The sequence below is a fragment of the Trichosurus vulpecula genome, chromosome 3 (genome assembly GCF_011100635.1).
Source record: "Trichosurus vulpecula isolate mTriVul1 chromosome 3, mTriVul1.pri, whole genome shotgun sequence".
Classification (NCBI taxonomy): domain Eukaryota; kingdom Metazoa; phylum Chordata; class Mammalia; order Diprotodontia; family Phalangeridae; genus Trichosurus; species Trichosurus vulpecula.
Genome location: NC_050575.1, coordinates 167535809 through 167821689, shown reverse-complemented (window position 1 = coordinate 167821689; position 285881 = coordinate 167535809). Strand labels below are relative to the sequence as shown.

The 285881-nt window shown below is 42.5% G+C and overlaps 11 protein-coding genes and 5 non-coding genes across 25 annotated transcripts; 6 read left to right on the top strand and 10 right to left on the bottom strand.

Annotated features, from left to right (window-relative positions):
- The first annotated feature begins 42691 nt into the window (after positions 1 to 42691).
- On the top strand, positions 42692 to 55407 carry SLC2A6 (solute carrier family 2 member 6). Of its 2 annotated transcripts, XM_036752715.1 has the most exons (10): positions 42692 to 43196; positions 44906 to 45068; positions 45668 to 45874; positions 47487 to 47586; positions 49242 to 49453; positions 50042 to 50194; positions 51754 to 51862; positions 51972 to 52142; positions 52998 to 53143; positions 54147 to 55407. In XM_036752715.1, exons 1-10 carry the CDS (start codon positions 43108 to 43110, stop codon positions 54300 to 54302), a joined length of 1506 nt encoding a protein of 501 aa, XP_036608610.1. In that variant the 5' UTR covers positions 42692 to 43107; the 3' UTR covers positions 54303 to 55407. The 2 variants fall into 2 exon arrangements, with proteins under 2 accessions (XP_036608610.1, XP_036608611.1); XM_036752716.1 differs by lacking the exon at positions 42692 to 43196 and having other exon boundaries at positions 44988 to 45068; positions 45651 to 45874.
- A 1398-nt stretch (positions 55408 to 56805) lies between these two features.
- On the bottom strand, positions 56806 to 74938 carry CACFD1 (calcium channel flower domain containing 1). Of its 4 annotated transcripts, XR_005009979.1 has the most exons (7): positions 74706 to 74912; positions 67225 to 67245; positions 66078 to 66150; positions 63862 to 63987; positions 62649 to 62756; positions 59346 to 61326; positions 56806 to 59310 (listed from the first exon to the last, which is right to left on the bottom strand). XR_005009979.1 is itself a non-coding variant. In XM_036752713.1 (6 exons), exons 1-6 carry the CDS (start codon positions 74824 to 74826, stop codon positions 61236 to 61238), a joined length of 540 nt encoding a protein of 179 aa, XP_036608608.1. In that variant the 5' UTR covers positions 74827 to 74912; the 3' UTR covers positions 56806 to 61235. The 4 variants fall into 4 exon arrangements, 2 of the variants coding, with proteins under 2 accessions (XP_036608608.1, XP_036608609.1); XR_005009980.1 differs by lacking the exon at positions 67225 to 67245 and having other exon boundaries at positions 74706 to 74938; XM_036752713.1 differs by having other exon boundaries at positions 56806 to 61326.
- A 3830-nt stretch (positions 74939 to 78768) lies between these two features.
- On the bottom strand, positions 78769 to 131113 carry ADAMTS13 (ADAM metallopeptidase with thrombospondin type 1 motif 13). The gene is made up of 32 exons (XM_036752712.1): positions 130949 to 131113; positions 130368 to 130434; positions 128672 to 128955; positions 127065 to 127206; positions 124296 to 124435; positions 122034 to 122117; positions 121779 to 121903; positions 121371 to 121517; positions 120731 to 120868; positions 120340 to 120490; positions 119734 to 119838; positions 114725 to 114876; positions 114509 to 114572; positions 113688 to 113814; positions 108189 to 108337; positions 107152 to 107272; positions 106912 to 106992; positions 106085 to 106266; positions 99398 to 99533; positions 99122 to 99251; positions 98285 to 98464; positions 96254 to 96443; positions 94929 to 95049; positions 91149 to 91278; positions 88937 to 89116; positions 87946 to 88125; positions 86651 to 86855; positions 85627 to 85951; positions 83596 to 83742; positions 82939 to 83115; positions 81015 to 81199; positions 78769 to 79565 (listed from the first exon to the last, which is right to left on the bottom strand). The coding sequence occupies exons 1-32, from the start codon at positions 131021 to 131023 to the stop codon at positions 79413 to 79415; spliced, it is 4773 nt and encodes a 1590-aa protein (XP_036608607.1). The 5' UTR covers positions 131024 to 131113; the 3' UTR covers positions 78769 to 79412.
- Positions 131114 to 137677: 6564 nt separating this feature from the next.
- Positions 137678 to 145816, top strand: REXO4 (REX4 homolog, 3'-5' exonuclease). The gene is made up of 9 exons (XM_036752010.1): positions 137678 to 137862; positions 138023 to 138297; positions 139210 to 139571; positions 140242 to 140379; positions 140646 to 140839; positions 142327 to 142415; positions 143127 to 143201; positions 144122 to 144196; positions 144431 to 145816. The coding sequence occupies exons 2-9, from the start codon at positions 138052 to 138054 to the stop codon at positions 144542 to 144544; spliced, it is 1293 nt and encodes a 430-aa protein (XP_036607905.1). The 5' UTR covers positions 137678 to 137862; positions 138023 to 138051; the 3' UTR covers positions 144545 to 145816.
- A 452-nt stretch (positions 145817 to 146268) lies between these two features.
- STKLD1 (serine/threonine kinase like domain containing 1) lies at positions 146269 to 174582 on the bottom strand. 6 transcript variants are annotated; one of them, XM_036749624.1, is made up of 16 exons: positions 174444 to 174582; positions 172330 to 172434; positions 171758 to 171828; positions 170104 to 170219; positions 167075 to 167193; positions 160386 to 160549; positions 159216 to 159346; positions 154610 to 154693; positions 152964 to 153080; positions 151387 to 151524; positions 150765 to 150893; positions 149008 to 149136; positions 148780 to 148908; positions 147523 to 147663; positions 146892 to 146971; positions 146269 to 146488 (listed from the first exon to the last, which is right to left on the bottom strand). In XM_036749624.1, the coding sequence occupies exons 2-16, from the start codon at positions 172405 to 172407 to the stop codon at positions 146408 to 146410; spliced, it is 1707 nt and encodes a 568-aa protein (XP_036605519.1). In that variant the 5' UTR covers positions 172408 to 172434; positions 174444 to 174582; the 3' UTR covers positions 146269 to 146407. The 6 variants fall into 6 exon arrangements, with proteins under 6 accessions (XP_036605519.1, XP_036605523.1, XP_036605521.1 ...); XM_036749628.1 differs by lacking the exon at positions 152964 to 153080; XM_036749626.1 differs by lacking the exon at positions 172330 to 172434 and having other exon boundaries at positions 171758 to 171955.
- A 29829-nt stretch (positions 174583 to 204411) lies between these two features.
- SURF4 (surfeit 4) lies at positions 204412 to 222232 on the top strand. The gene is made up of 6 exons (XM_036749622.1): positions 204412 to 204681; positions 214269 to 214455; positions 215184 to 215260; positions 215832 to 215875; positions 216775 to 216961; positions 219410 to 222232. Exons 1-6 carry the CDS (start codon positions 204634 to 204636, stop codon positions 219674 to 219676), a joined length of 810 nt encoding a protein of 269 aa, XP_036605517.1. The 5' UTR covers positions 204412 to 204633; the 3' UTR covers positions 219677 to 222232.
- Positions 222233 to 222557: 325 nt separating this feature from the next.
- Positions 222558 to 230807, bottom strand: SURF2 (surfeit 2). Its single transcript, XM_036749623.1, has 6 exons — positions 230646 to 230807; positions 228455 to 228609; positions 227357 to 227460; positions 226155 to 226334; positions 225547 to 225710; positions 222558 to 222673 (listed from the first exon to the last, which is right to left on the bottom strand). The coding sequence occupies exons 1-6, from the start codon at positions 230733 to 230735 to the stop codon at positions 222596 to 222598; spliced, it is 771 nt and encodes a 256-aa protein (XP_036605518.1). The 5' UTR covers positions 230736 to 230807; the 3' UTR covers positions 222558 to 222595.
- Positions 230808 to 230885: 78 nt separating this feature from the next.
- LOC118841066 (surfeit locus protein 1) lies at positions 230886 to 235930 on the top strand. Its single transcript, XM_036748481.1, has 9 exons — positions 230886 to 230989; positions 231369 to 231432; positions 232602 to 232732; positions 232827 to 232909; positions 233443 to 233634; positions 234354 to 234426; positions 234866 to 235028; positions 235536 to 235617; positions 235708 to 235930. The coding sequence occupies exons 1-9, from the start codon at positions 230915 to 230917 to the stop codon at positions 235766 to 235768; spliced, it is 924 nt and encodes a 307-aa protein (XP_036604376.1). The 5' UTR covers positions 230886 to 230914; the 3' UTR covers positions 235769 to 235930.
- Positions 235931 to 236476: 546 nt separating this feature from the next.
- On the bottom strand, positions 236477 to 240973 carry RPL7A (ribosomal protein L7a). The gene is made up of 8 exons (XM_036748482.1): positions 240518 to 240973; positions 239154 to 239274; positions 238640 to 238789; positions 238080 to 238220; positions 237783 to 237862; positions 237314 to 237444; positions 236851 to 236920; positions 236477 to 236631 (listed from the first exon to the last, which is right to left on the bottom strand). Exons 1-8 carry the CDS (start codon positions 240518 to 240520, stop codon positions 236527 to 236529), a joined length of 801 nt encoding a protein of 266 aa, XP_036604377.1. The 5' UTR covers positions 240521 to 240973; the 3' UTR covers positions 236477 to 236526.
- On the bottom strand, positions 237004 to 237068 carry LOC118845169. Its single transcript, XR_005010034.1, has one exon. It is a non-coding gene; the product is annotated as a small nucleolar RNA SNORD36 (small nucleolar RNA).
- On the bottom strand, positions 237514 to 237592 carry LOC118845168. The gene has a single exon (XR_005010033.1). It is a non-coding gene; the product is annotated as a small nucleolar RNA SNORD36 (small nucleolar RNA).
- Positions 237950 to 238025, bottom strand: LOC118845167. Its single transcript, XR_005010032.1, has one exon. It is a non-coding gene; the product is annotated as a small nucleolar RNA SNORD36 (small nucleolar RNA).
- LOC118845172 lies at positions 238291 to 238364 on the bottom strand. The gene has a single exon (XR_005010037.1). It is a non-coding gene; the product is annotated as a small nucleolar RNA SNORD24 (small nucleolar RNA).
- Positions 238855 to 238931, bottom strand: LOC118845171. Its single transcript, XR_005010036.1, has one exon. It is a non-coding gene; the product is annotated as a small nucleolar RNA SNORD24 (small nucleolar RNA).
- On the top strand, positions 240690 to 251757 carry MED22 (mediator complex subunit 22). The gene is made up of 5 exons (XM_036748483.1): positions 240690 to 240761; positions 242127 to 242258; positions 243976 to 244056; positions 245922 to 246130; positions 250623 to 251757. Exons 2-5 carry the CDS (start codon positions 242136 to 242138, stop codon positions 250819 to 250821), a joined length of 612 nt encoding a protein of 203 aa, XP_036604378.1. The 5' UTR covers positions 240690 to 240761; positions 242127 to 242135; the 3' UTR covers positions 250822 to 251757.
- A 2853-nt stretch (positions 251758 to 254610) lies between these two features.
- On the top strand, positions 254611 to 263682 carry SURF6 (surfeit 6). The gene is made up of 5 exons (XM_036748420.1): positions 254611 to 254744; positions 256592 to 256783; positions 258258 to 258470; positions 260362 to 260450; positions 262044 to 263682. The coding sequence occupies exons 2-5, from the start codon at positions 256690 to 256692 to the stop codon at positions 262722 to 262724; spliced, it is 1077 nt and encodes a 358-aa protein (XP_036604315.1). The 5' UTR covers positions 254611 to 254744; positions 256592 to 256689; the 3' UTR covers positions 262725 to 263682.
- Positions 263683 to 285881: the final 22199 nt, after the last annotated feature.

The following is a 285881-nucleotide window of genomic DNA, read 5'->3' as shown; positions in this document are numbered from 1 at the left end:
AGGGAATGGGGAGAATTATTTCAAGAGAGGAGAGAAACATGAGCTACTGGAAGGTATATGACAAACCTAGGCACCCCCAGGTTTCTAGTCAATCATCTATTTTGAAGATAGATTTGCTCTTCGCTGGAGACTAAGTACCCATCAATCCACCAGACTACTAGTTTCTACAGCACATGTGCTCAGGGATGCCTGGAATAGAATTTTACTACCTAGGAGACAGCCTGGGGAAGGATGGACACACATAGAAAGCAAACAACTAAACAAATTTTAGTGGACTGTTCCGTTTTAAAAACCTACAAGTGAGCTCCTTTATAACATTGGGTTTGGGGAAGAGGAATTACATTCATGTTGTAGGCTAAAGAGAAATCTACTCTAAGGAGTTGGGTTTCAAGGGCCCTAGTCTGTAAAATGGGGATTTTTTAAAAATAGCATCTCATTCACAGGGTTGTTGTGAGAATCAAGTGATAACATACATAAAACAAACTTTAAAGCACCATGTAAATGCTAATTACTACTATTTTTATTATGATGATGGTTTAACCCTTCATGCTAAGGTGTACCAGGTCTCTATAATATTTATAAGACCACTTTATTAGGAGATGATGGCAGGTTAATCATGAAAGTGGAAAAGCTTTTAATTCATCTTAGGGGAAGACTAGTAGGCTCTAGATAAATATTCTATTTGAAATATAAGCTTTTCCACTTTCATGATTAGCCTGCCATCACCTCTGGACAGCTAGATGATGCAGTGGATAGAGTATGGGCCCTGGAGTCTGGAAGACTCAATTTCCTGAGTTCAAATCTGGTCTCAGACACATCTAGTTGTGTGACCCTAGGCAAATCATCTAACCTTATTTTCCTCAGTTTCCTCATCTATAAAATGAGCTGGAGGAGGAAATGGCAAACCACGCTAACATCTTTGCCAAGAAAACCCCAAACGGGGTCACGACTGAAAACAACTGAATAACCAACAAGGGGAAGAATACTGGGCTTAGCACTAGAAATATTAAGATTTTTTTTAATCACAAAATTCCTGTCCTCAGGAAGCTCATAGGCAGCAAGGGTGGCTATGACACGTTAGAGAGGCATCATGGTATAGATTTTTAAAAATTGCCCTCATGTTATAAAAAATGATGAGCGGATGGTTTCGGAAAAACCTGGGAAGACTTATATGAACCAATGCAAAGTGAAGTAAGCAGAACCAGGAGAATATTGCACACAGTAACAGCAACATTGTAACAATGATTAACTGTGAAAGACTTAGTTATTCTGATCAAGATAATGATCCAAGACAATTCCAAAGGACCCATGATGAAAAATGCTTTCCATCTGCAGAGAAAGAGAATTGATGAACTCTGAGTACAGACTGAAGCATGCTTTTTAACTTTATGTTTCCTACTTTTTATTGTTTATATGTAACATGGCTAATATGGAAATGTGTTTTGCATGACTTCACATATATAATTGATATAATATGGCTTGCTTTCTCAATAGATGAGGGAGGGGCAGAAGGGAGGGAGAGAATTTGGAACTCAAAAAAATTTTAATGAATGGTAAAAAGAAATAAATTAATAATTAAAAAAAGAATGCCTTCATGACATTAGGTAAAGCTTATGCATGTGTAACACCTTCTCTCGCCCAAGCAAAGTGGGTGGATTTTCCTGAGGGAAAGAGCTGTGCTACATACATGTAAATAGTCATCACTTTGGCTGAGAGAACACTGAGTATCACACTGTGTATCTTCCTAAGAGACTTAATTCAATTTTGCTGCAGATAAATTTTGGGGCAGCACATCCAGCAAGGCAGTCAACTTTTTAAATGGCTACTGTGAGATCCCAGAGCCACAGAGACAAGGGGAATCCAGTCCCATAATGACTTCCAGGCTTGAAATGATAGAAATTTCTGAGAGTGGCTTTCCCTGTAGGAAGGTGGTTCTCCCTCTCCATCTACTTTCCCCTCTCCCTCTCCCCTCCCTCTTCTTCTCCCTTTCTTTCTCCTTTTCCCTCTCCCACCCCTTCTTTCTTTCCCTCTCCTTTTCCTTCTCTCTCTCCTTTCCCATCATTCTCTTCTTCCTTTGTCTCTTCCTTCCCTTCTCCTTCCCTCATAGCCTTGCCATGAAAAAAGGCCAAAAGTGCTATTTAAGTTTCAGGCCCCCTATAGGACCCCCATCCAGCCCTTCTAGAGAAACCGAAGTCATGTGCTTTTACTCCAAAAGGAGAGATACTCCCAATAAAAGGACAAATTAAGTCCTTTAAAAAAGAAAAAAAAGGAAATAACCTCACACACAAGCCAACAGTGCTGGTTAAAACTCAGATTTCCATTCTTACTCTCCTCTAATACAGATGGGCCAGGATTTCACTTTAAATAATGAGAGATTCAGAATCTTCATCTTTCCAAAGGAAGCAGGGGGTAGAGGAAAGCCCCCTGGAGAGTCCTCACAGCTCTGGGACTCTGTGTTCAATGACTCCAGGACCCAAGATGCTGACAGGTCAGATGAACCATAGGGATAAGCCAATAACTCAAGAGACCCACAAAGGCAGCTCACCAGATGGAGCATCCTGCATGTCTTGCTGCCCCTGATGAAGAAAACATTTGTTCAAATATGGCATCAGATATTTTCCTCTCCTTTTTTCTTGCCTTCTTTATTTCTTCCATGGACTCTGAGAGCTGGAAAGGACCTTAGAGACCATTTATCTGAGAATTACAAAATTTCAGAGTTGGAGAGGACCTCAAAGGTCATTGAGTCTAACCATATCTGAACAAGAATCCCTGCTGCAAGATAATAGTCAGATGAGCCTTCTCTCTCTCTGTCTCTCTCTCTCTCTCTTTCTCTCTCTCTCTGTCTCTCTCTGTCTCTGTGTGTGTGTGTGTCTCTGTCTTTCTCTCTGTCTCTTTCTCTGTCTCTCTCTCTCTCTGTTTCTTTCTGTCTCTGTGTGTGTGTCTCTGTCTCTCTGTCTCTTTCTCTGTGTATGTGTCTGTGTGTCTCTCTCTCTCTATCTCTTTCTCTGTCTCTCTGTTTCTCTCTTTCTCTCTCTCTGTCTCTGTCTCTCTCTCTCTGTCTCTCTTTGTCTCTCTGTCTCTCTCTGTCTCTCTGTCTCTCTCTCTGTCTCTCTGTCTCTCTCTCTCTCTCTCTCTGTCTGTCTCTCTCTCTCTCTCTTTCTCTCTCTTTTTTTTCTCTCCCTCCCCCACAGGAGCCAAGTCTTCACTTTAAATCACAGGGGATTCAGAATCTTTGGAAGTTCTCTCCATAGCAGAACTTACTAACTGCCTTGGCAGCCCTGATTCTCTGACTATCAGGAAGTTTGTCCTGACATGGTCTATAACTTCCACTCATCCCTCCTAGTTCTGGCTTCTGAAAACAAATAAGTCTAATCCTTTTTCTATACCATAGTGCTTTGAACACTTGAAAAGAGTGATTAGGTCCCACTCCCAACCCAAATCCTTCTTGTGTCCCGACCAAACATCCATGATTCCTTCAAGGGATTCTTATAGGATATACAATGACTGTCAGCTGTCTCACCATTGGGGTAGCCCTCCCCAGACCCCCTCCAGTTTGTTAAAATGTGGCACTTGGGGAATCATAGTCCCACCATCCAATACCCTAATGCGATCATATCTAGTGTGTAGTATTTAGTTCTGGGTACCTCCTTTCCTGTATTTCTTTTTTCTTCAATGGTCACCTGACCCAGAGAGAGAGAGAAAGAAAAATAATTTCTATCTGGAATGGACTCTGTCCTGTCAGCTGTAAGCCAAGTGTGAAATAACCTAAACTGACCAAGCAAGACCCCAAGAGCTTGGGTTTTACCTATGTCCTCTTTTAGAGAAAAGAGTTTGAGATGGTGGGGGAAAGGGAAGTCAGGATGGGACTATAGATGTTTAACACCTTCCCTCACAATAATACAAAGTGTCTTCGGGTTTATATACATTTATCTGCTAAAAATAGGCTAATTATAAAGGCGTTTATCTATTCATTAAAGCAGAATTTCTAGTTGGCATTTTATTCACTACTGTTAGTTTGTGTTAAAAAAAATATACCTGAAGTTATTCAAACTACATTTCTTTAGACATATTCTATAATTCAGGCTAATTAATACAATTCTTCCCCACCCCTACTGTTTCCTCTTTCCCACCTCCAGTTATTCTAAATCTGTGAGATTTCGTTGTATTTTCATGCTCTCTGATCTTTGTGATGTTTTGAACAGGCACAGTTTATCCCCTAGAGGTCAACTCTAGGAGGAAGGTCCATGATCTGGGTGAAGAGACAAGTTTAACACAGGAAATACTGGGAGAACTCAACAAGTGTGTAATAAAGTATTAAAAATACATGGTGTAAATGATTAATGCTATGGGAGGTCAGAGAAGAGAAAGATCTATGTGGGCTCTAGCAGCTGAAGAAGGCTTTGTAGAGGAAACAGGCCTTCTTTCAAAGAAAATCAACTTGACTGTCACACATCTTAGAAAGCTAGAGCATGTCCAAGGGAGAACAACAAAGAGAAACAGGATTGTTGCAGCCAGAGCCTAGATGGCAGGATGGATGGTACAGCCAGACAGGCATGAAATCCCTGAGAAGTCAGGTCACCTGGAACTAGAACCCAAGAGGTTTGGGACTCAGAACCGGGCCTGTGCTCTATGGAAACCAAGCTAAGCTATGAACCCAATAGTCCTCTTCCCCTCCCCAGAGACTGAGGTGGTACAGGCGGAAGGAAGGTTATACCTCCCACTTGTTGGGGGAGTAAATTTGTATATTTGTGATTATCTTTGGAAGTGAATGTTGCTTTGTAAAAGGTTCAGTGTTGCATAGCAGCTGAGGGAAATAAGAAAAGTTCAAAGAGTGTTAAAATAGTGTTTGAGCTGCACCTTAAAGAAAGAGAGAGTCTCAGTGAGGTGCAGATGAGGAAGAAGTACATTCCAAGCATGGGGAAGGATGGAAACAGATATTTATTAAGCACCTTACTATGTGCCAGGCACTGTATTAGCACTTTTCAAATATCATCTTATTTGAGCCTCACAAGCCAGGGAAGTAGGTGCTTATTTTACAATTGAGGAAACTGAGGCAAAGAGAAGTTAAATGACTTGGCTAGGTCACACAACTAGAAAGTATCTGAGGGCAGATTTGAACTCAGGTCTTCATGAGCTTCTAGGACAGGCAAGCTTGAAATATCTAGTAGACAATCAATGATGTGTTTAAAGCTTAAAGGAGAGACCAGAGAGAGAAATTGTGGTGTGTGTGTGTGTGTGAGAGAGAGAGAGAGAGAGAGAGAGAGAGAGAGAGACTGAGAATCATATGCATAGAGATGATTTTTTTTGGAGGGGGGAAGGCAAGACAATTGGGGTTAGGTGACTTGCTCAAGATCACATAGCTAGTAAGTCTGTCAAGTGTCTGAGGCTGGATTTGAACTCAGGTCCTGCTGACTGGCGCTGGTGCTGGTGCTCTACTCACTGCACCACCTAGCTGCCCCTGAGATGATTTTGTTCATTCAGTTGTATCCAACTCTTCATGACCTCGTGGAATATACTGTCCATGAGGTTTTCTTGGCAAAGATACTGGAGTGGTTTGCCATTTCCTTCTCCAGTGGATGAAGGCAAACAGAAGTTAAATGACTTGCCCAGAGTCACACAGCTAGAAGGTGCCCAAGGCCATATTTGACCAACATTCTATCCACTGTGCCTCCACAAAGTTGCCTCCATAAAGACGATAGTTAAATCTATAAGAGACAATGAGGTCACCCAGAGACTACAGAGGAAAAGACTTTGAAGAGGACCTAGGGTAGACCTTTGGGAAAGACCATACTTAAAGAGGGATATGGATGATAATCCAACAAAGGAGATAGAGAAGGGATTGGACAGGTAGGGGAAGAACCTGCAGAGAGTATCCAACTAGCTTCTAGTGTGGGAAGGGTTGTCTTGTTAAAGAAGAATTAGACTTCTCCTACTTGTCCCAGAGAAGTACAAAACTAGGTTCATTGGATGAGGAAGAGGAAAAGATAAAGATTCAGACTTTAAGGAAAAAGTAATAACTAGAATTATCCAAAAGCAGAATAGGCCAATATCCCTATCCCTGGAGATCTTTAAGTGCAGGGTGGATGAACACTACTTGTTGGGCATATGGCACCAGAAATTGCGCTTCAGGTACAGGTTGGACTAGATAACCTCTGAGGTGCCTTCCAAATCTGAGATTTGGGGTTTCTGACTTCCTCACTGGTCCCTCCTCCCAACTACATGGAGGTCAATGGGGCTGCTTCTTTCCCAACCAGGGCCTGGGTGGGGCACCAACCCAATTGGCTTCCTTCTTGGATCTAAGTTGTAGAGAGGCTAATTTGTCTTTATCTCTGTTTCTATTCCTGACACCTAGGCTGTTCTGGTAGTTTAAGAACTCCCCATGTAGCCAGAGATGTCTGGCAGTTGAAGCATTCCTGCTGCAGCCAGGATACTGGTGGCCGTGACATCTGGAAGGGATTTGAGCAGACAGTCACAGACACCTTCAAAGCAAAATCTGATAAGGGGTGCTTGCTTTACCAGAGCCAGGAAGAAGCCTCTGGTATTGGAATTCATGGCCCTTACAATGGCTGAGGCTTAGTCTGAAGAAGTCAGGTATGAGGAGCCTTCAAGACTCCCTCAGGGTCTCCCCTCCAGATCTCCTCATGGGATGGAAGAGAAGAGGCATGTCATAATGGCTGAATCTCCAATTGAGAGTCAAAGACACCCAAGTCCTGATCCTGCCTCAGATACTAGCTGTATGAGTGAACAAACCATTTAAACTCTCTATGCTTTAGTTTCCTCCTTTGTAAAATCAGACGGTTGTTGTTTTTCCTCCTTCATTTTCTAAGAGGACCAATGACATTGCAGGATTATGTGTAGATTTGAGAGTAAATTGGATTGAAGTGAGGTAGAGCCACACAAAGTCACCAGCCTCATTCTCTCTTCCTGAGTCATAGAAGTCCAGTGGCAAGACAAAAGTCAAGATGACTAGTGGTGACCCAGGATACAGTAGATGGCCTTGGCATAGCCGATGCCTGACTTAAGTTCTAAGCACTCCACAGCTCCTACTTCAGCCGCCTTCATGGCCATTGGAACAAATTGCTCTCATCCGTCCTCAAGGGCAGGGACCATTTTTATATTATTTTTTTTTTGCCCACAGCCCCGCACAGTGCCTGCCACATACTAGGTGCATAATCAGTGATTTCTGATTATTTATCTGAGTACAGATCAGTGAGAAAAGCAGTTTGCCTTCCATTAACACTCCTTTCAAAGTTTATCTTTCTCTCTCTTTTCCTTTGTGACCTCTCCTTCCCATCTTCTCCGCTATTTCTTCCCCATCCTCTTCCTTACTCATCTCCCTTCCTGTTCCTTTAAGCGCTTTTCTCTCTTTCTTTTTTCTTTCTTGTCCCCTGTTGCTCTCCTTTCCTCTAGGAAGTCAGTGGGTAAGTTATGTTGAGCCAGGAGGCATGTCAACATTTCTATATTTTGTCTCTTCAAATATATCCTAAACTTCCTAAAGGCAAGGGCTATGATAAATACTCCTATAGCACCTAGCACAGAGTTAGGCACACAGGGGGTGACCAAGAGGTGGGGCAGCTAGGGGGCACAGTGGGTAGAGCACTGGGTTTGGACTCGGATAGACTCGAATTCAAATCCAGCCTCAGATACTTATATAAATGCTTGTTCCTTTCCCTTCCCAATAAAGGCTTGTCAAATGAATGGCTAAAGGATAGCATGCCATATGCTGTGCGTAGAGATTCTAGAGTCCAAGATAAAATGTCAAGGCTCTTCCCAGTTACCAGAAGTCTGATTGCCAAATCCATCCCAAGGAGCAGGCAAAAATGGGCACGGAGCTGTTCCTGACAGGAGGAAGGTGACTGCTGAAGGATCTATGGACAGACTCCAGGGGTTTGGCAAGTGGCCCTCCCACCAGGCCTTCAGAGTAGGACAGTAAGGCACAGAAGCCATTCTAAATCCCCATCAAGGAAAAGAGCCCTGGGCCTTCCCTTCAGAGGCAGCCTGATATATGTGGAAAGAACACTAGCTAACAATAATAACTGACATTTGGATGGTGCATTAAGAGTTTGCAAAGTACTTTACACAAAAGTATAAAGGGCACTAAAGGTATTCATACTATTCCCATTTTGCAGATGGGGAAACTGAGGTTAGCATGGTCTCATGCATAGTGATGGGAGTAGAATTTGAACCCAGGTCTTCCTGATGTTAGGTCCAATACTCTATCTATTCCGCCACACTATCCTGAGTTTGAATCCTGACTCTTCTGCTTCCTACTTTGTGTGACTTTGGGTAAGTGACTTATCCTTTCTGAGTCCACGTTTCCTCTTCTGCAAAATGAGAGGGTGGTATTAGATAATCTCTTAAGATCTTTCCAGCTCTGTTAGTCTATGATCTCAGGAATCCTCTTCAGCCAGTTCAGTATTTATCTGAGGCTTCTCTTAAAGTGCTGCTTTGATTCTCCTACAGGGTGGGTGGCAAAGTCAATGATAACACTAAGAAGCAGCTGGATGCTGGGGCTACATTGACCCTTTTCCTCTGTCCCCACTCTCAACTCTCAAAGGGATTTTCACCCAGTCAGGATGCCTGCCTGGAAAAGACATGAGACATGCCTGCTCCCCATGGTCCCTTTGGCCTCAGCTCCATTGCCTTTGAGGAGGTATATTGGGAATCAAGATGGGTTCTTAGCACTTATTCAACCAAGTGCCCTTGAAGAGTTTGGCCTTTGTTTCCTTAATTAAATTAGGAGTCTCTGGTGACCTCCGTGCCTCAAGGGAAAGCCTAGCTTACATGGGTTTGAGTGACACATTTGTGACATCAGAGGCTTTAGACCAGGTGGGTTTAAGTCGAATTTTTGTGATGATTTTAGGTCACATGGGTGAGTTGCATGTGTCACTCACCTTTGACCCTGAACAAGATATATAAAACCAGGGGTTGGCTTTCTTTTTTCCGAGCTCTGAGCCACAGCAGGAGTGGCACGTGACTCTGAGTCAGCCATTGTTGAGCTCCCAGCTGAACTCAGATGTTGGTAACTATGAATTGTATTTGGTCTGTTTATAAATGTATGTTTGTAATTTGTATTTGCTGTGAAGTTCAGGGTGCTGGCTTTTTCCCCTGAACTAAGTGAATGACATTTGTATGCTGGATTAAAGTAAGATTGTTAACCCCTTAACGTTGCTTTCCTTAGTAAAGCAGATCAAAAGAACCTGGGCTTGCAGCATTCTGTGAGCTGGTTGTTGTTGGTTTTACACCCCCATAGCAGCTGCTAGCCGAACTGTTAAAACAGGAGGGCAAATCCCACGCTTTTACTAGGCTAATCCAACTGCATTGTATTTATTGAGAAATATTTAGATTTCTTCAGCAATTTTTTTTTGGAAGCCAAACATAAGAGAATATGCTCCTTGAAGGAGAATATGCTCCATGTCTGGTTTTGTGTCAATTCAACAAATATTTCTGGGGTCTGAAGTACCTCGTGCTACATGTTATAAGCAACTTTAGTTCCTGCCTTCAAGGGGCTGACAATCTAGAAGGGAGGATAAATTTCATAAGTAAATGAGCTACGAAGTAGACTATAATAAAGGCTCTAACAGAGTATCGAGATGCCAAAGGAGGGAGAGGACACAGAATCACAGAATTTCAGAGTCAGAAGGTAACTCAGTGGCCATCAAATCCAACCTGTACCTGAAAAAGAATCCTTTCAATCACAAGACTCAGGCTTTCCTCAAAGACTACAAGGTGCATGGGCATAAAGATGGGAATAGCATAGGATACCCACTCTCTCTTACAGCCACCCATTCCTTTCTGTATAAATCTAACTGTCAGACAACATCTTCTTATAGAACAGCCATCGCACTTACGCCAAAATCTAAATTCACCTCCTTGCATCCATCTTTTCCTCATTGCTCCTAGCTCTGTCTCCTAGGATTCAAAAGAACAAGGCGAATCGCTCTTCCATGTAACAGTCCTTGAAATACTCAAAGATCAATATGTTCTCCTTTCTGCCCACCCACTTAACCCTCATATATTCTCTAGACCAAACAGCCTCAGTACCTTCAACCGTTTCCCATTCAGATGGCCCTCCTCTGGATACTCTCCAGCTCATCATTGTCCTTCTTAAAATATGGTGGCCACAACTGCATATGGTACTCTAGATGTGGTCCAAACGGGGTGATGTAGAAAAGAGCTCTGCCTCCTTATTCCTGGCAGCCTAAAATCACATTGCTTTCCTGTCCACCATATCACCCCATCGACTCATACCCCCAGATCTCTTTCAGCCAAACTGTTATCCGGTCATCTTGCCCTGTCTTGACTTGCAACAATGACTTTTTAAATAGATTTTTATCGATATATTTTGCTTTTACATCACCTACCTTGCCCCCTGTATCCATTCCCTTACACCTCTCATTGAGGAGGAATTATTTTAAGAGGAAGAAGAGGAAAAAAAAATTCAGCAGAACAAATCAATACATTAAAATCTCATGTGCAACACCCCATAACCATAGACTCTCACCTCTGCAAATGGCAAAGAATCAGGAAGAGATGTTTTCTTTTATCGCTTCTTTGGGACATAGTAACACTGACTCTTTGAACCCAAATGTAAGACTTTTCATTTCTCTCTATTAGCTTTTATTTTACTCATACCAGCAAGAATCTGAGTAGACTCCCTGGAAGACATGATGTCTGATCTGGGCCATGAAGGATGGGCATTCAAGTAAAGGGAATGCTGTCATTCGAGGAATAAGTGCAGGTGGGTGTGGGCCATGTTCCCAGAATATTAAGCAGACCAACTAGCTTGTTGTGTTGTTGTGTTTGTCCTTCATTTTCAAAGAGGACCATGACATCAGGGAAATGATGACATGACTTGCAGTTGACTTTGATTTGAGTGAGGGAGGGCTGTGCAAGGTTACCAGTCTAACCTTCTCCTCCAGAACCATTTATGTCCAGTGGCCTGATATTTACCCGGACAACTGGAGATGGCCCAGGATGCAATGGGAGACCCTGGCCCTCTTAGACTAAGGTCTTTTTAGGTTCTCACTTTGAGTGAGGTAAGTCCCATTCAGTGAATAGGCCTCTTTAAGACTGTGAAGGGTGGAATTGAAGATCAGCTGAGAAAGGTAGGTTGGAGTAGGCTTACAATGCCAGGTTATTCTGCACAATGCCTAGGACAGTGCTAAACACATCATAATAATATCTTGTATTTGTTTAATACTTGATCTATTTCAGAACCCTTTTACACATTAGGACACCAGGCCAGCAGAGTAAAGAAACAGTGAAGAATCTTAGGTAGGAAGCTATGGGTAGGGCTTGGGATTGGGGGAGAGAGGGCAGTCATTCAGGAGAGCTGGATACTTAGTCTATAGATTTCCTCCCAGGAACACGTCAGTCACAGGATTTAGCCCTGTCTGCTCCACCCGGATGCTGGCTGGAGGGAGCAGTCATTTCAGCTCCTAACGGAAAAACCGGAAATCAGCTACAGCTCGGCCTCCTAGAGTCCAGGTGTCTGTTCCAAGCTCTTGAGTCTGAGTTTCAGGCCAGAATACTCTTGGAGGAGAGTCCCTAGGTCCCACCTCATCTGATCTAGAAGAGTGGGGGCTCTTGCCTTTAGAACTGTCAACATGTCCACTTCTTCTCCAAAACAGAAATTGTTGAAATGCCGATTCACTTGGAAACCTTCTTCTCCCCTGCCTAACATCTGGATTTGGGTTAGGTTTTAGAAAGAACTTACTGTCACCAAGTTGTGGGGTGGGCAACCTCAACTGGGATGGGTCAAGAGCAATATACTTAGGCACCGGAGATCCTTCCTCCAGTAAAGGATTGATAAAACTTGGTCCCACTTAGAGATAAAGGAGACAGACTCAATGACTACCCCACCCCCACCCCCAGCCTATCAGACAGGCGTCAATAATGTGAGCTTCCTGAACTTTCCAGCATATCATGGTTACTTGGGGTGTAGTGGAGTTAGCTCTTACCCCATCTCCACCAATTACCTATATCCCTGGCATCTCCTTCACTGTGCTTAGGGAAAGGGAGCCTGAGGGAGTCCTTCATGCAGGGGCCCTTTCAACCCAAACAGGTCTGGGAGAACACTCAAAGCTCCATCACTTTTCTAAACCAAAGACCACCCACGAGGTGATTCCAGGGGGCCAGAACCCCATACTCAGAACATTTGGTTCATATTAATTACATCTGGACTTTTTGAAAAGTAAAAAAAATACCAAAAAAAAAAACCTGGGGCAGGGGCTGAGGAAGGACTAATTTCTTCATAATAACAGAAAAGAGAAGGATAAATATTCATTCTGATAAGCACCCCCCGAATACGAGCAGATGGAGAGTCCTGCTCGAAAAAAAGTCTTAGCCCTTCCTGCCTGGGACCACAGAATAGCTTATTCAAGTTAGCATCTACTATCCCCTAGGTTTTGGGTGTTCCTAAATTGTACAGCATGGCCAGGGTAGGAAACAGCAGCAGAAACCAGAGTTCAGGATGTTCCATTAGCATTTTTTATAGGTTCTAGTCTGGAATTTTCCACAAAGAGTTCTTGCTCTTCCTCTTTCTTCTTTTGTCCTGAATCAGAAAGATATAAAAAAATGAGAAACAGTCTTGGAGAAGTCAAGCCCAAAGAGGTCGTGGGCAAAGGAGTACAGAGCAAAGGAGATTTGAATTCAGAGTTTGGGGTTTGCAGATGAGTTGGGATGGCATAAGCTTGCTGGAATAAGATCATTAGCTAGCCTTTTGGCTAGTCTCCAGGGGCATTTTTACCAGAACCCCAAAGAGGCCCACATTACTACGATGTCTGAGTCACAAAGGAACCAGAGGAGAAAACCTTTGGAAGACACAGGGTGGTTGATAAACAAGCAAATATTATTAAGCACCTTTTACTTATCAGGCACTATGCTAAACAATAAAGATACAAAGGCAAAAGTCAATAGTTTCTGCCTTCAAAGAGCTCATAAAACTCAAATTTTAAGCCTGCACATTTTGTTGTTGTTGTTGAGTCGTTTTAAGTTGTGTCTGACTCTTCATGACCCCATTTGGGGTTTTCTTGGCAAAGATACTGGAATGGTTTGCCATTTCCTTCTCCAGCTGATTTTACAGATGAGGAAATTCAGGCAAACAGGGTTAAGTGACTTGCCTGGGGTCACACAGCTAGTAAATAACTGAGGTCGGTTTTGAAGTTAGATCTTCCTGATTCCAGGCCCCCTGCTCTCTATTTACTGGGTCACCTAACTGCCCTCTACATTTTGCATAAGACTCCTGATTGTTTACTAGGGAGACACAACATGTTAAGTCTAGGCAAGTTAAATCAACAAGCATCTATTAAGAGCCTATACTGTGCAAAAGACTGGGAATACAAAGGCAAAAATAAAAGTCCCAGTTCTCAAGGAGCTCACAGGCTAAGGAGGCAGACAATTTGCCTACAACTATATGTAAACAAGACATATACAGGAATAATTGGAGATAGTCTCAGAAAGAAGCCAATCCCATATAGAAGTGACCCATTTTTTAAAAAATACCCGGAAGAGAATAGAAAATATTCAGAAGGAAAAAGAGACAAGCAGGCCAGCATTGTTACTACCATGTTACATTTAATATACACTTTGAAATAATGATGTAGCAGAAGTTTCCTATGCAATATTCTTTTCTGTTCTTTATATATTGAAACATTCTTGTTTGTCAATGTTTGTTAAATTTATATTAGATTGTTTTCAAAGACACGAGGCTCAGCTTCCATCTCTGAAACTCATTGAATAAATCATAAGATCATAGCTGTAGACCTGGCAGAGATCTCGGAGGCCATTTAGTCTAACCCCATCACTTTACAAATGAGGAAACTGAGTTCCAGGGAGTCTTAGTCAAGTTAGAGGAGTCTTCTCCAAGGTTCTGAGGTATTGGAGAAGAAAGAGAAGTAGAAGAATGAAATAGAAATCCCAGAGAGGCAGATTCCATATAAGCGAAACTTTCTAACAAAGATACCCTAAAATGGAAGAGGCTGCCTCCCGATACAGTGGGCTTCCCATTACATGAGGGTATTCAAGAAGAAGCTGGGTGACCAGTTGCCTTGGTGGTTCTTGTTCAGGTACAGGTTGGATTAGATGGCTTCTCAACACATTAGAGGCAACATGGTATAGTAGAGCACTGGCCTTAGATCAGAGCTCTGGGTTCAAACTCAGCCTCAGACACTTACTAGCTCTGTGACTCTGTGTAAGTCATGTAATTTCTCTGGGCCTCACTCTTGTCATATGAAAATGACGGAGGTAAACTAAATGACCTCTAAGGTCCCTTCCAGCCCCTAAATTTATGATCACTTATCTAGGTAGCATAGTGAATAGAGTGCCAGGCCTGGAGTCAAGAAGACCTGAGTTCAAAACCAGCTTCAGACATTCACCAAATGTGCCCTTGGGCAAGTCATTTTACCTCTGTCTCCCTCCATTTCTTCAACTGTAAAAATGAAGCTAATTATAGCACCTACCTCCCAGGGTTGTTGGGAGAATAAAATGAGATGATATCCACAAAAGTATTTAGCACAGTGCCTGGCACATAGTAGGTGCTATATAAAGGCTTACAGACAACTAAGAGGTGCAATAGGTAGAGCGCTGGGCCTGAAGCTTGGAAGACCTGAGTTCAAATCCAGCCTCTAATACTTACCTACTGTATGACCCTGAACAAGTCATTTAACCTGTTTGTCTCAGTTTTCTTATCTATAAAATAGAGATAATAATACTGACTATCCCCCAGGTTGCTACAAAGATCAAATGAGATGATATTTGTAAAGCACTTATCACGGTGCCCAGCACATAGTAGATGCTATAGAAATGTTAGCTATTGGCCATCTATGATCCTTCCAACTCTGGGATTTTATGAGAAGAGGCATAGAGCTATGAAAATGACCCCAGTGGATGATTTTATTCCTTTCTTAGCTAAGCTAATTCAAGTTTCATCCTGTTCTTAAGCAGACAAGATCATACTATCTTCACCCTCTTTTCTATTCGACATGCATTTGGGATAGTGAAACAGACTGGCCTTGACATGAGGTTTAAGGTCTGCAAAGCGCTTCCCATCCATTCTCTCATGACAGCCTCACAACGACCCTGGGAGGTGCACACTAGAGTCATTCCTATCCCCATTTGTCAGATGAGGAAACTGAGGCTCGCCAGGGGAGTTGAGCAGCTTGCTCGGGATCACACAGTCACAGAGGCAGAATTCAAACCTAGATCTCCGTGACGTCAGCTCTATCTACAAGGCTGTGTTGCCTAGGTCAGCAGTCAGGAGAGCTGAGTTCTGAGTCCAGTCTAGTCTGATTCCCTCACCTGGATGTACTGCTTCTCTCCCTGCTCTTAGCAGCTTAAGTTCTAAAAAGCTGAAATCTGCCCTCGGACTTTTGGGACGCCCTATATCTAGCCCTCTTGTGGAATTCCCTGCATTCTGCCTCATCTATTTGTGCCTGTTTCATCCCAGCGCTAGCTCAGGGGCCAGGTGTGATTCATATGCGTACCTCCCTCAGCATTTCACAGGGCCCAAGAAGCCCTCATTAGCTAGAATCATAGACTATTCCATCTGGAAGAGACCTTAGGAGTCACTAATCCAACCCTTCATTTTACAAATGCAGAATCTGAGTCTCAGAGGAGGAAATTTTAGCTCAGGCCACTCAGCTAGTTAGTAACAAAGCAAGAACTAATAATGATTTCGCCTCAGAGTTTTCTCCAGTCCCAATGTCCCATCCACAAAGATATCAGGTAGTTGTTGTATTTTCTCTCCCTCTCTGTCTCCTCCTCCTTCCTGGCTTTGGGTGTGTGTGTGTGTGTGTGTGTGTGTGTTTATTACATGGTGTATGTCTATGTTCAAATCCATTCCCCTCTCCCTGGACAGTTTCCATGTGTTTGGAATTAGTGCTACAATTTCAAGGGAAGGCGGCAGATGGGTTCCCCTCCCTCCTTGACCCCCTCCCCCTTACTCCCTCCCCTCAAGAACATTTGAAGGTTTAATCTCTGAAGAATGCAGAATGTCTGTCTGAGGCCCTGGGCCAACATCAACTCCGTGACACAGGAGGCCAATATAAACGCTCATGTTTTGTGTCACCAAGATTTCATTAGATGTTTTTTTAATGTAATTGCCTAAGTAGAACTACTGTGATGAGTCCTCTGGAGCCAACGAATTAGCTGCAGAGTGAAATCTCTCTTCTGAGAAGGCTCTGGCTCCTTAGCTGTGATAAGGAGCCGGGATTAACTTTCTCTGGCCTGGAAGGGAGCACTGAGCCTCCTTCCTTAAAGGGAACAGCAATCCGGGCTCTGGCCTCATGGAAAATCTGGAAATTCCTGGGGGTAGTAGGGAAGCATGAGCTCCAGAGAACCAAATTCAAATTCTGATCCTCAGAGTCCAACAAATAGCCAGGCTCATCTTGGTCCCCAGTCCATCTAAATGTGTGTTCTCCTCTCTGTTCTTGAATTTCCTCCGTAAAATGAAAGGATTAGACGCCATGGTCTCTAAGGTGCCTTCTAGCTCTGATAGTCTGTTAGTTGGGCCTTAGAAGGGAACTGCTTGAGGAAAATGCCTATTTTGTAATTGGGTCCCTACCCTTTCTGAATAAAAGTCCCTCTATGATTGTGAACAACCCCACAGGTATCTCTCTTACCTCTGCCTATACTCAGAGAACTTCTGATCCTCACAAGAATTCTATGAGGTGAGCAGGACAGACAGTATATTCAGCATTCTATAGCTGAGGAAACCAAGGCCCAGAGAAAAGAAGAATCATGACCAAAGTGAGTTAGTCACAAAGCTGGGGCTAAAAATCTAACCCTCAGGAGAGCAGCAGGGACCTGAGCCCCACAACACTGAGGGGTGTGTTGTATATAAACTGATGGAGACTACACCAGAGATAAACAGGGAGTCACATACCCCCCAGCTTTGGGAATTCAGGCTGATACTGATTTAAGCTTACATACTGAGCCCTCTGATCCAGATCTCACAAAGAAGCCCTTTCCCAAGCCCCAACCAAGCAGGTTGAGAAGACTCCCAGCCCAAAGACACTCCAAGGGCAGGGGTCCTAACCGTGCATTGGACCAAGCTCTTGGAACTCTGAGTCCCCCAGCTGCTCTGAACACTGCTGCCACCTGATGGCTGGCCATTCTTGTCCTCCGCCCCTTGGCACCAGCAACACAGAAGGAGGTAAGGGACTACTGCATTTTGCAACTTCTGGAAATCTGAGTTCCCATTCCTGAGGTCTGCCCAAAGGGATCTTAGTTCTCCTCTGGATTCATGCACCTGGTGCTCCAGTGGTTCCCTTGGCCAAAAAACAGGAATCCAGTCTCTTGCCAATATCCAACACAGACTGCCAACCCATCCCATCCAGTCCCATTCCTTTGCCTTTATCCTAACATTAAGATACTCTGCCAGTAACATGACACAAAAGGAAAATAAAAAATGCTAGAAGGGATGTGGAAAAATTAGGACATTAATGAATTGTTGGTAGAGTTGTGAGCTGGTCCAACCATTCTGGAGAACAATTTAGAATTATGCCTAAAGGGCTATAAAACCGTGCATACCCTTTTGACCCAGCAATCCCACTGTTAGGTCTATATCCCAAAAAGATCCAAGAATAGGGAAAGGGACCTATTTGTTCCAAAATATTTAAAGCAGCTCTTTTTGTTGTGACAAAGAACTGGAAATCAAAGGGATGCCCACCAATTGGGGAAGAGCTGAACAAGTTGTGGTATATGATTATGATGGAATACTATTGTGCTATAAGACATGACAAGCAGGATGGTTTCAGAAGAACCTGGGAAGACTTATATGAACTGATGCAGAATGAAGGAGCAGAACCAAGAGAACATTGTACATGGTAACAATATTGTAACAATGATGAACTTTGAAAGACTTAACTACTCTGTTCAAGACAATGATCCAAGACAATTCCAAAGGACCCATGACGAAAAATACTATCTCCTGAAAGAACAGATTAAACTCTGAATGCAAACTAAAGTATACTTTTTTAAACGTTTTTTTTTCTTGGGGGTTTTTTGTCTGTGTTTTGTCTTGCAACGTGGCTAATATGGAAACATACTTTGCATGACTTCACATGTAAAATCAACATCAAATGGCTTGCCTTCTCAAGGAGTGGGGAGGGGCAGGAAGGAGGGAGAGAAATTGGAAATCAAAAAATTTTTAATGAGTATTAAAATTTTTTACTTGTAATCAGGAAATATTTAATAAAATAAATAAAATATATTTTCCTAAATAAATAAATGAGTGAATAGATAGATAGATAGATAGATAGATAGATAGATAGAAGAGGCTCTGCCAGGAAGTGGAAAATGAGGGTTCCTCTCAAGGAGCCTGGGAACCTTCTAGCCTGAAACCCTCTGTCCTACAGATATTGGGGGTGCTGTTGTCACCTGAGGCTTGAAGACACCTCTTGAATCAAGGAACAACCTGTTTTCCCTACAGCCAGAAGGGCCCAGCTTTCCTTAGCAGCCATTTTGTCAGGAGCTCCATCTGCCTGCATCCTGTTTTAGAGGTAAGAGCCCTGACCTGGGAATTAGGAGAGCTGGGTTCTTGTCTTAGCTCTGTCTCTGATCTAGCTTTGTGACCTTGGAAGAGTCACTTCCACTCTGTAGAAACCAGTTTACCCATCCTTAAAATTAGGGTAACGAACCTAACTCCATCCTACCCTACAGGTGAAGGTCAGATAAAAGAACAGACAGGAAAGTACTTTGCAAACTGGCAAACGTTTGTGGAAAACTAAGGGATTGCTGTTAAAGTAACTGGGCAATGTAGACACACAAGTCCTTTTTAGTTCTGACATTTGGAGATTCTGAAACATAAAACAGTGAGCTGGGAAGTAGGGATCTGGAGTGGTTGCCTTGGTCTCTGCTTCTGGGAGGGTTTAGTTCCAACCACCTAGAGCTTGCTCTTATTAATGGGCCAGGCAATATTCTGGAAAGCAAAGTAAGGGAGGGTGATCAGAGACCCACCAAGAGCCACTCTAGGAGGAGAAGAGGTGGATGGACAGTAAGATCTAATCCAGCCACATCCCCAGTCTTATGGGTAGTGCTGGGAGTGGGACACATTCAGTATTGGTTTTAATTTGGAAAGTCCCTGTTGATGTGGAACTGAGCAGGATGGAGGGAAGGGCAGGAGAGCTCAGACAATACTCAAGCACTATTTGTGTTCTCTTGCCTAGTATTTTCGCCATTGGCTCCTGGAGGGCACCTGTGCTGTCTCCTCCCTCCTCATAGGAGACAAAAAGGAGCCAGAAGGGACTTCAGAGTCTAGTCCAACCCCTTCATTTTGCAGATGAGGAAACTAAGGGCTAACAATGCTAAGTGACTTACCCAAAGTCATATGAGTCTCAAGTAGCAGAGCCAGGATTTGAACTCCAGGCTTGTCTCTCCAAGTTCATCACTCTTTCCATCGTACCATGATGCCTCCCTTTCATGGACCTGACCACACAGAAGTGACACAGGAAAGATTTCTTGATTGGTCTGGTTTTGAGGAGTTAGGGTTAGAGCTGTAACCATAGTCTAGTAAAAAAAAGCATGCAAGGGGTCATCAAGAGGTGGGCGGGGTTCAGGACACTTTGGATTATCTGAGTTCCATTTCAGCCCAGATGATGAACTCACAGGAGTAGGTAACAAGGAGGTGTTTTGTCTTTAATGGAGGACAGAGAAGAGTTTTCAGTTTGCTACTCCCTTTAAGAAGCATAAAGAAATTCTTCCTTGATGAAAGCAGAATGGCAGTTTGTCACAGGCTGGCAGCAGAGAAAAGAGCCAGTTAGAGAGGAAAAGCCCACCTTGAGAGAGGATCACTCTTTTCCTTTCCCCTTGGACCCCTTCCAGGTAATTACCACCATTACCACCATCACCACCACCCGGACCGAGCCATTAGCCATTACATTTTGCAGTGGATATATGTTCCCGGGAAGAGACACCGCACATCACAAGGAACAGGCCCAAACAATCAGTGTGGTTTCTGGTATTAGAGAAGAGAGCCGATTATGGACTTGAAAGAGAATTAGCACTGAAAGTTGGAAATCAACCTTTAAAGAGAGGCAGAATCAGGAAGCCTAGCTGAGCAACCTAGCCAGCAGAGACACTGATCCAAAGCAGGAAAGGTTTGAGGACATCATGAGGAAGGACACTAGGGACCACAGTGTCAGAGGTGTGAGTCACTCTGGATACATGTATTCCTTAGGTATGTGCCTCCCTACCAGGCTGTTCTATATTTACAGCCACTCTCCCCACTTGTGCTGTGTGAGTGTGGGTGTGAGAATATACCCCAAGTTATGGGAGGGAATGTTCTATAGCTACTGCTCTTACAATGCCATCTTAGTGCATGCCTTTGCTTTGAGTTAAGTGTGTCTGATGACCATCAAAGGTAAGTGTATTTGTAGGGGCTTGTGAGCTTGTGAGTTTCAGGAGTCCAGAAACGTAGGGGATCTTGAACTGTGGCGCACACAGTTTCCACACAGTGTCCACAGGTGGCCCACAGCCACCCACTAGAAGACCCAAATAACATAATTTGAGGGATAACTCCAGAGAGGGTGCTATAGGCGTGTCTTCCTTAGACACAAGATCCCCTGGGGTGGGGGGATCCACAATTACCCCACAATAGTGAGGTAATAGAACAAAGAAGTGTCTCAGGCCACAAATTCCACACCCTTTCAGAAAGGGTCAATTAGGCAGGTTCATTTCCCACTCCCCCTGATTATGGCTCATATCTTTATCATTCCCAATCCTAACCTAGTTCAGACTTGAGTAACTGTGTGGCCTTCATTTCCCCTCTCTGGGCCTCAGTTTCCCCATCAGTTAAATGATATGGTAGGACTCAATCCCAAAGGTCCTTTTTATCTCTAACATTTAATTAGCCTAGAATTTTGAGATGACACTATTAGAAATTAAGAACAAAAACTAAATTGCCTCATATTTCCTCTAATGCTCCAGAGCCTCCTGGTCTGAGCCCCCCTACTCCTCAGCCCTCCTCCCATCCCTGCCCCATATCCTCACCCCCACACCCTCTGCATCCCGGTGGAACATTTTTGACATCGTCCAAACCATCAGCAAAACAAGATGTCAACTCTGTAATTGCCTCTGGCAGAGATTTTGTTGGGCTGGAATCATGGGCCAAGAATAACAAGGGGGAAGGTTCGACAGACGGCAGCCCATCTCTCCCGCCTCAGAGGCCTCTCAGCTCTGGGGCCTGGCCGAGAGGACAGGCTGGGCTGCCCGGACTGAGCACTGGGGGGCTCTGTTTGTGCTATGTCTGAACAGGGAGAACTTTATCAACCCTTGGGCCAGAGAGGGAAGGAGAAGGAGTAAGAGAGGGGAGTGGAGGAGAGAGAGAGAACGAGCAAAAGAAGTCCCGTCTTCCACTTTCGTCAAAGAATTATCAAGCCATCCAAAAAAATTTTATGTCATATTTTAGCAAGAAAAACAGCTGTTGTGGTACTCTGAGGTGCAGAAATATTTGGCTACTGCTACATGTGGGTATTGGATGAGGCAAAAGTAGTGTGAAAAGGCAGAAATTCTAGACTGGCATAGCGTTCCTTTATTCCAGATAATAGTTACTTAAAGCCTCATTCTCTCTAATTCTCTGACTTTTCTGTCTCTTTCTTTCCCTCCTCATCTCTTTCTTTGTCTGTTCCTATGTGTCTCTCTCCATTTTTTCCTTCTTTCTCATTGTCTCCCTGTTTCTCCCTCTATTTTGCCCCTCTCTCTCCCCTTTTCTCTCTTCTCCCTTTTTCTCTCCTTCTCTCTCCCTTTCTCTCTCCCCTCTCTCTCTCTCTCTCTCTCTCTCTCTCTCTCTCTCTCTCTCTCTCTCCCTCTCTCTCTCTCTCTCTCTGTCTTTCTCTGGGTCTGTCTCTCTGTATTGGTGTGTGTGTGCATCTCTCTCTCTGTCTCTCTCTTTGTCTCTGTGTCTCTCTCTCTTTGTCTCTGTCTCCGTCTGTCTGTCTCAATCTCTCTCTGTCTCTCCGTCTCTGTCTCTCTCTCTATCTCCGTCTCTGTCTCTCTCTGTCTCTCTGTCTCTGTCTCTCTCTCTATCTCTGTCTCTCTGTCTCTCTCTCTCTCTTTCTCTCTCTCTCTCTCTCTCTCTCTCTCTCTCTCTCTCTCTCTTTCTGTCTGTTTGTCTCTCCCCACCCCACCCCTTGTCATTCTCTTCTGGTGTCTCTCTCTTTCTGCTGGTTGATCAAGTTTTGGGTTTTTGGAGCCAGCCATGGCTTAAAGGAAAGTTTAAGAGAAGGGTAAATTATAAGAAAGGGGTTATAGACTATGAGATTACCAAGCGCTTTTCAGGAGATCTGCAGATGAAGAAACATCCTCATCATTCCCAGAAGACACTTAGGTAGATATCACTTTTTCTCTACTTTAAGGACCATAAGACATGTGGAAGCTTGGGAAAATATTTGTCTTCTCTGGATTTCATTTTTCTGGACATTCCTATCCAGAGATTTGGCTTGTCAGGATGTCATTCCACCACGGGAAGTCATTCTACCATGAGAGCATTTGGGATGGAGGTTAGTGAAGCAGACTGGAGCCAAGTGAGATTCTGCCTTGAAAACCTGACTCCACCAAGTCTCCTTGACATCAATTCTACCAGCCCTCTGATAATTCCACATTAAGAATAAGGTCTACTCTGCCCTTTCCCTATCTTCAGCCCCGCAACAACGTTCCTCTCTCAAAAAGATCTGTACTGGTAAGCTGATCTAGGTGGCTAGGTGGCTAGTATCAAGCACCAGGCCTGGAGTCAAGTGTTGGCTAAGTTACTTAATCTAAGATTCCTCAATTGTAAAGTAGGGATAATAATAGCACCTACCTCCCAGGATCAGAAGAGATATTTGTAACATGCTTAGTACAATACCTGGCACATAGTAGGTACTATATAAATGCCAGCTATCATCATATTATTTTATTTGGAAGATACAATGCTTACACATGTAAAGAAATAATTTTGCCGCCTAGGAGCAAAGAGGACAAATCTAGTCCTTTTTTGCTATGACTGCCCCTCAGATACCTGAAAGCAGCTATCAGGAATTCCCTGATACCTGAAAATATTTTGTTTTTTCCAGTCTAGCATCCCCAATTCTTTCAGCAGCTGATCTTTGTATTCAGCGGCACGCAGTCCTTTTACCATTTTGGTTTCCATCTTCTAGACATATCCCATATTGTCAATGTTCTTCCTAAAACCTAGTGCCCAGAACTGAACGCAATATTCCAGATATGGAACAACCAAGACATAGTCCAGCGTGACCTTCATTCCCTTCATTCTGAGAACCGTATCTCCATTCAGGTAGTTCTCTTGTGTACTGACAAGAAAACATTTGACATTGTCGATCATACCCTTCTCCTGAATATACTCCCCCCTTGGTCTCTGTGACATTATTCTGTCTTGTCTCAGTTTTCTTCTTCCATGCCAGATAATTCCTTCTTGGCCTTCTATACCAGAGTCTCATTCTTCTCTGAATATCCCTCCAAACTCTTTCCTACTCTCTCTTCTTTTTCTCTCTATACTTTCTCCCTTGGTGATCTAGCTTCCATAGGCTCAATAGTCAGCTGTATGCAAATGAATCACAAATGTACACAGCCAGCCCTAAGCTCTCTCCTGAACTATAGGTCCGTATGACCAACTGCCTGCTACATATCTTCACCTGGATGCTGCAGAAATCTCTCAAACTCAACATGTCCAAATAAGAACTCACTACTATAGTTTCCCCAAAACCCATTCCTCATGCAAATTACTTTATTTTTTTTTCTTTATGGAGGGGGGAAGGCAGGGCAATTGGGGTTAAGTGAATCACCCAAGGTCATACAGCTTGTAAGTATGTCAAGTGTCTCAGGCTGCATTTGAACTCAGGTCCTCCTGACTCCAGGGATGGTGCTCTACTCACTGCACCACCTAGCTGCCCCAAATAACTTTATTTCTAATGAGTTAGTGAACTCTAAATCTAACCCTCTCCTCCCAGGCACCCAAGCTGGCAACCTTGGAATCATCCTTGATTCTTTCTTATCTCTTACCCATCCCCATAGCCAATCAGTTGCCAAATCTTATCAATTCTACCTCCTCGACTTCTGTCATATCTCTCTCCATTCACAGTACCATCATCCTGGTGCAGCCACTCAACATCCCTCACCTGGACAATTTCAATAGCCTACTAATTAGTCTCCCTCCCTCTAATCTCTCCATTCTAATACATCTACCACACAACTGTCAAACTGATGTTCCTCAAACAAAAGTCTGATCGTTGCCATGATCAAGAACTTATTAACTCTAGGATAAAATGCAAACTTCTCTATTCAAAGCCCTTTGTACTCTGTCTCTAATCTACCTGTCCATGTTGATTTCATGTTACTCCCCCTCATGAATATTGTATGCTGGCCAAACAGGTCTATCTGACATTCTGTCTCCTCCCTCTGTTCCTTGGCTCAGGTATGGGATATACTCCAGCCTCACCTCCCACTTTTAGAATCTGTAGGTCCATTTAAGGCTTAGTTCAGTTACAGTCTTTCCTGGTCCTCGCCCCAGCCCACCTCCAACTGTTAGAACTCTCCCCATTCCCTTAAATTACTTTGTTTCTACTTGCATATACTTTGTATTTACTGATTCACACATATGTCCTAGTCATCCCAGGAAAATAAAAGCTCCCTAAGGTCCGTGTTATTTTATTGTTTATCTCCCTAACAGGAGCCTTGTACAAAATGTTGTTGTTTTTTAGCTGTTTTCAGACATGTCCAACTCTGCGTAACCTCATTTGGAGTCTTCTTGGCAAAGACACTGGAATGGTTTGCCATTTCTTTCTCCAGCTCATTTTACAGATGAGGAAACTGAGGCCAACAGGGGTAAGTGACTTGCCCAGGATCACTCAGCTACTAAGTGTCTGAGGCTGGATTTGAACTCAGATCTCGCCAATGGGCCCAGTGCTCTATCCACTGCACCACCTAGCTGCCCCTTGTATATAATAGGCACTTAATAAATATTTGTTGAATAAATGTGTAGAAACCCAAATTCCAATTAATATAATCACACAATTAATACAATCACATTTCCATTAATTGAATCCATCAATCCAAAGTAAACTTGTTATGTTCTTAATCAATTTGAAAGGCTCAAGGGGGCTGATTGTCAACTGTGATTGTCACCTGACTATCGACAGACAACTTGAGGGCTTTGGGTCATTAGACAGAAGCAGATGGAGTGATTAGATGAAAGAATCAGATGTGCATGTGTATCAAGCCTATATATAACGCATTAGAGCAGCAAGCTGAAGGCATGAATGGATGAATGGTCATTTTATTCTTGCCTTGCAAGCCTGTTCTCTAGCTCAAGACCAAGACCAAGCTGGTAGGAAAGAATGTCATATTCGCTCGTTCTCAATCTACCAGAAAAGACTCTCTGGTTCTCATATTCCAACTCTTGGGTTCATCTCCCTCCCTCAAATCCCACCCCCACCCCTATTCAGACTCTGTGGAGTATGACCCACCAAACACCATTGCACATATTTTCCTAACCTCAGACATCTGGCGGCCCATGCACCCCGTAAAAGAGGTGGCTGGGGAGAGAAGGGAAAAGGGGGGCAGGAAAAAAACCCCACAAAGGAACCACAATGTTTATAAAATGGGTCACTGAATTATACAGAAAAATATCCACAGCTGCTTACATTTGCCTCGGCTGCTCTAGTAAATGCTTTACGGCCTACTAGACCAACAGTAGCAACGTTGGAGTGGAGTGAATAGCCCTGTTTTAAATTTGTCCCAAAACCGCATGGTGTTTTCATGTGCACATTTCAGAAACCCAAACAAACTGATTCTTAACTCCCCACACTTTTCCCTCTTCCTCTGATAATGTGTTCCTCATTAGCTCTCATCCAGATAGGGAAGTTTTTTAGGCAATTGTAGCAAAAGTCTTAAAGCAATTCCATCCTCCGGCAAAGTGGGACCAGGCTCCCCAGCCCCCACCCCACATCCCTGCTCTTTAAAAATGAAATCTGGTTTCTCTTGCTCACCTGAGCTTTCCCGACGAGTTTGTCTCTGTCTGGAGGAGTGGAAGGCTGTCTGGCACGGGCTGGCCATAAAAGCCAGCTTCATAGGGGAAATGAATTTGTGGAATTTGCGGACGTGGTCTTGGGTTGTAGAGAGAAAGGAAACGCAGGTTTCAGCTCACCTGCCCTGTCAGTCTGAATGGGGAGAGGCCCAGAGTTTGGCTCTGACTGCTGGGAGGCCCCAAGCATCTGGTGAGGAAGCCATTAGACTCTGCCCAGAGGGAAAAGTGTCCCAAGTGGAGGGGGCCTGAGCAGAGATGAACCCAAGATGAACCACAAATGAACCTGAGGACCCAGGAATGAGAAAATGGGTTACTGAATCATACAATAAATGAATCCTGGCTCAAGGTACAGATATAGAGAGCAGAATTACCATCATGGAGGTCTCGGACTCAAAGCCCAATTGCCAAAACTAAAGCCAAAGAGTCCCAGACTTGAAATGCATGTGTATGAATTTTCCTCTTCCTTCTGCTGTCCTCCAAGACAGATAGACAGACAGAAAGAAAGACAAAAAGAAAAACGGGGGTGGGGGAGGGAGGGAAGGAAGGAAGGAAGGAAGGAAGGAAGGAAGGAAGGAAGGAAGGAAGGAAGAGCCAAAGTAAATCCAAAAAAATGTGCTTAGATGACAGGGTAAGAGAAAGTGGGTAATTCCAATATTGTCCATTCCTGCCACAGAGGGAAATAACCCAGCTCAAAAGCTATTATATGTGGATGGTGGAACATCATATTCCCATCTTTGAATCTTTGTTCACAACATTCTTTTATCCAAGGTATACCCTCTGGTTCTATTCCACTAATCTAACCTCTACCTATCCTTCTGGGCCCAGTTCAAGTCCAAGCTCCTTCAGGAAGTCATCCCTAACTACTCCAAACCACACTGACTTCCTCTTTCTCTCATAATAGAGACCTATCTGTTGCATGATATTTTCCATAATTCTGATTTCCAAGGAGGTAATCATTGGGAGACAATCCAGGGATTTCCATTTTTTCGCAGGTGTCTGTGTGCCAAGACGCACAGGGACTATATCGTAAGACACATTTCAGTCCACCTCAATTGCTGTTCCCCTGTGTTGAGACAAACAGTACCCTGGGAAAAATGAGGTCCAATGAGCTTCTTCCAACTGACTTATTGGGTTCAAGCACTATACAGTAAGTAGTTGGGTGGATACTTCCCTATCACTTTAAACTTCTCCTAAAGAACCTGCTATCTGTATTGTACATTTACGTATTTTGTTATATTAGATTGAATAGTCCATTAGCTCCTATCTTATATTTTTCTTAGTCTCATGTGTTTTATTTCCCCCACTAGACCACATGCTCCTTGAGGGCAGAGACAACGTCTCCCACTGTGTGACTCACAATGGGCTTCTCCATCTGGGAGGTCAGGCCGCTGGGCTGAATTTTCAAAGCTGAGAACCAATTCCACCATCCCACATCCAGCTGCTGGTATGTGCACAGCCTACTTCCCGCTCGTATACAGACCCTGCTTCCCAGACAGCTTGTTCAATCCCTTCCTCATCGGTGGAGACAGACAGCCAGCTTGAGGCGGTAGGAAGACCTCACCCTAATGGGCTTTCCATTCGGTCCAGCATCAAGGGAGACAAGGGGCTAGTTTCTCCTAGACATTTGGTGAGGTGACCTTGGGTTGTCCCGTGGCTGATGAGGCAAAGCTGCCAGCCCATCTTCTGGGCATTTCCTCATTGTCCCACCCTGTATAGTTGCCAGAGTCCTGGCAGCCTGTGCAGCAGACAGCAGGAGTGAGCTCTGGTATGCCCTGGCCCTTCGTTTATTTGAGTAGAGTCTTTCTTTGGGATTAATGATATTCACAGCCTCAGAGCCATCACTGGCTGATATTAAGAGGAGAAAATGATATTTTGTGTCTTGTCCTGAGGAAGTGAGACAAGGAAAGAGGTGTTATTTTTTTCCCCACTAAAATCTCAGGCACTACAGCCAAGAGTCTCATAAACCAGGGGTAGCAAGGGTCCTTTTGAAATGTGGAAGAGGATAAGAAGATGCTCTAGATGAGAAATGAAGGTTCTGCCTGACTACTGCTTCCCCTTCCTCCCCCCCACCCCCACCCAGAAAAACAAAATTGCCTCTGCGTACCACAAAGCATCAGACAGGATATGTGCCATTCAAAACTGGTGGCTAAGAATAGAAAGACATCTAAGAAGCCACGAAGGTTGGGGGGAAAGGGCAATGAACATGAGCAGGGCTCTTGGGATGGGATTCTCCCAAGAGGGAAGTATGGGACTGAGAGGAAGAAACAGGAAGTAAGGGATTCTCTTTATCTGAGGCTGGATAACTGGTCAGGGAAGTTGTAGAAGGGATTTTTGCTCTTAGTAAGTTTGAACTGGATCACCTCTAAAATCCTAATTCTGAGATTCTACGATTCAGTATTCCTGGGTCCCCCTCACATTGCCAACGGTAAGTGTGAAGAACAGGCAGGGAAATGGATTAAAATAGACTGCCAAGGGGGCAGCTAGGAGGCACAGTGAGTAGAGCACCAGCCCTGGAGCCAGGAGGACCTGAGTTCAAATCCAGCCTTAGACACTTGACACTTACTAGCTGTGTGACCTTGGGCAAGTCACTTAACTCCAATTGCCTTGCTTTCCCCCTCCAAAAAAAAAATAGACTGCCAAGGACTGGGTGTCTCCCACCAGCACAGGCTGGATACCAGAAAGAACTTAGGGTGTTGGGGAAAGGGACCATTGTTCAGATCAGGAGTCTCTCTAGGAACCAGGGCTCCATTTCCTAATGGGCTGAGCAACATATCCTTTCCCTTGGGGGCCAGATCATAGATACAGAGCTAGAAGAGACTTAGGAGTCCCTTCTATCTAGTCCAACTCCCTCGCTTTACAGATGAGGAAACCGAGGCTCAAGGATATTAAATGACTTGCCAGAAGTCACCAAATGACATCGGAGATGGGTTTTGAACCCAGCTTGTATGTCTCTAGAGCCAGTGCTCCTTCCACTGTCTCGTGATGCCCCCCTTATGGGCAAGGTAGGACTCCCTCAGAGGCAAGAGAGTAAAACTCTAGGCTAACTAGTCAAAAGGTACCTTTGTAGGGGAGAGAGCAGCAGGAAAATGAGCTTCTGGACACACTGGCCCCAGGCCTGGCCTTCTCCCCATGGAGATAGGGATTAAAATTTTAGTTCCATTTGGGCTCCAACCCATTTCTCAGAACCAGCCACAGACCACAGCCCTTCCCCAAGGCAGGTATCTCAGGATGCTCAACCCAGACCATGATTTCTTCTCTTTATTTCCTCTCTCCCTCCAGCTCCTGCCTAGACCCATTGTCTGCCAGAAAAGGACCGTTTGCCTCCAGGAAGATAGACAGAAGCCAGGCCTTGTCCCATCCCAATTCCATTCCCTTCCAGGAAACAGGTAGCCACAGATGGAGTCAGTGTCAGACAATGGAACGACTCCTGGCTTATGAATCAGAGATCCTGGATTCCAATCCTACTTCTGATGCTTCTGAGTCCCTGTGTGACCTTAAGCAAGTCACTGACCTTCCCTGGGTCTCAGTTTCTTCATCTGTAAACTTAAAAGAGTTTTCTAGCCTCTGAGGATCCTTCTAATTATAGATCTATGATCCTATAACTGGGCCGCAAATCCCCACTTACCGCTCATACAGTCATGGGCAGGCCACTTACCCTCTCTCAACCTTACTTTCCTCATGAGCAAAATAAGGGAATTGGGCTTACAGATGATCTGTGAAGTCCTTCCCAGCTCTAAGTCCTGTTGCTAGCTTTAGAGACCAATGTACCAATGTATGTTTTCTTTCTTGAGTAGAGTCATATTCTAGTTTTCTGATTTCTACTTCAATGGGGCTTCCTCTGCTCTCCTAACTAGAATATAGCAGGGGCCCCCATGCCTGGAAGAAGGGGGTGCTCACCCCAAACCCATCTGAGCAGATTCCCACAGTGCCAGGGCACCTGAAGAGAGGCTGTAAGTACTGGCCCCTGAGGCACAGAAAGGCAGCTGGCTGCTCAGACACACTAAAGACCTTCCACTTATTAGAACCATAGTGGCTTGTATCATCTCTCTGAGCCTTGGTTTACACATCTATAAAATGGGAATAGTCATTTTAAGGAAGATACTTATGCAGGCTCCATAGATAAGAATTCATTCTGTCACTACCAGTTGTCTTCTCTTTCTCGGTTTATTCAGCATTGCAGATAGTATTTAGAAACACCCTCTGACTAACCTAGCCAGGGGTGATCAAGGTCTGGCCCAAGACCTATTCAGACTGCCCACACAGAGCTCTACCTCTTCAGGGGCATGTTCCCCTCAAGAGACAATATGGTAAAACCAGTCAAGTGATTCTTGGTGAATACTAGGGGTGCCTTTGCTCAGTTGAGTCTCTCACAGAACTTTGTTTAAACGAGGTTCACCCTCAACTACTTTTCTTTGCCTTATGAGGCTGTGCTGCTCATTATCTTCCACTGGCCTTTTCTGTAGGAATATACAAATAAGTTTATATTCTAAACCAGCCTTACCTTTGTCTCCCATATCTCTCCACTGGACAAGTAAGTCAAGGGCCTTTCAGGCTCTGTTGGTCTTGGTATGATTGATTTGTATCAGTTAAACATCTATATGAAATTATTATAGTCAGTGTCTATATCCTTTTTTCATCCATATCCCATTTTTCATCACCAATAATTTGTTTGAATGGGCCTGGGCCTGTTACCTGTACACCTATCTTTCCTGCATGTTTATTCTTTCTTCTGCCTTTCTATATAGTTACTTTCGTGCAGTCAGTGGTCTAACTATATACACACGTGACTGATTCAGGAGAAACTCCCACAAATTTTGCTTGACGATGTTTATTTGTTACAAGGTTCAGTTTGGTTTGGTTTTCCAAAGGTGGAGGCAGAGGTAGGTGGAAGACGGGGATGGTGTTAGAGATGTCAAAAGAAAAAGAAAGAAAAAGAAAAGAGGCTCATTAAAGTGTATAGATAGATATAGATAGATATATCTGTGCATATACTATATATATTTTTAATACACAGAAGAGAACAGAAGTAAAGCTAAAAGGAAAAACAGGCAAACAGGACAGCTTAGAAAGTTATATGTTGAAATTATTATATGTGTAATAGTTTAAGCCAGGTCACAGGTACCCAGGGAAATCCTTGTTGCAGGGATATATTTAGAAAGATATAATCTAAAATCTGGACTGCCCAGCCCCATGTCTCCAGGGTATACTATGGTTTCTGCCTTTAGAGGACGGCCATGACTGGGCAATCACTCCTTTGCTCTTCTGTCTCCAAGGGGATATTAGACTGGTATTATATCTATTATACATCTGATATTTGCAGTTTAGGGGTTCAAAACAAAAGCCACTTTCCCTGATCACTCCAATAGGAAGTAATCTCATCCCGGATTGGGAAAGTAATAGCTTAATCTCAGCCAGTTTAGCTTCCCTCTTTCCAAATGTTTATTACACAACAGACAATCATGGATATCTACCAAATATATTTATCGAAGTAAGTAGTAATATAGAAATTGAGAAGGAGCCATACAAGTTACTTTAGGGACGTGATAGATCAAGCAAGAGAAAAGGGGTTCTGCAATGCAGGAGTGAGATGAAATCTTAGCTTGACCAAGGAGAGAACAATGTCATCTGAGAAAGTTTGCTTTTAGCAGTTTCTAGATGTGGAGGTGCTAAGAGTCAATGGGTATGTTGGGGAGTATGAACTTTCCTCACATGCCTGCCCTCTCTAGGGGCTTCTGTTAGCCTAGATTGCCACCTTATCTCTTTTCCTCACATCTCTCTGCTTCTTCCTTTCAAATCCACTTCTCTCCCAGAAGTCTTTGCACCAATCAGGAATCTTAATTCCCTACACACTGTCAGGGCTCTCTTTCAAGTAACTGCCCAAGCCCACTTGGACAAGGGAAAGCCACACATTCATTTAAGCAAGCTGTTTAGAATAGAGATTAACTATTTTGTGTACAATCCTCTTTTTCTGTTCTACTTTGTCCATAGAAATGCTCATTTTATTTGGTTTTGTTAAGTTTAAGAGTTTCAAATTAAAATATTTTAGTTTAAAAAAGGAGCATCTCCAACATCAGTAATGAGTTGAGCTTGCTGACACAATATAATTAATTTCATCTTTTATAATATTTGGTGCTTGCCATATCCAGAACCTTGAGATCTTTTTCTTAAAGAAAATATTTGTGATCTATGGGTAAGAGTCTTCTATGCAGTTTTCAAGTCTTCAGCCTCTCTCCTTCCTTATTTCTGTTCCATGTTTTCCAATTACATGCCATCTTCACTGGTTCCCACCTAGGCACTGGACTATAGAATATTAAAGTTTATGTTGATCTGGGGGTGGTGGGGGCAGGGATTGATTTCTTAACAAATGCAGGTATATGAAGTACAACTATTTTCTTGGGGATCATTTAACCAGTGTTTATCATGAACACTGCTCAAATATCCAGTGGAATGATGTTCCTTGTTGTCTTTTGAGTGCACGATAAAACCAACTCTTGTGAGCCATTCCTCTGTGGGCCATTCTTCCTGGCGCCTTGTCAGTGGTTGTTCCCCACACCTGGAAGGTTCTCCCTCCTCACGCTTCTCTAGTCTCCTTCAAGACTCAGCTCAAATCTCATCTTCAGCAGGAAGCCAGTCCCAGTCCCTCCCACTGTGTGAAACACACCTAGATTACCTCCTATTTATAGAGTCTGTCTTGTACACACCTAGTTATTTACATGTTCTCTCCACCATGGGAAGGTGAGCTCCTTGAGGGCGGGGCCAATTCTTTGCAAACCAGCTCTTAGCAGAGTGCCTGGCACTCAAGTGAGAGCTTAATAAATGCTTGTTGACTGTCTGACTTCCTTCTTCCTACTTGTTTCATTTAAAGTGAGAATGCCAAAATTAAGATGATTCAGTACCCCCAGTCCACTTGGCCACTGGACAAAGATCTCACATTTATAATACCAGCAGCTATGTTAAAGTTTATAGCATTCTATACGACATATGCCTAGCACCCTATGCCCTCTTCTCTACCACTGAGACACCATGACTACAGAAATGGAAGTGGGCTATGGAAGACTTGGGCCCTTTTCCTATTTTTCATTGTTTTGTGGGCTGCCATAGCCGACTGGTGATAAACTAGGCTGGCGTTCAGAAAACAGACTCAATTTGTTGTCAAGACCTCACTAGGACAATAGACATACAAAGACAAAAATGAAAAAAAGTCTCTGCCTTCAAGGAATTTAGATTTTATTGAGATGTATGACATGTAAACAGAAAAGTAAATATTGTTTTTGTGCAGTTCTGGACTAGATGGAGTTGCTTATAGCCATTTCATTTTGCTTTTCTTTGACTTTGTTCCTTCTGGTACATTCTTGGAGCTTTGCTGGGGAGTGTATGTGTGTGGGGATGACAAGATAGCTTGGAAAAGGAGAGGAGATGTGTGTGTGTAAAAGAGAGACAGAGAGAAACAGAGAGAAGGAGGGAGGGAGAGACAGACAGACAGACAGACAGACAGAGACAGAGAGACAGAGAGAGACAGAGACAGAGAGACAGAAAGACAGAGACAGACAGAGATCATTAACAACTAGGAGGATCAAGAAAGACTTCCTATAGGAGGTGGTACATGAGTTGAGCCTAGAAGCAAGCTAGAGATTCTAAGAAGCAAAGGTGAAGAGAGTTTATTTAGTCATGTATGACTCTTCGTGAACCCATTTGGGGTTTTCTTGGCAAATATACTGGAGTGGTTCACCACTGCCTTCTTTGGCTCATTTTACAGATGAGAATACTGAGGCAAACAGGGTTAAGTGACTTACCCAGGGTCACATAGCTAGTAAGTGTCTGAAGGTGGATTTGAACTCAGGTTTTCCTGACTCCAGACCTGGCACTCTCTCCACCGTGCCACCTAGCTGCCCTATTGAAGAGAGATTATAGCATAAAATGCAAACTCCTCACACCAGGCATTTGAGACCCTCTACAACCTAGTCACATCCTGTCTTTTCAACTTTCTCCCAAAGCACTCCTTTCTATGGGGCAGGCTGTTATCACTTCATACCCAAATTATAGCAATAGCCTCCTGGCAGGCCTCCTTGCCTCAAGCCTTTCCTCATTCCAATGCCCTCATCTATCAAATTAATCTTCCTAAGGCACAGTTCTGACCATATCGCTCCCTTATTCAATAAACTCTGATGGCTCCCTATTACCTGCAGGTTCAGATGTTTGGCCTTTAAAGAACTTTATACCTCGGCCCCTTCTTACCTTTCTAGTCTTCCCCTCCATGTACTCTATGATCTAGCAACTGCTCACATAAGACATGCCATCTCTAGACTCCAAAGGGATGCATTTTCATTGGCTGTCCTCCATACCAGGAATTCTCTCCTGGCTTCCCTGGCTTCCTTCATATCTCTGCTAGAATCCTACCTTCTGCAACAAGTCTTTCATGGTACCCATTAGTGTTTCCTAAGATTATCTCCAGCTTATCCTGAATATATCTTAATTATAAATAGATGTTTACATGTTGTCTCCCCCATTAGACTGTGAGTTCCTTGAGAACAAGGACTGTTATTTTCCCTTTTTTGTATTCCAGCCTTTTAGCACAGTGCCTGGCACTGAGTAGGTGCTTAATAAATGCTTCTTGACTGACGGATGTGAACTGGATGCAAAAACTGGAAAACTCCTGGCCCAAGAGCATGCTTTTGCTCACAAAAGAGCCTGAAACGTCCTCTCTCCCTCTGTCCACCTGCTGAAATCCAGCCCATGTTATTTGCTCCAAGTAGGTGGAGACTGTCACTTTGCACACAGTAGATGCTTAATAAAAGTTTGTTCATTGTTGATCTGATTTTAATTCAATTTCCTTCCTCCATCCCACTCCACCAAGGGGGGTAGGTTCATCATCCGCTGTTAGAATGGCACCTGGCTCCACCCAAACCAGCCTGGGTGTGCCGACTCCCCCTGTCTCCTCAGGACAGGACAATTCTCCTCCAAAGACGTCCCTTTGCATGAAATCTTGTCTGAAGCGGGTGCCACTTCAACTCTGGCCACAGGGTGGCACCAGGTTAATGTCCTTGAGGTTTGCGATTCTGACTGTGGCCACAAGGTAGCAGCACTAGCCCAGTTTATCACCCTTCATAGTGTTTTAGACAACCTGACTTGGGAGGGAGGGGCCAGCTCCCTCGTCATCACTCTGCCACGTACTTTTCTTAGCTCGGATCCCCCACTCGAATGCTGCTGGGGAGTCAGGAGACCCTGGATTTAAAGGGCAAAGTGACTATTTTGTGGTCTTGGCCTCCCTAGTCAGACTGCCAGCTCCTAGACCTGGGACATGAGCAGAGGAATCCAACCCAGAACTGAGCAGAATTTCAATAAACGTTTATAAAGTGGCTACTGTGTGCAAAGCTAGGTTCTGCTGACGTTGCTGTTCAGTCCTGTCTCCTCATGACTGCATTTGGGGTTTTCTTAGAGGAGATACTGGGGTGGTTTGCAATTTCCTTCTCCAGCTCATTCTCCAGATGAGGAAACTGAAGCAAACAGGGTTAAGTGACTTGCCCAGGGTCACACAGCTAGTAAATGTCTGAGACTAGGTTTGAACTCATGAAGATGAGTCTTCCTGATCCCAAGCCCAGTGCTCTGTCCACTATGCCATCTAACTGCCTTGATTCTGGTGATACAAAGACCAAAAAAAATTAGGACTTCCTTTAAAATGCTTACTTTCCACTAGTGGAGAAAGAGGTGTACTACATAGCCTCTCTTCCCATGTTCTTGTCACCCTTCCTCCAAATCTGGGAAATATTATCTCTTCCCTTTCCTTGTGTGAGGTAGAAAACTCTTTGGGAGAAGGTGTATGTATGTGTGTGTGTGTGTGTGTGTGTGTGTGTGTGTGTGTAGGGGGGTGGGGGGCAATATAGAATAACCATCCATGACAACACTTATTCCCCTCTTATCCTGCCCTAGCCAAGTCCTGTGCGCTGTACTGGGAGGGGGTGGGAGAGGGGGGGCGCTGCAGAGATGTATCCCTCTACCGGTTGAAGTGATCCCATTCCATCCCATTTCCTTCAGCAGATTGTCCCCTCTGTCATCTCTACTTTTTTACTCGTTTTCCATCTTTCCCTCTCTAATTTCCTACACACAAGCCCACGTCTCCCCCATCCTCAAAAAAATTCTCACTTGATCCTTCCATCCCTACTAATCCCTTCTGCCCCTTTGCAGGTATGTGTGTGGCATATGACATGTGTGTCATGAAACAGGCATGACATTGACATTTGTGACACTGGTGTGACATGTGACATGTGGATAGCATTGATGTGACACAGACATGACCTGTGTGTCATAGCATGATGTGATGTGATGAGGCATGGTGTGCCGTGATATGACATTGCAGGATACATGTGTGGCATTGGACATGGCATGTCACATGGTGACATGGCATGCCACTGGTATGTGTAACATGGCATGGCATTGCCATGGCACAACAGGCATGATACATGTGTTGTGTATGTGACATGACATGATAAGTATAACCCTGAATATCCTATAACTTAACAGCCTAATGTGTAACACAGAGACAGAGACAGAGAGAGTGTAATGCCTCTTTCAAAAACCTCTCCTGTAGAGGTTACCATCTCTTTAAGAGCATAAGAGCCAGGAGTGACCGGTACAACTGTCATTCCATGCAGTGTTCAAGTGGTGACTCCTTATGGATTCAGGGCCTATATGTGAGTTTAACTCGGCTCTGTGAGGAGGCTGTAGAATAACAAAGACAGAGAGAAGAAACTTCTTCCGTGTTAAACCCGCTTAACTGTTTCTTTGCTATAATACCATAAAGAGTTTCTCTTGACAGAGATGCTTCAGCATGATGCCTTGAGAAAAGCTCTTTCCCTATTGTCTCTGGAGAAAGACTGAGAGGGTCTGAAAAAAGATGGAGATATTTTCTCTATGAAATTATTGTAACCTTTATCTTACCAAGAGGATGAGGAGGATTCTTCCAAAGAAATTTCGTTAACCTGTGTGAATTTGATAGTGTGGGACGACGTTCTCAGAAGCCAGGTAATCTCCATGTAGAGGAAGGGTCTGAAATAACTCTGGCTGTGATGGTTAGGCCAGCTAAAATAATGGCTGTAATTAGCTGTGGCTTTGTTTTATTATTTCTTTTATCATTAATGAATTTTTCAGTAACTTTAATATGTATCAGATCCTAGGAAATGAAGGGATTTTATACATATGGAACTAGGAATTGCTGCCAATGAGAAAGAAAGTTTTTCTCATTTATTAAATAAATATTATTTAATGAACTGAGGTGGGAGCTCTGAGTTTACATCAAGCTGGTACCTCAGGTTTGAGACTGGAATGAAATGAGACTCAGAGTCAGGGCTCACTGTCGCCAGTTCCAGCTGGCTTGAGAGAAAGAGCTTTTACACCTTGGAAATCAGCAAATGCTACAAATCAGGGCTTGGCTTTGTTGATTGATTTTGTTGATTTGGGAAAGTGCCAGAAAAACTGTAAATAATGCAGATTAAACTTAAAAGTGTGCTGTGTATATTCCTCCCATCCATCTACCCCCAAGCTGGTTGTTAAACATTTGCCAGTAGACCCTTTCTCTTAGAAGCAGCTGATGGCACAGTGCTGGGCCTGGAGTGAGCAAAACCTGAGCTCAGATCCAGCCTTAAACCCCGCCTTAAATTATGTCAACTGGTCCGAACCAGCTCTAACCTATGGATGGCTGGAGCTGAACAGAGCAGGCTAGAGACAGGAAAGTCAGGAATCAAATACAAGTTTAATTTCAAAGTGAGGAAAATGGCTTTCAAGCAAGGAGGCAAACTAGATACATGCTGGGGCCCCACCCCTGGGAGGGGGAGTGGAGGGAGGGGGCAGGAACCAGCATTAGTGTGGTCAAATCTCAGAGCAAGGAGAGGATATTCACTGAGGTTAAAGCTTCAGTTCAGTTGAGTATTGCATGTTACAGTTCAGTCGTGTCTGATTCTCCATGACCTGATGTGGGGTTTTCTTGGCAGAGATACTGGAGTGGTTTGCCATTACTCCAGCTCAGCATTTACAGATAAGGAAACTGTAGCAAACAGGGTTAAGTGACTTGCCCAAGGTCACACAGCGACTAAGTATTTGAGGTCAGATTTGAACTCATGAAGAGGAGTCTTCCTGATTCCAAGCCCCCATTGTACCACACCAAGCTGCACTTGAGTATAGCTTCCCATTTTTTTTGTTAAGCCTTTGATGGTCTGGCATTTTAAAGCGGGAGGAGCCTCTGACATCATTTGGTGGCTTTTCTCCACTCAGGAGACCAGGAAGCTTCATCCACGGCCCAAGTTTTTAGTCCCCTGGGCCAATGAAGTCTCAAGAATATTTTCAATGCCTTTTAAGGAATGACTAGCTCCACTTTCTCTAACTCTCTTCTTAATTTAAGGCCTTTCAATCTGGCTTCCAAGCTCATCGTTCCACCAAAACTGCCCTACCCAAAGTTACTAATGATCCCTTAGTTGCCAAATCCAATGGCCTTTTCGCAATCCTCATTCTATTTGACCTCTGCAGCCTTTGACACTGTTGATTACTCTTTTCCTGATAATTTCTTCTCTCTAGGTATTTGGAACACTAGTATGTCCTGGTTTTCTTCCTCCCTATCTGACTTCTCCTTCTCTGTTTCTGGTTAGATCCTCTTCCAGATCATACCCTCTAACTTTTGGCTCTTTTATATTCCCAAAACTTAACACAGTGCCTGGCACATAATAGGTACTTAATAAATGTTTCTTGATTGATTGAGGGACCAGCCCCTTCTCTCCTTTCCTAAGGAAGCAGCAGGAACTGAGCTTCTAGATGTCAGCATGTCTTTACTAGAAGAAAGTCTTGATTCTTAACCTCAGGTCTGGGAAAGAAGTACTGCGGATACCTCAGTTTTAGTCACAGGAAGGTAGCAGAAGAGGAACTTAGTCCTAATGTATGGCAAGTTACCTAAAGGTAGTGAATAAAGGGAAGAGCAGCTTCTTTTCTGACCACAACTTTATCTCCCCACAAGAAAACCCCAGAGCATGCCCTTCCCTTGACCCATACCTTAACTCCACTCCACCTAGCTCAGGTAAAGCTGAGATCTGAGTCATACAAGTCTGGTTACAATAGCTTGCTTTCTAGCCTAGAGCAAAGGAAATCCCCAGATCCAATTTAGTTCCACTTTTTGGGGAAAATTTATTTTTACAAAATCATTAACCAAAAAAATGTGAACATAAGATCCTCTCACACATTCAGCTCATGGACCACTCAATTAGGAAGAAATTTTACTGTTTTCAAATGGAGATTTTAATCTGTGACCTGTTTAAATTCTATGTGTTCCCAGCTAGTCACTGGAATCTTCCATCTTATTTTTCCTAGCATGGAATTAACAAACATTCATATATCACAAAGCAGTTAGGATCAATCATAAATATTTGAATATGAACAAAATTCAGGAAAAAGAAACAGCTTAAAAAGATAATGGTGGGGAGTGGGAATCACATGGAATGCCCGCTAGTAACAGGCACCTGGGTGGGGCAAGTCCTTCCATCTGGGATCTTTGTCCCCGAAGACTATCAAAAGAGATCATGTCACTTAGGTAATCATAGATATGGAGCCGGAAGAGACCTTAGCAATTATCTAATCCAACATCCTTATTAGGTTGAAAGGGCACCCCCAACATTGTTCTGGGGCCTCAACTTCCCTTCCCCTTCAAACACACAAGATTTTGTTGTGCTATTAATGACACCTCTTTAACCAAACTCTAGCTTCCAGAGATCAAGTTAATTTTTTTGATAAGATGGGAAACTTCCAACTGCCTTTCCCCAACACACACACACACACACACACACACACACACACACACACACACCCCATGGCCTTGTGTTCTCCCCTTGCCCCTCTGACATCACGCTATGGTGGACTGATTCCCAGACAGTTGGAACACCTAGGCTACATACACCTTTGGACTTGCCCTTTTAAAGGGAGGCTAGAAGGACTGGATGAGAAGCAAAAAATCAAAAAAATTTGAGAGCTGGAAGGAATTTTAGTAGCCAACTCATACCACCAAATAATTCCCACTGCAGTATCACTTACAAGTAGTCATTTAGCCTCAACTTAAAGGCCTGCAGGAAGGGGAACCCAGTACCTCGTGAGACTACCCGTCCCACTCTTGGGCAATGCTAATTGTCAGGAAGTTTTTTTCCTTATGTCAAGGCTAAATGTGCCTCTTCTACTGAATGCTTTTACTTCTGATTTCTGGGGTTAAACAGAGCAAGTAGAATCCCTTTCCCACAGGGTAGCCCTTCAAATCCTTGGAAACAATGATTATGATTTCAGGGAGCCTTCTCTTCCACAGGTTAAACACCCCTCTTTCCTTCTTCTGACCCTCCCACAGCATGGACTTAAGGCCCTTCACCACCCTGGTTGCCCTGCTTTAGACACATCAGCTGATCAATGTCCACCATAAGCTGTGATGCCTAGAATTAAACACAACACCAGAGCTGTGGTCTGACCAGGGCTGAGGACTGTGGCCCTGCCCCTGTCACTTCCCCATTCCTTGAAACTGTGCTTTCCAAAAGCAGGTCAAGTTTACACTGACCTTTCGGGCTGCCATACCCTACTGCAGACTCACACTGAATCTCTAGTCCACTAAAACCTTCAGATCTTTTTCAGAAAAAAAACTGTGAGCTAACCATTTGTTGATGTTCAATCATGTTTAATCAATTCACTTCATGACCCCATTTCTGGTTTTCTTGCAGAGATACTGGAGTGATTTGCCATTTCCTTCTCCAGTTCATTTTACAGATGAGGAAACTGAGGCAAACAGGGTTAAGTGACTTGTCCAGATCACACAGCTATAAGCGTCTGAGGCCAGATTTGAACTCAGGTTTTCCTGACTCCAGTCCTGGCACTCTATCTGCTGTGCCACCTACCTGCCTCTGTTATATTGTATTTGTGAAATCTATTTTTGAAGTGTAAGTGTAAGACATTATATTTATCCCTATTAAATTTCATTTTGTTACATTTACTCCAATGCTCTAGCCTGCTGAGCTCTTTAGGGATTTTGGCTATGTCATCATAGCCGTCCCTTCCATGTTTGTGTCACCTGTAAATTTGATAAACCATCCATTTATGCCTTTATCCTGATCAATGACAGTGACAGAGAAAGAGAATGTGCCTGTGATTTTGCTGGTATAAAACACTCCCAGATGAGCACACTCCCTCCACCAATGCTTGTCTCACAGAGAGTTGCCAAAAATACTAGAAGTTAATCAATTTGCCCAAGGTTACATGTCCTGTTAAGTGTAAGAAACAGAACTTGAACTCAGGTCTTCCTAGCTGCAAGCCAGCTCTCTAACAACACAGAACCAAGCACAGATTCCTGGGGTACTTCGCTATAGACCATAATTCCAAGTTGATATTGAACCAAATGCTAATGGCTCCCTGTCACTTCTACTACTTTCCTGTCACTTGGCTTTCAAGCCCTTCCTAACCTAGCCCCCTCCGATTTTTCCTACGCCTTACTCCCCACCTTGTACTTAGTGATCCATGACACTGGCTTCCTTGTGGACACCCCATTTCCCAACTTCTTGCATTTTAGCCAGCTGTCCCCCATTCTAGGGAATTCTCCTTCCTCCTCTCTATCTCCTGGCTTCACTGAGTTCCTTCAAGTACCAGCTAAAGCCTCGTGTTCTAAAAGATTTCCCCAGTCCTCCTCAATGCTAGTAGCTATGGGCCATCCCCAGTTGTCTTGACCTATGTCTTGCCACTGGATTCTGATGACTCTGGAGGAGAGAGTGGGGCTGACGACTTGGCTTAGCTCTGCCTCACTTAAATCCAATTCACTTGCAAGTCAAGATATCACCCTGCTGATGTCATTGGTCCTCTTGGAGAACAGAGGTGAGCAATAGCATGCTTATCTCCAATTTATCTTGTCTATATCTTATTTGAACATTAGTTGGGTTTTAAGACATGGGTACAAATTCATCAGGAAAAGGGGTGATTTTTCCAGAAGTCTGGGTAAGACCCTGACACGGAAGCAGGGAAGTACAGGGTATGTTAAAGGAGCAGAGTCATCTGGTCTAACAGGCAGAGATGGAGGAGAATAAGGTGAGAGAAGACTACTAAGGTATGGCATCCCCAGATTAAAAAGACCTTCAGACCTGGTATACCTCATGCCAGGCAGGAAGTTTGAACTTCACTGGGAAGGTAGTAGGGAGCCATCAAAGCATTTTGAGCAGGAAAGTGGTATGAGTTGTACAAAGTGCAGCATGTAAACAGTGAGGTATGATGGAAAGAACCCTGAACCTGCTTAGTCAGGAAGCTGTCTCTAGTACCCTAATACTGTGCCTGCCCCAAATGTACTAGGTGACCCTAACTAAATCATTCCTCTCTTGGGGTTTAGTCTCACTATCCACAAAGTAGGGTGGGGTAGGTTGAAGTAGAATAGTTTCCTTTCAGCTCATACAGAGGCTGAATCTATGTGAAATAAAAATAGAAAATGTGTGTGTGTGTGTGTGTGTGTGTGTGTGCGCGCGCGCACGCATGATTATGCCAAATGGGAGGTGGTCTTAGATATATCTCTAAGCTGAGAAACTCCCCCAACCCCACCTAGCCAGCTAGCCCGGCCAAGGAACATCAGAACAGGTTCTGTCCCTCCTCATTGGTGCTGACTGAGCAGCACAGCGTTCCTAGGCAGCCAATCAGAACCCAGGATTGGCTGGTCCAGAATGAAGAAGGAGAGAGAGGAGGGGCTAAGATGGATAGAGAAGCAAGCTCTGGTCCATCCCAGGAGCCCAGACACCCTGAATCTAGCTAGGGGACCTAGTGTACTGGGAGGATGGGGTGTGGCCTGCAGATAGTGATTTCTTCCTCCTGCTACTCTTTCCTCCAAAGGAACGGCTCTCTACACCCTAAACCCTGCCCACTTCCTCATTTGGGGGCAGTTTAAAGACAGAGTTCTCCCTTCCCCCAGTCTCCCAAGACACAGATTTGCACCTACCAGAGCCTGCCTTCTGAGGGCCTCTGGGTCACTCAAAAGGCCACAGTATCTCAGGGAACCATCAGCATCAAGGATACTGCCAGGGTCTGGCAGTTGGCTCCTGGATCCAATCACTATGGAGCAGCCCCTTCTAGGAAGTGAGACGCCAGACTATGATACCTTCCCGGAGAGGCCAGACCAGCAGCAAGAACAGAATTACATCAGGTAAGAGATGAGGAGTGGGACGGGGGGTGGGGGGTGGAGGAGAGCACAGTAGTTGAGTTGTTGCTCTTTTCTCTCTAAGAGAAGGCTAGATTCTCGACTCCTATCCTCACATTAGGGAAATCTAAATCCCAGCTCTCTCCCCCACACCATCCCCACCCTTCTGCCCTCTAGGACAAGAGGCAAGGACTGGTCACTTAGTCCAGATGCCCCAGGCACCCTCTATACCCTGCAGTGGGTAGCAGCTCTGGGCTGAACCTAGGAAGGCCTGATGCTCCCTGTCTGTAGGTGATTCAGGGACTCTCTAGTGAAACAGGGCAAATAGAAAAAATCTGTTACCATTTGTATCCAGAGATGATGCCTTTCATTCAAACAACCATCCAAAATACAAGTATTTGAATTTGCTTTTCTAATATTGGGGATGGACTGCATGGAACTATTCACATGCTCTCACATAAGGACAGGACGACAAAGTTAGGGCTTGCTGTCCCATGGGGGAGAGCAGAGCCCATAATGTGACCTCATTGAAGCACAGACAGTGGCCTAGGGATGAGGGGATTTGTTAACTTGTTAATTGTCGAATTGTTAATCGTTAATTTGTTAAATTGTTAATTGTTAAAAAGGGGCAGCTAGGCAACGAAGTAGATAGGCCTGGAATCAGGAAGACCTATGTTCAAATCTGGCCTCAGACATTTACTAGCTGTGTGACCCTGGACAAGTCACTTAACCCTATTTGCCTCAGTTTCCTCATCTGTAAAATGAGCTAGAGAAGGAAATGGCAAACCACTCCAGTATCTTTGCCAAGAAAACCCCATTTGGAGTCACAATTGAACAACAACAATTGTTTATTTGTACAACTGGGACTTGTTTGGGTTGGCTTATATTAAGACTGAAAACAAGTGAACGGCAACAAATTGTTAAGAAGTACTCCCCTATGCTGAACAATGAAATCTGCCTCTCTAACCCACAGTTAGGGGTGTGCTGACATATAACCAGCTCTCGAAAAATTTTTGTAAAAGCATATGTGACACACTTTTATAGTTTAATCTACATCAGTAAGATTTTTCTCCATCACTTTCTTAAGTCTAGTGTAGACAATAAATAAAACAATAATAGCATTGGCAGTTTCCAAGTGTAAATGCTCACACTGAAAATTTAACAATCAGCTCTCAGTAGGCAGTAAAAGCTGGCTCCAGCTCATCCCTACAATGGTCCTAGCTCTGTCCACACAGAAATTGTCGGCTTCCTCTTCCATAGGATGGCCCTTCAGAGAGTTGAAGACACCCTTACTACCAAGTCTTCTCTTTCAAAACTAAACATTCCCAATTCCTTCACGTGATCTTTACACAAATCATTACACCAAGAACCAGCATCACTGATCACCTTCCTTCCTCTGGACACATTCCAGTTTATTAAAGTCTCTGTTAAACTGTGATGGCCAGAACTGAAGCTGTGTATCTTTGTCCCAGTCATTGACTTCTCTGAACCTCTATTTCTCTATCTATAAAATGAGGGGATTGAACCAGAAGTTTTCCAACATGCCTTCTGGCTCTAACTTTCTGTGTCATATGTGAGCTTCAGGTGTGGTCTGAGATGTTCAGAACAGAGTGGAACAGTTAATGGGTATGGGTGGGGAGAGCGGGAAGCAGTGAGCTGGGGGCCTCACAGTTAGCTCTGTCTTGCCCCCTTTCCCCCCTTTCTTCCTACCCTAGAACCCTGAAGAATAAGCGGCTGTTCCTGGCCACCTTTGCTGCAGTGCTGGGAAATTTCAGCTTTGGCTATGCTCTGGTCTATACATCCCCAGTCATCCCAGCTCTTGAGAGATCCACCAACCCAGCTTTGCAAATGAACAAGACAGAGTCATCCTGGTTCGGGGTAAGGATCCTGGAGCCCCAGGCTCAGGATTTCTCAAGACAACCTCTTTTTGTCCCCAGCCCCCAGCCTGGGGTTGACCAGAAAAAGGAGCCCTGGCAGGTCCTACCTTCTGCTTTTCAACACTTCCTTCTCCTGGAGAAGCCCCTGGGACACTTTTGACTCCCCAACTTCAGTGGGTTTATCAGGACCTCTTTGCATCCCACCCCTCCCACCCCAACATATCTTTTGGGAAAATTCTGCAAAGAAATTAAAGTAAAAGTGAAAGCAATCTGAGTTACTGGAAGGACCTGCTGCTACCATGCAAGGTCATGAGCTAAATTTACTCCATCCCCACCCCTTGGAGCCAGAGTCCAAGACAGAGCAGACACACCCACCCTGGTTAAACAGAAGGCCTCTGGGCACCCACAGAGGCCTTCCAAATTAGGACTTGCCTAGAGATCATTCAGGTATACATGCCTAGCACATTTTGGGGGAAAAGGAGCACCAGGTACCCCAGCATCTCTGTCCAATGGCTATATCCCCTAGCAGGGAAGAGTATCTCCAGCCTCCAATGGGAAGGTCTGGATATGATCACCCTACCAGGTCCCCTTTCTCCACAGTCCGTATTCACCTTGGGAGCAGCTGCTGGTGGACTCAGTGCCATGGTGCTCAACGATCTCCTGGGCAGGAAGCTCAGCATCATGTTCTCTGCCGTGCCCTCGGTTATTGGCTATGCCCTTATGGCTGGAGCTCAAGGCCTGTGGATGCTCTTGCTGGGAAGGATTCTGACCGGCTTCGCAGGAGGTCTCACAGCTGCCTGTATTCCAGTAAGGACAATTCCTAGAGCTCCCTTGTATCCCAGAAAGGACATCTCCCAGGGATATTGGGGGAAGACTAATCAGCAACTGAATGAAGTAGGGTTCTATCCTTCCCTTTGTTGTCAAAGCTAATTCTGATGTGTTTTAACTGAGCTATTCTACTTGCTACCCGTTAATATAAGTAAGTGGCAGCTTTTCCATTAATTTGCTCCATGCCTTTGGATAAGCTTTTCCCTCTCTGGGCCTCAGTTTCTCCATTCATAAAATGAGTACGTTGAATTAGAACACTAAAGCTGGATTTAGGGGATGTAGGTCTCAAACCTGGCACTCGAATTTTTTACAGCTATGACCTTAAGCAAGCTGGAGAATGTGTCTAGGTTTTTGTTCCCTGGTCTACAAAAATGAAAGGGTTAGAACAAATGGTCTCTAGAGTGCTTCCTGGCTCTGACGTTCCATGACTCTATGGATTTCTCCTGAGGATGTTTCATATGCACAGGGTGTCAAGGCTGATGCCCAGCTTGGGAGACCCGTGTCTGAGTGAGCCTCTTCTTTCCATCCTGTTACCTATCCACCATCTGCTATCCCAGCCTGGCCAGTTTTTAACTGAAAGTTACTTCTGATCTCATGGGTGTTGCCCAATCAGAGAAAGTCGACGTTGAGCAAGAGGAGGAAGCAGAGAAAGGCCCTTCCCTCTTCCCGCACCCCAACCCTCCACTTACTCTAATCACTCCCCGTGACTGTGACTGTTCTGTTTGCTCCCTCTGGGGATGTCTTACCTTATCTGTCACTCAGCACATCCTTACAGATGATAAAGCGACCCTGACAGGGCAGAGAAGCATTAGGAGGATCAGCACAGCTGTTGAGGCAGCCAAAAGTAGCTACTAAGCAGGTCTCCTTCCCGGCGTTTGAGCCTTTCGCCATGTGGGTGGCCCCTGACAAGTCTGAAACAGGCCACAAACGGCCCTCCATGAAGCTCAGAGGAGGTGGGTGACTTGTCCGTAGTTACATGGAGTGAGGTCAAGTCAACGCAATTCAACAAACGTTTGTTTGGAAGGTAGGGTGGTATTGTGGATTAATTCCTGGATTTGGAGTCAGGGAGAACTGAGTTCAAATCCCGTATCAGACACTAGCTGTAGGAGTCTGGGTAAGTCCCCCAGTCTCTCCGGGCCTCAGTTTCCTCATCTGTAAAATACAGGGATTATACCCAATGACCTCAAAGGTCCTTTCTGGTTCTAAATCTACAATCCTATCTGGTTTGAGCACTAAGGATGGAGGGCTCCATCTCCCGACACTCACAGATGAGGACCCCTAACTCCCCAGCACCACTTTCTTGTTTCCTGAGTGGTGCTCCCTGGGAGCTGGGCTTCCCTCGAGCTGGGAATGAAGAACTTCCCTCACTTGAGGCCTAGACCAGTTATGAACTTTGAACGAAAGCGTTAGAGACCCTTAGAGCTGGAAGGGATTTGAGAAACCATAGAATAACTCTCCTCCCTTTACAAAGGCCTAGATGAAGGCAGTGATTTGCTCGATGTCCTAACAGCCAATTAGCGGCAGGTCCAAGATTACATCCCAGGAGCTCTGACTCACCCTTCTCTCCCCTGCAGCATGATTTGTTTTACAGGTTTACGTATCTGAGATCTCCCACCCTGGAGTTCGAGGGGCTTTGGGGGCCACGCCCCAGATCATGGCTGTCTTTGGGTCCCTCTTGCTCTACGCTCTGGGCAAGTATCTTTCCTGTGACAGGGGAGGCGGGGTGGAGACAGAGATTACAATCTGTCAATCAACAAACAAACATCTGTCTAAGTACATATTATGTTCAAAGCCCGGATCACTGTCGGGCTTAATAAAACAAAGTTGCTGCTCTCAGGTCGCTCACAGTTTAGTTTAGGGGAGACAGGAAACATGAAAAGTTAATTTGTAATGCTGACTAGACCCAGAGTTCCCAACCCGGGGTTAAATTGTATCCCCAGGGGCAGGTGGAGGGCTGGACTGGAGTCAAGATGTGACAGGAGAAAGATGAAACAACTGAGGAAGCAAAGGTTCCATCCTCCAAGTGTATCAATTCATTAAGCAGTGTATGCCAATTGTTCAACAAACCGGAACCAGGCCTCCTCGGCTTAGGCACTGGACCCCAAATACAGGGGGAGACAGAATTTTATGCATTAAAAACAATTCATCACATAAGGCCAATTAATTAAAGGGAAACAATACAGCATTAGGTAATCTGATTTCGGATGGGATAAAAGATTAGGGACTTTCCAAGTTGGGAGGGGGAGAGTGAACAGGTGCAACTCCGTGAAATCAGGAAAGGAGGGCTTCCACTCCCCAAAGCATCTGTAAGCAATCAAAGGAACCTGGAGACAAAAACTGATTGATCAGGATGGGGCCTGTTTTCAGATAAGACATAAGGGTTGCTTGAGATGTTCAATTGTAAGAAAATTCTTTGCATCAACCTTTGGACCTGACTGGATTTCTGGTCAGCACAACCCAGGTCCCTGGTTAAGGGTCTCTAAGCAGCAGGGAGAGGTGGTCCAGCTTCCCAGGCACACAGGGCTAGTTTCAAACAATACAATAAGGTTTTCTCCCAATTCCCACAATTGAATAAACTTCTCTCACAAGACAGAATTTGGACTAGGCTCATAATTGAATAGAAATAGAACTGAGCTAGCTCCAGAACTGAGTCAGTATGGTTCACTCAATTCCCACAATTAACCACTGGCTGTCCTAATCCCCTCAATTCCCTCAAGGAAGACCTGAGTTCAAATTCAGCCTCAGATACTTAGTAGCTGTGTGGGTCTGGGAAAGTCACTTAATCTCTCTTAGCCTCAGTTTCCTCATAATACTAGTACTCACTTCATAGAGTTGTGAGGATTGAAAGGAGATCATGTATGTAAGGTGCTCTGCAAACTTTAAGGTGCCAGAGAAATGTTAGTTATTATTACTATCAAGGAGTATGGGAATATTTGGTCAATAACTGTATTATTCTGCTGAAATTTAGTAGAATTTATTTACTTTCAGATTAAATGGGAGTAAAGAAAATTATACTGAAAGCCAATGGGGACCAAACAAAGGTTGAGAACCTTTGATATAGCCAGTGTATAACTAGGGCCATATGAGGAATAGAGGTTGCAAGTACCATAGAAGTCTCTGTGGGCCCGAGTGGTCAAAGAAGGCTTCCTGGAGAAGGTCCTGGCTGGGCCTTGAAGGATGGGGAGGATTCCACTTTGGATCCCCAGCCTGGTGATCCCAGGGACCCAGAGAAGTGTGTAGAGAGGTAATATCCTGTGACTAGTGCCCTTTCTCCCTCCCTAGTCAGTTCTGTCTCAGGGCCTCCTCTGACTTTCTTCTGCCCTCCCTCCCCTCACCCACTCCCCAGGCTTGAAGATGCCCTGGCGCTGGCTGGCCGTGGCTGGAGAGGTGCCCGTATTTGTCATGATGATACTTCTGTGCTTTATGCCCAACTCCCCTCGCTTCCTGCTCTCCCAGGGCAAGGAGGAGGAAGCCCTGAAAGCCCTGGCCTGGCTCCGAGGGAATGACACAGACTTCCAAAGGGAATTCCAGCAGATCCGGAACAGTGTCCAGAAACAGGTAAGGGAGGCAGGCATTACCAGATGAAGCTGAGTGCCAATGGGAGGGGCACATGATAAAGACTTAGCCCAGAGTTCTTGGCCACCTAGAGTCCATGTACTTTTTAAAATTTGATAGCTATACTTCAATATAATTGGTTTCCCTTATAGTTCTATTTATTTTATTCACTTAAAAACATTATTCTGAGAAGGGATCCATAGCTTTCACCAGGCTGATGAAGGGGTCCAGGACACAACAAAGGTTAAGAATCCCTAGGCTAGAAGAACCAGGGCCCTTTGCCTCAGCAGAAGCCACCAGGTGACCCAGACAGAGCTCCCCATCATAAGCCTTCTTTCAGTGGGCTGCCCTAAATTTGTACCTCAAGTATTTCAGGTACCTCTTCTTCAGTCCTCCTTAGGGGAGGAAGACCAGAGCTGTGACTCACAATTCTTTTGGGTAGGAGGAGGAGGGGGAGGGAAGAAAAGGACAAAGAGATAAGGCACAGAGAGTCTGGGACACTCCAAATGTGTTGCTGTGGAAGTTGCTATTGGGAGAGGAAACCCCAAAAGGCTGTGCCCAAGTGCCTCAGCCTCTGCCCCATGTCTCCAGAGCAGTCGACTGTCGTGGACTGAGTTACGGGACCCTTTCATCTACAAGCCCATTGCCATCGCGGTTCTGATGAGATTCCTGCAACAGCTGACAGGGGTCACGCCCATCCTGGTCTATCTGCAACCTATCTTCCACAGCACTGCTGTCCTGCTGGTGAGAACAGTACCCGATCCTGCCCCATGCCACCTACCCAGGGACCTGATCAGCATCTGCCTTACCCATAAGGACAGCAAGACACTATCTATTTCTAGAGGTTTGGGGGTGGGGGACACTTGAAGAGGATGCCATGTGCCTCACTCTGCCCTGCCTACTATTGTACCAGTGCCTGAAATCCTCCCATTAAAATGGTTCCTTTGAGCTAAGACACTGTTTCCAGAAGGCCCCTGTGAGTATGTACAACTATTTCTTGGAAGGCAGGCACAAACAGCAATGGATTGAACTGATTGCCTAGCAGAGAGTTCTGGGGAAGTGGGACATGGAATGGGTAATTTTTTTTTTCTCTATCAAATGTGGTTTTTATTCAACTGACAAGCACTTTTTCTACAGCTGCACTTGTGGAACATCACATGGCAACAACAGGAGTTTTCTAGACTTTTTTTTTTCCTTTTCAACCTTATTAAAAATGAGATTGGTCCTAAAAATATAGAAAGAAAGAAATTTAAATTCACAAAAAAACTGTACATTATCAAAAAGTCACTAAAACACCACATTTGGTTATATAAAAGTTAGTCCCTTTTTGCCACAAAAGGAACATGGGAACAACTTTTGTTGATGATGTGGATTCTTCCCGTTTTGATGTGGTAGAAGATGGGACAGGATTATTTTTTTTGAGGGTGGGGATGAAGCTGATTTTTAATATGCCTACCCCTAAATACTTGAAATTGTTAAGTATGAAGGCAGAAGGAAAAGTGGGAAGTGGACCACTTTACCCCCGACCAAATAGGCCCCAAAATTTCAAGCCAGCCTACCACCTCAAAGAGTGCCTGATCCTTGGGGATCTGGGTGGAGGGAAGAGAACACTAAGCGGAACACAATGAATTCCAGACCATCATTCTCTTCCCCCCACCCAGTTCGAAATTAATTCAGGGGCTTTTATATCAGGAAAAATGTTACCCTGTGAGGGGGATGAGGTGTGTAGATGGAGGGCAGGGAAGAGCCCTCACCTAGAATTCCAAACATTTAACACAAAGTTTGTTACAGCGCAGTTTAGATAAAATATAAATATTTATGCATAATATAGTCAATTCAAATAGTCTTCAATTCACCTCTTATTTAAAATAAAAAAAAATCTCAAAATAATTTCTGAGGTTTATCTGACAGAAAAGGCGACTTGAGAAATGAGATGGAAAAGGAGAGAAGCCAAAGGGCAGGGAGAATGTAGACCCGGAATGGGTAATTTTTGATGGGGAAGGGGTCAGGAAAAGTCTAGCACGACTCTTCATAATTTTTCTCGGGTTCCTTAAAGCCCAGGCTCCGTCCCTGGGCCACTCCACTGAAGCTAGACATGGTACTAAACCCTGAGACAAAGTGAGTTCCCATCCCCAGTCCTCTCATTCCCTTACCTCACCATGAGACACTGAAAGCCAAAGGCAGACTGATAGGACCCCCTAAATCCTGGGAAGCCCCAGCCCTGGTCCTGCCCTTGAAGGCTGCTGGGACAGGAGGGAGGCCAGGCTTGTGAGCACTGATATCCCCCATCTCATGTGTCCCAGCCCCCAGAAGAGGATGCAGCCATCGTGGGGGCCATGAGGCTCGTCTCTGTGCTGATTGCAGCTGTCACCATGGACAGAGCAGGTCGGAAGATTCTTCTCTTCGTCTCAGGTATGGCCACAACTCTGCCCCCTCCCCACTGCCCAGAGATGGCAGCATTCCCTCCTCCCTCCAACTGTCATCCCTGGCTTTGAAAACTCCTTGTCCTCTCGATTCACAGCATCCATTATGTTTGTGGCAAACCTGGCCCTGGGGCTCTATATCCACCTGGGTCCACAGCTTCCAGCCACCAACACCACCATGGATCCGACCAATGTGGCCCCTGAGGGTTCAGGGTCTGGGAACTACCTTATGCTGGTGCCCCTCTTTGCCACCATGCTCTTCATCATGGGTATGTACTGCCTGGGCTTCCATCCCCCAGGCTATGGGCAGGAATAAGAGGTTGAGAGGGTGGGGGAAATTAATCTATCAGTATATCCCAGGGGAGGGGGGGGGGTCAGTTCTGTACCCAAAGCCTTGCCTGGAACCCAAAAGAGTAATTAGGATTCTGGCATGAAACCCATATTTTATGCACACCTCTGTATTTGTGGTTGGTGTGTGTCTATAGTGTGTGTGAGCTTGTGAATGGAGAGACAGTCTGTGGTTCATGTGGAGTGGTGGACTGGGTCTTTGTGAATCTGAGGATATGTATGTGGTGGAGGCCTGGACTGTGGTGTATGTACAACTGTGTGTGGGGAGGGGGGCGAATCTGGCTAGGGTACCCTCTGAGCTGGCGTTATCAAAGGCATAGAGTCTGAGGTAGCTGGTGGTAGGGATATAGAGTAGACAGATGCCACAACACTGAGAGTCCCAGGAAGCCCGTCTGATTAGAGGGCTCCCAAGACAGAACAGTGGATACTCCACTGGCCTAGAGTCAGAAAGACCTGAATTCAAATTTGGCTTCAGACACTTACTAGCTGTATGACCCTGGGCAAGTTACTTAACCCTGTTTGTCTGTTTCCTCATCTGTAAAGAGCTGGAGAAGGACATAGCAAACCAGTCCAGTATCTTTGCCAAGAAAATGGGCTCATGAAGAGTTGGACACAATTGAAATGACTGAACAAAAACAAGATAGAGCAGAACTTCCCTGCAATGGGGTGGGAAGGGGTAGGCTGTGGTAGTCACTCCCTTAGGGAACAGGGCTTTCTCTTTTCACAGAGTGGTTCTCACCCTCTACTAACTCACCTTGGGTCTTTCTCTCCATCAGGCTATGCCATGGGCTGGGGCCCTATCACATGGCTTCTCATGTCTGAGATCCTCCCACTGAAGGCCCGAGGTGTGGCCTCAGGGCTCTGTGTGCTGGTCAGCTGGCTCACAGCCTTCGTGCTCACGAAGTCTTTCCTGCTGGTGGAGGTGAGTCCCATTCCGTATCACGAGGCCCAGATATAGGGAAGGGAGATGGGAGGGAAAAGGCTAAGGGGGGGGGGCAATTCTTTCAAAATGACCCCATCTAGTTCTAATGTCAGTGACTCCAGCCACCTGCTACTCCCTGTCCCAGGACCTGGTCATTTTTTTATTCATTCCTTCATCAGTTCATTTGTTCAAATACCATTTGTTAAGGGCTCGATATACGTAATGCACTGTGCTGGGTGTTGGGGACACAGACTGCTCTTATGGAGTATATAGTGTCATAGCACGGAGAAAAGATTTCAATGGATATAAGGCAAAATATGATGTGGCAAAAGTACAAGCATGAGGTGGGCAACAATTTAGGTGTAGCTGCAGGAACGCAGGACAAAGGTTACTCCCTAGGCTCTCTCTGCTAGCTGCCAGCGCACGACAGGAGCCCAGAGGAATTTACTCACTTCGACCCATCAATTAAATGTCTAACTTGGCCCTCCTGACACCTGTTATTAGTCGAGAAGGAAAGAGTCCCTTGTAGGTGGCACGAGTCAGAGAAGCTTTCTTGAAGAAGGCCTTAAAGACGTAAGATTTCAGCGGTCGAGAGGGAGCGGTTACGGTCTACACAGGGGAAGTGTCATGAGCAAAGTCAGAAGGGTGAGAAAGCCTTGCATACATAGGTATTTAAAAAGGTTTATTAGATTTCTGGAGTGAAAGCATGTGGCATATTTTGTGAACCATTTCACTGGTGCAGAGGATCCAAGTGGAGGAGAGAATGTGAGACAAGGTTAGGATAGCCCCGGCTGAGGGCTGTGGGCAAAGGGGGAGCCAGAGAAGGTTTCTGAGTGGGGCAAGGATGTCATGAAAACATCCCTAAGGTTGCTTGTTAACAACTGCCAAGTAGTTTCAGGACTTGGCTGTTTCTTGCAGCAGTAGGGTGGAGGGTCTGGTCCATACATTGATACTAACTGAGCTGTTCTCATCCATCCCCTTTTTGGTTCCCTATGTTCTACAGAAAGCTTTTGGCCTTCAGGTCCCCTTTTACTTCTTTGCTGCTGTCTGCCTGGTGAATCTGGTCTTCACAGCCTGTTGCGTGCCAGAAACCAGGCGCCGGTCCTTGGAACAAATTGAATCGTTCTTCAGGACAGGGCGAAGGTCCTTCCTGAGATAGGAAGGTGCCTCAGCCTCCTGAGCCAGGAGGAGAGATCAGGCTTTGGGGGACTGGAGGGGGACGATACTCAGAGGCAGGGATCAGTAGGCAACAGCAACACCAGATGGAATTGGGAAGAACTGATACTACATGCTGACCAAAAAGTCAGCTCTAAGTCTCCAGAGATTCCTGGTCTCAGCCACCTGCTATACATAGAGCAGATTTGAATATGGTCCTCCATCTCCACCTGGAAACCTTAGAGTCACACTGCCCCCGGACTGCTAGATTCTTTGGGCCAAGCAAGCATAGCCCAGGGAGAAGGCCAGAGACAAGGGGCTAGTTCTTATTAATCAATTGGGATCAGAGAATCAAGATCCAAGAGAGCACTGGACAAGGAGTGAGAAGAGCCAGCTCCAAATCCTGGCTCTGCCCCCAACCTCCTTCTCAACCCTGTGACCTAACCTGTTCAATGGGCATCCCAATTCCTACCCTGCCTGCTTCATAGCAGAGTGATCGTGACGATGAAACAAAATAATGAATTTGACTGTATTTTGGTAACCAGGAAGCTCTGCAATAACATGAGAAATCCTTGCAACTAACAGATATGTACCTCTAGAGGAATATGGTTTCTGGACACTGGTGAGGCAAGAGCATACTCACCAATAACTGGTCAATGGATGTTGCCTGAGACATTTCTCAAAGACCCCAGAGACCTGAAGGGGAGGCAGAACATGTTCAGTAGCCCACCCACATAAAGGTCCTATGAACTTACCGTGGGGCTGTTGAAATCAAACCCCAGGTTGGGTGGAAAGTTGTGACCTAGCTCTGAGTTTTTCCCCACCTGACCTCATACTGCCTTTTCCCCTTAGGGGAGAAGGAGAGTATGGGAGCTGGGCAGTCCACAACCTCTTTAGAGAGAAGAAAGAGAAAGAAAACACCCTCCTGCTGCTCAAATTTCACACAAATTCTCCAATAAGTCCATGTCTAAAAACCCTTTGTAGATGAAAATGATATACTTTATGCATTAGTTCCGGGGGGTGGGGGGTATGTAAGTGGGGTTGAATTGTCCCAAACCATCCACATTCACTTGTCCAGCTGCCTCATGACTAATAAACTTTCAAGATAATTGGCTGGCATCAGAGTTCAATCTGTACTCACAGAACAGAGCAAACCCCCTTTTACTACTACTACCACTACTAAGTAAAACTCCAGGGTAATCTTTTCCACACCTTGGAATTTAGTCTTCACCTCTGTAAAATGGAGTTGGACTAGATAATCCCTAAAGTCACTTCCAGTCGTAACTTGCTGTGTCTCTGGGAGGGCAAAGCTCCCTGGCCCACAAAGATTAAATCCACAACTTGATCTCTCTCATACAGAATTCCATAACTAGCTGGGTTGCCCATTTTCCATGAAATGAAAACCCAAATAGAACTTTATCGAGGGCACAGGACAAATCGTTGGAGAAATCTGGGTTCCCTACATATAGCCTCACTCCAGCTCAGGTTTGGTTCACAGCGTTTGTCAGACTTGGAAGGACAATGATCAGCTGTCTCTTTCCATCCAGCCATGGCCTAGCCAACTTTGTCCTGATAACCTAAGCGTGGTCTAGTTTGGAAACCTTTCCTCACCCAGTCTTAATATCACTGTCAGAGATAGTTCCTCAGCCCTGCCCCAGAGGAGCTAGGTTTTGGCAAAACTGTGAAGCTTCCTCAGTGACCTAGAAAAAGGTTTGAGGAGGGGTGGTGGAGGTAGAGGATGCAACCATTGGTTTTAAATATCTGAAGTGGGATTAGATTTGTTATAATTGGTTCCAGAGGTCACAACTAAATTACCAGGAAATAGGCTTCAGTTCAACATAAGAATGGACTTTTGCATTGTCATCCAGTACAGAATGAGTGACCTTAAAATTTAGCGATGTCCCTGTCAACAGAAGTATTCAGAGCCAGATTAGTCACCTGTCAATTTCTCTACAGATATGATTCCTGCATGGGACAGGAAGTTGGATGGATAGCCACTAAGTTTCCATCCAATTCTAAAATTCTGTAACCTTTGAGCCCCTAACAATCCCTAAGATTCTGAAGTTCTGTAGGTGCCCAAGGCCCAAGGATTGTTCCTAAGCACCACCTACCACCAGGAAGGAACTGATTAATGTGTTAGGATAGAAGCTAATTAGCTACATACATCTATTTATAGCTTTATGTTGACATCTGCACACAGCAAGGGAACCCTCTGTCTGAAAGTTCTACCTCCCAGATCTGCCCTATTAATCTAATAGGAAAGAATTCGGTACTCCAATAATATCTGCTTCATCCAAAAGCCACTAGAGGCGTTATAGGGATTTTTACTCAATCTTTTTAATGCCTTATCCTTGTAGTCATTTCCAATGGTGGTAACTTTGGTGATCCCTATGATATATGTAATGTAGTTATCCCTGCCCCACTCTTCAGTTTGGCAGACACCCCATCTCACCTGTTTTCAGGCTCACACATTCAGAGAAGGAAAGCTTAAAAAAAACAAAAACTCATACTGACAAATGCCACATTTTATTGCTCAAAATGCAAGTTACACTGGAAACCCAAACAAGGAAAATCTAGATTATTAATAGAGAAAATTCTGGAAGAAGAAATAAATATTCAAGTTTAAAGCAAAACCCCTTGTGGCTCAGGCTAGACAGATCTTCCTCGGACTCCCTCTGTCCTTTATTCTGGACACAATATGGTACAATGAGAAAAACACTGGCCTGTAAGCCAGGAAACCTGGGCACTAGGTTTGGTTCTTGTCATAAGCTCTATGGGACATCTCTCCTCTGGGTCTCAATCTCATCTGTAAAAAGAGTTCAACTAGATGAGCTCAAAGGTTCCTTCCAATTCCATCTTTCTGATTCAAAGCACCAATGCACCAAAATCTCTACATCTGAAAAGCAAACACTCCCCTTTCTTGGTTTAGACGGACACTCTGAGCGACACCCCCCGAGGATAGTGTCTGCCCACCTTACGAAGGCTGCTTCTCAGGGATTTGGTATTCACTAGCAAACCCAAACAAAGCACAGGAATGAGGTGTCATTAACACTCAACCTAAATGTCACCTGGATTCCCTGAGAAACTGCCTGAGCTACAGTAGTAAATATATAGGCAGGCAGACAATACAAACTGTCAAAGGGGCCAGAAAGGCAAATGTACGCCTGACAGGGGAATCATTCAGATCCACCACCAGATTCTTCCGTATACTACAACCCCTCTGTAGTGGGAGTCCTGCTGCTTAGTTTTTATTTGATTTTTTAATGTGTTTTTTAAAAAGACAGAAATCTCCACTTTACTCTGTAAGGAGGTAGAATGGTCTTTTATTCACTGCACACACAAAAAGATGGGATAATTCTGCAAGCATAGGAAAGTATTTGCTGCCTACTCCAACAATGCTCCTTAGATCCTGTTTGGGTCACTTATGGCTGAGAATCATTGTAATGATCCATGAACTAAAAAAATGATGTCTCCAGAGAGAAATGGGCTACCACCTCCTATGAGACACATATGCCTTTCTCCAGAGAGCCAAATTCCATTTTATCCTTAAATAGCTTGCTGTGATTAAGCTTGGCCTGGCTCTGCGGACAGTGACGGTTCCATACTAATATGCTTACCTATTTCCACAAAGTCAACCATACCATGACTACGACAACGGGGAGATCTAACATTTTCTAGAAAACGTTTAATGCCTCACTTATCTAGTTTTGCACTTCTAGTGACACTGCCCAGGATGCCCATAGCTCCCGACGAGAAGTGTTTAATATCCAACCATTGCTCAACCCTTTCTGGTCACATGGCTCCTGTAAGGTTAAGGCTAGTGTGATATCTAAGATAGTATTATGACTCTTTCTTGCTTGAGATGCACCAGCTCTCTAGTGTTTTCACTTGTACAATAGTTGGGCCTCTGATAGCCGACATAAAACATTACATAGGGATCATCAATCCCTTTGCACCCAGGAAGGAATAAGGTCTGGCCCACTACAAGGGCCTACACTAGTTGTTCTGAGATTTTTAACAGTGATAGGTCCTTGTATCCCCTAGGGACTAATAAATGCTGATTGCTGCCATCACTGGCCTGGATGTCAGTTAAGGACACTGACGAGTGATGGAAGGAGCCAACTCGGCCACAGGACACAAACAGGCAGAGGTCAGTTAGGTCATTGTCTTAAAAAATACAAAATAGTAACCTCAGCCACAAACCCCAAAGATTCCAGGTCAGGGTGAATTCAAGTGAGCAATGACCGTGCCAGTGGGGAAGTCTGGGGTACAAATTCTAGAGACACACACAACGGCTCAGTTTGGGAGTCCAGCTCCCAAACGGTTTGTACTCTCACAAGCTAAGTCCAAAGCCCTTGAGGGATGGAAGGTGGCAGAGAAAGTCTGTTCTCCACACCTAACTCCCAGATCTACCTGGAATCAGTAAAGTAATTAAAACTGCAGCAAGAAGAAAGGAAGATGTGAAACACCTTCCCACAAGGTAAAATCTTCTAAATATTAGCAAAGGACTCAATAAAGAATCCACCTCCCCAACCCCATCCCTACACCTCCTAAGCCAATCTGGCACACCGAAGTGCACAGGTCCATTTCATGCCTTGGCTGGGCTGTCTTCTAGCACTTCCCATTCAGCAGCAACCCTGGAAGTCCTTCAGGGCCAATGACCGAAGGAACTCCAGAGGGGGTCAGTCTTGTCCCAGCCTAGGACAGGATCAAGCAAAACTTTTACACCAGCTGAGATCAGACCATTGCATAAAGATTGAATGATTATTTGGAGTAATGTGTAGTTTGAAGTCACAGGCACTGGAGGAGATATGTATGAAAAGGAAGGGTGGCAAATGAGATTAGTGAGCAGTCCAGGAAGCAAATAGCTTGTGTCAGAAGAAATGTTTCTAACGTGTGCTTCCTCTCCATGCCCAGATCCCAATCTGGGACAGACGTTGATGCCACAATGTGGAGAGGCCTCAGGCCAAAACCACCACCTCTGCCTTTAATTTGGGGCAGTACACCAAGCACTGAGCTATCTCACCCTAGATTCACTACCGGACACCTACATCTCTACTGCAGCTCATACGAGATGATTCACTGGGCTGGAAGGCTTGGAGGAAGAAAAGGTGGAGTGGGGGGAATATATCTCAATATGGAAAAGAACAGCAAGGGCAGACATTTGAGAAAGGAGGGTGGAAGTAGGGACTTTGGGTTTCGGAATCAGTTGGTATGATTTCTGCCCACATCCCCATAGGTCTGGAAGATAGATCCATCTTGAGAGATACTGAATCCAAAACTACAGTCCAACAGCCCACGGAGAAAGGTTCTATTCTGGTCAGTTCTAAATTGACCTGAGCTATTGCCCCCACATGTCGCACCTGGGTCACTGAGGAAGACCTGTGTCAGAGCCCCTGCTCTGGGCTCACCCAGAGGGAGGCTCAGGAGTGCTTCTTCTCTGTACACCTCAGCACCAAGCACCTCCTGCTGATAGCAGAGCTTGGTCACCCTCTGGCCCTGAAAGGCCAATGGGAGATCACCAAGTGGCAGGTAGAACGGCATGCAGAGCGATCTGCACAAAATTCCATGGAAATTGCAGGGAACATCACTGGGGCTGCTCTTCCCCCATCATTCCTGCAACGGTTTCAGGTTATTCTCCCTCTTGTGGGAACCAGTCGAGAACCTTCCTGGGCCTGAAGCATGGTGAGGTCTGTGGGGAACACAATGGCCTAACCAGTCACCCTGGCCCTGAGCTCCAGCTGACCCCAGCACTACCAGGGTAGGGTCAAAGGAGCTACTGGGAGGAGAAACATCTCACATGTTAATAAGCTCATCTATCTTTTCACTCCAAAGCCTTTTGCATCCCAAGTGAGATATAAAGAAGAGGTGATCAGAGAACCTGCAGTGTCCTTTACAAATAGCTTATAAGGATCCAGAGCTTTCAAAGTTCTACAACTTGACACAGCAGGTGGGGGAAATGGAGGGACAAGAGGCAAAGAGGAAGAAATAGGAGGCTAAGCTAGGCCCCAGATCAAGAGGATGCCTCATGTCCACAGAGAGCTCGGGCCCTGACCTCCCAGGCCTGACTCCTAGTGAAGGCAGGTCGAATATCAGACTCTGGCCTCTTGAAATGCAGCCCCTGCCATCACTGAACCATACTTCGTCCCTGATTCAGAAATTGTCTTGAATGTCAGTTTGATGGCAACAGATGTAATGGGGACGTTTTGCCCCGTGACCTATACAGCAAGGCCAGAATCTACGGCATCTTCTACCTCTGAAGAACAAGGATGAAAGACTGTTTCAGACCTGTGGTGGAAATGAGGAAGCCATGTTTACTCCCACATCCCTACTGGATCATTAGATAATTTCCAAAATACATTAAATATAAAAGTCAATCTGGCAGCCAGTCACAAACCAGTCTGGAAGGGCAGCACGTGTGAAAGAGGTCGCCTGCTCTGCTCCATTTCCAACCGAAGAACTCATGGTCCCAGGAAGCTGGGCAGCCAAACTTCCTCCACAGGACTCATCTTCCAAACCTGTCTTGTGGTTCGTGATTTCTGCTCCAATCTTCTGTAGTGCCTGCCACAGGCCTTGTTAACTTCAACCCTGGCTGGCCTAGAGTCATCAGGCAGATCCAGGTCAAAAGATGCAAATCAGGTGGAGGATGCAAGTGTGTCTTCAAGGGATAAGGTGAGAAAGATGGAGAGGCAGGAACATCTGATTTAGTGTTTCTCAAGCACTTACAATATGCCAGGCGTTGGGCAAGAGTTCCTACTTAAATGATTTTCTCAAAGCTGCCGTGTGCTGATGCATAGTCCTTGTCCTCTCCACTCCACTTTGACCAAGTGTCTGTCCTCCCACAGAAATGGAAGGTGTGAGGGCCAGGAAACTGGAACTAGCGAAGAAAGGCTCATCTTGAGGCTACAAAGGAAGGCCCCAATCCTGGGCCAGATGCTCACAGCTCCCCTTCAAGGGTCCCCGTCAGTTTCTCCTCATCTGCCTGCTGCTTCTGCTGCTGGATCCTTGCGTAGGAAATTGCATCACCCCTACAGGGAAAAAAGGAGTCATGATACCATCAGACATAGCAATAACTAAGAAGCAAGAAGTAAACCATAGCTTTCCTCCTGTAGGTTGAGGCTGAAGTTAAGGTGGATTAAACTCTAACAAAACTCTGTAACGTGAGTTATAGGTTCCAAGGAACTTGGTCCCTTATATCAATTTTGTTGGGGGAGATATAGGGAGATGCTAAGTTTTGTGACCATGGGGTGTTTTACTTGATGAGGTTTAGAGTAGAAACAGGTTGACCGACCATGTCCCCAGCTTGTCATAGGCACAGTCCTACTGTGAGATGGGCTATTCTGATGTCAATTGTTCCACCTCGCTGCTGACTCGGCTTACCATCCTCTGGCATCAATTCTTACCAAAGACTAACCACACCCCACTCTGATTTCCCAATTATAAAGAATCATAGAACAGGAAGGAACTTTAGAGATGGTCTAGTCCAGGGTAGGGAACCCGAGGCCTTGAGGCCAAATGTGGCCTTCCAGGTCTTTGGGTGGGGCTTTTGACTGAGTACCAAGTTTTACAGAACACATCCTTTTATTAAGGAGATTTGTTCTGTGAAGTTTGGATTCACTCCAAGGGCACACTTGAGGACCCAGAGGGCTACATGTGGCCTCAAGGCCGCAGGTTCCCCAACCCTGGCTAGTCTAACTCCCTCATTTTAAAGACAGGGAAACTGAAACCCAGAAAAGGGAAGAGATGTGCTAAAGTCCCACAGCTGGCTAGTGGCAGACTGAGGTCTCCTGACGCCAGGTTTGGTACTCTATCTACTACCCTGGAGCTTCCTGTTTTCCTCTGGACTCCAGCTAAACTCTAGGACTTGGTAAGAAATAACCTGCTAGGGAGTCAGAAAACCAGAGAGATCATCAACCTGAGTATCACTGATGCCTCATCTCCTGCTCACATCTACTCTTTGGGTTCTACAATGTTGTCATATTCCCCAACTCCTTGATTCTTTGCTTTTGACCCCCAAATATTTGGTGACTGGCTCTGCTCAGCCCTTTGGTTTTCCCGAAAGAGTATTCTGTAGACTATTAGAGAAACCCCATGGAACTCCCCAGCCAAAGGAGGACACGGAGGGAGTCTTGGGCATGTTTATCCTGCCTTTTTCAGGAAGGTGCTCCCTGGGGACCTTAAAGCCATTAGAAAAGCTGAATTGATGACCTTGCTCAGCCACTACATTACTACATGGTCTCCACTGCAAAATGGGAAGAACCTCCAGCTCATCCTTAGTTACAGGTATCAGGACAGTCAACAACAATAAATGGCTTGGTAACATCAAAATTAGCTGAAGAAACATACATACTTTTTGCCAAGTGCAGAAAGTCCATAGAGCACGCCTGTGGAGAAGGCAATAGCATTTCCCAGGAGGGTGGTCAGAGTCAGGCTGATGAAAATGGGGAAAACTGCCATCCTATGGAGAAACAGACAAGAAAACCAGAGATTACAGGTGCTCCTTAGAGGCAGACTCCTCGACATTACTTCTGTGTGCAGCTGCCTCCCTTCACTTCCAAACCAATTCCACCTCACTCTGATTTCCACTTAGAGATCATCTAGTCCACAGATTCCCAAACTTATTTGGCCTACCACCCTCTTAAAAAAAAAATTACTCCATGCCCCTCTGGAAATCTACTTTCTTTAACCCTTTAACAGTTGTTTTTTTAAATTTGTGTCACCTGAGGCTACTCCCCCCCCCATCCCCGCATTGTTCCAGAGTCCCAGGCGGCGGTATCACCCACTTTGGGGACCTATGATTCTTTTACAGATGAGGAAAGCAAGGCTCAGGGAGAGAATATGACGTATCTAAAGTCACACAGCAAATTAGTGGCAAAGCTAGGCCTAGAACCTGGGTCTCAATTCCCAGGTCAGCCCTCTTTTTACAATGAGGGATCTATTCCTGCCTGCATCCTATATATGAGCTATAGGGAGAATTCCAGGGTTTTATACTTTTCTGTATCACCCGCAGCCTTTGCACAGAGCCAAGCACCCCAAATTCCCACGTTTAATATGCAGTGAAGCTATCGTCTCAGTTCTGAGGCACTCACTGGACTCTGTGTTTGGCCACAGCGTGTCTCCATCGTTCTGTTTCATGGCTATGTCTTACATTTCTACCATGACTGTGAGCTTGAGTGTAGGGACAATGTTTCACGTCTCTCTGACTCTCCATCTTCCAGCGTACTTAACGGGGGCTGATCTAGAGCTGACTTAAGTGCTCAGTAAATACTTAGTGAAGTAACCTCAGCAGAGTATGTGCAAGCAAGTGCTATGCTAAGCGCTTCACAGAATTATGGTAAATACTGTTATGAAGCCACCCCTCAATTTTCTCCTCTTAACTTTCTCAATCTCAGTTCCTATTCTCCTAGCAGGTAATGTTTAGGTGGGAAAACAACAGATATGAAAAGGGAAAACCATTTGGGATTGCTTTCATCTAGCGGTACTAGCCATTGCATTCCAGGCCAGGCAGCCAACAAATTGTTAATGCTATGAGGTTTCTCTGGCTGCTAGTCAGGCCTCCTTACCCACAGTAGAAGATAGCCTTTTGCCAAGGCCTCAGTCGGTCAGCCTTGTCAGCAATTGTGTTTGCAAACTCAATGAACTGGCAACAGAAAGGTGCCTCACACAAAAATAAGATGAAGGCATTTAACCTGCAAGAGGCAGAAGAGAAATGGTGAAATAGTCTAGTGGCAGGCCAATTATACAGGGCAAACCAAACCCCACCCAATGACTGCCCCAAGCATGCTAATCTGTCATTCATACTGTTAATGGAAAAGACTCTGGGAAGGATGCAGAATGCTCTCCCAAGTTTCTCAGCCACTGATCTCAATCCTACCCATCCTGTAAGGGATGGTTCAAGCTGTACTTCCTTCAGGAAGCTGTCCTTGGCCCTGAAGCCACAAACCTCACCCTTCTTGGAATGCTACTGCACACAGCACTGCCCCAATTTAGCACTTATTCCCTTACTGTTTTCTAGATGTTCTTGTTATTTTCCTGACTGCCGTGTAAATTCCTTGAGATTCTGGGTCTCACACTTCTATGTTCTTATTGCCTATCACAGGAGCAAGCATTTTACATAAATTATCTGATTTTTAACAATGTGCCCACTGGACAAATGGTAGCTGGGGGAAAAAAATCTCTGCTTAGGAGAAAAACAATCTAAAAACAAGTTGGACTCAAGCCCCTGGGAGCTGGAGGGACCCCAAATGACCATATCATCCAGCCCATTCTTAGCTGGGCAGGGCGTTCCACTATTAACTCACCTGGACAAGGCATTGCCTTTCTGGGCTTCAGCTGTCCTCCTCTTTAAAACAAGGGTTTGAATTACAGTTTTCAAACTCTCCTACTGCTCTGATAATTCTGCCATTCTATGAATATATAAGCCAGTAGTAACAAATAGGTAGCTGTCTTTCAAATTCTCTGATCATAAACTACTACTCCCCAACCCTCTTTAGTTTTTAACCCTTTGGTTTTGTAACCTATGAAAGACAAGTTGTTTATGTCTAACCAAATTCCCTTTACATACAATTTTTAAAACTACCTGATACATCTAGTTAGTAACTCCCCATTTTCTCTTGTTTGGTCCTCAGTGGAACTGCTCGACATATTCCTTGCAACTAATTTTTCAGACATATGAAGAATACTGACCTTTTCTTCTCTGCCAACTCTTGAAAAATGGCTTATTTTCTATCTCTTTGGGAGGCTCCTCTCTGGACCTTCTCCAAGGTTTGCATCTAGCTTTACCTAATACTTCTGCCTCCCCATCAGCCAGATGCTATCACTGACCTGCTTCTCCCACCCATGACCTCAGACCATCTATGAAAAGGAACTAGTTTCCACTCCAGCAGGAAGTATGTACGAGTGGAAGACAGAAGCGTGGGAGGTGAGAAAAAGCCCAATTCCTCAATATTCCCCTCAAAAATAGGCACAAAAGCACCAAAAAAAAGTAACTACCAGAAACTCTCAAAAAATTGTTTTTAAGGAAAAAAAACACAAAAACAAATAAAAAAGAGTTACAATATGATACAAAACCATAAATTAATGGAAACAGAGGCAGAAATCAGAAGGAAATAACTAAAAAATCATCTGATTGAGGTAGACCTTGCCTCACTATCAGGCTGACCTCGGGGTATTTTCATAGTTGGTACCTTGCACAGAATCCCCAGTCTTCCTACTCCAAGTTTATTAATGCCACTGGTACCTGCATATTCCTTTACTACAGCCTGGTTCTCATAGTCCTGGCATCCACCCGATATCCCCAGTTCTGCTGCTGCCCAGGATCCCAACAAGATACTCAGTTTTTCCAAATTCTTTTTACAATGTGGAAACCCATGCATAATGCTCTGATAAGAGTCTGAGCATGAGACCCCCTGAGTCTAGGTAGAAAAGGAGGGAGGGAAGAAAGGAAGGAAGGATTTATTAAGCACCCAGTAGATGCTAGACACTATGCTAAGCACTTTATCTCATTTGATCCTCAGGAGAACTTTGGGAGGTAAGTACTACTATTCTCCCCATTTTACAGCTGAAGAAACTGAGGCAAGGAGAGGTTAAGTGACTTGCCTAGGGTCAAATGGCTAGTACCTAAAGTCATATCTGAATCCAGATCTTCCTGACTCCAGGCCCAGTGCTTCTATCAATCAGCTGCTTCAAAAAGACAGGTAGAACATATGAAGGTAAAAAAAGAGCCCTGACCTGGAAACCACATCTACCCAACAGAGACACGATTGCTGACGTTACTTACATCATCCACACGCCGGCTGCAATGTTGAGTGGGTGAATGGTGATACAGTTGAAGAGGCCAGAAATCGCACAAGCTTGAAAACAAGAGACATTGAGGAGAATTAGCAGCAAAAAAGGAACAGTGCCGAGCAGGAATCCTGGCTGGAAATCTCCATCATTAAATAGCAATAATCCTTTAGGTTTGCCTAACAACTTAAATTTTACAAAGTATTTTTATACACATGTACTCGTTTGAGAAACAAGCTCAGAGGCAAAGTCACAGAGGGAAATCAGAGGTCAAGGTCAAGTTCAGTTCTCTTTACCCAATTCCATGCTGATACTACTACAGTCCAAGAAATCTGACCCTAGGGCAGGCAGGAATATGGTCTCCTCTAGTATTCTCCCTGGAGTCTAGACCAGGGCTCTGAAAACAGTGGGCTCTCAATAAAGGGTTACACAAGACAATGAGGATGGGAAGAGAGGAAATCAATCAACAGGCATTTATTAAGTCTATTATGTGCTGGCCCTTGGCTACTATGTCCTAGGGATTTTCATCCTCATTCTACTGAGGGACACAAGTAGAAATCTGTCTACAGGAAAATATAAGGGACAAAAATGAAACCATCCCCTGCCCCTAAGTAGCCTTCATGCTATACGGAAAGATAATATATATCCAGGTAAGTACATACAAAGTAAGGGGGGGGGGACACACGGAGATGGGGAAGAAGGAGGGAAGATTAGCAGCATGGGAATCAAGAAAGGCTTCACACAGAAGATGATGCTTGGGCTTAGCCTGGAAAGAAACCAGAGATCTAGGAGCTGGAGGAGAGGAGAGTGGACATTCCAGATCTAGAGGTACAAAGACGTGGAGCCAGGTGATAGAGTGCTCTGTATGAGGAACAGCAAAAAGAGCCATCTGACTGGACCACAGAGTGTGTGAAGGTAAGTAATGCATCAAAAAGCTGGAAAAGCAGGTTGCAGCCAGGATGGGTATCGATTTAAACCTCAAACAGAGGAGCCAGCACTTTATTCCGGAGGCAGAGGAGAGTCACGGGAATTTATTGAGCAAGGAAGTGATGTGACCAGAACCTGTGCTTTGGGAAGGATGTGGTTAAGGAGGATTAGCGATAAGTGGAGTCAAACTTGCTTGAGCATGGGGGCATTCATACCTGTTCCAGGCACAGAGAAGCCTACAAAGAGAAGAAAGTAGATCCTAAGCACAAATACGACAACGAAGCAAGGAAAGAAGCCTGAGGCCTCACAGCAGGAAGGGGTAGTTATCAAACAGTTCATTAAACTTGCACCAGCTTCTCTGCACCTGATCTGGCTAACATGGACTGGATTTCTCCAGTGAAATTCTATCTGGGTTACAGGAGACAGGGGAAGGAAATGAACAAGCCAAACCCAAAGCCAGTCATCTACTCTCCCTCAAGAAAATGCTACCCAAGTTCTGGATAAATTCAATTCGAAGAGCATTTATTATATACACACTTCTTATGCACAAGGCATTGTGCTAGATGTAGAGTCACAAAGATTAAAAAATAATAACAGAATTCCTGCCCTCAAGAAGCTGATACCCTATGCAGAACATGAAACATGAGGTAATTTGAGGAAGGAGAACAAACTAACAACTTAGGCGGGGAGTCGGTCATAGAATTATAAAACTTTAGAGCTAGAAAGGACCTCCAAGACCATTTAGTCCAGACTCCTCATCTTATAGATGGGCAGGCTAACGTGCAGCTTTAGGCAGTGACTTAATTCCAGGTAACACAGAACGATGCAGTGGCCCAAATGATGACAAAAATAAACTTCTGTGTTGCCCCCCCCCCAGGGTAGAGAGTACAAACAGAATGGAAAGTTTAGGATTTAGTTTAGGGTTCCATTGGGAACCTGGAGGAAGAAAAGTATTTCTTTTCTCTAATGTTTTCTTTCCTTATGAAACATTAAAAAGGTTTTTTGTTTGTTGTTTGGTATTCTTTAACTGGGTTCTATGGTAAAGAAAACAGAGGGCTTCACAGGATTCCTCTAACAGGATCCCGACATACCAATAGCAATATTGTTTTAAGAACAACTTTGAGCGACTAAGTCATTCTGACTATTATAAATCCTCGAATTAACTACAAAGGTCTTATGAAGGAAGATGCTATCTGAATGCAGAGAAATATACATATTTGTGTCTAATGGTAACCATCTCTCAGGTGGGGAGGGGCCGGAAGTTGGGGGAAGAAAGTCATAAAATAACTTTGTTGTATATTCTTAAAATGAATAGCAAGTAGATCTGCAGTTTCAGGTACGATCCTCTTTTTCCCTACTCCACTTAGTTATGGAAACGCTTATTTTACTTAAGTTCAGAATTTTTTAAAAAATTTTTTTAAAAAGGACCCCAACATACTTATATCATTGCCTTCAATTTCTAGATTACTTTGAAGGGTCAGAGCTCTTTGATTAAAGGGGGAAGAAAGGAAGCCTAATACTTTTACAGACCTCATGTGTCTAGTTTCATTCCTCTTCCTTGTTTCCTCATCTATCTCTCCTATTGTCCTACTGATCCCTATTAAAATGTGAGCTCCTTTAGGGCAGGGATCCTATTTTTTGCCTTTTTTGTATCCCCAGTGTTTAGCAGAGAGCCTGGCACAAAGCAGGCATTTAATAAATGTTTGTTGACTGACTCAAGACCTAAAAACCTCTTTACCAAGAAGTCTTTGCTTAATCTTCCAGGTCAAAAGTCAATCCCTTCCTCTTCCAAAATCTCCTAGCACTCTTTTAAATGCTTCTGGCATTCCAACTGGCATTATACTTTTAGGTGTATATTTGGTCTCCCCTATTAAACTGTGGTTTTATGAGGGCAGCCACTGGATCTTAGTGACCTTTGTAGCCTGAGGGTTTGTTGACCTCGAACCTGGGCAGAGATCAAGAACAGCATTGGTTCTGCAGTCAGAGAAACTGGCTTTAAATTCTGCCTTTGAAACTTAACTATCCCAGTGACTCTGGACAGCTTGATTAACCAACCTGGGCTCATTCTCCTCAAAAGTAAAATGAGAAGATTGAACAAGATCACCGTGAAGGCCCCTCAAGATTTATGATCCTGAGAGAAATGATTATTTCTCTGTCATATTAATAATCAATAATCGAATTTGGACCAGGAATTTTCAGAAGCCTGTAGCTCGGGGCAGCTAGGTGGGGAGCAGCTAAGTGGCGGAGTAAGTAAAGCACCGGCCCTGGAGTCAGGAGGACTGAGTTCAAATCTGGCCTCAGACACTTGACACACTAGCTGTGTGACCCTGGGCAAGTCACTTAACCCCAATTGCCCTGCCTTCCCCACTCCAAAAAAAAAAAAAAAAACAAAAAAAACCCAGAAGCCTATAGATCCTTCAGTCTCAAAAGGACATTTTAATTAATGAGATTGAATTAACTTTCCTACCAATCATGTTCAGAATCCATCCAAGTGGGAAAGCCCTAGATATTCAGGTCTGGGTGGCATAAATTCTCTGATTAAACTGCCCAAGGCTGGGGGTGATTTGGCAGTACTGACAAGATCAAATTCACAGTCCCCAGGCCCCTCATTAAAACAGATCCACCTCTCATTATAATACTTATTCTCTTTCATTACTTATTAACCAATCAGAGTTGATTGCCATCCTCAGGAACCCAAACTCTTTCAAGGGCAGTAAGTGTTGACTGGGTTCCCGGAGGGGGTCTTTGGCATTGACCATTTTATTGTGTGCTAGCATTAATGATAAAATGATTAATTACCCAGAAACTATGTCTCCCAAACTTTTAAATGTCACAATCCTATGACCACCGTTTAATAAGCATTTAAAGAATGATATCAAATTCCAGGTCCCTTCGTTTTTTCAAGACCAGGCATAAGCAGGAACACTGAAATTACAGCGGTACTACATTTAGGGGTCACTGAAGGAAAGAGCGATTCCCCACAAGTGAAATTGCAAATACCTAATGATTATTCCATAGTGATGATAATAACATAGTAACAGTAATAACTGACATTTATGTAGCACTTACTGTGCGCCACTGTGCTAAGCACTTTACAATTATTTCATTTGGTTTTCACAGCAACCCTGCAAGGTAGGTGCTATTATACCCCTGTTTTACAGATGAGGAAACTGAGCTGAAGAGAGGTTAAATGACTCCCAGCATCACACAACTAGTAAGTGAAATCAAGTTTGAGCTCCAGTCTTCCTGACTCCAGTCCCCGTGTACTTTGCCATCTAGCTATAAATCTTTTTAATGGCCAGGCTGTGGTTCAGCACACCGTCCTAATTCAGGCCTTCTTTATGCCTGTCCAACCCCATAGCAACAACCTCCTAACTGCTCTCCCTGTTACCAATATATTCAGTCTCTAATCCGTGCTCCACCGGCAGCCAAAAGCACATTCGCCTTCTCACCACTCACTAGCTCAAGAATCTTCAGTGCTTCCCTTACGCTTCTAAGATAAAACACAAACTTCTAAACTTAGCATTTAAAGACCTTCAGTTTGGCTACAGTCTATCTTTCCCGGCTAATTTCATATGGCTCCCCTTTTCATGTACTCTACATTTCATCCAAACTGACCTACATTCTGTTCGTTTAACTCAGCATTCTATCCCCTCTATCAAGTTGTCCTGCATGCCTGAAATGTACCAGCCTCCCCCCTTTTTTAAGCTTTAATCATTTGTTTTGTTATTCTGAATTTTCGAAACACTCACATACAGGACCATTTCTATTGCAGTCAGTCAACAAGCATTTATTAAGTGTTCATTATATGTCAAACACTGTGTAATGTGCTGAGATTCAAAGAAGGTAAAAACAAAAACTCTGAACTCCTCAAGGAGCTCAAATTCTAATGGTGGAGACAATGTGCAAAATATTGTATATATAAGATATATACACTGTAAATGGAAAGTAATCTCAGGGGGAAGACACTAGTAGTGGAAAGGCCAAGCAAGCCTACTGCAGAAGATGGGGCAATCCTGAAGGAACTCTGGGAAGTGAAGAAACAAAGACTATATATGAAAGTGTAAATCTCTATTACAAATCACTTTTTAAAAATATATAATAAATATAATAGAGTTTCAAAGCTGTCCTGCTTGTCTATGACTACCCTGAACTTCTGTTCTTTTTTTTTGGGGGGGGGGGGAGCTGCAGGTTATCATTATTACTAGTCCCTTCTTACCAAAATTTTTTAAAAACCCTCTCTTGTAACAAATAAGCATTGTCAAACAATTCAACACACTGGTAATCATCAAAAACATCTTGTTTCCTTCAGTCCAGTCCATCATTTATGAGGAATTGGGCAGCATGCTTCAGCCTTGATTCTCTGGAGTCATGGCCAGTCAATGCATTGATCAGAGCTTAATGCATTCCCTCTAATGCATCCTCTCTTAGGATCTTTAGCTTCCTTCAAGACTCAACTTAGGTTCAGGCAGTCTTATGGAAAGAAATTCAAACTACCTAAGGCCAAATCACCAACAATTAGAGAAATGCAAATTAAATCAAGTCACAGGTTCCACCTCACACCCATCAGATTGGCAAAGTTGACAAAAAAGGAAGAGGACAAATGCTGGAGCAGCTGCAGGAAAACAGGAACATTGATTCAAGGATGGTGAAACTGTAAATTGGTCTAACCATTCTGGAAAGCAATTGGAACTATGCCCTCCAAATTACTTAACTGGGCATGTCTTTTGACCCATTAATGGCCCAGAGAAATCAAAGAAAGAGAAGAAGGTCCTCTATGTGCAAAAATATTTATAGCTGTTCTTTTTGTAATGGCAAAGAACTGGAAGCTAATGGGATGCCCATCTGGTGGGGAACAGTTAAACAAATTATGGTTTATGAATATAATGGAATACTACTGTGCTATAAGAAAAATAAGGGATGGTTTCATAGAAATCTGAGACTTGTAAAAGGAAGTGAATAGAACCAGAACAATTTATACTATGACATCATCATTACAAAAATAAACAATTCTAAATTCTGAACAACACAATATTCAATCATGATTCGAAAGAACCAATGGTGAAAAATGCTACCCGCCTCCTGACGGAGTTGATAGACTAAAAAATGCAGAATGAGATCCACATTTTTAAACACTGTCAATATGGGAATTTGTATTACTTGACTCTGCTTGTTATAAGGTCTTTGTTTTCTTTTTGGGGGGGGTGGTTTGAGGGGAGAATAAATGCTTGATAATTGGAGGGAAAAATAAGAAAAAGACAATTCAGATGCCACTTCCTAACAAGTCTTTCTTAATCCCCTTATCAGTCAGTGTTCCCTCCTCAAATTATCTTGTTATTTATCTGTGTAAATGTCCTAACCCTTCAGTAAAAGAGGTAAGCTCCTTGAGAGCTACAACTGTTTTTTCATTTTGGATGCCTAGCACAAAGTACAAAATAAATGTTTGTTAAACTGAACTGAATGTATGACATATTCTTCTTGCATTCTTAAAATGCATATACAATTAAAATTTTACTTAATGAAACAGTTATCATTAAGAACATCCATTACTGAAGTACAATGCCATCAGGGACTGCTGGGGTATATAGGACTCTTTGCCTCTACCCTAATCCAATTCAGGTGGCTGGGCTTTCTTGTCTGCTATATGACAACTATTTCAGATGCCCAGAGATCTCAGTCGCTTTCCCAAATCCCCCCACCCCACCCCATCCCATCCTCCCTCTCTGCCTCTTTAGCCATTCATAATGCTTAGTACTAGTGGGGAAGAGAAAGGCATGGCTAAGCAGTTTATATACACACATGTAAATATATACATATATACATGTACGTGTATAAAATATATAAAATGTATATATACATACACATGCATATGCGTAGGGGGAGAACCTTTGGAATGCATTGGTTGCTCTTTCAAAAATTCATTTTCCTTCCTTTCTATACTTTCTCTCATATACCCCACTATTCACTGGTCTCCTTGGGGAAGTTAGAATATTACTTGCTCCTCATTTCTACTTCCAGACTTTCCCTCTAAACACCATCACTCAGCAACTTCTCTTCTTTTGAGGTTAGTATTTAAATTACACTATCAACAAATCCAGGTCCTGGTGGCCTTTCTCTACCGACCTCCAGGCCAATTCTCCTTTCTTCAAAGAGTTCAGTGCTTGGTTCATACATGGTCTTTCTGACCCAAATCCTGTCCTCAAAAGAGGAGACTTCAGTATACAGACTGATTCTTCAAATACCCAACTCCCCAGTTCCTCAATCTACTTCCGACGACCTGCACTGGTTAAAAGGGAGTCTCCTCATGTGGAGAGCTCCTTATTACCAATGAAATCGCAGGTCCACTCCCTACCCCTAACCTTAACCAAGCACAGGACAACCAAAGGTAAAGAAGGAAAAACTATTAGTGGGTTGGGTAGCAGGAAGAAGTCAACCTGAGAGCAATCATTTGTCAGAGGTGAGAGTTGACAAAATTCTTTCCTTAGTGCCAGTTTAAGCTGCCAAGGAGAAGCCCACTAGTCTCCTCCGCCCTACCTGACAAGTTTCACCTCCCTCCCACCTGACCAAGAATGTTTATTATTCCTATAAACATTTGTTGTAACTGCATTCTGTGGTGTCAGATCACCGGCCATTTCCTTCCCATCCATATCTTAGGGCTCAGAACCCTCTCCATTAGTAGCTTAGCAACTCTATCACTGCAAAGTCGGGCAAGTGTTAGGAGCTCCACTGCCCTCACCCAAGGCTAATCCTTACTTCCATCCGGATCCTATCCACTAGCATTGTCCTGCTGTGCCTCCAGTCCCACATGCAGTGCGATCCTGTCACTTCACCCCTGCCTCAGTTGTAAAACTCGGATAATAACAGCATCTACCTACCTCCCAGGGGTGTGGTAAGGATTAAATGGGGTAATAATTGTAAAGCTCTTAGTTCGGGGCCTGGCACATAGGGAACTATACAAATGTTAGCTATTATTGCTTCTAAGGCCCCTCCCAAGTCCAAATCTATGCTCTCCAGTGTCTGTGCTGGCTGACATCCCCGAGGGCACGGTCAGTTCTGTTTTTCACGGGCACCAGGCACAGAACGGGTATCTGATAACTAGAATATCCCTCTAGGAAATCTTTCTTGGTCCCCTTCTGGTAGTGACATTCTGCTCTGTCAGGACAGATCTGCACAGGCTTCTTATTTCTTCACGGGGAGGTCGGGGCGGGGGTGGGGTGGGGGGACGGGGACGGAGAAGCCAGGGGAAAGGGAGCTTGATGATGATGATGATGAAGGACGAAGCCAAGCTCTCTACTCGACAAAAGAACATTTCCAACCAACCGCTGCCGTGAATAAGGATAGCGCTGTCGGGAGATCGGCAGGAGGGTGATGCCGGGAAGGAAAAGATGGATGGGAGGCTTCATTCCCAACCCGCCCCCTAAACAGTATGTGCAGAACCAGAACCAGGATCCCCGCCAGTCGGGGGAGTGGTGAGGCAAAAGCCCGGGGGCTGGAGGTTCGGTCCAGCATTTCATCCGGGAGACAGACTGGGAAGAGCAGAGCGAGAGGCGACCTACAGAAGGTGTGTAAAAAAGATTTGGGGAGGGGGTGGCGTAGGAGGAGGATGGCTTCCGCAGGAGGCGCGCAGGCGCGGGAGCCCAGCCAAGGGGCTGGGGAGAGGGGAGCGAGCCAACGGGCGGGGGTGGGGAATACTCACAGATGCCCCCCATGACCCCGGCCAACCGGCACAGCCAACGGTACCACCACATCATGCCGTCGTCCTGCGGGGGCGGAGAGGCGGGGTCGGACGACGAGGTCTCCCCACCCAGGGAGCTCATGGTGCCGTCCGGGCGGGAGGAGCGCTCCCCCGCTGCCCCTAATCCCCTTCCTTGCCTGATCCCGTCACAATAAGGCGCCCCCTCCAACAACCACCAGCAGCTCCACGTCGCCCAAGGCGCGCTGAATTGTGGGGGATGTGGCTCAGGGGTTGTGGGACCGCCCGCATCATTAGCATATTGGGGTGGTGTCTTGGGGAGGGGGGGTGGGGCGGTGCTGCTACACAGGTGCGAGCAGCTGCGGGATACGCCCACCTAATTAACGTGGGGAGGAGCTTGTAGGGGGCGGGGTCGGTACTGCCGAGGTGCGTGAAGGGAGAGGCTGGTGCTTTGCTTTGAACTCGCAGTTTAGACGCAGACTTTTGGAGCTGCAAAGGGGACTTAGGCGTTACCGAAATTTAAGAGATGGAAAAAACCAATACTAAAATGTCCTCCTAAGATGACTGCAGGTTAGTGATGGAAGGAGCAGGGCCATGTGGTTGGAACCCTGGCTCTGACTTTAAACATAATCCGTCTCTTACCTTTTCCGCAAAATGCGGTGCCCCAGGATAACCTGAAATCTTATCACCGGGAAGAATGGATTCAGGTTTTAAAACTGTAATACTGGAAAAATCAGGAGACCCCTGAGAAACCCCTAGCTACTGACAAGCACCCCCAGAAAGAATGGACTCAGATCTCTTCGGCATTTAGCCGATATCCCTGGGGCCCTGTGACTCCTCCAGGGAATGTCAATAGATAGGACCATCCCACTGAAGGATAACCTGGCAGACCCTTTCTGTCTAGTAGATATCCCTGGGGCTCCGTGACTCCACCAAGGAAAGTCAATAAGATTATCCCACTTAACAGAATCTTTTAATCAGTCAGGATCTTTTGTTCCTGTTACCCCTACCCTGTGACCTGGCCTGTAGGTTCCAGGAGATAATTAACCACTGTACCCCATATGTCCTATATAAGCCACACCTTCACCCTGACACGGAGCCATTTGATCTGGGTAGCATAATCCTAATGGCCCCCCGGCTAATAAACTCTCCATCTAAAACTTATACTCTGTGGCGTGTCTCACTGCTTCTGGTGCAACAAAACTACATCTCAACTCGCCTTCAATTACCCCTCCCCTCTGATTGGAGGGCTAAGCATTAAACTCCTACCAAATCCTTCCTTTATAGAAGGTTCACAGAGATCTATTAACTCCATTTTCCACCAGCAGCTCTACTTGGTTTTAGTTATTTCGGCGTGTCTGACTCTTTGTGACCCCTTGGATCATAGCACACCAGGTCCACTATCACTGTCCAGGTCCTGTTGTCTGTCCAAGCTCATGCTCAGTGCTTCCATAACACTATCCATCTCATCCTCTGCCTTCTCTTCTCCTTTTGCCTTTCATCTTTCCCAGCATCAGAGAATTCCAATGAGTCCCATCTTCTCACTACGTGGTCAAAGTCTTAAAGCTTCAGCTTCAGTATTTATTCTTCCAATGAATAATCTGAATTAATTTCTTTAAGTATTAAGTGATTTGATCTCCTTGATATCCAAAGGCCTCTCAAAAGTCTTCTCCATCACTACAATTCAAAAGCATTGATTCTTCAGTGCTCAGCTTTCCTTAATAATCCAACTCTCAGAGCCATACATCACTACTGGAAAAACCATAGTTCTGAATACAGGGACGTTTGTTGGCAAAGTGATGTCTCTGCTTTTTAGTATGCTCTCCAGATTTGCCATAGCTTTCCTTCCAAGGAACAAGTGTCTTTTAATTTCATGGCTGCAGTAGCCCTCTGCAGTGATCATTCAGCCCAAAGGGCTGATGGGATCAGATGCTATGATTTGTTTTTTTAAGTTAAACTTCAAGCAAACTTTTATACTCTATGGTTCCACCCTCATCAGGAGGCTTCTTAATTGTTCTTCACTTTCTCCATATCTGAGAATGTTGATATTTCTCCTAGCAACCTTAATTCCAGCTTTTGATTCAGCCAGCCTGGCATTTCTCATGATGTACTCTGTATATAAGTTAAATAAGGTGAAAAAAATACAGCCTTTTCTTACTCCTTTCCCAATCTTAATCAGTTGTTCCGTGTTTGGTTCTAACTTACTTCTTGACCCACATATTATGTTCAAGTTTCCTGAGATTGCTGTAATTTTTTTTATTCCTCTTTCCTGTCATAAAAATTAGCTCTGTAAATCACTCCTTTGTCACTAATTACTGAGGAATTAGGTGACCTGATCTAATGGTAACCTGTTGACCATTACTATTAAATCATTATTTATTTACTCAGAAACTTTGTACCTCAGCATTATCTTCAACAGATAATTAATTTTAGTACATTGCTCATTTAAGAAAACCTTATCTCCCCTTGCTGTTCTCTGGAATGCTGCATTCAGTTGGGTATATCTTTCCCTTTCTCCTTTCCCTTCACTTTTCTTCTTTCCTCAAGTATCCTTTTCCTAGCTAAAGCCTCATCAGAGAGCGATTTTCCTTTCTTACTCTTCTTTTTCTTTGGGATGTTTTTGTTGCTATTTCCTGCACAACATGTCGAACCTCTGTCCATAATTCTTCAAGAACACTATCTGCTTGATATAATCCCTTAAATATTAAATCATTACTTTTACTTCATATTAATAAGGGATGTTATTTAGGTCATACCTTTACAGTCTGATGGTTTCCCCTCCCTTATTCAATTTGAGTCTAAATTTTGCAATAAGAAGCTCATGATCTGATCCACACTCAGCTCCAGATCTTGTTTTAACTGACTATACAAAACTTTCCCACCTTTGATGGCAAAGTATATATATAATCAATATGATTTTGATATTGACCATCTGGTCATGTTTATGTGTAGAGTCATCTTTTGGGTTGTTGAGAAAGAGTGTTTGCTATGATCAGGGGGTTATCTTGACAAAACTCTATTTGTCTGCTTCCTTTTGTACTCCAAGGCCAAACTTGTCTGTTATTCCAATTATGTTTTGATTTCCTACTTTAGCATTCCAATACCCTTTGATGAATGTGACATCTTTTTTTTTTGGTATTATTTCTAGAACATATTGTAGGTCTTCATAGAATTGAGCAACTTTGGCCTCTTTGCTATCAGTGGTTGGAACACAGACTTGTATTACTGTGATGTTGAATGGTTTGCCTTGGATTTGCATAGATATCATTGTCATTTTTGAGATTATATCCCAATACTGCTTCTCTCACCCTTTTATCAATTATGAGGGCTACTCTGTTTCTTCTAAGGAATCCTTGCCTAAAGTAGAATATGTAATGGTCACCTGAATGATTTCACCCATTCTCATCCATTTAAGTTCACTGACACCCAAGATATCAAAGTTTAAACTTTCCATCTCCTGTTTGACCACTTCTGGCTTACCTTGATTCATAGCTCTTAATATTCCAGGTTCTTATGCAATATTGATCTTTGCAATACTGGACTTTCCTTTTATATCACTAGACATATTCACAGCTGAGCTTCCTTTAGGCTCTGACCCAGCCACTTCATACTTTGCGGAGCTATGTGTAGTTGAGCTATGCAAGCCCTTCCACCATAACAAAGCAGTGATCCAGGAGGGGGCTTGATTTTTACTCTAGGGAATATCATGCCTCTCCACCCTTCACCCCCACAGCCTTGCACTCCCTGGCCTCTTGGTACCCCCAGCTACTTTTCAGCTTCTTTTTGTATGCTGTCTTCCTTCATTATATTATAAACTCCTGCAAGGCAGGAACTGTCTCTTTTTCTTATTTGTATCCCCAACACTAATTGTACTACCTGCTTAACAGAACTGTTATGAGAAAAGCACTTAGTAAACTAAGTAATGCACCCATATGACTTGTTATTAACAGTTCTTTCAGCTCCTTAGACTCTGCTCTTCTCCATAAAGAGAAAATACTTTAGTGTAGCCCTTTTGGGGAGTTAGTTTAAATAGGACTAAATGAACGGCCCCAAACTGAAGCTATTTCATATATTTATTGATATAGGTGGTGTTGGGTGGTGCCTTGTATCTGCGCAAAGTCTCTCCTTGATTACTCAGATATCTCCCTGACTCATCCCCTTCTGGACACTGTGAGGAAGGGCCCAAAAGACAACCCTAGAATGTCAGAGACTTCAGAGTCCAATTCCCTCATTTTACAGATTGGAAATCTGAAGCCCAGAGAGACCCAAGGTTACACAATGAGTGGTAGAACCAGGTCCACTTCCCTCAGGAAAAGTGAGCCCCATCTCCTCAAGGGCTTCAAAAATTGGAGAGCTTCCACCCCTAAACCATGACTCCGGGCATTTCAGGGCTTCCCCTCTAGGCATGCAATATGGGTGGAGAAGGAGATATGGGTGATGCCACATAGTGGCAAAGATAGAAATAAATTTAGAAGTTGAGCAGCTTCTTCTGTCCCACAATCTCAAAAGCCCTCCTTATATTTAATTCTTTAATCACCTTTTGGGGGATGGATCATTATCCCTAAAAGGCAGATGACTGAGCTGAGGCTTAGACATGGGATAAGATTGGCAGAGAAGTCAATAGCAAAATTAAGAATATGCTCTCAGAGGCCTAAGGGGGTTGGCCTGTCCCACCCTAGGCTACTTCCAGATGAAGATTTTCCCTTCACTCTATTTAAGGATCCAGTATTGACCCCGAAAACTGATGTGGTCCTCTTGGAAGCTCTCACTGAACTCAATTTCAGCTTGGCTCCCCACTGACTCCCAGTAGAATAACTGCTGTCCATGGAATGTTACCATCTTCATGTTGTGCATGTCACGGATCTAGAAGGAAAAAGAGTATGAGGGTATCAGCCCGCATGGAAGCAGCTTTCAGACAAGATCTCCTTATTCTGTGTCCCATTTTAAAAGACTGATGTTACTGAGCTGCTTTGGGGCTCACAGAAAACTCAAACCAGTTACTGTAGAAATTCAAGGGTTTTTGTTTCGTTTTGTTTGCTTTTTCTCATGTTTAAATTTCTCTTGTTTCTCAGTTTTAGAAGACAGACTATATAGTACAGTGCTAGGGCAGCTAGGTGGCAGAGCAGATAGAGCACCCAGACTGGAGTCAGAAAGACCTGAGTTCAAATCTGGCCTCAGTCACTAGCTATGTGACTCTGGGCAAGTCACTTTAACCGTGTTTGCCTCAGTTTCCTAATCTGTAAAATGAGCTAGAGAAGAAAATGGCAAACCACTCCAGTGTGTTTCCCAAGAAAACCCCAAATGGGGTCACAAAGAGTCGGACATGACTGAAGAGCTAAACAAGCGCAACAACACAGTTAGGAGCCAGCATCAAAACCAGGAATACCTCAGCTAAGTCCTGCCGCAGACACACTGGCTACAAGACCCTGGGAAAGTCAATTAACTCTTTAGTGCCCTAGGCAATCTCTAAGACTACAAGTTGCAGAGAAGCTGTCAGCCTGGGGGAGGACATTTCCTCACCTAGGAGTTCCCTATAACAGTGAAATCACAAGTTCAGTCCCTAGTCCTTTAAATGGTAACCTGGAAACACCAGGATCCTAAACCAGAAAGAGACGTCTCTGGTCCTAAGAGCGGCATTGCCAAATGCAAACAAATCACTTCTTGATTAAGAACCACATGCAAGGTTTATCATACATTACATTACAAAAAATTTCACAGTATCATGGCATGGGTCAGATGATGTCCTTCTGAATATCCACATCTGTCTCATAATAATGGAAATCAAAAGTGTGTATCCACTAACAACAAGGTTAAACTAGGGTTCAAATGTATTTAAATTATGCTGTAAATTGATTCTAATAAAATTGAGGAAAGCCTTTTCTATTTAAATCCTATCTGAAATTCCTTTCTTTCACTGATGTTCCATTGACTAGAATCAGTGCCCAGCAGTATTGTGCACACAGTAGGTACTTTTAATAAAATGTCTGTTGAATGAATGAAGTGTGTTCAGAGAATTTTAATACTATAAGTGGCCTCAGAGATCATCTTCTCTAACCCTCTCATTTTGCAGTAAAAGAAAGTGAAATTACTATGGAATCAGAGAACCAAGGGGAAACCTTACTGAAGGGGTGGGAGCTATTTCATTTTTGTCTTTGTATCCTCAGTGCCTGACACAGTAGGCACTTAACAAATGCTTGCTGACTGACTGATCCAGTTCAGCTTCCTGTCTCTATATGTCTTGACATAACAGTACCTAAAATACTGAGGAGGATCAGAATCCACCTAGCCCTACCCTTTTCTTGGTGGCCTCACCAAAATGTAGCTGTCAGAAGTCTGATTAGCTTCTGTCCCCAGATCAATGGTCAGGGCATGGATGGCTATCCGGGTTCCTGGAGCCACATTGATGAAGACTCGACATCCTCCTTGGCTTCTCATATTGTGGTCCCGTGGAGGACTCACTATTTCTCCTTTAGGACCAAAGAGTTGCTTATCACATTCTGGGGAAGAGAAATTTGTGAGAAGGTAAACCAATTATAGACAAATACATGCCTTGAAATATGAAAAACATAATAGAACACAATAGAGAGAGCTACACTGGCCTGCAAAATGGTGAAGGGATTCTATGTGACTTATTCTGTCCCAACCTAACTTCTAGAGCCAATCTTAAGAGGAAGGGGGCCAAAATGTTTGAGGGAAAAGTCCATTAGTGGGCCTCCTATATCCTTTCTGTGGGTAACAGCCATTTCACCCTTGAATCTCACGTATCAATTTTTTTTGCTCCTCTTTCACACATTTATCATATAATGTTGTGTACTATAGTTGTTTATATGTGTATCATAGAGGCAGTTTAGCATAGTAGATAAAAAGTTGGCATCAAAAAGAGGTTTGTTAACATCCCATCTCTGAAACATACTGTCTGTGTGACTTGGACAAGTCACAATTCTTACTGATCTGCATTGGTAGAGGAGGCTTCTTCACTGAGAAAACCGTTACACAATGAAATCACAAATCTCGCCCAAAATACATAGAAATGCTTCATCTCCCCTCTCTGCCTTAATGCTCTCTTGTCTCTAGGTTTTCAGGACACTACTCTTTCCTAGTTTTCCTCCTACCTACCTGACTGCTTCTTCTCTGTCTGCTTTGCTGGATCCTTATCCAGACTACATCCTCTAAACATAAATATCCCTCAGTGTCGGCCCTCTTCTCCTCTCCCACTATACTACTTCCCTTGGTGATCTCACCAGCCCCCATGGATTTAATTACCTCTTTCTACCTTTTCTTCCCTATCCTCTCTGCTGACCTTCAATTTCACATCTCCAGCTGTCTTTCAGACATCTCAAACTGGGTGTCCAGTAGACATCTCAAACTCAATATATACAAAACAAAACTCATTATCTTTCCACCTAAACCTCCCTTGCTCCTAACTTCCCTATCAATATAGAGGGCATCACCATCCTCTCAGTCCCTCAGACACAGCCTGGATTCCTCACTATCATACAACCCCTACCTCATATCCAATTTATTGCCAAGGCCTATTGATTTCACTTTTGCAGCATCTCTCAAATACTCCCCTTTCTCTCCTCTGACACTACCACCTCTCTAGGGCAGGTCCTCATCTCCTCTTGCCTTAATAGCCTCCTGATGGGTCAGCCCGCCTCACCTCTGTCATCATTCCAACCCATCCTCCATCCAGCCACCAAAGTGATTTTCCTAAAGTACAGGTCTGACCACGTCAAAACCCCTTCCCCCTACTCAATAAACTCCCTTGTCTCTTCCAGCATCAAATACAAAAACCTCTGCTATTCAAAGCCCTTTATAATCTAACCACCTCCTACCTTCTCAGCCTTCTCACACCTTACACTCCAATCCCCTCACACTCTTTGATCCAGTGATGTTGGCCTCCTGGTTGTTCCATGAATAAAGCACTCCACCTCTCAGTTCCAGGCATTTTCTCTGGATGTCCGCCATGCCTGGAACATTCTCCCTCCTCAACACCACCTACTGACTTTCCTGGCTTCCTTTAAGTCCTAGCTAAAAATTTCATCTGAGTTATTAATATTTTCTCCATCACTTTCTTAAGTCTAGACAATCCATAAAACAATAAATCAAGCCCTAATTTGTAGTATTTGCCAATTTCTGACACATTGAAATTTTAACAGCTGGCTCTCAAGACTCTGAAGAGCTGGCTCCAAAATGCCCCCGCTTATCCCCCCCTTTTCCCCACCTACCCTGATACCTTTGTGATAATTTTCTGTGGCTACTTGGCTCCAGTACTGTAGCACCACCCCATTTCCTGGGAATACCAGGCGCTGTCTCACCACCAGAGCGTTGGTTTTAGAGATGAATGTCACACCTGTCAGATTCTTACAGGTTCTCCTCCAGGTGAGCCGTCCCCAAAACAGCAACATCTCCCCTAAAATAAGGCAGTGAAGTGTGGTTCAGACATTAACTAGTCCTCAGTTTAAGACCTGATTGAGGGCTCGTAAGAGACCACACAGGTTCCAGCTTCAGCTTCTGGGAGACCCCTCAAGACCACAAGCACTTCAGTAATATTTTACAATATAGTAGCACCGCTCTGTTCTCCTTTCTGTCTGAGGATGGGGAAAGAGCAGAGACCTTGAAAAGGGCTTCTTTGTCATCAAGACCAGTTCTGTCATTGCAGCATTCAGTGAACAGAGTGGGAAATAGCAGATCTGACAGAAAAGTCTCCTTTAAGAGGTCCCTCAGCCAGAATGTCCTGAGCACCCCAAGCTAGAGCTTAAATCATTAAACAATTACAGACTCAAGGACCCTAAATTCGTGTAGGGGTGTCCATATGCACCCATAAGGAAGAACATGAAAGGAAGTTCTAGAGAGAGGGCATAAGACAAGCTAAATGGCCACCCAAACAAACCAACACTGCAGTTGAGGGAGCTCTCCAGGACTTGGAAGGCCACCACCTCCCCCAGAGGTCGACCGATGGCCACTGCACACTTGGCCACCTGCGTGCCAGTCATGTTGATGGTCCCCATAGGCCCAAGGTATTGCTTTCCACAGGTACCTAAAGAGGGAGCAGAAACCCACAATGATCACATATGCAGCTGAGGGATAGAGAGAGGCAAATGGTATTTGACTGTACTCAGAGCACTGAGGACCAGCGTTGATGTATTCCCCAGTACTCCTGAAAGTTATTTTTATTGATTTTATAGGTATCGTAATAAAATGCTTTTTAATAGATATTCATTAATAACATTAATTTCAAACCTCCTTCTAGGCTTTATCCTTTCCTGGTTTAGGTGTTAGGACTACATTTGTCTCATAACAGGAATCTACTCCTAAAATCATAAAAGAATGCTTTGTTTCTCCGTTTTTGAGAATAATTTGTGTATTTGTGCTAATTGTTCTTCAAAGTTTGGTAGAATTCTTCTGTGAATCTATAAGGACCAGCAGTTTTTTCCTTTGGTAAGTTACTTTACAGCTACTTCCAATTCCTTTCCTGAGATCAGATTATTCAAGATCTCTATTTGTCTTCTGTTAGTTTATGTTATTTTATATTTTTGGAAGGTATTCCTCTATTTCTCTTGTGTTCTCGATTTTGGTAGCATATATAACTGCATAGTGTATTCTGATAATTTTTTTTAATTCTTTCTGGTTTTGTTGTGGTTTTACTTTGTTCAGTTGCTATTTTATTGATTTGATTTTTCTGCCCTCCTCTTTTTAATCAGGTTGGCTAAAGGTTTATCACTGTTAGTCTTTTCAAAGAACCAGCTTTTAGTTTTATTTATCATTTCAATAGTATTTTTGGTTTCCAGTTTAATGTTCCCTTAATTTTTACTATCTCCTCTTTTGTGCTTGTTTTGAATTTGCTTATTTGTTGGCTTTCTAATTTTTTAAACTGCATATTCACTTTACTAATCCTCCCCTTTTCTATTTTGCTAATTCATGTTTTTAGGTACATAATTTCTTAGCTGTATCCCCCAAATTTTGGTATATTATTTCATCATTATCATTATCTTCCACATAATTATTCATTGTTTCAATGATTTGTCTTTTGACCCACTCATTATTTAGGATTCCATTAAGTCTTCATTTGGATTGGCAGTATGAAGGAGGAAGGAAGGAAAGGAGGGAGCAAGGGAGGGAGCAAGGAAGACATTCATTGAACACCCATTTCCTGCCAGGCATTGTTAAGGGTCTTACAGATATAATCTTGTTGGATCATTACAACAACTCTGCAACTATTACTATCTCCTTTTACAGTGAGGAAACTAAGGCAGAAATTAAGTGACTTGCCCAGGGTCACATAGTCAGCAAGTATCTGAGGATGGATTTGAATTTAGATCTTCTTGACTCTAAGGCCCAGTCTCTGTGTACTGTGCCACCTAGCTGATTCTTTAAGGTCAATCAGCGTCACAACTTAAAGATCTATCCATAGATTAGGATCCGCAGTATCATAGATCTAGAGCTGGGAAGGACCTTAGAAGTCATCTAGTCCAAGGTCTTCATTTTAAAGATGAGGAAACAGAGGTCCAGACAGATTCAGTGATTTGTCCAGGTTCACAGCAGAACTGGAATTCCCTCTCAAGTCCTATGACCGCAAGTCCAGCTCTTTCCCATGTCCCACACTGTGGTATAACCACACTTCTGAATTCCCCAGCAAAGTATAATTAGAGGCATGTTTTGGGTTGGGAAGGTAGCTGCTACTGCCCCATTCCCCTAACATTCCCCTCTCCCCTTTCTCTCATCTTCCCCTAGTTAACTCTTGGTTCTAAGAGAACCAGTTGAGAAAATAAGTGGCTTTCAAGCTTTCTCCTTAGCCACAGAGGAAACAGAGTCTGCCCTAAGTTTTTTCTGACTCCCTTGTGAAACCCATCATTCATCTGAATTGTGGTTCCAGATGAGATTCCATCTGATCAAAAAAGAAATAAAACCTAGCTAGACTTGCCAGTGTTCTCTTCCTGCTTCAGGGGTTCCTTGGGTTGAATAGATGAAGAAAGTAGGTGGTTGGGGACCGCCAGGGCTCTGTACTGGGGACTCTCAAAGGTAGGAGCAGGAGCTGCTGTTGTTTGGCTTATAGAAGTAGTGGCTTCCTCCTGTGCCTTCAGTTTGGGGATCACCTGCTTCTCACAGGGCCCAGCTGAGCAGCCCCTCACAGTCACAGGCTTGGGAATGTGCTGACAGAAAATGGCAGGTACTGGAATATGGATCTGCTGGGGTCTGACACAGAAATCATGGCGGCGTTGGATTCCATTCCCACATGAGGCAGAACACTGTAGAGGAAAGGGTGGCTAAGTTGTGATATTTGGCAAATAGATGTCTAAACGGTAAAACTCAAACACTTACCTTACAGGGAAAGGGTCAGAGTATCAGGATCTGCCTTTGCACATATCTCTTTTTCCCCTAAGGCCTTTCCAGTGGCCCACTTATACCTCCAGACACTCAAGTGGTTAAGCCCTGGGGCTGGCTTCTGCCCCAACCTCAGAAGTTTCACGGCTAAATAGAAGATTGCTTCAGAATCGAGGACCCCTTGGTGCTGACCGCTAGAATGCTTTCTCATGTCTGTTCTGCCTACCCCTTCGCTTCCTATGGGTCACAAATTCCCCACCAGCTGCCCTACCTTTTAACTGGTTTGTGGCACCTCCTGATTCTCCTCCATCTGCCTGCCTTCACACATGCTTGCCCTGACTTTGGATTTATATCTCTGAATACCACTTCTGGCCCGCCAACTAGCCTACTTGACTGCAGCAGACCCTCCCTTCTCTCAATTCCAGCCTATCAACTGAGTCTCAAGGTGCCAATGCTGCTGCCCCAAGTTCCAACACAGATACAGGTTTACAAAATAGGTTTAATTTTTCTTCACACTTTTTCAGAAGAGAATCATAACAAATATTTAAAGGCCCCTGGATGGGAAAACACAAATACCCTTTTCTCTTCCCAGGGTGTACTCCAAAGCTGGCGAAAGTGAATACCTCCATCCAGTCACTGAAACGCCATTGATAGGTACATTCGGCTACAATGCAAGGGATGCTAGCTGGGGGCCTCTCCAGGGGGTCACAGGCTTCCTTTTCCACCTCTGTCTCTTCTCCATGATCCAGCTGCACACAGATCATTGAGCGCATGGCTGTGCCCAGACCACAGCTAGCTGAGCAGGAGCTGGTTGACACTACTTTCCACCTATATCAAAAAGAAAACATCATTGAGACAGAGGCAGAGGACTTAGCTATCCTGTTGTTCACAAGGATGCGCTCAGAATCATAGATTCTGGGAGTTGGAAGAAACCACAGCTATCACCCTTGGCCAAATAGAAATGTAATTTTACCACATGCCCAACAACACAGTCATGCAGTCCCTACTTGAAGACCTTCACTGATGGGGATCTCACGCCTTTATAGAAAAGTCAGTTCCACCTTTGGGCAGTGATGCTAACTCAATTGCTGCTGCAAAGCCCCACCCAGCCTACCCCCCCCCTTTAAAAAAATACTAATGTATTTTTAAAAGATGCTATATAGCTGGGAACTCTGGAACACCATCACCTAAAAGGATTCACAATTTACAGGTAACCCCAAGGACAACACAAAGATACACTGGGGTTATAAATTGTCTGTAATAGTTCCAAAACTAACTTATACATAAGAAATGGCATAAAAGACATTGTCAGAGACATGTATTCCTGGAAAAGGAAGCGGGCTGACTGCAGAGCAAGAGCGACAAGTAGTAGATGGACCTGCTAGGTCTATCTTTTACTATCCACTAAATAGTAAAAGGGCCAGAGGAAGCTGTCATGTGCATCATGGCAGCCTTGAACAGAGGATTTACCAAAAAACACAAGTAATACACAGAATGAGAGGGTAGAGATGGGTGGTGACCTACCCTAGTGGATGGAATACCCGGGCCAATGACATCAGGGATCCATTTATGCAGAAATATAGTTATTAGAAAGTTTTTTCCTTATCCTAAGCCAAAATCTGCCTCCACCTCTTGTTCCCAGTTCTACTCTCCAATGTCCAAGAAGAATGAGTTGAATCCTTCCCCACTTCCACAATAAAATGCTCAAAGATAGCTATCGGGTCCCACCAAGTTTTCCCCCCTCTAGGCTAATCAGCTTGACTTTCTCTGATCAGTACTCGTAAGTGATTTCCAGTCCCCTCACTATCCCAGTCCCCTCACTATTCCAGTCACTCTCTTCAGGATGTATCCCAGCTTGTCAATGTCTGTCCTGAAAAGTAGCATTGTTCTAACTCTTCTCCCTGCAGGGGTTGCTGACCTGGGTGGGCAAGGGTCTAGGTTGCAGGGTTCCTGTTCCTCTGGGCGAGGGAGCTCCTGGCACTGGGTGTCAGGAACAATCTCCTCCTCATTCTCCCCAAAAGCCCTGGCACAATAGAGGATCCTCCGGACGACCCCTCCTCCACAGCTTACACTGCAGGATGCCAGCTTGTGCTGCCACCTGGTGGAAGTGAAGTGGGCAAAAAAATCCATCTTCAATCTTAACAGAATTTCCTAACTCTCCACGTTGAAACAGAATTCCCTCCAAATATCAGGAAATCCAATTCCTTCCCCACAATGAAAAGGATTAAAAAAAAGAGAGACAGAGAAAGAGAGAGAGAGAGAATATATAAAGCTCTTTGCAAACCTTAATGCACTCTATAAATGGAATCCAATTTCATTATCAAGCAAAACTTCTTAACCTAATCCCTCTGACTCATGAACTATGGTCACCGAGCCCCTCCCATTTTATAAAGAGGAAACTAAATTGCTAACAAAGGACCATTTTATCTAAGGATAAAAGAGGATATCTATCTGGACATCCATCAAAAGGGGCCCTCCCACTCCAGTAAGACTATACCCAGTAATTATTGCTCATCGAGAGAAAAAAATCTTACTTCAGATACTATCTCTTAAGTACACTGGGGGTCACCAGACTAGCCAATGGGAAGTGATTGTCATACTGGGGAGGTTCCCTTAGTTCTGTCAGGAAGCCCTTTGATAACACTGGTATCAGGACATAAGATTAGTGCTGACTGATTAGTCTGAATAAATGTGTTATATCAGACTTTTTTGCCAGCACAGTTAACAGTTTCAGGGGCCCTGGTTTCCCCACTGCTAGATCCAAATCTAGGTAATAATAAGCCACATTATAGCAGGTTATCCTGTACTTCCTGAACAGCCTTGGGGCATTTCCTCCCCCTAGAATGCAATCACTCCCTCTCAGTGGGATGGATTAAGCATGAAGCCCAGGGACACAAGAGTATATAGACCTGGCAGGACAGGGCTCTGGACTGCAGTCCTGGTAGCTGCTAGGCCGGGGCATCCCCCCACACTTAGAATGAGGAAGACTGATGGTCAAGCCTTTGTTCTGCCTCACACAATGAACAGAGAGTGGCACTTTCCCCCCTCCACAGGTCACTGGACAAGGAGCCAGAACTTTAATCTCCCACCTAAAGGAAAAAAAGGAAAGAATGATTGTTAGACAACAGTAGGCTCTCTTCTTAGAGAATATGTTTCCTTACTATGCTGATTTGGAAGCTGATGATGAAAATGAGGGCAGCTTGGTGGTACAGTGGACAGTGCTGGGCCTTGAGTCTGGAAGACTCATCTTCATAAGTTCAAATCTAGCCTTAGATATTTACTAGCTATGTGACCCTGGGCAAGTCATTTAGCCCTGCTTGCCTGTTTGTTCACCTATAAAAAAAAAAACTGGAGGAGGAAATAGCAAACCACTCCAGCATCTTTGCCAAGAAAACCCCAAATGGGGTCATGAAGAGTCAGACATGACTTAAAATGACTGAACTGAACCACTACCTTTATCACAGATTGTTAAGGAAGCACTTTGTGAATCTTAAAGCTCTTTGTAGTCAATTGGGAAAAAAAAATCTATGTATCAAATATCTCTGATAAGGGATATCAATTATATATATATACACACACATACATATATACATACAAATATGTACATATATACATATACATGTATGCACTAGGGATACAAATAAGAAAAGGGAAGTCAGTCCCTACCCTCAAGAAGCTTATAATCTAATAGGGGAAGACAATACAGAAAAGCTTCGAAGCTGATAAAGGAAGGGGGGAGCTGGAAGGTACCTGGTGTGGGAGCATGATGTTCAGTTAAAACTGAACAGAGTGGCTGGTGGGAAATGAAGACACAGCAGGAAAATCCTGAGCCCTCAACAGAGGGATGTCTTTGGAAGAGTTCATTGCTCCACCCTCCAGCCCTCTAATCAGAGGGAAGAGACAAAGGAGTTGTGTCTTAGGTAGTACAACTGGATCAGTCTCTATGATGATAAGCTTTCAGAGGATAAGCTTATTCTGATTGGGAGGTGAGGAGGGAATGATGTATCCAAGATGTATATAGACAACAGAAATATGTGTGGCCAAATGCTAGTTCTCAATAATAGTCAAAGTATGAGCCACCACTTCTCCAAAGAATTATAAATTATTAACAACCATGTAAAAAAATGCCCAAATCACCAATAGCAAGAGGAATTCACATCAATACAAGCCTAGAGTTTCACCTCTTGCCCAGAAAGTTGGGAAAGATAACAAAAGATGGGAATAGTCAATAAGAGGTTGTGGGAAGACAGGCATGCTAATGAATTATTGATGGAGCAGAGAATTGGTACCACCATCCTGGAAAGCAAATTGAAATGATGTAAATAAAGTGACTGAATGTTGATACCCTTTGACCCAGACATTCCACTGCTGACTTATATCCCAAGGAGATCACTGACAAAAGAGAAAGACCAAAATGTTTAGCAGCACTTTTTGTGCCAGCAAAGAACTGAAAACAAAGTAGATATCTATCAGCTGGGGAATGGTTAAACAAAATGGGGCACGTGAATGTAATGGAATATTACTCTGCTATATTAAATGATGAATGTGATGAATATAAAGAAGCATGAAAGGACTTATATGAACTGATGCAAAGTGAAATAAAGTGAGACAGAAAAATAGTATATGCAGTGACTAAAACAATGTTTTATCTAAGAAGAATGGGAGTATGTGATAGGAAAAATCACAAAACAATCAAAGCTGAATGTAGTGAAATTGTAAAGAATAAGTTTAGCCTTAAGAAAGTTATGAGAAACCAGTTTCCCCATTCTTTGCAGAGGTGGAGGACCAAGGGTGTGGAACACTGTATATAATGTTGGGATTTTTGTGTGCATGTGTTGATTGGTTTTGCAGGGTTTTTTTCTCTTCTTCCTCCTAAAAAAAATTATCATAAGGAATGGCTCTCTGGAAAGGGGTCAGGGAGAAAATGAGGAAATCCTAGATGATGCAAAAACAAAAGCTAACAACACAAATCTATTTTTTAAGAATTCTACATAAATACGACTTGGTGGTGGTGGTCCGGTGTTAGTGGTGCTGGTGGTGGTGATAGTGATGGCAAGGATACCCTGGAAGAGGAACAACTCTAAAGGTGAGGAAAGGCAGCCAAAATGTTTCTTGCTTTACCTAGGTGGACAGGAAGCAGCATGGCAGACCATCATCTGATTTGCTGGCTGGCTCACTGGGTTACACTTCTCTTCCTGGACCTCTTTCCTGCTGGCAAAGTCCAAACAAACATAGCGTAGCTCCCTTAAGCCTATGGGGGGAGAATCATAAGGTTCAGGGATTTGAAGCTGAAAAGATCCTTAGAGTCCATAGATCTAGAACTAGAAGAGTCACGAGAAGTCATCTAATCCCACCCCCTCATTTTTTCAAATAAGTAAATTGAGACCTGAATAGTATGTGTTAAAATTGTGTGTTGTTCTGGTCCCCCTGACCACCCTTACACAGACACTTCTAGCTAGTATAGTAAGTAAGCTTATAAGAAGCCAGATTGCAAAAGGGAACCTAAAAGTCGCATACATACTGTCTCAAAGATCAAAGGAGCATAATGTGCAAATCACACCTAAAATCACACCTAAGACTATGTGCAAAATCAAGGGAAGCCATCAAGCCCTTCCTTTGAGGGCCTTTTGGTCCTATGATATGTAAACCTGAGGAAATTAACATTGTTCTGTATCATTTAATAATTGATTCTATTCTCTAATTGACTCTATTCTGTATCACTACCCTTTTTTGTCATGCCACACTTCTCTGTTCTTGAGTTAAGCTCAGGAATGCCATTTCCCTTTGAATTAGTTTAAAGGTATGGTTGAAAAGAAAAATTGATACCTGCTTATTGTCTGTAAGCCCTAACTGGCTTAACCTGGTGCCATCTCCCAAAAGGTATGTCATCTGTCCTTGCCTGTGCTTGTGCAATTAGGGGAGATTTGATCTCCTCCAAGGGGGCAAGGGAGACCAGTGGTACTGATTCCCTAACAAAGATTAAGAGGCAGGTGAACCCCATAAAACAATTAACATTCTTTTATTGTCAGAGAAGGGTGTGATTAGCCACACCTAAATGCCAACCCACTTCTCTTAATATAGCCTACTGTAATGTTCCCCAACTACCCAGACTCCCTCCTTTTCTGCATGTCAATAAAGAGGGTGTCCCCTGACTTCTCACTGAGGTCACTGGACTTACTGAGGTTGCCAATCTGACCCACTCTTTTAACAGTTATATGCTTCACTGTTAATAATCTGTTTTTGCTTGGAGTATTTACCTCAGTTTACCTTTATTGAATTTACTTGACATATAACTCAGATGAGCTCCAGACATCCACAGTAAGGCAAGCAGAACACCAGATGTTGCTCATAACTAACTTTGAGATAATGTGGATATGTTAATGGAACTAAACCCAAGGTGGCATGGATAAGTCTGCCCTCCACCAAAACCCTATAAAAATGAGATCACAAACTCCTTTTCACCTCTCCCCCAACCCCTTCCATCACCACCTGGGTCCACTCTGCCAACTGCTCCCAACTCCAATCCATGGTTACATGAGTGGCTCTCTTTGCCTCTCCCCTCCCCATTCTCTTCTCCATCCTGCCTGCCTTCCTTCACCACCTCATCTCCACCCCATGTCATCTGTCTCTGTACCCATCTTGTGCTATTTTTCTCTATATTTTCTGTGTTGTTTGCCCTTGTAACCTCTATGCCTTGTTAAAGTGTAATCAAAACATTGCATCTGACTGCTGGTCTTTTTTTGGCAAGTACTCAAAGAACCAGGCATGCCTGCCCCCATTTCATAATTCCATAAATTAATTAGCAATTCAAGAGGTCACATGATTTGCACCAGGTCATGAAGCTGCAATCTGAGCCCAAGTCTTCAAATTCCAAGTCTGGATATTCTTGCCACTACATCATGCTTCCTCTTTATTGGGGATCTGCCCAATCCTGGGGGTAAAGTTTACCAAGGACAACAGAGACAACTCTTCTTATTGGTCTCAAACCCATCAGACAAGATGACATAGTTGCTTAACATTCTCCCTTCTCTCTAACCACAAAGAAACCTAGCCACAGCAAAACCATACTTTACCCTCACTGGTTTCACTCATCACACAATTCTTCTGTATTACCCCTCCCCCCATCAAAAGGGGCTAACTCTTTAATGCATTGTTGGTGGAGTTGTGAACTGATTCAACCATTCTGTAGAGCAATTTGGAACTATACCCAAAGGGCTATAAAACCATGTATATCTTTTGACCTATCAATACCACTACTGGTCTATATCCCAAAAGAAATTTAAAAAAAAAAAGGAAAAGGACCTATATGTACGAAAATATTTATAGCAACTGTTTTCTGGGGGTAAAAATTAGAAGTTGAGGAGATGCCCCTCAATTGGGAAATGGCTGAACAAGTTGTGGTAATTGATTATGATGGAATACTATTGTACTATAAGAATTGATGAGCAGGATGCTCTCAGAAAAACCTGGAAAGACTTTCATGGGCTGATGCAAAGTGAAATGTACTGGGTACAAAGTAACAGCAATATTGTAAGATGATCAGCTGTGAATGACGTAGCTATTCTCAGCAATATAGCAATGCAGGACAAGTCTAAAGGACTTATGATGAAAAATGCTCTCCACCCGCAGAGAAAGAACTGATGGTGTCTGAATACAGATTGAAGCATACTTTTTTTAAAACTTTATTTTTCTTGAGTTTTTTTCTTATCTATGTTTTCTTTCACGACATGACTATTACGGATATATGTTTTGCATGACTACACATGCATAACCTAGATCGAATTGCTTGCCTTCTCAATTGGGAGGTGAGAGTAGGGAGGTAGGAAGAGAGAGAATTTGGAACTCAAAATTTCAAAAACGAATGCTAAAAAATTGTGTTTACGTGTAACTGGGGAAAAGTAAAATAATAAAAGCTTAAAATAAAATAAAGGTTAAAAAAGAAGGGGTTTGGTCTACAGGGGTTTGGTTAAATCCACACCTCTTAACCTGATATTCAAGATCCTCTGTGGTCTGAAGCCACCTAGCTAACATCATTTATCCCCCACTGCTCCCAAACCAGACATCCTCCTCAGACAGGTTCTTATCTTCCTGACTACTGTCTTCTTCATAGACCTTAGCCATCTCCTCCATGCCCTCATTCATGTTGTTCCTCCAACGTGGATGTACTCCTTCCCCAATTCTTCCTATCCAAAACCTATTCAGCCTTCAAGGCTCAGCTCCAAGTTTGCTGACTCCATGAAACCTTCTCTGATCCCATTCCACAATAAGCCCTGAATTTTCTTGGCATTTGTGTATACAATGGATAACAACCTATCTCAAACTTGTATATACCCTACCTTGACATCTCTGGTTACTTCATGTCTGTCTCCTTAACTAGACTGGAAATATCTCAACTCCAAGAATCTTGTCTTCTCTTTTTTGGTCCTCTTCTCCCACTGTCCAGCACTAGCATTTCATAATACTCTATTTAGCAACCTAAATAGAACTGAACAACTTTTAGAGCAAGGCAAAACTCTTTTTAGGGTAGTGAAATCTTCCAGAGGGTAGGTTATCCTTGGACTATGTCTGGAAGCAGATAGAGGTAGTCAACCCTGTTCTGATTCGCCTAGGAACTCCATCATACAGTCATGTTTTTAGAGCCAAAAGGGGCCTCATTGAGTCCAACTCTTTCATTTTATAGATGAAGAAACTGACATCCATAGAAGTAACTTGCCCAAGATCATACAAATAGTGGCAGAGCAGAAATTCGACATCAGATCCTCCAACATCAAATCCAGTCAAATGGAAATTTTTCAATTGATGGTCAACTTATTCTGATTCTCATGGGAATTCTGGTGATCAGAGAGATGAAAGGCTCACATACCTCAGCCCTTTGCTACTCAAGTTCCCAAAGATCCTCACCTGTACCACAGGAGACTGAGCACTCCCCAACCAGAGGGCTCCACACATGCACTGTTAGATTCTCCTTCCAGGAAGTCCCCAGTTGGTCCATAGCTTCTTCCAGGAAAGACCCAGGTTCTTGCTGTGAAGAAATAATCAACCTCCCAGCACCACCACAGATAACATGCTGATGGACATGGGATCTGCCCATGAGACATCCAGTACTATTTGCCCAGTGTCTTAGAACATGAGAGACAGAGACACAGAAAAGAGACAGAGAGAAGGAGGAAGGGAAAGGGACAGACAAAGATAGAGACAGAAAATAAATTGGCTTGGGAATGAGAAATACTGAAACTTTCCAAGTTTACTCTACCTCCTTCCTGGAATAGATTATTTTCCTCACCCCTGACTGAGTATTCCATAAAAATGCCCTCACAAAGCCTTCCAAGAAAGAGGTATTTTTCTCTATAAGTTCAGGCAATTCATCTCTTTGCTTTGCATTCTTTTCACAAAGGTGATTATTAGATTGATTAGAAATTTCCTTCAGAGTTTGAGTCTGATACCCGAAGGTCAGGATGTAGGGGTTTGTAGTGCAACTAACGTAACAGCTAGCATTCCAGAGTGTATGTATTTACATGGCATGTTAGGTTTGCAAAATGCTTTACATATTTTATATCATTTGATCTTCATAAGAACCCTGTGAGGTAGGTATTATTATTATCTCTATTTTATAGATAAGTAGGCTGAGGTTAAGTGACTTGCCCAGGGTCACACAGCTAGTAAGTGTCTGAGGCAGGATTCAAACCCAAATCTTCCTGACTCCAAATCCTCTGATTCCCCAAATCCTAGTTGAGACCACAACAGGCAACTTGTCACTGGTGTGAAAGCCATCCAGCCTCCTAGTTCTTGGATATAGAGGAAAAGCCCAGCAACTTTTAGAAAAAGAAAGCATTCCCCTGTGAAATAAAGTCAGCCTATCTTTATAAATTTCTAATAAATGAATCCCCCTGGGCCAACTTAGAAGGAGAAGGGTGATCCAGTCTACAAATAGGACATAGTGAGATGTTCTGGTTTTTATCTTCCCTTTGGCCTGAAGCCACCAAAGCTCAAAGAAGAGACTGACTTGTGTAATGGCAGAAAAGGAAACTTCAGGGATGGTACCTTCCCAGATAAGAGGGACAGGTGGAGCCTCATCACCTTTACCCATCATCTTTCCAGCCTAACTGGATATGGGCAGTATCCCTCTTCCCACCTCCCTCCCAAACACATTCTGGATTATTCCTTTCTCACTATGAATTTGGCCCTTGGAACTGAGCAGGTAGAGGTGGCCGAGTCAGGACACTTACAGTATTCCAGCCCAGGGGGCAGACAGTCACCACACATGGCAAGAGGTGAGAAGGCTTTTCTTCCACAGAACACAGTCTGTCATCCACCGGACCTTCCAGGCCGTCCCCTTCTTGCACGCATGTCACATTCCTCTGGGCTAGACCCAGCCCACAGGCAGAAGAGCATGGACCAGGTTCTGACACCTTCCACCTGAAGACAGAATGTAAGAGTCAGGAGGTCCCTTCTTTCTCTCTGAATGCCTCTACTGTGTGGCTTGAGAAGTACCCCTAACCAAGATCACAAACCCCGAAGAAGAGAAGGTAGGAATAAAAAAAAAGAAACCAAGACACCTCCTCTCTTATCTCAGAAGAGCCATCATTCCACAGAAGAAGGTTGATAACAATAACAGCCAGCACTTTAAGGTTTGCAGAGCACCACAACCCTATGAGATAGGTGCCATTATTATCCTTATTTTACAGATGAGGAAACTGAGGCTGACTTGCCCAAGGTCAGACAGCTAGTAAGTGTCTGAGACAGGATTCAAATTCAGGTCTTCCTGACTTGGGAGTGTTCATTCTAACATGCTATCCACTCTGTCACCTAGAGGTGGCATGGAAGGTGAAAAAGTCTCCATCCTACAAGTTATATCTAAGGGCAACATGGAGAGAGAATCCCAAAGAACCATGGGCAAGGTTGATTCTACGGAAAACTCCCTGAGGAGAAAGACTATTTTGTTCTAATCTTTGCATCTCCTACATACACCTAACAGTGCCTTTCAAATAACTGGTATTTAATTAACATCTATGAATTAAGTTGAAGTGGTGTAGGTGAGGGGATGTGAAAGAGAGTCGCACTCCTCCATAGGAAGTGCTACAAGGACATGCCTGTCCCCGATATTTCTTTCCCCATTGTCCTGTTATTGAATGGCCTTCCTTTCCCGCCCAGACCACGATTAGTGTCTCTCATAGAACAGGAAATAAAGGCAGGGGACAATGATTCCAGATGACAATTGTTCAAATGAACATGTTACCCAAAAATATCTTACTAGCCCTTTTTGACTAGTACATTTTGTCTGGGGAAGAAGGGAGGAAGTTGAACAGGTGAGCTGTATGTGAGGTAAATAAAATGTGAAGACTTCACAGGGAAGATATGTATAAATATATATCTATATCTATACTAAGAAATGTTTAAAAATCAAGAAATAGGGAAGTGGAAAAATTCTGAAGCTGTGAGAGTCTGATGGCTCAGCCTCTGGGAAAGTTTACCCTGAAACTTTTTGTTCTTTCTTCTGGTTCTGGTTTAAAGATTTGCTCAGTAAGGATAGGGTCAATGTGACCTGTTTTCCTTTACTGTGAAAGTACTGTAGAAGAATGGAGAGGGTCTCCCCCTCCCCTTATCCTATTCTCCTTTAGATTTATAGATGTCACCTCAGTTGTAATCATTAACTAAGGGAATGGGAATTGGAGTTTCTGTGCCTCAATTTCCGGGTTCTTTGTCTAGCTTTCGTGCTCAGATTGTAAGCCCACCTCCCAGCCAATGGTGAGAACAGTCAGAGGTGGGCGGGAATTCCCTTGTGTTAGGTACAATTATTGGTGCTTTGCCCCTCGTAAAGCGCCTCCTTTGCTAGTTCTGCTCTGTGCTAGCAAAGGACGCCCAATTCTTGAGAACTGAATAAAATTTATTTCTGTTCCCACCCTGAGATGGCTCCTTATTAACTTTTAATTGGCGAGGGTCTTTCATCCCACACAGTTTGGTGACCCTGAGGAAATGATACAGAATAAGAGAGTTTTAGTGGGCAAAGGAGGGTAAGGGGAGAGCAAAGAAGGATGGCAGAAAAGAGTACTCAATGATGATTGGACACCTGGTTTGGGAGTAAGAGGCCTGGGCTAACAGAATACCTCTGGTGGGCTCCTGAGGGCAGGGAGGATGTCAAAGATGGTAAAGGGGAATGAAGCACTGAAAGGGGAAAAGGCTCCAAGTCAGAGTTAGGCTAGGGAGTCCCTTAAGACAGACTTTACTCATTTCACCTGGGCCATGAGTGCCCCCATTACCTGGTAAGGCAGAGCTGGGGGTTGCAGGTCTCAGTAGCAGTGGGCTGGAGAGAAGATTTGCAGTAGGATTCTGGTAACACGAGGGTAAGGTTGCCCTCCACCTTCACACAGCTTACTGTCCGTTCTCTCACTCCTCCTCCACAGGTTGTGCTACAAGGACCAAAGTCTCCTGCTGCCCAGCTAAGAAGGAAGGATGAAAGCCAGTGAGGCTTGGCCTTGCCCTAGAAGGATTCCTGGGACCAGGCTGGTTGGGGCAGACTCCCACAGAGTTCTACTGCCTTCAATCAATCAATAAACACTGAACCAGGTAAAGTAGACCCAGGCTAGGCCTGGGGTCTAAGCTCCTCTCAACTTAGGAAAAAAATGCTTTTGACTTTTGTCTAGCTGCAGGGCTACTTCCCTAAAGAGTGACAAAATCAGGACAATTGTCTCAAGGTCTGTGATTTGAAAATTCTAATGCTGCTATGGCTAGAAGCTAGTTAGCAAAAAGAAGGAGACAGGCTAAAACAGACTTGAGAATCCTATACACATAATCAATGCATTAGCTCTCTCCCAACCAAAGTTTCTCTTTTGCAACATCTTTTCCCCTGTAAGCCTTCCCCTAATCTCTCTAGTGTGAATATTTGGGAAAAGGGGGTAAGAAATGCTCAGTATAATCTAGTCCCAGCCCATGGCCTTAGGCATAGCTCCCATCAGCTGCCTACATAGCTGAGTAGTAACATAAATGCATGGGTGAGAATGAGAATGGAAGGTGAGAGCTAAGTAGCCACATAGTCCCCAAGTAACTATCTTCTGCCAAGAGGATTATGAAATCAAAACCATATCAGCAGCACTCACTGTGGTGGGCATGGCCCGGGGACACAGGGTTCCTTCCATGACAGGGGCTTCACAGTCCCTCCACAGAAGACATCATCAGTCCACTTGTTCTGGACTTGGTCAAAGCAGCTATAACTCACTTGACGTACTCCTGAGAAGAAAAACAACACAAGGAAAGGCCTAGGCTGTCCTTCTGCCTGAGGTTTTAGGGTGAAGTTCATCTAGACCCTTAGGAGAAGAAGTAGTAATTCCTTTCTGCTGGTGAAGGAAGTAAAATACCAGCCTCCTAAGCCTCACCTTCCCCACAGCTTACTGAACAGGCCCCAGGTACCACTGCCCACACCCAGGCCTGCAGCTGCTTAGGCTTGAAGTAGCTGAAAGTGATCCCAGGGCTGGTGAGGTTTCCATATTCATTCCCATACTTCCTGTAAACCTGCATCAGAATAGGATGAAAGAGTTTAAAATAAATTGAGAGTCCAGAGTAAAGGAGAATGAATCATCCAGACCCTACTTCCTCCTTTTAAATGAAATTTTTTTATTGATGTCATTTGTTTTTATGTCACCTTCATCTCTAAATATATATCCCTTCCCCTTTCTTCTACACAAAAAGCCATACCTTGTATTTGTTATATAATAAAAAATACAGCAGAATTTTTTAAAAGAAGGAAAAAATGCAATTTAGCAAAACTAAAAATCACTTCAAGAAAGTCTTAAAGTATAGGCAAGGGCCCACATCCATAGTCCCCCAACTCTGCAAAGAAAGGAGAGAACAGATTTTCATACCTCTTCTCTAGGGTGAAATGTGATCATTATAACTATATAACGTTCAGTCTTTGTTCTCTCTGTGTACATTCCCATACTTGTTGGGCACATTGTGCTCCTGATTCTGCTTACTTCACTCTGCAGTAGTTCATAGGTCTTTCCATGCTTCTTTGAACTCATTTTTATCATTTCTTATGACATAGTCTATTATACTCACATACCACAATTTGTTCACCAATACTGTTCACCAAAACTGTTTCCAGTTCTTTGCTACCATAAAACAGGCTGATATGGTTATCTGGATACACACACACACACACACACATATACATATATGCATATATGTATATGTGTATATGACATCATATAAATTTCTCGGACTAACAGAAGAGGTAATAGATTACTTAAATAACTATCTTAGAAAAAGAAATTGAACAAGCCATAAATGAGCTCTCTAAGAAAAAATTCTAAGAACGAGATGGGTTTACAAGTGAATTCTATCAAACATTTAAAGAACAATTAATTCCAATACTATTTAAATTATTTGATAAATAAAAGAGTTCTACTAAATTCCTTCTATGACACAAATATGATCTTGATACCTTAACCAGGTAGAGCCAAAGCAGAGAAAGAAAATTATAGAGAATATTAATGAATATTAATGTAACAATTTTAAATAAAATACTAGCAAGGAAATTACAGTAATATATCACAAAGATCATACACCATGATCAGGTGGGAGTTATGTCAAGAATGCAGGGCTGGTTATATATTAGGAAAACTATAAACATAATTGACCATATCAATAACTAAAACAACAAAAATCATATAATTATCTCAATAGATGCAGAAAAAGCTTTTGACAAAGTACAACACCCATTCCTGTCAAAAATTCTAGAAATAATAAAAATGCAAAATAGTGTATAAAAATATTTATAGCGGCCCTTTTTGTGGTGACAAAATATTGGAAATTGAGGGGATGCCCACCAATTGGGGAATGGCTGAACAAGCTACAGTATATGAATGTAATGGCATACTATTGTCCAATAAGAAATGATGAACAGATTTCAAGAAAACCTGGAAAGACTTGTACGAACTGATTCAAAATGAAATGAACAGAACCAAGAAAACATGATATACACTATCAGCAACAGTGAGTGATGATCAACTATGAACGACTCAGCTCTTCTCAGCAATGTAATGATCCAAGACAAGTACAAAGGACTCACAAAGGAAAATGCTATCCATATCCAGATAAAGAACTAATGGAATCTGAATGCAAATCAAAGCATATTTTTCTCACTTATTTTATTCTTTCTTTTGTTTTTTCCCCCTTTAGTTCTGTTTCTCCTTTCACAACTGTGACTAATATGGAAATATGTTTTACATGCTAGCACATGTCTAAACTGTATCAAACTGCCTACCATTTTCAGAAGTGGGGAAGGAGGAAGAAAAATTTGGAACTCAAAATCTTGTAAAAATGAATGCTAAAAATTTTCTTCATATGTAACTGGGGAAAAAATAAAATACTATTTACAAAAAAAAAAACACTAGAAAACAACACCCACTGTTAAAAACACTAGAAATAAATGGAGCTTTAAAATGATAAGTAATTTCTATCTAAAACCATCAGCAAGCATTATCTATAATGAGGACAAAATAAAAGTTTTCCCAGTAAGATAAAGGGGGAAGCAAGGATGTTCATTATCTCCACTATTATTCAGTATTATACTAAAAATGCTAGACTTCTCGGCCTACAGATGGTAAGGAGGGTCAGACAACTGGTCAGAAGGAGATTACAGGAGTCCCTGTGCTAGCACCAGGAGCAGGACTCTGTTGCATTGCCCATACTTGGATCTGGGTCACAGTCCTGTGTTTCAGTCCCAGGGTGAGGAGTAGTACTAGCACACCAGGGCTTGTAGCTACCAGGGAGCTGAAACCCTAGTCACAGTTCTAGGGCATAAAAGAGTGCTTGTGAATGTTCACAGACCAGAGCACAGACCAGGAGAGTAGTAAACACACCTCTCCTTAGATAACAAAGTCAAAATTCCTTTAAAAAAGAGGATAGGCCAAATGATAAAAGAGGCACAAGAATCACTGAAGAGAAGAATGCCTTGAAAGGCAGAATTGGCCAAACTGAAAAAAGAGGTACAAAAATTCACTGAAGAAAAGAATTCCTTAAGAAGTAGAATTGGTCAAACAGAAAAGGAGATTTAAAAAAGCCTAATGAAGGAAATAGTTACTTAAAAATTACAATTGGGCAAGTAGAAGCTAATGACTTTATGAGACATCAAGAAGCAATCTAAACCTAAAGAATGAAAAAATAGAAGAAAATGTGAAATGCCTCACTGGAAAAACAACTGACTTGGAAAATAGATCCAGGAGAGACAACTTACAAATTATTGGATTACCTGGAAGCCATGATCAAAAAAAGAGCCTAGACATCATCTTTCAAGAAATTATCAAGGAAAACTGCTCTGATATTCTAGAACCAGAGGGTAAAATAGAAGTTGAATCCCAAAATGAAAACTCCCAGGAATATTATGGCCAAATCCCAGAGCTCCCAGGTCAAGAAGAAAATATTACAAGTAGCCAAAAAGGAATAACTCAAATATTGTGGAGCCACAGTCAGGATAACACAAGATTTAGTACTTTCTACATTAAAGCATCAGAGGGCTTGAAATATGATATTCTGAAGAGAAAAACAGCTAGGATTACAACCAAGAATCAGCGAGGTTTCCCTTCAGGGAAAAAAAATGGATATTCAATGAAATAGAGGACTTGTAAGCATTCCTGATGAAAAGAACAGAGCTGAATAGAAAATCTGACTTTCAAATACAAGACTCAAGAGAAGCATAAAAAGATAAACAGGAAAGAGAAATCATAAGAGATTCAATGGCCTTAAACTGTTTACCTTCCTACCTGGGAAAATGATACTTGTAACTCCTAAAAACTTTCTCATTATTAGGGCAATTAGAGAGAATATACATAAGACAGAAGGCATAGGTGTGAATTGAATATGATGGGATGATTATCTAAAAAAATTAAATTAAGGGGTGAGAAAGAGGAATGCACTGAAAGAAGGGGAAAGGGAGAGACAGAATAAAGTAAATTATCTGGCATTAAAGAGCTTTCACAGTAGAGGGTAACATGGGGGATGTGGAGGGTAGAGAGCACGTGAACCTCACTTTCATCAAAATTGGCTCAAAGAGGGAATAACATACACATTCAGTTGGGTATAGAAATCTATCTTACCATAGTAGAAGGGAAAGGGGATAAGACAAAGGGGGGGGAAGGGGTGCTGATACAAGGAGGGCAGATTGGGGGAGGCAAAAGTCAGAAGCAAATACTTTTGAGAATGGACACAGTGAAAGAAGAAAGAGTAAGATAAACACGGAGAAAATAAGATGGAAGGAAATATGCAGTAATTATAATCATAGAAAAAAATTCACAGCAAGTTTCCCTGATAAATGACCTTATTTCTCAAATATATAGAGAACGGAGTGAAATTTATAGACATAAGAGCCATTCCTCAATTGATAAATGGTCAAAAGATATGAACAGGCAGTTTTCAGATAAAGTAATCAAAACTGTCTATAGTCACATGAAAAAATGCTCTAAACCACTATTGATTAGAGAAATGCAAATTAAAACACACCTATCAGATTGGCTAATATGACAGAAAAGGAAAATGAAAAATGTTGAAGGGGATGTGGGAAATTTCAAACACTAATGCACTGTTGGTAAAGTTGTATACTGATTCAACCATTCTGTAGAGCAATTTGGATCTATGCCCAAAGGGCAATAAAACATTAATACAATAAAACATGCATACCCTTTGACCAAGCAATACCACTACTAGGTCTGTATCCCAAAGAGATAAATAAAAAACAGAAAGGAAAAGGACTATATGTACAAGAATATTTATAACAGTTTTTTTAGTGGTGGCAAAGAATTGGAAATTGAGGGGATGTCCATCAATTGGGTAATGGCTGAACAAGCTGTTGTATATGATCATTATAGAATATTGTTGTGCTAAAAGAAATTAAATGCAGGATGCTCTCAGAAAAACCTGGAACAACCTACATGAACTGATGCAAAGTGAAACGAGCAGAACCAGGAGAACATTGTATATATTAACAGCAATAGTATATGATGATCAACTGTGAATGACTTAGCTATTCTCAACAATGCAATGATCCAAGACAATTGTGAAGGATCTATGATGGAAAATGCTATTGACCTCCAGAGAAAGAAGTGATAGAATCTGAATGCAGATTGAGGCATACATTTTCTTTACTCTCTTTGTTTTTCTTGGGGTTTTTGTGTATGTTTTCTTTTACAACATAACTAACATGGAAATATGTTTTGCATGACTGCACATAACCTATATCAAGTTGCTTGCCTTCCCAATTTGGCAGGGGAAGGTGGGAAAGAGGAGGGAGTGAGACAATTTGGAACTCCAAATTTTTTTTAAAAAAAGACTGTTAAAAACTGTCTTTATATGTAATTAGGAAAAAAATAAAATATTAATTTTTTAAAGATTTTTTTTAAAAGGAGAAAACATGAATGGAAGGCAGGGAACAGAGATGGGGATCTGGAAGAATTTCAAGTAGGATCATAGATTTAGAACTGGAAGGATTGTAGAGGCCATCAAGTCCTATCCCCTTATTTTATACATGAGAACACCAAGACCCAGAAACACTGAAGGACTTGCCCATTTACAGGCAGTAAGTGGCAGAGCAGGGATCCAAACCTAAATCCAGCTCTCTTTCCACTGCATAACATTGAGGTGGAATCAGAACTGAGCATTGAAGAGAGTTCAGATTCTAAGAGGTAGAAATGAGACAGGCAGAGAGTAAGGAGATGTACTGCTAAATTTGAAGCACAGCTAATAAACGAGTTTGGCTGGAATGTAGAATGTATGAAGGTAAAGAATATGAAATATGTTGGGAAAATAGGTTGTTCAGGAGAGACATTTAGACTAGATTTAGTAGTTATCATGTAGAGATGACCTGAATCCATAGAAACTGATTAAATCACCAAGAGAGAATATAGGAAAAGAAGAGAAAGCTTCCAATAGGACCTTGGAGAACATCCTTGCTTAGGAGGTAAGAGATGGATGAAGATCCATGGAAAGAAGGAAGGGAGGGAAGAAGAAAGAGAGGAAGAAGGAAGGAAAGAGAAAAAAGGAAGGAAGGAAGAGGAAGGGAAGAAGAGAGAAAGGAATGAATAGAAAGAAAGGAAAGAAAGAAAAAGGAAGGAAGGAAGGAAGGAAGGAAGGAAAGAAGGAAGGAAGCAAGGAAGGACAGAAGGAAGGGAGGGAGGGAGGAAAGATTTTTCTCATCTAGCCATAATAACTGAGAGCAAGGAGTACCCTTTATCTTTGCTATCCCTTTAGTCACCTCCTCTCTCAACTACTTTTAGCTCCATGAGGTAGCTGAGAAGAACATTCCAGTGGTCTCCTTCTTCCATGGCTTTTAATACGACTTGGATGAGTTGGGAGCTAAAGGCCTTTGGGTAAGATGGAAAACCACAAAGTCTTGCAATTGATAAATGCTTTTTCCCATTCATTTATTCATAATTAGTTCTTATTAAAGGCATATTACCATCTTAAAATGTGGAATTTCAACCTATTTATGGCTTAGGAGCCTAACAAGTTACCTTAGGTACATAGAGGTTAAGTGACTTGTCAGGAGTCAAATAGTAAAAGTGTCAGAAATGAGATTGACTTGTGAAGATCATATAGCCATTAAGAGTCTCAGAGGTGGGATGTGAATTCAAGTCTCCTCGACTCAGTACTTGATCCACTATGCTGTACAGCCTCCACCCTACCATCTGAGGATTCAATGAGTATGGGAGTGTTATCTCTTGGGTTCTATTTCTCCCCCTTCCACTGATGTTCTTCATTTGTCTTTGCTTCAGATTCCCATCCCTAGGGAGATGGGGGCAGAAAGCAGTCCCTTTGTGAATCCAAGGCACTTTTCTCTTCAAGAAGCACTACCAGCACTCCCCAGTCTACTTTGGCACATGTTATGTCCAACAGCTGTCTCAGGTGACTTTTATTAAAGATCACTTTCCTAAAAATACATTATTAATTTTATTCCTCTGAAACTTTTAAATCCCCATGTCTGGTTTAAAAGAGCAACCAGGAGGGAGAGTCACAGCCAAACTTTGACCAACTCACCACTGCCTTTAACTACCCACTACTTCCATCCTCACCTGTATTTCAATGTCCTCTTGGGTGGGTCCTCTGATGTGGATCTCCTCTAGGTGGGGCATCTTTTCCTTGGTGAGGAAGACCTTGTACTCAATCTGGTTGTCTTCCAGGACGGAGGGGTAGGTGGTGTTGAATGAGATGCTCCTCTTCCCAGACACCACATATTGTCCTCTTATCTTCACGGCTATGCTCCAGAACAGCGTTAATATTAAAGGAAGCACATTAGCCATCTGTTTCCACTTTCTGTCCACAGTCAGGGACTGATACATAAACCTCTGGACACCCAGGAAAGTCTTAGCCAGAGAGGCTTAGGGAATGGGGTGGGAGATGTGAGCAGGACCAATGGAAGTAAAAAGGGAAAAGTCACAAAGGACAAGTGGGATACCATCTCAAATGGCTGGCCACTGCAGCTAAGAGTTACATCAGATGGGTTTTTTTTTTCCTTCTGTGAACCACACAGCCAACATGATGGAAAAGACAACAGATTTGTGGTCAGACAGCCTTGAGTTAGAATTCTGGCACTACCATTCATTGCCTTTCTGACCCTGCACAAATCACTTATTAACCACTCTGGACCTCAGTTTGTTTATCTGCAAAATGAAGGGCAGCTGTACCTATGATCGTTCGGAAATGGAAATATTTTCACTGCAATGTGAAACATACCAATGATTGACACATGGTAAACACTTAATAAATGCTTTTCAATCCATTCAGTGCTCATAAACAGTGCTAACTTCAATGGGTTTTTATAGATATTCTAAGGTCAGTTGTAGGCAAGACCCAGAAGGGTTGACTAATTGTGGTGTTGCCTTTTTTCCTGCCTACTTACCCAGGTGTGTGAAGAGAGGTTTCTGGTTGGTGATATGCACAGTGGTGAAATTAGGAGGAATTGTCAGGAAAGTGACATACTCTAGGAGGAAATTCAAACAGGAGATGGGTCATGCCCCTTGATCAGAGTCCTATGGAATTAGCCTGGGTTGTCCTGTATTTTCTCATCAGATTGCCAGTGAAAAGGAAACTTTTGTTAAGGAAAAGCACCATCCCCAAGCTGGGAAGGGTTCTGCTGTACCTTGGGCCCTCCCTCCAGTGTAAGAGCCGCTCACTCTACTGCACGAGGTGTTGTCTCCCCCACAGATCTGACACACATCCTTCACATGTCCAGAATCCATCCTGCCATCGCATCCAAATGCCTGATCAAAAGAGAAGGCAACAGATTGGATTATGGGGTACAAACAAGACTAGGACCTGATCTTCCTTACTTTTCTCTTCCCAGGGCCATTTCAGACCCATCTAGGTTGTTGGGGGGGGAAGACTCGCCACCTCTGGGAACACCCTCCCTCCTTGCATTACCTTTTATCCTGGCTGCTCCACTACTCACAGGACTTAGATGAAAACTTAGATAACAACTTTATTCCTTCCTATGAGATGGAGGACCACCAGGCTTTATCATCTACCCTGCCACTCAACCCTCTGGTCCTCCAGACTTTACCATTTGCCCTATCTCTATACCCTGCAGTGCCCACCTCCACTGTTATCAATTTACTTATATAATCCAGGGGCCCGTGAGTCTTGTCATCTACCCCGTCACTTTTGGGTCTTTTGGGTCTTTCCATTCAATTTGCTGCTGACCTCTATTTTATGTGTTGTCTCCCCCAATGAGAGTGTAAGCTCCTTAAGGACAAGGACTGTCTCACCAAAGCTTAATATAATGCTTGGCACATGGTAAGTACTTAATAAAGCTTTTTCATTCATTCATTCATACATGCATACATACACAAAGCCAGCCTGGACAAGTGCCTAAATAGTGTGATTTGAGGGGAGAGCAAATGGGATGATGCCAGAGACAAATTTCACCTACTTCAACGCCGTACCTTGGGTTTGTGGAAAACAACCAACATTTTATTAAGTGCCTACTATGTGCCAGGCATTGTGCTAAGCACTGGGGATACAAAAAAGGCAAAAAAAAAGTCCCTGCCCTTAAGAAGCTTACAATCTAATGGGGGAACCAAAAATTCCTTCAAGCTTCAGTCTGATTTTCCTAGACAGACAGACAGACAGACACACACACACACACACACACATACAGAGGAAAACGGCCTTACATACCCTGCATCTGCCCATCACACAGAGGCTCGTGGTCCCCTCTGCCTGGTGATCTGTGGGCACACATCGAGTACCATCCAGGAAACTTTCCCCACGGCTCACTATGAAATTCTTTCCAGCTGCCCAGCACATATGCTTACACAGATCATTTCCTGGGAAGGCAGAGATGTGAAGGAACTCTGTGTTATATTACCTGATGCCTAAGAGGGCGAAGAAAGTGTGGAGGGAGCAATGATAGCCTGTGAAATCAGGTTAGGTCCTGCAGAGCTTTCGTCACTGGCCTTAGAAGTAGATCTAGCTTGAGGACTGCTATTGGTAGCTATTTTTTTAAGCTCTGTATTAGCAATTTAGATTTGAAGATCTTTCTCACCCATTAATAGGCCACGTGACCTGCTTACGTCACAGTAAGTCTAAGACACGTGGTGGAAGGAGCTTCCTGGCAGGAAAAGGAAGTTATAACACAGGATATGGAAGGATGGAGGGGGAGGGAGAGAGGGGGAGTGAGAGATGGGGAGAGAGAGGGAGGGAGGGAGGGAGGGAGAGAGAGAGAGAGAGAGAGAGAGAGAGAGAGAGAGAGAGAGAGACCGCGTGAGCAGTTAGAACTGAACAGGCTGACTTAGCTGTACTGTGAGTTTGTCTTTGGGGAGATCCCAGCAGGGGGTCGGAGAGGTTTTTGGATGGCAAGTCTCCAGATTGTGCTATTGTGCGTGGAATGTTTCACTGCTGTGATAGACTGGATAAGTTACTTGTGGGATATGATTCTCTGGTGTCTGAATAAATGGTTTACTTCTTCTACCTTCTATGTGGAGAGTCTCATATACTTCGCAATACAAAACTACATAGGCATTTTGACAATTATCATCTATATTGTTATTATTGCCTTACTGTTATATTTGGCAACTAGGAGAATGGGATCACAATGTTTAAGATCTCTGTTTAGAGGCAGAAGGGCAAAAAATGGTTGTCCCAGAATGGGAGAATGTAACTTATTGCTCCCTAGCAAGAGAATGGTCTAAGGGCACTAGTCTCTGTGAGGACTGCAAGCAGAGGCTACAGAATGGAGGACCTAGAGATTTGGAGCGATGTCTCAGAGAGGTTATTGTTGAGCCAGGAATGGATATCCCAAGAGTGATCTCTAGACAAGGCTGGATTTTACTCACAGTCTATCGTATTGCATGTGAACACAGAGACAGACTATTAGGAGAGAGAGCTCAAGCTCAGACAGTTACTGAAACGTCTGAGAACACTCAGCCTATACCACAGCAAGATGGAGAAACTCAAGTGGTAGAGCAGCAGGAAGCTAACAGCCTTCTCGTAAATTCAGCTGGAAGGCAGAGGGAGCCAAGGAGGTCAAGAGTGCACCTCAGTTCAGCCCAGGTCTAGCAGTCAGTCTGGGTACCATGGTAACAGGGGCAGAGAATCTAGACAGGAGGATACAAGGTCAGAATCTCAGGTAGGAGGTGATACTTTGTCGCATAGTACTTCTCATAGAGAGAGTGAGACATTGTTACACTCTCAAACAGAAATGCGCCCCATACAGCAAAGGAGACAGGAAAAAAGATCATCATACTCAAGTTTAGGGAGATTTTGGAAGATTTTACACAGCAGGAAATCACAGATATCTTGAGTAGGTTCACCCAGAGAATGGGAGAATCGTTAATATCTTGGATTGTGAGAATCAGTGATGAAGCAGGAGTGTCTCCAGATTCTGTGGATTATATGAGATTTCATAAGTATTAGAATTCTTTTGTACAGCAAGCTTTTAGGGATTATAATTTGCAAAGAACTAACCAAACAACCAATTTGTTGGCTTTGGCTGTGACAGGCTGTAAAGAGGAATATCCTGCTGATACTATGTGGCCTGCTGCAGACAGACCCTGGTATTCAATTAGGGACTGTACGAGAAAGTTAAAACAGGAGGTAATGAAGACTGCTATTATTTTGGGGAATGCCGAAGTTTATTATGAAACTCCCTTGGGAGTCTCTCATAGGAATCTGATAGTTAAAATGGCACGCTTCACTTATAAACATGTGATTCTGACTTTGCTGATGGCAGAAGTAGGGAACCCTCTTTCAGAGGTGCTGGATAAGATTTCACAGTTGACTTAAGAGACTGGGGAAATAATAAGTTTCCTCGGGAGAGAAGGGTACAAAACCAACAGATCCACAGTCAGAATAGAATGAGGAGGAAAGAGATGTTTACTGTTTTACTGAAAGCAGGGGTAGATTTTAGAAGAATAGATGGTATTCCAACTAATGAGATATACAAAATGCACTGAGATAAGGGACTTAATAGCAAATGGAATAGAGAAGTAAGAACTGCCCCTACAAATCCCACAGATCTTGAACCCTTGTATCCAAGTGAGTCACACCTTCAAGAAGACTAAGGAATAAGCCAAGCCCCAGCTCAGATTAAAGTACACAGACAGAATTACAGACCCTATATTAATGTGACTATATATTGGAAGAATGGAACAAATACTACAACTAGGGCATTGATAGACACTGGGGCAGAGGCCAGCTTGATTTATGGAAACCCTGACAAATTTAAGCATGGAACTCCTATTACCATTACAGGACTGGGAGGGGCTGAAATATCAGCTGAAATATCACAAGTGAAACTGATGATAAAAATTGGACAATTGCCTAAGAAAGAATATACCATGGTCATTGTACCCATTCCTCAATACATCATTGGAATAGATATATTGAAAGGTATGACTCTGAATTTGCCTGAGGGGAGATATCAATTTGCAGTAAGGAAGGTAGGAATTAATAGAGTTCTGGTGGGAAAAGTAAAGATGGACCCAATTACTTTACCTGAACCTTCTAAAGAAATTACTTTGAAGCAGTATCATGCACCAGGTGGGCAACATGAAATTGCCAATACTATAAAAGAATATGTTAAAGCAGGAGTGTTAGTACCTATAACCACTCCATGCAATAGTCCTGTATGGCCAGTACAAAAGTCAGATGGAACATGGAGAATGACGGTGGACTATAGACAACTGAATAAAGTGACTCCTCCCTTGTATGCTGTTGTTCCAGATACTGTTACAAGCTCCTATTCTTGTTTTGTGATAGAAGATACCCCAATATATATAGTATAAGACAAAAGCCCTGAATGAATGTTCACTTGTTTATTACACTTCTAGAGCAGACTTTAAAGTTTAGAGACAAGTTTGGGAGAACTGAATTAAGTCATGTCCCCCAGAGATAAACAGGGGATATAAATAAATTTTTCTCAAGAGAAAAAATGCAAACCCTTAACAACCATAGGATATCTCCAAATCACCAACGGCAATAGAAATGCCACTCAAAACAACCCTGATATTTTACCTCACTCCCAGGGAATTGGAAAAGATGACAAAACACGGGAGCAGTCAGTATTGGAGAGGATGTGGAAAGATAGGCACACTAATGCATTGTTGGTGGAGCTATAAGTTTCCATTGTGAAAAACAATTTGGAATAATGCAAATAAAGTTGACTAAATATCACTATCTTTTGACTCAGAGATCTCACCATTAGCCATATACTCCTAAGGAGGTAACTGACAAAAAGTTTCCACCAAAATATTTATAGCAGCATATTTTGTGGTAGCAAATAACTGGAAACAAAATAGATGCCTATTAATTGGGGAATGTCTAAACAGATTATGACATATGAATGTAATAAAATATTACTGTGTAGTAAGAAATGATAAATATGTTGAATACAGGGATGCATGGAAAGACTTACATGAACTGATGTAAAATGAAGTACGCAGAGCCAAGAAAACAATAAACACAATAACTACAACAACAAAAATGTAAAGAGCAGCAACCACAAAACACTGAAAAAATGAATTCTGCAAAATTATGCAGACTAAGCGTGGCCCTAAAAGAAGAGATAAAGGAAGACATTGACTGATTCTTCTGAAGTAGTGGTGCATTCAGGAAGGCCCATGAGTGTGGAATTTTACATGTTACATCAGATTTTTTAAATGTATTGCTCAGTTTTGCTGAATTTTTTCCTCTTCTTTTTCTTTTCTTAATTTTTTAATTCTTTGTTATAAGAGATGACTGGGGGGAAGGGGAATGGGGGGAATTCAGTTAAATAAAAACAAAATATAGCAGTAATATATTTTTTAAAAAAGAATTGTCATGTATTTAGTCACGGATAGTCCTAAAAGAATCTTTGGAGGGTTCTGTGTGAGGGTTTGGGTTTTTTCTATCTGCTATCCTTATATTCCTAAACCATGAGTCCCCATCCAAACCCCCTAGGTGTTATAGCTATAGAGATAATGACCATTTGTATGGAAGAAAGGACACCTTAGCTCTGGAAATACATAGGTAAGAAGATAGACCCACCTAGCCCAAGGCAATGAAAACAGACCCTTATCTGTATGCAGCATACTACAAACTTTCACAGTAAGCAATGGAATAAACCAACAGAAGAGAGCAGCAGGCCTACAGGCAAACATACACACACTTGTTTTTTTGTTTTTCCTCCTTCTATGCCCTCTCAAGCAACTGTAATGCTCTAATATCCTAACAACTCAGGAATGGAATCATTAGGTGAAACCTAGTCTCCCCACCCATTAAAACCCAGGAAAGCTTAAAGCATGATGGGGAAGTGAGGAAAGTTGTCAGGAATGCCATAAATCATGAGAGAAGCTAAGATTTTGCTTGAGAATCAAGGAGTGTCAGGAGCTTCCAAAACTAGAGGGCTTTTTTCTTCCTGGGTTGGCTTCTCAACTTTAGGCCCTAAACACTACTAGCACTGGCAGTAGGGCTGAATTCTGATGCCTGGCAAATGCAAATACCCAGGTCAATCAGCAACTGTTTTCCTACCCTGGGACCAAGGGCCATCGCACTACATCCTAAAATTTAATAAATGTGGCTTCTGATACATATGTTTCAAACATGTTCTTTCTTGTCTTTTCTGTTGTGGCCATTTATCCATCACAAAACCATCCACTTAGAGAGCACTTGCTTCTAAATAATGGGGAAAAAAAGAACTGAATCCCAGTAAGTCCTTTCAACCCCCGATACAGTTTCTGATGAGAGTCTCTACCCCAAAATGTCTCCAGTATACTCTATTATTCTAACCTTATTATTTCATTCCTTTGGGCATTTAAGGCTTCTAGGAGTCATCATGAGCAGTTAGTTATAAGCAGGGACATATCTCCAGCACATAGGACAGTACCTGGTACAGAGTAGGCATATCACAAATGCTTGTTGATTGATTGATCCTGGGACTTTACAGATGAAGAATATGAAGCCCAGAAAGGTTAAGTAACTTGCCCAAAGCCACAGAGGTAACAGATGATAGAGCTGGGATTTGAACCCTGACACTCTGACTTTAAAACTAATACTCTTGCCAATGCACCACAAAGGAATGGGACACAGAGGTGATGGAAGGATGCCAAAAATAAATTCTAGCAGTGCAGTCACAGTATTTCGAGAATCACAGAGAGAGATGACCTCACTTCTCCCCTGGTATCCTCATCCCCTTCCTACCTTGGCTATACTGAGCAGCTGACTTCCAGCTATAGAAGGTGGGGACTCCCGCAGTGAGGTATAGTGGCTTCCCATCAGTCGCAGCACATTGTTCAGACATGAACTCTAGCTGGGTCTTTACACAGGCCTACGGGGAATATTCAGGGAAGACAGAAAGTGAGCTCTGGCAGACAAGACTATTGAGTGGAAATCTCCAATTATTTAAACTTGGTCAGGAAAACTGTGGGTAGTCAGAAAAAAAATGAAGAGAGGATCTCCAAAAGAGACTTAGTGCATCTCAGCTTCTTGCATGCCAAAGTCCATGAGGATAGCCAGCATTAAGGCCTTTCTAGGGTGAGACACAATGTGTCTAAAATTTTTTTTTACATAATTTGCTCCCCTAATGTCCTGGGACATGGGATCTCAGAGTGCTTTGCCTGGGGAAGAGAGAATGATAGAGGCATAACATCTTTCTTCAAATACCTGAAGGGCTATCACATACTTATTTTGTACAGCTCTGGAAAATAAAATTAAGATGCACAGATAGAAGTTAGCAGGCAGATTGCAACTCAGCTTTGTATTGCCTATGAAAGGTAGCAAAGTCCCTGTAACTGGCAGTGCAGATGTCTCTGCTTCTCCCTACCCATCTGGGAGTGTAGGATTTAGTCCTTTCTTATCTCTATCAGTTCTGAAAGTTTTTCCCTAGGGTAAAGGCTGTAATGACCTCTAGGGTCTTGTCCTATTAGACACTCACTGCAGTGGCTTTGGCTCCTCCAGATGATAGGACTCAGGGTTAACAGAGGTCTCTACCCCACCAACTGGTCTAAAGGGAGCATCCCTACCTGAGTGTTGCACAGTTCAGCCTTGAGGTCAGCTCCTGCACAGTCACGACCACCAAAGGCAGGTCTGAAAAGCACCATTGGGCAGAGTCAAGAGGGAGAGCAATATGGACAGCTTCCTTGCCACAGTGTACCTACAGCCTGCTCCTAGATGAAGTGCCTGTGTTCTCTCACCCCAACCCACACCCACCCAACCCCAGAAACTGAAGTCCCATGTACCTGGGGTTGTTGCACTGCCGTCTTCTGGTGATGACTCCTCCTCCACAGGTTCGAGAGCAAGTGCTAGGAGGGCCCCAACTAGACCACTGTCCATGTACCAAAGAGACTGGGGTCAACTCTTCCAGAGAACGGCAATGTCCCTTAGAGCACCACTGGAACAGAAAAACATGTTGAAAATAAAGTAACTAAAATGTCCATATCCCCTTTGATCCAAGGATTCCACTGCTAAGCATATACATGGAGGGATGGAGAGAAGGGGAGAGAGAAGGGGGAAGGGGGAGGAGGAGGAGGGAGAGAGAGAGAGAGAGAGAGAGAGAGAGAGAAGAAGAAGAAGAAGAAGAAGAAGAAGAAGAAGAAGAAGAAGAAGAAGAAGAAGAAGAAGAAAGAGGAAGAGGAGGAGGAGGAAGAGGAGGAGGAGGAAGAGGAAGAGGAGATGAGGAGACAATTCTACCTACTTTTTTGCAGAGGTGAGGGACTATGGGCATGGAAGACTGCATAAAATGTCAGACTTTTAAAATGTGTTAGTTTTGCTGAACTCTTTTTTTTTTTTCTTTGCTGTTCTTTCCTATAAGGAATGGCTCTTTGGGAAGGGGGTGGAAGGAGGACTATTTTAGGAAAGCTGGGTGATTTTTTTTAAACATACTAACCAGCCACTGTGAGCTAGTCATTGTAGGTATGTTTTTTTAAAACCCACATTTCTGCATTGAGGCAGATAATCAACGCAAAAAAAAAGTGTCAAACTCATTTGTCATTCCATATACTCTATTGAGTGGTGAGGTCAGTGACTGTAGCCTCCTTACTGTTCCTCCCACAAGACACTCCATCCTCTGGCTCTGGGCCTTTTCTCTGGCTGTCCCCCCTACCTGAAATGAGCTCCCTGCTCAGTGAGGGGAGCAGAAGCAGAAGAACATTCTATATGATTACAGACACACAGTATCTATAAGGACTGACTTTGATAGACTTGGCTCTTCTCATCAGTGCAAGGTTCAAAGACAGCTCCAAAAGACTCATGATGGCAAAGGCTATGCACATCCAGAGAAAGAACTGTGGAGTCTGAATGCAGATTGTGGCAAACTATTTGCTCTCTCTTTTTCCTCCTTTTTTGGTTTCGTCTGTTCTTTCTCATGATTCATTCCATTGGTTATGATTCTTCTTTACAACTTGACTATATGTAAATAAGTTCAACATGAAGGTATATGTAGAACCTATGTCAGATTACATGCTGTCTTGAGGGGGAGCAGGGAGGAGAAGGAGGGAGAGAAAATTTGGAACTCAAAAACTTGTGAAATTGAGTGTTATAAACTAAAAATAAAAAATAAATTTAAAGAAAAGAAACGTGCTCCCTCCTTGACTTCTTTCAAGCCTCAGCTAAACTCCTATTTCCCATAAAAACCCTTTACCAATCTCCCTTAATTAAAATGAACTCATTATCCTTCCCCCAAAATCATCCCCTCTTCCTGATTTCCCTATTCTTGTCAAGGGTATCACCATCCTCTCAGTCACCCTGACTCCCAGCCTAGGTGTCAAACTAGACTCTTCACTCTCTCTCCTCCTTCCTCCCATCCAATATTAGTGGTCAAGTCCCATCTTTTCCACTTCCCTAACATTTCTCATATATGCCCTCTTCTGTCCTATGACACTTCAACCACCCTAGTGCAGACCCTCATCCACTCATGCCTGGACTATTACAACAGCAGGCTGGTTGGTCTCTCTGACTCAAGCCTAATCCATCCTCCACTCAGCTGTAAATATGATCTTCCTAAAATGCAGATCTGACCATAGAACTACCACCCCCATTCAATGAATTCTAATTGTTCCCTATTACTTCCAGGATCAAATATAAAATTCTCTATTTGGTTTTCAAAGCCTTTTATAACCTGCCCCCTTCCTACATTTCCTGTCTCCTGAGAATTTATCTCCCCACTTGTTCTCTACAGCCCACCAATGCTAGCCTCCCTCATGTTCGCTTCACAGACTCCAAGCTTTTCCACTGGCTGTTTCCCATGTATGGAATGTTCTCTCCTTATCTCCACCTCCAGGTTTCCCCACCTTCCTTCAAGTTGAAGGTAAAATTCCACCTTCTACAAGAAGCCTTTCTCGGTCCTCCTTAATATTAGTGCCTTCCCCCAGAGACTGTTGCATATTGATGTTGATATTGATGTTGCATATTATCTTTACCGTCAGATTGTGACCCCCTTGAGAGCAGGGATCCCCCCAACTTTTTTGCCTTTCCTTGTCTCCTCATCAATTAGCACAGTGCCTAGCACATAGTAGACACTTTAAAAATACTTGTTCCTTGAATCAAACCAAAATTCTTGGTGCTGTTTCTAGTAAATTCCTTGAGAAGGGCAGAATTGCTAGTTAAAATAAACAGCTAACAAGAGGGCTCTGTGTAAGTTACCAACGTAAAAAAGGGAGTTCAACACTTCCACCTTAACCAATCAACAATCATTAGGTTTAAAAATTATATAAATAAGATTATCTGTTATTAGGTACAAACCCCTATTTATCTTGGTCAAGAAGGGAACAGCTTGATTGACTAACCACACTCCCAGGGACTTTAAATAGCAGGAGAATTTTCCTCAGTCGTTCAGTTAAGTGATGGACCAGCTCAGCAGTGAAGAATCAAAGGTTCAGGCATCTGAGATTCCATCTTGGGAAGGGAGTGGGGCAGAGGGAAAGAATGTCTCCTCTCTTCTTACCCCTCTCTCTTCTCTCCTCTCCTCCTCCTCCTTCTTCCTCTCCCCCCCATTCCCTTCCCTCCTCTCTTTCTCCCATTCTCTCTCTCCCCTTCAATCCCCATCTCTCCTCCTCCAGTGACCAAGTATGTTATCAAGGAAATTGGAATAATGGCAGACAATGCATCCAAAGGACACACCAAGGATAAGCAAAACCAAACCAGGAATAGAGGAAAATACAAAAAGATATCCCCTCCTTGAGGGCAGGGACCGTGTTTTGTCTCCTATTGTATCCCCAGCACTTAGTACACTGCCTGGTGCATAGTAGGTGATTAATAAATGTTTATTGATTGACTTATTTGTTCAAAGGACCTTTTACATCAGAGAAGAATATGGACTCAGAAATGGATTTCCAGTAACCAAGAGCTGTCAGTCTATCATTTGGGTCACATTATGAGCAAATTACTAGAAACCCAGGCCCTCAGGGTTACCCCTGGAACTGAGTAGGAGTAGTGGCTGATTTCTAAGGACCTGGGGGGACTGGGCAAAAGGAAGCTGGGGAAGTAGCTCCAGAGTACCAGTGTACCAGTATTAGTTATGCTGACACATACACCCCCCCATTTTAAATTAATAGAGAGAATAATGACTTAGATTAAATAAAGGAAATAAGAAGGTGTAGTAAACAGTAGTAAAAATAAGATTAGGAAAAGGGGGTGTTCAGCAAGGCTTCCAGTACTGTGCTGGAACTAACTCTAGCCACTGTCAAATTTTCAGTTTGAGAATTTACACCTCAGTAGGTAGGATAGTGGATAGGGTGCCCTGCCTGGAGTCAGGAAGACTCATCTTCCTCAGTTCAAATCTGGCCTCAGACACTTACTAGCTGTGTGACCCTCGGCAGGTCACTTAACTCTGTTTGCCTCAGTTTCCTCATCTGTAAAATGAGATGGAGAAGGAAATGGCAAACTACTCCAGTATCTTTGCCAAGAAAACCCCAAATGGGGTCACAAAGAGTCAGACACAACTGAATAATAACAAAATACAGAAATCAGGGTTTAGTTTACTGTTTTGTTGATTGTCGACACAAGAAAGTGAGGGAGAAAATGTCAATGCAGATTAAACTTAAAAGTGAGTTGTGCCTTTTCAGGGAGACAATTGTTAAACATTTTACTACCACACCACTGACTATACCCTCCTCCAATTTTCTTGAAGTACTGCGATTGACATTCAACAAATACATCTCATAAGAGAGGAAAATTGCATTAATGAAGTGTTTGTTAAAACTAATATTTTTTGTCCTATTCATTGTTAGCTTTTGGTGATGTATATATGTTAGAGTTGACTAAGTTCAGAAAAAAAAAAAACATTTAGCCATCTATTTAAGAGAGTGCCTCCTATGGTACAAATGAATTAAAGTTTTTTTAAAAGCACTTACACTCCATAGGGTACATTCTAAGATGGACATGAGTTCAACTCTGCCTTTATCACATTCTAGTTTGTTATTTCATGTAGATGCTTGCCACCACTCTGCAATAGAATGTAAGCCCCTTGAGGGCAAAGGCTGTGCCACTGTTTAGTCATTGTAACCCCAGTGCCTCGCACATAACAGGCACTTAATAGTTGCTGAATTGTTGAGCTCTATGTAACTGTAAGTCAGCTAATGAAATTAGACTTGACTGTGTATAATAGAAAAGTAACTGGTTGGAATGTTTCTGTAAGCAGAAAGGGATGAGATAAGACAGTCAGCCAAAAATTCCTTTGAGGCACCAAATAGGGAGGGGAAAGAACTATCAACTGAGCGTCAGAACAACTCCCATTTTTCCAGACCCATGCTAAGAGAGTAACTTCCCAGTCCATCACTAAGCCTCCTGAAAATGACCGATCCTAGTTATCTTGCCTGGCATAGATATCCCATTGTAAATTAATAAGTTGACCTTCTGGCTTATCAAATTCATCCCTTCTACACTGAGTTAGTATATCAGGTTCTGCTCATCCTTGGGCAATCTGATAAAAATAAATTTCTGAACTGCAAAGCCGAGGATCTGACTCTGGTATTTGGTAGCTATCCCTCCCCACAAAGATGCAGCATTCCCATGAACTCAGCCAGAAGCAGTGATCTGTCTCTCGTCATCTCTACATTACAACAGAGATCCCACTCAATGAGAGAGACATGGAACGAGGCAAAGAGAGGTCCATTGCTAAAAGTATGGTGGTATACCAGGAATACCTTTTTCTCAAACAACCATTTCTCCTGCCCTCACCCTGCAAAATGAGTTAACTCTGCCCAACTATGGGCATCCTCTTTAAACATCTAATGCAAACCTTGCTTTTTACCTTATCGACTCCACATTCAGTTCCATCTAGGAGTGGGATAAGGATGCGACTACAGCTGGTTTGGTCCAGTGGGTCTGTATGGCAGGACAGAACTTGGCACATATCCTGAGAACGGATGAGAGAAAGCTGCAATTCGATACTATACTTGTAAGGTCTATATTTGTTGTGGGCTACAGGGTCAGCGTGCAATACTAGCTCTTCCTTCTAGACTCTGTGGGACTGCTGATACCAGACCACTTTGCAGCAGGAAGAGCCATGTGGGCAACTGGATACTGCCACAGAGGCAGTGTGATGCAGTAGGTAGGGCATTAGGCGTGGAGCCAAAAAGACCCAGGTTTAAATCCAACCCTTACACATTAACTAGCTCTATGACCCCAGGTAAGTCGCTTAAACTCTCTGTCTCTCAGTTTCCTCGTGCGTAAAATGAGGTGGTTGGACTCAGTGATCTCATAAGACTTCTTCTAGTTCTAAGTCTATGAGGTTATCAGGGCAAGTGCAGTTGGGGGTGGATGATGGAGAAGTTTGGGCAAATGAGAGAAGAAAGACCAGAGGTTGATACAGGGTAGGAGAGGGTAGGGATCAGAATAGATATAAGGTTCTGCCTACAACATCATCCCTGGAGAAGGTGCAGGCAACAGCGTCACTCCCAAAGGCAACTCTGCACTGCTCATCTGCCCCATAGTAGAGGCCAGGCTCTGCCCGGGGGATTGATCCTTCCAGGTGAGGCAGATCATTCACACAGCTTGCCTTCCCTGTGCTGGCACAGATCCCAGCAGACTTTAACTTCTCACTTATCCCCAGCTTCCCTAAGCCAATAGGCCCCACCCATCTCAGGAATGTAGTCCCCAAGGCAGAGTTAGATTTGCTTTCAGGATCTTTAAAGATCAGAACTCACTAAATATCAAGCCAGAAGGTCCCCCCATCCCACCTGTCTGCCACTCCCTCTTCGTTCACGTAGCATACCAAGCAGTAAAGTGATGGCCTCAGCTCTCATTACCCAACAAAGCGTAGAAACTGCTCCCGGCTGCACTCTGACCATGTGAGGCCAATGCTGTTTGGGGTACCACCAGGTGCCATGATGTGGTCATTACCGCTGCAGCTGTTTTCCTCAGCCCCATCATGATCAATACCAAAGCTGTAGTCAAGAACAGGGTAATTAGGACCCATTTGGTCCTTTTTCTAGGAGAAATTTTGTTGTACTTGCCTTCTTCAAAGGTGAACCACATCCTCCTTTCCCCTTCTCTATTCCCATCTAGGACATGTTTTATGACCAGCTGGAGATACCAGCTTTTCTTTGACATTACCCGCCTCCAGTGAACTGAGACCCTTGTGACAATTCTCTGTCATTGGAGCTATAAAGTGACCAACTTCCTATTCCCCTTATAAACATTCTCCTAAAACCTTCCCCAATCACTGGGGCTATGCAGTATATCTCCCTTTGGGGTACCTGGCAATTTTTCCCATGATCTGCTTCCAACCTCCTTAGCCCTAAATTTCATTTGATTCCCCAGTCCCACATCTAGCCAGTGTTAACTCTTCTGCCATATTTCATTTCTGGAGTCATTCTGGCCTTCCAATAGATTTTACTTCCTACCACTTCCCCTACTTTGTGTGGGTGCTGGAGGGAGATCACATACCTGTGCCCAATCTCATGAGCAATGGTGACCCCCAGATCAAAGCCTGTATCTTCTGTAATAAGGCAGCTCCAGGAGGAGGAGCAAGCACCCCCAAGCTGGGTCACCCCCCGTACCTGCTTGTTGCCATCTGACAGCTCCAGATCAAACCTCCAAAAGAAAGATAGCTCATAGGGGCAAGACCAATGGCAAGGCACTGAGAGAGCAAACAGACAGGCAGATGCAAACAAGGTCTCTTACAGCTTTGAGAGTCATTGGGAGTTTTCCAATTTGCTTTTCCACTCCCTAAATCATTGCTACTAAAACATTTTGGAGTTGTGGTTAAGAGAATAGGAGTAAGACCTAGGAAAAGCAGTATCCCATGCCAGCTTTTTGGCTCTCCAGGCCTTCCAGAGTGGGGAACTTAGTTACCTTGTGATATAGAGGACCAAGTCAGCATGGAGTGGGTGGGTGTCATCTGGAGGATTGATCCTCTGGCTCCATTCACACACACTGAGCAATGAGGAGGTGAGATTGGTGGTAATATTCAGATCAGCCTGAGGGAAGGAGTAGAGAGGAAGGAGGCCCTCCAAAGAACAGCCTCTGAAGTCAGCATGTCTATGCCACTGGCTAGGAGGTGAGCAGCAGGACAAAGGGGCTGCTTACTGAATTCAATCTGCATCCTACCTCCGGCTCAGTCAGAATGATCATCTTTATCAGGTGAACTCGGAACTGGGCTCCTAGGGAAACATCTCTCAGAAGTTCTGCCCCCTATTAAGAAGTGAAACAGAAAGATGAAAAGAGTTGGGAGTAAAGAGATCTTGCCCTGACAAGCAATCAACAAGTATTTATTAAGGACCTACTATGTGCCAGAGCAGTTAGGTGCTAAAGATACAAGTATAAAGAATAAAATGATCCCTATTCACAAGAAGCTTTCCATTCTAATGGAGAAGACAGCATATAAAAACACATAAAGTTAATTAAATACATATATGTTATATAGATGTTATACATACATATATGCATATATATTGTATATATTAAATACACACATACACACACACACACACACACACACACAGAGTAGTTAAATACAAAGTACTATGGGAGGGAAGACACTAGTTGTTGGGAGCTTAGGAAATGCTTCATCCAGAAGATGGTGTCTGAGCTGAATCTTAGAGGGAGAGAGGATTAACCCAACACTTATCATTAATATAATAATTGATTGGGCAGCTAGGTAGTGCAATGGCTGGAGTGTTGGGCCTGAAGTCAGGAAGACTCATCTTCCTCAGTTCAAATCTGGTCTCGGACACTTACTAGCTGTGTAACCCTGGACAAATTCACTTAACCTTGTTTGCCTCAGTTTCTTTATCTGTAAAATGGTCTGAAGAAAGAAATGGCAAACCACTTCAGTATCTCTGCCAAGAAAACTCCAAAAAGGGTCCTAAAGACTCAGTCACAACTGAAAAATGACTGAATAATAACAACAACAAAACTAACAATTAACAACAAAGCAGAAAAGCGAAGTGTTTGTACCTCAGTGGACTAAGTGTTGGGAAACCTTAACGTAAGCCTAGGTCTGCTTTGGACTCACTTAGGGGATCCTGGGCAAATCACCTAGAACGGCACATCGTAGCCAGAAGGGACTTTGGAGAATATATAGTTTGACGCTCTAATTTTATAGATGTGGAAAATGAGAAGCAACCTTTATATACTATGGGTCGAGCCTTTATAAAACGAGGTTAACAAAAATATTTATAGCAGCTCTTTTTGTGGTGGCTAAAAATTGGAAATCACAGAGATGCCCATCAACTGCGGAATGGCTAAACAAGCTGTGCTTTGTGATTGTGATGGAATATCACTGTGCTATGAGAAATGACAAAAACCTGGAAAAACTTCCATGAACTGATGCAAAGTGAAGTGAACAGAACCAGAAGAACGCTGTACACAATAACAGCAATACTGTGCAATAAAGAACTGTGAATGACTTAGCTATTCTTAGCAACAGAATGATCTAAGACAATCCCAAAGGACTAATGATGAAGCACACCGTCCTCCTCCAGAGAAAGGACTGTTATTGTTTGAATACAGACTGAAGCATGCTAGTTTTCACTTTCTGTTTTTCCCTTTATTTGATTCTTCTTGTACATAGTGACTAATATGGAAATGTTTTACATGATTACACATGTATAATCTATCTGATTGCTGACTGTATCAGGGTGGGAGAGGGGAAGAAGGAAGGGAGGGATAGAATTTGGAATTCAAAACACATGTTAAAAAATTGTTCTAACACGTAATTGAGGGGGAAATAAAATATATTTTTTTAAAAAGTAAATAAATGAGATTAACAATACTTGTCTTTCTCATATGGCCAAATGTTGGCTTAACTAATATAACAGAGATACATAAAAGAATGTGGAAAGTGAAGACACCACAGAAATACAAAATATTATTGTGGGTCTTTCCTTTGCTTTTGGACAAGATCCATGATTTCATTAGTGTAGAGAATTCCAGACCAGGACTTCCTCAGGCAATGCAGAGCAGCATCCACTTGGCAACTTCTACTTCCCCAGGTTCACAGGGCCAGCATGTGCCAGAGGGGGACTCATCCATTACCTTGGTTATTGGCATTGCTGTATAAAATCATGAATGATTTGAAGAGGGTAAACCTTTGCAGAGGGTAAGTCCAACTCACCAAATTTCAGAATGTGAGAAATGGATGGCTAGTCAATGATAAACCAGGTAAATGGTTAGAGGAACAGACAGGACAATCCTCTCTCATGGTTATAAATACAATGTTTAATTCCAAGGACTTCTTCAGCACTTCCTGAAGCGCTTACCACCAAAAGCCCTTTGTAAGATAAGTCTTACAGTACTGTATTTAACTAGGAGTTATTAGAATGTTTCAAAGACAATGTGCTCTACGGCCCTGCTTTGGAAATCACTCACAATATTGAGGTTGGTGAGGATATATCGCTCTGTGTCTTCCTTGTGGTACTCATAAACATCATGGCCCACCGCAACCAGTAGCTCCAGATGTTTGACACTTCCTAGGGCCCGTTTGGAGATCCGAGGAGAAAGTTCATGAGCTGTGTGCAGAATGCCAACAGGGTAGTGGTTAGGGCAGAATAAAGTCCCTCATAAAGTCCCAGACTTAGGAAATAGGGTTTAAGTGGTTTTGTTTCCCTGCTTTTAAAGATATTTCCCAAATCCAAGGCAATCTGTAAGCCTTCCTGGCCTAGGGCCCTGTAGGTTACAGAGAATTTGCAGAGCACCCAATAGGGAAGGGCAGGGTAAACAGCTAAGTGCCCAAGTGGATAGAGTGCTGGGCCTGGAATCAGTAAGATCTGAGTACAAATCCCTCTTCAGATACTTATTAGCTATGTGACCCTGGGCAAGTCACTTAACTCTGTTTGCCTCAGTTTCCTCATCTGTAAAATGAGCTGAAGAAGGAAATAGCAAACCACTCCAGTATCTTTGCCAAGAAAAACCTAAATGGGGTATGAAGAGTTGAATTCAACTGAATTAACAAAAAAAGGGTAAACAAATGTTCCAGCTATAGTAGCAATTACATCTGATGCCAATCAGTGGAATTATCAGCCATACCTACTTAGCCCAGTAGTATCATGGACCTGCACAAGTGAACTCTTCTCTCTGTAACTGTCCAGAGAACTCTGTGACTCTCTAGGCTGCATACTAAGAGAGGTTTGAATAAAAGGCTCATGGAAGCCTCCATCAGAAGTCAGTGATGGTGGAAGGATGCCCCAGGGCAGCTATTGCACAATCTTTTATCAGGGCTTTCCCCGGCTGCTGTCAAAAGCACCACCATCCTTCCAGTCAGCCAGGCTTGCAATGGACAAGTCTTCTTCCTCACTCTCTCCCACTCCCAGAGTCAATCAGTTGCCAAGACCCGCAGATTCTTCCTTCAAACATTTCTCATATACTTCCCCCTTTTCTCTTCTGATAGTAACAATGCATCTTAGTATAGGCCCTTAGTCTCCCTGACTCAAACTCTTACTCAGCTGCCAAAGTGATTTGGCAGGTTCAGGTCTGACCATGTTAATGGAAGAAAAACAGAGGAGAGTTATTCAGGTTTTGGGTGGTTGTTTTTGGGGGGGAAGGCCTGGACCAATAATTTCCTTTTTTTGGAGGAAATCAAAGTTAAGCAACTTGCCCAGGGTGGCACAGCTTGTAAGTGTCTGAAGCCAGATTTGAACTCAGGTCCTCCTGACTCTAGGGGTGTTCTATCCACACTATACCACCTAGCTGCCCTTCTGTAACTTAAAGTCTTAATGAGTTGCTTGAGGCACTGAAGTTAATATGTGTCAGGGATAGTATTTGAACCCAGGTCTTTCTCACTCCAAAGTCAATACTTTTATTGTCTATGCCATGCTATGAAGGCACTTACGTATTTATTATGAAGCCTTCTGAAGAAGACCCCCTTCTCCCTTTAGACTTTGTTATCTAGTCTATTAATGACTGATGGTAGGGATTTCAGACCAGGGAGGAAAGAAGGATGGTGCCAAATTATACTGGTTTGTGAATGGGGAAGAGGATTACTTTGGAATAGGCCAGTCTTGCCTCACCCTTCAAATTACCTTGCATAAATAGCCCTTACTTCTCCCAAAGGTTGAATGGGCCTTGTTCACGCTTATATTGAATTCTTCTAAACTCCAAAATTTGAGGCCATTTTAAAATGGATGTTGCTTCCTCCTGGGTTCAAAGCCACCTTAGCCCTGTAGCATCTCTGAAGGGAGGGTGTAAATACTTTCCTTACTCCAGCTAGTTTCAAAACTCTGCTCAAGGCAGTCTTTTTTAGGAAGACTTTCCTTATTCCCACAGCTAATAGGCTCCTCCCCCCCAAAAAATTTACTTTGTATTTATTTTGTATATAGTTATTTATCTACATATTATCTCCCCTGATAGGGGTAGTTCCTTGAGAACAGGGACTATATCATTTTTTTGTCTTTGTATTCTTAGTGCCTAGAACTATGTGTCAGGCACATAGAAGTTGCTTAATAATGCTTATTGATTGATCGAGCTAGGCTTGTTAGTAGAGTTCCATTAATTAGGGCTTTGCCCTGTTTAAAATACGGTGACATTGCTTCCAGGTTTAAAGGGCGTGGGGTTGGTTATGGTTTCTTCTGAGACATCAGGATGTAGAGTGGATAGTATTAGGGAACTGGATGACCCAGTAGGCTACACCAACTGCAGAGTGATAGAGAAATATACCCCCCCACCCCACCCCCACCCCCGCCTCTCAGCATGTTCCCTTGGAGGGCCTTACCCTAGAAGAAAAATGCCTCTGTATGGAAGTCAGAGGCATTTCAAATGATACCAGGAAGCCCCCAACAAATATGGGAACTTTTATAAGCTCTGGGGGTAGCTAGGTGGCGCTATAGTGCACAGAGCACTACAGTTGGAACCTGAAAGATTCATCTTCATAAGTTCAAATCTAGCCTCAGACACTTATTAGCTGTGTGACCCTGAGCAAATCACTTAACTCTGTTTGCCTCAGTTTCCTCAGCTGTAAAATGATCCGGAGAAGGAAATGGCAAACCACTCTAGTATCTTTACCAACAAAACCCCAGATGGGGTCATGAAGAGTAGGACACAATTGAAATGACTTAACAACAACATAAGGCCTATAAGGACAAGAAGCTGCTTTGCCACATAACTTTCCTAAAAGTTGTCCTATCCGAGGAAGCAAGATAGTACCTTGTAGGGCCCCTGATGCCCTCTGGGTGGTCTTGTGAATAAGGTGGGGCTGGGCATGACTGCAGTTTGGCACCAGGCTCCAGTGCTCACTCTTCAGAGGTTGAATGTAAAACTGTTCACCCCTCACTATGACCTCCCCTTGCTGATAAAGAGAAAAGAAAGAGTGTGGAAGTGAAAAAAGAATGAACTTTTATCTTCCCTCTCTTGAGGTAAGTGACTTCATTTTAGAATTATTCTCCTTGTTAATGTAGATGGAATAAATTCTCTAATTAGATTTCTTCCCTCCCACTTCTGCTTGTAAAGCCTTTCATCATGTTTTCTTCCTCACCGGAGTCCTTCTTCTCATAGTGATGAACTAGGTTGTAAGATATTACAAATCCATATTTGCAAACTGCATATTCTGTTATTTATGTATACCTCGTACTTAGCAAAAGTTTGCATATCTGAGTGACTACCCTTGTTTCATTTTCCTCTCTATAAATTATGTGGCAGCTGTAGTGAAGAGAGCTTACTTGGATGACCGAAGAATACACAATATGGGTTTTTCATTGACTTGTATCCAAACTTTGAGTGGGTCTTTCTTCCCTGACCTCCTCCTCCCAGGATCATCCCAAATAACTGCACCAGTACTACAATGCCACTAGTGACCCTACTACCTATAGAAGATATTCCCTGAGCTAATATGTCTAGTAGTGGATTCACACCAATTCATTTGCCCTCTCTTTCTCTTTCTCCTTATGAACACAAATTCATATTTGCAAGGTGGCTGGGGTTGCCAATTTCTCTTCCTAACATACTATCTGGCCCATACAGGAACTGAACCCCATGGTGTTGACCTTAGTAAGATTATGCTTTGTGCCAACAAACAACTCTATTCTAAATACAGTTCCTCAAAACCTTGCCTAGTCATCCTTTGAGACCAACAGTATTTAGGCCTTAGAAGATTAGTGTGGAAGCTCCAAGGATAAAATTCTTTACTGGATCATTGCTGTATAAGAGTAAGAAAAGACTAGGTTTGTGGATACATATCCCCAAACCTGTCACAGAACTGTAGCAGAATCACAGAATCTTTGAGTTGGAAATGTATCTCTAAATTTATATAGTATCTAACCACCTCATTTTAGAGGAAAGAAAACTGAATCCAAGAGAGGGAAAGTAACTTGGCTAACATCATAAAACCACACGGTGGCACAACATGGTAGTGAACAGAACACTGGATCTGAAGTCAGAGGGCCTGGGTTTTTGAATCCCAGCTCTGCTAACTACTACCTGTGTGCCCCTGGGCAAGTGACTTTACCTCTATGGGCCTCAATTTCCTCATCTATAAAATGAGGGACTTGGACAAGGGAACCTAAGAGCCCAGGTCTTTTGACTACAAGCTTCACCAGCTTAGTAACTGGAGCATTGTAAGATACATTCAATAACAGAGTTGAGAAAAAGTAATTATACACATTTTCACAGAATTTTCCCCCCATCCTTCCACTTTGTGTTCTAGTGGCTGTCATACCAGGTTCACCCTTGACATTCCCCATCCCCCTATACACTCCACTTAGCTAGAAGCAAATGCTCACAAAATGAAACCCCTAATAATGATAGCAGTCACTCACCAACTGCCCAGCGCAGTAAGTAATCCTAGCAGCAGCCCCAGGGGGGAACAGAACCCTGCCTCCTGTAAAACAACCATCTGGGTATTGTTTCAGTAGCCAGAAAGAGGAGTTAATTGCCCATTGGCTAGTAAAGGATGGGATCAGGAGGCTGAGCTCTTCAGGAAACTGGAAGACATAGAGTTCTCCCAGGGCCTGGAAGGAGCAGTGCTGGGTCTTACAATGCAGTCTGGAGATCTGGAGGTCTTCACAAAGACAGCTGAGGTGAAGCACATTGAACTCTAGGGCTGGAAGAAACAAGATAGGCAGTGTGATTTAGGAAATCTTTGTTTAGCATTCCTGCAGTTCTTTCCAATCGAGAAAATGGGTAAAACTGAATTCCCTTGGTGACTTTATTGGGCAGGAAGAGGGAGGCTTCCATCTTTAAAGACCCACATCTTTAAAATTATCATCCTCTCCTCACTAGGCCATGAACAAACTGACCATATTTTTGGTATAATCTCAATTTAGTGCCTTCTCCTCAAAATACCTCATATCATATTTCTTTGTGTACATGTTGTATTCTTCCCCACCTCTACCCTTAGGTAGAATGTAAGCTCCTTGAGGGCAGAGACTGATTCTTTGTCTCTGTATCCCCAGTACCTAACAGTGCCTGGCAAAGCCACTAATAACCCAAAGATCTGTGTTTTAGTCAAATATGCAAACTCCTAGTGTGGCTTCACCAAGTTGGGACAAAACCACCTAAGACTTAGTGGGTACACAAGCCCCAGGGCACACAAAGACTAAGTAATATATTTGTCTAGGATCACACATCAGTAAGCTTCAGAAGCCAGATTTGAACAAGGTTTTACTGACTCCCAGCCATGACTTTGTTCACTATGCCACAATACCTCTTGGACCTTGAACATTGTAGGTGCTAAAGAGGTGTGTGCAGGCTTTAACTGGATATACTTAGTATGGGACAAGGCTGCAAATAACAAGTGAGCTCATTTCAGTAGTAGAAAATCCCCTAATTCCCTGTTCCTGTCTAGGGACTCCATACAATGAGAAAATTTATCATGCTCCTAAATCTCCAATTAACAGGCAGAGAATTATTTATATGTGAGGGGGAAAAAACTTTGTACTAATTATAATTAAATCTCTTTAGCTAAAAAAAAAAAAGGAAATTGAGGCAATACCATTCATCTCCATTTCCCACAAAAAAAGGAATAAACTCTAAGTTTCCATAAATAGAAATAATACTTCCTCAATCACAAAAATGTTAAAAGTTGAGGGGTTTTAGAGAGTATTTATTCTACTTGCATCTTTTTATAGATGAGAGACAGAAACCTGGAATAAGGAAAGTACCTGCCCAAACTAGTTAGAACAATTTGCTTTGAAATTTTTAAAAAGATTCTTTTACAGAAAGTTCTGGAGTCACATCTCTAGCTCTGTCCTGGAAACTACTCAGATCATGTTTCTTTATATTTGTCAGTAAGATAACAGCAAGCATTTAATTAGCAGGAAGATAGTTGGTCCATGGAAGAGAAGTAGCTTCCCTTTCATACACACTGCCAAGAAAAGGGTCCTTGCAGCATGTGTCTTAGCCTAAAGAAGGAGATGTAAAAAAGAAAATCAAAGACATACTGACTCAACTAATTTCCAAGAAAGATAAAAATAGTAATGCTTCCCTTACTAAAAAGACACCACAGAATAGTACCTTCTAGGGTAGAAACTGCACCAAAATAAAAGAAAATATTCTCTGGATCCAAAGCCATCAGAAACCTCTGAAAGAGAAAGGGAGAGGAAGAGGCAGATAGATTTTAGTAAATGTATTTTTCACCTTTGACTAGATAAAAAGCAATGATTGTAATAATGGCAATATTCCTTCTGCAATTAACTGGCTTTAGTCCCCTGGATTTCTGAGTTCAGACTTTAATTTATGCCAAACAACTTGATGTCAGAGAATAACAGCTGACTTTTGTGTACTATTATAAAATTTATAAAGCACTTTACAAACGTTATCTCATTTAAGCATTATAATAACCCTGAAGCAGGCACTACAGTTATCATCTCCATTTTACAGATGAAGGCACTGAGGCTCAGGGAGTTTAAGAAAATTGCTGGTAGTCATATATCCAGTAATCATTAGAGTCCAGATTGGAATCCACACCTTCCTGACTCAAGCCATTTCCCAAATTTCCTTTATTGAACAAGATAAAGGTCAGTTTCAAGCCACATCATCAGATTTTCAAGGACCATAATTCCCTGAATATTAGTATTTCCAGTGATTAACCTCACCTCCTGAAATTCTGGAAGCTGGAAAGATCCCAGAAGGAAGAAAGCAGAAGCAAAGATCACCCATGTGCTGAGCATGGTCAGAGAAAAGGTAGCTCACGCTTTGCTGAAGTCTTCCCTCTGCATTACACAAAATCCAGTCTAGGGAAAAGACAGATTGAGAATTTAAAACAGCATGCAAATTGTTGTGCTGGGGAATGGAGATCCCAAGAGGGAAATCTGGTCAACGTCAAATGTGACAGCAACAGCAGGGAGGGAGCTATTAGGCAATGTTTACTCATTAGGAGACTTGCAAGGTTAAGAGGTCTGAGATAGTTCATATTATACAACAACCAAACATAGAGGGAGAAATCAGAGAAGAGGCTGTTTCTAACAGCAAAAAATTCAGCTCCACAGTGAAAATTCTTATGCCATAGGACCAAAGGAATGAAATTTGGCTGCACTCTCAGTTCAGTATGTAAATTTGTCTCTGTGGGGCATGTGACTTTCCCGTGCGATAAATTTCTTGCTATTGTTATTGGATTTGATTTCCATAGTTTTGGCATTTTCCCAAAGTTTCATACAGTCATGGTTGCTTGCCTTGACAGAATGAAGCCTGGGAGAATGTGCTGGGAAATTTCAGTCAATGAATGGGACTGAATTCTTCTCCCTTGGTATTTCAAAAAACCAGAGATGAATCTTCATCTTCAATGTGTTTAGTGCTTGACTAAATCAGAGCCTTGTAATATTTCAGTGATCTCCAAAGTAGAGCACATGTATCCTAGGGGTATGCAAGACAATACATTGGGGTGCAGGAAGAAACTACTCGAATTTGTATTTATATCTTTATTTAAACAAATAAAGAAATTAATTTTGACTAATGTTTAACATGTGACATGGATTAACATTGGCTCTTTGACTCAGTCCACTTGTCAGATGATCATGTAACACGACCTTTAAGTCCCAACTAAAATCCCACCTTCTACCTATAACCTTCCTCAACCCCTCTTAATTCTGGTGCCTTCCCTCTTTTAATTATTTCCTATTTGTCTTGTATATAGCTTGCTTTGCATATATTTGTTTGCATGTCATCTCTCCATTTGATTGTGAGCTCCTTGGAGGTAGGAACTGTGCCTCTTTTTGTATCCCCAGCACTTAGCACAAAGCCTAACATTTAATAAATGTTTATTTTTTGACTGATGTAACATGTATGGGTATACAAAGTATCCTAAGGGAACTGTGGACATTCTGCTACATAAAGGCATGGACAGTGCTACCTTCATCTGTTTCATATGCTTTCAACATATTGCAACATATGTCAATACACATGCCCAGGTAAGTGATTTAAGATTTCTGCAAAGAAACCAGACTATACTAATAATAAAGGTATAAGCAAACAATAAAATGTCAAAACTGGCCCTTCTTCTGCTCGTAGGACAAGCTCTTTGTCAGCCACGTTATGAGGTTAAAAAAATGATGACCTAATCAAATCTGAAAAGATAAAACCCTAAAATTGAAATTATCAAGAACATCTGACATGAATTTATTTTTACCATTGTTGATAATGAACCTTACTCTTCATGTATATTATGCCTCGCAATATTAGCTAATGATAGTATAAAGCCATCATAATTAGTGGCATTTAAAAGCTAAGCATTTAAAGCCCCAAATTAGATGTGTGCCACCCATGAAAATTCTCATATCTCCTAAAATTTGGAAACTGAATTTTCTTGTTTAAAAATCTTCAAAATGAAGAGTTCTAGTGGGTTTTTAACCCATCTGTTTAAAATATAAAAATACAGTATCTTCTAATTAGTTTGCAACAACATCAAAGAAGATAGAAACATACTAGCTGATGTCAACAAAAACCTTTACATAACCAGTGGATTACAATCAAGATGGCTGCTTGAACAGAGGCAAACCAAATAAATAGCTCCCACAGACCTACTCCAGCAAAAACCCTGAAATTTGCACTACAACAAATAATGATTTTTCAAAATCCAATGAGAAACTACAGTAAGCAATTTCTTCCATCACAAAACTGCATAAAAATTTAGCCAGAAGCACACACAATAATGAAAGGGGCTATCAGCAAAGCCAGAGCAGGCAAAGGAAAGAGCAGTCTCCTAAGGCAAACAGTCTTGTATAGGCTCTGGGCTCTATGTCTGGAGAGATCAAGAGTGGAAGGTCCCATCGGGAAGTCCCAGAGAAGTGAGAAATCCCCAATGTAGTCATAAAGTCTCAGGATAAGGACCCTGGAAGCCCTGGGGAATAGGAATGACCAGCGTGGCACAGCAATGCTCAGTATGAGACAGAGCAGGTGCCCAGGATCTTCAAAATTTTTAATACATTGTCCTGCGATGACATAGAGACCTAAGATTCTAGCACTCTAAACTTCAAAGATCTAGGGGAGGCTAACCCTGGCTGGTGGAAATTGACACAGAAACACAGATGACTCAGAAGAGACCAACCAGAGCTAACCACTCCACCCTAAATTGAAAAATAGGGATGGAATCTGGTCGTGGCAGAAAGCCCCAAAAGCTAAAGAGACGAATAATCCAAAGAAGACACCACCAGTGTCTGGAGATCCCCACAAAGAAGGAGTGAATAACTTTGTAACAGTTCCAAGCAGAGATGGGGGGGGGGGATGATTTTCCACAAGAACTACATGAATATTTAAAAGAAATGAAATAATGAAAATGAAACAAAAGCTCTGGAGGAGAGGATTGGAAGGAGAATAAGTAACTTAGAAGAGAAAGTGATCAATCTTACCCAAATAAGAGACTCCCTGAAAACTAAAATACACTGAACAGAAATGACTTTACAAGAAAGCAAGGCACATTGGAACAAAAACAAACGCTTAAAAAAGAGAAAATGTAAATACATCTCATCTTGAAAAATAACTGACCTAGTAAACAGATCAGGGAGAGATCATTTAAGAATCATTGGACTCCTTGAAAACCTTGACTAAAAAAGAAATCATAAGGGAATACTGGCTGTATCTATTAGAACTAGAGGTAAAAGTAAAGAAAGAAAAAATACAACGATCACCTCCTGGAAAAAAAAAAAGTCCCAGGAATGTTACAGTCAAAATCCAGAGCTCCTGTGCCAAAGAAAATTTACTGCAGGCATCTAGAAAGCAGTTCAAATAGCAAGGCACATAACAGGCATTTATTTATTAAGCTGCCACTATGTGCCAGGTACTGTGCTTAGCTAAGAAACCAGTCAGAGATTCACACAAGACCTGGCTACTTCTACAATAAATGAAAGATCTTGGAATGCAATCCTCCAAAAGGCAAAAGATATAGGATTACAATGAAGAATAACTCACCCTACAAAGCTGTGCAACTCTACATGGGGAAAAAACAAATGAACCTTTAAAAGATTTTCCAAGCATTTATGATAAAATAACTTGTTACAATAATAAGTTGTTTTAAGCCTGGGGAAAAGATAACGGCCCACAAGGTCCACTTGTTTCTTTCCTCCATGACATTAGCGAATTTATTTTATATGAAAAGTTCTAAGGTTAGTCACAATGACTCTATGCCTCCAGTTAGGAAAATTCCTAACACCTAAGTATTAGTTTAATTCTCTGCCTAGCTTTAGATCTCTCTCTCTCTCCCTCCCTACTTCCCTCCCTCCCCCAGCCTCTCTCTCTTTTACCTGTGACTTCGTTGTGGTTGAGGCAAAATTCAGTTCACTGGAAACATTTGGATGACTAGACAATAGATTATATTATAATGTCTGTGAACAAATAGTCATCAGGAAGGAAGTTGGGGAAAGAGCTGACCTTTTATTGGGACTTCCTCTCAGCCTGAGCACTGCTATCCAAAATGCCTATAGAGCAGTCGTGTACAACCTGCAGCCTGCCAAAAGAAAAACATTTTTCGCAGGCCATCTAAAACCCTGCTATAGAGCCACAAAAACACAAACATACTTCCTTATCTTGAAGGGGGGGGGATGGAAAAGAAAAAAACTAGATAGGGAATGGTTGAACAAATTTTGATATATAAACATATTGAAATATTATTGCACAATAAAAATGATGAAAAAAGTTTATTTCAGAAAATCCTGAATAACATGAATGGAATCTGAGTAAACTGTGTAGAGCCAGAAAAACAATTCATATGATAACAGCATTGTAAACAAAAATAACATTTAAGGCTTAAAAATCTCAAGTCAAAGCAATGACCTACCAACCATGTCCCCAAGAGGACCTATGATGAAGCACTTTATACACATCCTGACAGAGAAGTAATTCATTTAAGAGACATGCTTTTTTTTTTTAACATATGGCCATTGTGTGGATTCATCTTGTCTTATTTTTGTTTTGTTTTGTTTTTCTTTTTTGGAGGAAAGCAGGGTAATTGGGATTAAGTGACTTGCCCAAGGTCACACAGCTAGTAAGTGTGTCAAGTGTCTGAGGTCGAATTTGAACTCAGGTCCTCCTGACTCCAGGGCCAGTGCTCTACTCACTGTGCCTCTTGTCTTGTTTCATCTGTGCTTATTTCTTAAAATGGCTTTTGGTTTTTTTGGTCTCCATTTTTACTGGAGGAAGGTGAGAGAAGGGTGGAGTTAGTTAATACGAATGGCAAGAAAAAGAGGGGCCATTGAAACATTTTTTTAATTCACCGAAGAAAATAGAGGGAAGTTCTGATGAAGCAAAAACAATAGAATCATTTTGAAAGTGGTATGTGGAATTTATTATATATGTTTAAAAATGAACAATATAAGTTGCAGATTCACAGTTCTGTGTTTTACTGTTTATATGGAAATACTCTTTAGTGTTTAAGTTTAAAATTTAAAAATTTAAATGTAAATAAAATTAATAACACAATTTAGTAAGTACAGCCAACAAAGCACTTCTTCTACTTAGGTCAATGGATCTTTCTGAGGCATCTTTTAAGAGACAGCTATTAGCATCAGCTATCAAAATAAAATATATTTACTTAGAACCAGGTCTTTAAATCTCTGCATCATAGTATTAAACCAAGATTTTAGAGAAATAATGAAGCATATTCAATCACATTACTCTTACTAAAAATATTAGTAATTTAAATGAGGGCAAAAATGGGTTTTGTACCATTGATAAAATTTTAAATTATTTAAATATTATCTCATCCTTTTAAAATGTTTTTATGTTTTATAATGTTCATATTAGTTCACTGTATATAATATATAATTTAAAATTGAATATAAATACACATGCATATATGTATGTTAGAAATGCATGATCAGATTTTTTACTGATAGGCATTCAAAAGTAGTCTGGAAGTCATTGCTCTAGAAAGTGCCTATTGGAACCTTCATTGTGGTAATGAACATTTCTATTCTGGTTTGACCTGGATGATTTTAGCATCTAGAGGCAGCTAGGTGCTGTAGTGGATAGAGTACTAGAATTGGAGGCAGAAAAATGTGCATTCAAATCTGCCCTCAGCCACTTATTGTGTCACCCCAGGCAAGTCACTTAACCTCAGTCAGCCAGTTTCCTCATCTGCAAAATGGAGCACCTACCTCCCAAGGTTTTGGGGAAGATAAAATGAAATATTTATAAAGCTCTGTGCAAACCTCAAAGTGCTATATCAATACTAGCTATGATATATAATATGTAAACATATATACATTTAAACACATATATGTATATTGTTGTTGGTCCTTTGTTTTCGGAGAACCAATGACATTCCAGGCAGATGTCTTACCTCCCAGGTAAATTGGATTTAAGTGAGGCAGACCTGCACTAAGTCAGGGCAGAGAGTCCAGTGGCAGGACAAAAGTCAAGACCACTGGCAATGGCCCTTCAGGCACCTTCATGGCCCTTGGAACAAAATGTCTCCTCTGCCCATTCGGTAGTCTTTGTAGGCTTGGGATAGAGGGCACACCGACTCACTGACAGGGTTGAGGCCTGTTGGTTACTCTCAAGTTGGTTTAGGCCATCCACCTTTACCTTGGTGTGACCTCTGCATGTGCTTTAGCTTGTTGGAGCCACAAGTGAGAGCTCCCTACCAGGTATGGGGTGTACGGGGTGTTCAAGGAGGTCCAGCACCTCTGGTGTGAAAGCTTGCTGACCCCTTTTCAGAGCTGCTCATCGACCTTTGGTATCTACCTGGCACTCTGTATGTGCATGCACGTGTGCATGTGCGTGTGTACACGTATGTATGCGCATGTACTTGTAAGCGTGTGTGCATACATATACACATGCGTACATCTATTATATAGATAAGTGATAAGCACCGGGCCAGAATGAATGAACGAAGAAGCATGTCAGGCACCACGTGCCAAGCGTTAGAATTGTCCATAGAAAAATGGAGACAGTCCAAGTTGTCAAAGAGGGAAAGTGCGAGAACGGAGAGGGAGAGAAGGAAGAGGGGAGGAAAGGAGAGGAGGGAGGAGGGGAAAAGGGCAGAGTGACAGGGGAAGATGAGAGAGAAGACAGCAAGAGGGCAGCAAAGGAGAGGTACCAACGCTACTTCTTGGTGTTACCCCTATTGCAGTCCCCTCGGTTCCTCACATCCTACGTGGCTCCCTCCCCTCCCCCTTTCCCCCCAGTCCGCTTTCTTCTCTTCCGGAGAGCTCAGGCCGTGCCTGCCAAACCCAACCAGACAGTCTCTGCTCGCAGGCCCCCGACTTGTGTCCCTCTCTACCCTGAGTACCGACGCAGACCTCTACACATCCTCTAGGAACTCTTATAAAGAGGAGCATCTCTCCCAGCCGGCCCGGGAAGCAACGGCTTCCGGGAGAGCCGCGTGCGTGCCCGTGTGCGTCAGCGTGTGTGCGTCAACATGTGCGCGTCAACACGTGCATGCAGAGCGGGACGGGAACCTGCTAATGATCCGGCTACGGAAGCCGAGCCGCTTCCTACTGGCGTGCTGGGAGGCATTTCTCCAAGTGAAAGGGCAGGAGAGGGGTCTCTAAGCCTGTGGGGCGGGACGGGGCTTCAGGTGAGTGAGTGAGTGAGGAGACGGGAAAAAGGCGCATGTGTGGAGAAGCCCAGTGTTCCCAGAGAAGCCTCGGGAAGTGGCCGGGGCTGGGGCGGGAGGGGACCCCGAGCTCACGGGTGGGTCTGAGGCCGGCTCACGCACGGGGTCTTTTCGTCCTCAGCTGCCTCTGAGCCCTCGGATGGCGCTAAGATGAAAGTGAAGGCCGGGCTCTCCAGACCTTCCAAGGGCCGTGCCGTGGCCAAGCCGGAGCTTGGTAAGAAGCCCGATCGGAAAAAACAGAAGAAAAAGAAATTCTGGAAAAAATACCCCAAGGCGGCAGCAGAAGCTTCCAAGAAACCGGAGAGTGAGGATGCCCGGGCAGGGTCTGGGGCAGGGGCGGCGCTGCCCCCCAAAGGGCCGCAAGAATTTTCCCACAACTGGAAGGCTTTGCAGGAGGTAAGATGTAAACGTGGTTCCCAGCAAGGCCCCGTAGAAAGTCGCCGCATCTAGGCTCATCCCGGGAGACTTTGGGCAAGGCACCTAGCTACTCCGGGCCTCCGTTTTCTCACCTGTAAAATGAGGCAATTGAATTAGCTGCCTCTTTTAGCTCTAAACCATTTAAAGTTTTTTTTACCTCTGGATTTCACATGGCACCAACCACATGCTTTTTAAATGAAGGGGACGAAATAATAATTAAAACATTTGTACAGCGCTTAAAAAGATTTATATAGCACTTACTACGTGCCAGGCACTTTATAATTACTGTCTCATTTGATCCTTACAACAACCCGGGGAGGTGGGTGTTATTATTATCCCCATTTTACAGGTGAGTAGACTGAGGCAAACGGGGTTCCACGAAGTGCTCAGGGTCACATAACTAGTACGAGTCCGAGGCCAGATTTGACCTTAAATGTTCCTGACTCTAGGGCTTGTGCTCTATTCACTGGTCCACCACCTACCTGCTCTCAGTTTATGCAGTTTGTGCAGTCGTTTCCCCCCCCCCCCCCCCCCCCCCCCCCCCCCCCCCGAAAAGAAATCCATAAGGCAAAATAAAGAAATTTGGGCAAAATTTTTTATTTCAAAGTAAATTTTGGGGTCTTTTTTTTTTTTTTACAATACTATTTAGTATACTATAACTGCATAAAATAAGTTGAAGGTCCTAGGTAAGTGAAGAACTCTTTGAGAGTAAAGACTGTATCATTTTTGTTGATGCACCTGGTACCTAGTAGTTATTTAATAAATGTTTGTTGAGTTTAGATGATGCTGCCTAAATGCTCATGAGAGGAAAGGATGTTCTTAGAAATAGAGCCATAAATTTTGATTGTTTAATTGCCAACTTAAAATGTGAGTTTCTTTGTTTTTTATCAGCTGTTGAAACAAAAAACACCAAATCCAGAAAAGTCTGTTCCTGCTTCTCTGGGGAATCCCAGAAAACAACCCAAAAGCTACCACCAGAATGGCAGAAGTGTTTCTAAAAAGGAAGAACATGGTGATGCAGAACTACCAAAGGTGCCAGGCAAAATAGGCCAACCTTGCCCCAAGGCTTCTATTCCTTTAGGATCTTCGAATGACTCAAAGGTTGTCCCTCATAAAAAGTTCAGTGAAACAAAGGGCACAGGCAATGGAACTGAAACCAAGAAAAGAAAAAATAGTGGCCTTCACCAGAAAATAGGTGACATCAAGCATAAGAAGAGGAAAGCAGAAGAATTAGTTCCTCCTCCACCCACAGAGTGAGTATTGGACCTCCTGGATTCTCTTGGAATTGGAATTTATCTAATTGGAGCAAAAAATATTGTTTGAGGGGGAAGAAGCCATCCTAATTCCCACAGATGGCCTCCATGGTCTTTGTACTACAGGTGGGCATTGGGTTTTAAAGCTAGGAAAGCTGAGTGCAGCAGTGAGTTAATGTTGCTGACTCTGTGATATGCAAATTTAAGTTTTGACTTGTTTATTATAGAAATGAGCTTAAGAACATGAATCTTTGGTGTGTGTTTGATAGAAGCCCCATGAGTGGCAAGTTCAGAACAAAGCCAGGGTCAAACTATCAGAATTCAAAACACACAGGCCATTTAAAGCAGGGGTTCTGAACCTGAAGTCCATGAACTATTTTTTAAAACTATTTCAACATAATTGGGATTTTTCTTATGCTATTTTATTTAGGTTATGTTATTTTATGCATTTAAAAACATTCTACATTCAGGTCCATAGGCTTTACCACACTTCCAAAAGCGTTCATGATACAAAGAAACTTACAGACCTCTGATCTAAAGAATCCCTTCTACACCTTTGGACTGCATTGGCTTTGGGGGCCAGCCATAGCCCTCATGACAGCAGATAAGGAAATGGAGAGGTGGATTTTTTTCCCTTTTTGGTGCTAAGTGTCTATTCTTTGCTTTTTAGATCAGACATCTGGTTTGATGATGTAGATCCTAAGGATATAGAAGCTGCCATTGGTCCAGAAGCTGCAAAAATAGCCCGAAAAAAACTGGGTCTGAAGGAAAGTAATCTGTCACTGGTGAAAGAAGGGGCATTTGAAGGGTATGTTGAAGGTGTTTTGTTGTTATTTTTTTTGTTTGTTTGTTTACTATGGGAGAAGAGATGTGTGCTAAATAGAAAAGGTGGAACACAGGAGTCTTCAAGGGAATAAATGGGTTGTCTCCCTTTGAGTGGCAACCCAGGACATATTGTCACTTTAGTAACAGGCCATGCCAGGGTAGTGAATCACTTGTGCCCCTCCTGTAAGTTACAAATGTGCAGAAATTCAGCTTTAATGTGTTTTAACGAAACCTCTGGTTCTCGTTCAGCATGACCAAAGCCGTAGCTATGGATTGTGAGATGGTGGGAGCAGGGCCAGACGGAGAAGAAAACATCCTTGCCCGAGTGTCCATTGTGAACCAGTTTGGGAAGTGTGTTTATGACAAGTATGTCAAGCCTACAGAGAAAGTGACTGATTACCGAACAGATGTCAGTGGAATTCGGCCAGAGGACATCAAACATGGTAGGCAGAGTGCCTTCCATAAACACCAGAACCAGCCTAAAAGAATTACTACCAGGAACCTGCGACTTAAAAAGGGAGAAAAAGCATGAATGGCATATGACAAAGGACTTAACAGTGGAATTTTATTTCATTTATACCTCAGATGTCAATAATTCTTTTGGAGGGAAACTTATGAATTCACCCTTTCAGGAGAAACCTTTCATTTGCGCCTTTGCTGTCTAACTGTTCTGAAGCCACGGGCAGTGTTGTTCTTTGTATTCATTTGTGCTCTTATGCCATGCTTGTTAAAATCCAGTGTGTTTTGTGGTAGGAGATCAAGTAAGGTTCAGGTGGCAGAGGCCTTCTTATTTATAGGAAAAATCCATGTTCTGGATTTAGGTCCTTGTGCCCTTTCTCCCTCTCCTGTGCATCTATGAATAAGGTATTTCACACCTTTGAGCCTCCTGAAAAATGATGAAGATTGGAAAGAATGATCTCTCTCTAAGGTCCCTTCCAGGGCTAATGTTCTGTGATTTTGTAATTCTAAGTTTTAAGGAAATTTTTTTTGAACAAGGCTTATTTTTTGCCATTTATATTTAAGAATAGCTTCCCCAAGACCCTATTCTGATGCTTCACTGTGGTATGGACATGACCCCCTGTACTTGTGAAGGCTTTGCCAGTGGTGTGCAGGTTCTGGTAGGTTCTACCAAACTGGAAAGGCTTCAGGTGTGGGCCCAGTGGTAGAGAAACTCATCACTAGATTGGTTGCAATATGTTGAACTTTTTAGCTACAGTTTTTTGGTGTTTTGTTTTTTTTTTTTTTTTTGAGGCGGGGAAGGCAAGGCAAGGCATTTGGGGTTAAGTGACTTGCCCAAGGTCACACAGCTAGTAAGTGTGTTAAGTGTCTGAGGTGGGATTTGAACTCAGGGCTTCCTGACTCCAGGGCCAGTGCCCTACTCACTGCGCCACCTAGCTGCCACTACAATTCTCAATAATAGTCTCCCAAGATGTAGAAAGGTTACAGTCTTGTTAGTGGAAGTGGGTTGGGGGCAGAGTGATGACATGAAAAGTCTGTGGAAGAATTTAAATGAAAGAATTGAGTTTCTCTTGACCTTAGCTCCCCTATTACAATCCTGCCTTTGTAGACCACAGTGATTATTTGATTACCTTCTATATCTGCCTGAATTGAAGGAAAGCAATGTTTGGAGCCCCGCAAGCTTCTCATTCCCTTCAACATTCCTCCCTGCCTGTCCCTAAATGGGTTATTATTTTAAAAAATTATCCAGCTTATGCTTTTTCTCAGGTGTCTCTGGTGATTATTTGGGATTTGCAAGCATGTATACAGTTCAGGAACCAAGGGTCTTTGGGGGAGCTTTAATGGTAATGTTTCCAACAGGAGCTGGGGATGTCACTGTCTTTCTGATCATGGCTCCTCTTAGTAGAGTAACCTGCTTCTCCACCATTCATTTTTCCCATTTTACTAAAATAAGGTTTTTTGGGGTTTCCAGGAGAAGAGTACCAAGTTGTCCAAAAGGAGGTGGCAGAACTTCTTAAGGGCAGGATTCTAGTTGGACATGCTCTGCATAATGACTTAAAGGTACATGACTCCAGGTAGCCTGACTAGGCCATCTTTATTTTTATTGTAATTGTTTATGCCTATACTGTGACAATCAGCATACCAATGACCAAAACTCTGGGTAAATGATGTTGTAGAACTTGGGGTCCTTTGCAGAGAATCGTTCTATTATTTTTGAATAAAAAGTCTTCAGGCTGGCCATCAATTTGGGGTTTCTCCCAGACGATAAGAGGGATTGAAGCTTGCCCTTTGGACCATAGAACAGTCTTTCTTCTGGAAGCTCTGCTTTCATGTTTCCATGGATTACTTTTTGCCTCTAAGAGTATCCCTGAGAAACCCAGGCCTGACTCAGTCTGCTCTGGTAACACGTTCTGTATTACTTTCTGTCATCTAGCATATCTTGCCGTTTTGTTGTTACGTTGTTATTATACATCTATCAATATTATATATTATTATAGCTAATCCCATACTAGACGATGAGTGCAGGGTTTCTATCTTCATCACTTTCACATCCCCTACAGTGTTGAAGTGGACACTCACTAAATATTGCATCGGCTTGAAACCTAAAGAAAAAGTGTGACTACAGGTTGCGAGTCGGTGGTTTGCCTAGATGGGTGGCTGTGATGTCACTTGTCACGATAACATCAATTGGTTTGTCTCAGCTTTTTGGCAGGACAGGATGGGAGTCTGGAAATTCAAGTTTATGATTCTAAATTGTGTTATTTGTTCCAGATTCTACTTCTTGATCATCCCAAAAAGAAGATACGGGACACACAGAAATATAAACCTTTCAGGACACAGGTAAAGGTAAGCAGCATTCTTGGAGAAAGAAAATCTCATCAGTGTGTTAGTTTAACCTCAGTTCATACCAGTTCCGCCTTATAGTGGGCACATAAGTTTGATTTGTTTTTAGTCTTAGAAAAGGGAGGATAGTTTTAAATGAAGCTGATTGATGTTTTCTGCCTTCCTTTAAGATGTCTTATTGTCTGGTTCATTTTTATGCTCTGGTGTCTGTAATAAGATTTTTACAAATGATGTTCACAAGAAAGTTAATACTTCTTTTCAAGAAAAGGATAGTTTGAGAAATTGAAGCAAAGAAGGCTTAACATTGGATAATTATGCTTTATCCGTATCGTTTCATTTAAATTCATTGCCAGATACAATTTGATAAGATGGACACTCAATAAATTTTTGGTGGTGACAATGAACAGAGGTAGTGTGACCTAGTAGAGGGTCTAGCATTGCAGACAGGAGGGCCTATGTTCCTGACATCCTAGCTGTGTGACCATAAGCCAGTCATGTAACTTTTCACCTCCCCAGGCAACTCTTTAATTATGAGTGAGATTGTAAATTACAGATAATTTGTCATTCAACGCTGGCAGAAAGGTAAGAAAGAAAGGAAGTTATCAGTGAACAAGTAGTGCCAGGGTGGTGCCTCAGGTAATTTTTTCATTACTTGGCGGGGGCAGCTGTCATGAATATCAGAGAGACTTAGATGTGTTTGGTGACAGGTCAGCTAGAAGACAAGTCGTATAGTTGTGATTTGATATCCTACTTTTTCCTTACTTAGGTCTGATTGCTATTGCGCTCTTTTTACCTTTTAGTCTGTTCTTGTCCTCTGGGCTTGGAAATCATCCCTACTTTGACAAAGAGTTTAAATTCTTCCCAAACAGAAAGTGTTTATTGAATCCAAACCATCTCTGTAACCTTCATCATTTCCTTTGCAGAGCGGAAGACCATCTCTGAAACTGCTCAGTGAGAAAATTCTTGGTATCAAAATACAGCAGTCAGAACACTGTTCGGTAGGTGACCTTTGTGGACAGTAGTGTCAGGCAGATTTCCCTGTCATCACTGACCATGGCTTTCTGTTCCTATCCTTGCATCCTGGTTGTCTTATAAACTATCACCAAGCAGGTGGGAGGCATAAGAATGGATGTGTAGTTATGTCCATGTGCAAGGGCACCTAAAGCAGATGACACCCTGCTCCATTATCTTGACCTCCCTTTCTAATTTGGTTTGGTTCTCTTGACTTCCAGATTCAAGATGCCCAGGCAGCAATGAGGCTCTATGTAATGGTGAAAAAACATTGGGAAGGAACCATCAAAGACAAATATAAACTACAAAAGGAGAAAATGACAAAGCATAACTGAGCCCTCCTTGTCACCATTTCTGCTGCCTACCTTGCCAGTGGCTTGTTCCTCAGTAGTGTGGTCATGTCCCCCGAAGAAACTGAACAGGGGCCTTCCCGAGCCAAGGGAGGGGCAGGGTTTTTGGTCAGCTTACCATATCTCTTATCTGTTGATTGTGTAGCCCTTGGAGTTGGGACATATGAAATATTCCCAAAGATGGTCACTTTTTGGAGAAACTTTCACAATTGTGGGTATAGGCGATGTGTGCTTACTACTAAAGGGGAATTTGACCCTCTTCAGATAGAAGTTGCTCTTGCCCAGGAGCTCACAGTTTCTTGTTTACATTCCTTTCCTGTGTTCCAGAAATCACTGTTAATATCAGGGGCTTAATTGGAGTGTAGGTCAGGGCATGTTTGTGGAGGGATGGCCTTTTCTCTGGGCACAGAAAGTGAAGATCAGAGACTGGTTCTGGGCTTCAGTGAAACTGTGCAGCTCCCAATAATCCATTTTCAAAATTAATAATTTCATCAGCACATGCAATGATGTGGTCACTTTCTGGACCATTAAGTCTATGCACTTGTACAACAGGAGGCATACAGTACGTAACTGGCTTGTTAATTTGGATCACTGCCATCTTACTCTCCCTTTCTGCTCTCTTGAGCTGTGTGTGCCAAATAGTATCATGGACTATGCTGGGAGTAAATGGAGGGGAGCAGTATCTAGGAGTCCAGTGGACCCAGAGCAACCAGGCAACTCTTGACTCTGTAATTTACCTTGCTAAAAATTGACTGGAGAAACTAACAGACCTGAGTATTTCCCACCCTAATCAGTTGTTGCTGCCACAAGGAGAAAATCTCATCTGTATCTGGGAGACCACAGATGGAGGCATCTACACCTAATACCTTCCCAGGAGACTTGTCTGAAAGATGTCACGTTGTTTCTACCCAAATTTAAACTTCACTTTTTCTGATTTGGTGGTGTCTGCAAAGGGTACTTAACTTGTTTAAAACTGGAGCCCCCCCAAGTAGGCCTCTACTGTGGAAATAATCTGACCTCCCAAAATCCCTAAATTACATTAAAATTACAATATTTAGATTGTGTAAATTAGAAATTTTAGGTTGATCACATCTAATCAAAATGTGTGTTAGTTCCAGTCATAACCTTACTGTTAACACAAACATCCTGAAATATAACGAGCACCTCTAAGAATAGCATTCTCAGGAGTGATTGAGGGGATGGTGGGGATTTGGTTGGTGGTTTTTTTTTTTAATAAATAATTTATTGACCTCCTGCTATTTGAGCCTAAGAAGTCTATTGTTTGATCATATTCTGAGACCAAAGGATAAGCTTTATAGATAGGGTTCAGGACAATTGCCTCTAGACCTGCCTGAGAGTTTATTACTTTCCTAATATCAGGAGTTATAAAGAGACATAATTAAAGTGTATACAAGGCTAGAGAGTGTTAGTTCCATATTTTCTGGGTGACCAAAAAAGTAGGATTTGTTGATTATGTTGTCCTTATTTTCTTCTCTGCTTAGGATGTTAATAGCTGATGCAACTTTTTTTCATCAAGTGCCATTATCTCCAAAGAACTCTCTCCATGGAAGTTGATCAAAGGCTTATGCAACACTCAGGTTCTACAGGGTCAGCCAACCCTTTGGTGAGAGCACTGACCAGAATTTCCTTTGAGCCCTGAATCCAATACAGAGTCAAAAGTTTATCAATTTATACGAGCTAAAGATAGGTGAAATTAATTATTCCCCTTTATTATATATCTGTGAACTCTTGTTAGAGACAGAGTTTTTCCCATCCACAAGATGGCACAAGTATGACATCTCATGATAGAACAAATATTTTCCTTGATGGCCTTTTGTATTTCTTCATTCAAGCATTATTTTCTGACTTTACTTGAGGAAGTGACTCATTCATTTTCTTAATTGCCTTGGTTGCAAGTTTTATGAGCTCCTAGAAGTAGAAAACAAAGTTTGACTTTTCTACACAAGGACACAAAGCTTGGGGGGATTTGTAGGAAAGTAATGACACAATTTGGTCCCAGAGCCTAGAAGATATACCGCACTAAGGAGTTCTCTATACTGAAGAGATCAGAGGTCTGGACAATGAATAAATTAAAATAGTATTGAATGGGAACCTTTTTTTAAAAATTGAAATTAACATGTAACTGTTTAAATTGATTTTAGCCAGTAACCACACACACCTAGTGTTGGGGAACCAAGGAAAATAGCCTGAAGGTGACTATAGACAGGAGCTAAAATCTATATGATAGGCTACTAGATTCAACCTCCAAACTTCATAAGCAGAAAGTATCAGAACCTCAAAGACTGATGTACACATAAGGATGCTAACTCACCTCACTTGATGTAAACCTTGCTTGGATTTCCAGCAGCATTTCATCTATCTTATTAGAGAACAATTCTGGCATAATCTCATCTGTTGGACAAAGGAGGGAAAAGTAGCCTTCACTGTTCAATTTAGAGGTTTCCAGGAAAACCACATGTAGATGAAAAGGTAGAATTTAAGTGGGTGGTGTATAGGGAACAGCCTTACCAAGAGTATGGAAGCAAGGAAATGGGAAACATGTTTTAGAATTAGCTAAAGGGTCCAGTTTGACATGTAGAATGGTGTCAGATGACAGTGGCAAAACAAGCAGAAACCATGTGGTGGCCTTGAGTACTAAGGAGTTTAGCCTTATCCTAAAGGCAGTAGGGAGCTTTTTGTTTTTGAGTAAGAGCTTAGTAGCCTGTTCAAGATAAAATGGAGAGGAGAAACTGGAGGCTTGCTGTGGTCTGAGGTCTGGCGCTCCCCTGCTTAGGGGAGACATTTAGTGGAACACTGCCATCTTCTGGCCATCTGATCTAATGATGCTGCAGGAATGGATTTCCTCATTCAATACTCCACTTGGTCACTAGGGGAATGGGGGCATTTTCTCTTCTGGTTCTTTCCTGTTGGGGAGAAAGGGAGTGAGAAGGCCAAGAACTCACCGTATAAAACAAGCTCTGATAGTAGCATGCACATGTTCTCTACCACCTCTGGGTCATCCCTGTGTGCCTGGTAAGTTTTCTTGATCAAGGATATTCCAGGACTGTCCTCATCAATTACCACAATCCGAAAGACTGCCAGCTCTGAAGACAGGGGTGAGAATGTCCTGAAGATATACGTGGCTCATTCCATGAGGGTCACCTCATGCCCAAGTGGTGAGAGTTGCCATCAGTAATAGTCTCCCTCCCCGGGCTGTTTCCTCACCCTGAGGATACTTCTCTTTTGACATCCAGGATTTTAAAGAACCTTGGGGCTGAATAGAAACCTTGGAGATAAAATCCAGCCCCCTCATTTGACAGGTGAGGAAACTAGGCCCAGAGAGTAGAAGGGATTTGCCCAAAGAAAATTTGACTCAAGTGGAAAAGCTAGAATTAAAACCCAGGCATACTGACTCTCAGCCCAGTGATCTTGCCATTCAACACCTGCCCCCCAACCCACCCCCCGCTTCTGATCTCTGCCCTCGTCCACCTTACCTAATCTCAGGAAAGGCGGTCAAGTTACTTCCCATATTAATGATAACTGTCATTCACTACTGAGTGTGAATATAAACCACTATTATCTAGATTTAGAACACTAGAGATAGAATATCTAATCCAATTCCTTTGTCTTAGAGATATCAAGGTGAAAGGTACTTTTGCAAGGTGGCTTCAGTAATAGTTATTGGATTTGCATTTGAAGTCTGACCCATCATTGTGAAAGCAAAGGTTTTATTCTCTCTCTCTTTCCTCTCTCCCTCCCCCTAATGAAAGGAACCAGCCAACAAGTTGAGCAGAGGTGCTTCTCAGGACCATTGAAATAACATGAGGAACGTGAACGTAGGTAGTCACAGCCAAAGGCCAGACCTTTTCTTCATAGCAGCAGTTCACATTAGGCAGTAACTGCATTGAAGGGCCGAGTATTTAATTCTCATTGTGTCCATCGGTTGCTGGCAGTAATCCTGATGGACCTGGAAGGGTGGCCCAGGGGTAGAGATCACTTGTCCTTACTTCCTGGTAAGTTGGACATGAATCTCTAACTACTCAAAAGGGAAGGTCATAGAATTTAGAAATGGAAAAAAAAAATCTTTGGCTTCATCTAATCCCACCATCTCATCCCTCAAGAGGAGAAAGAACTCTATAGAAAGCATAGTCTGTCCTAGCTCAGTAGGCCCCTAGTGACCAGATTATACCTTGCCTTTACCCACCCACCCCAGCTCTCACCTGAAGCCCTTGCCAGGCTGGCCAGCCCCAGGTAGGCATTATTCACCAAGATAGGTCTTTGCATATGCAGCTGGATACATTTCAACAACAGAAGCGTCACATGCTCAAATTCACCACCCTCTATGCAGCCTGTCACAGAACCAACATATGCAAAGTGGTCATGGGCTGAGCATGGACCAAAGCCAGCTTCCCCTAGCTCATACCACAGCTGCCTGCATGAAGCCTCACCTTGCAAGGACAGCACCCAGAGGGCAGAGCAGGCAGATTCTGCTCTGTCTCCATCACTGAGGTAGATATCCAGGATCTTCAAGATGAGTTGCACAGCCTCCTTTAGGGGTGTCTTGTTTACCAGGACAGCTAAACAGATGGGAGGTCAAGGTAAGTTTGTAGCTTCAAGGCCTGGGAACAGTCACTAAGGCAGAAGACTCGTAGAATTGTGGAGAGCTTGTGATTCTCCTTCCTATCCTCCAAACTATAGAGTTCAGCCATGTTTCCATTTATACTGCCTCCCCATTCCCAGCCATGTTTCATATGTATAAGAGTTATCTGCAGGAAGCCAGGCCTCTCTTCTGATGGGCTGATTAGCCCTGTCCAAATACCTAAAAACATTGAAGGGCAAAGAACACACGGCATTTACATAGCATTTGAGGTTTGCAAAGCACCCCATTTGCATTGAAACATTGGATCTTCACCATGATTCTGTAAGGTCGGTCATGTAGGAATTTATTATCCCTGTATTCACGACTGAGTAACAACAAATCCCCATTTTACAGATAAAGATGCTAAAGATGTGAGCTGTGATGAGACTTACCTATGGTCACATGACTAGAATTAGGGGCAGGTTTCAAAACCAGGTACTGGCTAGACTTCTGACTCTAAGCTCAATGCTCTCTCCACTATACTTTTGTGTCATGTCTGCCTCTTTGTGCCTTGATTTGGGGTTTTCTTGGCAAAGACACTGGAGTGGTTTGCCATTTCCTTCTCCAGTTCATTTTGCAGATGAAGAAACTGAGGCAAATTGGGTTAAGTGACTTACCTAGGGTTACACAGCTGGTAAGTGTGTGAGGTCAGATTTTCCTAACTCCAGCTTCCATGCTGCATTCATTGTGCCACCTAGCTGCCCCACCATACTACCTCCAAAACCGACATAAGACTTTGCTTACAGTAATTACTTAATGAATACTTGATTCACCAGTCTAAACTGAAATGTCATACAGGTAAAGAAGGCTATTCACAATGTGGATGTGAAGTTACTTCCCTTACTAATGACACCAATTCGTTCAAAGGTGTATAGTTTTGAAAGTGGCTTCCACATATTGTACTTTATCTTATTTGATCTTCATATGAAGTAGGCAGTGATCATCTGTCCCCTAATGTCCCCATTTTTGTAGGTGAGGTTCTAATATACACAAACACACAGACTCATATTTTCTTCCTCTTTCACCATGACTACTATTCTCCATGTCCCAGGTCAAAAGCTGGCCAAAGAGAAAGACCCAAGCATCCAGGTCAGCCCACACATGACATGAATGTGACCAGAGTCACAGAGTTTGATCTTCATGGGGACTGATCAGTTTCATTCTGTTCCCTGAGCCACAGACTGTCCCCTTAATTCTGCCCAGGCACCATAAGAAATTCGATCCATTGATTATTATGGGACATACGTGGAAAACAGTGGGGATAAATACGATTGGGAATAACTCATTTCCGTAGCATTTCAAGACTTAGTGCAGCAATTCCTCATTACTAGATACACATTTCACATCTCATAGCATTGTGGAAATGATGGCATGCTATTAGTAATCTGGTCCTAGATGGAATGGACAAATGGATGAAGAAAACATGTTACAGAGCTTGGCTGTGCCCAGGGACCAGAAAATGAAAGACTCTTGAAGCTTCTCAATTAGCCCGGCTTTCAAGAGAGGAGATAACTTTGGAGGGTAGAGCCTAGCAAATCAAGTCCAGAGCTTGAGGGTCCTACTCACCATTCACTGTGAGGCTCCAGAGGAGGCCCAAACAAGATAAGCAGATCTCCTTATTATGCGGGAAATTATTCAGACACTCATTGATGTCAGTAAATGTACAAAGTTTCTGGAGGTGCTCCATTGAAGCTTCTAAAAAGTACAGACATGAAAGGTGTTTGTCAGCTGCAGCCAAAACTGCTTGAGATTGGAGACTAAGTCCAGTGTTTTGTCTGATCCCTCACAGTAACTAGAACAAGACCATCACATTGTAGGAGTCCAATCTATCCTTGGACTCGTAGGAATAGGGCTAGAAAATGCCTCAGAGATCACCTAGCCTACCTCCTTTAATTTAAAGAGAAGAAGCTGAGTGTTTCAGTGAAGTGACCTAGGAAGCACAGGGATGAAGTGACATGGCTGAGATTCAAACTCAAGGCCTCTGACTCCAAATCCAGAGTTCTTTCTACACCACACTGCCATACCATGCCTCCCCTGCCAAAGGCCTCAGGAACCTCAGCCCCAGGTTGCTATGTGAAACACACCCTGATTAAAACAAAAGCAAAAGACTACTGCACATTTTCCTAGAGTTTGGCCCTGTGGGAAGAGACAGAAGGAAGGGGAGATAGGGATGGAGGAAAAGTCCTACCATTGGACGAGACAATCATCAGCATTCGGCAGACCACAGAGAGCAACTCTTCATCCGTGGGGTAATTTCGCAAGGTGGAAAGCAGGGCATCAACAATATATTTTTCACCTGGCACACTATCTGGGTGATACAAAAGGGCTGCCCGGAGCAAATGGAAAGAAGTATTTTAATTGCTTAATACAATAATGACACCTCACATCCATAGAGTAATTTTATCTTTACATTAAGATCTCCTGCCACATTATGTCCTCCCAACAATCCTCTGAGGTAGGCTGGGCAGGGATCATTAGCTCCATTTTACATGCAAGAAAACTGAGGCCCAGGGCAGGGAAATGATTTGCCCAATGTTATTCAGTGATTGAGCTGCAGAGTCAGGAGTAGAACCTAGGTCTCCTGAACTAGAGCCCTGGGCTTTTTCTATCAGGTCATGCCTGCCTCTCCACCTGCCCTGATGCATCTCCCTTCCTGAATGAAGTACTTGTTCATTCAACTCTCTTTCCTGCCTTTAGCAGGTGCATACATTAGATCCTCTTGACATTGTCATTCTGGGCCTTAGGTGGGGAGCAATCTTGGTATAATGTGAGCAGTCCAGGCTGGGAAGCCAAAGTAGAGGCCAGAGGAGTTGTAGGTACAAGGATCCAGAGACTGACCTTGGGTCAGTAATAGAGGGCTTGGTCCACATAAGCATGCAGGAGAATAATAAGGACAAGCAAGGTCAAGTGGCAGAGGTAGCACTAGGGGTGTGCCAAATCAGCATCCACCCACACCACATCCAATGGAAGGCACACTTTTAGTTTTCATTTTTTATAAATGCATGTTTTTAATATAATAGAATATATAAATCTCTACTCCCCAGGGATATAGGTATTCCCCAACGAAATGTAATCTCCTTGAGAGCAGAAATAGTTTCTTTTTTTTTTTTTTTTTTGCTTTGTATCCCCAGCAACCAATACAGTCCCTGGTACATAGTAGATGCTTAATAAATATTGATTGATTTCGTGATAAGTTACCTATCTTATAGGGAGGGCTCAAAACCTCCAAGGGACAGTACCACACAGGAGCACAAGGTTTGGCTAGATAGAACCCATAAACACCTTGTTCCAGAACTAAATGGGCAGATAGGAAGCCGGTAGACCATGGGTGTAGAGAAGGGAGTGAGGATTTATTAAGTGCCAACTATGCGGCGGGCACTGTGCTTTACAGATATTATCTCATTTGATCCTCATAGCCGCCCTGAAAGGTAGGTATTATTATTTCTCCCAGTTTACAGTTGGAGAAACGGGAGTTAAGTGACTTGCCCAGAGTCAGACTAGGAAGTATCTGAGACTGGATTTGAACCCGGGTCTTTGTGACTCCAGACCCAGCACTCTAGCTAGTGTGCTACTGGCCAGAAAACAAGAGGTAGACAGGTTTAGAGGAACCAGTGACCCTGAACAGCCGAGTCACTTTACTGCCCCAGCTCTGGCTACCATTACACCCCTCCTGTGCCATCCATCTAAGGGCAGCCAGCACCAATAGACCAGCGTAAAGAGTTGAAGGGAGAGATAAGAGAAAGTAGCTCTTAATGGACATCATACTGTTGTTCAGAATTTTGGACAGCAACTTGCAGGCACACATCTGGATTTCGAGGTTATTCTGGTGACTCAGAATGATGTTTGCTACCGACTCCACCACATCCAAAATCCATGGCAGATCTGGTCAAGGAGAGAGGAAGGGGTGAAGGCTGACTGAGGGTCTGAGCCTGAAGGGCTGGAGGCTGGGGAAGGACCTAGGGTGAACCGTACAGAGCACCAGGGGATGCACTCCAGAACCGGAAGAATGCCTGTGAGTGGTGACCGAAGCTATAGTTTTCCCAGCCTTAAACAAAGGCTTAACCCCTCTGGTGGCAGAGCCATCGCTAACCCATTCAGAAGCTAGGACAGTTAAAGAAGAAGGGTCTGGAGTCAGCTTTTTAAAAGGCTGATTTTGAAAAACAATCTTGTGACACCCTCAGCTTCCCACGGGAAAAGGGATTCTGCTCCTTCCGGTATCTGCTGAAACTACAGCTCAGCTCTGAAAATAGTCTAGGGGATGCTAGGTGAGAAGGCAGCCTGAGGGCAGCCAAAGAACCTGATGATGAGCGGTCACCTGGTTCCTAGCTAAAAACCTGATGATCTATGCAAATCACATCCATTCTTACAGAGTTGAAGTGGGTTTGCATGACTCCAGGCAGTTCTTATACAGGAAACTTGCATTGTGGTTGTATTTCTGGGGTTATATTACCCATGAGACAGGGGTCCAAATGTTGTCTAGATGGCTAGATATGTTCAATTCATTGATGGTCTCCTATTCTCACTGCTCTTCTCCATTCTCTTCATACCACTCCCCCCATACATCCCACTGAAATATGAATGAGATAATATTCCAAATACATAAAAGTTCATTCTGTTTTACACATTGGGAATTAATTTGTGGGCCTTTTTTGCCCCAAAGGATAGGAAAAGTTAAAAAAAAATTAGCAGGCTTTTGAAGAGTTTAAGCATATCCCCAGAGGACAGATCCATAGTGGTTAAGGCCAGAAGGAAAGGTGATGTTTGGGAATGTCCCTAACCTGTGACAGTGCTAGTCTACACCAACTCATTCTTCCCCATCAAATGCTCCCATCAAATTCATGATCCCGGGCTGGAGGGAACAAGGGGTTGAGCCAATGGTGCGCTGGTAAATATGTTTAACAGCTGGCTCTTCACCAAAAAACCAAATGTACCCAGGATATACTTCTATAGATCTGATTTTTTTTTCTATTTTGGAGGCAATTGGAGTTAAATGACTTGCCCAGGGTCATACCCAGTAAGGGTCTGAGGCTGTATTTGAATTTAGATCCTCCTAAATCCAGGGCTGGCGCTCTATCCACTCTGCCACCTAACTGCCCCTGGGATACACTTTTAAATTTAATCTGCATTATTAAAATTTTCTTCATCACTTTCTCAAGCCTAGATAATTACCAAAACAATAAATTAAGTTCTGATTTGTTGGTCTGCCAAATTATGAAGTGTGAATACTCTGAAAATTTAACAATAGGCTCCCCTGGGCCAGTAGAGCTGGTTCCAATACACCCCTGGTGGAACCTAGCATATTATGCAATATTTGTTGTGTTCAATAGTCCTCTATAATTTACACTACCTGATCTTTTCTGAGCAGAGTTGGGGAAAGGATGAAAGGTTATGGAGAAAGAAAGGGCTCTTACCTTCATCCTGGTCAACTAAAGCCAAAAGGTGTTCTAATGCCTTGATCTGCACCTCAGGTCTGTCTAAGAAGCAATTCATGACTTCTGCACAAAACAAAATGATGCAATTTGTTGTTCATGATTCCCCAGCAAAGTGAGAAAGCAAAGACTCTTTCAAATCTCCATATTGGAAAAAAAAAATCACTCTTTTGGCAAAGATCTACTGTAATGGGCCAAGGATCTCTTCCAGGTTTTTTGTTTTGTCTTATTTTCCTTTGACCTAGGAATCAGGTAACTTTAACTCTAGATCCAAGTGTGCTCCTAACTGCCTGTTGTAAATTTAGGCAAGTAATTTTCCCTCTCTGTGCCTCAGTTTTCCCATCCGTAAAATAAGTATATTGACCTGGAAAATGAGAGAATTGGACTAGATAATCTTCAAGGACCTTTCTAATTCTGATATGCTATGTTCTAAGGTCCCTCCTGTCCTAAAGCATCTTGCAACTCCAACATTCTATAATTTTATAAGTGAAATTTCTTTCTACCTATGATCTCTTATAGTTCACAGTTTCTGTTTCAAGAAACTCCAAGAGAACAATTACGATAGATGGGAGCTTCCTTTGAGAGGGGGTACTATAGGTATTAACTAGTATTGCTGGGCAAAAGCAGAGCCAATCAATCAACAAAGATTTATCATGTGACAAGAATGGTGACAAAATTGAAACAGTTGTAGTTCGAAGGAGAAAATATATAATTCAGCCATTCCTAATCTGGGATCTGTGAACCTGTTTTAAAAATATTCCGATGACTGTATTTCAATATAATTGCTTTCCTTTGTATACATTTAAAAATATTATTCTGAGAAAGGATCCGTGGGTTTCACTAGACTGCCAGAGTCCATGACACAAAAATAAGGTTAAGAATCCCCAGTGAACATATAAATGTATATTCAAAATATGCACAAATTAGACAAGGTGATTTTTTTTAAAGTGAGAATGCACTAACAGCTGGCATTGGGGTAAAGAATGTTGATCAGGAAAGGCTTCATGTAGAAGGTGGTGCTTGAGTTAAGTTCTGAAGGAAATTAGGGATTCTACAGTAAGGAGACAGTGAGTTCCTAGCTTGGAGAACAGCCCATGAAAAGGTACATGGAGAAGAGACTGTCATAGCAGAACAGCAAAACACACTCAAGAAAACTTGTCATGTTCCTCCAGTATTCAATACCTACTCCTGCGGCCTCCTCATGGGAGTCCAAAAAGGTTGAAATGAAGATAATGGGAAAGATTAGGTTTCTTTAAACAACAAATTTCTGTAAATAACCACTCCCACTGCTAATCTCCTTCTAAGAATTTATTCAGAATAGAATAGATGACTATCAAAAAGTTGCCACCCTGCCTGCCAACAGAAGGACAGTTCAGACCAACAGTTCTCAAAGTATGGTTCTTGGGCCCTTAAACATACATCTCCAAGACCCTTTCAGACAGTCTTCGAGATCCCAACTATTTCTGTAATAATAATACTAAGATTGCGTGAACTGGGCAAGTCACTTAACCCCAATTGCCTAAGATGATTTGCCTGTTAAGATTCTCTTTCGTTGTCCAGCCACATATCTGTGTGAGGTTGGATTTCTTCATATACTTCAACCAGAACAATATATCATGATGGATCGAATGTAGAAACTGATAATGAGAACCCAGTTGTCTTCTGGTAAACCAGACATTAAAGAAATTGGCAAAAATATATAAAACAAGGCCACTCTTCTCACTCAATCTTTTGGTTTTGTAAAATATAGCTGTTTTTCATTAAGACGCTATTTATGTTCATGTATAATGTTAATTATTGGTATTTTTAAATGGCTTAATAACTTTTTTAAAAATATCGGTCTTAATTCCTAATTTGGTAAATATTAATAGAGCTAACCTAGATAAACAAAAGTTCTTTGAGGTCCTTAATAATTTTTAAGAGAGTAAAGGGGTCCTAAGACTAAAGCATTTGAGAACCATTGGTCTAGATGATTAGAGAATGGAACTTCTAGCTCAGGGATTTGGCCATTTCCAGGAAAGGTCACAAAGATACTCAGAAGGACTCCTTACTTAATTAAACTGGGGGCCAGGACATTAGATGTGAGTTTGGCTGCTCTCACACTTAACCTGAATTAAACCTAGGCTGGTAAGCTTGCTTAATATCAACTATGTTTCACGCTACATGATTTAGTAGAAATAGCATCTGGTGAGAGAACTGTAGCCTCTTACCTGAGTCACACATGTTGGTAAACACAGAATCATGACTCACCAGCTCAGCCCCACATACACAGAAGGAGATACGGGATTTATGCGGATCTCGAAGGATGGGTAGGATTTCAGCAAGAGGAGATAATGTGGGGAGAGTATGGTATGAGACAGTTCAGGGTGTGCTGAAGAGACAGACAATGAGAAGTTCAGTCTGGCTGAAGTATAGGAGATATGTAAGGGGGCAGTTGGAGAGAAGACTGGAAAGGTGGGTTGGGGACAGTGCATGGAAGGTTTTCAATGATGGGCACTGGAGTTTGAATTATAATAACTGTGCACCGCTGACAGCTTTTGAATAGGGCAGCAACACAATCAGAGTTGTGCTACAGGAAGATTAATTAAATCTCCTTCATTCTCATGCTTCTTGACTTTTTGGTAGCATTTGAAATTCTTAACTACCCCTCTCTTGGACACTCTTTTTTCCCTTGACCTCCATGATACTGTGCTGTCCTGGTTTTCCTGTTGCCTGCCTGCCCCTCTTTCTTAGCCTCCTTCTCTGATTTATCCTCTTGTTTTATGAGTATCTGACATCACTCTGACCCTATTTCCTCTTTACAACCTCACTCTAGGGGATAGTGTCCACTTCTATGACTTCAACCAATACCTCTAAGCAAATCACTCCCACTTCCATTAAACTCCAGGCTGGCATCATCAATGAATGCTTAACATCTCCACTTGGATGTGCGACAGGTATCTCACACTCAATATATTCAAAACTGAACCTATCATTTTCCCCTCTAAACCTACCCCTCCTCCCAACTTCTATCTTTTTTTTTTTTGATGATTCCACCATCCTTCTAGTCATGTATGCTCAAAGCTTTGAAGGTCATATGTGATCTTCCCTTTCATTCACCCCTCTCCTATGGGGCAGAGGCATGGGGCAGGAAAGGACATGAAACACAGCTTGGGGATAGGGTGGGGGAAGCTTTGTGGTGCTTCTTGCACTCCTCCAATCTAATCAGTTATCAAGATCTATTGATTTTGATCTCCACACGTGCCTTATGTCTGTCCCCTCTTCTCCAATCACACTGCCACTATTCTAGTGCAAGCCCCCATTGCTTCTCTGTTGCATTATTGAAATGATCTCCTAACAAGTTCCCTGCCTCCAGTCTCTACTGCTCTCCAAACTAGCCTCCGTAAGTGCCAAAATAATGTTTTGAAGGTAGGGGTCTGAGCATATAGCTCCCATGCTTAAATATTTCCAGGGTTTCCTACTGTCTCTAAGATAAAATACAAGGTCCTGAGATTTAAAGACCTCCACAACCTTTCCAGCTTTATTTCACAGAATTGCCTTTCAGGTACTCTAAATTCTAGCCAAACTGGACCAGTAGTCTTCCCCATTGCATCCTGTCCTCTTCTACTTCTTGGCATCCTTCTAAGTCATCCTCCACTCCTTGGACTCACTTCCTCCACATTTCCACTTGTTGAAATCCTTCTCTTCCTGCAAGGCCTAGCTCAGGCATCTGTCTGCTCCTCCATGAAGCCTTCTTTGATCCACATTAATTGAAAGTAATCTCTCCCTCGTCAGATTGTCCTTGACCACCTTGAATCTTTCCTTTATCTCAATTTAAGCTTATTTGTCTACAGGTTGTGTTCTCTACCAGTGCCCTACTCTTCCAAAGTAATTGTAAGAGCCCTGAGGGCAGGACTAGGTCAATATTCATATTAGGGTAGCTGGGTCTTTCCTCCCCTGCCCCAAATTCAGTTAGCATTCATGGTAATCCCATGGAAGATTGGAGTGAGCCTACTTTCTGCTCAGCAGCCAATAAGGGTACTTCCTGTCATCACAAGGTACAAGTCTCTTAGTCTTGCATAGTGGTATTCAGGCTCTTCCCTCATTTCCAAACAGTGGACCAGAACAAAGAAGAGATTATTTGCATATGCTCCAATGAATACCCCTTTAGGTCAGTTCATCCACATTACATTGGCATCCTTTAAGACAAGCATAGCACTTGGCACGTAATGGGTACATGATGTTTGTTGAGTTGAATTGCTTGAAGTATGTTAGATGGATTAAGGCATTCAAGTGGTCCCAGGGCTCCCATTTTATCACTAAATTTCTAGTTCCAAGGCAGTTGTTTCCATTGGCTTCCTTTTAGACCACAGATCTCACATGGGGAGGGGATAGGGATGGAAAAGAGATAGATGAGACCTGAAACCAGCTCTCTGTGTCTAAAGAGCATTGAGCAGGAAAGGACATGGACTGCACTGCTTGGGGATAGGGTGGGGGAAGCCTTGTGGTGCTTCTTGCCCTTCTCTAAGTCATTTGATGGAGCCCACCTGATGGTTCCTGATCATTCCCAATACCACCTATCCCCTTTGCTCCCTGCTCGTCCAGTAACCTAATACACTTGGGACTCCTCCTTGCAACAGGGTTTCAGTGATACATGTAGGCCACGGATGCTTTCTTATAGACAGAGGTATGCCAGAAGCCAACAAACACTCTCTTGCGAAGGGAAAATTCATTAGGTCCCTGAGGAAGCAAAAGAGAAAAAAGGATGGAGTCAGGAATCTACTATGGGCAAAGAGTAATTAGAATAACTAACAATCAGTACATGCCTGCATGTGATGGATTACATGTTTACACTTAGTCTCCAACTGGAGCTTCACCAAGCCCTGGGAAGCAGGGTAAGTATTATTATCTCCATTTTAAAGATGAGGAAACTGAAGCCCAGAGAGCTCAAGTGACTTGCCTAAGACCACATAACTAGTTCATGGTGGAGTCAGGAATGGAACTCAGGGTTCCTGTCCCCTGAACCAGGGCTTAGAACTCTACATTAAAATCATAGAATCACAGAATTTAAATGAAGAAGGGAGCTCCGAAGGCATCTAATTAAATCCAGATCTGAGCAGAAAGCTATCCTTCAATATCTCTGACAAGTGGTTATCTAGCTCATGCAAGCAGACCTCCTGTCCGAGGAATCCTTCATCTCCCAGGGCAGATCTATGTTTTTCTATTTTCTATAATCTCTAATTTCTACAATAATTTTTATATTTCTATTTTTTTAACAGCTACAATTATTAACAAATGTTTCCTTACTCCCATTCTAAAACTTGCCCTCTATACCTTCCACTCATTGTTCCTAGTTCTACTCTCTGAGTCCGAGCAGAACAAGTTTGAGCTTTAATCCCCTTGTCAGCCATTCAGATACTCAAAGGCAGCTATCCTGTTCTACCTAAATCTTTTCCTCCCCAGGCTAGACAACTCCAGTTCCTGTCACTCATCTAGCATCATCTCCAGACCTCTCAGCGTCCCCATCCCCCTTCTCTGGATTGACATCCAGAACTGGACACAATAGCAAGGAGGATGGTGAAACCGACATTTCCCTCTCTCAGGACAATATTCCTTTATGAAAATCCCCTAGGATCACATTAGCTTTATTGGCAGCTGTGTTACACAAAATGATGGTACCCCACACCTATATGGAGTGCTCCTGTTTAATGAATTTTTCAAACTGCTTTCACATCAAGAAAAATAGAGTGAAATTTTAAGACAAAAGCTGAAATCTCACTTTGCTGATATTCTGTTTTCCGGATCAATTTCAAGCATGGCTTTCAAAACACCAGTAATGCCATCAGCTTTGGCTATCTCATGCTTCCAAATTTTGTCCAGTGCTTTGAGTAGCTTTTTAGGATGCTCTCGAATTGCCACTCGTGTATTCAAGGCATCAGTTTTCTGAGGAGAGAAAAAAGATATTCATTCATAGACCCATAGAACACAAAAGACCCTTAGAACATAAAATCTTAGAATATAAAGCCAAGAATAATAAGAGTAGAATGGACTTTATAACATGGAATCAGGGGCAGGTAGGTGGTGCAGAGAATAGAGCACCAGCCCTGTAGTCAGGAGGACCTGAGTTCAAATCCAGTCTCAGACAGTTGGCACTAGCTGTGTGACAAGTCACTTAACCCCAAATTGTCCTGCCTTCCCTCCTCCAAAAAAAAAATTCTTTTCAAAAAAGAACATGGAATCTGGAAGGGATCTATTCATGCCCTCGACAAAATTTGTTAGTGACTACTATGTTCAGGGAATGGTGGTAGATGGATAAGACGTGGTCCCAGGTCTCAAGGAGCTCGGTAGCAGTGATAATCCCACTGCACTCTGGGCCCTGGTCAGAACTCATCTGCACTACTGTGTTCACTTCTGTCACCATATTTTAGAAAGAACATTAATAGACAGAAGTATATCCAGAGGAGGACAAGTGGGATGGTGGTGGTGATGACATGATGAGGCAGCCTTTCTCCTTGTCAATATCAACTCTTCTGCTTGTGCCCTTTGTCCCATCCCCTTCTTTTTCTTCTTGGAAGCTGTTCCCCTTAAATCGTCCCCTCTCTTTCCCTAATTTTCAATTTCCATATCCAGTGACTTCATTCCTATTGCTCAGATCTCCTCCATCTTTAAAACAAACAAAAAACAAAACCTTTCTTAAACCTGGAAATACTTACACAAACTGATGCAAAGTGAAGTGAGCAGAACCAGGAGAACAGTGTACACAGCAACATCAATACTATATGATGATCAACTGTGAGTGACTTAGCTATTCTCAGCAATAAAATAATGCAAGACAATCTCAAAGGAGTCATGATAAAAAATGCTATCCACCTCCAGAAAAAAAAAACTGGTGGAATCTGAATGCAGATCAAAACATACTATTTTTCACTTTCTTTATTTTTTCATTTTTTTCTCCTTTTGATCTGTTTCTTCTTTCACAGGATGACTATTATGGAAATATGTTTTACATAATTGCACATAGATAACCTATATTGAGTTGCTTACTGTCTCAAAGAGGAGGGGAGGTGAAGGAGGGAGAGAGTGGCAAAGAAGTCCAGAGGTGGGAAAGGAGTACTTTCTGCTGGGGGATTCTAGGAAAGCTTTTAGGAAGAGACAGCATTTGGGATAGTCCTTGAATGATGGATGGGGTCTTGCCAGGCAAAAAATAGAGAGGGAGAAATTTGGAACTCAAAAATTTAAAAAATTGAATGTTAAAAATTGTCTTTACATGTAATTGGTAAAAAAAAATAAAATAAAATATTTGTTGGGGGAGGGGTAGTCAGTAGCAAAACATTTGAGGAGGGACAGGGTGAAAGGAGAGAGAGGGAATAAACAGGGGTAGGGGGGAAATAAGATGGAGAGAAATACAGTTAGCAATAGTAACTGTGAAAAAATTTTGAAGATAAAAGCCTCATTTCTCAAATATATAGAGAACTGAGTCAAATTTATAAAAATAAGAGCCATTCCCCAATTGATAAATGATCAAAGATATTATCAGTTTTCAGATGAAGTAATCAAAGCTATCTATAGCCATGTAAAAAAAATACTCTAACTCATTATTGATTGGAGAAATGCAAATAAAAAACAATTCTGATGGCCTCAGACACTTGACACACTTACTAGCTGTGTGACCTTGGGCAAGTCACTTAACCCCAATTGTCCTGCTTCCCCACCTCCAAAAAAAACCCCAGCAAAACCAATTCTGAGGTATCACCTTATAGCTTTTAGATTGGCTAATAGGACTGAAAAGGTAAATGACAAATGTTGGAGGGGACATGGAAAAAATGAGACATTAATGCATTATTGGTGGAGTTGTGAACTGATTCAACCATTCTGTTGAGCAATTTGGAGCTACGCCCAAAGGGTTATAAAATTGTGTATACCCTGTGATCTAGTAATACCACTACTAGGTCTGGATCCCCAAAGAGATAAAACACAAAAAGGAAAAGGACCTATGCATGCTGAGTGAGAGGAGCAGAACCAGGAGAACATTGTATACATCCACAGACATATTGATTCTGTGATGACTAACTTTGATAGACTTGGCTCTTCTCAGCAATACAAGGTTCAAAGATGACTCCAAAGGACTCGTGTCAGAGGGAGCTATCTACATCCAGAGAAAGAACTATGGAGTCTGAATGCAGATTGAGGCAAACTGCTCTCCTTTTTTTTTTTTCTTCTTTTTTGGTTTTGTTTCTTCTCTCTCATGATTCATTCCATTGGTCATAATTCTTCTCTATAACTTGACTATTGTGTAAATAAGTCTAATACGAAGGTTTATGTAGAATCAATATCGGACTGCATGCCATCTCGGGGGGAATGGGGAGGGGAGGAAAGGGAAGAAAATTTGAAACTCAAGAACATGTAGAACTAAGTGTTGTAAACTAAAAATAAAAAATCTAGTTAAAAAAAGAAAAGGACCTTTGTGTACAAAAATATTTATAGCAGCTCTTTTCTCAGGGCAACGCTTTAGAAATTGAGGGGATGTCCATCAAATGAAGAATGGCTGAACAAATTGTGGCATGTAATTATGATGGAATACTATTGTACTATAAGAAATAATGAGCAGGATGCTCTCAGAAAAACCTGGAAAGACTTACATGGACTACTGATGCAAAGTGAAATGTACTGCGTGCAAAGGTACAGCAATATCGTAAGATGATTAGCTTAGATATTCTCAGCAATCCAAGACAACTCTGAAGGACTTATGATGAAAAATGCTATCCATTCCCAGAAAAAGAATTGACAGTGTCTGAATACAGATTGAAGCATAATTTTATTTTTCTTGAGTTTTTTATCTATGTTTCCTTTCACAACATGACTATTATGGAAATGTTTTGCATGACTACACATGTATAGCCTATATCAAATCATTTGCCTTCTCAATGTGGCGGGGGTGGGGGGACGAGCAGGAAGGGAGAGAATTTGGAACTCAAAGTTTTAACAACGAATGTCAAAAAATTGTTTTTACATGTAATTGGGGAAAAATAAAATACTTAATTAAAATAAATAAATATATTTAAAAAACTTTCTTTAACCCTGTCATCATAGCCAAATACCTAAAGAAAAAAGTTGTCTCCACTCATACCCTTTCTCACCTCTTCCTCCTTTCTTAACCCCTTGCAGACTGTTTTCTGACTTTTTCATCATTAGACTGACACTGTTCTTGCCAAGGTAACCAATGACCTCTTTACTGGTAAATGCAACAGCCTTTTCTTAGGTTTCTTTCTTGACAGTGCTGTAGTGTTGAACATCTCCTTCTAGAGATTCTCTTTTCCCTGAGTTTCTGTGACACTGTTCTGTCACAGTTCTCTTCCTTCCTGTCTGGCTAATCTTTTGCAGTCTCCTTTAGCCCTAGAATCTCCTGTTTTATCTCTCTGCTCTCAGTGGGTGTGTCTGCCTAGCATCTCTAGGCTGATTATTCCTAAATATAGCCAACTAGGAAGCTCTAGTTCTGTGTCTCCAACTGCTACCTAGACATTTGCACCTAGACGTCCCATAAACAATTCAAACTCAACATATCCCAAAGCAAAATTATTATCTTTCCCCCTAAAGTTATCCTTCCTGCTAATCTTCCCATATGTAATAAGGGTACCACCATTTTTTCCAGTCACCCAAGTTCACAATGCAGGAATCACCCTTTTCTCTTTACTCTTACCCCCTCCAAATCCAATCAGTTGCCAAGTCTTGTCAATTTTTTCCTCCACAGCATCTGCCCCCTTCTCTCTACTCACACCATAACCACCTTCAGGCCCTCATCACATCTTGCCTGGACAATTGCAGCAGGCTTCCTATGTTGGCAATCAAAATGGGCTCTTAGCACTTAATTCAACCAAGTACCGTTGAAGAGTTTGGCCTTTATTTCCTTGATTAAATTAGGAGCTCTTGATGACCTCCTTGCCACAAGGGAAAGCCTAGTTTACATGGGTTTGAGTGACATGTTTGTGACATCAGAGGCTTTAAGTCTCATTTTTGGTCACATGGGTGAGTCGAATGTGTGACTCACCCATGACCCTGAAACAGATATAAAACCTGGGGTTGGCTTTCTTTTTTCGGAGCTCTGAGCTGCAGCAGTAGTGACGCATGACTCTGAGCCAGCCGTTGTCAAGCTCCCTGGCTGAACTCAGATGTTGGTAACTATGAATTGTATTTGGTCTGTTTATAAATGTATGTTTGTAATTTGTTTGTATTTGCTCCAAAGGTCAGGGTGCTGGCTTTTTGCCCTGAATGGTATTTGTATGCTAGACTAAAGTAAGATTGTTAACCCTTTAATGTTGCTTTCCTTAGTAAAGCAGATCAAAAGAACCTGGGCTTGCAGCGTTCTGTGAGCTGGTTCTTGTTGGTTTTTCACCCCCGCAGCAGCTGCTAGCCGGATTGTTGAAACACCTCCTAATTGCCTTTCCTGAGTCCAGCCTCTTCCCTCTCCAATCCATCCTCCATACACCTACCAAATTACTATTCCTAAAGCACAAGACTGGACCGTTACTCCCTTGCTCAAAGAGTTACTGTAGCTCTTTATTACTTCTAAGGCGAAAAATAAACTCCTCTGTTCAACATTTAATGTCCTTCAGAATTTGTTTCCAACTTATCTTTTAAGACCAACCACACATTGCTCCCTTTTGTACATAGTTTCTATTACAACCAAACTGGCAAACATATTGTTCCAGTACATGCCATTCTGTATTCAAACTCTGTGCTTCTGCACAGGCTGCTGCCATCTCTGGCATGTTTTTCTTATTCACCTCCATTTCTTGGAGTCCTTAGCTCCTTTCTAGTCTTAGCACCAAGTATTGCTTCCCTCAAAGGGTGTCCTGTGATTCTACTAGTCTTTATTGAGTCGTTTCAATTGTGTCCAACTCTTTGTGACCCTATTTGGGATTTTCTTGGCAAAGGCACTGGAGTGGTTTGCCATTTCCTTCTCCAGCTCATTTTACAGATGAGGAAACTGAGGCAAATTGAGTTCAGTGACCTGCCCAGGGTCACACAGCTTGTCAGTGTCTGAGGCCACGTTTGAACTCAGAGAGATATCTTCTGGACACTAGGCCTGGACTCTAACCACTGAACTACCCAGCTGCCCAATCTACTAGTCTTAGTACTCTTTAGCACTCTATAATCAATCACTTGTATTTATTTTGGATACATTCTTTATTTCCTTATCTGAGAGCAGAAAATCCCGGAGGGCAAGGACTGACTCAGTTTTGTCTCTTTGTTCCCAGAGTCTAGGTAATTAAGTGCTTAATAAGTGCTTGCTGATTGGTCTGTTGATTTAAGGCTACAATGATGGTGAAAGGCTTTGCCTTATGTGGATTAGATGAAACAACTAGGAATATTTAAACTTGAGAAAAGAAGACTTAGGGGACAAGAGATGTCATATAAAAGGAGGGATTGGGGGCACCTAGGTGGTGCAGTGGATAGAGCACTGTCCCCGACCTCAAACACTTCCTAGCCATGTGACCCTGGGCAAGTCACTTAACCTCAATTGCCTCAAAAAGGGGGGGGGGCAGAGGAGAGATTAGATTTGTTTGCTTCTCTGTAGAGGGTGGATTTAGGAGCATTGTGTGGAAGTTACTAAGAGGCAGGTTTAGACTGTAAGGAAAAATGTCCTAACAACTGGAGATGTGACATTGGTAGTTAGAAACAGCAGGTTCCCCTTCACTGGAGATATTCAGGCACAAGCTAGATGGCTCCTTGTCCAGGGATGTTGTTAGGCAGATTCTTGTTCAGGTATAGTTTGCATCAGATGACCCCTGGGGTCCTCCCAACTCTAAGATTCTGTGTGATGACACGTACACATATTATACAGGATGTACCAAAAGTCTTGGTGGAGTTTTAAGCTTAATGTCTTTAAATGTTTTATTATCATGAGCCTTAATAGCTTAAAAGTTTCACTAAGGCTTTTGGGGCTCCCTGTGTACCAGAAGGCAGTCTATGGTGAATACTATGAAAAGTATGAATACAGTGGCAAAGGAGACCAAAGCAGGAAAAGGAATACTTCCTGCTGAGGGACTCTAGGAAAGCTTGTTGGAGAAGGCAGCATTTGGGATGGCCCTTGAATGATGGATGGGATCTTGCCAGGCAGAAACAACAGAGGGGTGAAAGATGAAAGGGTGATGGGTAGCATGCACATGGGATACAAAGGTTGGGAGGGGAGGCATCCAGGAAGCCTGGATAGGATCCTCTCAGTATGGCAAATGGGACAGGAGGAAACTTTTTGGGGGAGGAAAGGGAGAAATGAATGGCTCAGTTCTTAAAGCCCACAGGACAAGGGTTTGCCCACAGTCTATTCCTTCAGTTAAAGCATGAGAAGGGATGGGACAAGTGGTGCTTGGTGAAGCCCCAGGACAGCTATTCTGCTCACCAACTGCTTTTGTCCATCCAGTGGAAGACCTTAAATGTTAAGAAGAGGAAAGGGCTTGCTGGGGGACTCACGTTCGTATAAGAACAATTGGCCATGTCCAGGATAATGCAGCCAAGAGACCAGATGTCTGATTTAGGGCTGAATACAAATTCAAGAGCTTCAGGAGCCATCCAGGACTTGAAGAATGGGTCTGTTGGAAGCAAGTTTGGGAAAACAGGTTTAGTTCTGGTGGCCCATCTTGGCATAGAGAATTAAGCTCCTGAATCAGCCTTGGAACTGATCTAGTCTACTGGCAACCCCCCACACCAGAAACGCCCAAGGAGAGGACTCCCAGCCTACATCATACTTGTCTCTAGGGAGAAGGCTGGGGTGGGGCTAGGTGGATGGACAACAGCACTGCCACTCTGAGACAGATAAAGTCTAACTAGCCTAGGATACTCCCCATGACAGAGGCACTGGAGATCATCCAATCATAGAAAGGCAGAGCTAGAAGGTATCTTAGAAATTATCCAGTCAAATCTGATCATTAGAACACTGATGAACTTGGATATATATTGTAAAAGGACAAAACCAGCCTCCCTGGTGTTACTTTCAATGTCAAAGGTTAGAGACATCTCCCAGACATTCCACTTCCTTTACTAACCAGTTAAAGACACTATGAAAAGAGGATAGTATTCTGTCGCTTACGAGTCACATGACTCTGGGCTAGTCAATTTACAACTCCAGACTAGTTTCCGCATCTGTAAGAGATAATAATCCCAGCCCTTCATACTTCATTTATTATTACTAAGTTCTAGATCATATAATGGAGGTGAAAGTGCTTTGGACATGGGAAGGTGCTATGCCAATATGAAGGATTGTTGTTGTCGCTGTTACAAATGCAGGGTCACACATTAGTGAGCGTTCCATGAAAATGTGTTCGTTGACTGAGTGAATTAAATGTAAGGTATTTAGTGTTATTCCTTCCATGTATTTACTAGCTATTGCGCGGTTCTGCCACAAACCAGCCTTACGTCCTTGCACATCTAAGTCTCTTCCCTTTCCTGGATCACAGTTTTCCCATCTGTAAAATGGGAGAGTTGGGCCAGCTAGATGCACTCTGAGCACCCTTCCAACTATGGATCCTAGAATTCCAGAAACACTTTCAGCAGTGGCAGCAGTCTCATTGCTTTCTACTGACTCTCTTTATTCAACAGGGCTCCATTAGTGAAGCCTTGTTTGAGGTGAGATATCCCTTATATAAATCTTGTGGGCTCATTAAGGGATATATAATCAGAGCCTCTTTAAGCTGGGAAGGAAATAATTTGTTGTTCAAACACCTTGGGAACAGGGATTAGGTCACTTTTGTTCTTGTATCCTCAGGTTCCAACACAGTACTCAGCACATGTGCTCAATGATTCACTGATTGGTATTCTAATTAAGACTAACCTAAAGCACCAGTCCTGAAGTCAGGAGACCTGAGTTCAAATCTGCCCTTGGACACTTGACACACTAGCTGTGTGACCTTAGGCTAGTCACTCAACCCCAATTGCCCTACCTTCCTCCCCCTCTCCAAAAAAAAAAAAGACTAACCTAAAATGATTGAATTCAAGCTTCAAACCCTGCTGGCCCACTTCTCAGCCTTTCCCCCTTTATCATCTAGGCTGTTCTTCCTTAGAATATCTCCAGACCTGTGATGTTTCCCTGAAGCAGGTTACCCAGAACTACGTTTGTTGTGGCGCCTTCCTCTAAAAGGGGTATCTAGGTGGTGCAGTGGATAGGATGCCAGACCTGGAGTCAGGAAGACTCTTCCTCATGAGTTCAAATCTGGCCTCAGACACTTACTAGCTGTGTGACCCTGGGCAATTCACTTAACCTTGTTTGACTCAATTTCCTCAACTGTTAAAATGAGCTGGAGAAGGAAATGGCAAATCCCAATATCTTTGCCAAGAAAACCTGAAAAGGGTCAGGAAGAGTCAACATGACTAAAAAAAAAAGGACTAAACAACAGCTTTTCTGAAAGGTTAGGAATAAGGGGCCAAAAGAGGTTGCTTGAATAATCTCATTTGAAAGGAATGGTGAATTCTTTCTCTTAGAGAATCATTAGATCTAGAACTGGAAAGGACCTCAGAGGCCATTCAGCCTAATCTCCCTATTTTATAGATTAATCAATAAATAAACATTTATAGAGTGCCTACTATATGCTAGGCACTATGCCAAGCTCTGGGGATACAAAAAGAGGCCAAAGACAGTCCCTGCCCTCAAGGAGCTTACAGTCTAATGGGGAAGACAACATGCAAATAAACATATACAAAGCAAGCTATGTACAGTATAAATAGAAAATAATTAAGAGGAAAAGCACTGAAATTAATGGGTTAATTAAGGCTTCCTGTATAAGGAGGAATTTTAGGTGAGACTTAAAGGAAACAAGGGACATCAATAAACAGAGTGGAGGAGGAAGAACGTTCCAGGAACAAGGGACAGACCGAGAAAATACCCAGAACAGAAAATACCCAGAGATGCAGTGTGTTGTTCATGGAACAGCCATGAGAGATGTGACAATGGCCTGAACAGTATGTGTTGAGTAGTAAAATGTAAAAGGACCAGAAAGGTGGGAGGGATTAGGTTATGAAGGGCTTTGAAACCGAGCCCAGAAGGGCTCATAGGTAATAAGAAGCAGAACTAGGATTGGAGGCCTGGCCTTTTAACTCCAAATCCACGACTATTTTTTCTACATCATGCTGCCTCTGAATTTTTGTAATGTTGATGTTGTAATGTATGCATGTGCAATATTTGATCAGTTGTCATATCTTTTTGTTCTTTTTGTTGTGGTTAAGGTTGTGTTCTTAAACCAGACATGCCTAGTGTCCTAGAAGCTTCATTTATTGACTCAACAAACTAGGCATCTACCATGTGCCTAAAGCCTTGCCCCATGATGGGCTGTGCACACTTTGGCTTTGCCAACTCTCGGGAATTTGGAGAAGGCAATGGAACTAAGGGCTACTTTAGTTTGCCAAAACCCAGTCTGATTCCATTTTGAGCAATAGCAGAGAAGACTCCAGCAGCTCTTGAAAATGCTGAATGTTGCTTCACAAAGCCACTGGAGGCCAGATCAAACTACCTTCCAGGGCTCTGATCTTCCACTTGGCCTCATCAAGCATCAGAGTTTCGGCACTCAGGTCCTCCAGCATGCAGTAGCTTTCATCTATCATGATGATGTTGGATGGTTTGATGTTCCTGAAATAAAAACAAGGCCACTATTGCTTCAAACTGGTTCTGGGTGCAGAAACAAAGCAGCAGCAGCAGCAGCAGCCGCATAGCTCACCAGTCCCTACTCCTGCACCTTGACCCTCAAACTGGATACTCATATCCCCTTCTCCTTAAAATCCCATGAAGCTGATAGTATTTATTGAAGACAGAAGCCCTCTCTGCCATATAACTCACATATTTTTCTATTCTTATAAAATTTAGGCTCCCAAAAGGTAGTTCATGGCACAGTAGATAGAACACTAAGCATGGAGTAAGGAAGTCCTGAGTTCAGATAGTTTTAGATGTTTACTAACTGTATGACTCTGAATAAATCACTTAACTTCTCTGTTTGCCTCAATTTCTTGAACTGTAAAGTGGGGATAGTAATAGCACCTGCTTCCCAGGGTTATTGTGAGGATCAAATGAAAGTATATTTGTAAAAACTCTCAATACAGTGTCTAGGGCAGCTAGGTGGCTGCATGGGCAGAGCATCAGGCCTGAAGTTAAGGAGATTCATCTTCCTAAGTTCAAATCCAGCCTCAGACACTTACTAAGCTGTGTGACCCTGTTTACCTCAATTTCCTCATCTGTAAAATTATCTAGAAAAGGAAATGGCAAATCACTCCTGTGTCTTTGCTCAGAAAACCGCAAATGGGGTCAGGAAGAGTCAGACCCAAGTGAAACGACGAAACAACCGTGCCTATCACGTAATAGGTGCTATATACATGCTCATTCCATTCCCTTCCCCTTCTGAGGCTTTTGAGCTGAAAGGGACCTCAGCAGTCATCTGCCCTTACCTCTTCATTTTACAGAAAGAATTAGTTGAGGTCCAGAGGAATAAAGTAACTTACCCAAGGATGAAAAATATCAGAATTAGGAATATTTAAAAAGCTCATCTCTAAATACTGGCTGCTCTAAACCTCAAATTACATACTTCCTCACCAAACAGAGAGCAAAGATTACAAACAGGGCTTAATCTCGTTCCCTCGGATTCTTGTTATCTGGCATGTTGTACTTTAGAATGGCCCACACCTGTCTGTTCACTTTTACACAGGAGTAAGAAAAGAGTCCAGTGGCAAAGGTCACATGACATTTTTACCTTTCCGCCTATTTCCCAGACCTTCTTTGCTGTTCAGTCCTTTTTCCACTGAAGCATATTAATTACCAACAATAGTGCTCTGCTCCTCTATTCTGGCCCAAATAATCATGGAATTGATCCAGCCTCCCTGCCTCTTTCAGACTCTGGCTGTTCTCCCAACCTGTCTTACATTACATACTACAGAAGTAAGAAGAAGCTCATGCCATTGGAAAGAGCTGATCTAGGGAATCTAAAGACCTGTGTTCAAGATACTGACTAGCTGTGCAAGCCAGGGCAATCCCCTGCCGTTTCTGGGGATAATAATAGTTTAACTACCTGCCTTATAGGCTCGTTGTAAGGAAAGTAAACATTAAAAGGCTCTACAAATGGGAATTATTATTTAGTAAGAAAGGAGCCACCTACAAAAAAGTCTAGAATTCCTAGTTACCTGTGAATCACATTCATCTGATGCAGGTACTCCACGGCATCCAATACCTGTCCCAGGAATTTTTCCATTATCTGAGAAAGAATCCATAGAATCACAGAGCTATAAGAACCTTGAGAGAGGTCTTCTGTCTTTCTTCAGGCAGGCAAATGTCTAAACCAGCTAGGAGAGGCAGCTGTCTCATTTCTCCATGGGACATATCTGAGGATTGACAAGGGCTAATAAAAAAAAATAGAAGAACCAAAACCAGCTACTCCCTTTTCTGTAATGAATTCTTAGTATCTGTGTGACCAGGCAAATGAATGTAGCTCAAAGGATTCAAAGGGTGTGAGGACTACTCAGGACATCGGTGCAATTGGCCAACAGAAGCAGGATGGTATGGGTGCTGCCCGTTTTACAAATGGACATGGTTTGATTTAATCAATGGCAGAGAGGGGCCACACTCTTCCAAGCTTGATACCCCTACCCCACACAGGGTTCTCGTTTCCCTCATTATAGCTTATAGGCCAAGTGAGAAGGAAGGCAAGGGGTTCCAGTGAGCCTCCTTTAGAACTAGCTTCTCTAGAGGGTTTTACCATAAGGTCCATTTTCTTCTTCAGGTCTCTATGTGCCGCAATCAAATCACCTAAGCTTCCTCTCTTTGAGTACCTCATCACCAGGCAAAGAAACACAGATGAAATCTGCATGAGAGAGTATCCCTAGTTAATACCAGTCTTGCCATAATACCTAGCATTTAGGATACAGCTTATATTTATAATGGGTGTGATCACAGAATGTCAGAACTGGAAGAGATGGTAGAACATAGACTGCTAGAGATAGAAGGAATCTTTGCAACTATTTTGTTTAGCTGATCACTGATCTAGAGATGGAAGAAGGAACCTCAGAGGCCATCTAAGCCAACCTATCGTTTGAAATTGGCCTAGAGAGGTTGTGACTTGTTCAAAGTCATACAGGTGGTAAGTGTCTAAGGTAGGATTTGAACTGAGGTCATACGACTCCAGGACTGTTTCCGTTGTATCACTCAGTCCCTCAAGATCCCCGGTAGAACTCCAAAATTCATTTAGTAAGCCATTTGCTGCCACCATGCATCCCTTTTTCCCATAATTCATTCTCCCAGGCTTGCTAGGATTCCCAGTAGGAAATAAATTAGTCAACTGATCAAGGAGCATTTATTTTAAAACTCAGTTAGCAATGAAGCCTCTTTCCCTGTCTGCTCAGGGATTTTACTGCCATATTTCTATGTCCATCAGCATTTACCTTTCTTTGGTCTTCATCACTGGTAAGCAGTGGACAGAGGAGCTGAGCCAACTTTGGGGGAAACCAAAAACAAGCTCCTCCTCACAAAAATAAGAGCTCCTTGATTTAGTCCATTGGTCCTCAAACTTTTCCACAGTGGTAGAACCTTTCAAGCTAAACAAAACTTTGGCAAGACCTTTGTAGTAAAATCCTCTCATTATTTTTAATGACTATTAGTAATCAACGTAAGGATCATTCAAAATGACAATAACAAATGTGGGGTGTTTCAGGGTGCATTGCCGCACAGTTGGAGAAATACTTATCCTGTCCAACCCCTTCACCCAGAAAGAAGAAATGACTTAGAGTAGGGGCAGAGCAGAGAAGAGAGTGGCAGAATTGGGACTTGAACCCATGTTTTCTGACTTCCAGTCTGGTGCTCTTCCCCAAAACACCCTTCTGCTCCTCGGTACAACCTAAAAAATTAACCAGCGAGTTGCTGATCATCTGTCCAAACTTAGATGGGAAATATCTTGTTAAAGCTCGTTTTCAATGAGAGGCACAGAGGGGCTTCCATGTGAAAAGGGGGTTAGATCAGGGAAAAGCTAACATTCGATTCAGGGTAGTCAGAAAGATCCAAGTTTACATCCAGTTTCAGGCACTTACTAGTTGCATGACCCTGAACAAGTCACTTGAACTGCCTTGGTTTCCTCAACTATAAAGTGAAGGTAATAAGAGCACCTATTTCCCAGGGTTGCTGTGAGGACTAAATGAGATAATATTTGTAAAGACCTTAGCACAACGCTTGGCTCATAGTAGGTGTTATATAAATGCTCATTCCATCATCAAATTTAAGATACACTCAAAAAACAAACAGTACGTATGTGTAAAGGAAGGTAAAGGTTTTCGATACAATTGCCTTTTCTGTTCTCTGCATTTTAAAATGCATGAGATTTTCACGGTTCTTAATTTCATAATAAAAAAATTTAAGTTAGCATGAAGTAAAAGCAGAAAAGATTTAGAACCATTTTCTCAATGCTGGCAACTAGGAGTGGGCTTCTATAGTTTTGCTTCTGTCAAGGTGGAAAAAATCTCGGATGTCAAACGCTAGAAAATGCCACCTCAGCTAAGTCTAGTCAATTAGTCAGTCAGCAGACTATGTGTCAGACTAAGAGCTAAGGGCTGGGAACTTAAATACTAGTGGAAAGACGGCCCCTGCCCTCAAGGAGCTTAAATTCTAATGGGGAAAGCCAACACATAAAAGAAAGTGGTAAAGGAGGGAGTGTGTAGTTGGACTAGAGGGCTACCCGTGGAAGAGAAGAAAAGTCCAGAAAGACAATGAAGCTATGGCTGGTCTGATTGTTCTACTTAAATGAGGAGCCATCCTGAGAAGCCTGGTTTACCGCTCCTCTCTTTCAAAACTAGCCACAAAGCCCACTTCCTCCCAGAAACCTACCTTGACTCACTAGGGTGGAGCCAGAGCTCTTCACTGTTTATCTGGATTAAGAGGTCTTTATTAAATATCCTTTTAAGGACATCCAGAGCCGGGCAATGTCCCTCCACTCTTGGAGCTCAGGACAACTAAACCTGACAGAGCGCCCTCAGCCAACCCTCTAACTGCTCTGTTGCCCTTCCCCCCTCCTCAATTCAGTATATGGTAAAGATCAAAGTTTAAGATGGGAAGACCAAAGTCCCAGAATATTTTGCTCTGGCCCTGGTTGGTTTCCATGCCCCAGGAAGTGCACTTTGCATTGGATTTGTTTGGTCCACACAGTCCATTAAATATTAAATCAGTCAGGCAAAAGGTCCAGGACTTTGACCCTTGGGGATGCTTAGGGAACTGGCTTGCCCTTACCTCACTGTTCCAGGTGATAAAGAGTTCTTTGTAGGTTGAGATGTGCAAGTGCTTAAGTTTCAGCAATGGCATCATCTATGGGGGAGGAAGCAGAAAGAGAATCTAAAAGTGGTTACTCAGCATTCCTTACTAGTATCCTGACCAAAAGTGAAACAAATAAATTCTAGACCTTCCCTGCTACACCTCCCCCCTGCCCTCAAGTCATTTGCTAAACTGGCAACTATGTGTATAAGGGACAGAGATAGTCAGAAAGAGTCAGAGATAAAGATATTAAGAAAAAGAAAGAGAGGCACAGGGAGAAGAGAGAGGGGGGGATTTAAATATAAAGACTGGAGAGAAAAAGGGAGACAGAGATAGACAGGAAAAGGAAATGAAGATTCAGAAGGGCACTTTAGAAATCCAGTCTCTCTGGCTTATGAACCTTTGACCTGCACCCAGATGACCTATACATAAGAAGGGATGCCAAGAAAGGTTTGAACTGAAGCTCCTGCCTCCAAAACCGGCGGGGGAGAGCTGCCCTTTGTTTTCCTAGCTTCTCTTACAAAGACATATTGAGAGTTAACAGATTGCTCACGTCTTGGGGTACCTATCCTTCCCTCCCCCAATGGAGTCTTAATCTCCATTAATTGGGAATCACAGTATTTAGAGTAAGATGGGCAGTGGTCTTTTTCCTCTTTCCATAGCAGACCACCAGAATATGGCATCCATTTTTGCATGCCACATTGTAAAAAAGACATTGACAAACTCAAGGTAGATAACCATGGACGGTGAGGAGACTAGAGCCCATGCACTATGTGGATCATTTGAAAGCGCTGGACTTGCAAAGAGAAAGTTTAGGGAAATATGGTCATTCTCTTCTGCTATGTGAAGGATAGTCTTGTAAAAGGCAATGTAGTTTAATACTTTTTGCCTCATAAAAAAGGGGTGACCTAGTATAGTGCATAGAAAGCTGTGCCTTCCTCTGACCCATCTAGGCATTGTGACCTTGGGAGAGGCACTTAATATCTCAATGCTGTAGTAAACTTTAAATCTGAAAAATTTGCACAGAGGAAGTTCTTCAACAGGAGCAAGGGAAAGGAAGGGAAATTGGATAAGTGTGTATTTAGCTGTCGATGTGCCAGGCACTGTGCTAAGCACAAGCAAAGAAATCACAGAACCATGTTAATCCCATCATGTAATGAGATTTTATGATACCTTTTTTTTGAGGAATTAGCAAGTTTCTTTAATTTGTTTTTGTACATTAAATATCTGAAGGAACAAATAAATGAATAAATGCATGAAGGCAAACAGAATTAAATTACATTGCCTTGTCTTCCTCCACCCCAAATAAGATTTTATGTATCTATGTTCTATTTTTATTTTAGTTTCACTTTGCCAAAAAATGCAACATCGACCTGCCCCACCCCAAAAAAATCCCACTGCAGCTATATTGGTTTTAGACAAACAAAATAATTTACTGGATTTTTACAGAAAATAAAATTCACTGAACAAATTATTAAATATTTAATGTCAATTTAATTTAAATTATTAAAATCTCACTTGATTTTTGGAAATTAATTTCACCTATAAAAATAATCCTCCATAAACATATCTTTGTTCTACTAGTTACTAGATTTTAATGTGACCATTAATTTTAATATATTTTTATTGATTTTGTTAAATATTTCCCAATTATATGTAAAAAAAGGTTAACATTCTTTCTTTTAATTTTGAATTCTAAATTCTCTCCCTCCTTCTAGCCCCCTCCCCAGTTGAGAAGCCCAGAAATATTATATTGATTCTACATTTGAGGTCATGCAAAACATATTTCCATATTAGCTATGTTGCAAAAGAAAACACACACAAAACTAAGAAAAATAAATAATTTTTTAAAAAATGCTTCAATCTTCACTCAAAGTTCATCAGTTCTCTCTCTCTGGAGGTAGATAGCATTTTTCATCATGGGTCCTTTGAAACTGTCTTTGATCATTGTCTTGGTCAGAGTAGCTAACTCTTTCACGGTTGATCAGCCTTCAAAATTGCTGTGTAACCATTAATTTCAACAAAAAATGTAGTCATTTCTTCTAAAGTCTTTTCCTTAAATGTACCACATCTATACTTCCTTTTTGTTTGCCCTTTCCCCTCAGCCCCACTCCCTGACCTTCCCCCTTCTCCTCACCCCCCAAAAAAAGAAAAAGGAAAGGTCATAAATATAGTTACCTCCTCAAGGGCATCATTTGCATGTTGTTCATCAATACACTCCACCTAAACAAATGGCAAGAAAAAAATACAGAGTAGTATCACTACTGGTCAACATCAACCCAGTCCTAACTACCTCTGTGATTCCAGGCTAGGATCTGGATGGAGAGAATCACATAATGTGTATTCTCTTTCTCCTCAGTGCTGTCAATGGGTTATAGGTCATAGGATTTAGAGCTGAAAGTGACTTTGTTGATCATCCAGTCTGAGTTCTTTTTTTTAATAGAAGAAGAAACTGAGGCCCAAAGAGGGGGAGTAACTTGTCCAAAGTCACACAGATAGAGTGACTGGCAGAGTAAGGATTCAAACCAAGGTCCAGGGTGTATATCTTGTTTAATTCACAAAAGATGGTGATACAAGCAATGGTTTGGAAACAGTGAGGCTGATATTTTACCAAAAATGCTTTGGGAATTGGACTGAGCAATGAAAAGAAGAGGAAAAGAATAGAGAGGCCAACTGTTGACCCCCTGGCTGAATTTCATAAGGTTACTGCACCTTGGTAGGGACACCACATGACCCAGGGTCTGGTCATCAGCCCTGAAAGCACAGCAGCGTCTTATCATCAGTCCAACCAGAGGTGAATCAGGCCCTGCTTCACCCCAACAAAACTCACTAGGCATCCATACCAATCAAACTACAGAGCTAGATAAAATAAAAACAAAATTCATCTGGAAGAACAAAAGGTCCATAATATCAAGGGAATTAATGAAAAGAAATGCTAGGGAAGGTGGCCTAGCCATACCAGATATTAAACTGCATTATAAAGCATCAGGCATCAAAACTACTTGGTACTGGCTAAGAAATAGAGTGGTGGATCAGTGGAATAGGTTAGGTACACAAGACACAGTAGTCAAGGACTATAGCAATGTACCCTTTGATAAACCCAGAGTCCAGCTTCTGGGTTAAGAATTCACTATTTCACAAAAAGTACTGAGAAAACTGGAGAATAGTATGGCAGAAACTGGGCATAGAACAATATCTTACACTGTATACCAAAATAAAGTTAAAATGGGTCCACGATTTAGGTATAAAGGCTGATACTATAAGTAATTTGGGAGAGCAAGGAATAGTTTACCTGTCAGATTTATGAAGACGGGAAGAATTTATGGCCAAACAAGAGATAGAGAGCGTTACAAAATGCAAAATGGATAATTCTGATTATGTCAAATTGGAAAGTTTTTGTGCAAACAAAGCCAATGCAACTAAGATTAGGAAGGAAGCAGAAAACTGGGAAAGAGTTTTTATAACAAGTGTCTCTGATAAAGGCCTCATCTCCAAAGTATACAGAGAACTGAGTCAAATTTATAGGAATACAAGTCTTTCCCCAATTGGTCAAAGGATAAACAGGCAGTTTTCAGAGGAAGAAATTACACAGATCTATAGGCATATGAAAAAATGCTTTAAATCACTATTGATTAGAGAAATGCAAATCAAAACAACTCTTAGGTAATACATCTCTCCTGTTAGATTGGCTAACATGAGATAACAGGAAAATTATAAATGCTGGAGAAGATGTGGGAAAATTGGAACACTGTTACATTGTTGGTGGAGTTGCGAACTGATTCAGGCATTCTGGAGAGCAATTTGGAACTATACCCAAAGGGCTATAAAGATGTACATACCCTTTGACCCAGCAATACCACTTCTAGGACTGTATCCTAAAGAGAACATAGAAGTGGGAAATGGACCCATACATATGAAAATATTTATAGCAGCTCTTTTTGTGGTGGCAAAGAATTGGAAATCAAGGGGATGCCCATCCATTGGGGAATGGTTAAACAAATTGTGGTATATGAATGTAATGGAATATTATTGTGCTATAAGAAATGGGGAGCAGATAGACTTCATAATAACCTGGAAAGACTTACATGATCTGATGCTGAGTGAGGGGAGCAGAACCAAGAGAACATTGTATATAACCACAGACACATTGCTTCTGTGATGACGAACTTTGATAGACTTGGCTTTTCTCAGCAATGCAAGGTTCAAAGACAGCTCCAAAAGAATCATGTTGGAAAAAGCTATCCACACCCAGAGAAAGAATTATGGAGTTTGAATGCAGGTTGAGATAAACCATTTGCTCTCTCTTTTTACTTCTTTTTTGGTTTTGTTTCTTCTTTTTCATGATTCATTCCATTGGTTATAATTCTTCTTTGCAACTTGACTATTGTGTAAATAAGTCTAATGCAAAAGTATATGTAGAACCTATGTTGGATTGCATGCCATCTTGGGGGGCAGAAAATTTGGAACTCAAGAACTTGTGAAACTGAGTGTTGTAACTAAAAATAAAAAATAAATCAAAAAAATAAAATCAATGGTATAAACATTTTAAAAAAAACTCACCAGGCACCAAAGACACCAGCTGATGAGTAAGAATGCCAACTAATTAATGTCAGTGGATTTAGTCAAGGGATGTCATCATGGAAGAGGGGTATTAAATTAATTGTAGAGGTGCATCTGGGCCAGGTGACTCATTTCTGAGTCTGGATGGATGAGGCCCTCTGAGTGAAACAGAAGGGAGCAACACAGGACAAACAATGATAGCATGACCCCTTGTAATCTCGAAAAATCATTCCAGGTGTAAGTCAGATTCCAACTTAGCTCCTAAAATGAACAGAAGAAAACAGCAAGCTGAATGAAGGAGGACACCAGAAGCCATTGAGGAGCTGTGGGGAAATCAAATCTCCCTTTCTTACATTAATTTACACAAAGAAGATCTGAGATTTAGAGCTAGAAAGAATTGTAGAGGTTGTCTAGTCCAACTCTTCACTTTACACATCATGGAAATCATAAATTTAGAGCTAGAAGGGACCTAGAAGGGATGATGTGGTCAGAAAAATAGTAAGAGGCAGAGTCAGAATTTGAATGCAGGTCCTCCAGCTCCAACTGCAGTATTCTTTCCACTGAACCCCAAATTCTTCCTGTAGAATTGCCAGTTGGCCTGAAAAACTTACACCTATTGATCAGCAGAAAGTCCAGTTGGGAAAACCAAATTAGTATCAGCAAGTGGCTTGGTGAGTACTGATCCAGAACAAAGATTTAGATCACTTTAAGAAGTATCTTGGCTATTGATGTGTTGGTCTCCAGTGCTGGTGTTGACTGGTCAAGGGCCTTCACTCCCCACTGGACAGTGATGGACATACTGTTTGATACCACCTCAACTTTCTAGTTCTTCTTCATCACTATTCTTTATCGGCCACCCCAGACTTCTGTTGTTACAACCCTTCCGTTTCAACAATTCTGCTAGCAGCTACTGTGGGGGTGAAAAACCAACATGAGCCCAATAACAAGAATGCTGTAAGCCCAGGTTCTTTTGATCTGCTCTACTAAGGAAAGCAATGTTAAGGGCTTAACAATCTTACTTCAATCCAGCATACAAATATCATTCACTTAGTTCAGGGTAAAAAGCCAGCACCCTGAACTTCAGAGCAAATACAAACAAATTACAAACATCAACAGACAGACCAAGTAAAATTCATAGTTACCAACATCTGAGTTCACCCAGGGAGCTCATAACAAGGGCTGGCCCAGAGTCACATGCACCACCATGGCTGTGGCTCAGAGCTCCAAAAAAGAGAAAGCCAACCTCTGGTTTTATATCTTTTTCAGGGTCAAGGGTGAGTCACACATATGACTACCCATGTGACCTAAAATCGTCACAAAAATGCAATTTAAACCCACGTGGTCTAAAAGCCTTTGATGTCACAAATATGTCACTCAAACACATGTAAACTAGGCTTTCCCTTGAGGCAAGGAGGTCATTAAGGACCCCTAATTTAATCAGGGAAATAAAAGCCAAACTCTTCAAGGGCACTTGGTTGAATTAAGTGCTAAGAGCACATTTTGATTGCCAATACAACTTCCTCAAGCCAGAGTATTTCATTTTTCAAGACTACAATCCATATCTTCCTATTAAATTAATTTGAAATGAATGCCTTAAAAAGATACACAAAGACATACATACACAAACACATATATGTATATAATATATATTCATATGTAAAAACCATATGCACCCTTAGTCTTAGCTTCAAAAACCCTAGATATAAGCCATTTTTTGGTAGCGGGTGGGTGTGATAATACTCTTTGTATTTTGGCTAGCTGACCTCATTCACTCCTGGTTGGTTACTACTGACTTCATTTCATTGGGTGACAGTCTGTGACTTCACTCCTTGATATCAGGGGTGCTCACTCTTTGGAGCACTAATACACCGATTCCAGAAACTAGAACTTATAAATAAACAACAACAATAACACGTGTAGGGCTTTGAATCTTGCCAAACGCTTCACATACATGGGGTGTCCCAAAAATCTTTATGCAGTTTAAAACTACTGAGACTCATTTGATCTCCCCCACAACGCTGTGAGATAACAGCCCTCATTCATCCTCTTCTACAGATGAACAAACCCAGTCCGATGGGGTCAGTCAGCCAGTCATTAAAGCACTTATTAAGGGCTTACGGTATGTCAAATACTAAGTGCCTGGGATACAAAAGAAAAACAAGATATGGTTCCTGCCTTCAGGGACTGGCATTCTAACTGGGGAGACAATATGAAAAAACTTTACATACAAGACATATGCAGTCAAAGTGGAAGATAACTTCAAAGGGAATGCCACTAGCAGCACGAGACAACTCAAGCTTTCCTGATTCCAGGTTCACATTCAAATAACAAGAATTGCTCCCTTGAGAGCAGTCACTTTAGGAGTATATATACATATATATCCCTCCAACATTGCTAATAACATTGCTTAAAATGTTTCGGGACCTTCTTGTGGTACGGCCTTCAGGGCCTCTCCTATGTTGTTTTGCATCTTCTCTCTGGCGGCAAATCTTTAGTAGTGGAATTTCTTTGGGGGGAATAGTCCAAATTTCTTTTTTTTTTTTGGAGGGGGGAAGGCAGGGCAATTGGGGTTAAGTGGTTTCCCCAAGGTCACACAGCTAGTAAGTGTGTTAAGTGTCTGACACCACATTTGAACTCAGTTCCTCCTGACTCCACGGCTGGTGCTCTACTTATTGTGCCATCTAGCTGCCCCAGTCCAAATTTCTTACTGGTGAAAATGCTTGATAATTGCTGGCTCATACTATTTAGAGTCAGAAACCAACCCCCCCCCCAAAAAAAAATCCATCACACACATAGACTAATTCTGTCCAAAGAACTGTCTGAAGGCCATTCACAAAGATGACTAGAATAGGCAGTATGCCATAATCGACCGGACACCAAATTTAGAATTAGAATTAGAATTAGAATTTAGAATTCCCCATAAGAGGAAAATGAGCAGAACCAAGAGAGCTTTGTATGCAGTAACAGAAATATTGTTTTAAGAACGACTTTGATCGACTAAGTCATTTTGACTAAAATAAATACCCAAGGGGCAGCTAAGTGGCACAGTGAGTAGAGCACCAGCCCTGGAGTCAGGAGATCCCGAGTTCAAATCTGGTCTCAGACACTTAACACACTTACTAGCTGTGTGACCTTGGGGAAACCACTTAACCCCAATTGCCCTGCCTTCCCCCCTCCAAACCCCCCCCCAAAACAAAATAAATACCCAAATTAACTACAAACTATGAAGGAAGATGTTATCTGCAACCAGAGAAAGAACTGATTAATAGAAGTACGTTTAGAATGATTTCACACATACACACACAAATTTATGTCTAATGGTAGCCATCTGTGGGGGGGTGTGAGGGAGGGAGAAGAGGAAAGAAAAAAAAAGAAAGTTACATGATAACTTTATTATATATTTAAAAGTAATAGCGAATTGTATATAGTTGATTCGCAATTTTATGTGCAATCATCTTTTAGAAATGTAAAGAAAATTGTGCTGATTTAAATAAATCATAATATTGGCAAATAAAAAAAAGAATTAGAAGACCTCAGTTCCAGTCCTACCTCTGACATTCTGGGTCTTAGTTTCCTCATCTGTCAAATGAGGGGTTAGATTAATCAGTCCCTAAGGGCTCTCCTGGCCCTGAATTCTAGAAATGTTTTCAGTAATGGTAGGGCAAGATCACTGTTGCTTTTCAGTAGAACATAAGCTCCTTAAAGGCAATAATTATTTTGTTTTTAATCTTTGAATCCCCAGCAGTTAGCCCAGGGTCTGCTCCATAGTAGGCACTTAATAAATGCTTGTTGAAATGAATTGAATTAATGCAAGTTTTGTTATTGGATACTGTAATGGAAACTGTGAGATTTCTCAAGGCTCCATTTTAAAAGCATTTTAAAACAGAAAAGAAAATAATTGGTTGTTGGAGGCGGTATGTGACAAGGAAGGGGGCTGGCAAAGTTCCAATCTGTTTATTGAAAAAAGAAAGCCTCCTCATTTAAAAAAAAAAAAAACCTCCTCTTGGATGTTCTGTCATTATGCAACACTGTTTATATTTCTTATATTTCACACGTGAATGCTGTGATTTCATTTTTCATGTTCTTTTATTTTTTTTCATTTTCAGAGGGTTGGGAGGTAGGCTAGGAAAGCCTATCTATGATTTGTTTACTGACGGTGACTTAGGATCCATTCTATAAGGGGCAATAACCAATACCATTTACTCAGACGGCATCTTTCCAGGAATGACTTTCAAATAAAACACTCTTGGCTCTTGGTGTGATTGGATAGCCCCATGGGATCACTGGAGGAGCCATTTGAAGACTATCTTAAAACAAAGAAGGAAGTAATTTGATACTCCTTGGGGCAAAAGGGTGGTGTGTATATTACTTATATTTGGCCATTCCCTTTTATTTCAATAATGGAGTAGTTTACACGCACACTCTTTGATCCCATGGGAAGAAAGCCCAAAAGTCTAAGTCTCACTTGCAAGTAAAAAAGAGAACCACAGATTGACAAAGTTGGAAGAGAAACCAAAAGTCATCAGAAATTCGTTACAGGACTGAACTAGGAGTCAGGAAGACCTGAGTTCAAATCCTGCCTCAGCTACCAGCTGTATGACCCTGGGCAAGTCACTCAGTCTTCTGAGCCACAATTTCCTCATCTGCAAAATAGGATAATAAGAGCACCTTTCTCCCCGGATTGTGGTAAGGGTGAATTAGATAATACAGGTAAATTGCTCTGCAAACCTTAAAGAGCTAAATAAATGCTAGATATTGTTACTGCTATTCTTATTGCCATCACCTAGTCAGAGCCATAGCTAAAAGGAATCTCCTTAACAATATCCCTGAGAAGTGGTCATTCTGCCTTTATCTGAAGATCTCCATTGAGAGGAAACTAACTTTCAAGACAGCTCCTTCCACCACCACTCTCAAGACTGCTGAGTGCTTCCTAATATCAAACCTAAATCAGCTTCCTTTCAAACTTCAACTCAGTACTGGGCTGACACCCATCAAGATATGCAGATTAAGGGTATTCTCTCCCCCGCCCCCTTAAATCATTGATGTCCTGTGGCCTAATTAACCCCTTAGGTCTCAAGGACTGGGCAAAGGGAGAAGGTTTAAGACTGATGGTTAGTAAATAGGTAGAAAAGGAAGTAGAATGCCAAAGACACGTTATCACTTCACGGAGAAATAGCCAAGTCAGATCAACCTCATTCACAATGTGCAGTTATCTTGACCACCACCTTAGAGCAAAGGTAAGAATTTCTATAGAGCTGGAAGAAAGAACTGTGGAAAAGTACATGGTATGACCCTTAAAGGAAACAGCTGAAGTGTAATGGATAGAGCACTAACCTTGAAGCCAGGAGGATTGATTCAACTCCTTCCTCTGACAAATATTGCCTGTGTGATGTCGAGTAAGTCATTGAACCACAGACTTTCTCTCTCTCTCTTTCTCTCTCTCTCTCACCCCTTCTCCCTCTTATTCTCTCTTCCTCCCTCTTTCTTTCTTCCTTCTTTCCTTCCTATCTACCTATCTTTCTATTGTCCTATCCCCTCCATTGAACTCCTGCTGTAAACTTGCGGGGTGTAGGGTATGCTCAGGGAGGACTGGTGCCTCTGGTGTGATGGCTGCTGAGCCCTTTTCAGGGCTGCTTTCCACCTTTGGTGTCCACCTGTTCCACCGAACTCTCACCTGTGGCTCCAAGAAGCTGTGGTATGTGCAGTGGCCACACCCCAGTAAACCATTTCATGGATGGGCTGAACCAGGTTGAGGGTGTGGAAAATATTAAACTATTTTATATCATTTCTAATTTCAACCAGACCCAGAGCCTGAATTAATGAGTAACTGGATAAAGATCCAGGACCTGGGCTTCTTTGTTCTCTCTAAAAGTTTGCTCAGGAAATACCCTTACCACTGTCAACAAGGCCAGATTAGACTGACCTAAGGACATTCTTAGCCGTTAGCCATTAAGGGATGAGACCCTAACTCCAAGAGAGACTACCTCGCTTAATATTAACTGACCTTTGTCAACTTTCTTTACAAATCCTATTTCATTGAGGAAAATCCTCTTCTTGTATCATGGTTAAACATACACGGGGGTCATAAACGTGAGGTAATACAGGCTTGCTAGGTCTGCTAAAATAACATATATAAGTTTTCTCATTGCTTTGTTCAGAGAGCCAGAGCTTATGCTCTGACTCCTTGCATGTACAAGTAAGCTAGCTTAGCTATGCTTTAAGGGAAAATAATAAACAACACGGATTTTTCTATCACCTAGCTCTGTTGTTTCCTTCAACCAAATTTTCAGGTTTAACAGTTATGGTGCCGTGACTCGGATGGAAATGATGGAAACGGGACAATGCAGCCCAACTTTGCCAACGCTTTTGGGTGCCATAGGATTAATTTTTCCTGGAATTTTGGCCTTGACAAGGTGGGGGTAAGTTGTCTCCATTCCCAGCTTCCAAAAAGGACTCCCACAAAATTGGTCAGAAAAGTCCAAAAATTCCCTTTAAGCTAGCTCTGGGGGCAGGGATCAAATCTGTGGTCAAACGCACATAGATCCCCTGGAAACACTGATTGATCTAGAAATTAGCTATGGATCAGTCAAAAACTAGAATTAGAAGTCCAACCGTTCCACCACTCCCTCCACCCTATTCCTCACTCCCTCCCTTCCTTCCTTCCCTTGGAGGCCCTGATCCTGGGGAGAAAAACTGCACTTTGCTGTTACCCCCTCCCCTTCTGCCTCCCAGGAAAGGCTCTGATCCGGAGGTAACTCTGTTCTGCTACTATTGCCTTCTCCCTTCCCTCCCCCTTTCCCCCTTTCCCTTAAGGGCTCTATTTTTGCCTTCTGCCCTATTCCTGCTTCCTTCCCTTAAAGGCTCTGATTATGGGGAGGATAAATGCATTTTATCCTTACTCCTAGCCTTCCCTTACCTGACCTAGTCTTCCTCCATCTCCCCTTTCCCCCTTCCTAAGGGATAGGATATGGAGAGTCAGAAAAATCAGGAACTCCAAGGCTTCCCCAAAGACCATAGGGGAAGTTTCTAATTCTCTGTTGTTTAAACTCTGAGCTCAGTCTGTATTTGTTCTGTATTTGTTTTGTTAATTGTCTGTTAATTGTCTGTGTGAGAGCATGTGCTGTGAAATGTCTATACCTGGTAAAATCCAAAACGCAGGTAGCCAGAGAATTCTGAGGCTGCAGTTAGGGAAACAGAGACTCTTTTTTCTTTTTCAATGTCTGGTCTGGCCAACCGGACTTGAAGAAAAAAATAGAGCTGAAACATTTTAGCAGATTCTGGGATTGGTTATTCATTAAAAGTTTGGAAACTGATTAGTTGGAATTTTGGGAGAGAAAACTCCGGCTATAGATCACTCCAGTAACTCTCACTGGTGCTAAAACACCCTCCCAATGCTGATCACTTAGGTTAAGTTTACTTAAGTTAAAATCATTGAGATCTTTCACCATTGTTGTCCTGTCTCTGACCGAGCCAGGGCTGTAGTAAGAGTTAGAGCAGTTAAAACAAACCTCTCTCATCCCAGATCAGATTAGGAGAAGAGAATGCAGGAGAACTGCAGGGAAAACTTAAATCACCCTTCCCCACCTGGCAAAAGGAGGAGAAGGACAGAAATTCACAGACTGACAGTATCCGGCAGTCCTGTGCCCCTGGATACCTTTGTAGCCCATCCTTTTTGGCAAGGCTTGGAAATGTCACCCAGGTCCTATGCATTCTGCCCACTCTGTCCTAGCAGATGCAAAACTGCCCTAGGCTCAGTAACTTCTGCAGTTGTGGGGGAAGGGCAAGGTAGATGGATTTGAACTTTCTGCCTCCCAGAATTGTCACCACTGGGATACTAGCTTCTGCTCTAGGTAACTTTACACTTCTTTGTTACAATTGCAAAACTGTATTTTAATCTCTGTTTGACCTGTTTCCTGATTTGTAAGGGGAAAATAATAATGATGGTTGTTATGGGATCAAAATGATAAGGATTGTAAGATGCATAACATAAAGTCTGGTATATCTTAGACACAACATTATTATTATCTCTCTTTAAAATTAATGTAATTGTTAATTTGAAGTGGTTTTTAAATACCAAAAGTAATAAGCTGAATAATTTCTATATGTGGTAATCTGGAAACACAATCGATGTCACCTGAAAATTATTGTTTCTGTATTTCTAAACTTGCATTGTGTTCCCAAAAATTCTCTTAGATTGTGAACTTTGAGAAGACCGTTGTGTGGTAAGAAATGACATTATAACAATTTTAATCTGATTTTGATATATGTGAATTGGGTTTTTAAAAGAGATGTAATGAAATTTGGAACTGTTATATGTGGTTATAACAAGTAAATAATTAATAATACTGATATTTAACCATGAGAACAGACTTTCTATGTGAAAACTTTTCTATTATGAGAATATATCTGGTGATTTAAGGTTGTAGTTTCAAATGATGAGATGAAAGATTCTCTGTGCATGGAGATTTGGAAATGCATTCACCTAAATTGATAAATGGGTTGTTTCAAGTTTTAAAACGCATAATTATGTTTAGGGCATTGTTACATTTCTAAATTGTGTAATTTGACAAACAGATGTATCAGCAATATTGAAAAATGTGGTAATCTTTTACAATACTAAGAGTATTGGGCCTTAGAAATTAAAATGTTACCATTAGTGATTATGAATTCAGATTTGATTTGCTCATCCAACTAAGTTATAGTCTGTTTCAAGTTTTAAATACATGATAATTGCTTGTGGTGTACTTGTATTTCTAAATTTGTTATATTATGCAACTTGGTTGACATTGCATTACCTATGCTGTTAGAAAAATAATTCCTCTTATAATCTAGATGTTATTAGATTAAGAACTGTGCCTAAGTAAGAAATTGAGGTTGTTAATTGAAATAAGGACTTTTGAAACCATCTAGTTGTGAATTCTTATCAATCTTGTATAAAGCTTTCTGTGTAGGGGAATTGCTATGGAAAAAGTTTTTAAAGTCCTGGTAAACTTTGTTATTGTGATAAGGTAAATTTAATTGAGTATGTAATTTATACAAACTAAGTGTCGTCCCCATTACAACACCTTTTCGACAGAGGAACTTTGTAATATCTAGGAATTCTGTGCAGTATTTGAGAATGAGGACATTTGGCACCAACTTAGTTAATGAATTCCAGCATTTAAGGGTTAATTTGCTTTAAGGAAAAAGAAGGAGATGTCTATCATTTTAAAACCTTCTAAATAATTGTCTTCAGAAAAGTTTAGTGAGTATTCCTTTTAACAACAGGATAAATTTCAAACTGTTTTTAAGGAAGGAAAATAATTCTAGAAATGTTTTGGAAAATGTTTTTGTGATTTTAAACAAGAGTTGGAGCTTATCAATGTGTATAAGATTTGATTCCTGAAGTGTCCCTGTCCTCAACCTGTGAGGTTGGTCATTAACCTCTTTTCTTTGTTTAAGCTGGAATGGATTCCAGTACAGACAGTTATGTCAGTCAAAAGTATTAATTTATGAGCTATCTTGTCTTATGGTTGAAACATAAAGAAAGACTGAATAATGGGTTTGAAAAATTTGGAAAGGTAAATAAAGGTTTGATTGGAAATACCAGAGGCAGATAAGAAGGTTTGGGGACAAATGGGAGTTAGCTAAGCCTCTCCTGTCCCAAGGAATACTAGTTTCAAATGGTTTAAGTTAAGTTGAGAGTGTGAGAAAGTATTTTAGAAGACAGAAAAGTTATGTAGCTTGATTTGATAATTATTAGCTCAGTGAAATTTGGGACAGTCCCATCTGAAGGATATTTATTTGCTATTTAAGATTTTATGGGACACAATTTAATATTGTTTTAAGCTCTGATTACAGGGATAAGTCACATGAAGCCAATGGCAGGCATTACAGGCTGAGAACTTTTAAAGGTGGATGTCTGTGCCTGGGAAAAAGTTTTGAAGATAACCTTGGACACAGCCTAGGTAGGATCTTCCTGACTCTATTTCCCAATTCTGCTATTTCCTTTCTGAAAAGGAAAATCCACACCTGATTACTCCCAAGCCCTGCTTTCAGCACCTAGTGACTATATGATTGGCTATCAGATATGACTCATGCCTAGAATCAAACAGAGCTAAGAAAGTTCTTTCCTTCTGTTAAGATATATGACATTGTCCCTCTTTTGTTTCATAGCAAATTTATACTATCAAGAAGTTTTGTAAGCACAATGCTAAATCTATTAGGTAATAGATGAATATTGGAATATCTCTGAGTTATTGTAATAGGATGCAGGAATGAATAGCTTACAATTTTAACCTATGTTCATGGCCAAATAAAGATTAAATAATATAGAGATAACATCTTCCAGAAGGAGGAAATAATTAGACAAAGTAATAAGACAAAGATGTAATGTGATAAATGTCTAATTAAATAGGATAGCAAATTTTGAGAAAATGCAATAGGATCAGATTGATTCCTCTAAGAATTATATACAGATGTGTATGATTGGCTCCAAAATATATCAATCATGGAAATTCAAGCTAATAAGTGTGTTTAGGTAATAAGATCTTAAATTTGGATTTTTGCACAAGGAAATTGTATAAGATATTGTTACAAGTGAAATTATATCTCCTTTGTAAAGTATCTGTCTGATGATTTTAAAAGGAAGATGGGTTCAATTTATGGTTGGACCTTCACACTTTGAATGATTCTTATACCAGGTACAAAATTTAGGTAAGGTTAGAAACAGTAGATGATATATGAACTGAAATACTCTGAAGTTAAAAAAAGGAGAGCCAAATTTAAGTGATTGTACTAAGTTATATTAAGTCAGAATTGTTTGAGAATTTCTAGATCTGAACCAGAGAAGCAGAATTCTCTTTCACTATCTAGGGACCGGATAACTACAATCAGGCATCTGAAAAAAATGTGCTGCTTTAAAAGGACATTGGGAATATGTAACTGTGATTTAAAGCTACTTTGTATAGAAATTGTGCAATTAATTGCTGGAACTAAATCAGAAACATTTTAAGCTTTGTTAAGAATGGTTTGTGGTTTATTTTGTAAATGCCATCAAAGAGACATGGCATGACTAAAAATTTATGCTGGTATATGTACTATGCTACTGGGATACAAGGAATTTAATGTTAGTCAACATTGTTAATAATGATCGTATTACTCTGTATGGTTCATGTTTAAGTTTTCTTGGCTATCTAATATGTAAATGTAAAACATGTGACATGCAAATTTCCCCCTCTATTGTGAATCGTCTAAGTGGTTTGGTCTGTACTCAATGTAATTGTGCAGTTTTGTGAATTGTGAGAAAAACTTTATTGTAATTATTTAAACTCATCCCTGTGTGGCTGGGATACTGAACCATTTATTGTATTTGTTTGAACTTAGCCCTGCGTGGCTGGGACCTATGTTGTGCTGTTTTTCTCTCAATTATCAAATCATGTGTGTTCTGGGAGCTCCTGTCAGATCTGACTGCTTCTACAGCTGCCAACTTGTGGATATGGACTCCTTGATCCTTCTATCACATCTGAGGATTGCCCCTGCTCTCAAGTGGATATCTGAGCCCATAGGACACCTTGCCCTCCGGTTTCAAAGAGCCTGAAGGGGACAGCATCAGACGCAGGCAGCCCCTCCCGAGACTCTGGACCAGAACCTGAACGAAGAACTGCTCTTTCCCTTTCTGAGTCCCTTGCATTCCCAAGACTGTTTACCTGTACTTTTGGTGCCTTTGGCTTATTGTCCCTTGCAACTTGCTCCATCTGCTTGTTTACAATTAGTTTACAATTACTGTCAATCTCTGGGAATGTCCAACCACAGAAAGAAAAAAAAAACCTGAATCCACCCAGATAAGGATTTTTAGAACTTCACCCCTGAGGAAGATAGAGGTTTTTCCATACCTTAATTGGTCTTCAGGTGAAACTTTCAGTTTGCCTTTGACCAAAAGGAGGAAATGTGGAAAATATTATACTATTTTGTATCATTTCTAATTTCAACCAGACCCAGAGCCTGAATTAATGAGTAACTGGATAAAGATCCAGGACCTGGGCTTCTTTGTTCTCTCTAAAAGTTTGCTCAGGAAATACCCTTACCACTGTCAACAAGGCCAGATTAGACTGACCTAAGGACATTCTTAGCCGTTAGCCATTAAGGGATGAGACCCTAACTCCAAGAGAGACTACCTCGCTTAATATTAACTGACCTTTGTCAACTTTCTTTACAAATCCTATTTCATTAAGGAAAATCCTCTTCTTGTATCATGGTTAAACATACACGGGGGTCATAAACGTGAGGTAATACAGGCTTGCTAGGTCTGCTAAAATAACATAAGTTTTCTGATTGCTTTGTTCAGAGAGCCAGAGCTTATGCTCTGACTCCTTGTACGTACAAGTAAGCTAGCTTAGCTATGCTTTAAGGGAAAATATAAATAACATGGATTTTTCTATCACCTAGCTCTGTTGTTTCCTTCAACCAAATTTTCAGGTTTAACAAGGGTAACCAAGGGATCTCAAACCCATTGGTGAGTGAGGGGGGATGTCTACCCCAAGCATGTGAAGACTTCCCCTGGTGGAATAGGTGGATGAGAACAATTTGTTCCAACAGCCATGAAGGCAGCTGAAGCAGTTTGCTGTGGAGTGCTTAGAGCTTGGTTAGACATCGAAGACGCCAAGGTCATCCACTGCACCTTAAGCCAACACCAGTTGTCTTGATTCTGTCCTGCCACTGGACCGTGATGACTCTGGAGGAGAGAGTGAGACTGACAACTTTGTGTAACTCCTCCTCACTTAAATCCAATTTATGCCCAAATCAAAAGAGATCACCCATACCATTTTACCATTATACCTATCTCAAAGTCCTGTAGCAACAGGCAAGTGACAAAGCAGCAGGTGAGGATATACAAGGAGCTGTAGTCACAATTCTGCATATAGGTGGCCCAGGCCATAGAGTCTTTTCTCACAGGAAGCAGCAGTGGGATTCAGCAGCTTCCCGACATGTCTGAGCAGCCTTTTAAGGATCTCACTGCTCACCTCCTGTGAGGAAGGGGCTAGAGAAGGTGCCTTAAAATTGTCTGCTTACTCAACCCTGGCCTAATTACCACGGCAAGCAGGGAATCCCACTCTTTGGTTGAAACACAAAGAAATGTATAAAAATGTCTGCAAAGACAATTCCACTCACCATTGGCACATGGGATGTGGGCACACTTATAGACAACACAAAATCCAGTAGACCTTAAAGTCAAACAGCTCTTGTTGCAAGAGAACTCAGTAGGTATGGCATCCAAATAGCAGCCCTGAGTGAAGCAAGGCTGGAAAAGGAAGGCCAGCTTGCTGAAGTTAGAGCTGGATAGATGTTTTTCTGGAGGGGCCACAGTGAAGGGAAGTGCTCTGAAGCTGGCATAGGTTTTGCAATCAAAACTAATCTAGTCAACAAGCTTGCGTGCCTACCAAAAGGAGTGAATGACAGGCTCATAAAAATGCAATTGCCACTTGCAGGAAAACGTCACGCCACCATCATTAGTGCCTATGCCCCTACCATGACAAACCCTGGTGAAGTCAAAGAAAAATTTTATGAAGACCTGAAGACCCTTGTCATCAATGTGCCAAAAGAGGACAAGCTTATTATTCTGGGTGACTTTAATGCTAGAGTAGGCTCAGACTACCAGACTTGGCAGGGAGTCCTAGGGAGGAGTGGAGTTGGAAACAGCAACAGCAATGGTCACTTACTACTGAACACTCATGCATCTCATGACCTTCTCATCACCAACACTATCTTCCATGTCCCTAAATGCAATAAAACTTCATAGATGCACCCTCACAGCAAACATTGGCATTTAATAGACTATGTAATGATAAGGAGAAGAGACAGACAGGATGTGAGAGTGATGAAGGCAATGTGTGGTGCAGAGTGTTGGACCAATCCTAGACTTATCCTTTCCAAGCTAAATATTTGCATTCACCAAAAGCAGTGCCCCCAAGGCAAAACAACTACCAGAAGAATTAATGTCAACAAACTAGAGCTCTTCTCTGAGCCTAAACAGTTTGTTGCTAACTCGGAGGGAAAATTGAGCCAACACACAGTTAGTCACAGTGGAGCAGAAAAGGAGCGGGCAGCTTTCAGAGATTTGGTCTATAGCACTGCATTTGTGCATCTGAGTCAGAATACTCGCAAACACCATGACTGGTTTGATGAAAATGATGGGGAAATTCAGAAGCTGCTAAATGAAAAACAGGAACTCCATAGGGTTTACCAGCAGGATAGCTCCTCCATCTCTAAGAAAATAGCATTTAATTCCATCAAAAGTAAAGTACAAGCAAAGCTTTGAGAGATGCAGGATTCTTGGCTCAGTAAGAAGGGAGATGAAATTCAGTTTTATGCTGATAGTAATAATCCAAAGCACTTTTATGATGCCCTGAAGGCTATTTATGGGCCAAAGACCTATGGTACATCTCAACTACTCAGTGCTGACAGAGGTACGTTGATTAGTGATAAGGACGTGATGCTGGAGAGATGGGCTGAATACTTCCAAAGGGTTCTCAACAGACCATCATCAATCAATGCTGAAGCCATTGACCATTTACCTCAGGTTGAAGTCAATCCCTACCTAGCTGACGCTCCAACTGAAGAAGAGGTTTTGAATATCATTAGGCTCTTGTCATGTGGCAAAGCACCTGGTGATGATTCTATTCCAGCTGAGATTTACAAGGTAGGGGGTCCATCGCTTATACAAAACTGACTGAAATTTTCCAGGTCATATGGCAAGAGGAGGTCATCCCCCAGGAGTTCAGGGATGCCTCCATTGTTGATTTCTATAAAGGTAAAGAAAATAATAGTCCTGTGATAATCACAGGGGGGTCTCTCTCTTAGTCACTGTTAGCAAGATTCTTGCCAGAGTCCTCCTTAATAGGCTGATCCTTCACCTGGAAGATGGTCATCTACCAGAGAGCCAGTGTGGCTTCAAAAAGGGCCAAAGAATAGTCAATATGGTGTTTGCCACCCGACAACTCCAAGAGAAATGCCAGAAGCAGAACAAAGGTCTGTATCCAACATTTGTAGATCTGACCAAGGCCTTTGATACTGTTAGTTATGAGGGCTTATGGAAAATTATGTAAAAATTTGGTTGCCTGGAGAAGTTCATCAGCATTGTACATCAAGTTCATGACTGCATGATTACCCAGGTTCTAGATAATGGACGATGCTCTTGTGCCTTCCAATGGAGTGAGACAAGGCTGTGTACTTGCTCCTGTGCTTTATAGCATGATGTTTTCAGCCATGTTGTCAAATGCTTTCAATGAGGATGAACCAACGGCATCAAGGTCGGCTACTGCAGTGATGGTAAATTCTTCAACTTGAAAAGGCTACAAGCCAAGACCAAAGTGGAGGGAGTGTTGGTGCATGATTTTCTGTTTGCAGATGATTGTGAATTCAATGTAGCCTCTCAAGGTGAGATGCAACGAAGTATGGATCAATTCTCTGCTACTTGTGCTAACTTTGCCCTAACAATTAACACCAAGAAAACACAGGTGCTCCATTAGCCACCACCACACCATCCATACGTGGAACCAGCAGTTACAGCAAGTGGAGAAGTTTTGAATGCTGTGGATAAGTTCGCTTATCTTGGTAGTGTACTTTCCGGGGATGTACACATTGATAGTGAAGTTGATGCACGCATTGCCAGAGCTAGCTCAGTGTTTGGAAGGCTCTGAAGGAAAGTATGGGAGAGACGAGATATTAGACTGATTACCAAACTGAAGGTCTACAGAGGTGTTGTACTGACCCCATTGTTACATGCCTGTGAAACCTGGACAGTCTACCACCACTCCAGGAAACTGAATCGCTTCCATTTGAATTGTCTTAGGAAGATTCTGGAGATCACCTGGCAGGATAAGGTATCAGACACTGAGGTCCTTGCTTGAACTAAACTGCCAAGTATTCAAACTCTGCTTCAGAGAGCACAATTCCGACGGGCTGGCCACATTATTTGAATGTAAAATGTATGCTTGCCAAAAAGGCTATTTTATGGAGAACTCACACAGAACAAGTATTCACACGGTGGTCAAAAAAAGTGATACAAGGATATTCTCAAGGTCTCTCTCAAGAACTTTGGAATTTATTGTGTGACATGGGAGACAATGGCATTGGACTGCCCAGCATGGCGTGCCCTCATCAGAAATGGTGCTGTGCTCTATGAGCAAAGGAGAATTGAAACAGCTCAAAGGAAATGCAGGATGAGCAAGTGTGGAGTATCCACCCCAAATGTTCACATGGACTATTTGTGCCTGACCTATGGTAGAGCATTCCGAGCTCATATTGGCCAGATCAGCCATAGCTGGACATACTGAATCTTGACTCAAGCACAGTGATGTCACTTTGGTCCTCTTCGAGAACGAAAGACAACAACCAACTGTAAACTTCCAAATGGATGTATATATGCATATCTAACTCAAGAAGTCCAACACAGAATTCATGATCTTTCTCCTCAAACTCATCCTTCTCCAACCTTCCCTGTTTCTGTCCAGGGCACTAGCTTGCTTCTGATTACCCAGGTTCCCAACCTTGACATTTTCCTCACCTCTCTGCTCTCCCTCACCCTACATATCCCATCGGTTGCCAGGTCTTCTTGATTCTATTTTCTTTTGGAGGGGGAAGGTAGGTCAATTGAGGTTAAGTGACTTGCCCAAGGTCACACAGTTACTAAGTGTGTCAAGTGTCTGAGGCCGGATTTGAACTCATGTCCTCCTGACTCCAGGGCTGGTGCTCTACTCATTGCACCACCTAGCTGCCCCTTGATTCTACTTTCACCCCATCTCTCACATCCATCCCTTCACTCTCACAGCCACCAGCCGAGTTCAGGCTTTGTCCATATCTGCCTGGACTATCATGATAACCTCCTAATTTAGTCTCCCTGACTCATCTCCCTTTCTAAACCATCCCATACAGTAGTGAAAAATCATTTTCCTCTAGTACAGGCTTGACCATATCATTCTCTTGCTCAGTAAATTCCAGTGGCATTTAAAACCTTTCATAATCTGTCCCCAATCTACCCTTCCAGCCTTATTGCACCTTCCTCCCCCTCACATATTCTTACAATGCAGCTTAATTAGACTCTCTGTGATTTCTCACAAATAACATTCAATCTTGCCTCAGTGCTCTTGCACAGGCTGTACTCTGTTTCTGGAAGGCAGTCCTCCTCACCTCCACATCTTAGAATCCCTAGTTATCTTTAAATCTCAGCTCAGATGCACCTCCTATTGCTAATATTTTATTTAAAATTTTTGTATCAATATTCATTAGGGAAATTGGTCTATAAGTTTCTTTCTCTGTTTTGACTCTACCTGGTTTGGGTATTAGTACCATATTTGTGTCATAAAAACAATTTGGTAGGACTCCTTCTTCACCTATTCTCCCAAATATTTTACAAAGTATAGGAACTAATTATTCTTTACCTATCAGATTTATGGAAAAGAAAGAAATTCATGACACAACAGGAGATAGCATTACAAAATGCAAAATGGATAATTTTGATTATGTTAAATTGAAATGTTTTTGTATAAAAAAAAAGCCAATACAACAAAGATTAGAAGAGAAGCAGAAAATTGGGAGAAAATTTTTACAACCAGTGTCTCTGATAAAGGCCTCATCTCTAAAATATACAGGGAACTGAGCCAAATATATAGGAATACAGGTCATTCCCCAATTGAGAAATGGTCAAAGGATATGAACAGGCAGTTTCCAGAGGAAGAAATTAAAGATACCTATAGGCAGATGCACCTCCTATGCAAGGCCTTTTCTGGCCCTATTGACCAAAAGATGTGGAGAATATAAGATTTTGCTGTACTTTTTGTTCATTTATAACAAAAAGGCTTTTGGAGTGAAGGAACAAAAAGCTACTTTAAGTGCATCAAGTTATCTCCCCTCCATGTATCAAATCATTCAAAACTCCTTGAAAGATATAACAACAAAGATAACTTTGTTCAATCACTTTCTGACTGTAAACTTTAGGTCAGGGAGAGAACAGGGAACTACAAGTTCTCCTAACTATTTGACACAGAGATGGAGGATATTCATCAAAGAAACCCAGTTGAAGAGGGACTTCCGATGCTTGGTTGAGATCCTCCTGGTACTCCCCTGTGTGAATGACATTACGTTGGTAACAAAAAAAGCTAAAATATTGTAAATCCAACTAGAAGACATATAAAACCACTCAAAAGAATTTGGGCAAACCATCACATAGGAAACAAGCAGATGAAGGCTATCTATTGACTAGATACACTGGGCTGGAGCTAGTCTATCAGTATGTATAGCATGGACAAACAGTACAAATGGACAACAAGCTGTGTCCAGAATTAAATAGGAGGAAAGCAGCAAGCTGGATTGTTTTGAGTAAATTAATAATTATGACAACAGCTGACACCTACTATATACTATATGTATATGTGTGTGTGTATGTCTATATATATATATATATATATATACGCATACACACACATACACACATACAGGGTGTCCCTAAAGTCTGGACACATAGGAAAATTGATGGCAATGTGGAGTTTTTGCATCGAATTCATGTGAATCTTGCAAAGCACATCAACCTTTGCATCACAAATGATGGAAATCATATTGAAGATGTCATTTGTTAATATTCCAATTAAATAAAATGTGGTCAAAAATTTCATTCATTTCTTGAAAATATGCATTTTTGCCTATATGTTCAGACTTTAGGAACACCCTATATAGCACTTACTTTGTACCAGCCATCATACTAAATGCTTTACAAATATAATCTCATTTGTTTCTCACAGCAACCCTGGGAGGTAGGTGCTATCATTATCCCCATTTTATAGTTGAAGAAACCAAGGTTAAATGACTTGTCCAAAGTCACATGGCTAGTAAATGTCTGAGGTTGGATTTGAACTCAGATCTTCCTGACTCCAGGACCAGTGCTTTATCCACCATATCACCTAGCTGCCCCAACTTTTCCCCAGAAAGCAAAAAAGCCCATCTTTTCTTAAAATTTATTTTTTACTTTTAGTTTACAACATTCAGTTCCACAAGTTTTTGAGTTCCAAATTTTCTCTCCCTCCCTCTCCTCCCCACCCAAGATGGCATGTGATCCAATGTAGGTTCTACATATACCTTCACATTGAACTTATTTACATAAAGTCCAGTTATAAAGAAGAATTATAACCAATGGAATGAATCATGAGAAAGGAGAAAGGAAACCAAAAAAGAAGGAAAAAGAGAGAGCAAATAGTTTGCCTCAATCTGCATTCAGAAGCCATAATTCTTTCTGTGGCTGTGGATAGCTTTTTCCATCATGTGTCTTTTGGAGCTGTCTTTGAACCTTGCATTGATGAGAAGTGCCAACTCTATTAAAGTTAGTCCTTACAGATATCGTGTGTCTGTAATTGTGTATTACATTCTCCTGGTTCTGTTTCCCTCACTCAGCATCGGCCCATCTTTTTAACACCAGTATTCTACTGGTAGACTGGTATGACTGTAAGATGTGGAACACAAAAAATTCCCAAGAATTTGAAATGAGTATGAATATGGGCAATGGAGAATCATACGATGGGTGCAAGCTGGCTTCAATATATCAAAAATTATGAGCTTTGAAGAACAGGAGTGAAAGATGTCATCAGGGAAATGTACAATAGAAAAGGAAGATGGAGCTGGTCAAGGGTGAGGGAGGACAGGTGGCCCACCCAAGTGCGCCCCAGGAGCCTCCTGATAGCAGAAGAAATTTTGAAAGTACCCTAGCATGTTGAGTGGGACCCTACTGTGACAAACATATGAGAAACCATGGACAAGATTTGCCCAAGATAAGCAATAGACATAGACACAGACAGGAACATATAAATTCATGAAACTGCAGATCCATTTGAGTACTAAAGTGTAGCAGGAGACTGCTGTCAATAAAATTTACCTTGATTTCCACAAAACATTTGGCAAAGCATCCCCTGGTACTCTTGTGGAAAAAATACAGATGGAAGCCAGACATTAATACAGTTACGTGAATTTCGAACAGGTTGAATGGCTGGACCCAAGGAATGAAGAGTCATTAATAATGGTTCAGAGGCAGTCTGGAATAAAGTCTCCAGAGGACTTTCCCATGAATCTATCCTTGGCTCTACCTGGTCCAACATTTTTTTCCAATGACTTGCGTAAAGGCATAGATGGAATGCTTATCAAATATGCTATTTAGAGGGAGAGCTGATACACTGAATGGAAAAGTCAGGATCCCAAAAGATCTAGACAAGGCTAGAACATTGTGCCAAATCTAGCAAATGTAAAATCTCATGCTTGGGTTAAAAAAAGCTACAGGTAGAAGATAGGGGAGATGTGACTAGGTAATAGTTTTTCTAAAAACTATCTGGAAGTTTTGGTGGATTTCGAGCTCAATATGAACTGACCGTATAAGAAGGCATCCAAGAAAGCCAGTTCAATTCTTGGTTGCATTCAGAAAGGCATAGTGTGTGTCTAGGACTCAACTAAGGCTTGTGGTAGCAGCACTGCTGTGTTTGGCCTTGTTCGGCTCCATCAGGAATCATGTGTTCAGTTCTGAGGTGCCACGTTTTAGGAAAGATAATGTTAAATTGAAGACCACTGGGAAGAGAGTAACCAGGAAGCTCAAGGGCCTCAAGTACATGCCATATACCATAGTGCCTGGAGCATAAAGACTTGTGTATTGACTGATATGAGGATCTATTGAAGGAACTGGAGAGGTTTAGCCTGGAGAAGGGGGATATAATTACTGTCTTCAAGGGTTTGAAAAGTTGTCAGATGCGAGGAAGAAAAGTCTCTATGTGCTGGCAGGGATCTTCATTTCTATTTGAGTTTGACCTAGAGCACTGAAGTGATGGGATATGTCCAAGGTTACACAACCAGTATGTGTCACAGGTGAGAGGTGAACTCGGTTTTTCATGGCCCCAAAGTCAGTTTTCTATCTACTAGGCAATAATGCTTGTGTCGTTATGAATTATGTGGGATAGAAGAAAGGAAAGGTTCGGATGCCCATATTTCTTGTAAACATTTCTACAACGCTTTAAGGATTATGAAGCACTTTCTTCACAAGAGGAGAAAGGTAGGAAGTATGAGAGTTATTATCTTCATTTTATAGATCTGTAAACGGAGCTTGTGGTTGAGGGAGGTGTGAGCAAAAGTGTAGCCTTCATGCTGCCTTTTCTCTGTGCTTCCCCCACACTGCAGGAGTACATAACTTGGAAAATTCTCTAACTACACAGGCATCTTTTGCGACTGTTGCTATGGAAACTTCCACTTACCTTCTTTATCAGGAGTTTTGGAGACTTCACAGTTTTTGACTTGCTTTTTTCTAGGGCCACTACATTCAACCCCAAGGCACCACGCCTCAGTGTTTGTAGAACCTGTTAGCCAAAGGGGTGACATGATCAATACCCCTTTCCCTTTGGGAGGAGATAAAAAATTGTTTTCCTATCCATAATCTTATTTACTAGTAAGTCAAACTTCTTTGGTTTTTATTGTTGCCTTTTTTTGTTTTCTTACCTTAATTTTTTGGAAATCTTTTGTTTTTACATACTCTTTTATTTCCAAATACATCCCTTCTTTCCTCCCCTCCCTATCCAGTCATCCCTTGCAAGCAATGATAAAAAGAGAAAGAAAACAGTTCCACAAAATCAACTCATACATTTACTTGATCTGATGGCACGGCAACATTACATGTCCAGGCACCAACCTATGCAATGCAGGGAAGGAGGGAGGTGATAGCTCCCATTTTCATAGTGTTTTAAGGTTCACAACGATCCTGTGATGTAGGTAGGGCAAGCATTATTATCTCCAGTTTAAATTGGAAAAACTAAAGATTACAGAAGTGAAGAAATTTGCCCAAGGTCATAGAACTAATAAACATCAGAGTTTATTGGCACCCAGGTCTCTTGATTCCATGTACTATACCAGGGGTAGGGAACCTGCAGCCTTGAGACCACATGTGACCTCAAGACTGCAGGTTCCCCACCCCTGTTAACCATACCTTCCCTCATAGCAGTCCTGTGGAAGGTAGGCAAGAAATATATTATCTTTCCATTTTAAAAGTGGAAGAAACTTTCTCAGAAGAAACTGCAACCCAGAAGGTTAAGGATTCAATGTCAAAGTATACTATATATTCAGGTATACTATCTCCTTCCGTCCTGGATCACCCACCTTGTGGAGGGGCTTGAGCATCTCAATGAAACTATGTGCCATGCAGAGTTACCCAAGATAGACATGTCATAATGGAGAACTCTGACAAAAGGTGATCCATTGGAGAAGGAAATGGAGAACAAACCACCTTAGTATCTTTGCCAAGAAAACCCCATGGATAGTATTAAAAGGCTAAAAGATATGGCATTGGAAGATGAGCCCGTCAGATCAGATGGTGTCCAATATAGCTGGGACGGACTTCCGGAGATAGTGGAGGACAGAAGGACCTGGAGTGCTATGGTCCATGGGTCACAATGAGTTGCACATGACTGAACAACTGTGCCCTAGTCAGGTTGTCTGTCTAAATCCTAAGATTTTGAGCTGGAAGGAACCTTAGACATTAAATATCCACTTATTGCACAGAGAAGAAACTTTGGTTAGGAAAAATTGACTCTGCTCAGGTCACACAGGTATTTAGTAGCAGAGTTAGAATTTGAAACCTAGCTATCTGATTCTAAGTCCTGGTGGTCCATTCCCTTTCATTCAACCAGTAGATTGAGGGTGGAGAACCAATCTAGTTCCTTGAAACTGAACGGGGGAAAATTTAAAAAAAAATACAGAAACAGATCCTAAATATATAGTTCTCTCCATTTTCCCCACCTTAAAACCAGAAAGAGAGAGGTAGGCCCAGGCCCCAGAGAGGGAGGAACATAATAGGAGGACAGGATGAGGAACATGTTTTCAGGGCATCCTGAGAAGTTGGAGAATGAAGGGTCTTTCTGGTAGTGAGGTGGGTAAACTGAGAGAGAATAAGGTGGATGGTTATCTAGATACTGTGGTAAAGCTGGTGATGGAAAGTTTCACACCAGATACAACATTGAGAGATTTTTTTCAGTCTGACTCAACTGTCTTTTTCTTTTCTCTCCTTTTTACTATGTAAAAATTTTCAGCTATGTATTTATTTGCTCAAGGGACAAGCTTCAGAGTTTATCATGTTTCTGTAGCACTTTAAATGTTGCAAAACACTTCCTTCTGCACAAGTATTAAAGATGACCTCGAGGGCTTGGGAAGGCTGGCGTCCTGGGGGCTGGCTACAAGGCGTTATGACAGTTAAAAGTTGGGGGCTATCAGAAGTTTCTGGGAGTTCTACTCCCTTATCAAACTGTCTTTCCCTGCTTCCCACCGCAACCTCCAGAGACTAGGAGATTGGGGGACTAAATTCCTCACCTTATACTTTTCCATGATAATTTCTATTGAAAGCCCCTTTACTTGGAGTCGGCCGCTGGAGACGGGGCAGGGGCAGTGAGGGGTTCGATCCCCTTCCGTCGGCAGCTCTTGCGCGAGGAGCAAGCCCAGGGGCACCCCCTCTCCGGCTCCACTGTGTTTCCCACTCCACGTCTACCTAAAGTTGTCTGTCTGACAGACCCGCAAGCGAGGTCTGTAGGCTGCTTTGCTCTTCTCGGAGTTCCCAGCGCTTTAGCTTCTATTGCCCCAGGAATTCAGCCCTAGTCTGAGTGCTTCTGTCCGCCCTGTTCAGAGCCAGGGAGAGTTCCTTTCAATCTAACCCCCAGCAACCGCGCGTGAATGCTTATTGGCGCATCACACTCCCTCTGGCTCAGTTATGGCCCAACCCAAACCTCGTCTACACGCAGCAGGTCTAAGTCCTCCAGCCTCCTCGGCGACAATCAGGCTGGATTTGTCAGCTTGCTCTAGTTGTCTCTGACCTCTCTGGGACATTCTGCTCTCAAGCCTGAGTCAGACTTCCCCAGGGGCACCACGTCTCCGCTCAGGAACCTTTGGGTTTGACACGTGGAGAGAGGAGATGGGCAAGGGGAAGTTGGCTGTTAATGTGAATCCTGTCTCAGGTACGCGCGTGGGGCGTGGCATCCTTGCTGCCCTAGGACCGTTCGTCCATCACCAGTCTCTCTTCGTTAGAAAGTGAGTTCCTTGAAAGCGCGAATTGCTTTTCTATTTGTATTCTCAGCACCTAGCATAATGCTTTGCACATAGTAAGCGCTGAAGAAATGTTTTTCATTCATTCAATCAATCATTTCCTAAGGACTGAATACTTCATATCACTATCCCTTTTCCAGTCTGGTAGAGTGCAAACTGCCCAGGATTTGGAGTCAAGGGCCACGGTACAAATCTCAACTTTGTCACTCGTGTAAATTTGGATAAATTTCTTTTGGGGCCTCAGTTTCCCCATCTGTATAGCGTTCCATTTCCCATTAATACTATATCCTCGCCCCTAGACACTACTACCCCCTCCCTATTAGCTCCCTTTAATAGCTATGCTGGCCCAACGTTACCTTCCCTGCGAGCCTCGCTTTATAACCTGCCACCTCCATTCATTCATTCATTCATTCATTCATTCCTTCATTTCATAAAGACTGAACACCTCATACCACTATCCCTTCCCCATAGCGGTAGTGTAAACTGCCCAGGATTTGGAGTCAAGGGCCAGAGTACTCATCCCAGCTCTGCCACTCATTTGTGCAAATTTGTTTTGGAGCCTCAGTTTCCTCATCTGTAAAGAGAGAGGAATGGCCTAGAATGAGGAGACTGGAAAGAGTACTGGACTTGGCGTCAGAAGACCTGGTTTTGAAACCCTCCTGGCGCTTTACTAGCTGTGTGACCTTGGGCAAGTGACTTCCCCTCCCAGGGCTTAGATATCTGTGAAAGGAAGAGGCTGCTCTTCTTGGACTAAATACATGGAGCGGTCGGGGGGAGAACCTTCCTCTCCTTCCCTCACCCCCCCAGCTCTCCCGCCTCCGCCTGGGCGCCCCGGCTTGGCCCGGGGCTAAGGTAGGAGGTCGAGTCTGCCGCGGGCCCTTTAAGGCCCTCCCCCTCTCCCCCGGCCAGGCGCGGGGCTGTGCTGCGGCCCCTTTAAGGCTTGGCCTACGTGGCAGCAGCAGGAGTCGCCGCCGCCGCCGCCGCCGAGGAGGCCGAGGCCACTTCCTGTGGAGGCCGCAGCGGGAGCGGGAGGAGGAGGAGGAGCCGTAGCCAGCGCCACACGGGAGGGAGCCGGAGCCCCAAGCCGGAGCCTAGCCCTCCCGCCGCCGCCGCCGCCGCCGCCGCCGCCATGGGCCAGAACGACCTGATGGGCACCGCCGAGGACGTCGCGGACCAGGTGCGGGGCCGGGCGGGAGGGACAGCGGGGTCGGCGGGCCTGGGGGCCGGGGGCGGGGGGCCCGGGCCGCGCCTCCCCCTACCCGCGGGGCCCCGCCCCAATCCGGGCCCCCGGGCCGCGCCCCCTCCTCGTGAGGCCCCGATCCTGGGCCCCCCATCTCCTGAAGCGCACCTAACCCCCACACTCCGTCCCCACCCCATAACCCCCCCCCCGAGACCCTCACTGCGCCCCCACCCCAGAACACTCCACTGTACCCCTCACCGCGCCCCCGCCCTCAGAGCTCCCTTCTGTCCCCCATTTTCTCCGTACTGAACCCCCACACCGCGCCCCCACTCCAGAGCTCTCTACCACTCCCCCATGCCCAGAGGTCCTTACTCTGCCTCCACACCAGAACTCCTCACTGTACCCTCATACCGTGGCCCTGCAACTGTGCCCCCACCCCCGGAGCTCCTATTGTGCTTCCCCTGATATTATGTGCCTCACCCCCAGAACTCTCTCCTGTGCCCCCAGAATCTTCTCCCGGGCTCCTCCTGATCTCTGCTCTCACCCCCAGAGCCTTCTACCCTCCACCAATACTTTGTCCACCCCTCTTCCAAAACCCTGCTGCCCCCTCCCTATTAGCTTTCTTTAACGTCTGTGGCCCCCCAAGGTTTCTGCCCTTTACACGCTACTGTAAGCCTCACTTTATACTGTGCTTCTCCACCTCCAGAGCTCTACAGCCTTCCTCCCTGTGCGCCCCCTCCTCTATGTTGCCACCCCTCCCCAGGGCTGTCCTCTGCTCCCGGCTGTCTGTGGCCCTCCTTGCCTATGTTGTGCCCCCCAGTGCCTTTAGTGTCTGTTCTACCCCCTTGGGAGGCACCCCCCGCACCTCCCCAGAGATGTCTCCCTCTCTGTGAACCACCTACCATGCCCCCCAGGCCTTTATATTCTGGGTCTCACCCTTCTCTCCCTCTTTATGTAATGCTATTCCAATTTAGTGTTTTCTGTACTTTATGTCCTATCTCCAGAGCTGTGAACCATTTCTATAATGCCCCCCTGACTTCAGCCTTTCTATAATATCTTACTCCATGTCCCTGTAAACCTTTCATTTCATTTCCCCAGGCCTTAATATGTGTCCCTACTCCCAGTTCTTTTTCCTAGCCCCTTCTGTTGTCCCCCAACCTTCCCTCAGGGTCTCTAACATTTTTTTTTCTAAAATATTTCCCTATGGTCTCTAATTCCTTTGGATAACAACCTTTTTATAATGCCTCTGCCTCAAACCCCTTATATAAAGTACACCCTGTCCCTTATGGTAATGTTCTTTGTCCCTAAGGCCTTTTTTCTCTTCTCAGCACTCCCCAGCAAGGTACACTTCCTCAGTAAATTGCAACTGGAGCTAGGCCTCCCCACTTCCCCCACTTTCTCTGGATTTTTACTCTTGTCCTCCAACCCTACTATTATTTGAGCAAAAGGGTTCTGGTGAACCGGGACCCCAGCTTCGGAGCAGGTAGGCTGAAAGGCTTAGGTTTGGGGTATGGGGTAGTATATGGGGGTGGCTCAACTTCAGACTCTACTCTCCTAAGCAGGTGGTCAAATCTTTGAGATGCTTGGGGTGTTGGTCATTTCAGGGTTAAAAATATGGATTCTTCTCTTTTTCTACCTCCTCCTTATCTTACTATCTACCATCCCCTTCCCTGAAAGGAAAAAATCCACTGGTCTAGAGGCGATATTGTTAGGGAAAGGGCTAAAAGGTTGGGGTAATCTGACTCCAGATTGAGCAAAATGTTCTGTCCCTTATTTCCCTTGGATCCAGGTTATGGCTCTGGAAGGCCCAGGAGGTTTGATCTAGATAGAACATGTTCAGTCAGATTGTAGGTCATAGGGGATCAGATTTGTATTTTTAAACCAAAGTCAAAAGGAAACCAGGCTCAACCCTGCCTTTCACCTCTTTTGAGTTATCTAACAAGTATCCATAGATGAGTTCCAAATGAAAGGGTCTCTCTGATTGTATGTGTTGGATGGACTCTGCCCTTCATTCATTTAAACAGTTAATTGCTGCTGTGTACCTGTTGAAGAGTGTGCTACACCAGTCTTCCTTTTTTACACCCCTTTTCTTGAAGTGTACAGGTGGCACCCCTGGGAAAACCTTGAAACAAATAGATAATTGAGCAAGTGTTAAAAGTCCTTAAAACAAGATCCTCAAGATCAAATCCTGAAGGGGGAGGGCAGGCAAAGCTGCCAGTATGTCCCATTTGGCAAAATTAGCACAATATGACTTGAATGCAATAGTAGTCTGATATATTTACAAATGGAAAAGTAGTTTAATAATCTGTGTAAGCAGATATTGGCCCAACCCTGTTGCCATTACTTGCACTTTCCCAAATCCTCTGAACACAGATGGAACTTTGTCAGCATTAAAAGTAGTAATAGGTGGGTTAACTAAAATTTTTTCTCCTTAGGCATATTCAGCCAAGTTTAGACTATAAATGCTAGTTTTTCTTGGAGGAATTTTAATTGTGGGGTTAATATTAGTATCTCTGCTTTCCAAATTAGTTATGGAGTATGAATTTTATAATTGGGGAAACCTTCCAGTCATTCTTCATCCCTGGGTTTGTATCCTCATTATTAGGTTTGTATAACGTGCCTTCATTATGTGCTATCATTTTGGGGGAGAAAAGTATACATACTACTATGAAGAATTGGTCTCTGCCTAAATCGCATGTATTTTTGCCCAATATCTGTCAGAAAAAAGGCCTTTTTCGTGGCACCATTTTGTTTCCCAAGTACCAATTTACTACAAGAATTGCTTCTTTTAGAGCTATCGGATCTATATCCCATCCACTTTCAGCCTGTAGAACAACTGTTTTGCAAGTGAAGTTTCATTTTATAATAAAATCTCTTTTCTAGCTATTGCCTAGATGAAACTGTTTCATTCTGTTGCTCAGAGTTTTTTTACTTAATTTATTACTTTATGTAATGTTTTTTGTCTTATTTTCTATGGTTTTTTTTTAAATTTTTTATTGAATTTACTAAGCCATTAGGAATATATCAGGGCCTCATGTGATTCCTTTTTTCTCTTTTTCTTCCTTTTTCTTCAGAGGCAGAAATTAAGAAAAAAATGTCAGTAATAAATTAGATTGAGGCAGTAGCCAAGTGTATATTGACTATTGTAAATTGTATATTGGACAGGGCTAGAATATGTGTTATAGGTTTATTACTGAGTAATGCTTGAGCATCTTCAGTCCACAGAGAACTGATGTCACTTCACTAGTTTAAGGTGAGTCCTTTTAACTGTCCTTTTAGCACCTTGTGTGAGTTCAGTAGAGTCAAGTTCTGTTTTAGAGAATAAAGGGAAGGAGCTTTTTATTGCTTCTGGTAAGATGGAAAGCATTAGATATGTAAGTGATGCCAAAATGACATTTCACCGTGGGTGGCTTTAGTTTTCTTAGAACCTTCCATCTCTACCACTTATAACAGAGCTGACAGTTCCCTGCTGACTGCTCTCCCCGCTACCCCAACCCCCCAGATTTCTCATCTTACATAGCAGAGAATGCTATATTAAATGTGACTTTTAAGATGGATTGTATAAGTGGCTGCCTAAAAATCTCTAATCTGATTTGAGGTGAGCAGAGAAATAATGCTGAATTAACATTTCAGATGATGTAGAGATAAATCCATTTCCTCTGACCTTGCCTTAAGGAAACAAAAGCACCTGAAAGTAAACAGGTTTGTTTGACCTGTAAGTCTGAGATGCAATTGGGACTCCCACCTGAGAGTTTTAGATTGAGGCTGTGTGTTTTCCCTTACTGAATAGCATGTACATCCAGTCAAATGAGGGATAATTGAATCAACCTAGCCCTTGATGGTTGTGCAGAATGTATGGAGAGAGCTTGGTGCTGAGCTCATTGACCAAGTAATTCAGCACTAGGATTCTTTTGTTCCTACATTGTGTTGTAAAGTTCTTGAGGTTTGCTGCTTCAGGAAGAAGCCATTAGAGAATGAATTAAGGGGCCACAGGCTTTGATGTAGAACCCCAAGGACCTGGCACACAGGAGGTCCATAATACAATCTTTGTGATTGATACAATAATTCAAAATGTGTCCACTTATTCCCTTTTAGATGGCCTAAAAAATGTGACATTTAAACACTTAGATGCTCATAAACAAGAATGTTTTCTAAATGTTTGTGGAATGAATAAATGACTTCTGATTAGTTTATTATTGAGGTAAGGAATTAGCTTCTATGATCTTTTCTCAATCAGTGGATTTTCTCTTAGCTCTGAGAAAGCTAGTCTAGGAAGAGCATGTCCTCAGTAGCACAAATTTTGATTATATGTATTTAAAACAAGTATTGGATGTCTCAGATAACCTTGGCAGTAGCATGGTACTGTTCACATAGTGAATAATGCATATGCATCCATGTAAGTGTCAAGTTTGGGTTATGTGTTACTGTCCATGTTTTCTATTTTGTGTTAATAGATTTTTGGTTATAGGGGTATGTACACTTGCTTTTCTTTATTTCTTTCCCTTTCCCCCAAGTCCTTTGTAAGAAATATCCCATAGGACTTGTAAATTTACTACTTTTGTAACCTAATTAGATTGTGAATAATATTGATTTATTTCTCTATTGATCTGACAGTAGTGGAATTTTTATTTTTAGGGGCTTTGGGGGTTTTTTGTGTTTTGTTTTTGTTTTTGCTTGAGCCTTTATGACCTTCCAAAAAGTTTGGCTTCTGTAGAAAATGAAGTAGTTACAATAATGCTCTCTTCTATGTTACTTCTGTAGTCAATTTTCCAGTGTTAGGCTATCTCAGAATGTCATGGTTCATTTTACTAAAGAAAAAAAACTAAACTGTTCTCTCCAACTATTGCTACCAGATCACCTCTAATTGCATTATGTTGGTCTAGCACAAACCTGCTGAGTGGTGTTCAGCTGGGAGACTTCCCAGGGAAACCCTGGAGTTGTGTTGGCAGGATTTGTATGAGTCACCTGCCTGGGCCAATCCTGACTCAGCATTTTTTTTTTTTGGCCATAGTCTTTAATTTTCTAGGCTTTTTGGATTTTCGTTTGTGTGTATACATATCCCCTTTGCAGGGAGATTCCCAAACTTTAATGACCAAAAGATAACTAACTTGTCATATTAACACTAGAATTTGAGGCTTCCTTCAATTTCATCTTTCCCTCTTGCCATAAAAATCTATCTTATCTTCAGTACTTTGAACAGAAACATGACCCTCTTTACAATCCCTTTTGATGTATTTCCCTGCAACTTGTCATACTCCCCACTTCCTTCCCCCCCAAACAAACACACATCAAGGTGCCTTATTTAAACAAATCCATTTGCTTAATTTTTTAGAATACTGCCCTTTCTTTGTGTATGTGTTACTTTGTTGTAAGGTTCTTAGAGACTTTTAATAAAAATCTTGCCCAATGACAGTTAAACTAATTGTATTATCTCTCTTCCTTTCAAGATCTCATCGGTTAGTTTCAGACCTAGTTTTCCCTTCACATTTTTCTATTGTGTGTCAGCCTGATTTTGCAGCCTTTTGCTTGCAGTGTTTATGTTGCATGTTAGCATCTGGTAGTTTGGGTGTTGTAATATGCTTGATACATCTTGTGCTATATGCTCATGGTAGGTTTGAGTGTCAGTAATGTGGTCTTACTCAACTTTTTTTAGTTACAGTAATGTGGTCTTACTCAGCTCTTTTTAGTTATCAGCTTATGCTGTCATCATTTACTGATTTGATGACTGGATCTGGGACTTCCCTTTATAAAGGAAATGACTCTAGTTCAAGATATCTTAAGACTTAGTTGAGAGGATGTTCCCAAAGCAAAGGATAAAGTAATACTTAGCGAATTGGTAATCTCGACAATGAAGATATTTTATTTCAGGGTGCATTCTGCAAATCATCCACACCTTTTCATTATATGTGATTCTTGTTCATATCCTCCCTTAAGCCCAGTACCTGGCAGATGCTTAATAAATATTTGTTGACTGACTAGCTGACATAAGTATCTAACCAAGGAAATAGAGGATCTTTAAATTTTTATAGGTCGTTTAATATTCTGTGGATACTGGGGCTATGTTTCTTTTTGATACATGACTGGTCAATCTCCTGAGTGATGTCTTTTTTCTGTTTCTTGCATCACTAGCAATATGCTGCAACCTGCTTGGGCCTACCATTGCTCTTTGGGTCACCTGGGATGTTAATTCTTTGGAGACTAAAGGGTTATATGATTTGTAGTCAAATAGCCTCGCCATCAGGCTTTGGCCCCAGAAACCTATGAAACGAAGGGTAAGGCATAGGACTAAAAAAAAAAGATGGTTCCATCTTTTATTAAATAAAATTTCAATTTTCTGCTCAGAACAGAAAGAGAATTATGGGTGTGAATTCATGTGTAGCCTAACTTAAACTGCCCCTAAATCTAGATGTCTATCAGAATGTTAGAATTGAAGGGGTCCTTAGAGAAAATAAAGAGCCCAGCTCTTTCATATACAGATAAGGAAAATGACTCAGAGAAATGACTTGCTCAAAATTTCACAGCCAGTTAGTATCAAAGTTGGGTTTAGAACCTACCTCCTTGGCCAGGGTTCTCTTTACTATAGTATCCTGACTCAGCTTGTTTACTCTGGGAACTTAAAGCAAACTAGTAGCCTTTATCAGTGCTTACTTCTAAGATTATGGTAACCTTTTTATTTTTTTTTTATTTGGGTTTGTGGGATTTAAAAAAAAATTATTTTTCTAAGTCAGGCAGGGTCAGATTTTGTGTGTGTGTGTGTGTGTGTGTGTGTGTGTATTATGTAACTTTATATGAGGAAAGGAGCAATGTCCAACTTCTATCCTAATGTCCTTGAGTTAAACACCCGTTATTTTGAATGAGGGTTTTTTTTGTTTTATTGATGCTGCTTTTTACACTACTAATTTCCCAATATCTTTCTTTGTAACAAAGCAAACCAATTCAGCAAAACTGACAAAGCAATCATACCTGACAATTCAGCATTTTATATCTGTAGCCCCTCAGATTTCTACCAATCTTATGTTCTCAAGGACTAAAATTGGTGGCTGCAATTAATCTGAATGTCGTTGCCTGTTGTTCTGAATTTTTTATTGTCATCATTGTTAGACACTCAAACTGAGACAAAGCAGAGAAGTCAAGGAAGCCAGCCTGCCTGCCCTGTGTGAGTGTTGGGAATTATGTTGTTTGCTGTATTAGAATAGATTCCCTTCAGCAAAGGGCAGTCTGGATTATAAACCCTTACTCTGTTGTTTGTTTACTGAGTAGGCAAACAACTCTTAAGCTGGTGGATGTGCAAACATGTCAGTAGTAGACATGTCTAGTATGTAATCAAGCCAAAACATTTTTTTATAATTATGCTTTCTAGGGTTGTATTAAAGCCTCTTAACTTGTATGTCTTACCTATATTTACTGTCTTTGCTCTTTGGAAATGTCAGGTCTTTATTTTTATTTCTAAATTATTTGTGAGGCCCTCCTGTTAAGGTCTTCCCTGAACATCTTTTTAAGAGAGAGAAAGTTTTGTTTTGTTTTGCAACTTTCAGACAACCAGCTGTCTCCATGTACCATACACTTGGTGCTTCTTAATTCAGTGTAAAGGTCATTAATACTAAAATGGGAGCTTGTAACCTCTTCCCTACCCACCTCTCCAGCCTGTTAAGCCATTTAGGTTCTCCCTCAGCTGTGACTGATCAGGCTGTTGCTGAGCATTTGCCGAGTGTTTGGGACATTAGAGGGAAGCTAGAAAGTGTGTATAGTTTCAGATGGTGTCATGCCTCCTGTTCAGTCTGGTACGAGATTTTATGAGCATATTTACAGAGTGAATATATTACAGAGTCAATTTAGAGTCATAGGCTGTCAGCCTGTCTTCATATTTTGATGTCTTTTTCTTCCCCTCTTTTCTCCTATTCTTTTTTAAAAAGTAGCATAACTTAGGATCTAAACAGTGGAACAGAGTTTTCAAAAACTCCTCTAAGATCTTATCTTAGTGCTTCAAACTTTTAGTTGTGGGATACATCAGTAATTTTGAGGGAAGTTGACTGGCAGTGCCTCTATTCCCGACCGATACTGCTTTTTCATCTCTCTTACCCATTTTCCTTTCACTAGAATGAGAAAATATCCCATGATTCCTTTTGTGGTAGAAGGGGGAAGGCTTATCTTTAGTATTGGTTAGGAAAGAAATCTCCACTTGATTTGTTGTTAAAGCTGAATTAGATACTGATTACCAGAGGCTCCTGTTCTGTTGTTTTGGTTTGAAGCTTCTAGAACTTTATACACTTTGGTGTTTAGGAAGTCACATAAAAGGAGCTCCTCTTTCCACATTCTAAACTATTCCAACAGTGGTATTAGTCCTGGAAGAGAATACTTGGATTTATTTACAGGTACACACCCTTTAGACTCAAACTACTTGGCATATCCCTTGTGTTACTTTCTGGCAAATCACTTATGTGGGTGGTTATCCCACTGTCTCTTCTTGACATCTGTTGTGTTAGGTGTCCCCCTCTACATCCCCATTCTCTCTTTGATTTAGATCTTAAACGTGACTAGTAAGAGAAGTGCGTGTGTGCGTTGTACATAATGACAGCTTTGCATGCTGTTTTACAGTGTATATGTGTCTCACAGCCCAAATGCTCGTAAGCATGGAACCAAAGGCAATTTTAACCATACTTTTTCCTTTGTGGCACCTGCTAGTTATTTTGCTAATTCACTCTCCTATCTGATTAAAAAACAAAAAACAACAACCACAAAACTTTCTCTGATGTAGTAGGTAATCAGAGTAGGGTGTCATAGGTGGTTTTGTTTTTATTATAACATTCCTAATTATTAAACATCATGTTTATAGTCCTCAAAAAAATCTCATGTTCACATTTTCACTCAAGTATATAGCAGATGACACAAAATAACCTACACAGATCCTTTTAGCTTTACATCCTTTAGGAATATCTGTCTTGATTAATAGACCACAGACTGGTTCTCTTTGATGTCTGGGTTTTGTCATTGTTGTACCTGAGATTTGGAATGGAGTAAGTGAGCATATCATTCCATCAGAATTTCTGGTGAACCCAGCCAGCGGCCTGGGTTCATCCAATTCAGTTTCCCCAGAGTTAGAAATTCATGTGGCCTCCAGCAGAACTCTATGCTGTGAAGAGCCCAGCATAGTAAGAATTACATTGGATGCAGTTAGATTGATTTTTTTTTTGTACAACCAAAGCTGTACTTCCTGTCTTATGGACGTACACAGTTGTAGTTCTTTAATCACCACCTAGGTAGGTTTGCTAGAACTGAAGGAGTGGGTTATTGTCAAAGGCATATGGGAAAGGCTTTCACTAAAGCTTGCCCCTGCTCTGTGTTCATAGTACAGTCATTCATTTCCATAGATACGTAGATAGTCTTATAGAATGGCTTACTGAAATAAGAACTAACAGTTGAAGTGCTTGGAAAATGACTGCTATCAAGAAACTAATAAGAAAAACAGCAGAGGAATGCTTGCTCATCCATAGCTGGAGGACATGCATGTCTTTGGCTGGCAGTTTGGGGCTCCCGGCTTCTCTGTCACTAGTCTTTCACTATCTTGGTTTTTGTTGTCTTAATAGTTTCTTCGAGTCACGAAGCAGTACCTCCCTCATGTGGCGCGCCTGTGTCTTATTAGCACCTTCCTGGAAGATGGCATCCGAATGTGGTTCCAGTGGAGTGAACAGAGAGACTATATTGATGCTACCTGGAACTGTGGCTACATCCTTGCTTCCATCTTTGTGTTCTTAAACTTGCTTGGGCAGTTGAGTAAGTGACTAGACAGATCTACTTAGGTTTCACACTTGGTTGTCTGGCTAATGAAGTTGGTGGGGAAAAGTGGGTGTTTTTGTCCTTTTGTTTATACAGTATTAGAACTCCATCGAGGTCAGAAGGTGAAGATCATATTGAGTTTCTGAGGCCTTAAAAGTTTTTGTTCTCTATGAAATTTCTTCATTATTGGCAAACACGTAAATGTCTGTGTTGTTACTGTAGAAAATACAAAAGAAGAGTTAGGCCCAGGCCCAGCTCTAGGGGGAGCTTAGCTTAAAGGGTTGGATAGACCAGGTAAAATAGCTCGCCATATAAGATAGTATATAATTTAATTCTCAAAAAATGAGGACTATTTTGTGCTATAGGGATTCAGATTAGGATAAGAAATAAAGAGATTTATCATGGAGGAAGTTAAAGTTCTACATAGTGAAGTAGTTGGCTCTGTTGATTACTAGATAATTTGGCTTTTAAAAATTATTCATTATTTAAGCCCTCATGTGGTCCCCTACTTGGACCAGCATGCTTAATAACTAAGATCACATGAACTCATCCTTGGTCCTATCTTATTTTTACAATACTAAAAGCTCCTAGTGCTTGTTTTTACTTGGAGGGGGTGTTTTTCTGCCATAATTACACATAAGGAAAAATTGTAGTACTTCTTGAAAATGTTAGTTACTTATTCTCCTAGTAGTCATTAATTCTTACCCTCCCATCCTACTTCTTAGCTGGCTGTATCTTGGTGTTGAGCAGAAACTTTGTACAGTATGCCTGCTTTGGACTCTTCGGAATTATAGCATTACAGGTAAGTTGGAATCTCATCTTGCTTTCTGTGATCTAGTTCAATAAGGCTTTTTGAAAAACTGTTTTTGATGTCTGGATTATCACCCACAAATTTGCTATTTGACTGCTAGTCATCCCTCCCTCTCTGAATATGCATAAGATTTTTCTAGAAACAGCATTCAAAGAGCCCAGTTAGCTGAAAACTGCCTTTGAATACTTTCTCTTAAAATACTTCTTAAATGCCTGGGTACCCAATATTAAATTAGGCAGTTTTTCTCTTTTTCCATTTTGCTAAATTTCAGTTGCCACATGGGTAATATTGAGGTAAATTTGTAGGCCAAATTTTCTTGTCATTTAACTGCATCAAGAATACTTGTTCCTTTAACTGTTTTATGTAATGACGCTATAAATCACCAGAGCCAATGTGCAATTATGTCTTTAAGTCAAAGCATGGTAATTACAGACATCCTCTGTATTCCATTAAACAACTTCTAGTATCTCGTAAAAGTAATTTGAATAGTTCTTCTGGGGAGACAAACAAGAGTTTGAGAATTCTAAGACTAATATTATGTGTTCTTGGTTTTCTTCAACAGACGATTGCATACAGCATTTTATGGGATCTCAAATTTTTGATGAGGTATGTTCATTGTGATTGTTAAGATGGATAAAGGTTGGCTGCTTTTTTGGTGTCCCTACAGTCAGGCACTTAAGAGATTACAGTGAAATGGTAAGAGCAGACTCCCTTTCCCAGGACAGATAGGTTCATAAATGTTTGGCCTCATCTCATCAGTGCCACTTACAGATAAGACTTCTAAACAGACCCAGGCAAAGCCGTATGAGTACCAGCACATAGAACATCAGAGCTAGTAGGGACTGAAAGCAGGACTTGGTCCAGTTTCTCACTTAATAACTGGAAGCTAAGGTTTTAAAGAATCCTGGGTCACTCAGTGAGTTAGTAGCAGAATTCAGATTAGAACCCAGGTGTTTTATTTCCATGCTCTTTCTTTTTGTGTAGATCTATCAGACTAACTGCCATTATTTGCTAATAGAGGGCAGTGATACCTCACCTAGGATGGTGTAGCTCGGAGGGACTTTTGGTTATACAGGGACTTGATGGTTTGCTTGTCTTTGAGCACATAGGGAAGAGGGAAACGTTTATTAAACAGCTGCTATGTGCCAGATGCTGTGCTGAGCACTTAACAATGTAATCTCATTTGATTCTCACAACAACTTTTTGAGGTAGAGTTATTATCCCCATTTTATAGTTGAGAAGACTGGGGCACAGAGAGGTTAACTGATTTGCCTAGGTCGCATAGCTAGTAAGTGTCTGAGGCCAGATTCGAACTCAGGCCTTCCTGACAGCAGATCCCATGTTCTCTGCCTACTTAGGTAAAGAGAAGAAAAAGAGTCCCTAAATGATTAAGAGAGTTCCCTGTCTGGTTTAGAATTAGTTGCCTTTTTCAAGGCCCAATGAACTTTGATCTTTGGTTTGCAAATAGTTTTTGATATTTTTATTTCTACTCCTTTGCTCTCCAGGAACCTGGCCTTAGGAGGAGGATTGCTGCTGCTCTTGGCTGAATCCCGATCTGAAGGGAAGAGCATGTTTGCAGGGGTCCCAACCATGCGAGAGAGCTCACCTAAACAGTACATGCAGCTTGGTGGGAGGGTATTGCTGGTCCTGATGTTCATGACCCTTCTTCATTTTGATGCCAGCTTCTTTTCTGTAAGTGCTTTTAATCTCCTCAAAAAAATCTGCCTATATTCTTCAAAACAGGAGGTTTCCATTGGTTTCTTGGTAGCCACTTAATATCTTGATCCTGACTTATTTTCTTGGGTACAAAGCATTGGAATAGGTGTTTACCTTGGATATATTGTCTGTCTCAAACTACTGGTGAGTGAGAAAGGCAGCAGGTAGAGCTTCTGAGCCCATACAGAATTAATCCCTGCACTTAGGTTTGAGTAATTTATGCTGCCTTTCCTGTAGGACTAAAGTTAGGCCTTTGCCTTGTCTTTAGAGTTGGCATATGTAAGTGTACATATGTATATTTTTTTAAGTGAGGCAGGGAGGAATCCACATGATTTAGGCAGATACCAGAGTCCTTAGTTGAATGAGACCTGAGACTCATAACCCTATTTTTTTTTATGAAGGGCTACTTTTCTATGAAGCTTGCAGATTATGGGGAAAGTTGGTACAAGGAAGGGAGTGTCACATATTTTTGATAGGCATTCAGATAGACTGTCCTGAGGCATGGGTGTGAAGGCAATTTGTATTGATAACCAGTTTGACTATCTATTAGGTGAGGTTTTGTGTTGATGCTGGCATAAATACAAAGTTTAGATCTGATACTGAGCTTGCTGCTAGGGCTAGGGGTTATAAGATAAACCTAGGTAGTGTGTATTAGAGAGGTATAATATAAAGTGTTGAGTGACACTTGAGAGTTATTGCTGCCCAAGCTAATCTAGGAAGGCTTTGAGGAGGAATTGATATTATGAATGTGTCTTTAAAGGATGGGCAAAAAAAGAAGTAGGGGAGAGTGAACATTCTATTTATAGGGATCATAGTGAGCAAGGACATTGAGGTGTAGGGCACATTTGGGGGAACAGAGTAGATCAGTCTGACTAGGAGCATAGAGTAGGCTGCATTTAGTAATATGGTATAAGGCTGGAAGAGTAAAGCGGTATCAGATTGTAGAGGGCCTTGAATGTGGGACTAAGAACTTTGAATTTTACTTGAGAGACAAGCAGTGAGGACTCAATTTTGAGCAGAGGAGTGACATGATTAGAATTACAATTAGAATGTGTTAGAATGATTATTTTGATTCTAATATAAAGGATGGGTTGGACTGGGGAAAGCATGGTAGCAGGAAGACCTGTTAGGCTGTTGTTCTTGGTAATGAAGGTCCAAGCTAACATGCTAACAAGTGAGTATAAGAACGTCCTTGAGGGTGAAGGGTACGGAGTGTTGCAGAAATAGAATTTGTAGGACTTGGTATCTGATTAAACAGGGAAGTGAAAGAGGAGTCAGAGGTCAACCTGAGGTTGTAAGCTTGGAAGACCTAGTGACATTAGAAGGAGGAACAGCCTTAGGGGAAAGTGACACTTGGTTTCAAACTGTCAGTAGGACTTGTAGACAAAGAAGTCCCTCCCATAAGACAGCAGGAGGAGGGGGTGTGGGGCTTAGAGATGTTAGGGCTAGAGACAGAGGAGTCATTGAATAGAGGTGATTAAGGTTGCCACAGGTGAGAGAGTAGAGTGTCAAGGGAAAATTCTTAGGATTATAGCTAAGTAGAGAGGTCAGAAGGAGTGAATGAAGGAAAGAGAAGAGTAATTGGAGAAATAATTAGGAGAATCAAAGTAGTATAGTGAATCCAAGAAAGGAGGGAGTATCTACTAGGTATAAATGGTTAGCTGTAGGGGTCAAAAATAGCACTGGTCACTAGACTTGGTGATAAGTAGGCTATTCACCTTGTAGAAAAGCAGTCTTGGTGGAATGGTGTAGGTGCCAACATTGGTATAGTTTAGCTAGCAGGGGAGTGGAAGAAGATATGGGGAAAAGAATAACTGGGTGCCCTATTGGAATGGTTAAGGGAAGACTTTTGGGGTTAGTGAGACCTGAGCATGTTTGTAGGCAGATGGGAAAGAGCCCATGAAGAGAAAGGAATGGAAGATGCATGAAACAAGGTGATAGCTGAGGTAAGATCTTGGAGAACGCAAAAGAGTGGGATTAAGTGGACTTACTTGGATTAAGGTAGAAGAATTAGCCTTTATGAAGTCTTCTAGCTGGTATTTCTTACTGCCTCTAGGGTTTTTCCCCCCTTTATTCATAGAAGGGTTCAGGTCCTGCTTTTGTCTTCTCTAGCTCATTTATTCTTTAGTCGTAAAAGTTCTCATCATATATTTGGCAGAGACCCTTGTTCTCTTGCTAGATAACAAGCATTAACCACATTACATTTGATTGCTTCTGCAGCAGATCCCTCCACCTTGACAGGGTATTTAATATCTTCTTTAAACATACCATTATAAATTATCGACCAAAGGCTAGGTGAACAGCTATGTATATCAAAGAGGGCATTCTTTTTGACGTATGAGTTGGAGCAAATAGCCTCTAAGATTCCATGGTTCTCTCTCCCCTGCATTCATCTTGAATTTTCTTTATTTTGGATCAATACAGATTCTTCAGAACATCGTGGGCACAGCTTTGATCATTTTAGTGGCCATTGGTTTCAAAACCAAGCTAGCTGCCTTGACTCTCGTTATCTGGTTGTTTGGCATCAATGTCTATTTCAACGCTTTCTGGACCGTCCCAGTCTATAAGCCCATGCATGACTTCCTCAAGTATGACTTCTTCCAAACCATGTCAGTGATTGGAGGCTTGCTTCTTGTGGTTGCCTTGGGCCCTGGTGGTGTTTCCATGGATGAGAAGAAGAAGGAGTGGTAACACAGCCCCCCATGTCCCTGCCCTGTGAAAAGCCAGTGGCTATCAAGGACAGTGTGGATTCAACAAAACTGCCAGCATTTGCGTACCTGACTCCCTTCCCCTGGTAAAGGCACAGATGTTTTGACAACTTTATTTACAGTGACACAATCTGAAATTGATGGTTAAATCTGCTTTGGAGGCATGCTCAATCCCAAATTTTAGTATTTTTTTTTAGGCTGACCAGCCTGAACAGTTGATATATCACCCTTTAGCCAAGGGCTCTTGAAATTCATCTGCATGGGCAGCTTGGCTGATCCTGGCCTTTGTTTATATTTTTATTTTTTTTGTGGGGGGGAGGAGAAAAATGAACCTTCAAGTTGTACTGTGAGCAGATACACAACTGTATCATTCAATGTGGTGGTCTCTGTTTTTTTGTTTACATTTTTAGCTAGAACTACTAACTGATTTGAAATACCCTGGCCAAATATTACATTATTTTAAAACTTCCTTATAAAAAAAATTCTCCCCTTTCATGGCTTTAATATTATTTCTCACATTTTTTGTAGGAAAAATGATTTAAAACAAGTCGAAAGCCCAAAGAAATACAGTATTAACACACTACTAGAACTGATACAGTGGGGCCCCGATTAGGCAGTCATGTAAAGGGTAGCAAGAAGACACATCAGCACAGCTCTTTGGACTGGTCTAAGTTTTGTACAGGCAATGTTTCCCCCACATCACTAAAGTTGCACTGATTTAGCTTTGGTGGTTAAAATAGCAAAAGGGAGCCTGCTGAAGACTTTGTTTTAGGCACTGACTTCAGTAAGGCATCATGGCCTTTTGGAATACAAGAGCAGGGCAGTTGCTCCCAGTGGGTTCACAGGCAGTGAACCAGACCTCACTGATATATTTGACATGGTAGGCAGTGGGTGCTGTTGAAACATAGCATCTCAGGTAGGAAGATAGTGGCTTCTTCTAAAGGCTTAGCACCAGTTGGGGATTAAACCAATGTCTCCCATTCTTTTCTCACAGAGCAAGATTTTAGCTTACTGTGAAGCCCAGTTTGGGGTTCTGAATGGGTTTTAGCAGCTCCCATCACTAGACTTTTCCTTTTGTTAAGGGATTTTTCCCAGACTATGGCCAGGAACTGGGTTTTATCCCAGGGTCTACCATTTCAGGAGGCTGTTGCTTTGTTGTTCAATTTTTGATTTTTTTTTTTCCTTTTCCTACACTGTATACAGCCAAATTGAGTTTTTTAAAAAATGTGTGATGCCTTACTAATTTGATCTTGATCCTGTATTTAAAGTTTTCTAACACTGCCTTATGCTGTGTTTCTCTTTTTTTGGGGGGGTAGTATATTGGTTGTTGGCAATCCTATATTTAAAAGTGTCCCTGTGTTTGATATTGTAGTATGAAGCTACAGAGGGATAGTTAAAACCTCTTGCAGTGCCTCCCCCACTCCTTAGATTCTTCCTGTGCAGCCAAATTGATGTTAATCTGGTGGTAGTGAGCGAAGTGGCTGCTTTTTGATCTTGAGGGGATATTTAATACTGGAAATTTAGTTCCTACTTGGGAGTTTCCAGGATCACAGCATCCTGAACTTTTTCAAATAGTTCCTCTAGTACTATAGTCCCTCCCTGTAATGCAGATGTGTAAGGCAGGACCCGTCAACATGACTATCTTTGGGCTAAGAATCCCAAGTATATACTTTATTTATGCCTCTCCCTTCTGCTTATTAATGGGACTGTTTTAGACTATTGGAAATTGTAAAGGATGAAGAGTGGAAACTTTTTTCTAATTACTTGTACCTAAGGAGAAGGGGTGGAATTTCTGCTTGCCATTTCTCAAAGTATTACATCAATCTCTGTGAGTTTTCCTCTCTAGCCTCTCATTGCACGCCAGGCCCACAGTGCAGCTGGGAGGATCTTGTCCCTCCCTACCAGGCCAGCTAGCAAAAGTGACCTCCTGTTTCCTGAAGTATTTGTAAAATTAAACTAAATAAGTTCATTATTCTCTTGATTAATTATTGAGATACTCATTTTAAGAAAGGGTGGTTTGTAAACAGTGTTTTAGCCAAAGAAAGGCAATTTTTTTGGTTCCAGGTCCCATTTATTCCCCTTACTAATGCCATCTAGTACAGCAAGCCCATCAACTGCTACTCACGAGTTAAGATTTTTTCCTGGTAAGCAATATCTTTGCCAAGGCAACCTGTTCTCCTTAGCCCTACTCTTCCACAGACTGGCTTTTTACTGTTGGAGAAGTGGGACTGACTTGAGCACCTGAAACAGTGCTGCCTTCAGTGATCCTTCCCCATGATCGCAGTGTCCTTTGGCTCTGCCGCTTCTCTTTTCCACCCTGTGATTTTAGTGGTCCAGTGCCTGGGGCAGGGACAGAAACTTGTATTTACCAACAATTGGCTTTGGCAAAAGTGTTCTGAAATTTTTTTTTTTGCTTCATGTGGGAAAGAATAGGTATAAATCTCATTTTATGCTGTATTTTATATCTTAGTTGTATTTGAAAATGTTTTGATTTTTGGAAACAAATATCAAAATAAAATAATGGCATTTGTTGTATCTAGTGTGACCACATAGTCAATGGAATATCCAAAATGAGATTAGGAAATAAATGTGAAGCCAAAGAGGCAAAAGCTGTGATGATTACCACACGGGCTGCTTGAAGACATATCCTGTTGCAGTTAATCCTCACACGGACTCATTCATCTGCATCTCAGCCTTAGCCACAAGGCTATATGGCATTATCACTTGTTTGGAGCCAGAGGTGTAATGAGATTAGTAGCCATGTAAGAACCCTAACAGGTGTTTACATAACCACCACTCGGCATGAAACTCAGAATGGGCCAAGCACCCCTCCCTTTTCCCTTGGCCTTCAAAGATGCTACTACTTTCTTCATCAATTTTATTATTTCAATTATGCAAAAAATTATTTTGTTTCTGTTCCTCTTTTGAAGCGCTTGGGTTTTCGGTGGTGATTCTTGAGCTTCTTCACTGAAGCCGATTTCTATGATAGAAACACAAATAATCAAAAATCAGTGTCACCTTTGAAAACTGGACTGGATTTTCTATTCTTAAGACAAAAGGAAGATACTTGGATCCTGAGGCTAACATAGCTTTGTCCCTTCTTTTCACCTAAAATAGGTTCATGGAGTCATTCTACAGATGAGACAACTAAGGAAGGCCCAGAGAGATCAATGCTACTCCCTACTTACCGCCTTTCCTGATTCCCATGCTAGTTGCTAGTGCCTCACCCCCAGATTACCTGACATCTAGTTGACTATATGAATACATAAAAATATACACAGGTACATTTTCCCTGATACATAATATAGGCTGCCTGATACGCTGTTGTTGGTATTGTTCAGTAGCTCATTCGTGTCTGACTACACACAACCCTGTGGAGAAGGCCACAGGGTTTTCTTGGCAAAGATACTGGAGTGGTTTGCCGTTTCCTTCTCCACTGTATTACTATTTTACATATGAGGAACTGAGGCAAATGAGTCAAATGACTTGCCCAAGGACACACAACTAGCAAATGTCTGAGCTGACTCTAGGCTCAGTGCTCTGTCCACAGCACCACCTTGCTGCCCCAATTAGGCCTGACACACAGATCTACAAGTAGGTAAAATAGCAGAGCTAGGTTTTAAAAAATCAGGTTTTTACTCCAAATCTGTTAGTTCACAATGCCTGTTCCTGACTCCCTTCTAGCTGCTGGATTAGATTTTAAACCTTGTAACACTGTAAAAGGCAACATTTTAGTTACAAATAGCTTCTGCAAAAAACGAACCCATTCCATCCCATCTTCTTCAGCAGACTGTCCTATCATCCTGACTCTAACTTTATCTTCAATCTCCCTCTCCCTATCTGCTGGGTGCTTCCCTACTGCCTACGCATTCGCCCATGTCTCCCTGATCCTCAAAAGCCCCTAAGTTGATCTATCTCATATCCTTCCTCCCTTTTGTGGCTAAATTCTTTGACAAAGCAGTTTATACTAGATTCTACTTTCTCTCATTCTCTAAAGTTTGGCCTCATCATTCCACTGAAACTGCTCTCCAAAGTTACCGAAAGCATCTTTGTTGTTCAGTCATTTCAGTTGTGTCTGACTCTTCATGACCCCAATTTGGAGTTTTTTTGGCAAAGATATTGTAGTAGTCTGCCATTTCCTTCTCCAGGTTATTTTACCCATGAGGAAACTGAGGCAACCAGGGTTAAATGACTTGCCTAGGGTCATACTGCTGGCTTCTGAGGCCAGATTTAAACTCAGGAAGATGAGTCTTTCTGACTTCAGGTCTGGCATTCTATCCATTGCCCCACCTAGCTGCCTGCAAAGATCTCAGAATTGCCAAATCTAATGCTCTTTTCTCAGTCCACATCCTTGACCTTTTTGCAGCTTCTATTTCCCTCTTAACATTTTTTTCTCTCTGGGTTTCTAGGATATTGTTCTCCCTGTTCTCCTTCTAATATCTGACCTATTCCTTCTCAGTCTCCTTTGCTGCATCTTCAGCGAGGTAATGCCTGCTAATTAACCATGGGTGTCAAAAGTTTCATCCTAGTCATCTCTCTCTGTACTCTGTCACTTGTGATCTCATCAACTCCCATGGATTCAATTATCTCTACACCCATAATTCTCAAATCTACCTATTCAGCCTTAACTCTCTGCTGACTTTTGGTCTCATATCTCCCAATGCCTATTAGTCATCTTGAACTGGATGTCTTATAGACATCTTAATCTCAACATGCCCCAAATTAAACTTATCTTTCCTTCCAAAATTCCTTATTACTTTCACCTATTAGTTACAAGACAGCACCATTATCTTCCCAGGTCTTTGCAAAGACCTGTCAATTTTACCTTTATAACATCTCTAGAATACATTCCCTTCTCTCCTCTGGTACTGCTACTACCAAAGTGCAGGCCCTTATGTCTGACCACTGTAAGAGCTTTTTGGTTGGTTTCCCTTCATCAAGCTTCCCCACTTCAGTCCATCCTCCATTCTAAGAGATTTTCCTAAAGCACAGGTCTGACTACGTCCCCTCCCCAATAATCAATAAACTCTAGTAGCTCCCTTTCATCTCCAGGATCAAATGCTGTAAGATCCTGCTTAGCCTTTAAAGTCTTTTACTAACCTCTTAAACCCTACCACTCTGTCCCTCACTTCCCACACTCTTCGATCTAGTGACACTAGTTTCCTTGTTCTTTGAATAAAACACTCATTTCCAGACTGCAGACATTTTCACTGGTCTGTCTACCATGCAGGGAATACTCTCCCTTCTGGCTTCCTTTAAGTCTCAATTAAGATTCCACCTTCTACAGAAAGTTCCTAATGCTTTCCCTCTCTTGATTATTTCCTATGTGTCCTGTATATAGTTTTCTTGCTGTTGTCTCCCCCATTATTAGACTATAAATTCGAGAGAAGCTGCCTTTTGCCTTTCTCTATCCTCAGCATTTAGCACACAGTAGGCACTTAATAAATGTTCACTGACAAAAGGGGCAACAGTGTAGTAGTACAGAGGAAAGAGCGCTGGATTTTGAGTCTGAGAACCTTGTTTTGAGTGTTGACTTTGCCAATTACTGACTGCCTGAGTGACCTTGTACAAGTCACTGAAGAGACTCTGGACTTTAGTTTCTACAAATGTAAATTAAGGGGGTTGGGCTAGCTGACCTGAGGTCACTTCTACCTCTAAATCTGAGATTCTAAGATTTTTTTCCACTCTGATGAAGCCTGGTCCTGGCTTTTCCACTACATCACAGAGCTTATCTGTGGCAAAGACAGACCAGCAATTAATCATTCAACTCCAGGTACAATGGTCTGTACACTAAGCTTCACTGCCTTCCATTAAGACCTAAACTGCTACTTGTTGTCACTGGTGCACTTTCACCTTGGTCCTCCTAGTGCATGTTGGTCTGTCCACCTCCATCTTCTCTCCTCCACTCGAAATGCCATTCTCTCTCGAAAGCTGTGTATTGTTGTCTTCAGTGTCTGTCAAGTAGTTTCTTGTGACATCTCCATTCTCACCTGGATTCTTTTCTGTGAACAGCTCAGCTGTAACAAGATGACTCCAGTTACATCCCTTGTCAAAACTATTTTAATAAATTTATGTGCACCTTGGAGTGGGGTGTTAAGAGTTTCCCTGGTGTGCAACCTACAGGGTTTTGGCCCCTCCTGTCATCAACAGTATCAGCCACAAATGGTGGTGTATACACTAATTAATGCACATAAAATTTGTTGGCATCCAGGAGTGGAATATTGATTTTTTTTTTAATCTTGACACTGGCAAAAAATAAAAAGTAAAAACAAAATGAAGTTAATTACTTCCAAACTGACTTATCGCTGTGGGAAGACTGGGGTGCAGCCAAGAGTTGGGATAACCAGGTAAACATCAAAATTAAAAAGCCAACTCACAGAACAAGGGACAGAAAAGAGAGTAACGGGCCTAGTTTAGACACAGTAAATGTTACAAGTGAAAGGGGACTTTGTCGAGCTCACGTGGGTATAAGTCACTCATGCTGTCATCACTGTGGTTTTCTTCATCACTGGACTCAGGCTTCCAGAAACCCTCCTTTTTTCGGGGCTGCTGGTCACCATCAATCAAATTTTCCCGTCTCCTTCTCTTTTGCAGCAAACAGGCAGGAACATACTCCACACCCTGCTTCTGACACTCTTCATCTGAGGAAAAAAGGCCAGCTGAATGCCACAGATCTCCCAGCATACACTATAACTTAGTTTAACCAGCAAAGTGCTCCAGGGGCCAAGTGAGGCATGGAGTGCTGCCTTGGCCCCTAGGTTACCTAAAAAAGAGAATTCTATCCCACTGAACTACACTGAGCCAAGAAACAGGATCAGTAAAACCAATCTAGCTCTTATGGAGGGCCAGTTTGCTGCTACTTTTGCCCTCACCTCTCCTACTGCATCACACATGTGATGGCCAAGAAGTAGAAGCTACAGGTAGAGATGTAGCAAATAGTGGAGAAGCATATGTGAGAAAATGTACAGGCTGGCACTGGGAAAATTCAGTTTTATTCCACAAATGTTAAGTGTCTACTACAAGAAAACTGGGAAGACCTTAAATCTCAGCTATGCAGCACCTGGAAGGGTTGTTTATGTCAAGGGTAGGGAGAGAATCAGCCTGGCTCCTGGATTTTCTAGGATTGAGTGGTTTGTTTCATTCCTGATGACTTTTGGCCTAGAAAGGAAGCAACTGGGGACTTATGATAGGGCTTTGGGGAGGGGTGCCAGTTGGCCCAATGCCTTCTCAAACCAAAGCCAGGGCAGATAAAAGACACACTAGCAGGTCATTACCAGGTGCCACAGGACATCTGGATTATCATATCCTACTAGGAAGAGCATCAAGGACTGTAACAGAGGAGTACAACTGTCCACATCAGAAGAGGCTAATACACAGTAGAAGAATAATGAGCCCTGGAGATGGAATCAAGAGACTGTCAATAACATTATGACTTTGGGCAAGTCAGTTTGTCAGGGTCTGTTCCAAGGAAATGAGGGATTTGACGACATATTCTCCCAGATCTCTTCCTGCTGTTAACATTTAATGTTCTAAGGTCCTGCCCCTCTGACTGAGGGTCCCTACCCCAGGTAAATATCTCTGGAAGTGAGACAGTCAAAACTCCATCCAGAGTTCAAAAAGTGGTGTGTTATACCCCCCATTAGCTTCAACTGAAGCTACTTACATTTGTGCAGAGCCTTTTGGTAGCGCTGGCCCTGGACATGACGTAGGATGTGCTCTGGAAGCCTGTTGATATGCCGAAGGGTGAGTTTGCAGAACATTTGGTACCTGAAGAGCAGGAGAAGCTGGGTTACACCTTAATTTTAAGATTATGGAATCACAGACTGATTTCGAGTTGGATGTGGCTTTGCAGGCCATCTAGTCTAACCCCTTCATTTTTCAGATAAGACATAGAGGAAAACTTACTTAAAAGTCAAAGCGTAGTAAGTAGCAACCAGAATGTATAGGAAGTAGGAACCAGAATTTGAACCCAGGTCCTCTGACTTCAAATATCATGGTCTTTCCACTCTACCATACAATCCATTTGTGCCTACTGTTTCCTTGGCAAGGAAAAGGTAAAACTGGAGAACAGTGTGGCTGTCCCAATATCCACATGCTATGGCCAGAAAAACGTCTACCTGCCAATACTGAGCAGGTGCTTAGCGTGTGCCTTGGTAGCAGAATGAGCTCTGTTCACTTAATTTCCAATGACCCTAGAAAGTGTATTCTTCCTCCACCTAGAAATCCCACTGTGCAGTTTGGGCTAATAAGGAGAGTCTTTATCCAGTATCCTAAGCCTGAAGCGTCATGGATCAATATACTGTAGATCTGCCTGGCTATTTCCCAGTAGAAACAATTGGGATCCAAGTCATTATAGCAAGTGGACAGAACACTAGATCTGGAGTCAAGTCATGGGATTGGTTCTGCCACAGAATCTGTGTAACCTGAAGCAAGTTAATTAACTACTCAAGTCTCAGTTTCCTTATTTGTTAAATAAGGGGGAGAGAATTGGGCTAAATGATCTCTAAGGTCCTCGGTTCCAGTTCTAAATCTTATCTCCTCTTTCTCTACTTTTCACATTGCTGTAGCCACTTCTGGAGCCTGACCATGAAAAGCACGGATCAGTCCACTACAGATCCTAGGTTATTTTACAACTGACCCTATTTTAACATCCATCATCAAAACATTCCCTTGCCCAAACACAGCTATTCCCAGGAATTTTCTTCTATTTTTGTTCTTATGACTCAGTTGTGGCTGTCAGGGACCTCCACTGGGGACGTACGGATTCTTGGTGCTGGGAACGATGTGTGGCTCAAAGTCTTCATAGTCAAAGGTCTCAGTGGTGCGCATCAGTCGCTGATACTTCTTACCACTAGTGTAGGCCTGGAGGTCTGAAAGTCGGCTGGGCAATTCATGGCCCGTCAGTCTGCACCTTACCTGAAGGGTAGGGAAAGAAAGAAAAATGAGTGTGCATGTACTTGCCGGTCTCAGAATCCTACCCCTGTGTGCGGGTAGCTAGTCAAAAGTGCTGATTTACTTTCGGGATCTCATTCCGAAGGAAAGATACCTAAAAGGAATACAGTTATCCCTTCCACATCGCAGGAGTTAGGAGCTCAGTGTCTCTAGGGTCTGGAAAATCCTTGTAAAATTTTTTTGGCCCTCCTTATCAGAGAAGAAATCTCAATTATTATGGTATTTTAAAAAGTATGTTGACATTATTACGCATATTTACGTATTTCTGAATTTCTAAACTTTTCCTGTGTTGTCTGCAGCTTCCACAAAACTCCCCAAACGGTCTCAATTTCTTATGCTGACTCATGATGTATCAAAACCGCAATGGGAAAAGTTGTGATGTGGAAGAGATAACTGTCATAACTCATATTTCTATGGCATTTAGTTTTGCAAAACACTTTCTTTACAACATGTCAGGTAGGCAGTATAAACATTATTGTTCCTATTTTGTGTGTGAGGAAGCTATAGCCCAAAAATAAATGTACAAGTATTACTTGGATTTGACTCCTACCCCTGCTATATATTTCTGTGATGTGTGACTGTGGGCAAGTCACATAACTTTTCTAGGCCTCTCTTGTCAACTATAAAATGAAGGGGTTAGAGGAAATGACTTCACATCCCCCTTCCTGATGTAAATCTGTAATACTATGATTTATAGCTATGGAGCAAGTCAGTGGCAGAGAGAAAACCAGAGAAGGAGGCTCCCAGTCCAGGGTTTTTCCAAAGCTGGAACCCAAGGACCCTGAAGACTCTTCCAGAGAGGGCGGCTGAAGATTTTACCCTGGGGCAGCATTTTTGGGGGGGGGGCAGGGAATAAAGACCAAAAGATATAAAGCTGGGGAGAACTAAGCACTACCTTGTCCAGCTCTTGTATTTTGCAAATGGGGAAACGAAAATCTAGAGAGGGAAAACGGACTTTCCTAGGGTTATAATAGAAGTAGCAGAACCAAGATGGGAATCCAGGTTTCCTTCGACTCTAAACCCAAAGTCCTCTGTCTGGCAAACCACAGTGCTTCTAAAGGGCGAAAAAAGGGGAAGAGGGAGGGAAGAGCATCAAAAGGATTTAATAGAAAGACAAAGGTTGAGACCTGAATTTTGGCTGGAGTTCACTCACTGACTCATTGTGCACCAACGGGCAAGGAATTACTCTAAAGCCTCAGTTTCTGCTTCTTTAAAAATGACTAGATGATTCCCAAAGAAGACAGCAAATAAAGGGGGTTAACGAAAGAGAAAGAACATGACTCGTGCAGGGGTTCTTAAAACTTTCTTGTGTCATAGACTCCTTTGGCACTCGGGTTGCCGTCTATGGGCTTTTACTCAGAATGCTTTTAAATTCATAAAATGAACTACAAAGGATTACCAAGCAAGAAATGGCATACTAAAATACAGTTATAAAAATATTTTTTAAAAAAAGTTCATGAACTCTAGTTAACAACCTCTGATCTAGTGGAACAAGCGCTGCAAAGTGTTAACAACGATAGCGGTTTTACAGCGCTTTGAAAAGCTCTTTATTTATCAAATTTTTATTTATCAAATATTTATCAAATTTTATCCCCCACAACAATCCTGTGACAGGTCCGTAACTCCTGGCGCTGTCATTGAGAACGTATTGTCTTGGGTAAGGGACATTCCCTCTGCAGAGTTCGGACGGAATTGCTGGATCACTTCTCCACTTCGGAGAGAGCTCGGAAGTCACCTAGGCCAACCCCTTCAAGGCCCCGAGAGGTTCAGCGACTAGGCCAAGGTCACACAGGAGGCGGAGGCGGGATTCAGACTCGGGTCCCGTGACTCCGTTCTCTTTTAGAGGGCGTCACGCTGACCCCTGAGGAGGAAAGCTCCCCCGACTCGGGGGAGGGGAGCGCTGGCTCCGCATGGATGTGTCCACCATCAAGTTTCACATATCCCTCCCTGGGCCTGTTTTCCCCTCCGTAAACCCGAGGCCCAGCCCCTTCCCAGCTGACCTTGGCCCCGCCAGGGCACAATTGCAGCCCGGGGTGGCCCAGGAGGAATTCCTGCACATCTGGCGGCACCTGGCCTTCGGTGCCGGCCATGGCTCCCGGGGGAGGGGAAGGGAGTAGCGGCCCGGCAGCCTCTAGGACACACCACGTGGAAACCCGGAAGAGGGCGCCGGCTCGCGCTTGGCAACGTCTTACGTCCATCGGAAGTGCGTCTCTTCCCCCGGCCCCCCCTTCCGTGTACAATAACCCCGGAAGTGGTTGTTGCGGGTATCATGGCTGCCCGGCTAATGTTCGTTCGGGTGGTCTGTCTGCAGAGGGTCCCACAGCGGCGCGTTCCCAAGGCCTGGGTGAGGGCGGGGCTGAGGCCTAGCTCGAGCTGGGGAGGACGAGGAGCAGGATCAAAAAGAAAGGGGGGAGGAGGAGCCCTGCGCGCTTGAACCGGGAAGTGGCAGAGCGTCCCGAGGCTGCGGGCTTGATCTTTATGGGGAACGGTGCAAGAAAGCCTCCCGACACATTGACCCCAGGCCGACACTGTATGCGACCTTCCGCACCCGTAGTCCACCCCCCCCCCCCCAACTCTCCCGGAAACAGGGAGCTGCTTCCTCTGAGTTTCGTTTCAAGATTCTTTTTTTTTTTTGACTTTGTTGGAGTCGTGTATGTTGTTCTCCCGGATCTGCGGACCGAGCTGATCTTTGTGTGCCCTCTTTGTGTCCCCTTTCCCCGCAGGACCTGATTAGCCCTTTCCGAAGTAGCTTCCTTGGTGCCTCTCCCCTGGGCCACTGGCTCCCAGGTGAGGAGGGAATTTGGTGCCGGGGAACGTTTTCTGTTGGTAGCTAGGAAAGCTGAATTCCGCGTCTGACTCTTCCCTGACTAACAGCGCTACCTTGGGGCTCTCTCTCTTTGAAATTCAGTTCCCACAGCTTTAAGATAAAAGGGTTGGACTGTCGGAGAGAGCTAAAGTTCCCTCCTGCATCAGAATATTTTGACTCTTGACTCGGCTTTGCGACTTTATTCCTGGCAGTCTTTGTGTTTAATTGTTTCATGCAACGTATACTTAGCAATTACTGGCCGTGTGTAGGGCACTACTAGGAACTTGGGGAGGGTAGATGGTCATATTAACGTAAGGGAATTATGAGTGTTACTATTAATATTGGTATTATCATGGGTTTGGGCCTTGAAACCAGGTTCGCATTTAACTGTTAAAACAAGCGTACTTTGAGTATGCCCTACTCCCTAACTGTCAACAACAAAATAATTAGCCCTGCACTTTAAGAATGTAAAGCATTTATTCTCAATAAGTCTCAGCTGTGATACTGGCTGTGTGACCCTGGGAAAGTCACCCAAGCTCAGGCCTAGGGCACTGGTGTAAAACTTAAATGATCCCTGCAGGCTGCACATTGACTTGGAAAACCACAAATTAACACTTTTTTTCTTGTATTGCTATTTTTTTTTGCTAAATATATTTCCCAATTACATTTTAATTTGTCTTTGGCTGCATTGGGAGTCCCAAGAGTTTGACACCTCTGGCCTAGGCAACTCTTTTAAGGTCATATGCATTGAATTGAAAGTCCTGACCAGCTCTAGTAGTGGGAATTTCTTCTTTGGGGAGCTCCCTGTATGAATGAAATCACAGGTTTAGCTTCTATCCATAAACTTCCTCAAGGGAGAGAATAGATACTGTATCCTCACAGATGGAAGAAAGGAGCCATGGAGAGGTTATGTATCTGTAGTGCTAGTCAGTGACAGAGTCAAGATTAGATTTCAAGCTTCTCCCTAGTTCAGCGTTTTGCCCTTTCAGAGGAATTAGTAGGGTTATAGCTTCTTTCCTAAATACCACAGACTCCCAAATTGTGAAGAGGTTAAAGGTAAGGATGGTGGAGAAATTTATAGGTTACACTCCAAGACCAGGAAAGATAACGTGACAAATTTAATTTGCTGTACTCTGTTGGTTTCTTCCAGGGACTGTTTGGAATTCAGGCAGAAGTAGCATCTCTACAGCAGCAGCTACTGCTAAGTCAGAGGAAGACTTGTTTTACAAGTGGTTTCTGTTGCTCATCCCTGTGACCGCTTTTGGCCTGGGAACATGGCAGGTAATGACCGACGTGCCTTTCTTTGGAGTACTGAAGCTTTTGGCTGCACTGCTTTTGGTTCGTGTGGACATATATGGGTTGGTTACTCACCTAGGTCCAGCGTCGGAAGTGGAAGCTGAAGCTGATTGCAGAGCTGGAATCAAGAGTCCGAGCTGAGCCTCTCCCTCTGCCTGCAGAGTGAGTAGTCCCCCATCTCCTCCTTTTCTGAGTTCTCATCAGCCTTGCCTGATAACTTATATTCCATTAGATGTTGAGGGACTGTGGCCTGGTGCTCACCCATACGATTTCAGAGCAAGAATGTTCAGTTACCTAGTCTCACACCCTTGTATTACAGATAAAAAACTCAGCTCCAGAGGGATGAAGTGAAGACAGTCTCCCCACCCCCCCACCTTCAGTTAGTCCTTCTGTTATGCCGATTGATGAAAACCATTCACTGAGGTCATAGTTTAAATGGCTTAATGTTAGTTAACAAGTCACTTTTCTCTAAGAGCACCTTTATTCCCTTCTTTCCTGAGCCTGTAAGATGAGACTCAAGGCACTTACTAGCTGTGTGACCCTGGGTAAATCACTTAACCCCAGTTGCCTCCAGAAAGAAAAAAAAATGAGGCTCAAGGATCTTCACATAAGAGAGAATGATGTCCAAACAATTCCTTGGAAGGCAGTTTTGCCCAAAGCCACCCCTCATAAGCATTTTATTGCCTTCCCTACAGTCCCATGGAGCTGAAGGACTTGGAGTATAGGCCTGTGAAGGTCAGGGGGCATTTTGACCACTCCAAGGAACTCTATATCTTGCCTCGAACCATGGTGGACCCTGCAAGAGAGTCCTGGGATTCAGGCCGGATGTCTTCCACAGTGGAAACTGGTGCTAATGTTGTCACTCCTTTCCACTGTACTGATTTGGGGTGAGTTGAACCAGTTGGGAACTGGCTCAAGTTGTAGGTGCAGTGATAATTAACTTCTTCAGTCTCGTAGTATGAACCTCCCATTTTAGAATCCTATGATACATGACCCAAAAGTTTAGATTAATTTAACCTGGAAGCCACACACCTCTACCCACAAACACCATTGTTCTATCTGCTGTAGGCCTGATGGCAGTTTCTAAATGATCCTGATATAAGAAGTCCACTACTTGTAATTCCAGTCATCACTAATGAAGGGAAACAGTTATGAGAATAAAGATTGGTTTTTTTGAGGCTGATTAGTCTCTGAACTATACTATATGGTAGATAGAAACTTTTGGCTCAGTTGTTGTCACAAAAGCAATCAGAGGTAATTTTATCCAAACCCGTTTGAGGTACAAAGTGAGGGGAATTGCCCACTTTAGAGACAGAGCAAGGACTTTAACCTATGTATTCACCACTGCTCCCTTAGTCATGACTAGATCATCTGAGATAATGGAGAGCCTGATGTCCAGTGCTTGGGAAAGTAGGGGGCAGATGGCAAATGGGACACCTAAGTATAGCTAAAATGTATTCTAGCTTATGTTCTGGGAAAGAAGCATGTTCAGATGGGGGAGCATCTGGCTTTCTGGACCTCATCAACGCCATAGTATAAAACAGGATCACATACAAGCAGAGATTAATCCTTTCATAGTATTTTCTTTCCTCTTGTGAAACTCTAGAATCACAATCCTAGTGAATAGAGGATATGTTCCCAGGAAAAGAGTAAATCCAGACACTCGGCAGAAAGGCCAGGTAAGGAGTATGTCTGTCCTGACAGACTGCATGAAGGATTTATCTCAGAGCAGGCTGCTCACCTGTATGTTTAAATCAGGGGTGGGGAACCCACGGCCTTGAAGCCATTTGTGGCCCTCTGTTCTCAAGTGAGGCCCTTTGACTGAATCCAAACTTCACATGACAAATCCCCTTAATAAAAGGGCTGAACTTGAAAAGGCCACATGTGGCCTTGAGGCCTCAGGTTTTCCCCCCTGATTTAAAGAGAGGGTTGAGAAAAATCATCTTTAATTAAAAGATAGACTTCTCTAGATGTAAGGTTTTAAAGCCTTAACTGAAAACTCATTTTAGCTATTTGAAATTGCCCTTTGAGGGACTTTAGATTGAGAATTATGGTAAAACAAAAAATCTTAGGAAAAAAAGATGTGGATGATAGGACCTTTTTTTAAAAAAAAAATAGATTGAGGATGAAATCGACCTCATTGGTATGGTGAGATTGACGGAAACTCGGAAGCCCTTTGTCCCTGAAAACAAGCCAGAGAAGAACCGCTGGCATTACCGTGACCTGGAGGCCATGGCAAAAGTCACAGGCGCTGAGCCTATATTCATTGATGCCAACTTTGGTATGTTGACTAGATCTGGGAATTGGGGGTAGGTGGTGGCTTTTGTTTTTCCAACTTTCCCTTCCCTTAACTCTTTGCCTTTCCATGGGCAGTTTCTTGACAGTTACATTAAAATTCTCTTGGGAGGCAATTTATAATTGGGGGTTAGATGCTTCATTTTCCCTAGTCATTGGAAGGGAACCTAGGAGGCAAATATAGTCTGAATGGCTGGTTGCCTTTAGTGGAGTACTAGATTCATATGCTAGTGTTATTGCTTGTCCTCAAACAACTAACTCATTACCTGTGTAAAGCAGGGGATTAAGATTAAATGGGGCCTAAGGTCCTTCCCAGTTCTTAGAATCAGGTAACAGTATAGCTTAGTATCTGACTTTGTTTCACCAGTTGAGGTCCAGTGTGCAGAAATACTTTACGAATCACTATTATGTACATAGATATTTTAAAACTTATTTTTAGGCGTTGGAAAAAATAACAAAATACATAAACTGTTTTGATTATTCCTGTCTATAGAAAGCACAGTCCCAGGAGGGCCCATTGGTGGCCAAACAAGAGTAACCTTGAGGAACGAACATATGCAGTACATCATTACTTGGTAAGTTATTAGATCATACACAGAGCTTAAAAATGGCTTGTGTTATACCCTCTAAATTTCCCAGGACTAATGATTTACTTTTCCCACCAGGTATGGACTATCTGCAGCAACATCATACATGTGGTTTAAAAAGTTTGTTCGCCTACCCTAGCAGAGAGCAACAAAGGAAGCGTGGGCAAGTAGCCACTGGCAAAGGTGTAGCCTAGAGAATCACTTTCTGAGCATTGATGCTTATAATTTTAATAGTGTCTGTGAATCATTTGTAAATATTTCTAACTTAAAAATAAAGGCTCCCTCTTCTTTGTCTAATGAAGCTCTATTTTTTGATGCATTAGTTGCCCAAGTGTTTTTCTCTCTGCATCCTTCCCAGCATTTTTCCCTGCCTTCTTCCCATTCCCATCAATCTTCCATAGAGCTGCCAGGTCTGATGGCGCCCCCTTCTTCCCTACCTCCAGTAGCTGACAACTGCTTCTAAGATGAAATCACAAGTTCTTTACCACCTGACCCTTCCTTCCCTTTCAGGTTCTTTGTCACCACTCTTTCTCCTCACAGTTCCAGCACTGTGGCCTACTCAGGTTTCCACACATTATGTGCTCTATCTTGTACCTATTTCATCTCTTGGAGTTTGTTTTGGTCAAGATCCATTTCATGTACCTTTTCTCCATTAGACTGAGCTCAACAAGGAACTGGGGGTAGGGGTATAGCCCTAGTGATTAGTACAATGCTGGGCACCCAGGTGCTTAAAGATGCTAGTTGACTTACTGGTTGGTTGCCCCATTTGCTAGATAGTGCCCTCCCCAAATTACTCGTCTCAGTTTTGTAGGCACACGTGTGCACACATTACGTATTAGAACCACTCTCATTTTGTTTAAATTTTTATTTTTATGTAGGGAAAAATCAAATATACATTTAACCCAATTTGGTTGCAAGTTCCTTAGCTTTTGCCTTTTCCAGCTTGGCAATACGAGCCACCGATTTTGGACCCAGAACATTGCCACCCCAGTGACGACGGATCTGAAAAGACAGGGAAAACATGGTCAATTTTTACCTATATTTGGTAATATGTTCCCCACCCCTTTGAAAGGTCAAAGCCCATCAAAGTTTTCCCATATATAATCAAAGATGAGCAACTGTGTATGAATATGCTAACCCAGTTAAGTTAGTTTGGTGGTAGAAAATGCTATCTGTATAGTTTATATGATGTTTATAGTTTATAAATGAATTAGCTCTTACCTCATCATATCTGTCATTGTAATTGGTTTTGATGGCTTCTACCAGCTTAGCCAGGGCTCCCTTATCTTCACTGTTGAGAAAGATAGTAAAGTTAACACTGAAGAACCCCCTCATTGAACAATTTTATCTAACCAATTTTAGGCACAGAACCTTTTGTCTCAGGGTCAGTATTACTACATGGTCTTGTTCAGGTGAAGAAATTCTGTGCATCATTGTCAAAAGGTTCAGAATAAAGGTACATCTCCTGATTATGTATTTTTTAACCTGGTTTGGTAGCCAATTCTCCAAGTTAGGAATTTCTCTTGAGCTTTCAAAGTCAAACATGCTAAACTATATTGCAATCAACATGTAAAATGACCAAACAGTAAATTACAACTCTTTTAGGGTAGGACAAATTTAAGCTCTTTCCACAGATCCTTTTGGATTTAAGCAATTAAGTGACTGAGTAACAAAATATACTTACGGATTAACCTGTGTGAAGGCAATGCTTGTGCAGGTCTTTCTGTGAACTAAGCGACCCAGTCTGGCTTTACCTTTGATAATACAATAAGGAACCCCCATTTTTCGGCACAAGGCAGGTAGGAAGACCACTAGCTGGAAGACAAATTTCTAATTAAATATAGAGCACTGAACACAAAGAAATAATGTAACTTGTCTCTGGCATTTGCTCAGGGTTAAAAAGCTCGTATATTCATTCTTCATGCCATTAATTCAGGTGAAGAAATTCAATACATCATTGCAAAAGTCAAAAAGCTAATTTGCTATAGGATCTCACTCCCTCAAAAACATTTCAGGGAACTAAACTATTGTCACATTTAATGTGACTTACCATGTTAAAAAAAAAAAACAAAACAAAACTATTTCATTATTACTCCTGATACAAGAACACCACATCCTCACCCCTTTTACAATTTCCCAAGTTGAGAATTTACCTCAATGGGGTCCACGTCATGTGCAATCACTACCAACTGTGCTTTCTTGTTTTCTACCAGGGTAGTAACAGTGTTAACACCTAAAAAACATAACCAGAGTTTACATTGGTCTTTCTAGCTTTTACCTACTTTGGTCAAAAATAGCAACAAACGATGGATCTTCAGCTATGGCTCAGGGTTAAAAAGCTCTTGTATTTGATCTACACAATTATTTCAGGTGAAGAAATTCATACATCATTGCAATAGCTTGCCCAATATTCATCTATCAATCAACCAGTTTTAGATAAACTAATTTACCTGCTCTCAGGACAGGTGGTCTCTTAGTGGGGACATCTCCTTTGCCTGCAGCCTTTTGTTCAGCCCGAGCCAGAAGCCTTTGCTTCTTATCTTGCTTTGTCTCAGGTCTATACTTATGAGCCAGTTTCAGCAGCTGAGTAGCTGGAACACAAACAAGTTTGTTGGTTAAGGTTTTGGTTTTAAAAGAACTATTTTTGTGCTCCTTACAATGTGCATCAGCGATCTTGGTGGTTAAGTGTGTAATCATTGCTATTCAGATAGCAAATATCATCATCATCATCTGCACATATCCTTCCAGTTATGCCAGAAATTAATGGCATTTCAAAGTCTTTACAAAATAGAGATCCCAGAAATAATAAGGATCATGTTAATCCTGAGGCAAGAACATAACTTATGTCTCAAGGAGTTTACATCTATTCAAAACCAATTCTTCCCACGAGTTAAACTTTTAGGCATACTTGTGTTACGAATGTAACCCTTCAAAATATTAAAAACCTGTAATTACTGAATTTCGCAGAAGTGCTTTTAGAGAATAGACCAAATTAGGGATTTGTCTTTACCTGTCTGACGATCCAAAGCCTGGGTGAACTGGTTAATTGCCGGTGGAACTTTCAAACGCTTATAAAGGATAGACCTTTGACGCTGCAGTCTGATGTACCGAGGCCATTTGACAAAACGAGTAAGGTCCCTTTTGGGCTGGATGTCCTGACCTAATGAGGAAAACATTGTGAAGCTTGCAATCTTAACTCAAGATTGTTTTAATTGACAAAAATAGTGCATCAGTGATCTTGGTGGTTATGAAATGTCATCACCATCATTCAAGATAGCAAATATTCTTTTCCATCATTTGCACAACTATTAATTCTTGGTGGAGTCTGTTACCAACAACCCCTCTGTCCTCTTGCCTCATAACAAAGGTAACTACCAGATTATTATCCTTCTTTTCAATTCCCAATAGTATTTGTGGGTCATGCAAATATTTTGTTAATAGTCCAGTTAATGCTATGACACATTTGATATAAGATCAAAACTTTCTGAGTCCACCCACACACCCAACATACCACCATCACTCACCAATGCCAAAGTTCTTGGGCCGCTTCTCAAACAAAGGATTGACCACTTTCTTGGCCTCCTGCTTCTTTACTACAGCAGGGGCCGGAGCCACCTTCTTCCCCTTGGCCTTCTTCCCTTTTGGCTTTAAAAACAAGAAATCTGCTAGTAAGTGTCAGTACTCTCAGCTGTACCCCTCTCCCACACATCCTTGATTCTGGGGTAAGACATGTTCACATACCACTTGCATCTCAGGTGAAAATCACAGCCTCCCTAGGCCTATTTTCTTCATTTTTAAAATGAAGGAGTTGGAAAAGATGGCCTCATATTTTCCCCCTACCTTTTGGTCTACTATCCCACCACTTCTGGCCATTAAACTGCCCCTTATGTACCAGACTGGGGGATGGGTAAGAGGTAAGGTGACAATCTGTATTGTAAGGCAAACCTCATAGTATTAAGGTTTTAACCTCCACTTACAGGAAGTACTTTTGCAAAGTTTCAAGCAATTTGCCCTTCTCTCACTTAATTACCAAGGAAGCAGCTGACCCAAAGCATCTAATATTGTGGCTCATCCAAGGCTTACCAATGCCTGTTCCTTAATAAAAACTCCTTTTGATTTGGCAAGAAACGTGGCTAAACCACTGGGAAGGGAAGGCGAATAAGCAACTAAACAGCACATACTACATGCTAGGCACTAGACTATGAGACTCCTCGAGGTCATTATCCCCATTTTTTTAAGGAGGTGAGCAGTGAGGCAAGAATATGTTACAAGTAACTTGCTCAGAGTCACACCATGTTTGAAGCCGAATTTGAACTCGGGTCTTACTGACCTGAAGCCAGGCCCAGGGTCACCTAGGTGCCTCTAGTTTTCCACTGATAAACCACGAGACTCGAACAAATCAATTTACGCTTTATGGATCTGAGTTTCTCCAGCAGTAAAACACGAAACTAGATAATGTTCCAGCTGATGGTCTACGTTCCCGAGTCCCTCCTAATACTAGTTAAACGTCTCAGGCCCAGTTCCCCCAATGCTCTGGGGGGCTGGAGCACTAAGTCCAAACCGCCACCCTCCCCGTTCCCCCGGCGAATGAGCCCCGGGTACGAGCCCGTTGTGCAACCTGACTGGACTCAGCCGGCGCCAAGAGGGTTCACCTCTTTTGCCACGGGGTCCCGGCTCAGGCCCGGCGGCCTTCCCTCACCCCGCGAACAGCCGGCCCGCCCTCCTTCCCAAACGCCGTCCCTTCCCTCATCCCACAACCCCGGGTCCTGCGGAGGGACCCCCGGGAAGCCTCTTCAGGCAGAGGCTGCTCAGCTGGGGCCCGCCAAGGAAGTCGATGGATATGGATAGAGACAGACCCAAGATGCCGTGAAAAAGCAGAAGGGCTCACCATCTTGGCCGGCTGAACGAGAAAGGAAGAAAGGAGACTTGTGGGTAATATGTATTACTTCTCGACTCTCGCGAGTGCTTGCGCATGCGCGGGATTTACGGTTTTTAGCGTTTGTGGGAAGGAGGTGGTCTTAAAGGCCAAAGCGGAAATACTCTCCTCTTTGCCCCCTCCCAGCGTAGTTTTTAAAGGGACCGCCGCGCATATCTCTCAGGCGAGACCAAGTTCAGACTACCAGAGGAGACAGGTAAGGGCCCCGGAAGGGTCCCGACTGGCATCCATATGATCATTTTCGTTTTTTTCGTTTTGTCCACCCGGCGCTGCGGCCTCTTGGGTCACGTCTAGATACAGTCCGTTCCTCCCCTTCCCCCTGCCACAGGCGGCATTGGTCGCACGCGTGTTCCCGCGGTTCAGCTCGCTGGTCGTGTCTGTCTGGGCTGGGGAGGCGCGCGCAGGCGCGCGGCCCGCGGGGGAGGTGTAAGCAGCTTGCGGGCAGGCGTTTGGGATAGGGGGGGGGGTGGAGTGTCAGCACCCTGAGGCCTGGCACGGTTCCCCCCTACTTTGTATCCCCGGCGCCTAAAGCGGCGTCTTGTATTAGGCCGGTGTTTAGTAATTTTGAATTGGAGTGTGACCTTACACTCCGAACTAAATCGGACATTAGAGATCACGGGGTCCGACCCCTCGTTTGATGGAGGAGTAAACTGAAGCGTAGACAAGCATTTCTTAAGCGCTCTGTGCCAGGACTGCTGACTCCAGGTCCAGCACTCTCTCAATTACAAGAAATTGAAGGAAGTGCCCCCAACCCACCCCTCTGTGCCTTGTCATCGGCACTCACACTTCTGCAGCTCCTTAAGGTGTACAAAGTACTTTCCTCTCTATAACCCTGAGAAAGTAGGGAGTGCAAATACTTTATTTCCATTTTACAGATGCAGAAACTGAGGGAGAAAAGGAACAGCCATTTATTATTGTCTGCCAGACAATCGTCTGATTGTATAATACGATAATACCAATAATAAATAATACTAATATTATCTCATTTGATCCTCCAAACAACCCTGGGAGCTAGATGCCATTATAGTATTTTACAGATAAAGAAATAAGCAAAGAGAGGTTAAGTGACTTGCTCAGGATCACACAGCTAGTCAATATCTGAGGCCAGGTTTGAGCTCAGGTCTTCCCTTCTCCAGGCCCCATTTTACAGGTGAAGGAAGGAAGACTCAGAGAGTTTGAGACTTGCCTAGAATCAGTGGCATAGGAGGTGTCAGAGGCAAAATTCTCACCCAGATTGCATCACCTGTAGAATCCTTACTACAAGTCAAGTCAGTATTTTGATGGAGTGCTACAAGGTGACTTAAACTTTGATTGCCTGTTAATGCCACTGGTATCTTGTTGCTCAAGTCCAGTCCCAAGGCACCGTGTCATTTTTCACTTTAGAACTATAAATTATAAGGGTGGTGAAGGAGCTTATTCAGAGTCACACAGTTAGTATGTGTCTGAGGCTTGATCTGAATCCAGGTATTACTGACTCCAAGTGCAGTGCTCTATTCACTAAACCATGCTGCTTCCACTAATAATACATGGCTCTAATCTCTTCTTTGCCTTGCCTTTCTAGAATAATGCAATGGCCCAACAAAGAGTCCTCCCCCAGAGCAAAGAGACCCTCCTCCAGTCCTACAACAAGAGGCTGAAAGATGATATCAAGTCAATCATGGATAATTTCACTGAGATCATAAAGACAGCTAAGGTAAGTAGAGTTAAGGGAGCTAGCTTCCCACCCTCCCCCATCTTACTTCATAGGAGGTGGCAGGACAAGGGCTGGGTATATGTTGTTTATGGGTCTCAGGGAAAAAAAAACTTGGTCCAGAGCCGAAGTCTGTCCTGAATTTTAAAGCACTGGTGTCCATCTGGTATGTTGGAATTTGGAATATTGGATTGTTCTAGGTTCACTTCCTTTCCTACTTTCTGTGTAAATGAGAGGAGTTGGACAGTGAGTAAGGAGGCCAGAAACCTGTTGTGGTTGAAGAATGTGGTGTTCTGGATTAGTAACTATTGGATTAAGAAAGAATTGCCATAAGTGCCTTAGTTGGTTGTCCATTTTTAAAAGAATCGGAATGTGATGAAATAAATACTTAGTATTAGTACTAGGACGAACATAATTTTAGCCTCTTAAGATTGAGGGTTTTCAGCTATGTCAAGGATATTAAATCCCTGCCCAGTTATCACTGGCACAGAATCATTGAAATCTTAGAATCAGGTGGCAATCCAACCCTGGTCTAGCAACATCTCTGACAGGGAATCATCCATCCTCCCCTCAACCACCCTTGACAGAGAGCTTAATACCTCCCTTGAAAGCCTGTTCTGTTGTTGGAGAGTTATTATAAAGTTCTTCTGTGTATGAATCTGAAATTGACCTCCCTGTAATTTCTACTTCTCGTTCCTAGTTTTGTCTTGGGAGGCCACTTGGAATGAGTCTATTCTTGTTCCCCAGCAGTAGTCCTTTAGCTATCTAAAAACAGCTGTGTAGCTTCCCTCAATCTCCTCTTCTTTGGGTTAAAAAAGCGCCAAGTCGTTCAATGGTTCTGGTCATCCAGCGTTATAACTATTCCTCCCATGTTTGTGTTGCCTCCCATTTGGTGAGCATGGGATTTTTTCTTTTTTGGTCTTTATAATAGGAATAGGGACTGGACCTGTGATTGCACTGATATATTGAGAATTCCCAGGAAAGGAGAATGCCTCTCCCAATGCAGGCCAGCACTTTCTCTGAAAGCTATATAAGTAGTGTCAAAATCAAATAGAGGTGGGGGCCACTAAAGCATATATAAGGAGCCTTGTAGGCTTCATATTAACTTAGAAACCATATAGTAATATGATGTATTTTTTATTGCATTTCTATTTATTTTATTAAATATTTCCCAATTGTATTTTAATCTGGTTTGAGCCACACTCAGGAGTGCTTTTTGGGGGCAATTTTTATTAAAACCGAATTATCTTCACCCCAAATCAAAGCCCTGGTAATATTATTTTTATCATGATCATCATTAGAACAGCAGCTTAGGAAATGAAATCTTATCTTTCTTCTCTGCCTGTCCCCCCTTCCCCGTTTTGGGCCATATCATAATCTTTTAGTCCTCCTGTGTTCAGCTTTTCCTTTCTTTCCTGCCCTTCCTTTCTGTGGGGGAGATGGGGCTCAGCGCCAGAGACTGACTTTACCTAGTCCTGTGCCATCAGGTGGGGAGTGGGGGAGATAACTCTCAACTTAACCCAGAATTGTTATGGTGGGGAGGAAGGTATCATTACCCTCCTGGGGCCCATGAGTCTCCTTCTCTGTATAGATGCCTTCTGTTCCCTTTCCCTCACCTCCCCACCCCACTTATGTCTCAAAGGGGTTTCTGGCAAGCTCTTGAACTGACAAGAGACGTTGGTTTACACATTGTTGGACGTTGTTCTTGTTTCTCCTCTAGATTGAAGATGAAACCCAGGTGTCCCGGGCAACTCAGGGTGAGCAGGACAATTATGAGATGCATGTGAGAGCTGCCAATATTGTAAGTAGGCCTTATTCTTCCTTCTCCCTCCCTCTTCTGGGTGGGGCAGGCAGCAGCAGTAGCACTTTCTGTTTGCTTCCTGCAGGTTGTACCTAACCTTCGGTTCTGTCTTTTCCATCACCCTCAGTCCTAATCTAGAGTCTGAATTTGGGCCATGCAGTTGCTTGTCCTCAACTGTGTCCAAAGAAAATACTTTTGCCCTTTGCAGTCAGTGCTGAGAAAAGGCCACGTGAAGGATAAGAAAGAAAAAATCCCCAAAGATTGCATCAGTCAATCAGATCTTTATTGAGCATTTACTTTGTTTAGAGAGTTCTGTGTTAGACACTGTGAGAGATATAGAGATGAGTAAGACATAGTCCCTGCCCTCAAAGAACTTTAGTCAAAGAGAGAGGACCCCCTCCCTCACTCCTCCCCATGAAAAGATAACCACCAATGCTCATGTTCCCTGAACCATATGGACAGTTAAGTCTTGCAGGGGTTCAGGGGAGAGAGACATGTCCTGGGGGCCAGGGCTGTGGGGAGGGCTTCCTAAAGGAAGTGGGAGACAAGCAAGGGACATTGTTACTATTGTGTTAAGTTTTATTTTAAGCTTTAAAAAAACAAACTGCATGTGACAGTTCAATTCTGTATATAATCTGGTTTTTGTAGATGGCATTGTTTATGTTTATTGATGTTTGTTCAGTTTGTCATAGAAAGAAAAATTTAAAAATAAAAAAGAGGGCTTCAGATAGGCTGGAGGAAGTGGGAAAGGACATTATTGAGAAACATTGTCAGCAAAGGTATCTAGATGAGAAAGCCAAGGCCCCCCACTGGTTCTAGTTGGAGCTTTGGGAGATGAGGTTGTAGAGGTAGAAGGTGTCCAGATTATTTCAGGCATCAGGGAATGTCAGGCTAAGGAATAGCCATCATCTTGTAGATATTGAGGAGCCATGAAAACCTTTGGGTGACATGATCCAAACAGGTTTCACTTCTCGGTGCTTCCCTTGTTCCCAGAAACCCCCGCAAATGAAAACTGGCTGAAGTGGGGATCCCTTGTGGTAGGGCGTTCTTTTCTTGGTAGCTGGTGCTAAAAGCCTCTTTGGTGCTTAGCAAGACTGCTTTTGCCCTGAAATTTTGTAAACCAAGAGGGGCAAGATTGGGGAAGAGGGGTAGGGTATGGAATTTGTCCTTGTGAGGTTGGGCTGAAATAATTAAAGCTGTTATAGTTATTAGAAAGTCAGAGGCCAAGAGGGGATATCATTTCAGAGTAAATCTGTAAACTCATGGAGAAAATTGCCTTGTTCAGAACTTCCTTCTCCGATTTCCCCATGAAGGTTATAAGGGGGACAGCTTCAGCACACGGCAGGGTAAACGTGGAGGCCAGCCTCGTGCCTCAGTTTCCCCTGTTGGTAAGGGCTGTAAAGTGGCTGGAAAGAGATGAGGACCTAAGTCATAGGCACCAAACATATCTGTGGTCATCTGGTCACTGTTAAGCACCTAAGCTGGTGCTAGGCACTGGGGATGGAAAAATAAAAGTGAAAGCCTGTGTCCTGAAGGAATGTGTCCTGTAACAGGAGAAACAACACATGTATGCACACACACATGCATGCACACACACGCACATACATATATAACATATGTTCACATAATACACGTGTGTATGTATATGTATAGGTATATTGAAAACACCAATCTTATGCCGGGTAACCTTGGTGAGGGAGGTGCTGGCAGCTGAGGGGAATCAGGAGAGGCTTCACATACAAGGTAGTACTTGGTCTCCTCCTTGATGGAAGCAATTCTGAAGGTAGGTCTCTGTCCATCCCCCAGATTGTACTTTCCCAACCTCCCTAAAGCCCATCTCCCATCTTACCCATTGACATTCCAAGGTCCGTGCTGGGGAGTCCCTGATGAAGCTCGTGTCCGACCTCAAGCAGTTTCTCATCCTCAATGACTTTCCTTCGGTGAATGAAGCCATAGATCAGCGAAACCAGCAGCTTCGGGGCTTGCAGGATGAATGTGACAAGAAGCTCATTTCCCTGCGGGATGAGATTTCCATTGACTTGTACGAGCTGGAGGAGGAGTATTACTCGTCCAGGTACAAATAGGGCTCTGTAGTCCAGAAGCTTTTGAAACTGCATCTCCTTCCTTCTTCATCCGCCTCTCCCAGGGAGCAGGCAGCAGGAGAGCTGGCCAGATCAGTGGCTTAGGAGGAAGCCTTTGGTCCTTCCTATAGCTGTGCCTCCCAGGTTTACTGGCCTTCCTGAATTTTGTGGATTTTTTCTCACCCTCATGAGATGATCTCTTACCTGGGAACCTCTCTGAAGGCCAGTAAAAGATGGCAATAGTTTCTCCCTGGCTCCCTAAAAGAAAAATTCATCTCTTCTTTGGTGACCCAGGTACCCACTTTTTCTGGGGAAGTCAGTAATGCCAAAGTGAATGGAGACTGAGCTATGGGTGCGGGTGTTCCTCTGTCCCAGAGTAACTGGTCTCAGAACAAAGAGATCTGGACTAAAGCATTGTACCCACTGCAGGTTTTTGAATATCTGCTTTTTTGCTTTGGTCATATGCCACAAAGAATGCTCATAGAATCTTAGAGTGTCAGAACTAGGAGGGACAGATCTTCAGTCTCATTTAGTACAACCTATTCATAGATTGGAAAACTAAGGCCACAGAGGGAAAGGAGATTTGACTAAAGTATAAAATCTGTGTCTTTTGAGGCCCACACTACACTAAGCTGCCTTTATACATCAGCCTCTCTGATAAGGTAGTACATGCTAATTCTATACTGTTTCAATTGCTACTCTGTTATGCATTTAAATTGGTAGTTTACTCTTTGATCATAGGCTGATTTCTCTCAGCCAACCAGCCTGCACTTGTTTCCTCAGGGAATGTGGACCAATTCTAACATTAGCTTGGTCTAAATAAAATCAAGGAGACAGATTGGATTTAGGGTGAAGCTGAGAATAACAGTGGAAAAATTTTCAAACACACATTGCATTTCAAAGCCCAATCTTGATAACTTTGGGATTATCTACTTTGGGAATTCCCTGTGTTACTTAAAGTCATAGCAGATCAGAACTGGAAAGGGCCTTAAAGACATCTAGCTTAGGGGTTCTTCATTTTTTTTTCTTTTGGTCATGGATCCCTCTGGCAGTCTAGTGAAGCCCATGGACACATCAGAATAATGTCTTCAAACAATAGAAGGAATGCTAAATTCTAGTTAGAGGTTTGTGAGGATAAAGATGTAAATTTTATTCTGCTCAAGTTCACAGCCCCCATGAAATATTTCCACAGCTAATGGACCCTAGGTTAAGGCCCTTTTCCACTCTACTTTCCCCTCCCTATTCCCCCCGCCATCTGGCTCAGTCCTACTTTACTGAGGCCAAGGGAGAAAAAGTGAATTGTTCCCCTGTGCCCAGTAGACACAAAGCTGATGAATCTTCAGAATTATCTCTAGGTGGCTTTATGCCTCTTTTTCCCCTTTGGACCTAGCAGTGCCTTTAAAATGCCCATTTTTGCACCAAAGAGGCTTTTGAACTTGTTTGGAGAGGGTGTAAGGCCAAATCTGGCTATGGATTTAAAATGTGTAGTTGAACCTCCTTATGATTCTTATTTTCCTGAAGAGGCTAAGTTTCATCTCAACTCTTAATTGTCCAGAACTATTGTAAATACTTGAAATGTAAAGTGAGAAGTTTAGCCCTTTTGGAGCCAGAGGTCAGTTGGTAAAAGGCACCACAGCTGTCATCCCTTGCCAAGCTTTCTGTTCCACCTCTTCCCATTTCCCATGAAGTCTTAGCATCCTTGCCCAATTTTAATCATTTCATCTGGTTCCCCTGAAGGAAGGGACTCTTCCCACTGGAGTCTCTGTCCTTATTTCTCCCAAATGCTTTCTGTTGTACAGACTCTGTGCAGGTGAAATTCCTACAGCGAACTCCTGAGAGTAGAAAAGATGATTTTTCTCTGTGAGAAGAACTCCATGACCTGGGATAGGGGAAATCAAATGACCATGAAATCATAGACTCTTCATAGAATGCCCTTTAGAACATGGAATGTCACCTATAAGGAACCTTTGGGAGATGAGCTTCTACAGCTCCCTCATTTCACACATGAGGAAACTGGCCCACAGAGAAGTACGTGACTCATAGGGTGAGTGAGTGGCAGGACCAGGCCTAGAATCCAGGACTTCTAACCCCTAGACCCGAGTTCTTTCTGTTGTTCATCTTCCTCCTTATCTTCAGTCAGATTTACTGTTCGTTTTCCCCATATTCACCATACTACCTAATAAGATGACCTCAGCTCAAATTCTCAAGTGCTTTAAACCTGTGAAATCCTCCATGACCTCCTCCCATCTTTCATACCCACCACCCTGAAGTAGGTAAATGCCTCAAATCTGTTCCTGGATATCCCAGCGTGCCTTAATGTGGTGGTGGTTATGGGGGGTGAGGGTGGTGTTAAGAGTAAGCTGGGGCTAAGTGGGATAGTCTCCTGTTGGAAATGATGTCCTCCCATGCACCCTGTGTGTAGGGCCCCTTTACAGCAATTCTAAGGGGGCAGGTTGATGATGATGACGATGATGATAATGATGATGATGATTTTGAAACTGTCCCTTATGTCTCCATCCTGTTAAGTATTTGAATCTTACCCTTCTCTATCCAATTTCCATTCCCCCAACCCCATTCCCATGTAAATAAAGTTTTCACTGTAAGCAAACTGGGACACCAGGCACCTCTCCAAATGTTTTTCTCCATATGAGCTGCTGTGTCTGTCAACCCTGCTGTTTTCCCCCTTTTCCTCTTCTTGCTCTCTTGCACCCACTTTGCTGTCTCTCCCTGTTTGCTTTTTTTCCCTAGCCTGACTCTCCTGCTTTTTTTCTTTGGAGTGTCCCACTGCTCCGTGTCTGTGGACTTCCAGGGTTGGGGAACCAGATGAGGCCTAGAGGAAGAGAAAGCAGCTTCCAAGAGTTATACAGGCTTGAGAAAGGGATGAGCTATTTACCTTTTCAGAAACAGCACCTGGTTTGGCCACCCCCGCCCCCCACCTCTTTTTTTTCCCTACCAGTTAGCTGATTGTAAGCTTATGTCAGACAGAACCTGGTAGAAATTACCAGGTTTGGGGAGGTTGGATGGCCAGATGTGAAGATACCCAGACACCCAGACATGCCCAAAGACCAAGAGTTCAGGACAATAAAACAGCCAATTAAAATAAAAATGTTCTCAGAACTTAACGAATGATAGTCATTTATAGTATGGAGATAGACTGCCGTGTCTTGTAATAAAACTGGGACCAAGAAACTACTTTCAACCAGCTGAAGTGAGAGGAGCAAGTAATAGGACCTCAAGCAGAAAGGGGCCTTGAGATCATTCAGTCTCCCTCTCCTCCCATTTTACAGATAAAGAAACTGAGGCCCAGAGTTTTTTTTTCCCTTTTTGTTTTTTACTTTCCTAAAGTCAAACAGACCTTCCTTATTGTTGTTCAGTTATGTCTTCTCTTCCTGACTCCTTGGACCATAGCACACTAATACTGTCTATGGGGTTTTCTTGGCAAGGATACTGGAGTGTATTGCCATAAGTGACTTGCTCAGAGTCTCATAGCTAGTAGGTGTATTAAAGCCAGATTTGGACTCGGATCTTCCTGACTCCAGGCCCAGCCCTGTATCCACTGAGCCATCTAGCTGACAGACCTACCCCAGGTCTGTGACTGGGCCTTTTGTGGTCCGCTGAAGTCTCCCATCCACCCTCACCCAGGTTTTTGCTGCTTCAGAACTGTAGCAGGGACTGGTGGCTTCTTGCAGTGGGGTTGACCACAGGCATTGTTTGAGCCACTTGTGCAGTAGCATTAATAGTCTCGTGCTGTCCTGAGCTTGTTTCTAAAAACAAAACTCCCCTACGTGTGTGATCCCAGCTTTCAGAGAAGTGTAGGAGCATGGACTTAGAGTCAAAAAGCTTCTTAGAAGTCTCTGAGTTGTAGGGTCTTAGATCTAGACCAGGAAGGGGTCCCAAGAGGCCACCCAGTCCAGCCCCCTCCTTTTATGGAGGAAGAAACTCTGGCCCAGTGACTTGCCCTTAAGGTTACACAGGTAGTGAGTATCCCAGTTGGGATGTGGACCTAGGGTCTCAGAAGCTTTCCATTGTATCACACTTCTTCCCACTTTGCAAGACCCAGAAACTCGTATTTAAAAATAACTGACAAACACATGCAAAGCAACGGCCAAATAGACGTGAGGGAGTGAATGCATGTGTATACTTGGCTTTGTGATGGTGCTCTTACTTTCAAGATCATAGGAGAGCTAGTCACTTTAAAGGATTTTTCTTTTTAGGAAGTAATTGCCCTGTTTTGCACTGATCTGAGTGTCTTATAATCATGTTTGTTTAGGGTAAGGCCATTTCATGAAAGCCGAGATCTGGGAATTAGGAAGCAGTCAGTCAGTTTGGGTGGGTAGGGATTTCTTTGAGGATTGGTACTGTTTTCTAAATGCTCTGCTTCTGTCTTGCTTTTTTTTTCCTTTTATTCCCTTTTCCCCTGCCTTCACACCTCTCCCTGCTCCTGCTGTCTTTCTTCCTGGGGTTTTTTTTTTGGCTATGGAAAAGCTACAGTCTTTGTGACACAATTGATCTGCCCCTGTGTGAAGCCTACTGGAGGCAGGACCTCACCTCATTCTCCCCTGATGGCCTCTCAGCACCTCTGCTAGTGTCTTCTGCAGAGCCTGGCACGGCCCCTGTGCAGGGGACCACTCCAGGGCTCCCTCACGTCAACGGGCCTGGCTCAGGTCCCACGGAGCATGTCTGACCAGGATCCGGTCCTGATGATGTAAAAGGTGCTTGCTGCTGACTCCAGCTACCACAGCCAACAGCTGCCCCGCTGCCCCTTGGGCACAGGGTGTCACTTTGGAAAGCAACATGTTAGTATTTCAGTCTAAGTCTTCCCTCCCCTTGTTCCACTCTCCTTCAGCCTCAGGGATAGAGTCCAGATACCCAGGCCATCCATTACACCACATTTACTTTTCCTGGGCCTAACCTTTCTTTGGTGAAAGATGCCTTGTTCCTGAAATTAGAGTAAGACTATAGGCATTATGGGAGGGGGTTGGGGAATTTGTTGGGCAGAGCCAAACACTGAGTTGGGAAAACTGTAGGCTATATCCTCAGCTGTCCCAGGGGACTGCTATTCATGAAGTCTTCTTCCTCCACTCTGGCCCATTTGAGGATAATAGAACTAGGAGGAAGACAGCTCTGGATTTCATCCTACACTCAAAAGAGAGAGTGTGTGTGTGTGTGTGTGTGTGTGTGTGTGTGTGTGTGTGTGAGTGTGAGAGAGAGAGAGAGAGAGAGAGAGACAGACAGACAGACAGACAGAAACAGAAAGAGAGAGAGAGATGGGGGGAGGGAGCCATAAATGCTTGGATTCATAAGTAGATCTAGAAAGAATGTGATATTAACTTAAGCAGCGCACATAGAGGCCATGATAAAAACTGGCATTTGTGGGGCAGATTTAGCTACTGTAAGTGAGCAAAACCCTACTTGGTGCAGCTTCATCTCACAAGAGAAATACTTGACATAGAGTCACTTTTTCCTGGGAAGTTCTGTATTAAAGATTGAAATACTGCTGTTCCCTGGAGCCCAGGGGGACAGAGGGACTAGATTACACTGTAATTTACCATTTATTTCCCACAGTGATTCTCTTTATTTTTGTAACTAGACTGTTGAATAAATAAATCATGAACCTTTGGTGATTTGTTTCTCTTCTCAGTCCCCACTTATCCATGAACTCACGGGTTAAAGAGTATGTGTGCTAGTCCCCTTACATCAGAGATGTGCTGGGGGGATAGGGATATGCAGCCAAGGCCCAGACTGTGGGAGGGGGGACAGAAAAGAAAGTAACTCCTTTCCCCTATATCATTTGGTGGAGAAAGAGTGAACAACTCAGTCATCTGTAGGGATGGGGCTCAATCAATAGGCATTATAAATAAGTGCCTACTATGTGCCAGATACTGATAGGGACTGGGGGTTCAAAGACAAAAGTGAAAAGATCCCTGGTCTCATGGAGCGTGCATTCTGGATAATGAAATCAGGAGGTGATTCTAAAGAAAAACATCATTGAACACAAAATGTCAGAACTGGAAGGAGCCTTCATCTCATCTAGTGAGTAAGTCCAGTCCATGCCCCTTATTTTACAAACTGGGACCCAGACACCTTGTCTGAGGTCACAGAGTGAGTAACAGCCAGGACTAGAACTCAGCTCCAGCAATCTTAGAGTTCCTAAGAAGGAACAAGATTGGTTTCCCTTATTCTGTGGGTGAGGCTTGTTTCACTAGCCAGTCTATAAACCCCTGATGGTACAAAGAATTTTGTGCTTGATCAAAAAAAGCTAACCAACAGTCAAATTAGGAAAAAAGGAATACCTAGATACTCAACATGCTAGACCTGGGGAAAATCATGTCTGTGAGCTACCTCTCAGGTAATTAACAAGTATTAAGTACCAACTGTGTGCTAGACACTATTAGGCACTGGGGGATACAAATACAAAATAAAGATCTTCAGTCCCCTCAAGCTTACATTCTGCTAGTCTGACAGTAAAGGAGAAAGGGTATTAATCATTTGACATATACATAGCCAGGCTAAGAAGTCTTGAAGGCAATGGGCTCCCAAGTGGTGACCATGACTTGCCTCTAAGGGGTATGTGAACTTCTATCCCACCTTCCATAATAGAGCAAATTATGAGGCTTTTCCCCATCACATTCCAGGTCAGTGGCCCCTATTACACAAATAGATGGGGGACATTGTTTCCTCTGAGAGGTTTATTAGTGTCCTGTACCTTTAATTCTGAGAGGGCACCCCACCCACATATTTGGGATTAATTGATAGTTTCCCAGCCAGGCTAAGTCACCTGGCCCCTCTGGAGACAGTTGAACAATTCTACTCTTTAATTTTGACAATTTGACTCCCCTGTTTTGATTTCCTATTTTGACAAATTGCTTTTCTAATTTTGACAATGTGACTCCCTAATTTTTCCTAATTTTTAATATTTTGATTCCCTAATTTTTAATCCCCATTTCTTAAAATTTGAGATCATAATATTGACAATTTGACCCTAATATGACTCAATAATTTTGACTTTCTAATTTTGCCAATTTGATCCCCTAATTTTGACTCCCTAAAATAGAAAATTTGACTTTTTAATTTAGACAAGTTGACTCCCTAATTTTAGCCCCCCAATTTTGACTTCGTGGACCATCGACTGTCATCTTGACCTTTATGTTGCCACTGGACTCCATAATTCTTGGAGGAGAGATTGAGACTGATGATGACTTTTCCAAGCTCTGCCTTACTCATCCAATCCACTAGCAAGTCCTGATACCATGCTGGTGATGTCATTGGTCCTTTTCCAGAAAGACCAAAGAAGGACCAAAAACATATCTCCAAGGATATAAATGTCAAGGATATTCCAGTGTATGGAATATAATACATGCTAATTGATTTGTTGACTTAAGTAGTTGATTGACTACCTAGTAATTAATATTGTTCCTCTCCTCAACCCTTTGCCAACTGACTTTTGACCTCAGAACTCAACTAAAACTGTCCTTTCCAGAGTTTCCAATTGATCTCTTATTTGTCAAAACTACATCCTTTTTTCAATCCATATCCTTCTCTACCTCTCAGCAGGATTTGATTTTGTTGACCACCCACTTTTACTATCTCCTCCCTTTTTTGACTGAGCTCTGCTGCCTGTCTGGTTGCTCCTCACTCTGCTCAATCATGTACAAAACACATACAGGGACATACAAAGTAGAGGCAGTTACTTAGGGAAGGAAGACCTGGCTTTCAAATCCTACCTCTGACACATATTAGCTGTGTAACCTAGGGCAAGTCATTTCATGTCTCTGTGCCCCTCGGTAACTGGAGGTTATAAATTGTAGAACAAGCATAGATATTCATTACCTAAGGAAGTTCCTCACCAGGAGCTCGCTGCACCTATGAAATGACCAATTCAGTGCCCTCCAAAAATGTATTAACAAAATGGACACAGGATAATGGGGTTGCGGTGGTTGGTGGAGACGCATTGAAACTGGAAAGAGGTAAGTTTTCATGTAGGAGTTAATCAGGGATTTAAAATTCTATCTGGTGTGTGTGTGTACAGTCCCTGCCCTCAAGGAGTTTACATTCAAACTTGAGAGAACAAGACAAGTATGTACCTTTAAGATAGACATACCTACGTTTATGACAAATACACAATGTATACTTGTATACATGTGCGCATTTAAGTTAGCTACGTGTACATTTAAGAGATTTTTTTTTCTACCACTAGAACGTAAGCTCCTAGAGGACCTCTCTTTTGCCTTTTTAACCTCGGTGCCTAATTAATTAACTCAGTATAGGCACGTTAAAGGCACTAAATTAACGGTCGACGGCTGACCGGCAGGCTGAGGTCAACACAAGTTCTTCACTCGCACCAGCGCAGACGCCCAGCTTTCTAAACCCCTCCCACCTCCCGACCAGGGAGGGGCTCTGATTGGGTACTCTTCCTCAGAGCTTTCCGGCAGTCCTCCAGCAGCCCATAATCCTTTGAGAGCTCACCCCTCCCACTCAGCGGCCGGCTTCCTAGACGCGGACAATCGAGCACAGCTCTCCCATGACTCTGCCTCGGCTGTCTTCTAGTCCTGCCTGCCCATGTGGATTTTCCAGGGGAGGAGTGACCGCGCGTGTGCCAGAGGCCGGGTGAGTAGCTGGGGATGGGGTGCTCGGATTCGGTGAGTGGTACCGGGTCACTCAGACTCCATGCTGCGCGCCCCGGCCCTTCTAGTCGGCTAGCTTATTTCCCAGATTCTTGCCTTATTTTCGCCCCACCGCGTCTCCTTTCTCCTTCCCTTCTCTTCCTCGGCTTCCTCACCCTCCCCACGACGGTCCCTTCAGTCACCAGTGAGTGCCCTCGCACACCTACCAAGACGCAGGGACCAGGACGTACGTACACGTTCTGACAGATCTCTGTCTCTGTGCGTCTCTGTCTCTCTCAGCGATACCCACGGATGTGCACAAGATACCCAGAGAATTCAGAGGTGCCACCTCTAAGAGTATCTATTCCAGGAATTGCTAGCCTGGGGTTCATGGACTTTTTTTTTAAATTAATTTATTTTTAGTTTACTCATTCAGTTTCAAATTTTCTCCCCTTCCCTCTCCTCCCCAAGACGGCGTGCAATTTGATATAGGCTCTACATATAAGTTCACATTAAACATTTTCACATTAGTCACGTTGCAAAGCAGAATTATAACTAATGGAATGAACCACGAGAAAGAAGAAACAAAACAAAAAAGAGAGAGCAAATAGTCTGCTTCGATCAGCTCTCAGACTCCGTAATTCTTTCTCTGGATGTGGATAGCATTTTCCATCATGAGCCTTTTGGAGTTGTCTTAGAACCTTGCAATGCTGAGAAGAGCCAAGTCTGTCAAAGTTAGTCATTGCACAGCATGGCTGTAATTATGTTCAATGTTCTCCTGGTTCTGCTCCCCTCCCTCAGCATCAGTTGATATAAGTCCAGGTTTTTCTGAAGTCCATCTGCTCTTCATTTCTTATAGCACAATAGTATTCCATTACCTTCATATACCACAGCTTGTTCAGCCATTCTCCAATTGACGGGCATCCCCTCAATTTCCAGTTCCTGCCACCACAAAAAGAGCTGCTATAAATATTTTTGTTCATGTGGGTTCTTTTCCCATTTGTATGATCTCTTTGGGATACAGCCCTAGAAGTGGTAAAGAATATTTTGATGATTGTATTTCAATAAGAGTGGTTTCCTTTGTAATCCTATTTATTTTATTTTATGCATTTAAAAACATTATTTTAAGAAGAGTTCCATTATACAGAAAAGGTTAAGAATCCCTGATCTGGTTCAACCCTTCCCCCCATAAGGTAAGAGAGGTTTTACTGTTAAGACTGTTTCCATGCTGCTTCATATACTTTGAGAAACATAAACAGATAGAGATGCTTAGACACTTTTGAGCTCCCCAAGAGCAGGGACCCTCTTTTTGCCTTCCTCTGTATCTCTGGTTTAGCCCAGTGCCTGACATAGTAGGGCTTAACAAATGATTATGGAGAGGCTGACACTGACATGCAGATGTCTAAGAAAGCAGAAACACAGTAGGCAAAGAAATGCATCCAGATAGTCTCAACTAGAAACAGACAAATTTAACCACACGAATCAATAGACACAGATGTGTACACACAGACATTTGCACAAAAACAAGCATGTTTGTATAGAGGCCCCTTTCTGTGTGGAAAAAGTACTGCCCAACCCTAACCCCCTCCGTCCCCCACAAAAAGGATTAGAGTTTGTTCTTCAGAGTGTATTGCCCCAGGTGTGGGTTAAGCAGTTTTTTTAGAAAAAAAAATTTTTTTGGTGGGGAAGAGGTAAGGGTGATGGGGGTGGGGGGAGTAGTGCTCTCTGGACCTTCTTGGAACTTCTTGGACCTTCTTCATCTTCCACCCTAGATACAAGGGGATCCCTGTGAAAGGACAAATTGTTCTCTTGGGCACCTGGCTTCTTCTCAACCAGCTCTATTTTTTTCAGTTCAGGAACAGTGGAAAAACTCTTCCAGGCACCCCCTATGCCTCTGAAGGGGCAGTTGAAGTTTTCCAACAGGATTCAGTGATTCCTTCCCTTTCCTAATGGCATCACTGGTGGCCAAAGACTCCTACCTGCAGAATCTAGCTAAGAAAATCTGTTCCCAGCAGACCGCGGAGCCACAGAAACGAAAATGGGGTAATTCGTATAGTTCTTGGGATAATGAAAAAAAAATTCAATGTGGTTCTTTCCCATCCTTAGGCACCAACCTCATCTCTAGATCACATTGACCTCCCCCTCTTAGGTTAAGAGGCACAGTGGTCCAAATGAAAGAACACCGGAGTTACAGAAGATCAGGGTTCTAGGGCCAAGTCTGTCATTTACTTGGGCAAAACATTTCCCGTTTCTGAACTTCAGTTTACGTCTTGCCTTGCCTCCTTTACAGGGCTATTATGAAAGTCCAGTGAGAAAATGTATGCTGAATCTATTTGCAAATCTCCTAAAGGTTTACTGTTTTTGTATTGCCGAATTGATAGGGGAATTTCTTCATCTGAGAGTTCCCAATATCAGTGTAATCATAAGTTCAGAAAAGTATGATGGTGATGGATTATTATCATTATTACTTAGAATCAAGGCATAATTATCTACCAAGTGGATTCTTTTGTCATCTGAGGTCTTTTTTTTTTTAGTTACCCAACAAGATCCTACAGACAAATTAGAAGGAGGTTGTAAGAGTAATCTATAAAGAGGTGTTACTTATTAGGCACTTATTCTCTGCCCAGCTCCTTCCCTGGTAACACGCATTTATTATTGAGTGTGCCAGTCACTGTGCTAAGCTGGGGATAGGAATGAAAACAAAAAGGAAGATAGTCTCTGTCTTTAAGAAGCTTACATTCTAATGGGAGGAAGACAACACAGAAAAAAGACTTGAAGTGGGAGGCAGGAGAGGGAAAGTTGTTATTGGGGTTGGGGAATGAAAGATGGCCAACATGGGCCCCTCCCCAGAGTGGAGTGAGGCAGAGACATCTGGTGGGAGAAGGGGGCTGGGATGGTGGCATAGTGTTGAAGTTCAGCCGCTTTCAGGTAATAGGCCTGAAATCAGAAAGATTTATCTTCCCGAGTTCAAATGTGACCTCATATGCTTACTAGCTGTGTGACCCTGGGCAAGTCACTTCACCCTGTTTGCCTCAGTTTCCTCATCTGTAAAATGAGCTGGGGAAGGAAATGGCAAACCACTCTGGTATCTTTGCCAAGAAAACCCCAAATGGGGTCACAAAGAGTCAGACAGGACTGAAAACAAATGAACAACTAAAAATGTGTGGTGCAAAATAGTCTGTACGATAGGAATTCAAAGAAGAGGGGTGGGAAAGGTTGGAGTTGAGATTTGTGTACCAACTCCTTCAGAGTCCTTCCATCCTAATCACAGAATTTTGAATAGGAAGAAAGAGAAGAGGTCATCTAGTTGCACCTCAGAGAGGAGAAATGCTTTGACCAGGGTAGGGTCTGTAGTAATGAAACTGGAATTCAGGCCTGGGTCTTTTTCCTCCAAACCCAGGGCTCTTTCAGCTGCACCACCCTACCTCTTCTACTGTCTCAAAATGGCCCAGAGGTCTTAGGTTTTTTGCTGTGTCACAGGAACTAGAATGACCTTTCTCCCTCCCTTTTGTTTTAGTTCCCAAACCTGGTGATCTAGAAACCAGTGGGCCCCCAAAGAAGAAGAAGAAGAAGAAGAAGGAGCAGAAAAAGAAATTCCAGAAGCAGGATGAAAAGGCTAAGAATGTCCAGAATAAGCCCTCTGACAGCAAGCAATCTGAAGCTCCTAGCACCAAGAAACCTGCAGTCACCGTGGGGAAGGCAGGTTCCAGCTCCAGTGCAGGCTCCACAGGTGAGAGGCTCCAATGTGACGGTAGGTGAGGAGGATTTAGGAAACGGAAGTGAAAACATTCTCTTGTCCTTGTGCCAAGCATACGTTGTGTGTCAGAGGCATGACAGAGTATTCTACTGGGAGGTGGAAGACACGGATTCTAGTCCCTCACCAGACACACATCGGGACCCTTTTCAGCTTGATGGAAGCTTTTTCTCCCTTATAATGGTCCTCAGGGACTCAGAATTGTCATCTTGCCATGGGGGTAAGGATCGTAAGTTCATAGATCTAGAGCTAAAAGTGACCTAAGACGCCACCTACCTAACTTTAAAGATGAGAAAACTGAGGACTCAGAGAACGTAAGCCACCTGCACCAGGAGTGAGCATCAGCAGTGGGGTTTGAACCTCTGACTCCAGAATCACTGTTCTTTCTGTTACAGCAGCTTCCCTTGCTATACCAAACTGCCACACTGGCATGGGAGGAGGATTTTAGTGGAACAGGGCCTAGCTCTAATACTCTCTTATTGATAGCTTGTCTCGATCTAAAATGCCGTGGATATTTGGCTGATGAACTTTGTCATGAGGTAGATATGAGGACCTGAAATGACAAGGATTTGGGAGAAGGTGACTTATAAGGATAGACCAAAAAGAGGTGAAGGCTTCATTTTAGGGAAAACAAGGGTTTCATGTTTTGAACCTTTGAAAGAAAAGGAGAGGGGAGGGAAGTGTAGACTTGTTCACCACACCCCCTTGACTTCAGAGACAGCTTGGTGTGTGATAGAACACTGAACTAGGAATCAGGATATGCGAGGTCTGGTCTGCCAGGAGCTGTTTAACTTTGTGGGTATCACTTCCTCTCTCTAGGTCTCGTCCCATTTTTAGAATGAAAGGGTTGGACTAGCCAGTGGTGGGGAACCTGTGGCCTTTTGACCGAGTCCAAGTTTTACAGAACAAATCCTTGTATTAAGGGGATTTCTTCTGTGAAGTTTGGATTCGGTCAAAAGGCCGCACTTGAGGACCTAGAGGGCCTTTAAAGAACCTTGTAGCACTCTCTAGATTTTGTATAGAGTGCCTTATAAATGAAAGCTGGAGCAATGATCCTTGATTGAGAAGACTTAATGGGTATATGAGAACAGTCTTCAAGCGTTTGATGGGTTGCTACATAGAAGAGGTGGTTAGATATAATCTTCTTGGCTTCCATGGACAAAGCTAGGAGCTTAGGGGTTGAAGTTTCAGAGAGGCAAATTTAGGCTTGATACAATTTCCTGGTATTTATTGCTATCAGAAAGTGCAGTAGGCCATCACTGGAGATTGTGGGTTCTCCCTTCCTAGATGCAAGGAAAGGCTGGATGTCTACTTGTTGGGCATAACATAAAGGCGATTTGGGCTCAAGTGTGGGTTGGAGTACAAGTCCTTTCCAGCTCTGGGATTCTGTAATTACTGCTAGAACACAAGGTGGCAAGAGAGGGAGAGAAGAGACAGACCCAGCTCTAAGATGAGTATCCTAGAATGTCAGAGCTGGGAGGGATCTTAGTGACCGTCTAGTCCAATTCCCTCATTTTGCAGACCAGGGAAAATGTTCCTCAGAGGAAAGCGACTTGCCCAACCTCAGACAGGGAATAAGTAGCAAAGCTAAGACCAGAAGGACCCAGGTCTCCAGACCTTTTTTCCTTGCTGTTAAGCCTTACATCTTTTTTTTAGGATTTTAAGTTAAATTAAAATATTTTTCAATTATCAACACATTTGCTGCTGCTTCTTCCCTTCCCCCAGCACCAGGGGAAGAAGGACCAAACCACGTCACAAATATGCATAATCAGGCAAAACAAATTCCCATGTTCACCATGTCCAAAAATGTGTGTCTCATTGTGTGTGCTCTTTCTAAACTAATTCTTGAACCAAATCCTTCTGACAGTTGTTCCTACAAGCAAGCCGGGCTCCTTCCTGGCCATGGACATTCTGCGCCAGCGGCTACATGAGAAAATTCAGGAAGCCAGTGGTCAGGTAGGTTTATCATCTGTAAACCCTCTCTATTTAACACCTGATCAGATCTGGGCTTCTCTAGGTCTTATATATAGAACCCCTGTCTTTATTGAGCATTCCTTCCTTGCATATTTTCTTTCATTTATTCATTCAATAAATAGTTCTTTATTTTTATTATGTTAGTATTATTTTATTGCTATATTTTGTTATTACATTCACTTACTCCCCCACCCCCACCCCAGCCTTGTAACAGATTGAGAAAGAGGAGAGAGAAAAGCAGTTTGGCAAAGCCGACAAACACGTCCTCTGACTGTACACAGTGTTCTACACCTATAGGACCTCCCCCCACCTCCTTGAAGAAGGGAAGGAGTTGCGTATTCTCACCTCTTATCTAGGGCCAAGTTTGGGTAATATAGTTACCCAGGATTCTGTTTCAGTTTTCATTCTTTCTACTTAACATTTCAACTAGTATTTATTAAAAACCTCCTGTGCTGTGTATTATTGTAGGTGCTAAGGGGGATGCAAACTAAAAAAGCTCCCTGCCCTCAGGGAGCTTAGAGTCTAGTCAAGGAACTTACAGTTCAGACACTGAAAAGGAGAAAAGAAAAGGTGTGGTTTTCTATGTAATCTGTCTCTTAGTTGTTAAAACCAACAGTCTTGAAATCTTAAAAAGTCTTGACAAGAGCAGATGGAGAGGTGTAGACTATGCTGAGCATTGTTTTAAAAGGCAGCCTAGCTTGGACTTGGCGCAGGGAAGAGCCAGATTCAGAATTAGACGCTAACTGTGTGATCCAGGGCAAGTCACTTACCCTCTGTCTGTCTTCTCATCTGTACAATGGAGATACAGCAGTTTCTGCCTCCTGGAGTTGTTATAAGAACTAAATGATGCAATGTAAGTAGTTTGCAGTATTAGTTCATAGATTCAGAGTTGGAAGGTAGGTCCATTTCTTTCATTTTGCAGATAAGGAAACTGAAGTCCAGACAGTTTAGGGGACTTGCTCCAGGTCACACAGATAGTAAATGATAGAGGTGAAAAGACAGAGGAACCCAGGTCCTAATAAGTGTAAGCTGTTATTATAATTAATAGCAATAACAAACAAATAAATAAAAGGTCTTTAACTGTACAAGTTGTAAGTTCATGTTTCTGCATTTATATGGGTTCACTTTTCTTTAACTGCTCTGATTAGGCCTTTAGAGGCTATGCGTGAGATTGGCACACAACAACGCAACAGGGCAGGGTTATGCTCCCTTGTTTTATGGGTAAGAAGAGTATTGGGGGAGGTGTGGGGGAGAGGGAGGCAATTTTAAAAGTGAGTGAATGTGTAGAGTCCCCTTCATTCTCCCCTGTCTCCTACTGAGACAGCATGGTATAGGAGAAAGAGTACTGACCTAGGTCTCAGGAGACCTAGATTCTAGAGCCAGCTTGGCTGTTACCTTGCTGTGTGAGCCTGAGCAAGCATCTTCCTGTGTCTAGGCTTTATTGCCCCATCTGTAAAAGACAGGCGGGGGCGCGGGGGGTTAGAATAGGTGGTCACTGAGGCCCTAAATCTTAATGCTCCATGATCCTCTCCTGCTGCCACTTCTGGAATTCTCTTCTTCATTTGACCCCTCCAGGGCCACACCAAAGACCTGTCTCCTGCAGCACTGGAGAAGAGGCAGCGGAGGAAACAGGAACGGGAGAGGAAGAAGCGGAAACGCAAGGAGCTCAGGGCCAAGGAGAAGGCAGCCAAGGCTGAAGCCAAAGCCGAAGTCAAGGAGACTAACCCAGAGCCCCCGAAGGGGGTTCCACAGGGCCTGACCGAACTGGTATTCAACAAGCTGGAGGTAAGTGAGGGGCCAGTCAGTAAGGCCCAGAAGAAGAAGGAAAAGAGGCAGCGTGTGAAGGGGAACCTGACCCCCCTGACGGGAAAGAACTATAAACAGTTGTTGGAGCGTGTGCAGGCCCGCAAGAACAAGCTCGAGGAGCTGAAGGAACAGGATGAGGAGAAGGCGAGGGAGATGGAGACCAAAATGAAGTGGACAAACCTTCTGTACAAGGCTGAAGGTGTGAAAATCCGAGACAACGAAGAGCTTCTGAAGGCAGCCTTGAAACGCAAGGAGAAGCGCCGGGCCCAGAGGAAGCGGCAGTGGGAGAAGCGCACGGCCCATGTGGTAGAGAAGATGCAGCAGCGGCAGGACAAGCGGCGCCGGAACCTGCGCAAGAAGAAGGTGGCCAAGATAGAGCGCCGCAAAGCCAAGGCTCGCAAGAAGGGCCGCATTCTGCCTGAGGACCTAGAGAAGGCTGGGCTCAACTGAGGGATGGGGAGACTCTCCCACCACTGCAGGAGACCTATCTCTCTAACTGTAGCCATGCATTTTCTCTAGGCTCTGGATTCCTGCCTATGGCTGCCTTATGCAGCAGAGAGAGAGGCATTTCTGTGTGTGAGGCACCATGCCAGGAACTGGAGAGTCAGTGACAAAAACTAAAAAATTGTCTGTCCTCAAGGAGTTTCTTTAAGATGCAGCTCAAGTCTTCCATAAAACCTTTGGCTTAAATGCTATCCTCCTAGCTTTCTGTGCAGGTGGTTGCTTCTGGTACCTTTTTTTCCCTCACCTCCATTCCTTCCCCGTTCCTCACTTCCCAATAACCCTCAGCCCATCTCTAGGGCCCCCAAACTGGGTGACACAAGAGCCTGACATCTGTCCCAGCAGGGTACAGTACCCTGAATGGTATATAGGGGCTGCTTGTAGGTTCTCCAGTCCTGTAGGAAGTTTCCATAGCTGGTCTAGGAGTATAGAACAGATCGTGGATTTCTTAAACTTCTTGGACTCCAGAGAAGCCAATAGAAAACCCAGGTTGAAAAAATATTTTTTTTAATCTTTTTTTTTATTGTGAATTAGACAAGCATCAGCAAACATAAACATTTTCCATATTGAAAAAAGAACAGGAAAAGAGGATCATATATGAAACTATGAATCTCTGTTGTACTTAGTAGTGGTTAAATCTTAAGACAAATGGTGGTTACATGATCCAGGACTGATTTAAGCATGAGGGAAACCTCTCTAATATTTCCTTCCAGGAGACATGTTGGCCATCGGTTGGATGGAATAATCCCATTGGAAAGCCAATTGGAGAATTCAGTTAGGTCCTTTAACCTATCTTTTCCTCTCCCAATTACCGCAGGAGCTTGTTGGACCAACCTGCTTGGATCTCATGTAGGATGGAAATAATTGTGTTTGGGAAGTTTCAAAATAAACAAGTAGATGCTCTTGAGTCTCTCTGTCTCTCAGGTTTCAAAAGCAACAAGAAAAATAGAGTGAAAAAAGTATGTTTCAATCTATACTCAGAGTTCATCAGATCTCTCTCTGGAGGGGGATGGTATTTTTCATCGTGGGTCTTTTGGGATTGTCTTGGATTGAAATAGCTAAATCTTTCATAGTTGATCATCATTACAATACTGCTGTTACTGTGCACAAGTTCTCCTAGTTGTGTTCACTTCACTTTGTATCAGTGTATATAAGTCTTCCCAGGTTGTTCTGAAGCCATTTCCTTCATCGTTTCTTATAGCATAATAGTATTCCATTACATTCATAGACCATAACTTGTTCAGCCATTCCCCAATTGATGGGAATCCCCTTAATTTCCAATTCTTTGCCATCACAAGAAGAGCTGCTATAAATATTTTTGTACATTTGTGTCTCTTTCCTTTTTCTTTGATCTCTTTCAGATACAGATCTGGTAGTGTTATTGTTGAGTTAAAAAGTTTGCAGTTTTATAGCTCTTTGGGCATAGTTCAAATTTTTTTCCAGAATGGTTGGACCAGTTCACAACTCTACAAGCAGTACTAATGTGTCTCAATTTTCTACATCCCCTCCAGCATCCAATCTGATAGGTATCAGGTGGTACCTCAGAGTTATTTTAATTTGCATTTCTTCAATCAATAGTGACTTAGAGCATTTTTTATGTGATTTGATAGCTCTGATTTCTTCTGAAAACTGCCTGTTCATATCCTTTGATCATTTATCAATTGGGGAAGGCTCTTATTTTTATAAATTTGGTTCAGTTCCATATATATATATATATATTTGAGAAATGAACCTTTATCAGAGAAACTGGCTGTAAAAAAAATCTCCCCTGGTTTCCTGCTTCCCTTTTTATTTTGGCTGTATTGGTTCTTGTTTGTGTAAAACCTTTTTAATTTATAATCAAAATTATCCATTTTACTTCCTGTGATCTTTTCTAGCTCTTGTTTCATCATAAACTTCCCTTATCCATAGATCTGACAGGTACATTTTTCCCTGCTTCCAAATTTACTTATGATATCACTAAAAGTGAAACTTTGAAAAGACTGAGCCATTCTGTTGGAGTGGCCAAGCCAGAAATCCAAAGCATGGATGAGGTCAGCTTGTGCTAGTTAAACATAGAGTTTTCTGGTCAGCCTATAGAAGGCTTGCCAGCTATGGAAAATAAGGAAGTATGTGTTATGGACCGTGAAGATTATTATAAAGATGAATGTCAAGGTCTGTGTCCTCAAAGAGCTTTTACATTCTGGTTGAATGGATTAAGAAGGAAGGAGGGGTGGGTGGAGATAGCTAAAAATACTAAGTACATAATATGGTTAAGAACCTTATGGTGCAGTTAGGTACTTGGCAGAAGCTTGCAGACATTAAGTAGTAGTTTAGGGGTAGGACAGATCTGTTGTGGGCTGGGTTAGTCAGGGCAGGGAAGGCTTCATAGAAGAGATGGGGTGTGAAGATTGAGTATGATTTTAATAGGTGGAGGGAGGGGGAGGGCAGTAAGGATTGGAACCCTGAGCAAAGGTACAGCTGTTGGGCAGATTAGAGGGACAACCAGGAGCCGATAGTTTCAAATTAGTGTTGGAAAGGTCCTCAGACACTAATCCATCTCCCTTATTTTATAGATGAGACCCAGGCAATTTTAAGTACCTTGTCTAAGATTATACAAGTACATTATACAATACATACATTACATACATTATGTACATATGTACATACAAGTACATTATACAATACATACTTATTACTTATATAAGTCCAGCTGGAGTAGAGGGTCCTAATAGGGGAGGGTAAAGTAGGGGACACCTAATATGGTGATTTTTATCATCTTCATTCACTTCAGTTTCTGAACAAATGGACCTCCTTGCCCAGGCCAATGCCAGCCTCTTATTTTGTATCTTTGACTGTGTCCCAGGGCTCTGATAGATGCAATTTTGCCTTGTCTTGCTCAGAACCAGGACATATGGTCAGGCACATACCCCTCCAACCCCTTTTTCCAGTGGATCTTGGGGGAAGGAATATGAACTGGAGAAATCCTGGACTTTTATTCCTTTATGGAGAAAAACTACCCCCTGAAAACCTGTTACGTAGATAGTACTTTATTTGGTACTGGAGAAATTGGAAAGTGGTTTTGCTGTTCTGGAAAACTCAATCTCAAGAGAATGTAGATGCAGTTAAACAAACAACTAGAAAACATAATGAAATATCTGACAATATAATACAAAGCATAGATGTTAATATTGTGAGGACCCCAAAGTGAAATCAGAATGGGAGGGGGTGGTATTCACACATGTCATACTGTATTATGATGTTTAAACTACTTAGCCCACCATCTCCGAGGTGGGAGGTAGATACTATTTTAAGAGATCCTAGACATGGTAGGAAGTGAAGATTAGGTTATCCAGAGCCATAAGCGAAGCAGGGCAGCATGGGCTTTTCTCTAAGGAATTGATATGTGAGGGGACACGCTTCCTCCCTGCAGTGGTTCTCTGGCTTGCTTTCCCTGATACTTACAGTCTTCTAGCAGCCTTGTACCACCACATGCCAGCCCTTGCCCCATAACCACACATCTGCAGTGTGACTGCCTGCTCTTCCTTACTTGGTTGTAGGCTACCACCCCTCATGGTCCCATTGCTCTTGTATCTATTGCCTAGAGCCTGACCTTCCCCATCTTTATGGCTTCTGACCAGATATGCTGGGGCTAGGAGGAGCCATTGTTAAATTTTCAGTGTGAGCATTTACACTTTGGAAATCCAGAGATTAGGCCTTGATTTATTGTTTCATTGACTGTCTAAACTAAGAAAGTGATGGTGGAAATTTTTTGAACCAGCACACTTCAGTCTCTGCCTGTTACTTTCCAGCCTTCATCTCTTCCCAGGGCTTTAGAAGGCAGAAGGTTGCTGGCTGCACAATGTGAGGACACAGACCCACCTTTCTGGGGATAGGCCACCCCTTCCTAACTGCAAATGCAACCATGCAGGACAGAGACGCTACATAATTCTCCCACTCCCAAGTGTCAGAATTAATAACTGGCTCTGGAGCAGACAGTCTTTTGGAGAAAGACTAGGTCAAAAAATCAGGGACTTAATCCCTGGGCCCTCATGAACAAGACTATTTTGAGTACACTTTACACTTTTTTCCTAATATGACAGCTAATTTCCTCACCTGCCTTTGATTAACAATTAGGAAATTCCTGCCACACCCTCTTGGAAACAAAAACATTCTCAGCTGTTGATTGCCATAAGTATCCTAGAAGAAGAAATTTGATTACCAAGCACTTTGTACTTTTTCCTCCCTCTTATTTCTTCTTCCCACTGAGAGGCTTTAGGTACTGTCTTATATCTCACCACTGCTCTATCCACAATGCTCTGTCCTTTATTCTTCTGGATGATAATAGGAGAAGGCAATACTACTCAATTCCCATTTTGCTTTGTTTTCCCAATGAAAAAGAATGAACTTGGGATTGAAAAGGATCGAACAGACTGATACGAATCACTAGGATTGGGTAGTAGTTGTCAGGCCTGTGAAGTCCCGGGAAGCCCTCTGATGAATGCTGACTGCATGTCTTACAAACAAAGCAGACCCCTCAGTTGTTTATATTCACTCAACAAGTAGCCATTTTAGTAGTGCTCCACAGGGAGGAAGGAAAAGTGCATCTTGCTCTCCAGATTTATAGCCTTCAGAGATAAAAATTATCTGAGGATCCATTTATTAGGTATTGCTGTCAATCGCCAAACCAATGATGCAAAGATAGTTATCTGCAGGGTTTTATTATGCCCAGAGTACGGACTTATCTGTGTACAGAGTCACAGAGCCCTGAGAATCAGCTTAGCAACCTTACATAGAATGTGAATACGTAAGCAGTATGGAAAAATGGAATTTCACAGAAAGTAGGAGGGGAAAATAAGGGTTTAGACATCTGGAAACACAACAGAAGTGGGGGAGGGAAAGATAAGGACACTTGTCAGCTGATCAAAACAGGAGACAGAACTTGTTTCCCAGCCTTGGTAACATTTCTGAGGTAAGCTTTTTACTAAAATGAAATTAACTTGACATTTGTTGTTGTTCAGTAATTTTTGGTCAGGTTTGACTCTTTGTGACCCCATTTGGGGTTTTCTTGGCAAAGATACTGCAGTGGTTTGCCATTTCTCCAACTCATTTTAGAGATGAGGAAACTGAGGCAAACAGGATTAAGTGGCTTGCCCAGAGTCACATAGCTCCCATCTGAGACTTTCATCACTTCTTACAGTGCAATAATATCCCATTATATTAATATACCACAATTTGTTGAGCTTTCTTCCAGTTGTCTGAGGCATCCCCTTAGATTCTAGTTCTTTTATCTCTCCACCTCCACATTTAATACCAGCTTCAAGATGAAGAAATTTGTTTTGCTTTTGGTCATTCTGCCTACCCCCGTTATCTTCCCTCTTAACATCTACCTCCAATGCCGTCTTTGTTCTTTGTTAAGTTTCTACACTAAACCCTTTGTGTGTCTGACTAATCCTCTTCCATCCATTTCTGATGAGTAAGGTTCTCATGCTGTGGCTTCCCTCACCCCTTCTTCATTGCTTATATATTCTTACATATCCTCCTTATGAGAAATAGTAAGTTCTAGCCCCTTCCTCCTTTTTACACAAATATATTATTTTCTTTTTGCCCCCCTTTCTCTTTCTTTAATTAAGACCCCTAGAACAGGACCAATCCACACCCTAGTACCTCTGTTTTGTTCTTGTTTTTTAGGTAACTCCCTTGATACCCTTTCGAAACATTAATGTGAGGAAAGGACACATGCCTCTTCTCCCCATATTAGAATGTTGTCAAATTCTAATTGACTTTGAGGCCAAGTTGTGTCTTTCTTGTAAGATTCTGTTCTCTGTATCATGAGAAGGTCTGGCTTCATAATAGCTCTTTATCATTATTATTTTTTCTTGTTTATTTGTTCTAGCTTTACTACCTACATTTGGACTTTGTGATAAGGCCAGGCTCAGCATGTATCTGGAAGAAATGCTGGGTTCCTAAATTATACTATCTGGGGTCTTATCACCATTTTTCTAGGAATTAAGTGATATAGTCTTAGAAGATTTTAGGAGTGGCTCCAGTTAGGAGGCTGTAAATTTGTCTGATCAAGAGCCACCTCCTGGTCTGAGTTTTGCAGGTCCCTGACCCTAGTTTGAGTCTGGGAAACAACTAGAAGCTTGCCTCTGGTTGGAGCTCTAGAAGACAGTTGCTAGCATCAGCCCTGTCAGCTAGTTAGAAAGCTCTTTATGTTTAGAGCAATAGAAGTATAGGCTATAGGAACTATAGTTCCTACTTCTGGTAGGAACTTACTGTCTTGATTACTTAGCTGCAGGATCTAGCTTAAGTCTATGCACTGAATTCATGATTCTGTTCCTGGATTAGAGCAACAGAATAAGAGAACTGTCAGCTCACCTCTGGATCCCAGACCTTCTCTGGTCACTCAGCTGTAGGTTCTAATTTTAGTAAGAGCTAGATCCATGGGGCCATCTCCAAGGTTAGGGCAACAGATCTACTAGATCTATAAGATTGTCACATATCAGGAGCACATCTAGCTCTTTGACAATGTGTACCAAAAACTTCAGTGAATCCACTGGGTAACATTTTTTTTTATCATCTTATTGTTTCTATAACCAATGTTGGGCATCAAGATCTGGCCTTTGAATTGTCTTCATGCTCTGTTGTCACTGCCTCTTGGTTTATGCCAGTTTTTCTTGATCTTGACATATCTGGCTGGTATTGAATAGACTTTTTGTTCCTATTTTGACTGTTATAGGCTTCGTGAAGGATCTGAGGGCAGGCATGATGCCAGCAAAGAGATAGCCACCTCCTCCCCAGGAAGCACCAGAGGTACAAATATGATCTTAACCTTAACCAGGGAGAGCCAAAACAGAGAAAGAAAACTATAGGCCAATTTCCCTAATGAGTATTGATGCAATGATTTTAAATAAAATACTTGCAAGGAGACTACAGCAAAATGTTACAAAGATTATATATTATGACCAGGCTGTATTTATATCAGGAATGTAGGTCTCGTTCAATATTAGGAAAGCTAGAAACTTAATTGGTCATATTAATAATTAAAACAAAAATCATGATTATTTCAATAGATACAGAAAAAACTTGACAATTACAACACCCATTCCTGTTAAAAATACTAGAAACATAGGAATAAGTGGAATCTTTCTTAAAATGATAAGTAATATCTAAAACCAAGAGCAAACATTATCTGTAATGGGGAAAAACAGAAGCCTTCCCAGTAAGATCAGGGGTGAAGCAAGGCATCCATTACCATCATTACTATTCAAAATTGCACTAGAAATGCCAGCTATAACAATAAGACAAAAAAAAGAAATGGAAAGAATAAGCAGAGGCAGCAAAGAGTTGAACGATTGAAACAACTGAATGATAAAATACAAAATACAATGTAATTTGTTAGGGGGAGGTGGTGGTGGAGGTTCCAACATTTAGAAATAAGAGTTATTGTTCCCAAATGAAAAGTATATGGAATTATGACATTCCCTTACTTTATGTAGTGATGAATAGGTAGGGCACATTTTAAAGAACACCTTACATTTGCATAATTCATTCACACCTATTAACTCTGTTGGAACTTTGAGGTAAATGCAAGAAGAATTATTATCACCATTTAATAATTGAGGAAACTGAGGCTGAGAAAATGAAATGACTTGCCCAGGTTTGCCCAGTGAGGTAGTGTCAGAGGCAGGACTCCCCCCAGTTCTTCCTTCCCACCTTCCTTTTGTCTTGTCCCTTCTGCTCCCCCACTTCTCCAGCAATGATAGGGCAGTGTATTTCCTTATCTGGTGCTCTTTCTACTAGATCACACTGTACTTTTGACCAGAATGCTCTTTGGTAGCTCCAGTAAACAGGTTTGGGCATGCTGCTTTCAAGTGGGTCACTTTCCTCTCAAAGTCAAGTCAGATTTTAGCAATTATAATCTAGTGATATACACTCAAAATAAGAATTTACCATCCGGGTAGGATGATAACCTGTTGCCAGATGCCAGCTGGTACCAAACTCTCAGCATCTTATCAGTCAGTCGGAATAAATTCATTGAGAACATTAGAAAGTTCTAATTTTTAGGTATTAGATGGCTTTACCTATATTTCTGGAAGACCTGTATAAGCATTTATGAAGCACCTACTATGTGCCAAGTATTGTGTTAGATTCTGGGAATTGTTGTTGTGTCCAACTCTTCATGACTCTATTTGGGGTTTTCTTGGCAAAGATACTGGAGTGGTTTGCCATTTCCTTCTCCTGCTCATTTTATAGATGAGGAACTGAGGCAAACAGGATTAAGTGACTTACCCAGGGTCACACAGCTAGTAAGTGTGTGAGATCAGATTTGAACTCAGGAAGATGAGTTTTTCTGACTCCAGATTTGGCACTCCATCCACTGTGTCATCTGACTGCACAAAGCCTAATCATACTCGGTTCTAGTTAGAATGGGCTGCTGAAACTGTCCAGCAAATTTGCTGATGAGACAGTTATAATTCCACCTTCCTCATTCTGAATAGGCCCTCCTGGTTAATTTTTAGAAACATCCCTTTTATTACTAGTCTGTGTTCCCTGATCCCATCACCCTGTTGGGTAGGCCTTTTGTCTGATAACTCTTGTAAACCTGGGCAACCAGCAGCTCTGTGCTTTCAACTGGAGTTCATATCCCATTGTTCATCTAGGCCAATACCCGGGATGCTGCTTTATGGGATACTGGGGGAGAGGAGGGTCATATATGACTCTATCCCTGCCTGAATTGCTGTTCATTTTTGTCCATACCCTCCTGTGCAGTGATTGGCTATCGTTAGGCCTTTCTGACCTGTCCTAGTGTTGTCGCATGCTATTAAACCTAAACTAAGACCTAAATCGTAGGACAGATTGGTAATAGAAGTGGGCTTTGTGGGGAAGCTATGTGGCGCAGTGAGTAGAGCACCGGCCCTGGAGTCAGGAGGACCCAAGTTCAAACACGGCCTCAGACACTTGACACGTACTAGCTGTGTGACCTTGGGCAAGTCACTTAACCCCAATTGCCCTGCCCCCCCCCAAAAAAACAAACAACAACAAAAAAAGAAATAAATAATCATATAAAAAAAAAGAAGTGGGCTTTGTTGGATGTCATTTTGGAGGAAGAAAATCCCAGTAAAGAAGGGATCTGAAGCCTCATGGAGGCCTGTGGCTTTGAGGAAAGCCCGCATAGGTTAGGGTAGCAGGTTACTTAGTCCAATAGGGTTGGAAAGATGTTTAGTGGTTGCAGAACTTAGTCCCCTGATCCCAACAGATCTGGAGCGTCGGATTGGCAGGGAGAAGGATAGTTACCCAAGGGGTGTGTGGTAGCAATTTAGATTTGAAGATCTTTCCTACCCATTAATAGGCCATGTGACCTGCTTACATCACAGGAAGCCTAAGACACGTGGTAGGAGGAGCTTCCTGACAGGAAAAGGAAGTTATGTCACAGGAAATGCAGAGAAGGAGAGAGAGAGAGAGAGAGCAGGAGAGCGTGAGTGAGCTGTTGTGGCTGCTAATGGCTGCCCTCTGAACAGGTTGACTTAGCTGTACTGTGAGTTTCTTTGGGGGAAGACCCCAGCAGGGGGTGGAGAGGTTTTGGGATGGCGAGTTTCCAGGTTGTGATATTGTGTGTGGAATGTTTCACTGCTGTGATAGACTGGATAAATGGCTTGTGGAATATGGTTCTCTGGTGTCTGAATAAATGGTTTACTTCTTCTACCTTCTGTGTGGAGAGTCTCATATACTTTGTGATGCAGAACTTCTTAGGCATTTTGACAATTATCTACATTGTTACTATTGCGTTACTGTTACAGGGTGCCAAGGACACAGTCCTATGGCTCCTCTTTTTTTTTTAAATTTATTTTTTATTTTTATTTGACAACACTCAATTCCACAAGTTTTTGAGTTCCAAATTTTCTCCCCCTCTCTCTCCTCCCTCCTCCCCACCAAGACTGCATGTAATCTGATACAGCTTCTACATTTACCTTCTCATTAAACTTATTTTCACAATAGTCAAGTTGTAGAGAAGAATTATGACCAGTGGAATGAGCCATGAGAAGGAAAAAAAAGAGAGCAAATAGTTTGCTTCAATCTGCATTCAGACTCCATAATTCTTTCTCTGGATGTGCACAGCTTTTTCCATCTTGAGTCTTTTGGAGCTGTCTTAGGACCTTGCATTGCTGAGAAGAGCCAAGTCTATCGAAGTTAGTCGTCACAGATACCGTGTGTCTGTAATCGTGTATAATGTTCTCCTGGTTCTGCTCCCCTCACTCAGCATCAGATCATATAAGGCTTTCCAGGTTTTTCTGAAGTCCGTCTGCTCCTCATTCCTTATAGCACAATAGTATTCCATTACATTCATATGCCACAATTTGTTTAGCTATTCCCTAATTGATAGACATCCCCTTGATTTCCAATTCTTTGCCACCACAAAAAGAGCTGTTAATAATACTTTTGTACATATGGGTCCTTTTCCCACTTGTATGATCTCTTTGGGATACAGCCCTAGAAGTGATATTGCTAGGTCAAGGGGTATGCACATTTTTATAGCCCTTTGGGTATAGTTTCAAATTGCTCTCCAGGATGGCTGGATCAGTTCACAACTCCACCAACAAAGCATTAGTGTTGCAATTTTCCCCCATCTTCTCCCGCATTTATAATTTTCCTATTTTATCATGTTAGTTAATCTGACAGGAGAGATGTGATACCTAAGAGTTGTTTTGATTTGCATTTCTCTAATCAATAGTGATTTAGAGCATTTTTTTCATATGACTATAGATATCTTCAATTTCTTCCTCTGAAAACTGCCTGTTCACATCTTTTGACCATTTATCAATTGAGGAATGACTTTTATTCTTAAAAATTGTACACAGTTCCTGTATGCTTTAGAGATGAAGCTTTTATCAGAGTCACTGGTTGTAAAAATTCTTTCCCAATTTTCTGCTTCCCTCCTAATCTTGGTTGCATTGGCTTTGTTTGTACAAAAACTTTTCAATTTGATAATCAAAATTACCCATTTTGCATTTTATAATGTTCACTATCTCTTGTTTGGTCATAAATTCTTCCCTTTTCCATAAATCTGACAGGTAAACTATTCCTTGCTCTCCCAAATTGCTTATAGTGTCAGCCTTTATATCTAAATTGTGGATCCATTTTGACTTTATTTTGGTATACGGTATAAGATGTTGGTCTATGCCCAGTTTCTGCCATACTGTTTTTCAGTTTTCCCAGCAGTTTTTGTGGAGTAGTGAGTTCTTATCCCAGACTCTTTGGGTTTATCAAAGAGCAGATCACTATAGTCGTTGACTACTGCGTCTTGTGTACCTAATCTATTCCACTGGTCCACCACTCTATTTAGTTTTGATGATTGCTGCTTTGTAATACAGTTTAATATCTGGTATGGCTAGGCCACCTTCTCTAGCATTTCTTTTCATTAATTCCCTTAACATGCTGTAGCTTATGTTCTTCCAGATGAATTTTGTTATTATTTTATCTAGCTCTGTAAAATAATTTTTTGGTAGTTTAAGTGGTATGGCACTAAATAAGCAAATTAATTTAAGTAAAATTGTCATTTTTATTATATTGGTTTGGCCTAACCATGAGCAACTGGTGTTTTTCCATTTATTTAGATCTGACTTTATTTGTGTGAGAAGTGTTTCGTAGTTGTGTTCATATAGGTCCTGGGTTTGTCTTGGCAGGTAGACTCCCAAATATTTTCTACGGTAACTTTAAATGGAATCTCTTGCTGTTGGGCTTCGTTAGTAATATATAGGAATGCCGAGGATTTAAGTGAGTTTATTTTATATCCTGCAACTTTGCTAAAGTTGTTTATTATTTCAAGTAGTTTTTTACTTGATTCTCTAGGATTCTCTAAGTAGATAGATCATCATGTCGTCTGGAAAGAGTGATAACTTAGTGTCTTCTTCACCTATTCTAATTCCTTCAATTTCTTTTTCCTGTGGCTCCTCTTAACAGGAATACAAACTCTCCACTAGGTTATATAGCTGATTGGAGAGACCCTTGGATCCCTTCACCCTGTGATTACAGAAAATAAGACTCAGCGTAGCTGGGTTCAGATTGAAGGGAACCAATATAGTGAGAAGGAGTGACATCTAGCTTTACAGAGAAACAAGAAAGTCCCTCTGATTAGGCTAGAATTGGGGTACCCCTTGTTGCTATTTTGACACTTGATGGGGATACTGAGGTTGTATCCATACTACAATGGTTAGATCGGGCCATTATTGTCACCTATTCCCTCCCTCTCTCATACCTCCTCTCCCCTACCCTGAGGAATTCTCTGTTGACCCTGAGAGGTCATGTCTTCATGGAGACAATATCTATGCTCTGGCAGTTCTCTCATGGCTATATGATAGATAACATAGAAGGAAACACCTTCCCTGATGATATGCCAGTCACATGGAATATACTAGCCTCTTTCATGTTGGCCGGTTCCCCTAAGTGGGCTACTCCTTCAACCTTCTGCTGCAGCTGAGAGGAGATATTTTCCAGTGTATGGTCAGATTGGACTCTTGGGCTCAAAACGGGGGGCTAAATGTCTGCAGCTCCGAAGGGGCTCTGATAGGAGACAGAGAGGAAAGGTTCAGGAGGAAGTGCTGGGGGAGGTCCTGAGGGGAGGCATCAACAGGAGAAATGGCTATGGTAGCAAGGGTAGGGGGCCTCCCTGGTCAGAATGCACTGGGAAACCTAAGGACAGGAGATTAGGGATTCCACCCGAGGTCCAACCTCATCAGATGATGTTCCTCTTGTTATATCATGGAGTCCATAAGGAGAATATTGATGGGGTTCCCAATCTAATGATGTGCCAGAAATACAGAAATTCTGGGGGTGCCACCCCAAAGTTTAAGAACAGGAACTGACAAGAATGGGTAACCTCATCAGATGATGTTCCTCTTGTTATATCATGGAGTCCATAAGGAGAATATTGATGGGGTTCCCAATCTAATGATGTGCCAGAAATACAGAAATTCTGGGGGTGCCACCCCAAAGTTTAAGAACAGGAACTGACAAGAATGGGTAACCACTCCAGTGTCTTTGCCAATAAAACTCCAAATGGGGTCACGGAGAGTCAGACAGGACTGAAACAAGTGAACAGTCACAGCAGATCACAACAGAGAGGGGGATGGGGTGGTGTCTTTTAGAGTAGATCATACTATCTTTTGCAGTTCCTCTGAGAAAATGGGCGAGGCAGAGGAGCTAACCCGCTCTGAGCCATACAGCCTCTGACCCGTACCATCTGTCCTGTTCACAGATGATGAGGATGCCAGTGCCAAGGTCTCCACCTTCTACCCTGACTGCCTCACCCCTTCTAAAGAGACTGAAAGATTGGGAGTAGGGATGGTTCACCCACCTGTCCTGCTAGGGGACTGAAGATTTTATGCCCCTGTAACTATGAGGTGACCACATGGAGAGACTTGTTACTATTTGGGACTTTTAGACCCTGCAGTTCCAGTTATCCGAGTTCTGGGAAACTCTAAGCCACAATACAACTTTTCATTCCACTGTCCAGGTTTGGATCTGGCGCCACATTGTGGCTAGCCTAGGTCACTACACACATTGCTGTTGGCCCTTTCCAGTCAGTGAGATGGGATGATAGTGGTATCACTCAAAGATGAGTTAATTATAAGAAATGACTTGTTTCACTGGCTTAGTAGATCAGATAAGCACCGGGGATGGCTCTGCACCTACAGACAGCCCACATGTTAGCCTTAATGGGTGGGTGACTATCCTAGTTGTCAATATCAAATGTGGGGGTGCTGACGGAGATACAACTGTGCTGACCCAGGAACTGCTGGACACTGGAGTCCTCAAGGGAACCATTTCTTAGTTCAGGAGCCTTTTCTGGCTGGTATACAAGGTCAGTGGGACAGAGGCTGATCAGAGATTACTGGGAACTGAATAGGGAAGTTGATTTTATGGTTCCATCTGTCCCTGCTCCCTGATATGGTGACTGTTAAAGAGAAATTTGTAGCCTCCCAGAGATTATTCTACAGTGGTCACTTTGGCCAATGCATCCTTTTCCATTCTCATTTGGGTAGAGGACTAAGACAAGTTTTCCTTTACTTGGCTAGGCATGCCATACACTTGTAAGGTCCTCTGAGTGGGATATTTAATAGACCTGCGATTTGCCTCCTGGGAATGAGACTGACTTTGGCCAAACTCAGGTTTCCTTCTGATGTGAGGGCAATCCATTATCAAGTCATCCCCTGTCTCGAGAGCCTCATTGTGGAGGAGTATCACCCCAAGCTCAACAATTGAATACTATGCAAATCTCGTCAACAAGGAAAGGCTTTCCCCAGAAGAATTATATTGGAATAAGCAAGCTGACTGGACCTGTGCAGCTCAAATAGTCTCTATTGCTCAGTGGATTCATGCTCTAACAGTTCATGGTAATGAGAAAACCATGTAGCAATGGACCCCTGAGAACAGGAGGTGGTTCTTCACTGGAGTGTTTTGGGTTTTTTGGCTTTTCTCTGAATCATCAGTGCTTAGCACAGAAACTGCCACCTACTAGGGACTTAGAACCAGTGTGAGCTAATAGTCTGGTGACCCTGTATAATTTTTCAGTATCCATAGCTCTCAGAATATACCAGCGGCTTCTTTGTAGTAAAAATGTCCCTCTATAGTCAATTTACTAGGAATATGCCAGCTATACTTCTCTTTTTAAAATTTTACCTATTTTTTTGGGGAGGCAATCAAGATTAATTGACTTGCCCAGAGTCACACAGCAAGTAAGTGCCTTCCTCCACCTCACCTATGATGAATTAACCCAGGGCCAAGTGGATTGTGAAATTAGTCATCTCTATCTCCATATATAAAATACACTGCCCAGGGAGATCCTACGAGAAACATAGCCAGCTCCGATCAAGACGATCCAAGACAATCCTAATGGACCCTTAGTGAAAAATGCTGTCCACCTCCAGAAAGAGAACAGGTGAACTCTGAAGCAGACCGAAGCTTACTTTTTTTCACTTTTTGTTTTTGCTTTTTTTTTCCCAACATGGCTAGTATGGGAATGTGTTTTGCATGACTTTGCATATATAATTGATATATTACTTTCCTTCTCAGTGGATGGGTGAGGGGAAGAAGAGAGGAAGAGAATTTGGAACTCAGTTAAAAAAATGAATGTTAATTTTTTTTAAGTAAAATTAGGGGCAGCTAGGTGGTATAGTAGATAGAAAACTGGCCCAGGAGTCAGGAGGATCTGAGTTCAAATCGGGCCTCAGACACTTACTTGCTGTGTGACTCTGGGCAAGTCAATTAATCTTGATTGCCCCCCAAAAAATAGGTAAAATTTTAAAAAGAGAAGTATAGCCGGCATATTCCTAGTAAATTGACTATAGAGGGACATTTTTACTACAAAGAAGCCGCTGGTATATTCTGAGAGCTATGGATACTGAAAAACTATACAGGGTCACTAGACTATTAGCTCACACTGGTTCTAAGTCCCTGGTAGGTGGCAGTTTCTGTGCTAAGCGCTGATGATTCAGAGAAAAGCCAAAAAACCCAAAACAAAACACTCCAGTGAAGAACCATCTCCTGTTCTCAGTCTAATGAGGGAGATACACACCAACACCTAGGTGCAAATAAACTATGCTGATGATAAATTGAAGATAATCTTAGAGGGAAGATATGAAGACTGAGGAAGACTGGCAAAGTCAAAGCCTGGCAAAGGCTACTTTTAGAAGGTGGGATTTAAAGGAAGCCAGGAGGCAGAGATGAGGAAGGAGAGAATTCCAGATATTGGGGACATTCTACAGTGAAAGTGCTCTGTGTTATGGAGTATCATGGAGGAGGAAAAGGAGAGGAGTCACAGGGAAGGAGCTGCCAGCAGCAGTGGAAGCCCAGAAGAGTAGGCATGATTTGGACAGTGGTTAAAGGGAGGCCTGCTGTATCCCATTGCTTACTGTAATGTAAAACTGATTGGCTTCTCCAAAATGCTGCTAGTACAACATGCAATGATCATTATACAACTCCGCCCCACAGGGGCTTGGAGGACTAAGGACCAAGGGTTGTCACTGTTGGGAGGTGGCTTCGTTTCTGGCACTAGGGAGAGTTAAAAATGTCAAACCAGTCCCCACAAAAGAAGAGAGGGAACCCCTTATAGGCCTCACATGGGGCAAAGATTTTATCTTCTTCCCTCCATCCTCATAGGGTTCCCAGGCAGTGGCCCTGGCTGGTGGACCAGGGAACACTAAGTGGGTGGTGGTACAGGGCAGTGCTCCTGTTTCAACAATCCGTCTAGCAGCTGCTGTGGGGGTGTAAAACCAACAACAACCCAGCTCACAGAATGCTGCAAGCCCAGATTCTTTTAATCTACTCTACTAAGGAAAGTAACTAAGGGGTTAACAATCTTACTCTAATCCAGTATACAAATATCATTCACTTAGTTCAGAGGAAAAAGCCAGCACCCTGAACTTAGGAACAAATACAAACAAATTACAAACATCAACAGACAGACCTTGTCTGATTCAAATCTCAATGCATAGTTACCAGGAAAACCATCAACCTCTGAGTTCAGCCAGAAGGCCCTTAGGCCCTTAGAGCAGCTACCAAGAGTCCCGTGCCTCCAGGAGTTAGAGCCTTAAGCAAATAGCTCTGTCTTCCCTTTTTATGCACTCTTTAGCCATCAGACATCATCTGAGTGACCAGAACTTAAGCTCTTACTATTAGCCCTGGTCTTGGCATCTACCTTCATTGGCCCCACCTGGGGCTCTACCTTAGTCACCAATTCACACGCACATAGGCTTAGCACCTAACAGATAGGGGTTTGGGCTTGGGGCCTAGCAACTAATAAGACTCAATCAAAGACACTGAATTAATCAAAGGAAACAAAGGCCAAACTCTTCAAGGGCGCTTGGTTGATTAAGTGCTAAGAGCCCATCTTGATCCCCAATACAGCTCCCTGACCTATGATGAAGTCAGGGAATACAGAAAGGATCACCATCTTTGCTAATGATCCTGTTTATAGCTACCTTTTTACATCGAGAAACCTATTGTGAATTGTAAAGAATTGGTGTCACCCACTTCATGGGCCCTTGCCCTCCTCTGGCCAGCAGTTTCTAAATACTCCCAAGAAGACTCTCCCCACCCCTACCCCCCGCCCAATACCCGAGCAGTTTCTAACTACCCCTGTTCCTGAACAGAGATTAATTGCAAGGCCATTTCTGCAACCTTGTTTTTGTGACCCCTCAACACCTTCAACGCTCCCTTCCTGCACTTCAGCTGTTTTGTGTATCCAGACTATATGTCTCTTCCTCATTCCCTTGACCATGCCCTATAAAAATCCCCTCCTCTCCTTTCTCCCCAAGCATCCCTGTCTGAATACGGCAGCTTGTTGTCTTGAATTACAATTCTTCGGCCTTAAATAAATGCCTCATTTTATTTACTGATCGCTTAACTGGTTTGAGTTTTTCCAGGTTGACAAGTAGATCTGGAACTTATCCGTCCTGATTCAGTCACTCCTTCAGGAAACTGTTTACATTGTTTACTTTTTGGTGATGTTTTGGTTTTAGTTTATCCCACAATAGGGATTAGTTTTCCTTAACAGGCAACAAAGCTGTCCCCAGGACCTGACTGGCCCCTACCTCCCTTGACACAGCTTCTGGGTCACCTTAAGCATTAAGAGTCCCACCCATGTGGAGCTGAGGTTCCTCTGACTTGGTGGGTATTTGAATACCCTTCCCTGCTGACCAGATGAATTTCTACATGGAGTTTTAGAGGGATAGAATCTCCAGAAGCTGAACACCTCTGTATTTTTGTTGTGTACTCTTGAGGTGTAAAAGCAAATTAAACCTCTTTTTATTAACTGTTCACTGACTTTCAAGTGCTCCGTTTTATCTCAAAATTGAACATAAAGTAACAGAATGTTATCATTAAGACCAATCCTAACATTTACCCTAATGCAGATTCAGATAGTTTTTCTTTAAAAGGTCTTAAAACCAACCATTGGTTGGCACTGGAGGATTAAAGGCTCAAGCTTTTGACATTTTTTTTCTGTTTAACTGAGTAGAAAACAGTCATAAGGAGCTCCAAGTGCCCTCAGATGCTTGGCTGGTAGATTACAACGGGCAGCTTAGTGTTCAGTGCCTATCCTTTTTGAATTTCCTTCTCCCACTATGGCATATCTCCTTTTGTTAACTGTTGAATGACCTAGAAGTATCTCATTTCACAATATTCTCTATCTCTTGTTTGTTCATAAATTTCTCCATTCCCCATAAATCTGACAGATAAACTATTCCTTGCTCCCCTAATTTGTTTATACTATCAGCCTTTATACCTAGATCGTGTATCCATTTGGACTTTATTCTGGTGTACAGTTTCAGACATTGGTCTATGCCATACTATTTTTCAGTTTTCCCAGCAGTTTTAGTCACACAGTGAGTTTTTATCCCAGAAGCTGGGGTCTTTGGGTTTATCAAACAGTAGATTACTATAATCATTGACAACTGTGTCTTGTGTACCTAACCTATTCCACTGGGCTATCCCTCTATTTCTTAGCCAGTACCAAGTGGTTTTGATGATTTCTGCTTTATAATACAATTTAAAATATGGTACGGCTAGGCCAAAGTACCTTCCCTAGCATTTCTTTTCATTAATTCCCTTGATATTCTGGACCTTTGTTCTTCCAGATGAATTTTCATATTATTTTTCCTAGCTCTATAAAATAATTTGTGGTAGTTTGGCATGTCACTGAATAAGTAAATTAATTTAGGTTAAATTGTCATTTTTATTGTATTAGCTCGGCCTACCCACAAGCAACTGATGTTTTTCCAGTTATTTAGATCTGACTTTATTTATGTGAAAAATGTTTTGTAATTGTGTCCATATAGTCCCTGGGTTTGTTTTGGCAGGTAGACCCCTAAATATTTTATAATGTCTACAGTAACTTTAAAGGGAATTTCTCTTTCTGTTTCTTGCTGTTGGGCTTTGTTAGTAATATATGGAAATGCTAAGGACTTGTGTGGATTTATTTTATATCCTGCAACTTTGCTAAAGTTGTTTATTATTTCAAGTAGTTTTTTACTTGATTCTCTAAGTATATCATCATATCCTCTGCAGAGTGATAACTTAGTTTCTTCTTTTCCTATTCTAATTCCTTCAATTTCTTTTTCTTCTCTTATTACTAAAGCTAACATTTCTAGTGCCAAATTGAATAACAGTGGTGATAATGGACATCCTTGTTTCACCCCCGATCTTATTGGAAATATACTTAGCTTATCCCCATTACGTATAATGCTTGATGGTTTTAGGTAGATGCTACTTAGCATTTTAAGGAAGGCTCCATTTATTCCTATGGGTGTTGTATTTTGTCAAAAGATTTTTCTGCATCTATTGAGATAATCATATGGTTTCTGTTAGTTTTGTTGTTGATATGATCAAGTATGCTGATAGTTTTCCTAATATTGAACCAGCCCTGCATTCCCAGTATAAATCCTACTTGATCCAAGTGTATTATTCTCATAATAAGTTGCTGTAATTTTTTTGCTAATATTTTATTTAAAATTTTTGCATCTGTGATCATTAGGGAAATTAGTCTATAATTTTCTTTCCTGTTTTGGATCTTCGTGGTTTAGGTATCACTACCATATTTGTAACATTAAAAGAAAGAATTTGGTAGGACTCCTTCTTCACCGATTTTCCCAAATAGTCTATATAGTATTGGAATTAATTGTTCTTTAAATGTTTGATAGAATTCACTTGGAAATCCATCTGGCCCTGGAGATTTTTTCCTAGGTAGTTCATTGATGGCTAATTCACTGATCTCTTTCTCTATTTTATTCATGTAAGAATTTAGAGATATAACTTCCCCTAAGAACTGCTTTTGCTGAATCCCGTAAATTTTGGTATATTGTCTCGTTATTGTCATTCTCTTGAATGAAGTTGTTGACTGTTTCTATGATTTGTTGTTTGACTCACTCATTCTTTAGGAGATTATTTAGTTTCCAATTAATTTTTTGTCTATCTTTCCATGGCCCTTTACTACATATAATTTTTGTTGCATCATGATCTGAAAAGGATGCATTTAATATTTTTGCCTTTCTGCACTGGATTGTGAGGCTTTTATGCCCTAGTACATGATCAGTTTTTGTGTATGTCCATGTACTACTGAGAAAAAGGTATATTATGTTCTATCCCCATTCTATTTTCTCCAGAGGTCTATCATATCTACCTTTTCTAAAATTCTATTCACTTCCTTAACTTCTTTCTTGTTTGTTTTGAGGTTAGATTTATCAAGTTCAGAGAAGCGGAGGTTGAGGTCCCCTACTAATATAGTTTTGCTGTCTATTTCTTCCTATAACTTCCTTAAATTCTCCTCTAAGAATTTGGATGCTATTCTACTTGGTGCATATATGTTTCGTAATGATATTACTTCATTATCTATGGTGCCTTTTAGCAGGATATAGTTCCTTCCTTATCTCTTTTGATTAGATCTATTTGCTTTTGCTTTGTCTGAGATTAGGATTGCAACCCCTGTTTTTTTTACTTCAGCTGAAGCATTATATATTCTACTCCAGCTTTTTACCTTTACCCTGTGTGTATCCCTCTGTTTCAAATGTGTTTCTTGCAAATAACATATTGTGGGAATGGTTTTTAATCTGTTCTGCTGTACACCTCTGTTTTATGGGAGAGTTCATCCCATTCACATTCACAGTTATGATTACTATCTATGTTTTTCTCTCCATCCTATTTCCCACTTATGCTTTTATTTGTCCCCTCTACCTTCACCTCCTCAAAAGGGTTTTGCTTTTTTTTGGGGGGGGGAGGGTGGAAGGCAGGGCAGTTGGGGTTAAGAGACCTGCCCAAGGTCACACAGCTAGTAAGTGTCAAGTGTCTGAGGTCCTCCTGACTCCAGGGCCAGTGCTCTACTCACTGAGCCACCTAGCTGACCCAAGAGTTTTGCTTTTGACCACCACCTCCCTCAATCTTCCCTCCCTTCTATCAGCCCCCCTCCCTTTTCTTTCCCTTTTCCTTTACTACTTCTTCCCTCCCTTCTAACCACCCCCTCTCTTTTCTTTCCCCTTTTCCCTCTTACTGCCTGTAGGGCAAGTTAGATTTCTATACTTAACTGAGTATGTTATTCCCTCCTTGAGCCAAATCAAATGAGAGTAAAGCTCAAACAATGTTCGTCTCCCTCCCTTCTTTCCCTCTACTATATGTTTTTGTGCCTTTTCTTGTGATGTAATTTACCCTTTTCTGCCTCCTCCTTTCCTCTTCTCCCGTTACAATCCCTTTGCACCCCTTAATTAGGTTTTTTATTATCACATCAGTTAATTTATACCCAGACCCTCTATGTATATACCTTTTAAATGTCATAATATATATACAATTCTCAAGATTAACAAGTATCATTCTCCCATATGGGGATGTAAACAGTTTGCCCTTATTGAAAAACAAGAGGTTTTTTCTTTTTTTCTTCCTGTTTACCTTTTCATTGCTTCTTTTGAGTCTCGTATTTGAAGATCAAATTTTCCATTGAGTTCTAGCCTTTTCATCAGGAAGGTCTGGAAGTCCCTTATTTCATTAAATATCCATCTTCTTGCCTGAAAGATTATGCTCTATTGTGCTGGGTAGTTGATCCTTGGTTGTAGTTCAAGCTCCTTTGCCTTATGGAACATCATATTAAAAGATCCCTCTGATCTTTTAATGTAGAAGGTGAAAGGTCCTATGTGATCCTGACTGTAGTTCTGCAATATTTGAATTGTTTCTTTCTAGCTGCTTGCAGTATTTTCTCCTTGACCTGATATTTCTGGAGTTTGGTTACAATATTCCTTGGAGTTTTCACCCGTCTTTCAGGGGGTGATCAGTGGATTCTTTTGATGACTATTTTACCCTCTGGTTCTAGGACCTTGGGGCAGTTTTCCTTGATTTCTTGTAAGATACTGCTCAGGCTTTTTTTTATCATGGCTTTCTGGTAGACCAATAATTCTTAGATTATCTCTTCTGGAGCTATTTTCCAGATATTTTATTTCCAGATATATTTCCAGATATTTTATGTTTTCTTCTATTTTTTCATTCTTTAGATTTTGTTTGACTGATTCTTGGTGCCTCATAGAGTCATTAGTTTCTATTTGCCCAATTCTAATTTTTAATGATTTGTTCTCTTCAGTTAACTTTTGTACCTCCTTTTCCATTTGGCCAATTTTACTTTTAAGGAGTTATTTTCTCCGGTTAGGTTTTGTACATCCTTATCCATTTAGCCAATTTTACTTTTTAAGGAATTGTTCTCTACAGTGAATTTTTTTCCATTTTGTCCATTGTATTTAAAATTTTTTTTCTACATCCTCTCTAATTTGGCTTTTAAATTCCTTTTTGAGCTATTCCAAGAATGCTTTTTGGGCTTGAGACCAGTTCATATTCCCTTTTGAGGTTTCAGATGTGGGTATAGTGTCAATGCTGTCCTCTGCTGAATTCATATTTTGATCTTCTCTGTCCCCATAGTAAGAATAAATGGTTTTTGCTTTTCTAATTTGCTTCTTGTTCATTGTGATTGCCCTTTTCCTGGCTTTTAAAGTGGATCTCTGCTTCTGGGGCACAGGGGGCTCTGTCCCACTCTTGTGCTGGAAACTAGGTGGCCTGGTTACTGACTCTGTGCTGTGGCCTCTGGTTCTGTCAGCTAGAAGCTATATAATGCTGTAGTTTACCTGGTGCTGAACTGGAGCTGGCTGGTGTGTGCTGAGGCCAGGTGAGGTCTTTCTGCATTTTCCTGGGATTACCCTGAAAGTCCTGGTGTGAGGCATGGGGGAGGGGTAGTCTGGTCCCTGGAGGTCTTCTCCCCTAGGACTGCGCTAGAGCACAGGTAGGCTCAGCCGCTGGTAGATGCCTGTCTGTGCTCCTGTCTGCTGATTCCCCTGGCTGTATGAAGTCACCTCTGGGGTCCTGATATCGGTGCTTGCTGACTCCACCCCCCTGGGGCTCAGATCTCCTGCTGGTCCACTGAGGTGGGGCTTGCTGGGACGCCTCCTGCCCTGTCCTAGTTTGTTTCAGCCACAGCAAGAGGGGCCCTTCCTGTCGATCTCGCTAGCTTCCTGAGTTACAAGACTTCCATACCTGTTCCGCTGGCTCCACGATTCCAGGGTTTTTCCTGGGTCAATATTCTCTGGATTTTTCAAGGTCGAC

Excerpts from the sequence above, each read along its gene's own strand:
- SURF2 (XM_036749623.1), bottom strand. The coding sequence starts at position 230,735 with ATGGCCGGCACCGAAGGCCAGGTGCCGCCAGATGTGCAGGAATTCCTC. Across the intron at positions 227,461-228,454 it reads GTTCCCAGCACCAAGAATCC|GTACCAAATGTTCTGCAAAC; the intron begins GTACGTCCCCAG and ends CCTGCTCTTCAG. Across the intron at positions 225,711-226,154 it reads CATGAGTGACTTATACCCAC|CTGAGCTGTTCACAGAAAAG; the intron begins GTGAGCTCGACA and ends ATCTTGTTACAG.
- LOC118841066 (XM_036748481.1), top strand. The coding sequence starts at position 230,915 with ATGGCTGCCCGGCTAATGTTCGTTCGGGTGGTCTGTCTGCAGAGGGTC. Across the intron at positions 230,990-231,368 it reads GGCGCGTTCCCAAGGCCTGG|GACCTGATTAGCCCTTTCCG; the intron begins GTGAGGGCGGGG and ends CTTTCCCCGCAG. Across the intron at positions 231,433-232,601 it reads CCTGGGCCACTGGCTCCCAG|GGACTGTTTGGAATTCAGGC; the intron begins GTGAGGAGGGAA and ends GGTTTCTTCCAG.
- ADAMTS13 (XM_036752712.1), bottom strand. The coding sequence starts at position 131,023 with ATGCTCAGCACATGGGTGATCTTTGCTTCTGCTTTCTTCCTTCTGGGA. Across the intron at positions 99,534-106,084 it reads AAGAGGACATTGAAATACAG|GTTTACAGGAAGTATGGGAA; the intron begins GTGAGGATGGAA and ends ATTCTGATGCAG. Across the intron at positions 83,116-83,595 it reads CTCCCTCAACTGCAGTGTTG|GGGAGATGTTGCTGTTTTGG; the intron begins GTTTGTTTGGGT and ends GCCTTATTTTAG.
- RPL7A (XM_036748482.1), bottom strand. Across the intron at positions 237,863-238,079 it reads ACCACCTGTCCTGAGAGCAG|GTGTTAACACTGTTACTACC; the intron begins GTAAATTAGTTT and ends TATGTTTTTTAG. Across the intron at positions 236,632-236,850 it reads ACAATGACAGATATGATGAG|ATCCGTCGTCACTGGGGTGG; the intron begins GTAAGAGCTAAT and ends CTGTCTTTTCAG.
- SLC2A6 (XM_036752715.1), top strand. The coding sequence starts at position 43,108 with ATGGAGCAGCCCCTTCTAGGAAGTGAGACGCCAGACTATGATACCTTC. Across the intron at positions 45,875-47,486 it reads TCACAGCTGCCTGTATTCCA|GTTTACGTATCTGAGATCTC; the intron begins GTAAGGACAATT and ends TTTGTTTTACAG. Across the intron at positions 53,144-54,146 it reads AGTCTTTCCTGCTGGTGGAG|AAAGCTTTTGGCCTTCAGGT; the intron begins GTGAGTCCCATT and ends TATGTTCTACAG.
- SURF4 (XM_036749622.1), top strand. The coding sequence starts at position 204,634 with ATGGGCCAGAACGACCTGATGGGCACCGCCGAGGACGTCGCGGACCAG. Across the intron at positions 204,682-214,268 it reads CCGAGGACGTCGCGGACCAG|TTTCTTCGAGTCACGAAGCA; the intron begins GTGCGGGGCCGG and ends TTGTCTTAATAG. Across the intron at positions 216,962-219,409 it reads TTGATGCCAGCTTCTTTTCT|ATTCTTCAGAACATCGTGGG; the intron begins GTAAGTGCTTTT and ends GGATCAATACAG.
- SURF6 (XM_036748420.1), top strand. The coding sequence starts at position 256,690 with ATGGCATCACTGGTGGCCAAAGACTCCTACCTGCAGAATCTAGCTAAG. Across the intron at positions 256,784-258,257 it reads GCCACAGAAACGAAAATGGG|TTCCCAAACCTGGTGATCTA; the intron begins GTAATTCGTATA and ends CTTTTGTTTTAG. Across the intron at positions 258,471-260,361 it reads CTCCAGTGCAGGCTCCACAG|TTGTTCCTACAAGCAAGCCG; the intron begins GTGAGAGGCTCC and ends TCCTTCTGACAG.
- MED22 (XM_036748483.1), top strand. The coding sequence starts at position 242,136 with ATGGCCCAACAAAGAGTCCTCCCCCAGAGCAAAGAGACCCTCCTCCAG. Across the intron at positions 242,259-243,975 it reads AGATCATAAAGACAGCTAAG|ATTGAAGATGAAACCCAGGT; the intron begins GTAAGTAGAGTT and ends TTTCTCCTCTAG. Across the intron at positions 244,057-245,921 it reads ATGTGAGAGCTGCCAATATT|GTCCGTGCTGGGGAGTCCCT; the intron begins GTAAGTAGGCCT and ends TGACATTCCAAG.
- STKLD1 (XM_036749624.1), bottom strand. The coding sequence starts at position 172,407 with ATGAGGTACTCAAAGAGAGGAAGCTTAGGTGATTTGATTGCGGCACAT. Across the intron at positions 154,694-159,215 it reads AGGAGTCCCAAGTGTATTAG|AAGTCATGAATTGCTTCTTA; the intron begins GTTACTGGACGA and ends TGTTTTGTGCAG. Across the intron at positions 150,894-151,386 it reads GATGATTGTCTCGTCCAATG|AAGCTTCAATGGAGCACCTC; the intron begins GTAGGACTTTTC and ends TGTACTTTTTAG.
- REXO4 (XM_036752010.1), top strand. The coding sequence starts at position 138,052 with ATGAAAGTGAAGGCCGGGCTCTCCAGACCTTCCAAGGGCCGTGCCGTG. Across the intron at positions 140,840-142,326 it reads GCCAGAGGACATCAAACATG|GAGAAGAGTACCAAGTTGTC; the intron begins GTAGGCAGAGTG and ends TGGGGTTTCCAG. Across the intron at positions 142,416-143,126 it reads CTCTGCATAATGACTTAAAG|ATTCTACTTCTTGATCATCC; the intron begins GTACATGACTCC and ends TATTTGTTCCAG.
- CACFD1 (XM_036752713.1), bottom strand. The coding sequence starts at position 74,826 with ATGAGCTCCCTGGGTGGGGAGACCTCGTCGTCCGACCCCGCCTCTCCG. Across the intron at positions 66,151-67,224 it reads CTTCTCTGTGCCTGGAACAG|CTTGTGCGATTTCTGGCCTC; the intron begins GTATGAATGCCC and ends CTTGTTTTCAAG. Across the intron at positions 62,757-63,861 it reads AAGGCTATCTTCTACTGTGG|GATGGCAGTTTTCCCCATTT; the intron begins GTAAGGAGGCCT and ends GTTTCTCCATAG.